Below are 257,249 nucleotides of genomic sequence, written 5' to 3'. Positions count from 1 at the left end.
GTACTGTTAGCAGTTCCATATTGACCAGGAAATTCGCTCTCAGCACCTTGCCCTGGCCCCGCTTCAAGGCCTCCCTGGTGAGGCCACAGCCTGCACTTCCAGCCTTATCCCCTCTGATTGAGCACATACGCTGCAGACCCTGTGCCTCAGCCAAACTCCGGGTCATGTCCCAGATACACCCCGGTTTTTCCCTCCCTTTTTCCCTCCCCTTGCTTCTGCTAGACTCTGCCCCATGATATTCTTTGTTGTATTAGACCCAACCTTGAAGGTCTAGCAAAGTCAGCTCCTTCCCTGAAGAGGCCCCTCCTGACATAGGCCCTCCAAGTGGGACCTTGTACTTTGTACCACTCAGGACAATGATCATTTTCTGACTGTCCTCCGGTCCTGTGCTTATTTTATTCCCTAACGCCAGGGAATCTACCTTGGGATCCCTCCCCGGCCAGTACTGTTCCTGCTTCATGGAGAGAGGTTTGTTGAATGAATTGATGAATGACCATGGGGGTAAGAAGGCAGCTGGGGAGGATTCCTCCCTCTCTTCCCCCTCTTCCTCCTCCTCCTCCTCCTCCAGTGAGTCAGTCCCTTATGGTTAGGGAGCGTTCCATATAGGAGATGCCCCGTTTTTCCAAGGAACAATCCTAACTCTGCCTACTTCCTATTATTCTCCAACCATATTCATTCAGTGTCCCATTCCATGCCCATTATATCCCCTGCACTGTGCTAGGTATTGGAGATTGAGGGAGAAACGGCCTGTTCACACAATTGGGGTAATCAGGGAAGGCCTCAAGGAGGAGATGGCCCTTGAAGCTGAGTTCTAAAGGGAGCTAGGGCTTCCAGAAGCAGAAGCAAGGCCAAAGAGCGTTTTGGGCATGGGGGAGAGCCAGTGCAAACTCATAGAATGTATAGAGAGAGCAGCAAGCAGGCTAGTTGTATGGATCCCACAAGCAATAGGGGTCACTGGAGTTTTCTGAGCAGGGAAGGAGCAGAGCCAGACCTGTGCTTTAGGGATGTCCCTGGGCAGCTAGTCAGTGGAGGGAGGCCAAGCACTAGGACCTGAATCAGGGGCCATTACAAGAGTCCAGGCAAGATGTGATGAGCATCTGTTCTATGGTGGGTGTCAGTGAAGGGGAAGGGGCCTCTGGGAGTACTGTCAGGAAGGACTGGGCACCTGGCTGCATGAAAGTGAGAGGCATGACACTGAGGTAGTGAATGTGAGGGACTGGACCGGAGAGTCAGAGAAGGTTCTGGGTGGGGGGAGAGATCCTGAACTGTTTTGGACATGAGCCTGGTGGTTTGGAGATTTGGCCTGGAGCTCAGGGGAGAAAGGGCAGGAGAATGGCTTGTATTCATGAAAGGGTTGAATTGCTGGGAGCTGATGACATAACCCAGAGAGAAAGGAAGCAGGCCCAGGACAGAGCCCGGGGGTAAATCCGTGCATGGAGGGTAGGCGAGGATCTGGAAAACGAGCAGTCAGAGAGGGAGGAAGATGGCTCCCCCAGAGCAGTATCATGAGAACTCAGGAAGGAAGAAGTGTGCTGGAGGACTCTGTCTGGCATCAGGAACAGCAAGGTCTGAGGAAACCAGTGGATTTAGTGAGAGACAGTGGGGACAGCAGCGAAGCCTTGGCCGAGTTCAGGGAGGCAGCAGGTGGGGAAGCAGAGGTACCCTGTTCTAGAAGGGTCAAAGGAGGGTGTTTTTTTTTAGGCAATTGGGGTTAAGCGACTTGCCTGGGGTCACACAGCTAGTAAGTGTCAAAGTGTTTGGTCTGAGGCCAGATTTTTTGTTTGTTTGTTTATTTGTTTTTGGGTTTTTTTTTTTTTTTTTGGTTAGGCAGTTGGGGTTAAGTGACTTGCCCAGGGCCACACAGCTAGTAAGTGTCAAGTCTTTGGTCTGAGGCCAGATTGAGGCCGGATTTGAACTGACTTCAGGGCCGGTGCTGTATCCACTGCGCCACCTAGCTGCCCCGAGGGTGTTTCTTAAGGATGGGGTTGTCAGAGCCAGACCGTGCCGGAAATTAGAGGCGAAAGGGTGATGGAAGAGGCTCACTCCCTGCGGGCCTGCCTGGAGGCCCGCCTAGATCCTGGCTCACCTGGGCTTTGCAAGTGGGCCCCAACTTAGCCTGTTCCTCCCAATGGCAAATTATCCGCTTCCACACCTCCTGAAACCCTCCCAGCTTTCCTGACTGTGGCAAGAGCCAGCCTTTCTGAAAGCAGAAAGGTTGGACGCCTGGAGATGGTCTCGCCCTTCCTCCTTTATCCCTCCCCCACCTACCAGATACCACAGTTATTCTCTTCTGGCATCTCTGCCTGGAGGCAGCTTGCTCCTGAGTCTGGCTCTGGATTCCATCCCCCAGTGCTGAGGGAAGCCTGTCTCCTGCCCCGTGCCATTGGCCAGACCCCGGCAACGTTGCCTTATTAGGCTGCTGAAACCTTTTGTACTGAACGGCACTGTTAGGGGTCTCTCTCGTTAGACTTCAAGACTGTTCCCATCCAGATACTGGGTGTTTTGATCAAGCCATGGCTGCCCCACAGTACTTCCCCATAAGCTGATGCAGCATATTTTGGGACAGGCAGGGAAGGCGAAGAGAGGAGGCTTCCCAAAACCCAGAGAGGAGAAACCTCCAGGGCCAAAAACTAAGGGGTCAGAAGGAGAAGGTCTGGGAAAAAAGCCAATTCATTTAGTGAGAAGTCACTGGTAACCTTGGAAGATGCAGTTTCTGTCAGGTGAAGAAGAAAAGCATCTGAATGGTTGAGGAGAAAAGGAAAGGAGAGGAGTATGAGGGGCCTGGGGCAGCAAGGAATAGAAGGGTAGTTGTGAGCAATCTTCCGGAGGGTTGTATAGGGAGGAACACCAAGAACCACTGGTCTACAATGTTGCAATGGTCTTCGCCCCACCAGCTGCAGCTCCCTCATATCGCTGTTCAGCAGAGGGCAGGCTATGAGCTGCAGAACAGATGAGGCCTGTCACGAGGCTGGGCTCAACAGGAATCCTACCCATTATAACTGCCTTAACGTAAGGTTCCCACTTGGAGGCCAGCAGACAGCGTTAGATCGTGGAGTCCTGGACATGGCAGAGCTCACACACAGCCTCCAATTGGTCTGGGCCTGAGCAAAACCCCCCTCTATGACCTTCTCGACAAGGGATCGTCCAGCTTTCAGGACAGGGAGCTCACTACTCCCCCTTGGCTGCACATTCCACTGTGAGTCATTTCAAATTGTTAGGAAGTTCGAAGGGGTTGAAATCTGATTCCTTCTAACTTCTAGCCCTTAGTTGGTCCTAGATATATCCTCTGGGGAAAGACAGCACATCCCATCCTCTCCCAAAAGGTAGCCCTTCAGATATTTGAAGTGAGCAATCGCGTCTTCCCTAAGACTTCCCTTTTCCAGGGTAAATATCTCCTGTTCCTTCCACCAGTCCACATATGGTGTGGCTTTGAGAGTCCCCCTCACCAGCCTCATTAAGGGAGCCTATTAAGGGAGCAGAATCCTGAAATGCCTAAGGGAAGGAATCCCTACCCTTGGCATCCTGAGGCTGGCTTCCAGTAGGTGTGAGTTTCTAATATTTGGTCAGAAATCTGGGTAGGAATTGTCTATGTCAAGTATTTAAAACAACCCCCTGTGTCTCTCCCCCTTCCCCTTCCTTATAAGAAAAAAAAGAAAGCTACTTCCTTCTCTCACTCATTCTGCAGTAAGGGGACAACCTCCTCCTCAGGCCCTAAGGGATTAGCAGCTGAGCTTTTCATTCTCTCCGAGAATGTTGTGATCATCATTCCTTCCCATCCCATCCTCCCGGCCGCCTTCCTCCTGAGAGGCAAACCTAGGGGTCCCCAGAGCAGGGTCTGAGTCTTCAAGCCAAGGACACTTCCTGACCATTGGCGCTTACCCCGCTGCAATAGGCTGCTTCTGGAGTGTGTGCTTCCCCCTCAGCAGAGGTGAGGGAGCAAAGGCTGAGTGGCTGCTCCTCGGGGATTCTCTTTCTGGTATTGGCTGAACTAGACAGATGGCCTCTGAGATCCCAGCCCGTTCATTTGCTAGCCACCTAACTTGGGTAAGATGCTTTTCAAGGCTTCCTTCCCTCGTCTCTAAAGGGCAGTAATGAGCTCGGTCCTGCCCACCTCCAAGGCTGTCTTGAGGACCAATGTGTCTAATTCAAGAGCTCTAAGATCTCATAGTGTGAGTGAGTGCAGAGCAGATGCCCCTGTGTGTGTGGCATTCTTGCCCATGCCTCTGTGTTATTTTTATTATTTTTTTCAATCTATTATCTTTTTCTCCCACACTGGGGAAAAAGAAAAAAAATGCAAAAGACTCGTGGCAAATAGGCATGTAACAATCACTGCATTGGCCGTGTGCAAACCTGGGCCTCCGAAGGGGACTGCCCCAGTGCACCAGAGACTGTCCCCTGGCTCTTTTAAGGTCTCCAAGATTTCATAAAGCCAATGGGAGAACTTGGTAGCACTGCTTTGAAAACATTGAGGCTAAACGCAAAGGTGAGGTGGCATCATCGCTGGCCTCTGAAGGGAACATGAGACACTGCCCTTCACCGGAAGTGCCCTTCTCCTGCCTCCCCAAATCCCTCCCTCCCCTCAGGACCCGGTTCAAGGGGCTCTTCCATTAATCCTTTTCCAGGGGCTCCAGCCAACACTGGCCTCCTCCCTGCTTCCCACCTCCCAGGCTAGGATCCTAGATTTTGTGTCTAATTAGTCTTGACTCTCAATTAGAGGTTAAGCTTCAGGGGGGTAAAGCCAGTTTCCCTCATATCCCTGGTGTTATACAAAGCCAGTCAAAGCCAGTACCTGGCCTCAAGGAAGTCTGTCCTGATCTGGACAAGGCAAGGGCCAACACTAAGGGGAAGTGGATTTCTTTTCTGCCCTGGGCAGCTGGCCCTAGTTCACTTCCTTTTTTACTTTATGCTGGGTTCAAAGAGTTGGCAGCCACTAGGATAAAGTCAGCATGAATATTCTAATTGCAAGGACCTTCAAGACTGGTCGGTCCAACCTCTGGATCCATACCAGAATGTCTTCTACAGCCTCTGCAGTAATAGATCACTTGGGTGAAGGGAAATTCAAGATTCAGTCTGGGCCCTTGCTTTCATTCCTTTGAGCCCACATCTGCTCCCTTGTAACTCCTGCCTTTGGGTCCTAGTGCCCCCTGGGGCCAAACAGTTCATCAGATCCTCTCCTCCTTCCAATGCCTGTAAGTCTTCTGTTTTCCAGGCCAGGTAACCTGAGGTCCTTCAGCTGATGCTCACAGGGCAAATGAATCCCTTTGTCTCCACCATCCTTGCACTCACGTGCCCATGCACCCACCCTACTCTGCTGAACGGAAGCTTGTTTCTGGCTTGTCAAAATCCTTTTTGAAATGTGTGGCCCCAAATCAGAGCCGGTACTCCAGATGCCCTCTGGCCAGCAAACAGTGGAATGGGTCAACCTTGTTACTGCAAACAGTGAGCGTTGTCGTTTATGCTGTTTTCCAAGACACTTTATACTGCCTCTTTTGAGCCTCACAATGATAAAGGAATGGACCAGAAGCCAGGAAGGCTTGGCTTTGAATCCTGCTGTAGACCCTCCTGGGCACGTTACTTCATCCATCTGACTCTCAGGTTTTGTCTCTGTAAGACAGGATAAGGAGAGCTCACGTTTATAGAGTGCTAGGTTGAAGCCAAATCCTGGCTTCAGATCCCAACTCTGCCACTTACTACCCGCGTGACTTGGGGCATTCACTTTACTTCTCATCTGTAAAATGGGTGTGTTGGAGCAGATGGCCTTTGAGGTCCCTGCTAGCTCTGAATCTCTGATCCTATAATCCTATGAGCCTGTATGGTGCTTTCAGGTTCACAAAGCACCTTGCACATGTCTCCTCCTTGGGTCCTCACAACCACCCTGCGTGCTGACATTAGTCCTGTTTTATGGTTAGGGGGCTTTCACAGTTGAAGAACCTTGCCCAGGCTCGGATTCACACAGCTAGTTGTGGAGTGTAGCACTGTGGATAGAGCACTAGGCTGGAGTCAGGAAGGCCTGAGTTCAAATCCCACCTTAGACACTTAGGAGCTGTTTGGTCCTGGACAAGTCACTTAACCGCTTGCCTCATTTCATCATCAATGAAATGGGGACAATAGCAGCACCTACCTCAAAGAGTGCATGTGAAGGCCAAGTGGAATGTGCAAAGTCTTCTGCAAACCTAAAAGTACTTGGTAAAAACAGAATATCATAAACTTGTCAGCTGGGTGGGACCTGAATCCAACCCCCTCCTGTTACAGGTGAGAAAACTGGAGCCGAGAGTTTAGGTGATTTGGCTAGAGTGTCTGGGGCAGGATCTGAACTCAGGGCTTCCTGTGCACTAGGGACCACACCATCTAGTGGCCCAGTTCACGTTTAAACCCATGTTTCTCTGTCTTCCCAAGTCAGCACGGCTTCAATCACAGACTCTACCTCCCTTGTTCAGAGCACTGTACTTCTCTTATATCTCTTCATGCCTACGATGGTCTTATTTGGGGGCAGGGGGGTGGAAGAGAGAGGGAAGCATGACACAATTAGCCGGGACAGCTCAGCAGCCCCTTTAAATGAGCACCCTCCTGGGGCAGGCTCACGGTGCTGACACAGTTCCCGGGGATTTGGTTTCCCTGGTCCAAACATCTTAGATTTCCTTCCTCTCCCAGCCACTTGCCTCTCCTGACTCTGAGGACCCTAGCCAGTGGGGGCACTCTGCAGAAGTGGCCCATCCTCCAGCCTCAGTCCCAAGGAAATAACAGTAAGCCAGTCCAGTTCTGGCTGTGCCCTTGGGTTGGGGATAGTCCAGCCAGCCCTGAGACAGTGCCCTAGAAGTGGCCTTCCCAAGGTAAGGCTCAGGCCTGACCTAGACCCGAAAACGGTTGGCCCAGTGTGTATGAGTCCATGCATCAGCTGACCTGTCTGACATCTCTGTGGGAGGAAGGGGAGAAGAGGAAGGGACTGTAGGGTTTTTTTCTTTTTAACTCTTTTTACCTTTGTGTGTGTGTGTGTGTGTGTGTGTGTGTGTGTGTGTGTGTGTGTATGTGTGTGTGTGTGGCAATTGGAGTTAAGTGACTTGCCCAGAGTCACATAGTTAGTGAGTATTATGTGTCTGAGGTCAGATCTGAACTCAGGTCCTCCTGACTCCGGGGCTAGTGCTTTATCCACTGCACCACCTAGCTGCCCCTACTCCTTTTACTGCTTGAAGATTGAGGTTGTTCTAAGGGATGGTTCCCTGGGAGGAGGAGGAGGAGGAGGAGGAGGAGGAAAACAGATAGATTAGAAAATGTAGGTCAGGAAAAAACGAAAGATATCCATAAAAATATTTTTAAAAAAGGAAAAAATAGAGGAAGATAGGTGTACATGAGAGGGAAAGAGACAGACATAGACACAAAAACAGAAACAGAAGAGAGGAGAGACACAGAGAGAGGGACAGAGTGAAGAGAGGGGGAGAAGGGAGGGAAGGAGTAGAGAGATTGATAGATGATAGAGAAGCAAGTGTGTAAGTGCTTACTATGTATACCAAGCACTCCACTAGGTGCTAGGGATGTAAGTACAAGCACAAACCGGCCCTAGCCTTCAAAGCTCTTCCATTCTAACAGGAGACAGAATATAAAGGGTGTTGGAAAGTCATGGACAGGGCTAGGAGAGCCCCAAGACCGTCAAGAAGTAATGTGAAGCCCTAGGCACCAGCAAGAGAAGGCCAAAGCTCACCTCTGAGAGACAAGAGATGGGATCGAAGGTTCATTCCTGTGGGAGAAGGAGGAAGAAGATGGGCTGAGAGCAGAAGGCCTGGTGTGGAGAGGATGATGGATCAGCATTCTACTCCCGGCAAGCCAAGATACTGAAATGAGAAAGTAGTCCAAGGGCAGGACGGTGGGTGGGCTGGGAGGGCAAAGAGGGACAGGAAGAAGCTAGTTCTGTTTGTCTGGGTCAGTGGCATGTGAAGAGGAGAGCGAGGGGGAGGTGAGGCTGGAAAGAGAGCTTGGAGCCTGATGCTGGAAGGTCGTGGGTGCCATGCGACAGGGTCTGCGCTTTCAAAAAGGAAGCTGAGCGTTCTCAGTACAGCAGTGATGGGATCAGACGTGGCCGGGCTCACGAGCAGAGGCGAAGGAGAGGTTGGGGGATCATCCATCTTTGACTCCTCCTTCACCCCCATCCCCAAAGCCAGTCAGTCACCATGGCCCAAGAACTTGCTGTTGCTTTTGGTGCAATGAGCAAGTCCGGCTCAGCTCCTTGTTCTTAACATGGCCATTCGGGTCGTCTTCCTAAGGTACGCTCTGCCTGTCTCACCCCTGCTCAAGATCTGTTAGTGGTTCACCAGGGACAAGCTCCTTGCCCTGGCATTGAAGGCCCTCCACAAATCTGCCCTTCATGGCTCTCAAGTTGTCCATCACTCTCTTTTACATGCTTTCCTTTCCAACTGAACTGGACCACTTGCCATTCCCCATTCGCTTCCAGCCCTTTCCTGTTTCCAGGCCTTCACTCGTGCTGTTTCTCCTGCTCGATGGTTAGACAATCCATAGGCACTGACTATGGGCAAGGGCAGGCAACAGACTTCTCTGTTCAGATCTTGTGCTTCCTCTAAGGCCCAGGGGAGCTGCTGCCCCTTCCTCCAGAAAGTCTCCCCAGTGCCTCAGGCCAGCTGGGAACCCTCCTTCACAATTCTCCAGACCACCTAAGCCCTCTCCTTTGCACTCGATTCCGATCTGTAGGGCTGATCTTGGTATCACCCCTGTTCAATTGTAAGCTCCTAGAGAGCAGGACTGGTATTTCATCTTTGTTTTCACTAGCTGTGGGCAGGAGGCCTTACATAGAGATGCAATCTAATGCATTTTTATTGAACTGAATTGAACAGTCTCTATGCCTATTCCCCAAGGAAAGAGCTTGTCCTAACCACTCCAACTTCCCCTTCCACCGATCATATTCACTTCTGCCATGAGATGGAGAAGTGGGAGTGGGTGGGTGGGAGGACGCTTTGGCAGAGATATTCTTAGACATCAACCTTAAATTTGTAGGGAGGGATCCCAAATGCCACTAGTTCTCCTTCAATGAATAAGGCTGGTACCAGAGAAAGTAAGCAGTTACACCCTCCTACACCAAGGTCCTAAACTGGGTGGGCCCTTGGAATGACTCAATCTCATTCTGTTTTATAAATTTCTATGGACTTTTTGTTTTTACATCACTGTCCTGTCCAAACAGATTCCTCCCCGCTCCCCTGCTCAGAGAACCTTCCCTCCTAACAAGGAATAAAAGAGAAAAAAAGGCTTTTTGACAAAACTAACCAATGCGTCAGTCAGACAGAGGGGCCATGGTCCCCAGCCTCTCAAAGAAGAGAGAGAGGTTTTTTCAAGCATTCTTTGGGCCACAGTCAGTCATTAGAATAATAGCATTCAGGTTGGTTTGGGGGTTTTGTCTTTTCGGGTTCTGCTTGTCTCATCAGGTCACCTGATTGTCTTCCTAGATTTCTCTTTATCCTGCACAGTCATTATCTCTTTATATGGCACTTTATAGAGATATCTACTTTGTTCCCCACACAGACCCAGTGAGGTGGTCAGTCAGTCAGTCAGTCAATAAACATTTCTTAAGCTCCTACTATGGCTGGTCACTGTACTAAGTATTTGAGATACACAAAAAGGCCAGACAGTCCCTGCCCTTGAGGAGCTTACAGCTGAAGGCAGGTGATATAATTATTCCCATTCTAAAAATGGGGAAATTGAGGCTCGAAGAGGCCTAGTGACTTAGCCAAGGTTCATGCAGTTACTAAGCGTCTGAAGATTTAAATTTGTCTTCCTGATGCCAGTCCAGTATTCTATCCACTCTGCCCCCTGGGTGCCATAATAATGATTATTCTGTTATCAGAATTCATGTACCAAAATTCACTTGCCCATTCCTTAACCGATGGGCATCTACTTTGTTTCCCATTCTTTACCTGAGGCAGCTTGCTGGCAGAATGGAGGCCTGGAGTCAGGAAAACCTGAGTTCAAATCCAGCCTCACTAGCTATGTGTCTTTCTCTCTCAGTTTCCTCATCAGTAAAATGGGGATAATAACGGCACCTACCTCTCAGGTTGTTTTAAGATAATATCTGAAAAGCACCTGGCACTATTAAATGCTTTATAAATGTTTATTAATTGTTATTGTTATTATTATTACTACTACCTCAAAATGTGCTACTATAAATAGTTTGGCGTATATGGAGCCTTTTTTTCTATCTTTGACCTCCTTGGAGTGTATTTTTAGCAGTAGGACCTCTGGATCAAAAGGTTTGGATATTTGTGTGACCCTCTTAACATAATTCCAAATTGCTTTCCAGTATGGTTGGAGTAATTCCCAGCTCCATCAACAGTGTAGTGACATGCCTGTCTTTGCCCAGCCCCTCCAACATTGACTACCCCCACTCTTAGACATCTCCACCAATTTGTACCCAGTGTGACTCAGATGCTGTAGAATGACCCCATACAAGTGATGACAGCACCCATTTCTGTAGCCCTTTACAAAAAACTGATAACTGAGGAGAGAGATCGAGCACCTACTGTGTGCTGAGGGCTAGATGAGAGAGACAAAAAGGAGTTTATATTCTCAGGAAAAACAACATGAGGGGTAATTAAATATAAAATACTTCCAAAGTAAATACAAGGTGAGAGGGAAGGAGGGGAGGTATGAGGGGAAAAGCCTTGGGGGCTGGGAGTGGGTAGAAGGAAAAGCCCCACCTGCAAGGTGCTCAAGCAGAGCTGTGAAGGAAGACCAGGATTCTCTGAGATGGGCATGAGGAGGGAAGGTGTCCAGGGAATCGAGGACAATGAATGGAAGAACTCCCTCATGCCTCTGCTTGGGCTGGCCAGAAGAAAGAACCTTGCCTAGCTGTTAGGAGTCCTTTTCCCTGCTAATGAAGAGAAGGAGGGGGAAGAATAATTATAACTCATCCCTTTAGAGCTTGGGGGTTTACAAAGTACTTCCCTCAAAACCACATAGTGAAGTAGCTGGTGCTAATCATGATCCCCACTTTATAGATGAAGAAACTGAGGCTCGGAGTGGTAAAGTGACTTTTCTGAGGTCACACTGCTAGTGAGCAGCAGAACTAGAAAGGAAAGGAGAACTAATAGAGCCAGGAGACAGCAGCAGCTGCCAAGAAGAGCAGGTCTCCACAGAAGCCAGACCTTGCTGCACTGTGATGCCAGAAAGGAATTGGGGGAAAGGGAAAAGCAGGAATCGGTAGAGAATTATGCCCAAAGGGGAAGCTAGGGACTTCCAAGCCAAGCTCTGAGATGAGCAGCTGGGACCCAGAGGTGGCCAGAGGCACAGGGGAAGTGGAGTCCAAGCTTGGTCCCAGCTTCGCCACTGCCCACCTGAGTGATCTGAGCCAGTCTCTGGGCCTTAAATTCTTCATCTGCAAAATGAGATGAAACTACATCACTTCTATAGTCCTTTCCAGTCCCTAAATCTGTGAGTCTGAGACTTTGAACTTAAGACAGAAGAATGGAATGGGACAGATTGGAATATGCGTGGCTTTGTGGACGTGTCCCAAATTCCTTGTTTGAACAAGACAGGGAAAGGGGGAAGGGAATACGCACTTGTACAGCACTGACTATGTGCCAAGCACTGTACTGAAATGACCTCATCTGACCTTCAAAACAATCCCGGGAGGTAGGTGCTACTATTATTCCCATTTTACAGTTGGAAAAACTGAGGCAAACAAAGGTTTAAGGGGCTTCCTCAGGGTCACACAAGTAGTAAGTGTCTGAAGATGGATTTTTTTCCTTTTTAAAATAAATTCATTATTTACTTTTAACAATTGTTTCTTTTTCAATTTTGATTTCTAGATTCTCTCCCTCCCTTCCCCTCACCCCCATGGAGAAAAGTGAACACTATGATATCAATTATACACGTATATTAATGTATATTAATCATATATATTTCTGTATTTCCCAAAGGAGCAAGAAGAATAAAGTGAGGAAATTATAGTCCCATTTGCACTCACAGTTGGTCAGTTCTCGGGCTGGGTGGATGGCATTTTTTCATCATGGGCCCTTTGGACTGTCTTGGATCAATGAATTCATCAGAGAAGTCAAATCTTCCAAGAGTTGATCATCATTTCAAACTTGCTGCAAAATGTGCACAATGATCTCCTGGTATTCTCAATTCCCTTTGCATCACTTCGTATAGGTCTTGCCGGGTTTTTCTGAAACCACCCTCTCGTCATTTCTTATAGCACGATAATACTAATACTCCCTCACAATCATGTCACATCTTGTTCAGCCATTCCCCAATGGATGGGCATCCCCTCTTTGCCACCACAAAAAGAGCTGCTATAAATGTTGTACATATGGGTCCTTTTTCTTTTTCTTTTATCTCTTCTGACCTCTATTCTTTGACCTAGAAGTGGTAGTGCTGGTTCAAAGGGTATGCACAATTTTATGGCCCTTTGGGCATAGTTCCAGATTGTTCTCCAGAATGATTGGATCAGTTCACTACTCCACCAACGATTCATTAGTCTACCTATTTTTTCCTCATTCCCTCCAGCATTTGTCATTTCTGATAGGTGTGAGATAGTACTGAGGCTGTATTTTAACTCAGGTCTTCCTGACCCCAGGCCTTTCACTCTGTCCACTACCACCTGCTGGTTTGGGGACTATTCTGATTCATCTAAGATCATAGAATAGGGATGGGGACTGTCCCTAGATTTCAGTAGTATGGAGAACTCCTAGGTGAGGAATCTCCCTCCACTCATGCCAGTTGGCACTCTCTCTCCAGCTTCCAGACAGTTCTCACTTTACATTTTGCAGACCTTTACTTAAAAGGATTTTTACATAATGCAAATTTGCCCAAGGATACAGGGAAGGGCTGGAGAGAGACAAGAAGGGGGCCAGTGCAAGGGATATGCGTTCCAGGACATGTGGAGCCAGGAAATGGAGAAGGGAGAACGGGAGGAAGAACACGTGGGCTGAGTCCAGCCTCATGGCCAGAACTGAGAGGAAGAGGAGGGGGACAGACATGGACAGGAGAAAACCCATAACATGTGCCAGGAACAGATTTAAGGTAGCCAAGCATGGACTGACAGAAGACACATGCAGATTCGGGGGGGGAGGGGCACCAGAGGTCTCAAACCAAGTCCCCAACCCTTGGTGTTGTTTTTGGGGGGTCTTAAGCCAAGCCCCCAACCCCTGGTGGTGTTTTGGGAATCTCAAGCCAAGCCCCCAACTCCTGGTGGGGCTTTGGGGGGTCTCAAGCCAAGCCCCCAAACCCTGGTGGTGTTTTGGGAATCTCAAAGCAAGCCCCCAACCCCTGGTGGTGTTTTGGGTGGGGCACAGAGTACCTAAATGAGGCGAAGAATGGAAAGAGAGCAGTGTTGGACAGGAAAGCTAACGTTGGTGTTGTTTTGGAATGCGGATGTCTTTCAGAATTCTTTATGTAAAGCTGATTTGTGTAGGACCAAGCACTGTCTGTTGTAGTCTTGGAGAGCTGCTGAGGGCCCTGGGACATTGAGAGACTGGCCCAGAGTCCCACAGCCAGGATGTGCCAGAGGCTGAACATAGACCTATCAACACGGCTTCAAGACCAGCTCTGCCCATTAGGCCACATGGCCTCTCACATGTGTTACCATAGACTGTCTAAGCCAAAAAGATCTTATCGATCTCAGCGTACCAGAAAAAGCACTCCCTGGAGCTGGAGCCAAGACTCCTAGGATTCAGTCTCAGCCCCTCCCCTGACTTTCTAGCTGTGTGAGCCTGAGGCCTTTCCCTTCCCTGGGCCTCAGTTTGCTCCCCCATAAAATGGGAATGATCCTGTCTGTACCTCCACCACGCCCTGTAGGGTTACTCTGAATCAGTATGTGTTAAACTGAATTGTGACCATCAGGTGAGCTAAAGTAAACATTAGAATGCTAGTACCATTTTTCAGGGGAAGAAAGTGGGGCCCCTAGAGATTAACTGAGACACCGCCTCAGGATCTAGGTTCTTGGGAGGGGAGTCCAGCTAGGCAGAGCTTTGTAAGTGGAGCCATAGAAAGGAAGGGAAGCAGCTCCGGGGCCCAGAAGAATAGAGTCCTTGTTCTCTGTTCCCTGTGGCTCTGAGCTAGGGATGTCTTCCCCTAGTCCCCTCTCCCCGGCCCTGGCCCTGCTGCCCCCACCCGATGTCCCAGAACTTCATACCTCTGCATCATGTCCTTAAAAAGGCAAGTTCTTCTGCCCAAAGTCACACTGCTTACAAAGCCCACTAATTTGGTTTGTTTTGATAAACACTAATCGTTTGCTATGCCAGGACTCCTGCGGAACCTGTAAAAAATAAAAATTCAATCAGTTCTTGCCCTCAGGGAGCCTCATTCAACTGAAGGGGGAGGGGAAGGATATGCAACATATGCACTGATAAAGGTGCCTCCTAAATCATGCTTTACTGGCAAATAGGGATTATAAGAGGTGGGAGAGGAAATCAGTTCTACACCGGAGGGACCATCTCTGTAAAGGCCGGGAGGTGGGAATGTCACATACTGGGAGCAGTGAGCAGGCCAGTTTGACTGGAATGAAGGGGGTGCATGAATGGGAATAACAGAAAAGAAGATCTGTCCAGTAACTCGCAGCCAGATCGTCAGTCAGTAAATAAGCCTTTATTAGCACCTGGGGGCCATCTCCAGTCGTCCTGATCGATATGTGGCTATTGGACCCAGCTGGCTCAGGAGGAGAAAGTGAGGCTGGTGACTTTGCACAGCCCTGCCTCACTTAGATCCAATTCACTCACATGTCATGGCATCATCTTCCTGATGTCATGGTCCTCTTCAAGAACGAAGGACCAAAAACAACGATTTATCAGCACCTAGTGTGTGCCAGGCACCGTGCTAAGCACTGGGGATACAAGAGAAGGAAAAGACTGTCCCTGCCCTCAAAGAGCTCACAGTTTAATGGGGGAGACACTGGGCAAATAATATATACAAGCTATAGAGAGGACAGATTTGGGGATTCTTGTAGAAGGTGGGATTTTAGTTAAGACTTAAAGGAAGCCAGGAGGCTTTAGAAAAATCATTCTGGTGACTGAATAGAGATGAACTGGATAGGGGGGAGATTGAGGCAGACAGACCCACCAGCAGCTATTGCTGTAATCCATGCCTGAGGCGATGAGAGCCTGCACCGGAGTGGACTGTGTCAGAGGAGAGAAGGGAGTGTATTCAAGAGATGCTGCAGAGGTAAAAATCACAGGCCTTGGCAACAGCTTGGATAGAGGAGGTGAGCTACAGTGAGGAATCCAGAACGACTCCTAGGGTGGGAGCTGGGATCGGAGAATGGCATTGCCCTCTGCAGTAATAGAAAACATGGGAGGGGGAAGGGTTGAGGGGCAAAAATAATGAGTTCAGGTTTAGATGAGTTGAATTTAAAATGTCTACTGGACATCCAGCTTGGGATGTTTGAAAGGCAGTTGGAGATTTGAGACAGGAGGTCAGCAGAGAGGTTGGGATGGATTTGAGATCTGAGAATCATCAGCATATAAATGATCACTGTATCCATGGGAGCTCCTGAGGTCACCAAGTGAAGTGGGATGGAGGAAGAAAGGACTGAGCTGTGGGACTCTCACAATTCATGGGCGTGGCCTGGGAGAAGATCCAGGGAAGAAGATTGTGGAGAGTGTCACCTTCCTCTCCTCGGAGGAGTTTGTGTTTATGGTACAGGTAACAGGGAGCTACAGAAGATTTCTGAGAAGGGAGGGCACTTGCTTAGATCTGTGTTTTAGTTCTGCTCTTAGAGCTGGAAGAGACAGCAGTTGTCACAGCGTGATGTGACGGAAAGAGATCCAGACTCGGGGTCAGAATGATAACAACAATAACTAACATTTACATAGTGCTTACTATGTGCCCGGCACTGTGCTAATGCTTCACAAATGTCATCCCATTTGATCCTCACAACAACCCTGGGAGGTTAGAGCTGTTATCCCCATTTTACAGTGGAGGAAACTGAGGCAGAGGTTAAGTGGCTCGCCCAAGGTCACACAGCTGGAAAGTATCTAAAGCAAGATTTGACCTCAGGTGTTCCTGATTCTGGGCCCAGCTCTGCCTCCACTGAGCCACCAGCTGCCTCAAGCACAGAGTTCCAGTCCTATCTCCTGCATTTTCTAGTAGAGTAACCACTTGTCTCTTCACCAACTTGAGCCTTAGTTTCATGGTATTGCGGGGGAGGGTAACATAACTGACCCACCTATCAGAAGTGTTGTGAGAAAAGCACTTTGTTAACTGGAGAAAGTGCTACAGGAAAGGGGGGGGGAGGTGAAGAGGAAAAAGAGACAGAGACAGAGACAGAAAGAAAGGCACACAGGGAGGGAGAGAAAGAGAGAGAGAGAGAGAGAGAGAGAGAGAGAGAGAGAGAGAGAGAGAGAGAGAGAGAGAGAGAGAGAGAGAGAGAGAGAACCAAGAACTCATCCATGGACAGATCCTTCCTGCTTTAGAGGGAGAGAAAGACTCAGGCTGGAGAACAGACTTACTCAAGATCATATCTTCAACAAGGAGTAAACTTTTCCAGAGCAGGACTGCATTCCCAAAGCAGCCAGGTGAATTCTCTGAATGCCAGACCTGTTACAGAGAGTTTTCCAGGGACTCACGTCATTTCCTCTTGCTCCTTTGCTCCTTCCTTTCTGCCCTTCCCACTGGGAACATTCAGTTTGCCTGAATCCCCAAGCTACCAGAACAATTCTAAATATCCAGATGGGAAATCAGAATGTGTCAGAAAAAGAAGCAGCCCTATTTCTAGGCTAGTCACTTGTCCATTATCCCATTATCACTTAGGACCTAATAATACCTTGATGTACAGAATCTTGGGATTTTGTTCTAGATAGGATCATTCTTCCAAATGAGGAAACTGAGGATCAGATAGATAAGTGACTTGCCTAAGGTCATTCAGATAGATGTTCTAACTCCAAATGCAGTGCCCTTTCTATGCCACCACCACAGCCCTGTCCTGGAGATAACTTTCCCTTCCTGGGTGATAACCTGGGAAACCAGGAGCCCTTTCCTACTAGCATCCCTGACCCTTTTCTATCCCTTCCCAAATTCCATGAAGTCACAGCCAACTCAATGGTACCCGCATTTATTAAGCACCTACTATGTATCAGACACTGCGCTAGGTGATGGGGGAACCGAGACAAAAATGAAACAGCCCTTGCACCCAAGATTGTATCATTTTCCCCATTAGCTTGTAAGCTTCTTGAGGGCAAGGAGCAGCTTTCTTTTTAGTATTTGTATACCCAGTGCTTAGCACAATAGCTAGCACACAGTAGGCTCTTAATAAATGTTCATTGTCTGAGGAGCTTCCATACTGCTGCATGATACCACATATAAGCAGATAAGTACAAAAATAAGATAACTGAGAGGATGGATTACAATGCGAAGAGGCTTGAGGCAAAGAGGCCAAGCAGTGGTCTATCTAAGACAATAATCCAGGGAGAAGGCGATGAGGGCCTACACCAGGGTGATTACAGTGTCAGAGGACAATGTCACGTATTTAAGATGTTGCAGAAGAAGAATCGGCAGGACGAGGCAATGGTTTGGCTGTAGATGGGGAGAATGGGGAGTCAAGGATAGCTCCTGGGTGGGGCACCTGGGTAACTGGGATAATGGTGGTACCTTCAACAGGAATAGGGAAATTGAGAAGGGGAGAGGGTTTGGAAGGAAGATAATTAGTTCAGTTTGGGGAATGTTGAGTTTGAGATATCCACAGAATATCTCATTTCAAATGTCCAATGGTCTGCAGAGATGTATGACTGGAGGTTAGGGCTAGACAAGGAGATCTAAGAGTCAAATGCATAGAGATGAAAATTAAAATCATTAAGCTCATAGTAAAAATAGCATTCAAAAAATAATATCAGTGTGGAAATAAAAGGCAACTAGGCAGTTCAGTGGCTAGAGAGCTGGGCCTGGAGTCAGGAAGACCTGAATTCAAATCCGGCCTCAGAGACTTACTAGCTGTGTGACCCTGGGCAAGTCACTTACCCTCTGTTTGCCTTAATCCACTAGAGAAGGAAATGACAAACCACTCCAGTATCTTTGCTGAGAAAATCACATGGGCAGTATGGCCCGTGGGGTCATGAAGAATTGGACGTTACTGAACAATTGAACAACAATGCAAAGGAAGGATTTTGTGGCAAATAGCAACTTGGGGTCATGGAAAGAGCTGCCCAAGCTCTCCAAAGCAACTGAGCCCAATTTCTTCCCCCTTTCATTGTGGGGCCTACTTCTTGACTCTGCAGTGCTCATTTCAGATATGTACTGATGGAGGAACTCAGTCTGCTGCCCTTCCGAGTTCATGTCATCATCTGAGCAAATGGCATCCATTATCCACTTGGGTTTTCCCATGTAGACACTTTTGTTGAACTCATTTGAGTCCTGTAGATCTGATTAAAGAGGCTCATGGTATTCTGAGACCTAATACAATTGGTAAAACAGTACCTACAAACAGCAGCTTCCAGCAAATCTACCCACCCAAAGGAATCCATCATCCATCAGTACTCTGGACAGGACATAGCATCCTACAATCAAGCAGCTATCTTGGTTGTGCTGTTTCAACCATGTCTGACTCTTCATGACCCAACTGGGAGTTTTCTTGACAAAGATCCTGGAGGGGCTTGCCATTTTCTTCCCCAGTTCATTTTTCAGATTACAAAACAGGCAAAAGCATTGAGTGACTTGTCCAGGGTGACACAGCTGGTAAGTGTCTGAGGCCAGATTTGAACCCACAAAGATGGGTCTTCCTGACTTCAGGCCTGGCACTCTATCCACCATCTAGTACAACTTCTACTCCACTATAACATAGCCAACAAGTGCTTCTCCTGCCTCTCTTTGACCTCCAAGAAGAGGGAACTGACCACCTTCCAAGGAAGCCCATCCCAGTTTGGGACAGCTCTCATTGTCAGGAAGCTTTTCCTGAAATTAAACCTAAATCAGTGTTTTTGCAACTTCTACCCATTGCTTCATTTTCAGGGATGAAACAAAGCAAGCGTAGTCCTCCCACATGTGACAGCCCTTCAGACACTTGATGACCTCTATCATAACCCCTTTAGGTCTTATTCTGTCTGGGTTCAGTGGGCCCACTTCCTCCAACTGATCCTCAGAGGACATGAATTCAAGAGCCTTCACTAACCAGTTGCCCTCTTACTGCAATCTAAGATTCTATTCTCTTTTTTGACAGCCACATCCCACTGCTGACTTACAGTGAGCTTCAAGTCCACTAAGGCCCCCTGATTGTTTTCAGAATACCTGCTGCCTAAGCAAGCTGCCCTCATCTTGAACCTGTGAACTGAAAATAAAATAAAAATGAACTAAAAATGAATAAACTTGTTAACTGAAAAAATAAAGGAACACATTTATCGATCTATCAAAATCTATAAATTTATTATTTTGAAACTGGAAATAACAAGGAAAATCCATCGAGTCCAAATCCCTCATTTTACAGATAAGGAAACAGACTCAGGGAGATTGTGATTTGTCCAATCTCACACAAGTGGTAAATTTGGTTTGAACAATACAAAGGAAAATCAAAATCCTTCCCTCAAGGAGCTTTCATTCTAGTAGAGAAGTCAACCTTCCCCTGTATATGGGCAAGCCCTACCAGCTACAGGGATGAGGAAAGGCTTCCTGTAGGAGGTGGCACTTTGGCTGAGCTCTGAGGGAAATGAGCACCTCAAACAGTACAGAGTAGGAACTAGGATTTTTGTGTGTCTGGGACAAATGGAGCCCTGGCCTCCCTGTCTGAGTTATAAAGCTGGACACAGATGCTACTCTCAAAAACCTTACAATCTAATCTCATAATGCGGATTCCTCTTGTACAGGTAGGACTGGATGGTCAGGGGTCCCTTTCAACTAACTCTCCAGTTCTGTGATTCTGTATTGAGCAAAAGACAAGTCCACAAATAACTTTCATGCAATGGTAAGAGGCAGGAGTTTTAATCTAGGCCATGCCATCTGCTGTTGGTGTGACCTTAGACTACTCCCTTCCTTTCTCTGGGCCTCCGTTATCAAACGATAAGGGGTTGGGTTGGGTGGTCCCTTCCTGGCTCTAAGACCTATGAATAAAGGGTACAGGAAGGCTCAGCATGGCACAGTCACTGACTCTCACAGGTGCTACTTATATGTCCTTAAGCAAGAGTCACTTAGCTTTGCTAGGCCTCAGTTTCTTCATTTGTAAAGTGAAGGGTTTGGCACTGGAGCTCCCCTCCAGTGCTCCATCTGTGATTCTGTGGTCCCCTGTCTTAGGGTCACTACCATCTACTAACAGGAATGACTGACTGGAGGTCTGTATCAAGTGGGGAAGTGGAGGTGAGGACTCTGTGAATGTCTCTCCCAGGGCTGCCCATCCCCTCCCCCTCCCCTGTGCTTGTAGCTGCCTGGTCCCTGAGGATCATGGCCATGGAGGCCAGCATTCCTTCTCCTCCCCCCTCTTTGGGGAAGCCTCTTCTCCTCCCCCAGCCCCCAGGTCCAGGCTCCCACTGAGGCAGACCCAGACTGGGGAGGGGGGACTATAGGTACTGAGCCCCGAGGGCCAGGGCATAGAGTCTCCAGAGACTGCCATTCTTGGTAGATTTCTCTTCCAGTAACTTGGAGATGCCTCTGGGTCCTTGCAGAAGGCAACTTATAAGGACTTGTGCACTGCTTGTTTATGAAAGCAGAGCTGGAAAGGAACAAAGCTAGCAACACCCAGAGGTTTGGCCCCCCCCAGTCCTTTTGCATACATTTTTAAAGGAATAATTCACTCACCTCCCCTGCATCCCCTCCCAGGGTCAATATATTGAAATAAAATACCTTATATGGCAATCCTGCCCACACACCCTAAGTCATCCCTTTTAGGGGATCTACTTGGAGAAGGTCCGCCTCTGAAGTTTTATATTGCTCTGGTATTTATACCAAAGACACACCAGACCCAGGGCCCTGAAGCCAGGAATTCCTGCAACCTCGGTGAGTAGCCCTCTCTGCTTCCGCCTGTCCCGTCCCTGAGGGAGGGAGGGGAAGAGGTTGGAGGAGGGCATGGGGTTTGGTTGGGCTGTTTGAGTTGGTGACAGGATCAGGGACCCAGAGCCAGAAGGGAGCTTCGAGGCCAAGTTTAATGGAAGCCCCAAAGGGAGGTGACTTGGCCAAGGTCCTGCATCTAGGAATCAAGATTTGAATCCAGGTCTTCAGTCCTCAAATCCAGCACTTTCCCCCTCTGCACTATAAATTTAGAGTGGGGGAAGTGAAGAGAAAACTCAGAGGTCACGTAGGGCAGTCCCCCCACTTTATAGATGAGGAAACGGAGGCCCTAAGCAGTGAAGTGTTTTGCCCAAGGAAGAGAGGTGAGATTTGAGCCCAGATCGTCCTTTCCCCAGCACCACGCCCTCCTCATTACTTCAGGTCAGTCAGTCAGTCAGAAATCATTTGTTAAGTGCCTGCATCGTGACAGGCACTGCTACGGGTGCTGTGGACAGCTACCTATCTAAGGCCTCACTCACTCTATAACTCCTGAGGTCTCTGTCCTGGCCACCTGGACAGCAGCATCAGGATGGAAGCCTGCTTCTGGGAACGGTGATAGATAAGTAAGAGAGAGCCAGGCCATTGCAGAGGACACGGGGTCCAGTCCTGCTTTGCTCCTAACTGCCTGGGGAAGGAGCCATCACCAGCCCTTCTCCGTGTCTGTAGAGTAAGGGGCTGAACTCTTCTGAGGTCAGATGGGAGACGGTGGGCTCTCCCTCCCCAGGCATCATGGACTGAAGGCTTGATGCCCCTTGCTGGGTGAGGAGCTCTCCACCGATTCACCACAAGCCTGAGATCGTGTGATTCTGTAATGCCCTCATGTCCCACCATGCTGGAGGAAGACAATGACAGGGACTAGGGGTAGGAAGAAGAGGTGGCCCATTTGGAAGGTGCTGAAGTCTTCTGTGCACAAGAATACTGGATTTAGTCAAGGGACTTGGGCTGAAATCTTGGCTTAGCAATTGATTTCTTTCTGTATCTCATTTTCTTCGTCTGTAACATGAGAGCATTGGGCTAGCTGAGGCACATTGGTATAGTGACTAGAACTCTGGCCTTGGAGTCATGAAGACCTTGATATGAATCCCACCTTGGATAATTATTAGTTGTATGATCCTGAGCTAGTCACCTCCCCTGTCTGGGCCTCAGTTTCTTCATCTGTAAGTGAGGAGGCTGGAGTCAGTAACCTCTGGCATCCCTTCTAGCCCTGGTCCCATGAGCTAACCATTCTGTTTGGGACATGGGACTTCATCGGTGCAGGGAACTCCTGGTCGGCAAACTCCCCCCACCAGTACAGAACAACAGCTTCTAGTCTTGGAGAGTTGATCAAGTGACTTGCCCAGGGTCATAAAGGGCACAGGTCTGAAGTGAGTTTGGAGTGGAGATCTTGGAGCTGCTGAGCCATCTTTCTCTTCACTGTGTACTGCTGCCTCTGACAGTGATAATAACGAGGAGGCTAGAATGAGAATGCCAGCCAGCATTTACAGAGCGGTTAAAGGTTGGCAAAGCAATGTACAGATGTGCTCTCCCTTGAATCTCAAAATGATCTTGCAAGATAAGTGATACTATATTCTCCATTTTGGAGATGAAGAAACTGAGGCTTAGATGTTAAGGTCCAGGGTCAGACAGCTAGCAAGCATCAGAGGCAGGATTCAAACTTAGGTCTAACTGATTTCATGTAGCAGAAAGGCTTCCCACTTTAAACCTGGCAATCTCATTAGTGGAGTGGCCGTGGAAAGAATGCAGGGCCTGGAGTCAGGAAGACATCTTCCTGAGTTCAAAGCTGGCCTCAACACTTGCTAGCTATGTGACCCTGGACAAGTCACTTATTCTTGTTTACCTCAGTTTCTTCATCTGTAAAATGAGCTAGAGAAGGAAATGGAAAACCATTCCAGTATCTTTGCCAAGGAAACTCCAGAATAGGGTCATAAAGAGTCAGAAATGACTGAAAGCTACTAAATAGCAAGAACGAAACTCACTAGTGGGTGTGATGGCGTGGGGAAGGATGATGGAGCCCTAGGGAAGGATGGTGGGGCCATGGGGAAGGATGATGGAGCTCTGGGGAAGGATAATGGAGCCCTGGGGAAGGATAATGGAGCCCTAGGGAAGGATGGTGGGGTCATGGGGAAGGATAATGGAGCCCTAGGGAAGGATGGTGGGGCCATGGGGAAGGATGATGGAGCCCTGGGGAAGGATGATGGAACCCTGGGGAAGGATAATGGAGCCCTGGGGAAGGATAATAGAGCCCTAGGGAAGGATGGGGGGGCCATGGGGAAGGGTGATGGGGCCATGGGGAAGGATGGTGGGGCCATGGGGCAATGTGGAGAGTTCCCTTCTGTTCCTTCTGCCCTAGGCTTGGCAGGCTTCTGGCCTTTCTAGGCTCTGAATAGGAATACAACAAAGGCCATAAGGCACAGTAGAAACAGCCTCAGTTTCCACGTCTGGAAAATGAAGAGGTCAAACTAGAATCAGGAGTTCTTAATCTGAGATCTGTGAACTTTAAAAAAAAATATTTTGACAAACAGATTTCAATGAAATTTATTTCCCTTTGTAATTCCATAAATTTTATTTTGTACATTTAAAAACATTCTTCTGAGAAAGGGTCCATACTTTCAGCAGACTGTTGACTTCAATAAACCCCATAGTTCATCTCCATGTGTGTCTGACATACAAATTGTTTTGAATGAGTTCATAGCTGGTGGTATGTGGGACTTCAGAGGAAATGTCCTGTCTTGGAGGAGCAAGATTTCCATGTTTGGGAAAGACTGGGTTTCTGTTACCCTCACGGAAGCTCGGTTTCTGTTTCCCTCAGGTCGGGCTGCTTTCCTGACAGACCCCCTGCCCTCGACTTTCCTCTTGGCTGAGGGTGAATAGATTAGTATAACTGGTCCCCATATGTCTGAGGATCATGGAGGGGGGCAGGTCAAGAGGAGAAAAGGTCAGAACCTTTCCTTTAATTGCACTATTTTAGAACTAGAAGAGGCAATATAGCATAGAGGACTGAGCAAAGCTAGGGCTGTCCTTAAAGCTAGGAAGAGCTGGCCAGCTTCAATTCCTTTCCCTGACATATACTGATGGTGACTCTGGTCAAGCTATTTCCCCTCTCAGTAATTTAGGCAGCTCTCTAAAATGGCATTTTGCAAAGAAAATGCCAACCTGCTTTGGTGGGAGTTTCCTCACCTGGGAATTCCCTATACCAATGAAATTATAAATCCGGTCTCCCCACCCAACCTATACTCCACCCCTAGATCTGCAGGGTGCCCCTCAGACTTAAAAATTGACAAGTTGTTAGGACTGGAAGGGACCTTGAGCTAATAACAACAACCACTAACATTGCTAGGACACCAGTGTAGCTTAGAAAGCCCTTTGCATTCATTATTTCACTTGATGTTCACAACTACCCTGGCAGGGAAGGATTGCAGTGAAAACTGTCCCCCCTTTACACATGAGAAAACTAAGAATCATAGGGGCTGAGAAATTTGCCCATTGTCACACAGCTTGTAAACACCAGCAATTGGATTCAAACTCTGGCTCCCCTGGCTCTAGAACTGGTAGTCTGACCACTGTTCAGGACACAAGCCCAGGCTCCCCTGGCTCTGGGCTCTTTCTACTAAAGCACCATCAGGGCACTCCCTGGGAAGGAGAACTTGTGAGGCTTCTGACCTTGCAGTTTATAGATGATGCAATTGAAGTTCAGACATGAAGCTGGTGTCTAGGATCGCTAGCTCTTGAGCTGGACGAGGCCACAAAGATCACTTAGTCCAGCTCCTGAGACCCTGCACGTGTAGTGCAGCCAGATGGAGAGAGAGGTCCGATTACTTGGCTCCCCATCACGGAATCACAGAAACTTAGAATTAGAAGGAACCTCAGCAGCCAGGATCTAATGCAATCCATGCCTTTTTAAAAAGTAATTCATACAAAGGCAGCCAACAAAGCATCATTCAGCCTTGGCCTGAAGACTTCCACATGAGGAGGAGTTCCTAACAGCCGAGGTAACCCGGGCCACTTTGGACAGCTCCTCATCCTCTGCCTCTCCCTTGATCCTGGTTTTGCTCTCTCAGAGGCCAATCAAAACAAGACTATCCCATCTTCCTCATGACAACCCTTTATAAAAGAGCCCAGCGTGACCCTGGGCAAGTCCTTTCCCTTAACTTTCAGACCCATGAGAAAAGGGGGTTCATCTAGATAGTGTCGAAGGTCCCTTCTAGACCAAATATGGGAGCCCAGGAAAGTCATTATTTCTGCATAGTATTTATAGGCTCTGAAAGCTACGAGGGGCATAGATGTTCTCAGGGTGACTGTGAAGAAAGTGCTTTGTAGACCTACAGTATGGTAAGTAAAGCCAAGCTGATCTCAGATTCAGGAAGACCTAGATGGGTTCAAATCCTCCTTCATTCATGCACTAGCTGTGTGACATTGGGCAAGTCACTTCACCTCTGTCTCCCTCAGTTTACTCATATGTAAAATGGGTATAAGTAGCCTCTATCTCCCAGGACTGCTCACAAGTAAAAGACAGTGAAAAGAGCATTGGCTTAGAAACAGAAGACCTGGGCTCAAATTGTGCCTCTAATGCTGCTCTAATATTGACCTTGGGCAAATCATCCTCCTTGTGCCTCCATGTTCTCATCTGTAAAATGGGTCTCCAGATCTAACTCAATGAACACATTTTGTTAGGCTGGAGAGTTAACCATGCAGCTCTACAAAGATAGCCCCTCAAGCTACATGAGGGTTTCTAGCACCACTTTGGGTCCATCAGCTACTTAAACCCACTGCTCATGAGCCCCCATTTCCCTCTGAATATCTCCCCACCCCTGCTCCCAGTCAGCCCAAATTAAGCAGGTAATATCACAATAAGGGAACATAGACATTTACTTTAAAAGGAAACTAAACAACAAAGGGTTAAATCAGACAAGGAGCCATCCAGAACCCTTTCCCCAAATCAGCTGCCAGCCCCTGAGTGTCTCCTGGGAACATTAGTGAGCTCCAGGTTAAACATTGCGTTTCTCCAATGCAATGAATGGAAGGTTCATTGGTTTCATTCACTCATGAGCCTGCTGAAGAGGTTGGTATCTTGCCAGTGGCTCTCTTCCCTGCCTCCCCTTGGTCCACCACTTTTGGTCAGAATTACAGAACTTTTCAGGTAGAAGGAACCTCAGATGGTCATCTAGTCCAAATCCTTCCATTGGCTAGTTTATTATAGTTTTACTGTTCTAAATTAATTCACCACCAACAAAAACAAAAGATTTTTTAAAAACGCCTTATGTAATAATAATAATAATAACTAGTATTTACATAACACTGTAAGGTTTGCAACATGCTTTACAGATATTATTTAATTTGATTTTCACAACAAGCTTGTGAGGTAGGTGCTATTATTATCCCCATTTTGCAGACAAGGAAACTAAGGCTGGGAGAGATAGTCACTTGCCTGGAATCAGAGAGCAAGTAAGCACCTGAGGCAGGATTTGAACTCATGTCTTGCTGACTCCAAGTCAACTGAGATAACACATACAGCTCTTTGGAAACCTTAAAGTTCCACATAAAATGCTTGCTGTTGTTATCCACTGTACTACCTAGCTGTGAATAAATTCCAAATTGTTTACAATTTAGTAAATGAGTATTCAGTTTTTAACAGAATAACAAAGCATCCTCTTTTCTTCCTTGTCCCTTTGCAATGACTGTGCATTTAAAAATATCATTATCCTCATCACTGTTATTATTGTTGTTATTATTGTAGCCCTGGTTAACCCTACGTATCTATCTGCCTCTGAAAAGACCTAAAAAATGATTCATAGAAGAAGGCTTAATGGAACAAATTCTGGGCACCTTTCCCCTCCCCAACACTGAGACCATGAAGCCCCCCCCCTGCCCCCGCCCGGCCCTCCCCCCCCTCCTGTTGCTGAAGGATCATTTGGACCCCAAAGGAGCTAAGGGACAATCTTTTTCCCACTATGATCTGGGAGAGAAGAGGAGAAAGAATCCCTAGAATTCACTTCACTAAGCCCCCTATTGTTAATCATTTCCTGGACCCCTAGGATATTTACAAATGGAATTAAGCAGACAAGGTTCTCCAGACTACAATATTTTCTAGTTCTTTGTAGGCTATGCATTCTGTTTTGTTTTGTTTTGTTTCGTTTGCTATCTCCTCTTAATTCAATAAACTCATATCTTCATCTATAAAATGGGAAGATTGGCCTAAATGACCTCTGTGCCTCCTTCTAGCAGTGACCTTCTCTAGTCTCAGGCCCCTTTCACACTAATTCTCTCCCTAAAGTCCTTTCCAACTCTAACATTTCATGTTCTATATTGTTCTAATGCCTCTTCTAGCTCTGACATCTGATATTCTATATACCAAGGTCCTCCCAGCTCTGATGTTCTATGTTTTCTGTTCCAAAATCCCTCCCAGCTCTGACATTCTGCGTCTTAACGTCCACCCCACCCCCAAGCCTACCCTTCAATGTTCCAGGTCCCAGCTCTTAAAGTCAGGAAGGAAATTAACTGTAAAAACAGGCAGAATAAGATTAATTTCTCCAACTAAAAATATCTTTACCCTGCTCACTTCTCAGAGTTACTCGGTGTAGTTTCTTCTTTTACTTTTTACACTTTAACTTAGCCCATAGGATTAAATGTGGAAGGGATCTTAAAGCCCCTTCATTTTACAGAGGAGGAAACTGAGGCTTTGGGAAACTAAATGATTTGCCCAAGGTCACAGTCAAACCTAGATCTTCTGACTTTAGGTTAAATAGTTCAGTTAAATCCAATAAGCATTTATTAAGCAACTACTGTATGTGAGGTACCACAGATTAAGACAACCCAGCAAAATGTCATATAGGAAATATGTCTAGTGTTAAAAGATGCACATAGGATTCAAGAAGATAATGTAAACCAAAGTTTACCATATTATAGCTAACTCAAGGAAGTATGGAGTTGAATTGATGATATATGTAACAAAATTGAATTCAAGCTCAAAAGTATCAAGAGATGAAAAAGGAATTTATGTAATACTTAAAGTTATCATTGACAATGAGAAAACATTAATATTGAACTTTTAAACACTCAAATATAGAAATTAAATTTATAAAGGCAAAGTCAAATAATTTACAAAAAAAATTATAAAATTGATGAGACCAGGAAATTTCAATAACCTACTAACAGAATATGACAAATCAAATGAAAAGATCAATGACAGAAAAGTTAGTTATTTAGCTCTTTTCACTGCACCATCCAACCTTTATTCTGTGCCCATCTCCCTCACTTCCCTACTAGGTCCTAAGCTTCTTGAGGGTAGGTACAGGTTTTTTTTTTAAGCTTAATCACCAGCCTCTAAAAGAATGCCTTGGGCAAAGTAGATGTTTAGCAAATGTTAGAGTTGGAGTGCTAATCTATGTCTTGTCACTGGATCCAGATGGCTCTGGTGGAGAGAGTGAGGCTAAGGACTTTGCACAGCCCTGCCTCACTTATATCCAATTCATTTGCAAGTCAAGATATCACCTTCCAGATGTCATTGGTCCTCTTTGAGAATGAAGGACAAACAACAAGAATCCAAACAAAATGTTCCTTGGGCTCCTGATACAACATTAACCACATAGCTTTTTCCAAAGCAGAAAACAATGACATTAACCTTAGCTCTTCAACCTGCACAAAACAGCTTTGTATAGTAGCAGGTATTAGTATAACCATTTTACAGATAAGGAAACTGAGGCCCAGAGAGATGACAGAATTTGCCCTTATAGCTAGTAAGTATCTAAAGACAGATTTTGAATGTAAGTCTTCCAGCCCAGTCCAGTGTACTGTCCTTCATGCTGCAATGCTTTGCTTAAGAGTGTCCATCCTGGTTCTCAAAAACAGGTCTCCTGACTCTCATGTGGTCTCTAAGGTCCATTCCAGCTCTAGACCCATGATGCCATGATCTCATGCAACCATGTCACAGATAAAGACCTTTCAATGGCAGTCCGTCTCCCACTGCCATGCCTTTTCACGAGCTGCCTCCATGCCTGGAATTCTCTTTCTCTTTATCTCTGCCTCTTGGAACCCCAAGTTACCTTCAAGACTCAACTCAAGGGGCAGCTAGGTGGCACAGTGGATAGAGCACTGGCCCTGGATTCAGGAGGACCTGAGTTCAAATCTGGTCTCAGACACATAACAGTTACTAGCTGTGTGACCCTGGGCAAGTCACTTAATCCCATTGCCTAACCAAAAAAAAAAAAGACTCAACTCAAGAGACACTTTTTCCTTATCTGATCTCACTGGTTGTTTGTTAATGCCTCCCCCAGCCCTAGCCCCAATCATTGTGTATTTATTTTGTGTAAGTTATTTGTCTGTGAAAATATTGTAGCTCCCTAGGAGAGCATAAGCTTCTTAAAGGCAGGAAATAGTTCCCTTTTATATTTGTATCCCTACTTCCTAGCTTAATTCCTAGAATATAGTAGGTGCTTAATACCTGCCTCCTCAACCAACTTGACTTCACTAGATGGTGACAACTGAAGACCAGCCCAGTTTAGTTCAGAGAGCTCACCACCATCTCCAAGTTGCCTCCAGGGTCATGAATTTGGGGGCCATGGAAATTACCCAAACCAGCAACTGAGAGAGGGTGCAACTTTTATTAGTTGGAGAGACCATTGAGGTCAATTCCATTTAACAACTACTCATTACACACTGTTCTGTATAAAGCAGTCTATATGGTTGGGAATATGAAGACAAAAATGATAGACCATGTCCTTACAGACCATATTCTTCTGGGAGAGGGGTTTGTTTTCAGTCCACATACCTGGGGGAACATTGACAATCAGGAATGAGCTGGGAGGAGGGTGACTAGAATAAGAAGTGGACTGGAGAACATGCCATGTGAGATATCCTCTTTCCTTCCTACCCTCCCTCCCTCTCTCCTTTCTTTTCTGTACCCCATAATGGACAGGATCCTGTCTTCAGTAGGCATTTGTTAAGCCCCTTCTATATGCCAGGCACTGTGCTAGGCACTGGGGACCCAAAAACAAATATTTTATAGAGCACTTTAAGGTCTGCAAAGCACTTCACCTGTGTTACCTTAGCTGATGCTCTAAACTCTTCTAGAGAAGCATTATTATAATGCCAATTTTATAGATGAGGAAACAGGCTGAGAGAAGTTAAATTATTTGTGCAGAATGGCACAACTAATAAGTGTCTGAGGCAGGATTTGAACTCAGATCTTCCTGAGTCCAAATCCAAGTCTTTGACAACTAACCACATAATTGCCTCGAAAAGAAAAGAAAAGAAAAGAAAAGAAAAGAAAAGAAAAGAAAAAAGAAAAGAAAAGAAAAGAAAAGAAAAGAAAAGAAACTATCCCTGCTCTCAAAGAGCTTACATTCTGCTGGGAGATAAGGTGGAACAGGTGTAATCTTTTCTTCATATGTTTTTGTGGAATAGAAACATTAAATGCCCTGGATTGTCAGAGTCCTGACTTTGGGCCTATTCTCCCCTGAACACTGGACAGACTTCCCTGACTCCAGGGAAATGGATATGTAGGGTAGGTGAGGACAAGAGACCACTCCTTCTTGCAGTGTCTGAGATCCTGGGGTTTGGAATGGAGCGATTCTGACCGTGGAGCTCTCTGGCGCTCTCCTAGGTGCTGCTGTCCTCTAACCTGCCCAGCCGGTCCCACCATGTGTGAAGAGGAAACCACTGCGCTTGTCTGCGACAATGGTTCTGGCCTCTGCAAGGCAGGCTTTGCTGGGGACGACGCACCCCGGGCAGTTTTCCCTTCTATCGTGGGTCGCCCGAGACATCAGGTCAGTGCCCAAGTATTTGTCCGTCACAGCTTTGGAGGAGTTGCCTAATGAATGGTGGAGAGGTGAAAGAAGATCTTATTACTCCACTTACTAGGCAGCCAGCATAGATTGGGGTTTGTTTTTACCGTTGAAGGTTTTTGGTTATTGAGCAGAAGATGGACATGATTAGTAATAATAATGATGATGATAATAATAACCATAGTAATAGTATTAGTAATCGCTGACATTTATAGAGCACTTACTATGTGCCAGGCACTGTGCACATAGTGTGAGAATTATCTCTCATTTCATCCTTACAACAGCCCTGGGAGGTGGGTGCTATTATTATCCCCATTTTACATATAAGGTAACAGAGAAAAAGAGAGGTTAGGTGACTTGCCCAGGGTCACACAGCTAGTGTCTAAGGCCCAGGTCTTCAAGTATTCTTGGGGCTGCCCTGTGGAAGAGAGACCCAATTTGCTCTTTTTGTCTCCAGGGAGCAGAGCCAGGAGCACCATGGGGAAGCTGCAGGGGAGATTTCGGCTAATGCCTAAGGGACACAGCCAGGGACTGAGAGTTGTTTGAAAATGGACTGGGCTGCTTTGGGGAGGGGAGTCCAAGAAGAGCCTGGATGACCCATCACATGGCAGAGTGGAGAGAAGATCCTCCTTCCTTCTTGTATTGGCTGATGAGATGCCAAAGCTCCTTCAGCTCAGGGATCTGGGATCCAGGGACTGGGAAAGTTCTCATACCCTTGAGGAATTAATGGTCCTTTTAGTTAGATTAGAATAAACCAAATGAACAATTAGAGAAGAATGCAAAGCATTGAAGGGCTTAGTCTTAACTTCTAGACCAAGTGCTGCTATAGATTCAGTTTGGCAGGAAGCCTGTTATCTTTATGAGAAAGTCTCATTTTTCAGCTTTGCCTAACTCTTTCTCTCTTCTTTGGGTTACAGGGTGTGATGGTAGGAATGGGCCAAAAAGACAGCTATGTGGGGGATGAGGCCCAAAGCAAGAGGGGTATCCTGACCCTCAAATACCCCATCGAGCACGGCATCATCACCAACTGGGATGACATGGAGAAGGTACTGGGGCACCCTCCCCTGAAGGCAGTGTTTTTAATGATAACATGTTGGCCTGACCCGGTGCCTGCTTCTGAGGAGCTCAGAGCTCTCTGGCCCCAGATCTCTTCATCGGGCTCCATTCTTCCCACTTTGTAGAAGAGGAAACTGTACACAGGAAAAAGAGGATTTAGTTCAAGCCAAGGATCTATTTAACTGCAAGAATAGACCCCAGGTGTCTTGGTCCCTGGTCATAGAATTTTTACAATGTCAGAACTGAGAGGCACATCAGAACCTAGAATGTTGGAGATGAGAGAACCTTGGACAGAGAATATAAAATAGTAGAGCTGGGAAGAATTTTAGAATATAGAATATCAGACCATGGAAGCACTTTAGAATATGGAATATAAAACGTAAGAGCTGGATGGGACCTTAGAACATAAAACAAGAGATTGGAGGAAACTTAGAACCCAAAATATAACAAAAGCAACAGCAGCAATAATGTCTAACATTTATATGATACTTACTAAGGGCCAGACATTGTGCTAAGGGCTTCGTAATTATTATCTTATCTGATTCTCACAACCCTCAGGAATAGGTGGTATTACTATCCCACTTTACAGATGAGGAAACTGAGGGAAACAAAGGCAAAGTGACTTGCCTAGCTAACTAGCCTAGTAAGCTAGTAAGTCAGCCAGTAGGTGTCTGAAGACAGATTTGAGCTCAGGTTTTCCTGACTCCAGATCCAGCCCTCTGTCCACTGTGCCACCTGGATAAAAAAAAAAAACTGGGAAATACAGACAAAGCTGGGAAAGAAATTATAGAATGTGAGGACTGGGAAGAATATTAGAATATAGAACATCATCATTGAAATGTATCATAGGTCATGGAACACAGAATGGTAGAGCTGAAAGGAATCTTAGAACTTAGAACAGAGAATATCAGGGCCAGAAGAGACCTTAAGACATAGAACATAACATGTCAGAGGTGGTAGTGACCTTGGGACTTATAACACAGAAATTCAGAGCTGATAGAGGTCTTAGGAGCTAGAACACAAAATAGCAGAGCTGATAAAGACCTTAGGACCTAGAACATAGAATAGCAGAGCTCAAAATGGCAATAAAACAAAGAATATCATAGATAGGAGAGTCTTATAGAACAAGGAATGTCAGAGCTGGGATCATCTTGTCCACCCCATTTGCTTTACAAAGGAGGAAGCAGGTCCCAGGGTCTCAGCTCTGTTCTGGGCTTCATCTTAGGGTTTAGCATAGACTCATCATTGCATTTCTGCCCTGGATCTAAGCTCTAGCTTAGTTGGAACCTGCTTGCTTGTTGAAAGTGACTTCTGAAAAATAAAAATAAAAAAATAAAAAAAATAAAGTGACTTCTGTCTCTCCTAGATCTGGCACCACTCTTTCTATAATGAGCTGCGGGTAGCACCAGAGGAACACCCCACCCTGCTGACAGAGGCCCCTCTAAACCCCAAGGCAAACCGGGAGAAGATGACTCAAGTAAGAGGTGGAGGGAGAGCAAGAATGGGAATGCTTAGGTGCCTCATGAATACTCATCTAGGTCATCTCTCTCTTTCTCTCTCTCTCTCTTTCTCTGTCTTTCTATATCTCTGTCTCTGTCTCTCTCTGTCTCTCTCTTTCTGTCTGTCTGTCTCTCTCTCTCTCTCTGACACAACACACACACATTCATTGTTTTGTTTTGTTTTCCAAAGGCTTTATCAGGAGATCATAAGGTATGGCAGGTCTTATCAGGGTGAGAATGGTGCAGGCCTGAGCGTGATGATACTGGGTATCCATATTAGAAGTTTAGCCTAACTAAATTTGGGAAAGCTAATCACCAGAGAGTTGACCACCGAATGACTGCCAAAGCAACTCATGAAACTACCTGCTAAGATGTGGAGGGGCTTTGATCTTCATTGGTTATTGGAGAACCCACCCACATGGATGAAATCACACAGGCTTAAAGTTTTGAAGGAATCCTTCGTCTCTGTTCAGATAACATTCAAATCTAAATACCCACCTCCAATCTCTCTTCCTAGCTGCCAACATCTATCATGAAATGTCTGTTCAACATCTGCTCCTGGATGTCTCATAAACATCTCAAACTCAATATGACCCAAACAGAACTCACTTTCTTCCCCTTTAAATCTGTCCCTCTTCCAACCTTCCCTACTTCTTTTGTGGCCACCCCCTCATCCTTCCTGTTACCCAGATTCTCAACTTTAGAATCATCCTGCATCATCCCTCTCCCTCACTCACCAGAGACAATAAGTTAGGTCTCATCAGTTCTAACTCCACATGCCTTTTTCATCTGTTCCCTTCTCTGCCCTCCTATAATCATCACCCTCGGTAAGGCTTTGATCACCTCTTACCTAGATGGTGGTAATAGACTCCTAACTGATCTTCCTTCTTCCACTCTGCTTCTCTCCAATCTCACTCAATCTTTTGTGCAACTGCCAAAATAATCTTTCTGAGGCATAAATGTGACCAGATCCCTACCATTCTCAAAAACCTTTAGCAATGAACGGGACAAAGTTGTCACTTAAGGCTCTCCACTGTCTGGCTTCCACTTGCATTATTTGCTTGTATGTTCACACACTCTCCACATTAGCCAAACTGGTTTATTAGCTATTCTCCACAATCAATGTTCCATATCCAGCCTCCATGCATTTGGTCAAGCTTTTCCCCATACCTGGAAAGCCTTTCTTCCTCCCAGATTCCTTGCCTTCTTCAATGCTCAGCTCAGGTGCCACATCTTAAATGAAGCCTCTCTTGGTTCTGTTATTATTACCTCTCTCCCCCTCTTTCTCCTCCTCCTCCTCTTCCTTCTCTTCTGACCCCTTCTTTTCCTCTTCTTCTCACCTCCCTCTCATTCTCCTCTCCTTTCCCTCCTCCCCATTCTCCATCATCCCTGAGGTCTATTTCCATTTTGTATCTCCCCAGGACAATGTAAGTTCCTAGAGATCGGGGCAGCAGTTTGGGGTTTTGTGTTTATATCCTAAGAACACCAGGCATACAATAGGTGCTAAAGAAATGTATGTTGAATTAAATTGACTTTCTGCCTCCTGTCCACATTTCAGATCATGTTTGAAACCTTCAACGTCCCTGCTATGTATGTCGCTATCCAAGCTGTTCTGTCTCTCTATGCCTCTGGCCGTACCACTGGTGAGCTACATTGACTTCTCTGACCTTGTGAAGCCATGGAGTTGGGGGGTGAGGGTAAAAGGCAAGGGGAAAGAAAAGGCAGCATACAGGGAGGGGAGAAGTGAACTTAAGCTCCTCAAGGAAAGAGTCTCCTTACTTAGCCTGGAAGTCTAGACTTGACAACTAGACCCATGTTGACTTCAGTGACCTCTGAGGTCCCTTTTTGCTCCTAATCTATGATATAGGAACTAGTTTACACTCTTGTAGGAAAGCTTGATGGTGTTCCAGTCAACTCTCCAATAACAGGATTAGAGAATATGTGTGATCCATGTAAGGATATAGAGGATCCCAACCCTCCAGGTTTGACCAGTGCTTTTCAACAAACAACAGAAAAGGGTCAGTCCCTGGGCCTCAGTTTCCTCTTTTGTCACATGCTTTTGAAGTTCCTTTCCAGCTTGCTGATTCTCTGAATTCTAAGTAACATGTTTATTCTGGTCTCATCACCTTCCCTTAGGCCAGCTCACCCCCTGGTGGACACCCTAATGAGCATGAAAGTAGGCACAGTAGAGTAAGTATAGAGGAGAGGGAGACATGTACTTACTACCTGCCTTACAGAAGAGAATGAGAGATGATTGCAGTACTCCAGGAGCTGACCAACCTCACCAGCCAAATAGGAAAACTCATCTTTGTACTCTCTACCTCCCAGGGCAGTGCCGAGGAAAGACCTTTGGGACCTTTGGGGCATAGTAGAAATGAAAGTTGTTATTATTGCCATATCATTGGAGCAACTGAGACTCCTACTACTCATCTTAATTTAAAAGAATACTACAAAATGGCCAGGGAGCTGTGTCTTCCGGGCATTAGCTCCATCATTGAAGATGGTAACCCGTCAATGGGCTTCTCAGTCTGGGTGCTCCTCTATATTCTTTCTAAAATCTTTCCCAGTACACCAAACTGATATGCTGGAGGCCTTTTCCCATTGGAATCTCTTTACGTTCTGGGAGACACCATGGAGCACATGAGCTTTCCATTTGTTACAGCAGCCAAGTGGAACAATGGATAAAGTCCCGGGCTTGGTGTCTAAAATCCCAAGTTAAAATCTTGCCTCAGACATTTAACGAGCTGTGCAGCCTTTGACATGTCATTGAATTTCTCTTAGTCTCAATTTTCTCTTCTGGAAAATGGCCATAATAATATCACCTACCTCACAAGATTGTTGCAGTGATTAAGTGAGTTAATATATGAAAAACCCTATCCAAACTTTAAAGGGCCATATGTTAGCTATTATTATTACCCTTTGCTCTTATCACCCAGCTCCCTTTCTGATCATTTATCCTTTACACCACAACAGGTGTCAGACAAGCAATCATCGTAGCCATTGTCCTTATTGTAGTTGTCATAGCATATGAGTTTGTGTGTACATCTATGTGTGCATACCTGCAGGTATGTGTGTATGCATATGCTTATGTGAACTCATGAAGATCAGGCATAGGCCATGGAGGTGAACCATCAAAATTGGTGGAAAGAAAACCCAAATTAACTGAATGACAGGTGTCAAAAGTATTCCTGTGGACCACAGATCAGAGCTTTAGAGTTAGGTGGGACCTCAGAGATCATCTCATGCAACCCCTTCATTTCACAGATGAGGGAACTGGAAACTGGGATAAGAGTCAGCAGTCGAGGGAGTCAGTAGAGAGAGTTTCATGGATCCAATTTCCTTGTTCACAGGCATTGTCCTGGACTCAGGAGATGGGGTCACCCACAACGTGCCCATCTATGAAGGTTATGCCCTGCCTCACGCCATCATGCGTCTGGATCTGGCTGGCAGGGATCTTACTGACTACCTCATGAAGATCCTCACAGAAAGAGGCTACTCTTTTGTGACTACAGGTATAGGGGACACATAGGAGGGAGAAGAGGGGGGATTCAGGGAAGGCTTTAGGGAAGTGGTAAAGGAGCAGAAGGACTGCTTTTTCTAAGTTTATTTTTACATTACTGTCATTTTCTCTACCTCAATTACAAATTGACCTCTCTTGTAACAAAAAAAGAAAATTAAAAAAACCTGATTTGACTTATATGACAATGTATGTGACATTGTCAAAATTCAAAATCTTATGGAAATGAATGTTGAAAACTAAAAATAAATTAATTTTTAAAAAAAAGAAGACAAGAACCAAGAGTAAATGTTGGGTCATTCTGATGGTATAGACTTTGGTTTGATGTCAGGGAAGACTTCCTAACAATGAAGGGTGTCCCAAAGTAGAACAGATTGCTTCCAGTGAGAGTAGGCTCTCCCTCCTTGGAGCCTTCCAAGTAGAGGCCGATCAACCATTTATTGGCTGTGTTATAGTGAGGATTCTTTCCTGCCTGGATTGACCTAGATGGATGGCCACTAAGATTCTTTCCACTTCTCAATATAATTCTCTTATGTCTAACCATGTTCTCTAAAATCTTGTTTTTCATCATTTCTTTCTGGACAATAACATTCATGGGGCATCTAGATGGTTCAGTGAATACAGCACTGGCCCTGGAGTCAGGAGGACCTGAGTTCAAATCTGGCCTCAGACACATAACACTCACTAGCTATGTGATTCTGGGCAAGTCACTTAACCCCAATTGCCTCAAAAAAAAAAAAGAAAGGAAGAAAGAAGAAAACATTCATATGTCACAGTTGGTAACTGATGGACACTCCCTTTGTTTCCAGCAAAGAGAAGGATTTTAACAGTTGCAGGTGGGGCATGTTAGGCCCAGGGTATATAACTAGCAATGAGTCTTTGAGGATGCACTGAAGTGGGAAAGGGGAGGAGATTAATGAGAAGCAAGGAAACATTTGGTTCTTGAGAGATCATATTGAAATAGATGATGTCCATGAACAGCACCCTTTCTCCTCTTCTTTTCCACTTGCCCTGTGACCTCATTTTGCCTTCTCCCTGCCCTCAATGGGCAGTGTCTCATGATCTGGGTCACCTCTCTTCCCTGCCCCACTCCAATCCAAGCTTGTTGCTGTGTTAGCTGCCATTTGGGGAAATCTGATAAATCAACTCATACCAAGATGTTAATGCCAGATAAAAGACTTGAAGAGTCTCTTAAGAGGGAAGGGAGCCATAACCTACAGGTCAAAAGCCTTGAAGATGGTGTTTCAGGCATCAATGCTAGAGATATTTTCCTGCCTTCAAAAATTGTTTACTTTTTTCATTATTACAAACTTCACAAATGTCACCAAATATGAATCTATCCTAATACAAAGAACAGGAAAAGTGGGTTATTTATGATGCTAAGAGTCTGTATCATGTACAGATTCATTTTTTTTAAGTATATGTGAAATTTCCCATGGTAATTCCAGTGATGCCCTACTTCTGCATGTTCCCTAAGGAGCTTCCTTCTGCTCTTCTGTAGAGTTTTTAATGTTTCATTGGTGCTATTTTTTCTCTCCTTTTTTTGTTTTTGGTTATCACTGTCACTGTCACTCCCCAAAATAAAAACCCTTCCTTGAAAGAGATTAGTATAGAAGAGCAAAAACAGTTCAGTGAATTGGTGCCAGCTAAAATGCAGGTCTCATTTTAGGCAGGGGAGAGTTTGGAGAAGGGCCTTCCTGGCCTCTTTCAAATAATGGAGGCAGCTGGCTGTTCTGCATAAATGTAGATTTCTCAATGGCTAGCACTCAAGCAGCTCCTACATACCACTAATGAAAGGAGCCCATCCCCCCAGAATTTTCTGGGGGAAATTAGGCTATAATTATGAGTAAGAAAGTCTTTGGAAATTTTTTTTTCTTGGGATCTCAACTTTAATCTTTTGAGATGACAAAAACAAATGAAACTGAGAGTTATTTCATTCATCATTTCATAATTGACAATGATAATGGCATTGCTATCTGGAAGAATTTGTACCATTTCATTACATCCCTAATACTGAGTAATTGACAGGACTCATCAATTGTCCTCAAGTGTCCCACAAGGCCCAGAATGAACTTGAAGACTGGAAAAAGTGACACTTCTGTTCCCTCTCATTTTCATTCTCCCACCAGCTGAACGTGAAATTGTAAGGGACATCAAGGAGAAACTGTGCTATGTGGCCCTGGACTTTGAGAATGAGATGGCCACAGCTGCCACCTCTTCTTCCCTGGAGAAGAGCTATGAGCTACCTGACGGTCAGGTCATCACCATCGGCAATGAGCGCTTCCGCTGCCCAGAAACCCTCTTCCAGCCCTCCTTCATTGGTGAGACCTTGCAAGATGGAGAAGTGCTGAGGGGACCATGCAAGGGATGGGTTGCAGAGAGCAAGACTGAGTTATTCACATATGAAAAGGGGAATCCAATCCTCCAGCCTAGACAACTTCTACTCTGATAATTATAGGATTTAGAGCCAGAAAGGACCTTAGAGTTCCTCTCATCCAACACACACTCATTTCACTCATGAAGAAACTGAGAACCAGTGTGGGGCAGTGACTTTGTCCACAGAGGTCACCCAGTTTAGTGGAGGAAGAAGGTGGTTGTAGACCCAAATTTCTCAACTCAGTCTAATGCTCCTTCAATTATACAACACTAACTGCTGTATGGAGAAGCAGATAGTGAACCAAAGAGGAAGAACTTGGAAGGCTAACTTCCTTTGGAGATACCTTGGGATAAGCTACTTTCTAATGTGGCTAAACCCCAATCATCTTAGAATACTAAGACTACCTCCCAAAGAAGAGGGAGGATAATACAGAAAAACAGCCCCAGGAGTAGGAAATGAATACGGGGAGTTTAGTCAGTTGTATAATATGGAAAGTACTCAAAAATCCATCTCTGTGACTAGAGGCTCCTCCAGGCTGATCAATTCATCAGTCAACAGATGTTAATTGAGCACCTACCATGAACAGGTGGGCACATAAAAAGATAAGATAAAGTCCCTCCAGAAGCTTACAATTCTAGGTAGGGAGATAAGAGATAACTTTGTTAAGAATTAACTAACAATATTTGATTCAAGGGGCAGCTAGGTGATGCAGTGGAAAGAGCACCAACCTTGGAGTTAAGGACCTGAGTTCAAATCAGCCTCAGACACATAACATTTACTAGCTATATGACTCTGGGCAAGTCACTTAATCCCAGTTGCCTCGCCGAAAAAAAAAATGGAAAAAATATTTGATTCAATTCATCAGGCATTTATTAAGCAACTACTCTCTGCAGAACATTGGAATAGGCCTGGAGATGTAAAAACAAATGTAGAAAGGATCCTTGCCTTCCAAGAACTTACATTCCTTGTATGGGGTGGAGAAGGAGGGAGTGCAATATCTAAACAGACAAACAAATACAAAATAATTTTAGGAAGGAAACACTAACAACTAATGGTATCAGGGAAGGCTTCCTAAAGGCAATGGAATCTGGGATTAGCCTTGAAGGCAACTCCAGATTCTAAGATGAAGAGGTAAGGAGGTAGTGCATTCCAGGTGTGGGGGTTGGGGTCTGGATGCAGAAGGACAGAATGTGCAAAGCCAGAGAGATGGAAGAGTGTGGAATTTGTAGAAGAGCTAGCATGCCAGTTTGGCTAAAACACAGAGTATATAAAGTCAGTTAGTCAATAAACATGTATTAAGTGCCTACTACGTGCCAGGCACTGTGCTAAGGTTTAGAGAAGCAAAGAAAGGAAAAAGTTAGTCCTTGCCCTTGATGAGCATCAAAAAGAGAAATGACAACTCTCTGAATGGAGCTAGGGAGGCAAATACATAAGCAAGAGAGAAGAGGAGAAATGTGAGAGATTTTATGGGGAGAGAGTTGACAAGACTTTGTAACTGAATGCATATGGGAATTGTGATAAGGGAGAATCAAGTGTCACAAGGAGTCTGAGGTTTCAAAACTAGGTGACTGAAAGGATGGTGCTACCCTTACTAGAAATAGGAAAGTCTTGATGAATGACATTATCCCAGGTGCTAACTAAAGGCTATCATGTGTCACAGGTATGGAGTCTGCAGGCATTCATGAAACAACTTACAATTCCATCATGAAATGTGACATTGACATCCGGAAGGACTTATATGCCAACAATGTCCTCTCCGGTGGGACCACCATGTACCCTGGCATTGCAGACAGGATGCAGAAGGAGATCACAGCCCTGGCCCCCAGCACCATGAAGATCAAGGTAGGTCTTTTCCCAACTGCCTTGGTTTCAACCCCTGCCTAGAAAGACTCACTATATTCTGGTCACTGGACAGCCCTTCCTGTGACCTCTTCTCACTCCCCAGCTCTGACCTAAATCAATGCTTCAAGAGTGAAGGGTCTTGGGGCAGCTAGATGGTGCAGTGGATACAGCACTGGGCCTGAATTCAGGAAGACCTGAGTTCAAATCTGGCCTCAGACATTTGACACTTACTAGCTATGTGACCCTGGGCAAGTCACTTCACCCCATTGCCTTGGGCAAAAAAAAAAAAGAGTGAAGAGTCTTCCCAGTTACTATGCCTACTCCATCAACATTTTGCCAATGCCTAGTGAGAGTGGGGAGGTGGGGGTTTAGATATAGGCAAGTACTGGGGGAAAGGGGCTGCTTAGGACAATAGTAGGATGTATACGTTGTGATGAAAAAGAATTTTTCACTTTCATATTTGTATCCTCAGCACCTTACACAACTCCTTGCACATGGTAGGCACTGAATAAATTGCCTGGTGACTGATTGACATAGTCAGTTGGGGTTATGTTGTTAGCATGGCCATTGGCATTCTAGGAACACTTATTAACTATCCGAAGGCCATAGTGAGGTGCTGGGGGCTTCCTGTTTTGGTTTTGGTCTTTTTGTTTGTTTGCCTGCTTTTGTTTTGCTTTGGATTTCTTTTTTTGCAACAGGCAATGAATGATCTTCAAATAAAGATTTTGTGAAAAGTGTAAATAAAGACGTGTGTGTGTGTGTGTGTGTGTGTGTGTGTGTGTGTAAAACTGTGGAGAGCGAGACAGACAGAGAGAAAGAGGAATCATGGCATCATGGCACAGTGAATGAGTTTAGAATCCACAAGGCATAGATGGAACAGTGAAGAGAGTTGCCCAGACTGGTGTTGCCTAAGCTCGGAAACTAATAACACTTGGATGAGCCAGACCCTATATTCAAACACCAGAAGACAGCTTCTCCCAAAGTCAGAGCTGCCTACCTTTTTCTGGAAAGAACAATGTATTTGGAAGCAGAGAACCTGGGTACAAAACCTAACTCTGACACTCACTTACTATGTGACCATAGGCAAGTGACTTCACTCCCTGGATGCCAGCTCCCTCCTATGTAAAATGGAGGGGGTTTGATTAGATGACCTCTAAGAATATTCCAACTTTTAGGCAAGGGCATTCTATGATACCTCTAAGGTTCACACCTTAGGAAGGATTCTGGAAGGCCCAATGAGATGTCAGCAAGTCACCCTGACCATCACATTTCCCCTTTATTCTTTGCAGATCATTGCACCCCCTGAGCGCAAGTATTCAGTTTGGATTGGGGGCTCCATCCTGGCCTCTCTCTCCACCTTCCAGCAGATGTGGATCAGCAAACCAGAGTATGATGAGGCTGGGCCTTCCATTGTCCACAGGAAGTGTTTCTAAGGATTGGGTCCATTGGGCCTCCTTGGCGCTGCTCTTTCTCCTGCACCCTCTGCTCTATTGCTAATCCCAATGCATTAAAGTTCGCAAGCCTTATCCCTCTGTATGGTCCTCTTCTTTCCCCGTGTAATGCCTTTAAGCTTGAATGCCAGTGGCAATGAAGACCAATTTACTCTGCAAGACATAGAATCATTGGACTTAGAGCTGGAAGAGATCGTAGAGAACATCTTGTCCAACTCAAAGTGGTCCCCTCACTTTACTGAGTCCCACAGAGGAGAAGGGATCTTTCTAAGAACACACAGCTAGTCAGCCATAGAGCCAAGATTACAATCTAGTGCATTAATTCAATAAATATTCATTCATTTCAATGCAATGTAGTTCTTTGTGGCACCCCCACTCTCCCCGAGGGAGTAACCATGTGAGAGTGATGTACAAATCAAGGATAATACATGGATCAATTGGGAAATGGAACCTCACTCTGACTTAGGGTTAGAAATTCCTGATGGCTCCCTACTTAATGTTTGTTTGCCAAATTCCACCTAGTCAGCATCAGTTTATTTTTTCAATTCAATTTTATCCCTATTTTTATTTTTAATTCCAAATTCTCTGGCCCCCCCCTTCCCCTACCCACTGAGAAGGCAAGAATTACACTACATACACACACACATATACACGCATATACACACATATATACATATATATAAACATATACACATATATGCATATATATGAACCTATGCAAAACAGATTTCCACATTAGTCATGTTCTGAAAGGAAAAAAAAATAAGAAAAAGAAAGAAGATATGCTTCAATCTGTACCCTGAGTCTATCAGTTCTTTATCTGGAGGTGGATAGTATTTTTTATCATGAGTCCTTCATAATTGTGGATTGTATTGATCCGTGTTAGTAAGTCTGTGAAAAGGTGATTATCTTCACAATATTGCTGTTCCTGTGTAAATTGTTCTCCTGATTCTGCTTACCTTGCTTTGCACCAGTTCATACAAGTCTTCCCAGGTTTTTTTGAGACCATCCCATTCATCATTTCATAGAGCACAATAGTATTCCATAATAATCACATACTGCAATTTGTTCATCCATTCCCCAATTGATGGGCATCCCCTTGATGGCCAATTCTTTGCCACTACAAAAAGAGCTGCTATAAATAGTTTTGTACAAATAGATCCTTTCCCCTCTTCTTTGCTCTCATTGGAATATAGCCCTAGTGGTACAGCTTTAGAAGCATAGTTCCAAATTGTTCTCCAGAATGCTTCTCAGTTTTGATAGCAGTACGTTAGTGGACCTGCTTTACCACATCTCCTGCATTTGTCTTTTCCTTTTCTGTCATCTTAGCCAATCTCATGGGTATGAGATGGTACTTCAGAATTGTTTTAATCGACATTTCTCTAATTATTAGTAATTTAGAGAATGTTTTAATATAATTATTGATAGTTTTGATTTCTTTCTCTGAAAACTAACTTCATATTCCTTATCATTTATCAATCAAGGAATGGCTCTATTTTTTCATAAATTTGGTTCAGTTTTTTACACTGCATATTTGAGAAATGTGACCTTTTCAGAGAAACTTGCTGCAAAATTTTCTCCCAGTTTCCTGCTTTTCTTATAATTTTAGCTGCATTCTTCTTGTTTGCACAAATATTCTTAGTTCCACATAAACAAAATTATCCATTTTACCCACTGTGAGCCTATCTATGTCTTACCTGGTCATGAATTCTTTCCTTATCCGTAGATCTGACAGGTAATTTCTTCCATGCTCACCTAGTTGACTTTTGACATCACCCTTTTTATATAAACCACATGCCTGTTGTGAACTTATCTTGGTATATGGTATAAGATGTTGGTCTGCACCTAGTTTCTGCCAGATTACTTTCCAGTTTTCTCAGCAGTTTTTGTCAAACAGTAAGTTCTTACTGGCGAGGATCTTTGGGTTTATCAAACACTGTTACTTGGCTCATTTGCTTCTGTATATTTTGTACCTAATCTATTCCACTGATCAATCACTCTATTTCTTATCTAGCACCAAGTTGTTTTAACGATTACAGCTTTACAGTATCGTTTGAGATCTACTCTTACTAAGCTTCCTCCTTTCACATTTTTTTATTAGTTCCCTTGATTCTTGATCTTTTGTTCCTCCAGATGAATTTTACAATTACTTTTTCTAGCTCTGTAAATTCTTTGGCAGTTTGATTGGCATGGTGCTGAATAAGCAAATTAATTTTTAGGGTAGTATTGTTATTTTATTATACCAGCTCAGCCTATCCATGAGTAATTAATATTTCTCCAATATTTAGATCTGACTTTATTTGTGTGAAGAGTTTTGGTAATTGTGCACATGTAGTTCCTATGTGTGTCTTGGCAGGTATTCTCAAGGATTTTATGCTGTCTGTTGCTATTTTAAATGAAATTTCTCTTTCTATTTCTTCCAGCTGGATTTTTTGGGTAATATATAAAAATGCTGGTGATTTCTGTGGGTTCGTTTTCTATACTTAAACTCTGCTAAGTTGGTAATTATTTCAACAAATTTTTTACTTGACTCTCTAGGGTTCTCTAAGTATACTACCATATCATCTGCAAAAAGTGATAGTTTTCTTTCCTTATTGCCTATCTTTATTTCTTCAATTTCTTTTTCTCATCTTATTGTTAGAGCTAGCATTTCCAAAACAATATTGAATAATAATGGTACAAATATTTAATAATAATAGGTAAATCCTTGCTTTACCCCTGATTTTATTAGAAAGGATTCTCTCTTATCCCTTTATAGATAATGTTTGCTTTTGGTTTTAGATAGATTTTACTTATCATGTTTTTAAGAGCTCCATTTATTCCATATTTTTTCTAGGAATAAGGGTTACATTTTGTCAAAAAGCATTTTCTTTTTTTGTTTTGTTTTTAGTGAGGCAATCGGGGTTAAGTGACTTGCCCAAGGTCACACAGCTAGTACATGTCAAGTGTTTGGTCTGAGGCTGGGTTTGAACTCAGGTCCTCCTGACTTCAGGGCTGGTGCTCTATCCGCTGTGCCACCTAGCTGCCCCTAAAAAGCATTTTCTCCACCTATTGAAGTAATTATGTGATTTTTGGTGTTTTTGTTATCGATATGGTCAATTTTCCTAATATTGAATCGGCCCTGTATTTCTAGTATAAATCCAGCCTGGTCAGAGTGTATCACTTTTGTGATGTATTGTTGTAATCTCCTTGTTAGTATTTTATTTAAAATTTATGCATCAATATTCATTAGGGAAATTGGTCTATGGTTTTCTTTCTCTGTTTTTGCTTTCCTTGGCTTCAGTATCAAAACCATATTTGTGTCATAGAAAGAATTTGGTAGGATTCCTTTACCTATTTTTTCAAACAACTTATATTGTATTAGAATGAATTGTTTATTAAATGTTTAATAGAATTTGCTTATAAAGCTATATGGTTCTGGGTCTTTATCTTCCTTAGGGAGCTCATTTATAGCTTGTTCAATTTCTTTTTCTAAGATAGGTTTATTTAAGTATTCTGTTGATCAGGACAATTTATACTTTTGCAAATATTCATCCATTTCACTTAGGTCATCAGTTTTATTGTCATAGAGTTGGTCCAGGTAGCTCCTAATAATTGCTTTTATTCTATCTTCATTGGTTTTACATTAACCCTTTGAATTTTTTATACTAGTAATTTGGTTTTCTTTTTTTAATCAACTTAGCCAATGATTTATCTATTTTATTGTTGTTGTTGCTTCATAAAATCAGCTCCTAGTTTCATTTATTAGTTCAACGGTTTCTTTTTTTACATTCAATTTTATTTGTCTTTCCTTTGATTTTCAGAATGTCTATTTTGGTATTTAATTGAGGAAGGGGGTGTTAATTTCTTGTTCTTCTAGTATTTTTTGTTAGTTGTATGTCCAATTAGTTGATCTGATCTTTCTCTCCTTTATCAATGTAAGCATTTAGAGATAAAAATTTTCTTCTAAGTACCACTTTGGCTGCATCCCACAAATTTTTATATGTCATTTCATTGTTGTAATCCTCTTTAATTAAATTGATTGTTTCTGTGATTTGTTCTTTGGCCCACTCCTTTTTTAGGTTCTTCATTGAATGTAATTTTTACTGCATTATGGTCAGAAGATGATGCATTTAATATTTCTACCATTCTGCATTTGTTTGTGTGGTTTCTATACCCTAATATATGGGCAGTTTTTGTGAAGGTGCCATGATATATAGTTATACTCCCTTCTAATTTCATTCAATATTTTCCAGAGGTCTATTGTATCTTTTTTTTAAAAATTCTATTCATCTCTTTAACTTCTTTCTTACTTGCTGAGTGGGATAAACTGAGGTCCCACTAGTATGTTTTTTTTACTATTTCCTACTACAACTCATTTGACATGTTCTTCAAGAATTTGGATGCTATGCCATTGGGTATATATATGTTCAATTGTGGTATTAATCCATTGTTTATAGTACCTTTTATCAAAATGCCATTTCTTTCATTGTCTCTTTTAATTGGGTCTATATTTGCTTCTACTTTGACTTGAGATGATTGCTGCTCCTGCTTTGTTTTTTAACTTCAGCTGAAGCACAATAGATTCTGCTCAAGATCTTTATTTTAATTCTGTATGTATCTTTCTGTTTCAAGTGTGTTTCTTGAAAACAACATATTATTGGGTTCTGGTTTCTAATCCATTCTGCTATCTCTTTTCATTTCATAGGCGAGTTCATCCCATCCACATTCACTGCTATGATTGTTAAGCATGTATTTCCCTCCAATCTATTCTCTTATATTTATCTTTCTCTTTTTTTATCCTATTACCTTCTCAAGAATCTGTTTTGCTTCTGACCACTACCACATTTAATCTGTCTTCCCTCTTATTCCTCCTCCTTTCTCTTAGCCCTTTCTTCTCCTACTTCCCTATTGGATAGGATGAACATCTGTAACTCTGTGTATGTGTATATTTTTCTCTCCCTGAACCAGTTTAAGCATCGCATACTCCCCACCTCATTTTCTCTTTCATCATATAAAATCTCCTTTACATATCTCATTTATGTGAGATAATCTTCCCTGTTCTTCATTCCTCCAACTATACTTCTTTCATTCCCTCTTCCATTCTCCTTTCAGGATCACACCAACATAGTAGACTCACACCCATTTCCTCCATCAAAAGTCCTAGTGATGATAATGTTCTTAGGGATTACATATATCAATTTCCCATACAGAAATGTAAACAGTTTAATCTTGTTAAGTCTCTTATGATTTCTCACTCATGTCTACCTTTTTATGACATGAGTCTTGTGTTTGAATGAATGTCAAATATTCTGTTCAGCTCTGGTCTTTTCATCAAGAATGCTTAAAAATCCTCTATTTCATTAAATATCCACCACCACCCCTGTAGTATTATACTCAAGTTTTTTCTGGATAGTTTATTCTTAGTTGTAATTCTAGTTCCTTTGTCTTTGGAAAAGTCATACTCCAAGGTCTCTGCTCCTTTATGTGGTAGCTGCTAAATCTTGTGTGATCTTGACTGTGGTTCCATGATATTTTCATTTTTTTCTCCTGGCTTCTTGCAGTAGTTCTCCTTAATCTGGGAGATCTGGATTTTGGCTATTATATTCCAGAGAATTTTCATTTTGATATTTCTTTCAGGAGGTGATCAGTGCATTCTTTAAATGTCTACTCTAGTAATCTGGTCAATTTCCCCTTTGGTTCTAAGATATCTGGACAGTCTTCCTTTATAATTTCTTGAAACATGATGTCTAGGCTCTTTTTTATCATGGCTTTCAGATAGTCCAATAATTCTTAAATTATCTCTCCTTGATCCATTTTCCAGGTTAGTTGTTTCTCAGTGAGATATTGTACATTTTCTTCTATTTTTTCGTTCTTTTTTTGTTGTTGTTGTTTTTGTTTCTTGACATCTTATGGTGTCATTAGCTTCCACTTTTCAAATTCTAATTCTTAAGGAAATATTTTTTTCAGTGAGCTTTTGTACCACTTTTTCCATTTGGCCAATTCTGCTTTTTAAGGAGTTATTTTCTCCGCTATTTTTGTGCGCTTTCACTGAGCTGTTAATTCTCTTTTCATAACTTTGTTGCATTGCTCTCATCTGTTTTCATAATTTCCCCTCTCCCAGTCTTATTTGATTTTTGAAGTCATTTTTCTTCTTTTTAAAATCTCTTTCTTTAGCTTTTCTAGGAATTTGTGTTGGACTTGTGTCTAATCTGCATTTTTTCTTTGGGACTTTGCTTGTAGATGTTTTCACATTGTTGAGTTTTGCATTGAGCTTTCTGTCACCATAGTAACTTTGTATATGCTCATTTTTCCAGGCTATTTCTTGCCTTTGGACTTTATGTTAGAGTTGGGCTCTGCTCACTTTGGGGGTGGGGGAAAGGATATTCTGGCCTGTCTTCTGCTTTTATGTCCTTCTGCTGCTTTCATAGCTCAGTCAGGGGGCCTGTAAGCTTTTGGTGTTATGATCCATGGAGAGGTCTCTTCACTGCCCTTCTGGTCTATGCTCTGGTTCTTACACAGGTAGGGCCTCTGCTCCTTCATGATTGTGATTACTCCTTTCCACCCTGGAACTATGACCCAGAACTGCATAATTGGCAATAGAGCTGCTAGATGACACCTGTTCCCGCTTCTCATGCTAGTAGGGGGTCCCTAGAATCTCTTTCTGATCAGATGCTCTGTCCCCTTATACTTATACTCTGTACTTCTTCCCATGGCTGCTGTCACTATCATGACCCATTACTGTTGCCACCACTGGTGCCATTCCTGTCATGCTGTATTCCCGGCTAGCCACCACCCCAATATCTGAAGACCTCTCTTTCTGTCTTCCTAAGCTGTCTTGAACTAGAAAAATGACTCACTGTGTCTTTTTCTTCATTTTCCTGCCACAAATTCTCTTTGGTACATTTTTAGCTGTTGTAAAGTGGGCATATTAAGAGAGTTTGGCAAAAATTCTGGCTTTATTTCACTATTTTAACTCTGCAAACCTTAGTAATAGTTTAGAAGCTAACCTTCCCAGTAGGAAAATTTATTGTCTTCTACCTGGCCTCATTTCTACCTGAATTATGTATTCATGGTTTATAAAAAGCAACAAACATTTATAAAGTGCCTACTGTGTGAAAGGCATTGTACTCTCCCCAGAGACCCAATGTAATTTATTAGGATAGGGACCCATTAACAGTGAGGTGGGACCAGGAAAAGTTTCACATAAGGTTTGAAGCTTGCACAGAACTTTGAAGGATCCTAGGCAAAAGTGGTTCCATACATAAAGGACAGCCAGCCAGTTAAAAGGGACAGAAATGGGAGTTGAAGTATTGTGCGTGGGGAACAGCAAGTGGGACGGTTTAGTAGGAACAAAGACTGCATGAAGGGGAGTAATGTGAAATAAAGCTGGCAAGGGAGGCTGCAATGAATTTGGGGAATGCTTTGAAAGCCAAGTGAGGAGCTTGTATTTAATCCTAGAGGGAATCAGAGGAGCCCCTGGAGCCTTTGCGAAAGAGTACAAGAGTATGACACAATCCTGTGATTCAGGAATATCACTTTGGCAGCTTTGTGGACAATGGTTTGGAGAAGAAAGAGCCCTGAGGCACAGAGACCAATTAGGAGGCTGTTTACAATAGTGCCAGTCAGAGAAGAGGGTCAGTGTGAGTGGAGAGGAGGGGGTGAATGTAAGAGACCTCATGGAGGTGAATCAATGAGATTTGGTAACTGATATGATGGGGAAGACATGAGAAGAAACCTTTTTTTTTTTTTTGCCTAAGCAGTGGGGTTCAGTGACTTGCCCAGAGTCACACAGCTAGTAAGTGTCAAGTGTCTGAGGCCACATTTGAACTCAGGTACCTCTTGACTCCAGGGCCAGTGCTTTATTCACTGTGCCATCTAGCTGCCTCTGAAGAAACCTTTTTAAAGTACCTACTATGTTCCAGGAACTATGCTAAGCACTTAACAAATATTGTCTCATTTGATCCTCACAACAGACCTGAGAGGTAGGTTCCATTATTACCCCCATTTTGCAACTGGGGAAACTGAGGCTAGAAAAGATTAAGTAACTTGCTTAGGCTTACAAGGGTAATATGTGTCTTAGGCCAGATTTGATCTCAGGATGGGGGAGGGAAGGGAAGAGTCAAGGATGACACCAAGGTTTCAGACTTAGATAATAGGGTATATGTTGGTGCTCTCAACAGAATTAGGGAAGGTCAGAAACTGAGGGGTCCAGGGAGATGATGAGTTCAGTTTTGGACATGTTGAGTCTGAGAAGCCTATAATATATCGAGTTCAAAATTCCAAATAGGCAGAGGAGAGAACAAGCCTGGACAGAGAACTCTGGGAGTCATCTACATAGAAGTGATCATTGAACCTATGAAACCTGCCAAGATTACCAAGAAAGAAGATCCATTGGTGGGGTAGAACACTGGCCCTGGAGTCGGGAGGACCTGAGTTCAAATTTGGTCTCAGACACTTACTAGCCAGCTGTGTGATCCTGGGCAATTCACTTAACCCCCATAGAAAGAAAGAAGAGAAGAGAGAGAGAGAGAGAGAGAGAGAGAGAGAGAGAGAGAAGAGAGAGAGAGGGAGAGAGAGAGAAGAAAGAAAGAAGAAAGAAGAAAGAAAGAAAGAAGAAGAAGAAAGAAAGAAAGAAAGAAAGAAAGAAAGAAAGAAAAAGGAAGGAAGGAAGGAGGAGGAAGGAAGGAAGAAGAAGAAGAAAGAAAAGAAGAAGAAAGAAAGAAGAAAGAAGAAAGAAAGAAAGAAAGAAGAAGAAAGAAAGAAAGAAAGAAAGAAAGAAAGAAAGAAAGAAAGAAAGAAAGAAAGAAAGAGAAAGAAGAAAGAAAGAAAAGAAAGAAAGAAAGAAAGAAAGAAAGAAAGAAAGAAAGAAAGAAAGAAGAAAGAAAGAAAGAAAGAAGAAAGAGAAAGAAAGAAAGAAAGAAAGAAAGAAAGAAAGAAGAAAGAAAGAAAGAAGAGAGAAAAGAGCCCAGGAAAAAGACTTGGGTCATACCCACAGATAGGGAGCAAGGCATGGGGGCTAATTCATTGTGAGGTAGAAGAATGTATGGGATAGAGGATTGGACTGTATCTGGCTCCCTTCAAGTCCTAGCTAAAATGCCACATTCAACAAGAAGTCTTTCCCAGACTCCCTTAATTCTTGTACCTTCTCTCTGTTGATTATTTCCAATTTATCCTCTATGTAGCCTACTTGTCTGTAGTTGGTTCCACATTGTCTCTCTCATTATTCTGTGAGCTCCTTGAGATCAGAGAATGTCTTTTACCTTTCTTTGCTTTCCCAGTATTTTACACAGTGTTTGGCATGGCACAGGCAATACATGTTTACTAATTGACTGACTGGGTTTTAATACTCTCTAATATATTTTCAAGCTGTGTGATCCTAAGCAAGTTATTTAATTTCTCTGGACCTCAGTTTCCTTGTCTCTAAAATGAAGGGGCTGGACTTGATGACTTCTAAGGTCCCTTCTTCAGCTGTAAATCTCTGACCCTGTGATCCAGCAAAGAAGACTGAGAAGGATCAGTCACACAAGTGGGAAGAGAATGAAGGGGAGACAGTATCACAAAAAATAAAATAAACAAAAAACCCAGAGTCCTGGGAAGTCAACAGTGTTGAATGTAACAGAAAAATAAAGAAGGATGTGTCATCTCTCATTTGGCAATTAAAAGGCTGCCAGTAACTTTGTAGAGAGCAGTTTCAGTCCAGGGATGGAATAGGAATCCGGATTGCAAGGGGTTAGTGGAACAGGAAAGGATGTGAGGGCAGCAAGAACAGCTAGTTGTTTCTAGGAGCTTAGCTTTGTGAGGGGGGGGAGGAGATTTACAGGCTAGCTTGGGAGCTGAGATGAAGGCTGGGCACTGTTACAAGAATTCGGGGAGATATATCACTATGGACTGAGAATCCTTGACTGACCCTCTGTCTCCATAGTATCAGAGCGACATTTCCCCCCAGATTAAGTGTGGCTCAGCTAAGACAGACCCTACTAAACACCCAGGAATGGCTTCCATGATGGGTGAGGCATCTTCTTTTTGCCACCACTTCCTCTCCTCGAGTTAATTCATTATTTTTGTTCACTTAAAACTTTTAAAATTCAACAAACTCCCAATAAAATGGACATTTTCCTCTACAAAGAAAAAAATCCAAAGAAGAGGATTATACATGAAACCATATATCTCTATTACTGACCCCATGATTTTCTTTTAAATTCAACATGTATGTTTCAAAATTGTCTTCTTTGTTTATGACTCTAGCCTTTTCTCTATTCTCATCTGTTCATTTTAAAAATATATATATCCTTCAATCACCCTCTGTTCTTTCTCTTCTTCTTTATTATGTTACATGTGTTATCAAATGAGGTAAAATATATGAAATGCTTTACAAAGCTTAAGATTCTATATAAATACAAGCTATTGTTATTATTACCATTATCATCATTATGGCAGCTCTGGGGTACAATGAAAAAGAGTGTTGGCTTTGGAATCAGGAAGACTTGAGTTCAATTCTGGCCTCAGATACTAGCTGTGTGACCCTGGGCAAATCACTTAACCTCTCCTAGCCTCAGTTTCTTCATCTGTAAAATATAAATGATATTAGCACTAATCTCACAGGATTGTTATGAGGATCAAATGAGATAATATTTGTAAAGTACTTTGTAAACCTCAAAGAACTCTAAAAATGATAGCTATTGTTATCATCACAACTACTACTAATCTAATCTTTGTCTCCTCTCCCTCCCACTTTCCCTCCAGTTGAGGAAAGAAGACTAAAAAAGAAAAACACCCTTGTAACAAATATACATAGTGCAGCAAAATAAATTCCTACATTGGCTATGTCTTAAAACATACATCTCATTCCATATCTTTGGTCCACCACCTCTCTATGAGGAGATGGTTATCATGCTTCCACCCTCTAGAACAGTGGCTGGTCATTGAATTCATCATATTTCGTGGATCTTTTAAGGTCCTCAATTCAGTTCAATAAACTTATTAAGTGGGGCAGCTAGGTGGCACAGTGGATAGAGCACCGGCCCTGAAGTCAGGAGGACCTGAGTTCAAATCTGACCTCAGACCAAACCCTTGACACTTAACTAGCTGTGTGACCCTAGGCAAGTCACTTAACCCCAATTGCCTAAAAAGCAAAAAAATAAAAATAAAAAAATAAACTTAAGTGCCTACTTTTGTCAAGAAGCTGCTGATCTTTCTCACTTTTCTTCTTTTTCCCCATGCCTTCCTTCTTCTTCCCCTTCTCACCTCCCCACATATTTGTCTCATTTTCAATTAAACTGAAGCAAACAGTTATCAAACATAACTTTAACCCTTGTTACCATGGACAAGGCAAGAAGTGGTGAGGGACAGCACTAGAAAACTGGCCTTAAATTCAGGAAAACCTGGGTTCAGGTTTTATCTCTGATACCTTCTGGCATAGTGACATGGGCAGTCTTTGGCTTATACTGCGTGCTCAATAAATGCTCATAGACTTCTTGGTTAACTGATTTCATTCTGCCAGAATTTTCTTTCAACTTTTGGCTGGACTTCGTCACTTAATAGAGAGCATGAAGACTGAGAAGGAAGGAGAAATACATCAGTTTTCTGGAATTTAATTGAATTAAAAAGTGTTTTTAAAGTACCTACTGTGGGCAAGACAGAGCAGAAGTGTATAATAGTGACTAAAAAGCTGCCTTCCACGTCAGAAAGACAAGTTCAATTCCTGCCTCTGACACATACTAACTGTATAACCTAGTTATGTGAGTTACTCTCTCAGTGCCCCCAGGAAACTGTTTTAAGCTCTAAAGTTGCTAGCAGAGTAGGCATTGACCTACATAGGTAGAGGGAATGCCTTCACTAAGAGTTCCCTGTACCAAAGAAATAAATCATAGGTCTGATTTTAAAGTGCAAAGCACTGTCCTAGGTGCTGAGCATACAGAGGTGAAAATGACCTAGTCTTTACCCTCAAGGATCACAGATTGAGAACTGGAAAGGTCTTCAGAGCTCATCTAATCTAACCCCTCATTTTAGAGCTGAGGAAACAGAAGGTCAGACTAAGGGAAATGACTTGACTAATGTCACATAATCGATAAGTAGCCAAGCTGAGATTTTAATTTGGGTCATCTGACTTCAAATCCATTCAGCTAGTGGGGACCCAACATTTTTGTTTGTTGTTGTCCAGTCGTTTCAGTCATATCTGACTCTTTGTGACCCCATTTGGGGTTTTCTTGACAGAGATACTGGAACAATTTGCCATTTCTTTCTCTAGCTCACTTTACAGATGAGGAAACTGAAGGAAATAGGGTTAAGTGACTTGTCCAAGGTCACACAACTAGTAAGTATCTGAGGCCAGATTGGAACTCAAGTTTTTCTGATTCCAATCCCAGTGCACTGCCCAAGACTAGAACTCAAGAATGTGAGGGGGGTGGGGAAGGAAGAGACTCAGTCAGTCAATAAACATTTATCAAGTGCCTAATATGTGCCAGGCCCTACGCTAAGTGCTGGGGATACAGACAGAGGAAAATCAGAGGAGAGTTTCCCCCTACTCACTATGTTGCTCTCTCTTTATGTCTTCTATATGTCAGTGTCATTCGACTTAATTTAAATCAACAAATATTTATAAAATGCTTACTATGTACAAGGTCAGAGACATGGTGTGGCACTGTGATATAGGCAGGAGCAGATGGCCTCTGGGATCCTTCCTGACTTAGTGATTCTGTGCCCCTAAATTTACTTTTCTTAAGAGACCATGGTGAGGAGCCGGCCATTCTCTTAAGCATTTCCATCCCTATTGGATCTGGGAGTACCTGGATGGCTTGCCATTCTTTTCCCATGGTTCCCTAGGACCTGGTATAAAGGACTGTGAAATCAATAACCCAGGGTCACATCTCTGTGGGATAGAGCCAGCCCTTTATTCTCCAGGCCTGGATCTGAAGCGCTATTCAGAGAGCAAGTGGGAGAAAGGTGAGTGGCCAATTCAGATAAAATAGTCAAGGGGAAATAGTTGTGTGCACATGCAACTGCTTTGTGGCTTCACCCCCAATATCCCAGCAGGGGGAGAACTTAATTTAGCATCACAAAGGTGCCTTGTGGAAATCTTTTCCCCAGGATCATTCAGACTGCTGGGGTGGTCTCGTTTGAGCAAGGAGTCAATTTCCATATTAAAAATTAGGAGCCTGACAATTCTGGGAACAGGCTTTAGAGGTAGATGAAGGGCAAAGCAGGGCAGAATTGAGCTTGTCTGGGATGCGCTGAAAGTATTTCTTTTTAGTACCAGGTCCATCCCACATTGGTCAGGTGACTGGAAAGGCAATGGAGTCACACGGTAAAGAGCACTGCACTAGGAGAGTCAAGGGACCTGGATCTGAGTCTCATGTCTGCCCCAGGGCAACTTTTCTGAGGTTCAGCATTATCACGGGCCCATAGATTGAGAAAGGAAATAATCTAGTCCAACTGCTTTATTTACAGAGGAGGAGTGGGACCATATTCAGTTCAATCCAAATCAATAAACGTTGATCAAATGTCTGCTATGTGCCAGGCACCAGAGATACAAAAACAGAAAAAAGTCCGTGCCTTCAAGGAGCTTTCGATATATTCGAGAGACATAGCACCAGTACACATAAGGAAATAGAAAGAAATTTCAAAAATGGGAGAGAGGGAAGGAAAGAGGGAGAGACAGAGACGGAGAGAGAGAGAGACAAAGATGGAGCCAGAGAGAGAGAGCCAGAGAGAGAGAAAGCATTAACTGGGGAGCTCTGGCCCATCAACTGTGCTTTAAAGGAAGCCAAGGATTATAAAAGGAGGAAACAAGGAGCCCTGAAGGGTAGCCAGTGCAAAGGCTCACAGGCAAGAGAAGGACTTTCATCCACCATACAGTTGGCCAATTGATTAGAACGGAGGGGGTGTGAAAGAAAGCAATGTGAAATAAGGCAGGAAATGTAGGTGGGAGCCAAATCGAGAAGGGTTTCAAATGATTGAAGAGTTTCTATTTTATCCTAGAGGCAGAATGACAGAGTTTAAGACTTAAAAGGAAATTCAGCAACTGTCTAATGGAATCCATACAAGCAATGTCTACAATAACATATCTGACAAGCTATCGCGTCTCTGATTGAAGAACTCCAATGAGGGAAATAGGGAGCCAGTGAAGTTTTCTGACAGAGGAAGTGACATGGTCAGATTTGTGTTTTAAGATTATCATTTTAGCCTCTAAGGATGAACTGGAGATGAGAGCTGCTGGGAAAAAGGATGCCAATTAAGAAATTATTGCAACAGTCCAGGTAAGAGGTGATTAACTTGAGAGCATGAAACATCTTTTTTTTTTTTTTTCCGGTCTCCTCAGCACTTAGCACTGACAGAAAATTGTTAATAGCAATTTATCTATCTGTTAATCATCCTAGTAATGTCAGAGTTTCAGTAATATCTTTACATTCCTACTCTCTAGATAGTTACTCTTGATTAGGTTCAGCTGAACCACAACCTAAATTTTTCCCCCCCCCACCAGAGATTTTACCTTGTAAAGGAACCTAGCTTAAGCTGGATCTCAGCTTCTAATGTCCTTGCCCCCTTCCACTGGGATTCATTGTATGAAGAGAAAAACAGCCAGAATGAAATAATTTTCCTTGCCCAGATTGCTAAGGGCCACTGGGGTCTCATGACCAGGCCTTGCTACTTCATACTTTGCCCCTCCTGGGTCTTGGAGTTGGGAAATCCATTGTGCTCTGCACTCATGGGACGTGCCCCAGGATGGCAGGTTTACTACCCTGTTCTCTCAGTTAAAGACACTTTATGCCTCAACTCATTCATGGCTTTGATTTATTTCAGGACCTGACAGCACAGAGTATGACAAATAATAAGGGCTTACTAACTGCTTCTTGGTTGATTGATTCAACTGGGACAGTGGCTGGGTGAGTAGAAAGAAGGGGACAGACATGACAAATATGAAGATGGAATAGACAAGATCTGACAACTGAATATATATAAGAGGTGAAGGAGGAAGAATCAAGAATGCTTCCAAGTTATGAATCAGGTGACTTGAAGAGCCCTCAATAGAAATAGGGATGTTTATGGGAGAAATGTTTGGGGAAATTTTTATTTTATTCTATTGAACTTAATTCAAGAAATGCTCCTTTCACTAGATGTCATTATCTGTGGTGATATTAGAGAGAAATCCCTTTCTCTCCCTACCCTTGTTGGACTCCAGAAGAGGCCCAAGGGGGAATGTGAAGAGTGTACTCAAGAGCTGAGTTCTTCCTCCATAGTTGGCTCTCTTCTTGACTGATGCAGAGAGATTCTGGAACAAAGCTAGCTTGCCCATTTTACACAGACCACAACGGGCATGACTTGCCCTCCCAACCAGTCACTTGAAGTTCGTGAACCATTAGCTGCATTCATCCAATGGCCAGTTCCCCATAATTTTCATCTGATTGAAGTTCTTTCCACTTTGTTATGAAGTTATTTAGGTAATTCCTTTTGTAGGTAATTTAGGTAATTCTGGTCATTCCTATTGTGGGCTGCTCAGGACACGTTCCAAAACACCTCCTTCATAATCCCTTAATGCAAGCACACCTTCATACAGGGTCTTCCTAAGCTACCCCTGGGGTGATGAGCCCCACTGCACTTAACTAGCCTGGTCCTCCTAGGAGAGAAATGCAAGCCATCACCAAGCTCTTAATCAAAGATGCTCCAGCTTAGTTTATGTGCATACTATTGTAGGCACTGTAGCAGAAAATCAATTTCCCAGCTCACCTTCCTAGACTCAGTTAAGTATTCCATCTTTATTTGACCACCTTTGAGATTCCATAGTACCCCTTCTGGATCTCACCGAATTTATCCCAACCCCCCATTCTTCCTATTTTCTATGGTCTTCTTTAAGGTCACCAGACTTGGCACTCGGCGGCTTTCCAGAGCAGTTACTTTCATGCAATGACGACGGCAAATCTAGTTACAGCCGCAAGAGGAGTTGCAATCCTCTTACATTTGGCAAAAGAGGAAACTGAGGCTCCAAGCAAACCAAGGCAGGGAAGCCCATTCAGGCAAGGTCATAGTTTTCCATTCCACCAGCTCAATATGGTGAGAAAAGCTAAGGTGAGGGAACAATTATTATCTTATTTTATCCTCACAACAACCCTGGGAGATAGGGGCTCTTATTATCCCCATTTTACAAATGAAACTGAGGCAAGCAGAAGTCAAATAGCTTGCCCAGGCTCACACATCTGGCAAGTATCTGAAGCAGCATAATCTCAATTTGTCCAGTTTCTATCTTACTCGTGCGTGGGCCTCCGGCCTCAGTTAGACTGGGAGTTCCCTGACAGCACGGTCTGTCTTTGCACCAACAGTACCTACAGCACATAGTAGGGCCTCAGTAAACTCTAATTGACTGATTCACTTTCCCGAGAAAGGGTGGATGGTTGGGGGCCTCCAAGCAAAGGCTAGACGGCCAAGTAGAGGGAAGGCTGGCGCCTGGGGCATTCTGGTTCCGGTCCAGGCTGGGCGGGGCAGAAGCAGCGACCCCGGAGCCTGAGCCACCCAGCCCCCATCCTGCCCTCTGTTTCTCGGCAGGGGGCGGGGCGGGGCGGCAGGCCCCTCCTCCACACTGCGGGAGCCGCACGTACAGAGGCCGGAGGGGAAGGAGGAGGAGGAAGGAAAGGAAGAGGATGGCTATGGGCCGGCTGGCTCCGCAGCTGCGGCTCCTACTCCGCGCCTCCTTCGGACCCATGGCCCTGGGCCAGCGCTCCGCGTCGGGCCCGGCTCCGACGCGCGGACCCCGGCGCCTCTCGGTGGAAGGGAACATCGGTAAGGCGGCCGAGCTTGCGGAGGGCGGGGCGTGCGTCCGGGCCGTGGGCGGGAAGGAGGAGACAGAGCCTGATTTTGCTTGGGCAGCGGCCCGGAAGGCTTGTCGCGATAGGCCCTTGGGTGGGATGGGTGGGGTCGGCCGAGGGCCCGGTCTGAGCCTGCGCAGTGAGAGGCGCCCAAGGAACTGCCCAGAGGAGGGATGGGGGGAGGGTGGAGGGAAGGCGGGGAGTGTTTTGGGAGCCGCGATCCAGCTGCGACCGCCCACTGACCCCTAGGGGCCGAGAGGGCCCTTCTGGCTCCTGGGGCCAGGAGCCCAGACCGGACCTGACCCGATCTGCATCCCCTCTGGAAGATGGAAGGCTTCCACTAGAAGCCCTCCAGTATCGGGGAGCTCACCACTGGTCCTAGACCCAGGGGAGATCGGCCTCTCTGCACCGAAATCAATCAGTCACGCGTCCCATTTATTATGTGCCTACTGTGTGCCAGTCAGTGTGCTAAACTCTGGGGATGGAGCCCCCAAGGAGCTCACAGTCTAATGAGGGCGACAAGCAAACATAACACAGTTATACTAAAATGCTATATACTGAATAGATGGGAAAAATTATGAGAGCAAAGGACCAGAATTAAGAGGGGTTGGGAAAGGCTTCTTGGGGAGGATAGGATTTGGAAGCCAGTAGGCAGAGATTGAGAGGGGAGAGCATTCCAGGCAGGGGGCTGGGGGACACCTGGGTCCTTTGGAGTCGTAAAGCCAGTTATGATGTGTCTCCACCCCCCCCGTGGTCACCTAGGTCTTCTTTTCTCCACAACAGACACCCCCAGGTCATGCTCTTCTAGGCCCTTCCTCCCCTCCTGGCTACCTCCCCCTCTTTCCCACTTTACCTGTGCCCTTCCTGAAACGTGGATCCCAGAACTGGCCACAGGGCTCTAGAGAGGGGTGGTTTGAATGGGCCAGAAAACAGCAGACTCTTCTCTCCCTAGTCCTGGACTACCTTGTCTGTCTTCCCTCGTCTGCCTTCCATTCTCTGCCCTCCCATCTCATACAGGTGGGGCTGAGTTGGCGTTTGAATTTAACAAACATCTAGTTGTATGGAAGGCTTGGTGCTGCACCAGAGATACAGACAGAAAAGAAACAATGTCTGTGCTGAAGTTTACATTTCTACTGATGAGAGGCAAGATGGACACAAATGATTTAATACAAAGTATACATAAGATAGTACAAACTTTCCCCCTGGAGAGTGATTGTAATAAGTAACTAAAATATTGGCCAGGAGATAAAGCTCGAAGTTCCAGCCCTCATCTGGCTCTTGGGTGTGAGCTCTTTGTATCAGACAAGGTAAAAGGAGGTTGTAAGCCTAGATGCTGATGGACTTCGCCCAGTTCTTTGCCTGTTCTAATTATGGATGTACTCTTCAGCTGCAGCTTTAGGGAAATAGTGGACTGGTCTCTAGCCTCTCCACCTGCTCCCAAGTCAGAGTTGTAAAAGGCATCAGTGATCGATCACTGACAGATGTAATGGCCTTTTCTCAGAACTCACCCTTCCTGAGCTCTCCTGCCACCTGTGACATTATTGATCTCCCTCTTCTATTGGATGTTCTGTCCTCTAGATTTTCTTGACATTGCTGTCTCCTACCCATCTGACAACTTCTCAGTCTCCTTCACTGGTTCCTCATCTAGAATGAGGGTGAGAATGAGGTTGTACTGTGCCCCTTCACCATGGGGTTCCTCAAGGCTCTGTTCTGGTTCTCTTCTTTTCTCCCTCTATACTATCTTTCTTGATGATTTCATCAGCTCCCATGAGTTTTATTACCATCAGTAAAATGATTCCCAGATCAATGAATCCAGCCTTAACCAGGATCATGTCACCAGCTGCCTTTTGGACATCTTAACTGGATGTCCCATAGACATCTCAAACTGAACATGTCCAAAGTGGAACTCATTATCTTCACCAAGTCCTCTCCTTTTCCAAACTTCTATATTCTTTTAAGTTACTTTTTTATTTTATTCAGTCAGCAAAAAAATTCACCTTCTTTCCCTCTCACACTAATCCACACCCCTCTTCCCTCCCCTCCCCCAGTTGAGAGCAAAGGAAAAGCAAATTCGCTGTTATAGCTGTGTGTTTTCAAGCAAAACAAATTTCCACAATGGCTGCATCCAAGTTAAACACACACACACACACACACACACACACACACACACACACACACACCCTCATTCTGCACTGAGTACACCACCTTTCTGTCCAGAGGTGGGTAGCTTGCTTCATCATTGGTCCACTCCCTTGGTGATTATACTGATCATTATTCCTAAGTCTTTCAAAGTTGTTTGTCTTGACCATATTGTCATTGTGTACATTTTCTTCTGGTTCTTTTCATTTTATCAGTGTTAGTTCAGATAAGTTTCCCCAGGTTTCTCTGAAATTGTCTCCATCATTTCTTACATTGCAGCGATTTTCCATGACCTTTATATGTCATAATTTGTTCAGCCATTCCTCAATATATGCCTCTCCTCAGATTCCCATTTTACCATCTTAAAAAGAGCTATAAATATTTTTGTACATCCTTTTTCAGAGTTTGTTTTGCTTGGAACTAATCCTTCCTTTAATCTGTTGTTGTTCAGTCATGTCTCACTCTTTGTGACCCCATTAAGGGTTTTCTTGGCAGAGATACTGGAGTGGCTTGCCATTTCCTTCTCCAGCTCATTTTACAGATGAGGAAATGGAAGCAAACAGGATTAAGTGACTTGCCTAGGGTCACACAGCTAGTAAGTGTCTAAGGCTGAATTTGAACTCACAAAGATGAGTCTTCCCGACTGTAGACCCATGTTCTGTGCACTGTACCACCTAGCTGCCCCTCTAATTAATTTAATTAATCTACCTTCCCTCTAACTGCTTTCTCCCCTTTCTTATCCCCTTTCCTTCCTATTTCCTGAGTGAGATGTAGTTTTGTACTTGACTGTTTGTGTGTATATGGTGTGTGTGTGTGTGTGTATTGTTCCATCCAGATGAGAATGAGGTTGCACTGTCAGCTGCTTTCTCTCACCCCCTTCTTCTCATGTATAGAGATGTTTAATTTCACACTCAGATTATGTAAGATAGTTTTCCCTACCATTCCTCCCCCTTCCCCACTGTATTCCTCTTTCCTTTGGTCTCTTAAGACCATCAAGATAGAAGAGAACCACTCCCAGCTCTTGCTTAGGGCAGCTAGTGGGCAGTAGATAAAGTGCCAGCCCTGGAGTCAGGAGGGCATGAATTCAAATCCAGTCTCACATCCTACCTGTGTGACCCTGGGCAAGTCACTTAACTTGTTTGCCTCTGTTTCCTCATCTATAAAATGAGCCAGAGAAGGACATGGTAAACCTCTCCAGTATCTCTGCCAAGAAAATCCCAAATGGGGTCATGAAGGATCAGACATGACTGAAAATGACCGAACAACAAGAGAAATGATCCTTGATGATTCCAGGGTTCACATACATAGTGTCTCCCAATATTAGAATGGAAGCAGTTTATCCTTGTTTACCATTGTCCATGCATGGATTACTCTGGGCCTCAGTTTTATTACCTGAAAAAGGAGTAAATAATAGTCCCTACCTTGCTGAGCTTGTGAGGATCAAATGAGGTAACGTGTATGAAATGCTTTGCAAACTGTAAAGTGCTATAGAAATGTTAGCTATTTGCATGGACTATTATCATTATTATTATTATTATTATTATTATTAATATTATTATTATTATTATTATTATTACCCAACTGCCCCTAAAATACCTCTTTTTGTCATAAAGTCAGAAAAACCTGCCCCAGACAGCAACCACACCTGCCTGTGTCCACCCCCATCCAGCAATCATAATTCTCTCCTCTCTACCAAGAAGGAATGAAATCTTCTTAGCCCACTTGAGAAGAAGCAATTTGTGACAGGCAGCTTGTGTGGATCACATCACTGATTCTGGATGCCAGATGAGCTCTGTCTTGGCTTCTTTGTCATTAGGTCATGAAATTAGTGCCAGATCTAGGGGAAAGCTGAGGATTCCATATAAATTTGACTTTTTAATCATTGACTCTCTGATTGCCTGAAACCTGAGTCTTCAGTTCTTTCTCCGAAGGCCAGAGTAAAGCTTCTTTCAAGCCCTCTTTATTGGGTAGCCTGATGTAATTGCCTCTGTCCTCAATTCTGTGTGGATATTATTATAGTCCAGGGTTTCTTTCTTCCTGGACCTTCTTTGCCCACTCTTGATTTCTCAGAAACAGCTATTCTCCTACAAGAGCTCTGGATTATAGAATCCTAGGTTTAAAATTGGAAGAGAAGTTGGAAGTTATAAAGTCCGTATGCCAAAAGGGCTATAAAACTGTGCATACCCTTTGACCCAGCAATACCACACCAGGTCTGAATCCCAAAGAGATTTTTTTAAAAAGGAAAGGGAAAAGGACTTATATGTACAAAAATATTTATTAGGGAATGCCTATCCACTGAGGAATGGCTGAACAAGTTGTGGTATATGATTGTGATAGAATATAGTTATGCTAGAAGAAATGATGGGCAGAATGTTCTCAGAAACCTGGGAAGACTTACATGACCTGATGCAAAGTGAAGTGAGCAGAACCAGGAGAACATTGTTCACAGTAACAGCAATATTGTGTGTTGATGAATTATGAATGACTTAGCTCATCTCAGCAATATAGTGATCCAAGACAGTTCTGAAGAGCTTTTGGTGAAAAATGTTCTCCATCTCCAGACAAAGACCTGATAGAATCTGAACACCGGTCCAAGTAAACCTTTTTTTACTTTATTTTGCTTGAGTTTTGGTTGAGGGTTTTTTTTTGAGGTGGAGGGCTGTAGGATCCGTTTTTTCCTTCACAACATGGCTAATAAGGAAATATGTTTTGCATGACTGCCCATGTATAATCCGTATCAAATTGTTTGCCTTCTCAGTGGGGAAGGGAAGGGAGAGAATCTGGAACTCAAAATTTTCTCAAACAAATGATAAAAATTGTTTTCAAATGTAATTGAAAAAATAAAATATAAAAATTTAAGTCAAACTGCCTGCATTTTATTTTATTTTTTGCTTTTTGGTGAGGCAATCAGGATTAAGTGACTCACCCAGGGTCACACAGCTAGTAGAGTGTCAGATTTGAGCTCAGGTCGTCCTGACTCCAAGGTGAGAGTTCTATCCACTTGCCGCCTAGCTGCCCCGCCTGCATTTGATAAATAAACTGAGGCCCAGAAGTTGTTTGACTTACCTAAAGCCGCACAAGTAATAGGTGTCAAAGCTGGGATTCGAACCCAGGTTTTATGACTCCAAAGCCACTGTACCAAGCAGATCTCAGAACCTGGCCTTCCTTAGCACATATGCATATGTATATCACCCATTAGTGCTGGGCTACAACATCATAAGCCTACTGACAGGTGCCACTGCTTGGCAAATAATATATTCCCAGCTGAAAAGTTCCCAAGTTGGAATTTCCAGTTTCTGTAAATCTCTTTTGTGTTTTCAGCTCCATATAGACCCTTTGGATTCTATATCTCTACTCCTGTAGCCTAGGCATGAGGAAAATACCTGTGGCCACAGGTTTGGGGAAGGGCTGGGCTGGGCCCCTAGAACGGTTTGGAAGGGAGAAGGAAATGGTAGAACTGAGCAGTTGGTAGTGACTCACGTTTACAAAAGTTTACAAAATCTCATTTAAGCCACATAACCATACAGTCTGTCTGTCTTTTAAGGCATTTCAGGTATTATTAGACTTATTTTGAAATAGAGAATCTGAGGGTCAGAGGAGTTAAGTGATTTGTCCATGGTCACACAGCTCCTGAATGGCAGAGGCAGAATTTGAACCCGTCTTCCTGAGTCCAAGCCCAACACACATTCCCCACTTTGCTTACCTCCCACCACTCCCACATTCACTCACCACGACCTTACCTCACTCACTTTCAGCTTGCTTTTACAAAGATTTGCCTTCCCTCTCAGTTTCAGGGGAAACCTCCCCATTTTGTACTGTCATCTCTATCAGAGCTTTCCAGTGGCCATTACTCACCAGGACCATGACGGTTTGCTTTTGAAACTCCTTTGGCCGTAAGTTAACAGTCATCTGAGGTTCTCCTCTGGTTAAGACAATGAGAAGCCCCAGTCCTAAAAACCCAAGCTGGGGAGGCCAGTGGGTTCAGTGGTAGGGAAAATTGGAATTGGTTAAGAGTAATATGTGGATGCCACTTTCCCAGTTGGGGCTCACCAAGTAAATCAGCTGCTTTTTGCACTTCATTTTGCCTCTCCAGAAAGGGTTATTGAGACATACCAGGAGGGAAGGTGCTAGGTAGTGCTTCAGCAGATAGAGCACGGAGCTTGGAATCAGGAATACTCATGTTCATGAGTTCAAATCCAGTCTCAGACACTAGCAGTGTGACCTTGGGCAAGTCACTTCACCCTGTTTGCCTCCATTCTTGATGGTGGAAAGACCAGCCTGTGAAGGGCTTGAAGGGTCACACAGAAGAGTGTCAGTTTGATCCTAGAAGAAGCAGGGAGCCTTTGGAGTTTATCGAGCAGTGACAATCAACAAGTATCTGCTGGATGTGAGGCATTATATGAGACATTGGGGATAGAGAATACATATGAAGGTGCCCATGTCCTTGAGAAGCTTATGGCCTAACTGTGGAGAGGGCTATGGAATAGATACATAGAAGTATATACCCCCCCAAAAAGAAAGTAATTTTTTTTGGATTTTTAAAAAATTTTATTAATTTATTTTGATTTATCAACAATCACTTCCATATGCTTTTGAGTTGAAAATTTTTCTCCCCCTTCCTCCCACCCGCCAAGACGGCACACAATCTTATGTAGGCTTTACATTTACCTACCCATGAAACATATTTTCACATTAGTGAAGTTGTAAGTAAAAATTAAAACCAATAGGAGGAACCATCAGAAAGATGAAACAAAACTCAACAGAAGGTAAAAATAAGTGATAGTGATTCAACTTCCATAGTTCTTTCTTTGGATGAGGACAGCATTTTCCATCCCGAGGCCTCTGGAGATGTCTTAGATCCTTGTAATACTGAGAAGGGTTCAGTTTAACAATCTTAGTCATTGCATAAAGAGGCTGTTATTGTGTACAAAGTCCTCTTGGTTCTGCTCACTTCACTCAGCATCAGACCATATAAATCTTTCCAGGTTTTTCTGAAGTCAGCCTGTTCATCGTTTCTTATAGCACAATAGTATTCCATTACAGTCACAACATGCTTAGCCATTCCCCAATTAATGGACATCCTCTCAGTTTCCAATTCTTTGCCACCACAAAAAGAGCTGCTATGAGTATTTTTGCACATATGGGTCCTTTTCCCATTTGTTTGATCTCTTTGGGATATAGCCTTAGAAGTGCTATTGCTGGATCAAAGGGTATGCACATTTTTGTAGCCCTTTGGGCATAAAAAGAAAGTAATTTTTAAAAATAAGTATGTATTTATTTTTAGTTTTCAACATTCACTTCCATAAGATTTTGAGTTCCAAATTTTCTCCCCATCTCTCCCTTCCCCCCACCCCAAGATGGCATGTGAATTGGTATAGGCTCAACATATACTTTCATATTAAACCTAGTCATGTTATAAAGAAGAATTAGAACCAATGGGAGAAACCATGAGAAAGAAACAAAAAGAGAGAGACAGAGAGAGAGAGAGAGAGAAACCAAATAATATGTTCGATCTGCATTCAGACTCCATAGTTCTTTTTGTGGATGTGGACAGCGTTTTCCATCATGACTCTTTTGGAGATGGCTTAGATCCTTGCATTGCTGAGAAGAGCTAAGTCTATCAGAGTTAGTCATCACACAACGTGGCTGTTACTGTGTACAACATTCTCCTGGTTCTGCTCGCTTCACTCAGCATCAGACCATATAAGTCTTTCCAGGTTTTTCTGAAGTCAGCCTGTTCATCATTTCTTACAGCACAGTAATCCATTACATTCATATACCACAACTTGTTCAGCCATCCCCCAAGCAATGGGCGTCCCCTCAATTTCCAATTAAAAGAAGGTAATTTTTGAGGGGATCCCTAGCAGTGGGGGGATTAGGAAAAAGAGGAGGCATTTGAACTGTTCTTTGAAGGGACACTGAGGGGGCTATGTGGGTCAGGAGAAAGTCTGTGTGATATCATCAAGACTGGGGAGGAAATGTTTCATGTGAGAAACAGTGAGGTCAATTTGGCTGGACCATAAAGTGGTGGGGCAAGGTGAGTAATGTATATTAATGTGAAAATGTGTGAGGGAGCCAGATTGTGGTTGCTGTTCATTCATTTCAGTTATATCTGATCTCCTTGGGGTTTTCTTGGAAAAAACACTGAAGTGGTTTGCCATTTCCTTCTCCAGCTCATTTTACAGATGAGGAAGCTGAGACAAACAGGGTTAAGTGACTTGTCCAGGGTCACATAGCTAGGAAGTATGTGAGGTCACATTTGAACTCAGGTCTTCCTGACTCCAGGCCTGACCCACTATCCACTGTGCCACCCAGCTGCCCATATGATTTTGAACATGACCCATGCAAGAATTTGTTTTGTTTGACCATGTATGTTATAAAGGTTTTGGTTTTCCTTTTTTGACTCATGGTTAGAGTGGAATAGAAGGCAGAGAAATAAATTTTGATAATGAAAAAATGTTTTTAAAAATGTCATTTCTTTTGCAGCTGTGGGGAAATCCACCTTTGTGAAGTTACTCCTGAAAACTTTTCCAGAGTGGCACATATCTGCCGAACCAATAACGACGTGGCAGAATGTCCAGGCTATTGGCATACCAACAGTAAGTTTGCAAAGTTCTGGAGCCATGGCAGCAAGGGTGGGGGTGGGGGTGGACTGACCTGCTACAATGATTTAGTTTTCTATGAGTGGGGCAAGAAATACCCTTTGTGTCTCCTTGGGTCAACCTCATGCCAATTCCACTGCCCCACCAGAGCAGGTGAAGCTTGGTTGAGAGGCAATTTGGCTGGTGCAAAGGACCCTGGCCTTGGAGTTGCAGAGTAACAGAATTTGAGACCTGCAAGGGACAACCTAGTCCACCTTGTCTAATCCATGCAAGAAATGAATCCTTCTGAAAGCTTGTGGTCTTGCCTCTGCTTGGAGACTTAGGAGGAGAGGGGCAGGTAGGTGTCACAGTAGATACAGCACCAGCCCTGGAGTCAGGAGGACCTGAGTTCAAATCTGGCCTCGGACACTTAACACTTACTAGCTGTGTGACCCTGGGCAAGTCACTTAACCCCATTGCTTAGCCCAAAAAAAAAAGTCCAGTACTTTGTTTTATTTATCAATTCAATTTTTTTGTGCTTTTACTTTTGTTAATCTCTTCTTTAATTTTCAGAATTTATACTTGTTATTCAGTTAGGTTTTTTAAAATTTCTTTTCTTTTTTTTTTTTTTTATTATATACCCAATACATTGATTTGTTCTTTTTCTCTTTTGTTGAAAAATCACTGGGGCAGCTAGGTGGTGCAATGAAAAGAGCACCAGCCCTGGACTCAGGAGGACCTGAGTTCAAATCCAGCCTCAGACACATGATACTTACTAGCTATATGACTTAACCCCAATTGCCTTGCCAAAAAAAAGTCTCTAAGGATGACTTTAAGCGCATCCCATAAGTTTAGGTACATTGTCTCATTTTGTAGACAGTGATGATAGATCTCTGGCAATTACTGAACAGGAACAGAAAGGAATGCATATATGCTAGGCATAGCGCCTTTACAAAAATTGATGGTGTATTGGGCATTCAAAGCATTCGAAAAACAAACAGATATGAAAAAGCAGAAATATGAAACTTTCCTTACTGACCACAGTGCTACTTTATATATTTAATAAAATTATATTCAATAAAGGGCTTTTTTTTTAGGTAACCACTTGCAGTTCTTCAATACATTTTTTATTAATTTATTTATTTTTTGACATTCACTTCCATAAGATTTTGAGTCCTAAATTGTCTTCCTCTCCCTAAAACGGTGTGCAATCTGATGTAGGCTCTCCATATACCTTCACATTGAACATATTTTCACATTAGTCATGTTGTGAAGAAGAGTTAGAACTGGGATGAACCATGAGAAAGAAGAAACAGAGAGAGAGAGAGAGAGAGAGAGAGAGAGCAAATAGTGTGCTTTGTTCTGCATTCTGACTCCGTGGTTATTTTTCTGGATGTAGATAGCATTTTCCATCAGGAGTCTTTTGAAGTTGTCTTAGATCTTTGCATTGCTGAGAAGAAATAAAGGGCTTTTGGAGAAAGAATTAACCATTAATTTGACTCTCATTTAATTGTAAAGGTGAGTCACCTGCTCTCTGCCAGGTACTGTGTGCTAAGTGCTGGGGATATAAGAAAGGCAAGAGACAGTCCTTGGTCTCACAGTCTAATGGGTAAAAGTAGCTAGCTTGTCAATAGCTACTTTCAGGTTTACAAAGCACTTTACAAATACTGATTCATCCTCACGACAAGAGATAATGCTATTATTATACCCACTTTATACATGAGGATACTGAGGAAATGAAGTGACTTGTCTAGGCTCAGCCAGCTAATGAGTGTCTGAGGTAGGATTTGAACTCAGATCTTCCTGACTCCACGTCTAATGGTCTATTCTCTGTGGCACCTAGTTGCCAGGGTGCTAATAAGCAGTCTGAGTGCTTGTCTGGCTCTGTCTCCTCCTACATTTCAAATGCTTCTATTCTTGCTTCATTTCTTCTGGCCATTCTTAAAGTCCTTGTGGCCAGGTCACTCTTTTCCCTCTGAGGCTTTGCTTAAACTTAATATGAAATTACTCTTCTTCTCTTGCTTTACCTCTTGGACTTCTGTTAATCCACAGTATTTCTTCATTGTGTTTGGTGTTCTGTTTATTCATATTTTTCTTGGTGGGACCCCTCATCCAAGATTGGTGGACTTCAAGGTTATTTACCTAGATTTCCCACATCAGTTAGTTTCCGATTGTCTCTCTGTGCGGCTCTGGACTGGATAGAGTAGCCTGCCACTGTTTCTCTGGTTTCAGTGGGTGTGTGTGGGAGAGCCAGGAATCTCTGCAATGCTGATTCATGGCATATTAACCATCAGTGTATATTCTTCGGTCACCATGAGGTGGTGCTATTGGGTCACCTGAGTGATTCTCTGACCTAGGTTGGGGTTTGGGCATGGGAGGGAGGGAGAAGCCTTATTTCCTCATGGGCTGGGTGGGAGAGGGATCCTGAAATGTCCTTGGCTTTTTGAAAGATTAAATTATCACCAAGACAAGTCAGAACATTACTAACAGCTGCATTTTTGCCAGAGTAAAAGCATCAGCAGGTTCCTAGATCATTCAAATGCCCTCCTGGCCAGGCTTGTGACCAGTTTCCCAAATTCCTCATCTGTTTCAGATGGCTGTTTTCTGTATGTTCAAACGATGAATTTCTTTTTGTGTGATGTTATTTGGTGTTCTTCATATTCAACACCTTCTGATTCTTTTCTCAGAGAAATCTGAATGCCCAGCCTATCTTATAGCTTCTCATACTAGTTGGCCAGCAGCAGTGAGCACCTGCCTTCTATGAATGAATGAATGAATGAATGAATGAATGAATGAATGAATGATGAAGCATTTGTTGAGCATTTGCTATGTGCCAAGCACTGTGCTGTATGGTGAGGATTCCAAAAAAGACAAACAAGTGTCTGCCCTCAAGTAGCTTATTATGTTCTTTTGTTTTTGTTTTGTTTTACACAATTGGGGTTAAGTGACTTGCCCCGGGTCACACAGTTAGTAAGTGTCAAGTGTTTGGTCTGAGGTCAGATTTGAATTCAGGTCCTCCTGACTTCAAGGCTGGTGTTCTATCCACTGTGCCACCTAGCTGCCCCCTAGTTTATTATGTTCTAATAAGAAAATGGACAGTGCTGTGTCCCAAAGAGATCATAAAAATGGGAAAAGGACTCATGTGTACAAAAGTATTTATAACAGATCTTTGGGTGGTGGCCAAGAATTGGAAATGGAGAGGATGCCCATCAGTTGGGGAATGGCCGAACAAGTTGTGGTCTATGAATGTAATGGAATACTATTGTGCTGTAAGGAATGATGAGCAAGTAGACCAGAAAACCTGGAAAGACTTGTATGGACTGATGCTGAGTGAAGTGAGCAGAACCAGGAGAACGCTGTGCACAGTAACAGCCACGTTGTGCGATGACTAGCATTGCTAGACTTAACTGTTCTCAGCGATACCAGGATCTAGGACAATTCCCAAAGACTCCACATCCAGAGCAAGAACTGAATGCAGATCGAAGCATACAACTTTTTTTTGTTTTTTCTTTTTTGTGGTTTTTCCCTTTAGTTCTAATTCTTTTTTTACAATGTGACTAATGTGGAAATATGTTTAATATTATTGTACATGTATTTCCTTTTTCAAACTACATGCCATCGCAGGGGAGGGGAAGCAGATGGAGGGGAAGAAAATTTAGAACTCAAAATCTTATAGAAATAAATGTTGAAAACTAAAAGCAAACAAAGAAAATATAAAAAAAAAGAAAAAAAAGAAAATGGACAGTGGTCCAAAAGGGGCATGGAGGGGTCTAATTCCAGGCAAGAGAAGGTTAAAAAAAAAGCTCACCATCTGAGCCTCAGGGAGCAGAGGCAGAATCTGAGTTCCAGCTGTGGGAGGCATAGGGCCAGAGTATGGGCATATCTGGGGGATTCCTACAAGACCAATAGGAGTCGGCCTGGGGAGCTCTTCCTTTTCCTATTGCAAGCTCCACTGTCTGGTTCCCACCAGGTCTTGGATCCCCACTCCCTTCCCCATCCTTACCTCTGCTGGACCTTTGGGACCTCAGCCCTTTCCCAGCAGCCTTTGCTTTTCTAGGTTCCTGTGGCCTTACCGTGTGCCCTAATACTGCCTGCTGAACCATAAGTACCATTGGGCCTTTCCATCTGACTTAATGCTGAATCCTCCTACATGTGGTGGCCCTATTTAGATGTGAACTCCTTGAGAGTAGGTCCTAGCAACTTTTCAGGATTCATAGGATCAGAGATTTAGAAGTGGGAGGAACCTTGGATGTCATCAGACTCAGCTCCCTCATTGTACAGATGAGGATACTGAGTCATGGAGACATTCGATGACTTTCAAGGTCACACAGGTGAACCCAGATCTTCCTGACTTTAAGTCCCATGCCTTATCCACTCCTACTGCCTCTCTTAGCACATCGCTTCCTACATAGTAAGTACTTAGTAAATGCTTTTCTGTTCATGACATTCTCACGGGACGTTGGAGACTAGTTGATTCAGCAGGAGGCAGCCAAAGAGCGAAGCCAGTCCCAGGTGGCCAGAAGAGCCCTCAGAGGCCATAAGTGGAAGAGTGAACTGGAAGGAGTGCCCCAGAGTAGACGAATGGGCACCTGGTGCCCAGGAAGGCTGAGCTCATCATACACTTGCAGAGAAGGCGCCTGAAGATTGGCCAGCAGCCCTGCACTAGTGGGTGAGGAGCTCAGTACTTCCAACTCAAGGAGAGACTAGAGTGAGTTTGTGGAGAGAGCACAGACTGGGCTGGCTCTGCTCTTTGAGCACCACACAGTGAGCAGGGGGCATTGTGGGCCTGCAGCTATAGAACAGACAGCCTGCAGAGCTTGGTGGTAGGAATAAAAATAATGTGGGATAGTGGTGGTGGCAGCAGCAGCAGCAGCTCTGGGGAAGAACTGATAGGGAGATAAGCAGGACTAGATGAGGAGATGGAAATGGAAGAACATCAGATTTTCCTGGGAAGGAGCCGGGCGAGCCAGGATAGAGCCCCATGTGCCCTCCTGGCCTGGCATCTACAGTCACTGTGCTGTTATCTCAGTATAACAGAGCCAAAGCTCTCCGTAACCACAAAGCCAGGATCAAGCACGGCTCTGGGGGCTGGAGTGTACCGGACCATGGACCGGAGCTACAGACTCCAGAGCCTCTCCCCCGAGATGCAGCCGAGGACTCACATAGCAGCAGCTGCTTGCAGGAGCTCAGCTGTGAATGGGGAAGACCCCAGAGACCTGGCCAAATGGACCTTCTTACCTAGTGCATGAAAGAGAACTCAGTCAAAAGGTACTCCATAGCTGTCCTTCAGCTAGCTCATTCCCACCGCTTGTTAGAGCAGGAATGCAGAGCTGTGGGCTTCTGAGGGGAAGGCTGAGGCTCTCTTGTGACCATCGCTGATTTCTTGGTCTTCCCAAGGCCCCAGCCAGCACTACCCTCTTTGGTAGCTGGATCATTAACAATATTTCCCTCTTCTTAAACTGTTTCCTCCTTCACTCTTCCTGTGGTCTGGTACTCTAGGAGAACTGGTTTCATACCTAGTGGTCAGGTCATCCTACACCTTCTCTCATCGCTGCTCCCTCCCCCCACCCCAGAAAGAGAGAGAGAGAGAGATTAGTGTATAACACACACACACACACACACACACACCACACACACACACACACACACACACACAGAGGTGTACTCCTCGCTCCACATCATCACGTGTCCTCTTTCTAAACTCTACCATTGCTGCCTCCACTTTCCCTGCACTGCAGCCATATTCAGGGATGGTCATATCCTTGACCTCTCCATCACCCAGAGATACTTTATTTCTGTTATCAAGAGTTCCAATATTCTTTGATCTGATCATCCATTACTCTCCTATTCTGCCAACTTCACTTCTAAGCTATCTCAAGTTTCAGTTTCTTCCCATTCCATTCTTGACTCTATGGGTAACCAGTTCAACTGTGGTCGATAAGAAATAAACAAATGCTGATTTCTGTCCTGCACCTTATTACCAATACCCTTATGCAGTTGAATCATGCTGGAGGCAGTCGTACAGCCATGCTTACTGGGTCCAGGACGAGTTTATGTCATGGAATCTCAACTGGGCCCTCTGAGTCAGAGAAGTCTTTTACTCTTCTCTAATTTAGGAATTCTCCATTGCAGCTATTCAAAGCAGTTTCTTTGCTCCTCAAGCCTCCCACACCACCCTCTGCCCTATCCCTCTCAGCAAGATATTATCTCATATTTTACTGGGGAAATAAAGATCTATCTCAGAGCTCTCTTTCCCCCTTCCTTCTAACTCAGAATCCCTTGGCATCACCCCCTATTCTTTTCTCCTTTGCTCCAGTCTGATGATGACCCTTCTTTTTTTTCCCCCTTCTAAGTAGTATTTTATTTTTTTCCAATTATGTGTAAAGAAAATGTTTAACATTCTTTTTTTTCATAGAATTTTGAGTTCCAAATTGTCTCCCTCCCTCTCCTCTCCTCTTCTCTTCCTAAAATGGTAAACAATTTGATATAGGTTATATATGTGCAATCATGTGAAACATATTTCCATATTAGTCATGTTGTAAAAGAAGAAACACAACAAAAGGTAAAAACTACAAAAGAAAAAAAGTGAAAATAGTATGCTTCAGTCTGCATTCAGACTCCATCAGTTCTTTCTCTAGATAGGGATAGCATTTTCCATCATGAATCTTTTGGAATTGTCTCAGATCATTGTATTGCTGAGAAGAGCTAAGTTATTCATAGCTGATCATCACATAATGTTGCTGTTACTGTGTACAATGTTCTCCTGGTTCTGCTCAGTTCACTCAGCGTCAGTTCATATAAGTCTTTCCAGATTTTTCTGAGAGCACCCTCCTCATCATTTCTTATAGTACAGTACTATTCCATCACATTCATATACCACAACTTGTTCAGTCATTCCCCAGTTGATGGGTATCCCTTCAATTTCTAATTCTTGGCCACCACAAAAAGAGCTGCTATCAATATTTTTGTATGTATGGGTCCTTTTTCCTTTTTATGATCTGTTTGGGATATAGGCCTAGTAGTGGCTTTGCTGGATCAAAGGGTATGCACAGTTTTGTTGCCCTTTGGGCATAGTTCCAAGTCGCTCTCCAAAATGGTTGGATCAATTCACAACTCCACCAACAGTTCATTAGTGTCCCGATTTTCCCACATCTTTAACGAAATTTGTCATTTTCCTTTTCTGTTATATTAGCCAATCTGATAGGTGTGAGGTGGTAAGAGGTGGCCCTTTTGCCAAGGCTAACATCCCTACTTGGGCCCTTGAGTCCCCCTCCCATCTCCTGGCAGCTTACCCTTATATTTGTCCTCCTCCAAATTTTAATATTTCCTTTTTTTTTCCATTTTTTGTTTTGTTTTGCTTTGCTTTTTTGGTGAGGCAATTGGGGTTAAGTGACTCACCCAAGGTCACAACGCTAGTAAGTGTCAAGTGTCTGAGGCCAGATCTGAACTCAGGTCCTCCTGATTCCAGGGCCAGAGCTCTAACTCTCCACTGTGCCGCCTAGTTGCCCAGTATCTCCCTTTCTAATGGTTCTTTACCTGATCTTTACAATTATGCCTAAGTTTCTCCCATTCATAAAAGCACACAAACAAACCTTTCACTTGGCCCTCAAGCTGTCATCCTATAACTCTCCTACCCTTTTCATTCCTAGGGAAAAAACCATCTATCTATATTTATTGCCTCTACTTCCTTTATCTCTCAAACCCTTGAAATCTGTATTCTGACCTCATCCAACTGACCGTTCTACAATTACCAGTGTTCTAAATTGTCAGGATCACTTAGTCTTTCCCCACTCTCCTCCTTCTTGACCTTTCCCACACATCTGACACATGGCCCACCCTCTCTTCCTAGATGTTCTCTCTTCTCTGAATTTTCTTGTCACTTGGTTCTCCTTCTCCCTGTCTGGCCTCTCTACAGGCCCCTTTTTTGGTTTATCATCCAAATAGGACACCGTTAACCATGGGTATCCCCAAAGTCTCTGCCCTGGGTCCTTCTCTCTGTCTCTGTCTCTCTCTCTGTGTCTCTCTCTGTTTCTCTCTCTCCCTCCTTTTTTTCTTGAGGATCTCATGAACTCCCACGGTTCAGTCATAACGTCACCACCACCACCAACAATAATAACTTTATATAATGCTTTATGGTTTGGAAGCACTTTACATCTATTGCCTTATTTGCAGTTATCATCTTTGCACAGATGGCCCTGAGAACCATATGTCCAATCACAGTCTCTCTCTTGAGCTCACACCACTAACTGCCTATTGGACATTTAGAACTAGATGTCTTATCTCAGACTTACTATCTAATACAGAACTCCTTATCCTTACCCACAGGCCCTTCTCTCCTTCTTACTTTGCCATTTTCATCTGTTGAATCCTTACTCTTCCCCACGTGCTCAATCTCAGGGTCATCCTTAATTCTTTGCTTTCCCTAAATCCGATTAGTTGTCAATTTTTGTCCATTCTGCCTCCATGACATCTCTCCCATCTCTCCCTTTCCTTCTCGTGGCCAATAGTGCACTGTGTTCGTGCCATTTTCACCTCTTAGCTGGTCTCTGCCTCTGCGCTCTCCCCTTTCCACGTTCTACACAGATGCCAGATCAATGCTCCTGAAGTACAAAGCTGACCATGTAACCCTGCTGCTCAAGAAGTCCCAGCGGCTTCCTCTTGCCTCTAAGTTCAACTACAGTCTTCTCTCCTGTGGATTCAAGCCCTTCACAATGAGGCTTCAGCCTATCTTTCCAGACTCACTGAAGATGATGATGGTTCCCATATTCCAGCCAAACTGTTGCTTTGATGTTGTTGTTCAGTTGCATCTGACTCTTCATGACCCCATTTGGGGTTTTATTGGCAAAGATACTGAAGTAGTGTGCCATTTGTTTCTCCAGTTCATTTTACAGATGAGGAAAATAAGGCAAACAGGGTTGAGTGACTTGCCCAAGGTCATATAGCTAGTATGTATCTGCTATATTTGAACTCAGAAAAGTGAATCTTCCTGACTCCAGGCTGGGCACCTATCTAGTGAGCACCTAGCTGCCCCTCCAGCCAAACTGACCTCCTTGCTATTTCCCCTATCTGCCTTGTATTTCCTTGTCTTTGTCTACCTAGAATGCACTCCTTCCTTGCCTCTGCCTCACAGGAAGAGTGCTTCATAAATCACATAGATGTGAATGAAAATTATTATTTTTTTGTGCCATTTTTGGTGAGGCAATAAGGGTTAAGTGACTTGCCCAGGGTCACACAGCTAATAAGTGTCAAGTACCTGAGGCTGGACTTGAACTCAGGTACTCCTGACCCCAAGACCAGAGCTCTATCCACCGAGCCACCTAGCTGCCCCTAATGAAAATTATTGTTAGGGGGATAGCAGACCCTGAGAATGCAAAGACAAAAGGGAAAACTAGAACTGGCCCTCAGGGGAGCTTACATTCTGCTGGGGAGGAAGTGGCACTTAAACTGATGAGTAAACACCAGCTAGTCTGCATGGAAAAAACCACCAAGGAGCAAGATCCGAAGAGAACTTCGTTGCAGCCCAGACTAAGTTGCTTCATATGGCACATGGAAGTAATAATGGTAATGATGGTGCCTATCTCCCTGGCAGTGGTGAGAGTGAAATGAGATGATGCAGTCCTTAAAGGAATATGGAAACATACAGCATTGTCCTCCTCCTCCTCCTCATCCTCATTGCTAAGGGAAGCTAGGGATTCTAAAGAGGCTGAGAAGTGAGGAGGGAACACATTCATGAACAGGGCAGGAGAAAGATGGCTAGCCTAGGTAGAAGTCAAGGCAAGAGATTGAATTCACAGGTTCAACATCAGCAGGAGAGCTGATTTTGCTAAACTGTAGAGTGCTGAAGGAGACTGCTAGCCCACACTTTACATATATTGGCTCATTTGAGCCTCCCAATGACCCTATTCTTATTCCCTATTTTAAATATGAGGAAACAAGCCTAGAGATGTTAAATGACTTGTCTAGGGTCACACAGCTGGTAAGTGTCTGAGGCAAGATTGGAACTTAGGTCTTCCTGACTCCAAGGCCAGTGCTTTCTCTCTTGGCCCCATGCTGTCTCTGGGTAAGTCTAGAAAGAGAAGTTGGAGTGAGACTGAGGAGATTTCAGTGCCAAGGTGAGCTGTATGCTGCAATAGAATTCCCTGGATTTCATCCTGGACCAGTGCACAGACAATCTCTGCATGGAGGCCTCCTGAGCCTTCCTCCCAGGGAAGGCCATCCCGATATTTCAGAACTCCAAGGAGGTGATTGGCTCCTCCTGGGTGAAAAGCTACAAGGTCTCACTATATACAAAGACAATTACTGTGTTACCCTGGGCCCAAGTGTCCTTTCCCTCAGAGGCTGCTTCTTTCCAAGGAGATGATACATTGTAATTGTTCCCACTGCTTTTCAGCTGGGCTTCGGAGGAGAATACCCTGCGCCAGTTAACTTCCCTCCCCCTTCCATTGTCCCCCAGGCTGGCCCTCCCCAGAGCGGGGGGAACTTGTTGGATATGATGTACCGGCAGCCCTCGCGGTGGTCCTACACCTTCCAGATGTTTTCCTTCCTGAGTCGGCTGCGAACTCAGCTGGTCCCCTCCCCAGAGAGCCTCTTGCAAGGCCAAAAGCCGGTGCATGTCTTTGAGCGGTCAGTGTACAGTGACAGGTAAGGTGCTGAAACCAGCAGCCCTGGTAGTCCCCTTGGCCCCATGCCTGGAAGGCCTGCCTTCCTTCTCCCGAGGGGGCCATACTCCCACGTTCAGAAATACAATTGACTGAGAATAGATCCTTGCATTTGGAAGACACTTTAAGGTTTGCCAATCTGCCTCACTCAATCTGTGATTATTATGGGAAAACTGAGGCTCTGATGGGTTGTCACTTACCCATGCTGACACAGCTAGTCATTCCAAACCCCGACTCCAACAAAAGCAAAGACAACTCTACGGAGCTTTGGGGATAGAGAGGATTCAGCTTCATGAGATCAGCTTTATAAAGAGTTGATCCATTTCTAGAAAACCCATAGATTCAAAACCAGAAGGGACCTATCCACTCCCTTTACTGGTGAAGAAACTGAGGCCCAGAGGCTGAAGTGACTTGCTGAAGGTGGCAGAGGCCAGAGCCGAATGAACCCTGGACCTCTGCACTCTGGAGTCAGTACTTAACCCTTTGTCCCACCTTGCTCTATTTAACAAACTCAAATGACTCTTAGGTGGCAAGTCAGCAATACTGTGGCCCTACTTTTTCTTCCCAGGGCCTATGTAATACCAGATAATCTCAAAAGTCCCTCCTAGCTAGAATTGACTGAATGGTATAGCATTGTTGACAGTTTCCTTCTTTTCCCCTGTCCTCCAGCCTAGCCCATCCCATTTTCTTTCTTGGCATTGATGTAGTCAAGTGGACTGCTCCCACTGGAGTGGCTACTCTAGGCCAGTCCAAGAGGAAGCCTTTGCTTTAGCGCTTTTAGGTGGGATCTTTTGTCATTAGAAGGCCAGAAGCTGCTCCCAGAATTCCAAGCCTGGCCCCAGGGATCTCAGTCCTTGGCAATGATAGAGCAGCATCAGAATCAGTGGCATTGTTTTCAGCTAAAGACCAAGTCCCTTCTGTCCCTTTACATTGACTCCAATATTTTACCAGCCTCTGGTTTCATCCATATCAGGTCTCTCTCCACAGATGCAGATTGCAACTCCTCTGGCTGAAGAATTCCTTGCCAGCGACCAGCCTGGTCCTGGGAAACTCCAAATTTGGCCAGGCTGGTACAAAGACAGCAGATGTACACGTGGTCTGCCTCCAGGCTGACGGTAACAGAATCTTAGAGCTGGGAGGAGATTTGAGGTCATCCATCCCAAACTCTTCCTTTTATAGATGAACAGACAGACCCAATCAATGAATCAAGAAGCACGTCTTTAAACTTGTGAACTTAAGCCTCCTTCAGCTCTGGATTCTGTAGCAGGAATAATAACAACTGACATTTATAAAGTGCTTTAAGGTTTGCAAAGCACTTTACATATATTATCTCCTTTAAGCTTTATACAAACCCAGTGAGATAGATAGGTACTGTAAGTATTCTCAGGTCCATTTTACGAGGCTTAGAGACATGAAGCTGCTAGCCTTTAGTCACACATCTAGTAGTTTTAGGGACACAATTTGAACCCAGGCCTTTCCAGGACCCCAATAGATCCAGTGGATTCTACCCACTGTCCCATGCTGTCCCCTAGGCACCCAGCCTCATCTATGGGAAGAATCTGTGAAGTCAGCAGCCCTCTCCTGCTGCTGTGGAATGAGCTTCTCTCCCAAGGAAGCAGCAAATCAGCTTTAATGACTTTTCAGGGTCTGTTTGTTGTAACCTGAGAAGGTTGGGCCCTGTCCCTGTTGGCGTGGGCTTCAGTTCACTGGTCTTTTCCAGAGAGTGTCTGGTGTCTAGACTCCCAGGCCTGTTTGGAGACCTTTAAACGTGATTAACAGTGTGGCTGGCCCCCTGCAGGAGACCCTCTGGAAGGGGGAGTCATTGGGCTGAGTCTTGGGTAGCTGCCCTGCAGCCATGGCCTTGGCCTAGGTGGAGGGTGGAGGGAGTGCCCCTCCCTTCCCTGCCTTCCCTTGGGTTTACAAGAGGAAGTGCTTGCCTGACCACAGACCCCTAGGGAGGCAGGCCAAGGATGATTATCTATGTTCTCCAGGTGAGGAAACTGAGGCCCAGAGACGTGTTTATTATTAAACACCTACTGTATACCATACAATGAGCTGGATGCTTGCCATTCAAATACAGTGAGTGGCCCAATCCTTACCCGCAAGGAGCTTCCATTTGAATGGGGGGAGGGGGGCCACAACAGAGGGCATAACAAGTACATATGTAAGGGAAGATATAATAAATAGGATGAGAATAGTTCAGAAAAATAGTGAGGTCATCGGGGAAGGGGGACACTGGTAATTACCCAAGGTCACATAGCTCACAGTCTGAACTTGAACCCAGGTCTCCTGATGACAAACTCTACTGTGACTTTGGAAAACAAAAAAAGGATAATGATACTACAATAGAAATGAATTCCAATTCCCAGCAAAGTCAGTACTGACCCACAGCATTCTAATCAGGGGACCCCCCACATCCCATCTGAGTGTCAGAAAGACCACATGAAAGTTAACAGAAATGAGCGTTAGGCCTCAGCTCAGCTGGGCTTGCTGAGAAAACCAAACAAGGCAGTGATTGGAATCTTCTCACCTTCCCAAAGAGAAAGGCAACCCCAGCTGGGCTCAGACTACTGGGGACTTCTCTCAGATTAGCACCGTCTCCCCTCCCCCAAGCCCATATGCTTTGGAGGAAAGGACTATAGAATCATATAATTGGAGAGCTGAAGGGGCCCAAATATCCCGTTATATACTTATTATGTAATAGAGGGCAGAGATGAAGAAAAAATGTTTTTAAAAATATAACTTAGTTTCATGACGGGTGTGTAAAGCTGTATCTTATTAGTGAGAATCTGCCACTGACCACCTGAGTAGGTCATGTCACTTCCTTGGACCTCAGTTTCCTCGTCTGTAAAATTAGTGGGCAGCTAGGTGGTACAATGGGTAGAGTGCCAGGCCTGGAGTCATGCCTGACTCACGAGTTCAAATATAACCTTAAATGCTAGCTGTGTGACCCTGGGCAAGTCACCTAACCTTGTTGCCTCAGTTTCCTCATCTGTAAAATGAGCCGGAGAAGAATCAGGCATGACTGAAAATGACTAAACATCAACCACACTGATGCGTCTGAGTAGGTGGTCCCTGAGGCTGCTTTTAGTCCCAGTCTGTGATCCTATGGTAATAATTTGAGTCAGACAGTGGAAAGAATAGTGAAGTCAGAGTCAGATGACCCAATTTATTTCCTATGTGACCTTGAACAAGTCTCTTCCTCCTCCTACCCCTGGACTGCAGGGTCCTTGACAGTAAAATGAGATTAGATTGTACAATCTCTAAAGACCCCTTCAGATCTGAATCTATGCTCATTACCCTCTCCTGCCCCCATGCTAGGGCAGGAGTTTTTGCAGAGCTTCCAGGGATTTGCAGTTGGGAATGGCAAGTGAGGGAAAGGGCATGTGAGCCGGTCCACAGGAGAGGGACTTTAAAAAGCATTTGTACTGCAGATTCACTGCCTGGGAAGTCAGCCCATCTGTTCCCACAGAGCTATTCCTCCCAGGCCCCTGAAAGAGAGAGGCGGAAGATTCATGGCCCTGGCACAGAGGCCAGACTCCAAGATGGTTCCAACATGTGGTTAAACAATTTGGAAAGCAGGAGAGGAGAGGAGAGCTGGGCGGATGCAGCCCATCCAGGGGATGTGCTGGCTGCTCTGCTGGGAAACTTCTTGGTCAGCCCTGGGCTTCTGTAAGTTATTAGAAAGGAAAATTGGGGGCCTGGTTTTGGCTGGCTACTCTTTGTGCTGGTAGCTTATTTCCTCTCCTTCTGATGACATGTGCTTGCTCTTCTTTCCAGGCAAGACCCAAATCTCAGGCATTCACTGCTAGAGCACAGGAGGATGCCCAGGAAAGCTTTGAATTTTCTTGGCCTTCGAGGTCGTGCTTGCTTTTTGAAACCCCTCTTGAACTCCATATAGAGACATTCTCTTATTCTTTTCGACTTTGTTCAGGCACTCCCCCACTCTCACTGAGACCCACTTGCCAAAAGACCTCTCTATTGTGTAGGAGAACCAAGGAAAGTCTTTTGCATGCGGCAAGGATTCCCTGGAGAACTCTCAGAATGACCTCGATGGGAATTTTCACCCACGCTGGGAGGGCATTCCCCCATGATGGCTTCCTACCCTGTTAGCCATATTGTAATGCTATTATGCATATATTTTATTCACGAAGACCATTTGGATGTTGTCTCAAACAATGTAGATTGTTGGCTCCTACAGATGCTTTGACACTGTCACTATTATCTGATACTATAGTTTCTACTGCCATAGTGTTACTATGTTAATCTTAGCAGATAAAGTAGTGCAGACACTTTGATAGAGTGTAGCATAGCTGTCTGTGGACACTTTGATGATACAAGGAGGAACCATCCTTGGACGCTCTAGTAGAAACTGTGATAGTCTTGTCAGTTGGATACCTTAGTATGGTTACTCTGATGAAGAGTATAATGGTAGCCAGTAGTATAGATACTTTGCCAGGAAAGGGTTACATTGATGAATTACAAAGGGCTTGACTGTAGGTTCTGATTGAGGTAGACAGTTGGGCTTGCCACGTTGGGGGAGGGGGGGTCTCCCTTTTGGCTCCTCCCCATGCAGGTTACCTTCTCCCTTCTGGTGGTTTCCATGAAGAAAACCTGTGTGAGAGGGTCAGCTTGAAAGGACTAAAGGAGGGGCAGCTAGGTGGCACAGTGGATAGAGCACCGGCCCTGGATTCAGGAAAACCTGAGTTCAAATCTGGCCTCAGACACATAACACTTACTAGCTGTGTGACCCTGAGCAAGTCACTTAACCCCATTGCCTAGCCAAAAAAAAAAAAAAGAAAAGGGAGCATTAAAAAAAGAAAAGGCCTGAAGGAGAACCAGGAGCACGTTAGGATTGCCTCCTTGGCCCTGGCTCTCCCTGGTTCTCCCCAGCTCCTTTGGCCTTGGCCCACCTTAAGCATTTGGCAGACTTTTAAGTGCTTTCTCCCCTGGGCCATAATTCCACCTACTGCCTTCCTCCAAGAAGTAGGAAACATTTCAGATATAGAATCGTGGGGTGTTAGCTTGGAAGGGTGTTTGGATGTCATCTAGTGTTTCCTCTTCCTGGGCGCCCCAAGGCTAGTGGTCTGGGGACCTAAATATTTCTAATGGAGGGAGGGCAAGGGAAGGGCCAGTGGAGAGATGGCTTCTGTACTGAATCTTTAATCCTTATAACATGCTGAGAAAAGGGTCAGTATGACACTCCTTTTGGCTAATAGGGAAACTGAGGCAAGGATATACAGGCTTCCCACAAAGCACCCTGGGAATCTTGGATAATTGAAGGCCTGCCTGATCTGGGGTTAGCCCAAGGTTGACAAATGCAGTGGAGTGTTGCCTTAGGAACTAGAGTCTACAAACAAGCCTCATTGTTTAGGATTTGAATTGCATCTTGTGGCTTGGATGGTTGGGAGGAATTAAGCTTGTATGCAGACCTCGTGAGATAAGCTGATCCTTTCGGAAGCCCTAGTTTCTGTTTGCCAAATGTTGTTTGTTTAGCTGGGATGGGGATCTGGGGGAAAGGGGTGAGTTTTAAATTCAGCCCCTACTTCCTTCAGTTGGGTCTGGAGACATCAGTAAAGTGTTTGGTGAGGAAGAGAGTACACTGGAAACACACATGGTGGGGGACAGGGCAGAGCCAGCCAGTTCCTTTGGCACTGCAGAAACCATGAGGGTGTATTTCCCAGCTCCAAGGACAGCTGGGTCTGGGCCTTTCCCAGCTACTGAGACTCTGAATGTTATTCAAGATGTGGCAGGTGGCAGTTAAGGCGCATTCTCCTACTCCATGTGGAGCTTGAGTTTCCTAGAGAAAAAAAGAGCCCCCGAAAACTCCTGGGCCAGCTTCTCCCCTCCCTCTCCTCCTCAGGCCATCCTCTCTGCTGACACCCAGCATCTGGTTTCCTGCAGGCACTGGGCAGGGGCCAAGGGAGGTCTCTTGAAGACTGAAAATCCCCTCCCACTCAAAAGTTATCTTCCATCCATTCCATAAGCAGGATGTCTCTGGCCTAGTTATGTTTATATTGTCTCCCTCATTAGAATGTAAGATCTTTGCAAGCAGGAACTGGTTTTGCTTAGCCCAGTCACTGGCACAAAGGAATGGAGACTAGACCTGTGATTTCACTAGAATAGAGAACTCCCTGGTGAGGAAAATCCTTCTACCAATGCAGGTTGCCATGCTCCCTGTAACTTATAGTCTTTTTTTAAATGATTTTTATTTTTCAATCAACAAGCATGTTCTTAATCTGTCCCAGAATTCTTCCCCCTTCTCCCACATTGAGCACATTAAATGAAAACAAATTCAACAAATAAAGCCCTCAACACATTTGTTGTTCAGTCATGTGCCACTCTTTGTGACCCCATGTGTGGTTGTCTCAGCAAAGATGTTGGAGTGGTTTTGCCATTTCCTTCTCCAGCTCATGTTGCAGATGAGGAAACTGAGGCAGAGTCAAATGACTTGCCCAGGGTCACATAGCCAGTTAAGTATCTGAGGCCAAATTTGAACTCGAGATGAGTCTTCTTAATTCCAAGCCGGTGCTCCACCCACTGCACCACCTACTCGCAGCTAGTTACACAACTCGTGTACAAAATCCCCATTGGCTTGTAGGCCTACCTCACCACCCAGCGAGATGTGTCAGTCAGTGGGAACTTAACACATAACGGCCCGATGGACAAAGACTGGCAACTGGATCTAAGTTCAAATCCAATCCCAGACATGCCACAGGGGCAAGCCGCCCAACCTCTCTGCCTCAGCTTCCTCAGTATCACTTACAGCCTTAAAGAGTAGGAGAAGCCCTTAATAAATGGTTTTTGAGTAACCAGTCATAGCTGGACACACAACTGGGACAGGATGGGAGCTCAGGTCTTCTTGACACCATGGCCAATGCTCTATCCACTACGTCGCTCTGCTCTCATAGCCTCCGTCTGTCTGCCTGTCTCTCCGTTGAGGTTTAGAGGCTTAGGGGCGCTAGGGCGCCAGAACAGCAAGACGACGGTCCTGCCTGAACAAATTCGACACAAGCCTTCTTTCAGCCAAAGACAAGGTTTATTAAAAATCCACCCTATTGGGCAGGCTGCTAAGGAATCTAAGCATGTGTATCACTAATGCAAATGGGCCAGATTGAATCAGAGTCATTGGCCAGATTTTAAGAATTTGAGCACCTTCACGGTGCCTAAGATGGATGTCATGGACAGGAAGTCTGTGGGAAGGGTATAGGAGTGGTGAAATAGTCTGAGGTGACTGTGACGAGGGGGTCTGGGGAGGATCTGGATGGGAGGGGCCAGTAAACTGAGGTGATTGTGGGGTAACAGAAAGCTGGGGACCCGGACCACATGGCCAAGGGAGAATGGAGTCTAGATAGGATTAAGTGTGGGAAGTGGCCATCCCATCTGGGAGTAACTGAATTGGGAGATAGGACATAGGCCAGGAGGAAAGAGGCCAGTTGAGAGGATTACTGGGATGATGCCTCAGGTGAAGTCTGAGATTTGACCAGGTGGGAAAAGGAGAAAACTCAAGGAGAGTTGGGGGGGGAGGGTCCCCAGGGCCCATAACTGTCATCCCTCTCTCTCTCTCTCTCTCTCTCTCTCTCTCTCTCTCTCTCTCTCTCTCTCTCTCACACACACACACACACACACACACACACACAGGTCACAGCTCCTGATCTCACCATCCCTCCAACCTAGTCCTTTGAGATCCCAAACACTGAAACTCCCAGTCTCAATGTCCATACAACCCTGCTGCTCCCTTCCTCTGGTGAACCTCTTCTTGCCTTCATAATTTGTTTAGGTCCTATTTTCTCAACTGTGGTTCTGTCTAACTTGTCTCCATCTAGTCTTGACCTTATGGTCCACCATTTCAATAATGTCTGCTTTTCTATCCTTGAACCCCTTGCCTCCTAGATGAGCCTGGCTAATTCCTACCACCTCTCTTAATCAACCAATCAGTCAACAAGCATTTATTAAGCACCTACTGTGTGCCAAACACTTTCTTAGGCATTTGACTATAACCTTGAAAATTCCGTGTCTGTCTTCAAGGAGATTACCTCCTCTTGGAGGAAACATGTACAAATATAGATATAGACGGAATAAATTCAAGTTAATTTGGACAGAGACACAACCACCAACCAGGAGCATTAGCGAAGGCCTAATGGAGAACATGGCACTTGATCTGCCTCCTGAAGGAAGGGGGTACATTTTAGATGAGGAAGACTCTGGTCCAGCCAGATTGGATTTGTGGTTCCTCATCACTGCAATTTCCTCTCCCGACTGCAGGCCTTTGCATTGGCCAGCCACCGTGCCTAAAATTCACTCCCTGTGTGCTGAGGCAAGGAGTTGAGAGAAGGAGTAATCATGCATGAAGAATACAATAGACCAGACCATATAGCTGGTGATAAGGTTGGAACGGTATATTGGAATCAGGTTGTAAAGACCTTTACATGCCAAATAGGGGATTATGTTAGAGGGAGTGGTAGGTGCCAATTGAGATGGGGACGTTTGAAAGTCACTGGAGATTCTGGTGACTCGACCTATGATATGTTAGTGTTTTTTAACCCTCACTGAACATTCACTGATACCAGTCGCTTATTTTCTTCACGTCACATAGATAGACTCCATCAATTTCTCTATAACAAACACTGTAGGACAGGGAAGGGAGAGTTAGATTTGGAGGCTTAGAACACTGGTTTAAATCCCTGAGCTATTTACTGTGGGTGTGACCTTAGGCGAGTCACTCTGGCCCTCAGTTTCCTAGGTCATAAAATAAGGAAGTTGGGTTTCCTGACTTCTAAGTCATCTTTCCCCTCTGGATATCTGAATTTTAAAAGATTTTTTCCAATCTTATCTTTTTCAAAAGTCTCCCCACTTTCACTATCTGCAGGTCTTGCCTCTAGCTCTGAATTACCTACTACCCTAAACATCTTAAGTGAAGTCAGTAAGCATTTATTAAGCACCTACCATAACTAGGTTCCAGGCACTGTTCTAAGCTTTGGGGTTACAGAGAAAGGTGCTTTTTTTTTTCTTAAAGGCCCTGTTCTCAAGGCTTATAAAAAGGCTTTTTGCAGAAGGTGGGACATGAAGGAATCTAGGGAAGCAGGGAAATGGAGATGTGGAGGAGAGCATTCCAGGAATGGAGGAGACCTGCTGAAAATGAAATAGAGTTGTGAAGCCACTGTCACTGAATCAGGGAGTGTACATAGGGGAGGAAGGTGTGAGAAGGGTGGGAATGTAAGAAGGGACCACGTTGTGAAGGGCTTTGAATGCCAAACAGAGCATTTTACATTTGATCCTGAGGTCATAGGGAGCTTATTGTATAACATGGTCAGACCTGCACTTTAGGAGGGTCAATTTGACAGCTGAGTGGAGGATGGACTATAGTGGGGACGTACTTGAGGCAGGGAGAGCCCATGGCAGTCATCTGGGTGGTGGGTGATGAGGGCCTGTACCAGGATAGGGGCAGCATCCAAGGAGAGGTCTTTCCCCATCATCTCCTCCTTGATGTTATAGCATAATGTCAGGAAAAGAATACCGACTTTGGAGCCAAGAAGAGCTGGATTTGAATCCTGTCTCATACTCTAAGTTGCTGTCACTTAGCCTTCCTTGCCTCCATTTCTAAATCTGTACTTAGCTTCCCTGACTTCTTTTTAAAATGGATCCTGTCCTCCTTCTGGATGCCTTCCCCTGCCCCAAGCTTTGTTCTACCACGGTTCCCCTCCCTGTGGGACTCTTCTTTGTCTATATAACTGACTCCTCATTCTTAAACGCAGATGTCTCTTTCTTAAGCTGTCTCTTACTCTTTACTGTATCAAGCCCCTCCACCCCCATGGCTTCCCTTGTATACAAATGACTCTCAAGTCTATATCTTCTATCTCAGATTCTCTTCGGAACTCTGGCCCTGTGTTGCTGGGTTTTTTTTTTCTTCCTCTGCCTGCTGGATGTAGCCATCTGGACATCCCATTGGTACATCCCACTCAGCAGAGCAAGTACCAGGCTCCTCATTAATTGGCTTTATGGATCCTTTCACCACCACTGTGACTTCCTAGAGTAAAACACTCCTTCCTAGCCACTGTGTATCCCCACAGCCTTCCCCAGCCTCCTCCTCTAAAGTTGCCTTCTAGTTAATCTATATTTGTCTTATGTCTATCTATTTACTCATGTGTTCTCTCTTCCATTAGAATGTGAGTTTCCTGAGGGCAGGGTCTGTTTTTGCCTTGCTTTCTATCCCTAACTTAGCAGTGTGACTGGCATACAGTAAGTGGCTAATAAATACTTATAGACTGATGTATTGTCCTTGCCTATTAGAATGGAGGTTCCCTGAAGGCAGGAACTCTCTGTCTTATTTTTGTATTTGTATATCCCAATGCATAACACTAATACATGGAAAATACGGAGCACCTAATGATGCTTTTTCATTCACACATATCTATCTCCCCCTCCTCCACACTGCAAACTTCTCTATTTCTGTTGATGGCTTCAATATCTTCAAAGTCAATAAGGCTTAAAACTGTTCTCCCTTTTCCTCCATCCCTCCCCACCCCCCAACTTCCAGTCATTTGCCACATTCTGTCCATTAGACCTTGACAAAATCTCTTGCATCCGACCCCTTGTCTCTGCTTGGCTTCAGCCATCTTTGTTTAAGCCCTCATCCCTTTCCCCCTGTGCTTCGGTAATCGTCTCCTAATTGGGCTCCTTGCTTCCAGGCTGCCCCCTCTGCCTGCCACCCTTCACACCTGAGGCCCCAGCCTAATTATGTCACTCTCCATTGCTTACCCAGTGCAGTCCACATGCCCGAGCCTGCCATTCAAGGTCCTCCACTAGCTGTCTCCAGCTGACTTTTCTATACTTGCATGTAATCTGTGGTTCAGACTAACTGGTCTCTCCTCTGCCTCTTGTCTTTGTCCTGCTCTTCCTGTCTTTGCTGATGCAATTCCCCTGAGCCTGGAATAGAATTCCCCTTCCTACCCCCACCTCCATTCATTGAAATTCTTTACTTATTTCAAGGCCAAACATAGGGGCTGCCACCCCCAGGGAGTCTTTTTCTTTATGTATCTACGTGTTTATTGTATGAAAATGTGAATCTGTTATATAGTGGGGGGGGGGTTTAAAGTAAATTAAATATAACATGGTTGCTCCCACCCTGCCCTGTCCTGTGGGGGGGGCAGGGAGAGGAGGGGCCCCTTTTAAGCTTCCTTGGACTGCTCTGAGCTTGGGGGGGGCAGGGAGAGGAGGGGCCCCTTCTGAGCTTCCTTGGGCTACTCTGAGCGGGGGGGGGGGGGGGGCAGGGAGAGGAGGGGCCCCTTCTGAGCTTCCTTGGGCTTCTCTGAGCTGGGGGGGGGCGGGGGAGGCCAGGGAGGTTCATTGTTTCATTGATGGCTCTCCATCCCATGAAGTCTTCTTCCCTGGACTCGGGGCTGCCAGTGCCCCAGTTCCCTTCTCCAGCTTCCCCAAGCACTTCGCCTGGCTCTCCCCTTTGCTTATTTTCCGTTTTCCTTTCTATGTTCAGTTTCTTCCTTTAGTTCATAGTTATTTGTGTGTCTTCCTCTTCCTATTACATTGTAGTCTCCTTGGAAGTGGAACCTGAACATTTGCTCTCTTTTCCAACATCTTATACAGTATTTCAAAGGAGATACTATATTTCAGTTTCCAGCATTTGTCGAGCACTTGCGTGCTAAGTGCTGGCAATACTGAGACAAAAGGGAAAAGCCTGCCCTCAATGAGCTTGCATTCTCTTAGGTAAGCAACACGTATATTTTTAGGCAAATGCAAAGAAATATAAATGTATTAGGGGTTGGGGCTAGCAGCTTAGGGGAAGCAGGAAAGGTTTCTTATAGGGTTTATACTGAATCTTGAAGTCAATCAGTCAGTCAATAAACATTTCTTTCTTAAGATCTCTCTACTGTGTGATTGAGCCAGTATGAAGATAAGATGGAAAAGCACAACATGCAAACAACAGTGTGCCAATGAGCTATTGACAGGATAAATGGAAACAATCACCAGAGGGAAGGCTCTAGCATTAAGGGGAATGAGGAAAGACTTCCTGGACAAGGTGGGCCTTAGGCTGGGACTCTAGGGAAGCCAGGAGGCAGAGAAGCATCCTAGGCTTGGGGACAGCCAGAAAGAATGCCCAGCGGAGAGATTCCATTGAACAGCAAGGATGCTGGAGTCTCTGGCAAAGCGTGGTGGGGGAGGGGGTGCAGTAAAAAGGTGCAAGATTCTATATAAAGTGTTTCAAAGACTTTGCCACACTATATAAATACGATTTTGTATTCTCCCTTTTGGGGCAGCTAAATGGTGCAGCAGGTGGAGCACAGGGCCTGGAGTCAGGAACACCTGAGTTCAAATTCAGCCTCGGACACTTACGAACTCTGTGACCCTGCGCAAATCCTTTCAGCTCTGTTTGCCTCAGTTCCTCATCTGTAAAATGAGGACACACTGGAGAAGGAAATGGCAAACCACTCCAGTATCTTTGCCAAGAAAACAATCCCATGCATGGCCACTTAGAGTCCAACTTGACTAAACAATGACGAAGCCCTTCTCCTCCTTCTTATTGTATGTCTCTAACCCCTGACCCGGAGCCTGGAACTCAATAGGTGCTGATTAAGTGTTTGTCCAGTTGAACGGGCCTTCGTTTGTTGACAGTTTTTGGAGTTGGTTAATTGCTGACCCAGGGAGCCTCGTATTGGGGAAGAGTGCTGCACACTGCGTAAGGAATGGGGGGCTCAGGTTCAACACCCAGTTCTGGCTGATAATAATAGTAATAGCATTTCTATATAGAGCTTTAAAATTTGCAAAGTGCTGTACAAGTATTATCTCAGTGGATCCTTACAACAACCCTGGGAGGTAGGGGCCATCATTATCCCACCTTTTGATTTCTGGTTGGTTTTTCAACCTGCTCTTCCATCTTTTTTTTTTCTTCCCACTGTGCCCCACCTCTCAACCCCACTCAGGTACATCTTCGCCAAGAATCTCTTTGAAAATCGCTTCCTAAATGATGTCGAGTGGGCTGTCTATCAGAATTGGCATTCCTTCCTTCTCCGGGAGTTCCACAGCCGCATTCTCCTGGATGGCTTTATCTACCTTCAGGCTTCTCCCCAGGTATCACAGAGCTGGGGCTCAGAGAATTCCAGAGACCTGAGGTGGGAGGAGGGTGGAGCTGGGGGAGGGGGTGGCTCAAGCAGGGCCATCTGAACCTTATCAGCTGAAAGAGGGAGGGGGGGACAGTCTAGGATGCTGAATTTGGAGTCAGAGCACCTGAATTCAGATCTAGCTCTGCTGGTCGTGTGCCCCTTAAAAGACCTCAGAAGGAGATCTGGGCAACTCAGTCCCCACCTACAAAATGAGAGGGTTTGACTAGATGACCTGATGACCCTTCTAGCTAACTTTAAGACCGTGAGCCTATGTTAACACAAACACTGGCCCCCCCAGAATCTAATCCTCTGTTTTCTAAAACCAAAGCCCCTCCCCAGCCAGGCCCTCTGGAAGCGGCCTTCAGGAGATGGAGGGGGGAGGGGGGAACCCTTGTCTTCATTTGGGAAATTGAAGCCTGGATTTCCCTTTTTGGCTCGTGGCGCTGTGGGTCGAGTACCCAATTGCCTCAGCTTCCCTTGCAGCCCTAGGGCATGAGTCTGGCCTGCTAGGAGGGAATGGGGGGAGGGAGGAATGCTCTTTCCTGCCTCCATTAAATATTTTCTTCCTTGCCTTTGTGATGCTGCCTTCTCTGCCCAAGGAAAGCAGCCTAGGAATAATTGCCATTCCCAGAATGCCAGTAATGGATTAGCAAGTGAAAGCTAGTCAAATTGTAGAATTCCCATCATAATAGCCCATGTTTAGGCCAAATCACTTAGTAGTAGCATTATCATCCCCATTTTACAGATAAGGAAACTGAGATTTGAGCCACTTGTATAGTAATCGTAAGATCATAAAACTCATGTCTTCTGAACTGACTAGACCTTTGTGTGTGTGTGTGTGTGTGTGTGTGTGTATGTGTGTATGTGTGTGCATATATATATATATATATGCACACACATACATATTCACGGTCCTGGATTTTGCACTAACTGGCTATATGACCAGTGGAAGGTGATTTCAGCTCTCTTGGACTCACTTTCCTTCATAAAATGTGGAAGTGGGGAGCAGTCAGATGCTGCCATGATCCTTCCTCTTCTATAAAATGGAAGGTTAGAAAGTCTTCAAGGCCCCTAGCCTAGTTCCTGGTATGAACTAGCCCTTAATAAATACTGTTGATTTTTTGTTGATTGACTGATTGACCAATTGTCTCTCCCCTTAGAAAGTAAACTTGAGATTAGGAACACTTTCCTTGTAGTCTTTGTACCCCCAGAATCTAGCATAATGTCTGGCACACAATAGGTACTTTGTGAATGCTTGCTGGCACTCCTATGAGCGCCAACTGTCCCTTCAACATTTATGATCTTAAATTAATTCACTTCAAAAAGCTTGTGGAGAGAGAGCTGGCTAAATGATACCCTCAAAGGCCCCTTTCAGCCCTAGATCTGGAACCCCATGAGCCATGAGGCAGATAAGCTCCAAGAAAACTAGGCCTTCTATCTTCTTGGAGCTGAAAGTCCATCGATGAAGAAGGATTATTTTCCCCAGCTCAATATGAGGCATTGCAGGCTCATTGGAGAAATAATAGATAATAATGATGATGATGAAACATGTTCACTTATGCTGATGTTTGGTCCTCCCAACAGCCCTGGGAGGTAGATGCCATTATTATCCTCCTTTTAAAGATGAAGAAATTGAGGTAGACAGAGGTTAAGCAACTTGTCCAGGGTTGATCACAGAGCAAGATTTGACTTCAGTCTTCCTGACCACAAGTCTTGTACTCCATTCACTATGCTACCTAGGAATAGCTAGGGGATGACTGGGGAGATGATTTAATTGAGAGGCAGAAGGACCTCATTTCATTATTGTTGTTATTCTTCAGTCATTTCATTATTTCCAGCTCATTTTACAGATGAGGAAACTGAGGCAAACAGGGTTAAGTGACTTGCCCAGGATCACAAAGCTAGTGAGTGTCTGAGACCAGATTTGAAGTGAAAAAGAAGAGTCTTCCTGACTCCAGGCCTGGCATTCTATCTGCTGTGTCAGATAGCTGCCCCCATTTCATCAATAGTTCTCATTAATACAGAGGAAGAAACTGAGGCCCACAGAAGTTAAGTGATTTGCCCAAAGGAGCACAGGTAATAAGTGTCAGAGCCAGGATTTGGAGCCTAATCCTAATTAGAATCAATCAATGAACATTTGTTAAATGTCTAGTTTATGTGATTTTTAGGGGCAGCTAGGTAACATACCAGATAAAGTGCCAGGCCTGGAGTCAGGAAGACTCATCTTCCTGAGTCCAAATCTGGGCTCATACCTGCTAACTGTGTGACCCTGGACAAGTCACTTTGCTCCATTTGCCTCAGTTTCCTCAAGTGCAAAATGAGCTGGAGAAAGAAATGGCAAACCATTTTAGTAGCTTTGCTAGGAAAATCCCAAATGGGGTCAAGGAGAGTTGGACGTGACTGAAACAACTAAAACACGGATCTGATTTTTGCTAGGCTCTGGAGAAACAAAGACAAAAATTAAATAGCCAGCCAATCACCAAGCATTCGTTTAGTAAGGATTTAGTAAGTGCAGTGGATACTGAGGAGAGCTAAGAGTCCCTGCCTTCAAGGAGCTTACATTCAAATGGGAGAAATAATAGGACCACATTGAAGTGAATGAGGACCAAGATGGCAGCTTCTCTTCTGGCTTCACTGATTTTTGGGGGCCATCTAGTTCAACACCCTCATTTTAAGGTGGATTCACTGCAGCCTAGAGATCTGACCTGTTCAAGGTCTCACGGGTAGCTAACAGCAGAAGCTGAGTTTGAAACCAGGCCTTGTGACTCCAGAACCAAAGAATACAAGTCACTAAGAGAATGATTTCATTTCACCATGAGGAAAAACCTTGTAACAATTCTAGCTGTCCAAAAGTGCACGGGATACTTTCTAAGGTGATGATTGACCACCATTAAAGAGCTTGAACAAGCATTTCTTGGGAGTTTTAGAAGGAGTAGGCTCCTTTTCCAAGTAGAGGTTAGATAGGACCTCCAAGGTGCCTTCCAACCCTTCAATTCTCTGATCAGTTTGAAAGGTGTATAATTCAGTCCTGGCCAAAGTTCACAGAAACAGGGGAGGGGAGAGAGCTTTGCCCTAGCCTCGCTGACAGAGCCTGGGATTGTCTTCTAGATTTGTCTGAAGAGACTCCGCCAGCGGGCCAGGGCTGAAGAGGAGGGCCTCGAGCTGGGCTACCTTGAACAGCTCCATGCTCAGCATGAAGATTGGTTCAGCCATAAGGTGACTGAGTAAGTGGAATGCACAGCTGTCCCATGGACCGCTCGCTGAGCAAGGATACTACTTCTGTCATGGCAGTATTGCAGATGGATAGAGATCACTGGCCTTGGAGTCAGCATGGTCTGCATTTGAGGTCCATCCCAGAGATTAAGAGCTGAAGAGACTGTAGAAATAGCTGAGGAAACTGAGAGGTCAAGTGACTTACATAGGGTCACACATCTAATAAATGTCAGAGGTGGTGACTCCAGGGCCAACAGTGCTATCTGCCATGTGTCTTATTAGAAGCATGACCTTGGACAAATCACTTTAATTTCCTCAGTTTCCTCTAAGGTCCCTTCTAGATCTGTTCTTGCTTGTCCTTCATTCTCAAAGAAGACCGTGACATCAGGAAGGTGATGCCATGACTTGCAAGTGAATTGGATTTAAGTGGAGAAAGGCTGGGCAAAGTCACCAGTTTCACTTTCTCTCTGGAGCCATCTGGGTCCAGTGGCAAGATACAGATCAGGACAATTGGAGATGCGCCCCCTCCCCTGACTTCTAGACTTAGATCCATGACAAAGGGCAGGTAAATTCACCTCTCAGTTCCTCCAGTTCCTCAGCTGCAAAGTGGGCTAATAATAACACTTTCCTCACAGGGCTGTTACAAAGCTCAAACGAGATATCATAGAATGTAAAGAGTTTTGCAGCCTTCAAGTGCCTTCAGATGATGCTGGCTCCTAGGATTCCTAGTGGGTTGTAGCCACCCCGAGACCCAGACTTAGAACTATCCCAGCAGTTTCTGGCTGGTTTTTCTGAAATGAGTGTGTGGAGATGCACAACCACCCTTTTGGTGGTCTCTGTACATTCTAGGTGACTTTCTGTTAGCTTTTCTTGCATCACTCAAAGTTCTGATCTTGGAAATAATTTTGCAAATTTGACCTCCCAAGGTTTTGCTCAATTCTTGTCCACCCTGGGAGAGCATCCACTCCTTCCCAATGACTTTGGGTTTTAGCAGCTAGGTGTCAAAGTGGATGGAGCACCAGGCTTGGAGTCAGGAAGACTCATCTTTATGAGTTCAAATCCAGCCTCCGACAAAGGAGAAGGCCATGACAAACCAGTCCAGAGACACTGTCTCTGTCAAGAAAACCCCAAATGGGGTCTTGAAGAGTCAGACACAACTGAAACATGACTGAGCAACAACAACGTCACAGACCCCAAGAGCAATCTCAACGCTTGAAGAAAAAAAAAGCCCGTTTCCTCGTTGTTTCTCGCAGATGAAAACTCTAGGACCAAGGCAGAAGGGACTATGAGGCCGTTTTATTCAACCCATCCATCTGACAGATGAGGAAACTGAAGCTCTGAGACCTGCAATGATATGCTGAAGGTCCCACAGCTACTAAATGGCAGGAGGCAAGATTTGACCTCAGGGCCTCTGACTCCAAGGCCAGATTGCTCATCCATCCCTCTTCTCCCATTCTAGAAACGCTCTAAACTGACTATTTCTCAGCCTCTCCCGTTTGTCTGGGTCCTGCAGGCTCCACTTTGAGACCTTGAAGAAGGCCCCTGTGCTGGTGCTGGACGTCAATGAGGATTTCTCTGAGAATGCAGCGAAACAAGAGGAGCTCGTGACAAAGGTCAACACGACTCTACCTCTGATTACAGTAGATTTACAGTGAACATTTAACATTGTCCTGAGCCCCCTGCTTTGCTGAGGGACAGGGTGGTCTCTAAAAATAAACCCCTGGAGATCCAGGCACTGTGTGACCTTGGATGAGTCATTTATCCTCTCTGGGCCTCCATTTCTTTATCTGTAAAATGGGAGGATTAGACCAGCTGACCTTTAAACTTCCTTCTAGTTCTAAACCTGATGATCCCATGGCTTCCTTGGGCTTTCACCTGAAAAGAGAGAGGCCAAAAGACTTAGGTCACTTAGAGTCACTTAGGAGAGAGTTCTGGGTTTGGAGGCAAGATCTGTATTCAGATCACGCCTTTGCACTTCCTGGCTGTGTGAGCCTCTCTTTTCTGATCTGCCAGTGAGGAGATTGGACTGATTTGCTGGACCCCAAAGCCTCTTCCAGTGCTAAATCTATAACAGTTCTCCAAGTGCAGGACCATGTGGCCCTTGCTGCCTGGGTCAAATAGAGCAGGGAATGGGCTTCCTGTTTCCTCCAATGCTGTCTTCTCAGAAGTGATTGACTAATAGAGCTGTCATAATCCCCATATATTTTGTCCATTGAAGCATCCTGGCTCTCTGGGCCCAGGCAGTGTGGACTCAGGCCCTCTCTGTTCCACCCCTTCCTCTACTTGCCTTGCACTCTGCTTATAAACAAATTGTTTTCTCTTTCTTCTGTCGAACCTCTGTGCTCTGCTAAGATGCCTCCAGCCTGACTAATCCTGCCAGGGCTTTGGGAGCCAGGCTTCTATCCATGTGGGCTGCTTTGGTCCCAAATGCCTTTGTACCTGGTGATTGGGAGGTACCGTGGCTGGGAAATGCACCCACGATCCCGTAGCTGATGATGTGAACTCAGCTCGGCCAGTGCTTCTGTGATGCATCCATGACAGCTCCTACTCAAAGCCTCTTGGCGTCAGCAGGACCTGAGCCTCCACCTCTGAGGACTTGGCTTCCAAGGACGCACTGTCACTTCTGCACCACAATGAAACAATAGGCCCAATCAGTAAGCAGGGGCTAAGAGCCTACTGTGTGCCAAGCATTCTGCTAGATGCTGGGGCTACAAAGACAAAAGACAAAGCTGACCCTGCCCCCAAGGAGCTTACACTCTGTCTCAAGAGGACTTTGGTAGAGGCATGGCTTTTTCCTCTCTACTACAGTGAGAAATTGATTTGTGTCTCTTTTTTTCCAACAGGTGAACACCTTTGTAAAGAATCTAGGATGACGCCGTGGTCCTGCTAGGCAGGATCTGTTGGCCTGGGCAGGGATTCTGACCAGCTAGTGCCTTTCTACAGCTTAGAGAACCATGGATTCCATCTGTCCAGGCCTCTTTGCTCCCCAAGCCTTATTGGGCACTCTTGGGCTTCTTCTTTAGTGACCCTGAGCAGCTGCTCTGAGGATCACTTTCCTCATCTGTCGAATGACAGCATCAGACTTGATGGTCTCCAAGACTCCTTCCAGCCCTACAGCTCTGATCTGAGATCTCATAGTCCCAGGATAAGAGGATCTCAGAGGGTTTTGTTCAGGCTTTCCTTGGTTCTGAAAGACGTTTTCCTTTGTCTTCAATTTCGTTTTATTTTCAGGTCCAAATTCTCTCCCTCTCTACTCCTCTTTCCCCCCCCATTTAGAAGATAAGCAATACGTTACAAACATGTAGAGCTGTGCAAAACAAGGCCAACATGTCCAAAAAGAAAAGGAATACAGACAGAGACAGACAGATACACAGAGGAAATAGGCCTCCTTCAGTCTCTGTCTCGAGGTAGACAGCATGTTTCATTGGGTCCTTTGGAATCTTGACTGGTCATTGTGTTGCTCAGATTTGCTAACTCTTGGAAGGCCTGGCTTTCATAAATCCCATTAGCCGTACGTGTGCTGAGTGGATTCCCCACCGCATGACTGGCTTTCTCTGACCTCCCATGGGTCCCTCCCCACATCAGAGCTCCTGGTGGCATGCTAGGGCAGGGAGCCAGGCCCAAGGGAGCCATGCTAAGCTCTCGAGTGTGGGCATGGGCAGAATAAAGGAAGTGGTTGGGCAGAAAGAACCGAGTTGACAAGGGTGAGACCACAGAGCAGGGAGACCATGCCAGGGCTCAGGGCTTTGCTTCTCCACCCCTGCCCCCCACATGTCCTTATGAAACCAGGCGTCTTGGGATGCTCTCATCCTTTCTTTCCTCCTTAAGTTTTGTGATTGATGACTTTTAGAATACAAATATACAGAAGCAGATCATCCTATGTTGTCCTATGAATACCAGGCAGGAGTTTTGAAATAGAAAGAGCCCTGGATTGGTAGTCATAGGGTGGGGGACAGGGAAGACCTCCAGAGACATGGAGGTTGCTTCTGCCAGTTACTATCCAAGTAGCCTCAGACAGTTCACATCACTTCTCTGGCTTCAGTTTCCTTATCTGTAAAAGAAGGGCATTAATGGGGCAGCTTGGTGGCGCAGTAGATAGAGCACCAGCCCTGGAGTCAGGAGGACCTGAATTCAAATCCGGCCTCATGACACTCACTAGCTGTGTGACTCTGGGCAAGTCACTTAACCCCAATTGCCACCCCCACACACACACACACACAATAAGGGCATTAGACTAGATGACCTCTGATTTCTCTTTCAGTTTTCAACCTATGGCCACCCAAATTCCATTCTGATTTTTATTGTTACATATTGTTATATGTACAAACACATATGTATTTAAATACATGGCTGTAGCAAATATGTCCATCCTGCTCCTATTCCTGTTTTCCCCCTTTCATGTTATTTTATATGAGAAGTATGAATACAGTGTTGGACTTGGACCCTAAGACCTGGGATGAAAGGTGGCCACCAAGACTACCCTTAGGCCCAAAAGTAAGGTCACTTAATCTGTCTGGGCCTGAAACAACTCTCAAGGACCAGAAAGTTTACTGGTTTTGAGATTTTTTTTTTCTCAGTTACATATAAGCAGTTTTTAATATTTGGGTTTATTTTTTAATTTTGGGTTCCAAATTCTCTCCCTCCTCCTTGAGAAGGCAAGCAACTTAATATGTTACACATGTGCAGTCATGTAAGACATTTCCACATTAGCTATGTTACAAAAAAGAAAAAAATAAAGTTTTAAAAAGCATGGTTTGATCTGTGTTCAGACTCCATCAGTTCCTTCTCAGGAGGCAGATAGCATTTTTCATCATGAGTCCTTTGGAATTGTCTTGGATCATTGTGTTGCTGAGAATAGCTAAGTCATTCACAATTCATCACCATACAATATTGCTGTTACTGTGTACAATGTTCTCCTCATTCTTCTCACTTTGCATCAGTTCATATAAGTCTTCCCAGGTGAAAGCCTCCTATTTGTAATTTCTTATAGCACAATAATATTCCATCACAATCATGTACCACAGCTTCTTCAGCCATTCCCCAATTGATGAGTATTCCTTCAACTTCCAATTCTTTGCCACCACAAAAAGAGCTGCTATCAATATTTTGGTACACATAGGAAGGATCGAACATTTTTTAGACAGTAAAGAATATGACTGTACCCAAAAAAGTCACTGACATATTGACAAATTAGTCTTCCATGGGTTTTGTCATATTTTGATGGCTCCTGGATTGCATAATAATCATGGTAATCTTGATAATGTTTGAATCAATCAATAAACATTTATTAAGCACCTACTATACCCTGTGCTAAGTGGTGGAGGTACAAAAAGAAGCAAAGAATAGTACCTGCCTCCCAGAAGCTTGCAATCTAATAGAAAACCATATTTGGAATATCTTGACCTCTCTGTCCATCAATCTGAACTCCCACAAGTGATTTCCATCTTCATATTCCAAGTCTCACAAGGTGGTCAGACTTTACAGCTCGCTCTCGCACCCCACACTGAATTAGCTACACGATCTGGTGGATCTCAACACCTTGTCCTTCCACCTGGACCACATCCTCCCTCCTCCTGACCCTCTCCATTCTCACCTCACCTTCTGATTCCTCAATCCCTCCCAGTCCATTGCCTCTGCTCTCACCTTACTTAAACTACATGATCTCCAAAGTCCTTTCCAGATCAAAATCTGGGAAAATAGCCCAGATTTTCTTCTTTTCACAGCCTTGAGCTTAGACAGTACTTATCCTCCAGCCTTGACTCTCTGGCCACCATGTTCTTCTCTTCATGTCTTAGCAACCCTTGGCTCTGGGTCACCCTTACTATATACCTTCTCTATCCTTGTTCCCAAGTTCCAGAAAATTCCTGGCAAAAGTCAAGAAACAAGGCAGACTGGGACTACTCCAAATTCATGTCATCTGACCTCAACTGGATCCTCATTACATGATGTCCTTTTTCTTTATATTTGCCTATCACATAGCACTGCTCTTTATGCCTACAAACTCACCCCCATCCATACTCCTATTTTGCTGAGAAAACTGTGACCATCCATCAATACTCTACCTCCACACTTCCAAACCTCTTTCCATCTCCACCTAGTCAATCCCAGTGTGCTTCATAAATGTTAGCTGACTATCACTTCCAAAGCTAACAATTTCCCTCATGGCTTTGATCCCATCTCTTCCTGCCTCTTCTGGGAGCTTGTTTCATCATTCACTCAGTCCTAAGGAAATTGATGAAAAAGAAGTTACTGAGCTTTTACCATATGCCAGGAAGACAACACAGAAAAGGAAGCTAGAAAGTGGAGAGGAGGTCCTGGTTCTGGGCAAGCTAATGTGAAGGCTCACCTCTCCGAGCTGTGTCCCTAGGGCAGAGTACACATTCTAATGGGAGAGTTCTTCCTATCTACTGCCCAGGTCTACTTCTTTGGAAGATGATCTGACAAAAACATCCCCAGCAAGCTCTCCTAGATCTCTCCTCTCTTTCACTGTTAACTGCCTATAGAAAGTGGCCTTTAGTGGCTGTCTCCTTGTCCTTACCACCTTAGTCCCTTGTAATCTGGCATCTCTGATTCCACCACTTGACTGAAACCACCCTCTTGACATGTTCATCACTTCATCTTAAGGCCCATTCTCAGCTGCTGCTTTTTCTTTAATTGTTGACCTCCCCGCTCCTCCTAAGGGCCCTCTCTTTGGCCTTCTCTCATCCTGCTTTTTCCTGGGTGTCAGTGATTTTGTCCTAGGCCCTATTTTCTCACTAACATTTGCTCCCCTTATTCCAGGTTCTTGATTAATATCTCTGTCTAGATGATCCCTGACCTATCTAGCCAGCCCTTGTCTTCCTCCTAAGCTTCAGTCCCACATCTCTACCTATTAGACATCTCCACCTATATGTCCTATCAGTCGCTCGTGGCAAACATGGCTAAGGCTAAGACTAAACTCATTATCTCCCCTATTGAATCACTCAGCACCTTCCTCTAAAGATCTGTGGAGGACACCCATATTCTCTAAGGAATCCAAGTTCAAAATCTTGTCATGGAGGGGCAGCTAGGTGGCGCAGTGGATAGAGCACCGGCCCTGGATTCAGGAGGACCTGAGTTCAAATCCGGCCTCAGACACATAACACTTACTAGCTGTGTGACCCTGGGCAAGTCACTTAACCCCATTGCCTAGCCAAAAAAAAAACACAACTAAAATCTTGTCATGTATTAAACAAGATTTGTCAAGGGTTTACTATGTGCCAAGCACTGTGTTAAACATTAGGGATACAAGGAAAAAACAAAAATAATCTCCACCCTCAAAACATTTTCTGGGGAGAGAGCATCTGTACATAAACAGGAAAATGCAGTATACTTACAAAGTAGACCCCTGATAACCCTGGTGGAGAAGGCCAGAAAGACCAGAAAAGGTTTCCTGCAAAGGGAAGCATTTGATCAGAATGTTGAAGGAAGCCTGGGAAAGGAAATGAAGGGGGCAGAGATGAGGCAGCTTTTCAGCCCTGATTTGGACTCTCTGGACTTCACCAGCATGGTCTAGCTATCTTCTCACCCTGGGATTTCCCTCAGCACCCATAGCCTTCTCATCCAAGAACACGTTTCTGCCTCAAGAGCCCCCTTCTCCCCCAGTGAATTCCTCCCAGAAACTCCATTTTGAGAAAGGCAATCGTACCTGTCCCTTCTCAATTCACTCTCCCTCTCTCCACAGGGACTCTTCCAAACCTTTCCATCCCCCTCCCCCCAAAACCTCCTTTGTCTCCTCCCCCTAATCTGCCAGCTGAGAACCTGGCCTCAAATTTTACAGAAAAATGGAGGCCATTCACCATGAGCTTCCTCTCCTCTCCTTTCCCTGGAAGCCTTCTCCAACACCTTGTTATTCCAGGGCCCTCTCTCTTTTTTATTTCTTTCCTATCTTGTTTGTGTGTATTCCTGTGCTTTTCTCCACCATTAGACTGTGAGCTGCTCGAGGGAGGGGGGATTGTTTCCTGCCTCTTTTTGTGTCCCCAGCACATGGAAAGTACTTAAATGTTTGCTGACTGACTGACTGACAGGAAGGATCGCCAGAGCAGCCAGCCAGCCTCCCTCCCCTTCTTGGCCCAGCTTCTGCCTCTCTGAATTTCACCACCATTCCAGAGGGAGGTATTCCCCCCCCCCCTGCTCCTTCTCAGCTCCCTTTTCTGCATTATCTTCTCCCATTATAATGTAAGCTCCCTGAGGGCAGGGACTGCTTTTCTTCAGGCTTTTCTTTGCATTCCCAGCACTTACCACAAGGTCTAGCACAGAGTTAGAGCTTAATAAATGCTTGTTGACTGACTGACTAAGAACATTCACAGCATGGGAGAAAGCCAGGAACAGCAAGCAGGCCTATATGACTAGACCAAGGGTGGGGAACCTGTGACCTTGAGGCCACATGTGGCCCTCTAGGTCCTCAAGTGTGGCCCTTTCACTGACTCCAAACCTCACAGTGGATTCAGTCAAAGAGCCACACTTGAGGACCTAGTGGGCCACATGTGGCCTCAGGGCTACATGTTCCCTACCCCGATGGACTCTAGAATTCAGCAAGGGGGGCAAAGTTTAGGAGGACTAAAAGGGTAAGTGGAGCTCAGGCTGTGAAGAATTTAAGCAGAGGTCTATAGATGATATTGTAGAGATGATAAGGAGCCCCTGGAGGTTATTAAGAGGGATGAAAACAATGTGCTCAGATCTACTCTTTTGGAAAATCCCTTTGATGTCAAATGGAGGACAGACTGGAGTGGGAGAACAGCTGGACCCTTGGGAGGGTATTACTACAGGCTGAGGAAGGGTGAGGATTACTACAGGCTGAGGAAGGGTGAGGACCGGAGTGGCGCCCAGTCAGTGCAGAGAAAGGGATGGACATGTTGCTTGTAGAGAAGGAGTCATCCTTGACTTCCCTCCCTCTCATCCCTCATCTCCAGTTAATTGTTGAGCCCAAGGTTCAACCTCCACAGCTTCCCGTGGAGTCCTCTCTACTCCCAGGGACCCGGTCCTGGTATTGGTCTCCATTGCCCCAAGGCAAGTGTTCTGGGGCTGTTCTAACAGTCTCTTAATAGGTTTTGTTGCTTCCAGTCTCCTCTACATCCAATCTATTCAGCTGCTTGAAGTAATCTTCCCAAAGAAGAAGGCTGATGGACCACTGCCCTGTTCAAAAGCCTTCAGCAGCTCCCTATGGCCACTAGAATCTTAAAACACGTTTCCTCAGCATGGAGCTGAAGACTTTCAGCCACAATCTGAAGGACATGGACCTTCCCCGGCTTTTTTCCCATCACTCTCTGCCTTTGCGACCAGGCCTCTCAGCTGACAAGGAGTACTAGCTAGGCCTCACTTTCATCTGGCTCTTTCCCACCAGCCTGCATTGGCTCAGGCTCTTCCCCATGGCTAGAATGCCCTGGGCCCACATCTTTGTCTGCTGAAATTTGCTTTTTCTTCCAAGGTTCTGCTCCAGGTCATGGTACAGTGGAAAGAGTCTGGAGTCTGAAGAGCTGCGTTTGAATCCTTACTCTGGTCCTTAACATTTATCTGTTGAAATCATTGAAATGATGAAATCATGAAAAAAATTATTTTCCCTTAAAGTTTTGCTTAGGTACAAGGCACAGAGGGGAAAGCTCTGGATTAGGAGTGGAAGTAACTGGGTTTGAATCAGAACTCTGTCGCTCAATGCCTGTGGAATCTTGGGGCTCAGTTCCCCTGTCTATAAATGAAGTTGTTGGACTTAAGTTCTGATTCTATTGCTTTATGTGATTTGGGGTAAAAGCTTCATTGTTTCGGTTTATTTTTTGGGGGGGGTACTCCTTCGGGTGCTGCTGAGTAATATGCAGTTTTCCAGAATGTCCCCACTAGAGGGCCCATTGGGGAAACTGGACTATGCCTGGATTCCAAACTCTGGATGGATTTTCCCCCCAACAGCTGTCTGCTTGGGTGGTCATGGAACCAAATTTAAACGTCCCAAGGTGGGAGAAGGGGGTGCCACTTGGCAGCTACACAGAAGCCTGGTCAGTCCCAACCAACTTGGTCCTGGTTTCCCATGGGCTGGCTGCCCTGAGGAGGGAGTGGTTAGCTTTGCGGTAGGATTGCTGGATCCCAAGCCACCAGCCTGGGCTCCGAGCTCTTGTCTGGCTCGAGTGACAGCGTCTGCCTCTGCTTTGCTCATTAGTGAAACGGCGGCCTGCCTGGTTTGGCTCAGAGTTTTCATGGCACTGAGTAGATTTCTACATCTCATGTTCTGGACAAACCAGAGCCCAAGAATGGGGCTATGGATGGCCCTTACTGAGATCTAGGATGGAGCACCGCCCCCCTTTCCTTTCGGCTGCCAATAGCACTCTGTTTGCCTCATCCTAAGGTCAGCCCTCGGTCAGCTCCGCAAGGGAGCAGCAAACTTGGTCTGAGTTTGAAACCTGGCCTCAACACTCATCATCTATGTGACCTGGGGAGAGACATTGTACCCAGAGGGTGTGTGTGTGTCTGTGTGCATGTCTGTGTCTATGTGTCTGTGTTTGTGTCTATCTCTGTTTCTCTGAGACCGTATGTGTGTGTTTGTGAGTGTGTGTCTGTGAGTGGGTGAGTGACTGTGTATGTCTGTGAGCAAGTGGGCAAGTAGTTGTGTGTGTGTGTGTGTGTGTGTGTGTGTGTGTGTGTGTGTGTGTGAGAGAGAGAGAGAGAGAGAGAGAGAGAGAGAGAGAGAGAGAGAGAGAGAGAGAGAGAGAAAGAGTCTTACTGGACTTGGACTCAATGTGACCTACATTCCAATCCTATGTCAAGTAGAATTCTATGTCGAGCAGATTTTGAGCCCTGGAAAGTTGGAGACTGTGTAGTCCAGCCCTATTACCCTACGAAGGAGAAGGGGTTAAGTGACTTGTGCTTAAGGTCACTCACACAGGAAGTCACAGAGCCAGGTTTCAATCTCAGATCCTAAAACTCCAAAGCCAGTGCTAACCAAATGACCCTGGGAAAGTCACTCCATTCCAGTGAGTCTCAGTTTTCCTTATCTGTCAAACTGGGATTGATAATATCTATTAACAAGCACTCTTAACCTTTTTTGGGACATGGGCCCACTTGGAAGTCAGTCTGATGAAGCCTATGGGCCCTACTCAGAATAAGGCATTGAAATGCATAAAATAAAGCACATGGGACTGCAAAGGAAGCCAATTATTTTGAAATAGTTGTCAGAAATTTTTTTAAACCCAAGTTCATGCACTCCAGGTTAAGAAGTCTTGGTATATGCTATAAGAAATGATGAACAGGCGGACTTCAGAAAAACCTGGAAAGACTTGTGTGGTCTGATGCTGCGTGAAGTGAGCAGAACCAGGAGAATGTTGGACACAGTAACAGTCATGCTGTGCAATAACTAATATTGATAAACTTAACTCTTCCCAGCAATACAGGGATCTAAGACATCTCCAGAGGCCTCAGGATGGAAAATGCTATCCACATCCAAAGAAAGAACTATGGAAAGTGAATTGCTTTTTTTCCTCTTCTGTTGAGTTTTATTTCCTCTTTCTGGTGGTTCCTCTTGTTGGTTCTAATTCTTACTTACAACATCACTAATGTGAAAATATGTTTAATAGGAATGTATATGTAGAGCCTATATCAGATTGTGCACCATCTTGGGGAGGGGGGGGAGAAAGGGAGAGAAAAATTTTAAACTCAAAAGCATATGGAAGTGATTATTGATAAATCAAAATAAATTAATAAAATAAAATAAAAAGAAGTCTTGGTATGGAGTTTACCCTTCAGGGAGGCTGTGAGAATGAGATGGAACTCTATCCAAAACACTTTTTAAATCTCAAAGCCAAACTCATGTTAATTCTCAATTGCTATTTATTTATTATTATTATTATTATTGCATTCTCCTCTTTTTGTGGGCATTGAGTTAGAAGTGGTCCTGGAATAAGTCACTATACTGCTATTATTCTTTGGGGGGACTGGACCAATAATTTCATTGGTGGGAGGAACTAATCCCAAGACAGGTCAATAAGTCAATTGACAAGCATTATTAAGCACCCAGTGTGTGCCCTGAAAGGCTAATTAAGTGATTTACTCGTGGTTTCATAGCCAGTCACGCTCGTATCAGAGGTATCCGAGGTAAAACTTTCAAAAGCCAGGTCTTTCTTACTCCAGGGTCAGCTTGGTATTCGTTATGACACACCGTGGCCTGACAGCCAAGACAACCGAGAGGGTTGTCAGTGAAAACCAATGTTTCATTGACAAGAAAATGAACCTTGCACTTTACAATGTCACGAAAACCCAGAGGGGAGACGAGGACGCTCATGAGTCAAATGCTGCAGAGTGTAGAGAGATCTGAGAAGGATGAGGGAGGAGCAAAGGATCGGACAGAATCTGAGAGCTGATAAGGCCTCCAGTGGCCATCTAGATTAACTAGGGGTGGGGAACCTTTGGCCTACAGGCCAAACAGATTTGTTCTGTGAAGTTTGGATTCTGTCAAAGGGCCTCACTTGAGGACCTAGAGGGCCACATGTGGCCTGTAGGCTAAAGATTTCCCACCCCTGCATTTGTAAAAGTAACAGCCCCTGTCACATACCTTTGGAAATCTTTGGAAAGAGGTAGTTCAGTTGCGTGATGATGGTAGCATCCCATTGGAAGCCTTCACAAATGTAGGGGCTGTGCCACTTGTTGGTTGAGCCGAATGCACTCCCGGGCAAGCTGAATTCTTCCTTTGAGGAAAGAAACATTTATTGGCTTTTTTTAATCACTGTGCTAAGCACTTTACTAATGCTCACACTTGATCTATACCACTCTAAAAGATAGATGCTATCATTATCCCCATTTTACAGTTAAGGAAACTGAGGCAAACAGAAGTAATGTGATTTGCCTAGGATCACCCCACTGCTAAGTCTCTGAGGCCTAATTTGAACTCTGGTCTTCCTGGCTCTGGAAACTGTATTCTATTCATTGTGCTTCCTAGTCGCCTCATACAAGCTTATGTTTGGTCTTTCAGAGACTAGGGACTGTGTGGTCAGTCAATTAATTAACAAGCGTTTACTAATTACCAACTATGTGCTGTTGTGGAATGGTGGCCAGAGAGCTGTCTTCAAAGGCAGGAAAACCTGGGTCCCAGACCAGTGAAGCCCTCTCCCCCCACCCCAGACTCGGATGGCTCCATCACCATCATTAAAACAGATAACCAGCATTGACGTGGCATCCACCGTGTGCCAGGCACTGTGCTGAGCAATTTACCAATTATTGTTTCATTAAATCCTCACAAGAACCTTGTGAAGTAGGTCTCCATTTTATAGATAAAGAAACTGAGACAGAAAGAAATTAAGTAACTTGCTCAAGGTCACACAACTAGTAAGTGTCTGAGGCAGAATTGAAACTTGGGTGTTCCTGACTCAAGGCACAGCAATCTATCCACGGCACCACCAAGCTGCTGTATGTATGAATATGTATGTGTGTGCGTGTTCGTGTGTAATACATGTACATATATATAGATACATACATATAGTTATGCTTGTGTTTATGTATGTTTATGTGAATTTATATATAAATTATTGCATTCAAAGTCTGCCTCAGGCAACTACTAGGTGTGTGACCCTGGGTAAGCCAATAACTTCTGCCTCAGTTTCTTCATCTGTGAAATGAGTATATTAGCATCTTATCCCTCAGGGCTATTGGGAGGACTTAATGAGATAATATTTGTAAAGCACCTTGCAAACCCCCAAATTCTACACAAATGCTATAGCTGCAATGATGATGATGATGTAACAATTATAATAGTATCATTGATTTTTGTGCCATCCTTTCCCCACCTTTCCGCTTCCCAACCCCAGAGACTGGGATGGTTTTTGGTGTTTTTTGGTTTTGTTTTTGTTTTTTACCAGAAGGTGATGAGGGTAGAGATGAGATAACAAAGACCTTTCCCTGACTGCGGCCTCAGTTTCTTCATTTATTAAACTATGAGGTAAGTGTCACACAAAGATTTCTTCCAGTTCTATGAATACCAAAGAAAACTTTAGTTTGATGTTTCCAGAGCTCATATCCAGCCCCCACATATCCCAGCTATGTGAGCTTGTACTAGTCAGCTCACTTGGCCCCCTGAGGCAAGTTTGTTAGGCTAGCAGTTCCTGTCTTGTAAGCATCCCTGGAGCGAGTCACTACACCAGGAAAATTCCACTAAGGAAATGAGAAGGACCAAACAGCATGTTGAGAAGGCAGTCTGGTATAATGCAGTCAGCCTTGGAGAGGAAGTCCAAAGACTTCCACTCACCATGAGACCTCGGGTAAATCACTTCACTTTTCCTGTCTGGGAGCCAGTTTCCTTCTCTATAAAATGAGGATGGACCAGACAGTTTGTTTCTAAGGGTGTTTCCAGCTTAGAACATCCTATGTTCTAAGTTCCACTCACTCCCTACCTCTGGTGCTGGGTTTTCTATTTTAATATTTCTAATTTAGTTCTAGAATTCCTGTCCCTGTGCTTCCAAAGCTTCTCCTTCAGTTGCCCACAGTTTATCAGAGAATCTCAGCTCTGAAAGGACTTCAGAGATCATGTAATCTCACCCTTACTTGGAAGACCATGCTTAATAGGCAGGTTTCATGGTCTACCTCAAGCTTTCATTAAAATATACAGGTCAAAGGCATCGCTGTGGTCCCATTATCAGGAAGGGCTCAAGTACAGAGGGTCCTGCCCTCCTTCCTGGCCAACGTACTTTCTTATTTCTCTCCTATCTCTCCTTCTCTCTATTGGCTGCTTCTCTACCCTCTACAAATATGCCCATATTTTTCCCATCCTGAAAACAAAACAAAACAAAACCCCTCCCTTGATCATTCCAATCCCCACTAACTCTCATTGCCTAGCTCTTCTCCAATTCAGGGCCAAAATCTTGGAGAAGGCCATGTATATGTGATCTCTCCAATTCCTTTTTTCTTACGCTCTTCTTAACTTTCTACAGTCTGGCTTCCAACCATATCATTCACCTGAAGCTTCTGTCTCCAGAGTGACCAAATGATCTCTTAATTCCTAAATCTAATGGCATCTTCTTAATGCCCTCCTTTCTTGACCTCTCTGGAGCTTTTGTAACTTTCTCACCCCCTCCTCCTTGGTACTGTCTTCTCCTTAGGTTTCCATGACACCACTCTATGCAGATTCTCCTCCCACCTGTCTAAACTTTCCTTCTCAGTCTCAGCCTCCTTTGATAGATCTTCCTGTAGGTCATGCCACCAAATGGTGGATGTCTCCCCAGCCTGAGACCTGGGCCTTCTTCTCTTCCTCCTCTGCATTCTTTGCTAGGTGATTTCATCAGTTCCTTTGGATTCAATGATCATTTCTGTGCTGGTGATTCTCAAATCTATGTATCCAGCCCTAACTTTCTTTCCTCAGATTTCACATCTCTAACTGCCTCTTTAGCTTTTTGGACTGGATATCCCACAGGATTTTTTTTTTGTCGAGGCAAATGGGGTTAAGTGACACTCCCAGGGTCACGCAGCTAGTAAGTGTCAAGTGTCTGGTCTGAGACCAGATTTGAACTCAGGTGTTCCTGACTCCAGGTCCAGTACTCTATCTACTGCACCACCTAGCTGCCCATCCCATGGGATTTTAAACTCAACATGTCCAAAACTGAGCTCTTTGTCTTTTCCCCAAATCCTCCTTCTCCAAAAATTTTCTGTTCCTCTGGAGAGTACCACCATCTTCCCATTCACCCAGGCTCCCAACCTAGGTATCATCCTTGACTTCTCTCTCTCTCATCCTCTGTGTCTGACCTGTTGCCTCATTCTGTCCATTTTACCTCCATAACATTTCTCATATGTGCTCCCTTCTCTCCTCTGACTCTGCCAGTATTCTAGTGCAGGGCTTGATCATCTCATGCCTAAACTATTGCAGTAAGTGCTGGCGGGATTTATGCCTCAAGCTTCTCTCCCTGTTCTGGTCTTCTGTCAAATTGTTCTTCCTAAAGCATAGATGCGACCATGACATACCCCATTCAATAAATCCAGTAAATCCCTATCACCTCTAGAATAAATATAAAATTCTCAGTTTTGCATTCAAAGTTCCTCACAATCTATACCCCCCTCCACCTTCCCAATCGTTCTGTACCTTACACCCCACCACATACTCCAACCCGGTGACACTGACCTCCTTGCTGTCCCTCTGAATTTTTCATTGGCTATCCCTCATGCCTTGAGTGCTTTTCCTTCTCATCTTCACCTCCTGGCTTCCTTCCAGTTCCAGCTAAAATCCCACCTTCAATGGGAAGCCTTTGTCAACCTCCCCTAATTCTAGGGCCTTCCCTCTGGTGGTTAACTCTGATGGGCTGGCCATGTTTAAATGCCAAATATATGCTTGCCTAAAAGATTATTTTATGGGGAACTCACACAGGGCCTGAGCACACATAGTGATCAAAAGAAGCGATAAAAGGACACTCGCAAGATCTCTCTTCAGAACTTTGGAATTGATTGTGTGACATGGGAGACACTGGCACAGGACCGCTCAGCATGGCATACCCACATCAGAGAAGAGGCTGTGCTCTATGAGCAAAGCAGAATTGAAATAACTTAAAAGAAATGAGAGATGTGCAAATTGAGAGAATCCACTCCAAATGTTCACGCGGACTATTTGTGCCCGACCTGTGGTGGGGCATTCTGAGCTAGTCTTGGTTTGGCCAGCCACAGTTGGACATATTGTAACTTTTGGGCCTCTTTGAGAATGAAGGACAATGACCAACCAGTTGGATTTTCTGTGTATATAGAGTGTTTGGGTAAAGCTGTTCGAATTTTGTCTCCCCCATTAGACTGAATTCCTTGGGAACAGGAACTATCTTTTGTCCTTTTTGTATCTCCAGTGCCTGGAACATAGTGGTTGTTTACTGACTGACTGACTGTGGGCTGGCTTTGGGTCATTTGCTTAACTTTGAATGCTTCAAATTCCCCCTGGCTTGGGCATGTGGACACATGTACATATCTACATGCACAGAGACAAAAGCACTTGGAGAGCCTTCAGTGAGGAGTAGGACCTGTTCAGAAGGCTTATAACTGCTATCAGCATGGGACCTGGGTCTGTATGGAACCATCATTCCCAGGATGCTTGGCTTGGTAAACTATAGTCAGGCTTCCTGGCTAACCATGTTGAGGGCGATCAGACCGGGTCCAGAAGGAAAGGATCTGAAAAAGGGGAGGTTTTCCCAGGTTTGTGCAAAGCCCTCCCTTCAAGGGGAAGAGGTGTTCATTGGTCACCAGACTCCAATAATCCCATCTTTTTTGTGTGTAATACCATCACTCTAGAGTAAAAGTCAATCCTTCCCCCATTCTAGGTTCTTGCCTGCCTCAACTTGCTTTTGGAGGAAACATTCCAAGAACTTGAAATATCATTAGCATCCTGGGTCCCTATCTCTCTATCTTAATGAAGTATACAGATAGCTTTATTTTGGGTTGAGCTGGGCTGGGCTTTCCTTTCAAATAAAGTTCCAACAGTTAAATTGAGATAAGGTATTAACATCCTCCAAATGATTTTAGGAAGTAGGAAGTAGGTAGAATGGATGAACAAATAGATTGGGAGCCAGAAGGAAATCTAGAGGTCACTGAATCCAAAGCCCTTGTTTTACAAGTGAGGAAACTTGAGGCCCAGAAGGGAGTTAAGTGACTTGCTCAGAGCCTCTGGTTCCTGGGGCAGGCTTTGAACCTAGCCTTTCCTAACTCTCACTTTGATGCCCCATCTACTACCACACACGACTTCATTCTAATATCATCCGAATGTACTCAACCTGATGAGAGGGACAAGGCAGAGCTTCCATTTCTGAGAGTGCCTTCTCATGCTTTGGTTGCAATTCCTCCCTCCTCCCCTCCCCCATTCCCTATTGTCAGGCATCAAGGAACCGATACAGAGGAGGATTCAGCCCCCAGATCTGAGCCTTGAAAGAAAATGAATGTTATATACAGCCCCTCGTCACCTCACTTTTGGGGCCAGAGCTTGCTGATCAGTCTCCCTGCCTCCAGACTCTCCCAAGGCCAGTCCTCCAGCCATCTATCCAACTTATCTTCCTAAGGCTAGAGTCATCTGATTATTCACTAACCTCTGATAGCTCCCTAGTGCTTCCAGGATCAAATGTTGAGTCTTCAGCTTTCCATTCAGACCCCTTTAGAACCAGGCCCCCTCCTTCCTTTCCAGTCTCCTTAGCCCCTAACTCCACCCACTCACCCACCCCATAGACTCCCAGGGCTCTTCAGTGCTGGGACCTCCACCTCCTTGGGGTTTCTTCAAACAAGACATTCCATCTCCCAGGTCTGAGAATTCCCACTGACTGTCTCCCAGGCCTAGAAGGTTCTCCTGCCTCCCCTCTGCCTCCTGGCTTCCTTCAGTGCCCAGTTAAAATTCTGCCTTACTCAGCCCCCTCAGTATTAGTTCTTTCCCTCTAAGATGATCTCCAATTTTCCTGGTCTAGAGCTTGTTTGTGCCTTTCTTTGTTTGCTGCTTCCCTCCTTAGACTGTGGGCTCGTGGAGACCAGAGACTTCTTTTTCGTTTTTGTTTTTGGCCTTTGAATTCCCCACACCAAACAATTAATAAGTGCTTCTTAATGACTCTTATCAGCCAAGCAAAAGGCATTGAAGTGCCCACTATGTACTCCGTGATATTCAAATTCTCCTTCAGAGTCTTGCTCTAGTCATTCAGTCTTTCCAGATGTAAAAATTTCCTTTACCCCACCAGAAATTATCGTGTTTACTACCAGTGCTGAGATACAAAGAAAAAGGAAACAGTCTTTGACCTTTGGGAACTTACATTCTTCTGGGGAGAGACAACAAGTAGAGAGATAAGTCTCCACAAACGGATTTAATTTTGACTTTGGGAGTAAGTGATCCTTGGGAGATCAGGTGATGCCAATGAGATTAATCAGAAGAAAATCAGTGTGGACTGAGAGTCAAAGGATCTGGTTTTGAATCCAGTCTGTTGAATTACTACCTGGAGTGACTTTGGAGGAGTCACTTTTCTTTGCTTTTCTCCTCTGCAAGATGGGGAAGGAGAGGAGTCAGTTGGGGACCTTATAAGCTTCTTCCAGCTCCAGATGTATGATCTCAGGAGTCTGAGACCCTTGCTGCTCACTTTTGGATCTCAGGTTCCTCCTCTGAAAAATGAAGGGGCTGCCCTAGTTGATCTCTAAGCCCCCTTGCTACTCTCATGGGGCCGGTGAACCTGGGAATGGATTATTGGTTTGAAAGGCAATGGCATTCCCCCAATGTCGGGCTGTTGGAATTACATTGCCTTAATAATGCCTGACCTTTCTGTTGTCCTTTAAGGTTGGCAAACTGCTTTATGCCTGTTGAGATCATTCGAGCCTCCCAACTCTCCTTTGAGAGGCTGCCTGGTGCGGCAGAAGCTGCTGGTCAGAGTCAGGAAGATCGAGGTTCAGATCCTGAGTCCTGACAGCCTCCTAGCTTCTCTGCCTCCCTTTAACACTCAGACCAAATGGTGCCACCTTTCCCAGGAAGTGCCCAAGTAACCATGCCTTACTTTCTAAGGATAGCCTCTCAAAGGGAAGCTGTATGCATCCCTCTAGGGACATCGGGGAAGCTGTATGCTATGTGTGCCCTCCTTTATTAGACTGTGTTCTCCATGAGGGCAGGCTCTTGTTTTTCTTTTTCTTTGTAAAGTGGGTGCTTTACACAGGACCTGGCACACAGTAGGCATCTTATATCTACTTGTTGATTGTTTCATTGTGAGGTCCTGGGAAAATCCCTTAACCTCTCACGAGCCCTGGTACCGTTCTTATTTACAGACCAGATGCCAGCCTGCCTCAGGATGTCAATCTCCCTAGTGCCTTCCCACTAGGAGTTCCCAACACAGCTGAAATCACAGGTCTAAAACCCTCTCCCTGACAAAAAAAAAAAAAACCAACACAACAACAACAACCCTCCCTCCCCTCCCCCCCACAAGATAGATCCTATGCATGTTATCATCCCCATTTCATAAATGAGAAAATGAAGCTATTCATGTAGGAGGCAGGATTACAATCCATATCTTCCTGATTCCCAAGCCAGCCTCCTTAGCACACTGTCCCACCCTGCCAGGGTAGAAACAACATTCATCTGAAACATGAAGGCTGGAGGTTCAGTTGAAACACTATCCTGGAGATAACTCATTGATGGTGAGTTTGAAGCAAACAGCTACTTAGCAGGTTTTTGCCTTTCTTTGGGTCTCCAGTACTTAGCATAGTCTCCAGACCATCATTGACTGACAACCTATCTGCCCCCCCGACTATGGTCCCTAACTCCACTTAATGTTTGTGGTTACAGGCCCAAGTAACGGCAAGGATATGGCACTGGGTATTTTATCAGTGACTCCACATTAAGGTTAGTTTTCTGGGGGTCAGGGCTGTCTGAGACTTTCACATCTGACAAACTCAGTGAATGCGTCCCACTTCCCCTCCCCCTTCCAGGAGACCCTCAGGTAAAATCTGCTAGGCCATTTGTCTGGGATATATTATCAGCCAGAGTCCCCTTCCAACTCTAGAGAGCTAATTCAATCCTACAAGTATATATTAAGCACCTACTATGTTCAAGGAACCTCATTGGTCTCTGGGGACTCAAATACAAGATTTGTTCTTTGATTTCCATTATTCTGCGAAGATTTTCATTCAATTGGAGAGGCTCTGTCTCTGCATTCCCTAGTGCTAACTCTTTATTGTCTTCAGGGGCTAAGCACAGCAACTAGTCAGGAGGTCAGTAGGCCATTTCACAAAGGGGGAGACTGAGGCAATAAGCAAGATTTCCCAATGGACAGAATCAGAAAGAAATGCTCCTGGTGAGGAACATTCCCAGCCACCACCCCCCAATGTAAAAAAGCTGACAGAGGTGCCTGAGGCAGTGAGAAATTAAGAAGTGATTGGGCCAAGGTCATGTGCCAGTACAGGTCTGAGCTGGCTATCCATGCCAGTGACAATGGCTGCTCGTTTAGCAGGCTTAAAGTCTATCACACTACCTAGTGTGGGTGCTATTAGGCCCACTTTCCAGATGAAGAGATGGTGAGTGTCTTGGCTAAGGTCACACACACAGAGCTAGTAAGCATCCTGTCCCAGAGCTCCCCTCACCACACATACACACAGCAGTGCCCTGGGAGCTTACTCTGGCTGCTGGATGGTGCTGAGGAGGTTCGTTCTGATCTGTGGTGTTCTCCCCTTAAAAACAAGCCATACAAAGAGAACACACTCATTTTCTAGCATCTGTGGCTGAGGATATGTGGGCTGGAACAGAGGTTCTCTGGAGAGGGGAGGGGAGGATCTTTCTCAGGACACGGGCTGCAGGGCTCTCTTGCTTAGATCCTGGGTAAAGTAGGTCTCTCTTGGTTCAGGGGATTATGAAGGTCTCTCTCTTTCAGGACAGGCACTTCATGCTTCAGAAGCCGGGAAGGTCTCTCTCTCAGCAGGGGATTCGGGTCTAGACAGATACTCTCCTTAAGGACCAACCCTGCCCATCAAAGGACTCTCAGCTCAGAGATTGCCACAACTGTGCCTTTGCCTGGACTTGTTGATTCAGTCCTTCCTTGTGTCTGAAATCTGTGCCTAGCAAAGGCAAAGGGAGATCCGTAACCAGCAGCAGCGGGGAGGACTGGCCTTTGCTATGACAGGACTAGAAGGCAGGCTATTGGACAGAATTGAACTAGTCTACCCTAGAATCTGGCCTTGAATGCAAGCTGCACAGCAGGTGAAGGCAAGAGCCTGCCTGATTATCTCTGGAGCCACCCGGGCCCCAGAACCTGGCCCAGTACTTTTCCTTGTCTTTCTTGTGATTGTCTGACAAGAACTACCATTTATTTACATGGCCCGTAATTGTTGACACATTCATTTCTTCAACAAATTTATTTCCCTAATGCTTGTCGTACTGCAGGAGTTAGGATATAAAGACAATTCCTGTCCTCTGTCTTACTGACTGCTCTGGTAAGAACGGAAAGATACATAATCAATCTCTGGGCATTGACCACCAACCAGGGATCCCCAGAGATACAACAACAAACATAACAATCCCTGCCCTCAAGGAGGTTACTTTGTATTGGGGAAGAATAGCAAGCCTACTGATAAGCAGCCACCGAAAATATACAAAGTAACTTATTTTGGTGGGGAAGGACCCAACCCTCATTACCTTTATGTCATCCTTCCCCTGTGCCTTTGCTGGCAGAGGGCCCAGGCTCAGAAGCCAGCGCTTAAATTTTTTGAATAAACGGCTTTTCAAAGCATCCACGAAATGCTCAGCGGATGAACTATTTGTTTGAGATGACCATTCTCTGAGGCTTCGGAGATGGAGTGGTGAAGTGGATAGAACTTCGGGAACGGTAGAGCAGAGTTCGAATCCACCTGCCAGAGACTCGCTAGCTGTGTCCTGGCTGTACGAGAATCTTTGAATCTTACAGCATGCTTTCCCCTCTAAAAAGGAAGGTGATCTTAATAAAGCTGGACCCCTTCTGCTTCTTCAGATAAGTACGTTGTTTAAAGGAATCTGTCAAAAGGTGATCCTGGAGGTGTCATCCCCGGTTTACAGATGAGAAACCCTCACCGTCAGAGGGCTACTGAGAGTCATGGTTAGTTAGGGTTCGTACCTATGATTTCCAGACTTGATTCCAAGTCTGCTCTACATCCCCTGCCCAGGGCTGTTGTCAGAGGAGTTCTTCTCTAGACTCTGACGACAGATTTTTAAGTGTAGTCTCCCAGCCCAACTCAGCCGGAGGAGGCTCATCAACCAGGTTTCCCCCCCCCCACCATGATTTTTTTCAGCTATAGCATCCAAAGCCCAGTTCACTAAAGTGTAGGAGTCACTAACCTCCGTCGAGGTCCTGATCTCAGTTTCCATCTCCATCCCCCTAATTGAAGGCAGGGAGAGTTGTTTCTTCGAGGAAATAGGGAGGCCTCTTTGGGTTTCTCTAGAGAGGAAACTGAGACACAGGGCAGCCTAACAGTTTGCCAGGGTGGGAGAAGTGGTCCAAATAGCTCCAGACTAGTGTTCGGAATATGCTCCTTACTCTCTTGCCTGGGCACTTTCGGCTTTGGGGCTTGGGAGGGAGCAAGGCACAGACAGTAGGCTGGGGCCCCCAGGAAGGAGGGCTCAGAAAGGACCTGTCCCTTCTCGGGGATGCACCTGCTAACACACAGGCAGGACAGGGCAGCAGCACCGGGCTGACCTCCCTCTTTGAGTGACCGGCTGGCGGCCAGGCCAAAAGGTCACGGGCAGCTCTGTTAGAAGGAGGGTCAATGGCCAGTGTGGGAGAGGGAAGGCAGAATGGGGGCCCTGCTTCACCTTAAGGGCCAAAGGAGTGTTGGGGTGAAAGGAAAGCAAGGCAGGTGCACTGCCTGGCCCAGCCCCCATTTCCTCTCTTTCCCTTCCCTTCTCTCCCCCCCCTTTTTGCTCTCCCTTACCCCCTCCTCCAAGGAAGGGACCTCCCAACTACAGCTGGCAGAGGGGAGGAGAAAAGGGGGGTGAGGGAGGGGGAGCGCGCTGGCCACTGGGGTCCGGGAGGAGCCGCACGTGTGCGCCGTCCCGGGCGGGGGAGTCCCCGGGAGAGCACGTGCCGCGGCGCGCGGGGGGCGGGGAGTCCCGAGGAAGCTCTCGCCGCCGCTGCTTCCTCCTCCTCCTCCTCCTCCTCCTCCTCCTCCTCCTCCTCCTCCTCTCCTCCTCCTCCTCCTCCTCCTCCTCCTCCACCACCACCGCCACCGCCGCGCCCCCCCCCTCCCGCTCCCGCTCCGGCTCACGGCCCTCGCTGGGGGGCGGCTCTAACCCGCGGCGCCTGGGACTCCGGGAGGCGCCAGTAGCGGCGGCAGTGGCTCTGCGGAAACTTTGCCCCCCGGCCGGCCGGCCGGCGCTCTGCCGCCTGCCCAGAGCCCAGCACCCAGTCTCGCCGCCGCCTCCTCCTCCTCCACCACCCCCCTTTGTGTGCCCCGCCCCGGAGGCGGTGGCGGCGGGCAGGTCGGTGCAGTCGGTCCTCTTCCGGCTCCGGGCTGGGGGAGGGGGAGGCTCCGAGGCCCTGGAGGGGGAAAGGAAGGAGGGGGGCTGGGCCGAGCCGGGTCGGGGGCTGGGAGCCGGGGGAGCAGGCAGGCAAGCAGGCAGACCGGCTGCCGCGGGGGAGGGGGCCGGGCAATTGGCCCCAGTCGAGACTGGGTTCGGGGCACGACCCTACCCCGGTGCCAGCGGGGTGAGCAGGCGGGCCGAACGAGCGGGGGCGGGGGAGGCGGCGGTGGCGGCGGTGGCGGCTGCGGTGTCCTAGCCTAACCTAGTCCGTCTCGGCCAGCCCGGCCGGGCTTGGGGGCGGCGGCGGCCGCTACATTGTTGCACGGGGGCGCTGCGGGAGAGATACAGTGTAGCGGAGCCAGGGCGGGGAGGGGAGGGGAGGAAGAGAAGCAAGAGGGGTGGGGAGCGCCGGGCGGGGGGCGGGGGAAGCCGCCGGGAGCCCGAGCCGCCGCCGAGTTCCCAGAACAAAGGAGCCCGAGCGGCGGCGGTGGCAGCTGCAGCGCGCGGCGGCTGGCCCCTCCAGCTCTCTGAGACCCGAGCACCGGGCAGCCCTCCCCGCACCCCTATTCCCTGTGCTGCTTCTCGGGGCCAGGCAGAAGGCTCCAGGACTGGGCGGGAAAGGGGGGGCGCTCAGGCACTGGGGCCGGGGCCTTGGAAGGGGGGATCCCTACCCCCACCTTCGCCCGGGGGCGAGGGGCAGAAACCCCCTAGCCCTTCAGCGCCTTCCAGCTAGAGGAAAACTTTTAATTTTAACTACTGAGACCCCGTGGGGAAGACCGATAGACCTTGGCACCCCCACCCCAGGAGAATTTGGGGGGTGAAGCTGTTGAAGGCTCCTAGGGGCCCAACTTCCTTGGAAGTCTCCCACAAGGGGAGGAGCTTTCCCCACCTCTCCCCCCCTTTGAACCGAGCCTTTGGTAAATATTGGTGCCTCCTCCTCCACCCCCCCCCCCCCATCCCCCGCCGAGGGTATGAGTCTAGTCTAGGTTTGATCATGTGCCCCTCCCCCGAATTAGGAAAAGGATTTGGTAAAGTTGTCCCTGATCCCAAGGTGATGAGCCTCTCCCCCCACCACTTCTTTCTCTGTTCCTCTCCCAGGCTGTACCACCTTCGTTCTACTTCATCCTGGTTCCTGGAAGAGAAACCCCACCCCCATTGAGAAGCCCTCCCCTCCCTTTCCCACCTACCAGCCCCTCTCCCCATCCAGCTTCCTCACCTGGTGCTCTGGTACCCCTTCAGGGAGGGTGAAAGACAGCACCTAGGGTCAGAATGATACCATCCCGGGAGGCTGCTGCTGGTATCCTTCCCCAGATCCCAGGCCCTGGCAAGTGGGAAAGTGGCCCCCAGCTGTGCCAGACCCTAGTGGGCCACAGAAGGTGAAGAGCAGCGGAGCTTGTAAGGAAGCCTGGTGGACAGCAGGCAGCTCAGCTCTCCTGACTTCAGGTGTAGGGGGCCCTTACCTGGAGTGTTGGCAGCGGGTCCTATGCCCCCTGCCCTGGCAGTGCTATGAGCCAGTTTCAGATGCCAGTGCCCATCCAGCCGGAGCCACCGGGACTTCCCAACTTCCCTCAGGGCAAGGTGATGCCAGGGAGCTTCAGAGGGGCTGGGCTCCCCACTGGGGTGGCAGGGAGCACAGAGCAACAGCCTGGGGGGTGTGGAGATGGCCGGAAAAAGCGCAAGCGATGTGGGATGTGTGAGCCCTGTCGGCGACTGGAAAACTGCGGGGCATGTACCAGTTGCACCAATCGGAGGACCCACCAGATTTGCAAACTTCGAAAATGTGAGCTGCTGAAGAAGAAAGCCAGCCTGCTCAAGGAGGTAAGCCACCTGGCAGTCCTAGAGGGAGGGGCCCCACTGGCAAGAGGTTGGGGGGACATTGCCCTACCCTGGTGCCATTGGGATGAGCAGGTGCACCGCAAAGTCCCATCTGGCATGGAGGGAGCTTGGCTCTGGAAAGGTCCTGCATGGCATGGGACTTGGGGGATGTGGGGAAGGAAGGAAGACTCCAGAAGGGATTCCTGGTCCAGGCTGACTGGGCCAAATTTGGGTAGCTCTTTGGTGGGTATTGGAAAAGTCATCTGGGGGGTTTCCAGCAGCCATGGCAGGGTTAACAATCTGGCAAAAAAGCCTGACACTCCCTGCCCAGCCACTTAATCTTGGACAGCTGTGAGCCATTAGCCTCTTCTTTGATGTTTGCCCTTAACTTAGTTGGGGGGAGAAGGCAATCAGCTTTCTTAGTTTCTCCCTTCTTGGTGAGAAAACCTGAGGTGGTCTTAACCAGTTGCAGAGGAGATAGATACCTGTGAAGGGGCCTGCTGCTGACATTCAGGTGCTGGTGCCACTGGAAGGGGGTGGGATGTCCAGCATGAGTGACGTGTGATTTTCATTTTACTGGGGATTTGGGGGGGGGGGGAAGCTGTGACAGGCACCTGATTTTCTGGGGAAGTCTCCCACAAGGGGTGGGGCTTTCCAATGGGAACATCAATCCACCTCCATCAAGTGTCAGTCTGCTCTGGCTGTGTCAGTGACAGCCTTTTTGTCCTCATCCCATCCTTCTTCCCATCTCAGAAGTCCTAGACATGGAGCCTTAGCACATAGTAGATACAATAGGAAAAAAAAAAGGCTGCATTTGGAGGGCCTGCTTTAACATCCTCGCTCTGGTGCTTGTTAACTTCCCTGTAATTCATCTGTAAAATGAGGTCAGCCCCTCTGGCTCCATTTCCAGGGTCCTCCAAGCAGATGGGCTTTGAAGTCCTCATGAGCCCCAAAACTACTCTTGGGGTTGGGAAAGGGAATAGCGGGGAAATGCGAAGGACCAGAAATGGTAGACCTTTGTGTTACTTTTCCATCATCCTGCCTAGTCTCTTGCACCCAGTTCCCATCTGGAATGAGCTTGTTGTGGCCAGCAGGAATCCCGGCAGTGCAGGCTTGGCCAGCGCTGCAAATAGAGTTGGTAGACCTCGAGAGGGGAGAACTAGAGCTGACAACAGTAGAAGGGATAGCCCAATCCCCTGGCCTGGGAATTCCGTGGCTGGACTTCAAGAGCAGCTTAACCCTCTTAGGGTGAACTCCTGCAGCTTGGGAGCTACAATAGACAGGGCTCTCATAGGAGAAGAGCTCAGGGAGCTCCTTCCTGCCAGAGAAACTGGGCTGGGGTTGGTGCTAGGGCAACCCTGGCCCCCTTGCTAGAAAGAGGCTTGTTTGTTTGTTTGTTTTCTTCCTGGGACGGACAGTGCCCTTAGCATTTGAATTTTCTACTTGTCTGTTTAACTACAAGGTGAGATTTCACCCCAGGCTTCCAATCTAGGTTTAAAGCAGATACCCAGATCACATCTTAGTTCTCTCCAAACCTGGGGCTATCATTCTGTGTTGCCATCTAGAGCAGTTTTGCTTAAAGTCGGCTAGCATTTGTGAAAGCACCTACTATGTGTCAGCCCTTGGATCTGGAACTTGTAGGATGGAGATATTCATCATAGATTAAGAGCCGGAGAAGACCCAAAGCCAGGCCTGAGTTTACAGATAAGGAAGCCAGGGAGGTCAAGTGACTTGTTCTGAGTCTCACAGCTAGCTACAGTTCTAGAACTGGAAGGGGCTTTAACTCCTTGAGGCAAATCCCCTCATTTTACATTTTAATAACCTGAGGCCCAGGGAGTTGATTGACTTGTCCATGGAAGAACTGGGAATGGAGCTTGTGTCTAATTTCTTTAAAATTATTTTTATTTATTTCACTAAATATTTCCTAATTACATGTAAAAAAAATCTCCTTGACAATTGTTTTTAAAATTCTGAGTTCTGAATTCTCTCCTTCCCTCTGGACCCTCACTCCTTGAGAAGGCAAGCAGTTTGATATCGATTATACATGTGAAGTCATGCAAAAATTTCCATGTTAGCTGTGTTGCAAAAGAAAACACAACATAAAACAAAAAAAAAAGTAAAGTGAGTTTAAAAAAAGGTACACTTGAATCTTCATTGAGAGTTAATCAGTTCTCTCTAGAGGTGGATAGCATTTTTCGTCATGGGCCCTTTAAATTGTCTTGGGTCATTGTCTTGATCAGAGTAGCTAAGTCTTTCACAGTTGATTGTCATACAATATTGTTATACTATGTACTTTGTTCTTCTGGTTCTGCTCACTTCACTTTCTATCTGTCCATGTAAGTCTTTCCAGATGTTTCTGAAACACTCCTGCTATTCATTTCTTATAGCACAATCATACAATATACCATGATGTGTTCAGCCATTCCCCAGTTGGTGGGCATCTCCTCTATTTCCAATTTCCTGCCACCACAGAAAGCTGCTATAGATATTTTTGTACAAATAGTTCCTTTTCCCTTTTCTTTTTGCTCTTTGGGATACAGACCTATGGGTGGTATTGCTGGGACAAAGAGTAGGCAGAGATTTATCGCCCTATGGGCATGGTTCCAAATTGTTCTCCAGACTGGTTGGACTAGGGAAGCTGAGTCTTCCGATTACAGCCAGTGTCCTTTCCCCCTGGACCTTGAGTCCTCTATGTCACATTCCTTTGTTTGCTTCATCAGTCCCCGAAGAGAAGACCATCCCTTCTTCGTTCCTAGAAGCACGGCCTAGCCTTGGGTAAAGGATAGCCCTGGAAGATCACTGATTTACATCCGTCCCTTGAATCTCAGGAATTTGCTTCAGTAGATTCAGTTCCTCCTGCTTGTCCTCTGCCCAGCCTAGCCCTCCCCACCACCATTAATTCCACTGCCATTTATTTAGTAGGTGCCTACTTCTGGGCCTTGGGGGCAATACAAAGATAATGAAGCCAAGGGCCCTGATCTTAGGAAGCCTCTGCTCTAACCTGAGGCATATGACCCATACATAAACAGGCCTCAGATACTATATATATAGTGCAATAGTGGAGAATCAGATTGGAAAGGACCTTCCTTAGAAGCTGCTAGTCCAACTGAATCTGAACAAAGGTTGCCTCTCCAGCCAATGCAACTGGGAAATGAGCATTCCTCCTTTGCTGGAAGGACTCCACTGAGGGCTATTCCTCCTCCTCCCACTTGGGGATTAGGGTGAGTAGGCAGGGCCCGTTTTCACTTTTGTCTTTGTATCCCCTGTACCCACCACAGTGCCTGGCACACAGCAGGTGCTGACTAAATGCTTATTGATAAACTTCCAAAAATGTCTTGTTCCAAAGTGAATACAAAACTCCAGATGTCCTCTGATTTGGGAAGAGTGCACTGGGACAGCTACCCACTTATCTCCACCTGTCTGTGATAACACGCATTCCTTTAAGAAAACTGAGAGCCAGATTTAAAGGACCCAGCCCCTGCCTGCCGGCAAAGACCTTCTAGTTCCCTGTTTGTGGACCAGCACTGTAGCTGTCTCAGGTCTTCTCTCCTAGGCTTAACTCTGCACCCCCAAGTCCTTCAGAGATGCTTCCATCCCCAGTCTACTAACTGTCCTAATCTAGCCTTTCCCCACCTTTTCTATGCCCCTTCTAAAATGTGGCTCACAGAAATGACCACTCTCTTAAGGACTGATGCGAGCAGAGGACAGAGGGATGGCAGCTTCCTCATTCCCAGAAAGCTGTGCCTTTCTTTCATGGCCATCTGAAATCTTTGTAGCCTTTTTCCCTTTGATGTCCCAGGGTCCTGAGATACTTGGGTCTCAGGTCCTTGTCAGACAAGCTGGTGTCTACACACTTCCTCTGGTTGGTATTGGTTGAATTTTTGAACCCAAGTGCACAAATTTACATTTATCCCTCTTGCATTTTATCTTATTATGTTGAACCAGTCATGAGGTATGTGTGTTAGTTGTCTCCCCACCCTACCTAAGGTATGTGCCCTGCAAATTTGACAAGAGTGCCAACTTTCTCCAAGCCCTGCTAGCAATGTTGAACAGAATGAGTCAGAGGGCCCTGGACTCTGGACGTCCCTCCAAATTGATACAGACCCATCAATGTCTATACTTTTGGGGTCTGGTCACAATACCAGATTGACAGCATTCAGTGGTATTTCTGCCAGGCCCATTAGGCACTGTTCGTTTAGTCTAGGAGTTAGAGACTAGATCTGTGATTTCTTTCTGATGAGGAGCTTGGATGAAGAGGCTCTCTCTGCTGAGGCAGGTAGATACCTTCTCTGTGACTTAGAGTCTCAGAGAGTTTCCTGAAGCAGAAAGGTCTCACACATTGCCTGCTCAGCTCCCACAGCCCTGTGGAATGGGCCTGGAGCACATGAAAATGTAATTGGGAAATATTGAATGAAATAAGTAAAGCTACGATAAAGCAGACAATAGTACATATTAAAGCTAAGTCATCCTGCAGCCCACAGGGTCCTCCTGTGTGGATTAGTGGCTCTGTCCCTATTTGAGTTGGACACCACTGGCCTAGAGCTCTGAGAGGTCTTGTCACAGTATCAGCATGAGTCTGCGATGGTGTTTGAACCCAGGTCTTCCTGGCTTCCACAAGCCATGGTGACTCCACCAAGGACCTAAGCAATTATTTTATGTGCCATATATCATATGATGGAATTTTGCTAGGAATCAAAGTCCATCTCACTGGCCTATGGTTTGTAGACTATATTCCTTTCACGTATGTTCTTCTGCCATCCTGTGGCATCTCATTCCTTCTTTTTTTTTTTGAGGCAATCAGGGTTAAGTGACTTGTCATACATCTAGTAAGCATCTGAGGCTGGATTTGAACTCATGACTTCAGGGCCGGTGCTCTATCCACTGCACCACCTACCTGCCCCCATTTCATTCCTTCTTGATCTTTCTGTTACAGTCTGGTTTCATAATCCTGTCTGCAGATCTGAAAACTTGAATTCTTCTCAGGATGGCCACCTAGCCCATGCTCCTTTACCTCCCTCCTTGGCTTTCAACCTCCAAGTCACAACGCATTTGGACTATTTTTTTTTTTCACTCAAAAACTCATGCTCATGGGCTGGGAAAAGAAGCAAACTAAGTGTTGCCCATTTCTACCTGCTCTCTATCACTGGTTATCACCATCAATTCCAGCCGAAGCTGTGGGCTTCTCTCTTTGTCCATTCTCTTTCCCCTATGTAGCCATATAGGAGCCCTTCTTGTTGTCTGTCCTTAGCTTCCCTTGCCAGCCTTAACTCGCTGATATTTGAGCAGCCTGATGACCAGTGTTCCTACCAGATCGTCTTTACCATTTCTGTTCACTCTCTCTTGCCACATTGGTGTCTAAGACAATTCTCTTCTTCCCCCTTCGCATTAGAATTGTTCTGGGTTTCTTCAAAGTTCCGTTTTGGAGTGCTTCCCATTCCTTTTGGAGACTTCCTATGGAATTGGAGGCCAGGCAATCTTACCTATACATAAGCTGAAATCTTTGAAAACTGTGCACTCCAGAAGTCTCTGCTGCATGTCAGATTGCAGCCTGGGTCCTTCTCCTTATTTCCATGTTCTAAGATGGAGTGGTCACTTTGAAATGATTCTCACAATTTATTCTTCAGCAGCCAGTAACTCCTTGAAGGTCAGAATCAGATCCAGGAGAGTAGTTGCACATTGTCTCTCCATTAGAATGTAAGCTCCCTGAGGGCTTCTTGACACTGTTTTCTGCCTTTCTTTGTATCCCTAGCATTCAACACAGCACCTGACACATAGGAGGCTCCTAATACATGCTATTTGACTAATTAATTGCCATCTGTGCTTTCATCTTTTATGGACTGAAAATAGACCCTAGGTTAAGAATTTCAGGACTAGAGAAAGGATTATAGGATATATGAGAATCGGCAAGATAGAAGGTGTAAGAAAGAACAGGTTGTGGCAAAAATCCCAATGAAATGTTGTAGGAGAACTTGAGGTATGATCCTCAGATCCTTTTGCCTGGGAGTGGAGGAAAAAAAATCATGGAAGGCTGCATGGAGGAAAGGGGGCAGCCTAGTTGGACACTGGCAAAAGAGGATTTTTTTCACCTGTGTTCATGGACCTGTAGATGTAGTCTTAAGGGAAGGGGGCAGTTTAGATGAAGAAAAAAGAGAAAAGTCTAATGTTATGTAACAATAATAATGCAAACTCCATGACCAAGTTCAAGGCATTAATGGTTTTTTCCTACTACAGAACCACCATAGTGGCAAGATAAGATGATGATGGGGCACTTAGCCAGTTTAGACATTTGCTGAAGGCAGGGGCATCTGTTAAATATTGTGAATGCTTTTTATCTCCCAGAAATGTAAAGAAAGTAATGAGGAGAACTTCCACTTGGGATTTAATTTCTGACTGATAAAAAAACTAGGAGGGAAGTGAAGGAAACAATTAGACAGAATTTTCAGCATCTGAAGGTCTAATAATGGGGGGGTGGGTAGGATATGCTCACTGGAGGCAGACACAAACTCTAGATTTCGGGGCGGGGGGTGGGCAGTTCACACAGGAAAAAGGAAGCATGCCAACAAGCCAGTGGCCAGAGACTTTAGAAGGGGAAATGGTGTAAGAGGAAAGGGGCAAGGGGAAGCTTCCAAAAATGAACTTGGATCCCATGGACTGTGGGGAATCCCAGTAAGGAAGATACAATTCCTACTATCTACATGTGCATACACAAAATAACTCTATGGATCAGTTTGGGTTGAGCTCAGCTCTTACAAGGACAGTTCTAGAGCTGTCTGTCCTTCTGTCCTCACCTTTGTGTTTTCAAATTTCCAACTTCCTCCAAAGCACAAAGCTGAGGCTACCAAGTCCGTGAAGCCCTTCCTCCCTCCTCCCCAGTTATCCCTCAGTGCCCTCTTCCTCTAGAAATTGCTTCATGTTTTCTCTTTATTTTCTCATTTGTGTGATGCATTCCCCTGAGACAATGTAAACTCCACTCTCTGGGAGAGCTCCTCTTTATCCCCAGCCTTAGTACAGCGCTCACTCATAGCATAGACTCAATCAATGTTTTTATTGAGTTTCGATGAACGAAGGAAAGAGGCAAGGAGGAAAAGTCACCCACGATAACACACCAGGGTTTGCCGACATGTAAGAATGGTGTCACAGGTCGAAGAGTGGTGGAGATGGTAGGAGAGGGTCAACTCTGCACCCCTCCCCCATCTCATTCTACCCAGGAATCAGGTTGGGGCTTAGGGAAGGGAAGCAATTTACCAATTTTTTTCCCTCTCCTGTCTCCTGGTTTGTCCTCTTTCCCCTAGGTAGAGTTGGGATGGGAGTGTGAAGGCAGCAGGACTGGGTTCCAGTATCAGAGTGGCAGGGAGACCAGAAACCAGAAAAGACAGAGGCTGGGGAGGAAAATGTTCACAATAAAAAGCCCCATTTAAACCTGTAGAGTGAGAACACTAGAAGGGCCAGGCTCATAACTTGGAATGGAGAGTGCCCAGGTTTTATGGCAGGAAGCAGAGAGCCATTCTCTCTCTCTTTTTCTTCTTTTGCTCCTGATTTTTCTTTGGCAATTCTCAAAGTGGAAAGTGCAGCAAGAAAGTAAGTGTTGGTAGGAGACTGATAGCCAGCTAGCTACTACCCACTGGCCTAGATCAAGCTAGCCTCCTTCCCTTCCTTGGGTCACGTGCTTCCATTGAGCTGTTTTGCCCCTTCCCCAACCAAAGGTCTCCCAGAGAAGAAAAGTGAATCTTAGAGAGGTGAAGGGCACACTGGGAACTTCAACTCTGCCTGTGTCTAAAATGTCTTCCCCTAATTTTACAGGGAGAGATCACCATACGTGTAATTCAAGACCAAGCAGAAATATTAAGTGCTTTATGTAGCCTCTTTAAACACATGTATGTACCCCATACACACTTTGACTATATACATTTTGTGAATACCTTTATCTTAGCCTTAGTCATTTCAAGGTAGCTAGTGGTGCAGTGGATAGAGCAGTGGGCCTGGAGTCAAGAATACCTGAGTTCCAATCTGCCTTCAGACACTGACTAGATATGTGACCTAGGCAAGCTGCTTAATTGCTGTCTGCCTCAATTTCCTCAACTGTAAAATGGGAATAATAGCACCTACCTCCCAGGGTTGTTGTGAGGATCAAATGAGGTAATGTTAGTAAAGTCTTTAGCACAGTGCCTTGCACTGTTTAAATGCTCCCTTCCCCAATTCAACACCCCTCTAAATTGAACTGCTTAAAGAAAACATCTAATACAGTGATGAATTCTGACACTGTATACAATATTCTGTGAGAGGAGTCCTTGGCCTCTCTGTCTTGACTAGGGGAGGTGGGATATGTTTCTAGCTCTTCCCTGGGTTTTTCCAATTATTCAGTGTTCCATTTCCTTTTAGTGATCTTTTTATTCGTATTGTTGTAAATGTAGTAGGAAGAATTAATCTTATTGGATTAATTGACTCCACATTAGTTAATACAAAACTTCCCATGTTTCCCTGAAGTCCTCACTCACTTCGTATTTCATTATATTCTTGTACCATAGTTTTTTCATCCATTTCTGAATCCATAGGCACTGGCACCAGGACAGTGTGAGTGTACCTTACTTTTCATAGCCCTACTAATGCTGAATTCTTCCCACCTTCCATCATTTTTGCCAGTTTGCTAGATATGATAGGAGTTGAAATCTCAAGTTGTTTAAGTTTTTAGTTTTACATGTTATTAGTAAATTGAAGCATATATTTGCTCTTTGCAAAACTTCTTTTGAAAATAATTATATCCTTTTAACACTTATCTGGTCGAGAATGGCTCTTTATTTGTCAGTTGCTAAGGTATTTTTGGATATCAAACCTTTCTCAATGCTATTTTTATTTTTCAATGCAATTTTGTTTTGTCTTCTGTTCCAAATTCTCTTCCTCTCCTATCCCCTCCCCAACTCATTGAGAAGGCAAGAAATACGAAACCCCTTACAAATGTAGTTATGCAAAACAAATGTCCACATTATACATGTTCGGGGGGGGGGGGGAAACAAGAAAAAGAAACAGAAACAAAAGGCTGCAATCTGTGCCCTGAGTTCGTCAGCTCTCTGTAGGGAGGTGGGTAGCATTCTTCATCATGAGTCCTTTGGAATTGTGGTGGGTGATTGTGTTGATCAGCGTTACCAAGTCTTATACTCCTTATCTTTACAGTGTTGCTGTTACTATAGAAATTGGTCTCCTGGTTCTACTCACTTCATTTGGTGTCAGTTCATGTAAGTCTGCCCAGCTTTTCTGACACTGGCCCTGTCATCACTTCTTACAGCGTCGATATGCCGTTTCCCAACGGGTCGGCGTCCCCTTGGCACTTGATTCTTTACCATCACAAGAAGAACTGCCGTCAATATTTTTCTGCATATTTCCCTCTTTCTTTGATCTCTTCTGGTCATAGACGCAGTAGCAGAATTCCTGGGTCATAGGGTATGCCCAGCTTGATAGCTTCTGGGACGTGGTTCCAAAATGCTCTCCAGAGTGCTTAGACCAGTTCACAGCTCTACCAGCAATGCATTAATGTCCCAATTTTTCCACATCCTCTCCAGTATTTTTGTTTTCCATTGCTCTCATCTTAGCTAATCTGATGGGTGTGAGATAGTACCTCAGAATTGTTTAAATTTGCATTTCTCTGAGTTTTCAATGCTATTTTTGCAAACATCTTTTCTCTCTTGATGCTATGAAGCCTTCCTGATTCACCTAGCTGAAGATGCTTTCCCCTTTCTCTGAACACGCAGGTCACTTGACTCTCACACTGATTTCTTGTGGTCTCTTTGGGATTATTGGCAAGTGGATTTTTGTATTAAAAAAAAGTAGATTTTAGCAAGTTGTGAGCTCTTTGAGCACAATGACTTTGCCTTATTTCTCTTTGTATCTCCCTCAGCACCTAGGACAGGGTCTTTTGTAGAGGGTATAGGGGCTTAGTCAGTTTGTTGAATCTAACTGAAAGTATCTGGTCATATTAAATTCATTCAATGATCAAGGCCAAGGTAGACAGAATTTTTAAGCCCTGAAGGAACATGCAGAAGTGATAGCAGACTTGCTATATGCATACACACACACACACACACACACACACACACACACACACACACATGCATATGTACACACATATGCACATATTATATAATGCACTTTATATATACATTTTCATACAATATAGCAGACTTGCTATATGCATACACACATGCATATACACACATGTATACACACATATAATGCACTTTATACATTTTCACACAATGTATATACATGTATGTATACATATGTATGTGTTTATTATGAGTATATAGAAGATATGTGCACATATGTACACATATAAATATGTATATGGACAAGAGAGGGAAATCCAGTCTATAGATGTAGATACACATACAGTTACAGATGGACTGGTTTTTCCCTATCCCACCCAGCTGGAGATATAGTGACCACTCATTGAGCCACAGGGGAACTTTGACCTCCTCCATTTCGCAGCCAGGTCAGGTCACCCCTCTTTAGGCAGCCTGATGACTTGCTGTTCCAGGGAGCTCCCCATACTGCTTCCACTCTCAGTGCTGCCTCCCACTTGGCTCGACTCTTTGCAGCAGCTTAGCACTGAGATTACAGGTGGGCACCACTCCACTGGGCTTGGCTCCTGCTCACCGTTTTTAAGCAGTGGTAGTGACTGCCAACTTTTCCAGAAGGCTGAAGATGGGCAAATGTGGAGCAAAAGGGGAGAGGTAGATTCTGAACATCTGCAGATGGGTGAGCTTCAGAACAAATCCTTTTGTTAATGGCAAGGGGATTTATTCTATGAAGTTTGGATTCAGCCAGTGGGCCACACTTGAGGACCTAGAGGCCACAGTTGGCTTTGAGGCCGAAGGTTCCCCACCTCTAGTCTGGCCTTTTTGGGAAGGGAAAGATCGTCGAGGGCCTGCACTGTCGAGGGTTTAAAGGCCCGGTGAAGTGCACTTCATTCTGTTGTTCTTTAGTCACATCCATGGAACCAGTGGAAAAAAAAAAGATTCTTGAATAAGGGGCTAACACTGCCAGGATCAGATCTGTACACTAGGAAGATAGTTAGCCGCTGTCTGAAAGAGACTGTTTGGAGAAGAGAGATGTAGGATGTTAGGTAGAGGGTGTGAGAGGCACAAGTGAAGGCTTTTTAGGAATAGGGGAGGCCTTGGCATTTTGGTAGCCACCAAGGAAGGAGCCAGTAGGAGAAGTGGAAGGTGGGCATTGGAACAGAGTTGATCAAAGAGGTGAGTGCCAGGATGGGACGTACTCAAGGCCGTAAGTGAAAGAGTCGGCTTTGATTCGGAGTACTGAGGGAAAGAAGGAGAGATGGGGGTGGGGCATGGTGCTGTTGAGGGCCTTTTAGGTCTGGGAGAGGTGAAGGATATAACTGAATTGAATGCAGGAGTTAAGAAGATGATTTGTGAGTCTATAGAAAAGGAAGTGGCACGTACTAGGAGCTGGCATGGGCTTAGTAAAGAAAAATTCATGTCAAACTATCCTCAATTGTTTCTTTGGCATGGTTACTAGATTTATAGATTGGGGATATATACTACAATCAGAGTTGCATGATTGGATCTCAGTAGAGCATTGGAGAAAAGACTTTCATGATATTCTCTATTTTTTTTTCAATTATAAACATTTTTCCCCTCCTCACTACTCCCCATATTGGAGAAAAGGACAAAGAAAATCCTTGTAATGAATAAGCATGGTCAGGTCAAACCAGTTCCCATATTGACCATGCCCCACAACGTAGGCCTCCTTCTGCAGGTTAGTTCATCAAGTCTCAATCACAAGGTGGGCAGAATCCTTGAACCTCAAGTCTCCTGGAATCATGGTTGGTCAGAGAGCTTAAGTCTTTCAAAGTTGTTGGTTTTTACAATGTTCTTTTTGCAGCATAAAGTGTTGCCTGGCTCTGCACACTTCACCCTGTATCAGTCCATTCAAGTCTTCCCAGATTTCTCTGAAACTGGCATGATATTCTTGAAAACAAGGGGTCACTGAATTAGGACATCAAGCATCCAACCCAACCCTTACCTAAAAAAACAAACCAAACCCTCCATGACCTACCTGACAAGTGTCCAGCCTTTGAGCCTTTGCTTCAAGGCCTCCTGAGGCTTTCCATTGAATTTTCGGATATCTTTGAGCATTAGGAAGGTTGTTTAAATATTATTTTTATTTTGGATTTAAACACCAAATAACATGGGCATTTCTGTGTATGTTGTAGAACAGACAAAAGAATGTTAGCTCTGAACCTGCAGACTGCTATTACATACAGCTTGCTTTCCTTCTTAAGTGTGTAGGAAGGGAGCTTTGAGCTTTCAAAGCTGTCCCACTTGGCTGTACTTTCCTGCCCACTTTTGTTTAAAAAATGCTAACTAAACAATTTGTTCCCTCCTTTCCTCCTTTGTTTCTTCCCTCCCTTCCTTCTTTCCTTCTTCTCCCCTCCCCCCACCAAAGGAAAAGAAAAGCAAAGCCCTTAGAACAAATACGTATAATCAAGTGAAACAAGTTCCCATGATGATCTCACACAAAGAATATGCTTCATTCTGTATCAGAGTTTTCAAGTTATTTTTCTTTGTAATGTTTTTGTCTAAATTATTCTGATTCTGCTCACACTTCATTCTGCATCAGTTCATAAAAGTCTTCCAAGTCATCTCTGAAACTGTTCATTTCATCATTTCTCACAGCCCAATAGTATCTTATTACAGACAGCTAGTGACATAGCTCTGGGCCTGGAGTCAGGAGGTCTAAGTTCAACTCTGGCTTCAGACACTTTCTAGCTGGGTGACTGGCCAAGTCACCTAACTTCTCTCCATCTCAGTTTTTTTTTTAACTGTAAAATGGGGTAATAATAACACCTACTTTCACAGGGTCATCGTGAGGATCAAATGTGATAACACTTGTAAAGTGTTTAGCACTGGGCCTGACACATAGTAGGCACAATATAAATTTGAATTCCTGCCTCTTTCCCTCCCTTCACTTCCCCCTCCCCTATTTTCTCCCTCCTCCCTTCCTGCCATCCATCTATCCACCTACCTAGCACATCCTGATACTATACTTTGTTTAAGTCTTCACCATTAGCTGGCCATGCCCTTACTATCTGGTTCTTACTATCTGCCACTTCAAACAGAGCTACCATGACCATTTCTGTATATACAAGACTTTCTCTTCTCTCTTTAAGTAAATCTAACAGTGGCCTCGCCGGGTCAAAGGACACACAGACACAGACACACACACACACACACACACACACACACACACACACACACACACACACACACACACAGTTTAGTGGGGCAGTTTTTTTCTTTTCAACAGGCCTAAAATCCACCTTCTTGCAGCTTGCCCTCACTGCTTCTGGTTCTTATCTCTGGGGATAAAACAGAACAGGCGTAATCTCTCTCCCATGTAATAGTCTGTAAGTGGCTGGCAGAACTGAGGGAAGCCTCAATCTCATGTCCTATTTCTCAGCTTTGTCCTTTTGTTAAGAAAAATCTGAAATCAGATCAACAAGTCCTTATGAAGACAAGCTTTAGATCATCTCCTGAAAATAGATTTGTAATTTAAAAAAAATGAAGACAATTTGAATTGGAGACCCTCGGGCTAGCTGGGGATGTAGTGCAGTTTAGGGAATTCTTGGTTAAATAAGTGCCTAAAGAACATGGGGTAATGGGTTACTACCACCCTGGAGGGAAGGCTCTTGGCATGCTTCTAGCACCCTGTCTTTGACCCCACCCTGACCCACATTTGACTTGGATGCAGATCTAGGTACCATGAGAAGCAGATTTTCAGATCACACCAAGTGAGGAGCTGGGCGACAGAGGCAGGATGCTGACAGCACAACAGGATGGAGGGAGGTCCCCAAAGTCAACGGAAAATTTGACAGTGAGGTTGTGCAATTAGAAGGGGTTTTGGTGTTTGTTTTACATCAGAAGGGACCTTAAAGCTCATCGTCATTTTAGAGGTGAGGAAACTGAAATCCTAGAGAGGGGAAGTGACCTTGCTTAAGATCACACTGTTAGGTAAATCACAGAGCTGGGAGTCAAATGAGGGCCCATCAATTCATCTCCTTAGACAAGATAGAGTGATGTAGCCAGCTTAGGTGAAGATGGGCTAGGATCTCAATGGACTGCCACCAAAGGGCCTGTGTTAATTCCATATGGTATCCAGGACAAGAGAATCCATGCCTGATGACATTCAGACATCCACAATAACATTATACTCAGCTCTGGATTTCACATTGTAAAGGAGGAGTCATCCCCCCCCCATCTTCCCTCTCCCCACATTCATGACTGGATGGAGTATGTCCAAATCAAGTGAAGGATGATTGAGGTGGTTCCGGAAATGATGTCCAATGAGGAATAGCTGAAGACAGTGGGGATACCCTCTTGGCAGCAATATCATCACCATCTCCTACTATTTGGAGAACGAAGTGTCTGCTGAGCTCCTGGGAGGTGGCAGTTACACAACGCAGACTCCTGCTTCCACAACGGAAAGATGATCACCCTAACGATTGGAGCTGTCCAGCATTAAAACGGTTGGACTTCGGAGGCCTTGAGTCTCTCTGTCCTGGACATGGTTCAACAAGTTGGTGATCCTGGAGTCTGAGTTGGAAGCTGCATCATTCAGCCAGTGTCATGGTGCAGGGGAAGGAGCTCTGGCTTTGGAGTCAAGATCAGGGTTAGAATCCTGATTTTGCTGCTTAAATAATTGTTTGACCTTGGGCAGTTGCTTAACACTTTTTCTTCTCAGTTTACAGTGGTAAAAATCAAGAGCCAGATTAGGTGATCTTTGGGGGTACTTTACAGTTCTAAATATAGGGTGCTATGAAGCTGATACCCTTAAAAGAATGTTGCCTACCAATTCCCTGAGAAGGGATCGTGCAGGCTTTGCTTGAAGACCTCCCAGGAGAGGGAAGTCCACCCCCTCCAGAGAAAGGCCATTGCGCTTTGGGATGGCTTTCATTGCTAGCATTTTTCTGATTTGTTTTTACATCAGATAAGCCTCTGCAGCTTCCCGGCCAGTGCTCCTGGATCTGCCCTCCTGGCCTGCCCTCCAGGGCCAAAGAAAACAAACCTGATCTCTCTTCTCATGACAGTCCTTCAAATACTGCAAGGCATGTGCCACTGCTAGTCTTCTTTTCTCCAGCCTCAACATCCTCAGTTAACTTCAAATGATCTTCCTGGGTGACCATTGACAAATTACTTAGCCTCTCTGAGCCTAAGGTTCAAATCAACTCCTCAAATACTCCCAGCTATCCAGAAAAGACCCCTGTGACAGTTACAGCCTTGGCTCTTGAGTGCTTGCTGGCTTTCCTTCCTTTTCTCTTTCTCTACATTTTTCTAGCCTCCAACCTGTAGACATGGTTCAGGATTCCCCTTCTCTTCCTTTGGATCTTTTTTTTTCTTTGTTTTCACCTTGAAGTCTTTCCATTCCCTCTCTCCTCCTCCAGAATGCTTCAGTATCCCAAATAGCCTACAAAAGTAGAAAGTCATTCTGAGTTTGGAATCCCCTCCAGGAAAGGTGAAGAGGGGATTCCTGCCTTTGGTGAGAGAGTGACTTTGACTTTGAAAGTCCTTCCCCTTGCTTCAAATTGGGATTCAAGGTAGGACACTCTTAATGATGGGTAGGACAGTCCACATTACCAAATTGTAAAGATAATCCTATTTTTGAATTCAACAAGTATTTATTAAGTTCTTACTCCATGACTCACTAGACCAAAAAAAAATGTCATGCAAAACAATTTGGTGAAATGTTCCCTGTCCTCTGGGGACTGGAGAAAGTGAGAACCAGTCAAGTCAATAAGCATTTAGTAAGCACCTACTGTGGCCCAGACACTCAGCACTGGGGATGTAGATAGTCGAAAGAAAAAGTCCTTATTCCTCAAGAGCTCACAGAGCCAATGTGAAAATAACAGCATGTAAGCAAGAGATGGACCATATAGATGGGAGACAGCCAACAGAGGGAAAGCTAGCTTCAGGTGAATTGGGCAAGACTTTTTGTAGAATGTGTGATTTTTAATTGGGAAGTCAGGGAAGCCAGGAGGCAGAGACTAAGATAGGGAGCATTCCAGGCATGGGGGCCAGCCTGTGAAAATGCCTGAAGTCCGAAGATGAAGTGTCTTCTTAGGGGTGCAGCAATGAGATTACCTCTGAGAGCAGGGAGTAAGGTGGAAGACTAGAAGAGTAGGAAGGGGCCAGGTTGTAAACAGGATTTTTCATTTGCTCCTCCAAGTAATAGGGAGCTTCTGGAGTTTCCTGATTTGGATATGGGGTGGGGAATTGGAGGTGGGGAAGGATGGTCTGCAGAGAGAGATCTGAGGCCAGAAAGCACAGTCTGGGTTCAAGGGGATGAGGGCCTGTACCAGAGTTGTGGCACTGTCAGAGAAGTTGAGGGGGGTGTATGTGAAAGACATTGAGAAGGTAGAATCACCAAGACTTGGCCATTCTAACTTTGGCTATGGGGTGGGAGAGAGTGAGGAGTCAAGAACCACACCTGGATTTCAAGTCTGGGTGACTTGGAGGATGATGGTGCCCTTGCCAGTAATGGCAAAGTTAGGGAAAGGAAGGGTTTGGGAGGGGAAAGGTCATGAGTTCGGTTTTAGACTTGCTGAGTTCCAGGTGTCCACTAGGCCACTGGAGATGTAAGACTGGGGGGTCAAGAGAGAGGTTAAGTGCAGCCATAGATGGGTTATGGTATAGGGCACTGGATTTCTGTCTTGGGCATCCCTGTCACCATAATTATTCTTTGTAGTGAGATTTTTTTTGCTCATTTTTCTAGCCTTTCTTCCCGACTTTAGACTTTTAGAGCTGGCCTTGCACACTTCTGAAAAAGTGTGCTCTGGGCTGAGCTTGGACTGTTTTGTGTCCTTTTAGGTCCTACTGTTGCTTTCTCCAGTTCTTAGGGCCTCAGTTTGCCTGTCTTTAGAGTGGGGAAGGGAGGATCAGATGATTATTAAGGCTCTGCTCTGATAATCTCTGTTCTAAGATTCCTCTTAGATCTGCTATTCTATTCTAAGGTTCCTCCTTGCTCTTACGTTTTCTATTCTGATAGATTTCTTTACACTCTGACTTTACATGTTCTATGTTCTAAGAGCCCTTCTTATATTATATGTTCTGAGTTCCCTTCCAGCCAATGTGCTAATAAATATTTAACAACTAGCTCTCAAAAAAAAAGCATGACACACTTTTAGGTTTAATCTGCATTATTGATATTTTCTCCCTCACTTTCTTAAGTGTAGAAATCAGTAAAATAGTAAATCAAGCTCTGATTTGTAGCATTCGCCAATTTCTCAGGCATACATGCTTACACTGAAATTTTAACAATCAGCTCTCATGCAAGCTGACTCACATCAGCACACCCCTGTGGCCCAGCCATTCAGTGTCCTTACTTACATCCCAGGATTCTTTGTTCTTAGGCCTCTCTTAGCTATTTCATATTTAATGTTTTAAGGTCTGCTCCAACATAGGAACGTCCAAAGGGCATTTCTAGCACTCACATTCTCTGCTTTAAGGATCCTTCCAATTCTGTTCATCTGTGGTGGCCTAAGTGAAAGGACCAGGCTTCTAAAGGTGGCTGAAGGGACATGAAGAATGATGTTTGAGAACAGGAATATTCATAATTTGTCTTTTGTGAAATTAAAAAAGATTGATTCAATCTGAGGTCTCCTGTACTGTTTTAGTATGTTTTAGGTACTTACTAAATGAAATCCCTTGTTTTTCTTTTTCTTTTTTCTTTTTTTTTTTTTTTTTTGCTTAGGCAATAAGGGTTAAGTGACTTGCCCAGGGTAACACATCTAGTGTCTGAGGCCAGATTTGAAGTCAGGTCCTCCTGACTCCAGGGCCAGTACTCTATCCACTGTACCACCTTGCTGCCCCCAGAGGCAAACTCTTGAGACTAAGGCAGGAGGACAGTGTGGGAGGGGTGCTTATTAGGAGCCTTGGTCCTCAGAGTGGGAGCCAAATCATGCCATTGGCTTTGTGTCTTCATGAATCACCATGCGTGTCTTGCCTTGTCCTCAGGGTGTGGCTGGGCTTCCTTCTGGAACCTTCAGATGGTACAGAAGAGAGGGCCAGGCTTTCAGACCGAATCATTCCAGGGGCCAGACGACAGCTCTTGGTGGTTCTCACTTGCTTCTCCTCTGGACCATCTGGGGATGTTTGGGGGGAAGAAAAGAGAAGAATACAAAACCAGAATTGAGGATCTTCTGGGCGTTTGAAAGCATTCTTCATTGTCCTTTGGCCCTTAACCCTCAGCTCAGCTGGACTGTCCTTGGTGCTAGCTGCTGTTCTCGGTGCCTCCCTCACTCGAGCTTCCGGATGGCCCTGCCTGGGCTTCTTTTAGGTTTGAACCCCAAGGCTTCACATATCGAGGGGCACTGAGGAGCAGTACTAAGCCAGAGGTATGGGAAGGGCTGTATTCTGGAAAGCAAAGATCACTGAGTTTCAGTATCTCCCCAGTAAGACTGCAGAAAGAATTCAACAGCTATCTACTGTGTGGCAGGCTCTGAGCCTGTGAAAGAGAAATAAGATATGATTCGCCCCAAGGGGGAATGGAAATCTATGAGAATTCAGGGGGATGGGCTCCCTGCCTTGGTTTGGGGGTTGGCAACAACTTGTTGCCTTCAGTCCCAGAGAGAAGATCTCAAGCAATAAGGCCGAAGTCAGGAGGAGGCAAATTAAGGCTGGATGCTGGGAGAGGCTTGGGAACAGCTGGCATTCTCCCTGCCATGGGCTTGTGTCCTGACCCAGAAGCAGGCAGCTTTTCCTCTTCCTGTTCACTTCCTGTCCTGTTCTAATGCATCCAAGACATTCTCCTATGGATAATGCCGCTTGCTTGGGATCCCTGAATAAATTGTGGATCTTCATGTTCCTACGAGCAGGACACCTCTGGGTCTGTGTGGAGGGTCAGGAGTGGAGAATGGTCAGGGCTGGGGGGGCAGAACCAAACTTGAAGTCCTCATGGCCCCTTGGAAGAGCAAACCAAGGTAAAAGGGTGGCTTAGTGTGGGGAATCCAGGCAGGCTGCAGGGTTCAGTCCTCCTTGCCTGTGGGTCTTGGCCATTGTAATAATAATAACAACAGTAACAGCTCATGGCATCTTATGATTCACAAGGTGCCTGCCTTGCAGAAACCCTGTTACAGTTAACAGCCAGTATATCCATTTTACTTTGACAAGTGAGGAAACTGAGGCTCAGCCTGCTAGGTGCTAGAGCTATGACTAGAGCCCCGTGTTCCAGTGCCAAGTCTAGGGGTCTTTCTGCCAGCCCAGGCTGTGGTGCCTGACCCTCTGGGGCATGAGAAGGCTGGCCAGTAGCTGTTCCAAGCCTTATCTTCCTATCAGAGGGTTTAGCTTTGAGTTCCTCTGACTTGCCTGCCTCTCCTGCCCAGACACATTCTTTCTAGCTGCTCTCTGCCTCCTCCCTCCTCTGGCAAACTGGCATCTGAGGAAACAGCTCCTTTTCTAGTAGTGAGCAGCCATCCCCACTGTGTGCCCCATTCCATCCCTGCCCCAAGGGAGAGGCCAAAGGGCATGGTAGATAGAGGGAAGGGATCAGTACACCTTTATTCATGGACCAGCCCTACTATTTCCTAGCTATGTTACCAAAAGGAATCACTAACAGAGCCTCTGTTTTCCTGTCTATAAAATGGAAAAATAATGTGTTCACTAGCACCAGGATCGAAAAATGAAAACTGCAGGGGAGGTCACAAGATCATCCAATATTACCACGTTATTTAACTGATGAGGAAACTGAGGAAGGCTTGGCCTGGTCCCAGGGCTATTCTGTGGGAAATGCTTTCTCTGCCTTAAAGTGCTGTGGAGGGGCAGCTAAGTGGCACAGTGGATAGAGCAACTGGCCCAGGAGTCAGGAGGACCTGAGGTCAAATCTGCTGTGTGACCCTGGGCAAGTCACTTCACCCTGATTGCCTCCAATTAAAAAAAAAACTCCCCCCAGAAAATACTATGGAAATGTGACTTGTTATTTATGATTACTGTGTCTCACCCAGCTCTCCATCTCTTTGGTGCATGAATAGAGGTAGACAGCCTGGGAGTGTAGGCCCCTTTCTGCTGGAGCCTGTGGTCTCCGTGAACTAGACACAGGTGATAGATACCTGCCAGTAGAGGTGTTAGGTTGTGGGGGGAAAGGAGGGAGACCTCAGATGGTGGAGCATTTTTTTAATGTCCCAGGACTTCTTTCCCTCATTCTGGGTCCTTCCAACCATGGTTGAGGTGAGTCAGAGGAGCTCCTACCTTTGAAATCAGTCTAGACACCCTGAGCAGGGCATAATCCACTTTAACACATTGACCCATGGGTTACCATTGCATTCTCCAAGAGGGAAGCAGCAGGAGGAGGAGGGTGTGCTGGCAAACACAGACAGCTGGGTGAGATCTGTGCTGAAATATTTTTGGATGTCGTGAGCTGGAAATAAAATTGTTTTTGTGATTGCTGGGGTAGAGATGGATTTCATAGATACAGTCTAATCCCTTGTTAGGGTGGTCTTTGGGTCTCTGGTTGCCTGCCCCAAGATGCTCAGGGCTTGTGCAGAGGCAGAGTATACAGTTATAGAGAGGGGGTAGATAACACCTGTCTTCTGTCCTGGTCGGGTCACATCTGGAGTAATGTGCTCAGATCAATCCAGAGGCAGCTAAGTGCCTTACTGGATAGAATGCTGCATTAGGAGTGAGGGACCTGCATTCACATCCTTTTTCTGATACCAGCTTGTGGCTCTGGGCAAGTCACTTAACCCTGATCCCAGTTTCTTCCTCTATAAGGTGGAGGTGATAATAGCATCCACCTCCCAGATCTGTTTTGAGGATTAAATGAGTGAATTTATGCAAAGTGCTTTGGAAACCTTAATATGTAAAGATGAGCTATCATCATCATTTTGGAATGGGTCCCATTTCAGGAAGGACATTGGTAAGCTGAAGGGTGTCTGGAGGAGGAAGCCGGGCTGGGAAAGCTCCCAGTCCAAGCCAACAATGGCAGCTGAAGGAGCTGGCTGAGAGGAGTTGGAGGTTCATGATATAGCTTCTCTATGTATTTGAGAGATTATACTTGTTCTGCTTGGCCCCAGGGAGCAGAACCAGGGGCACCAGCACTGTCACAGGCATGGACAGGGGCATGGGGGGCTGGGGAGAGGGGTGCTGGGTTATAGAGGCAGATCTGACTTCATTAAAAGAGCTTACTAACAGGAGAAACTGTCCCAAAGAGGGCTGAGCTCCCCCTGCTTGCCATCTTCCAGCGCAGGCTGTATGAGCACTCTCCATGGTTTTTGTAGATGGGATTTAGCCAGCCTTCACCTGCCACTTGAAGGTTCATGTAGTGCTCTGCCCATGTTTTCACTTTTGATCATTGCAATAGCCATGTGGTGTATATGGCAGTGGTGATAGCGGTGGTAGTATCGATACTAGTAGCAGTGTTGTTCAGTCATTTTTCAGTTGTGTCCATTTCTCTGAGACCCCATTTGGGGTTTTCTCGGCAAAGATACTGGAGTGGTTTGCCATTTCTTTCTCTAGCTCATTTTATAGATGAGGAAACTGAGGTAATCAAGGTTAAATGACTTGCCTAGGGTCACACAGCTAGCAAGTATCTGAGGCCAGATTTAAATTCAGGTCTTCCTGACTCCAGGCCCAGGGCTTTATCCACTATGCCACCTAACTGGCTGTGCCTGTTATTATCTTCATTTTCCAGGTAAGGAAACTGAGGCTGATAGAGGTTAAGCTGTGGGTTACACTAGATGGCTGCTGGGGTGCCTTCTAAGTCTGTGACTGTACGGTTCTGGATTCTTAACTTTACAACCATGGCCAGTTTAGACTTAGCACTGGCTGGGGTCCCAGAGTACCAGGTCAGTGGGCCTAATGCCAAGAGAGAGAGGTCCTGAGCTCTGGACCTGGAAGCCAGCTAAGGTCAGTCTCTTACAGGCAGCCAGGAAAGGGAGGTTTGAGACCCATGTACTGCTCTGGAGCCTGGGGAGGCCCTGTGTCCTCAAGGTGAGATGAGTGGGTTGCCTGCTTGCTGACTAATGGAAAGGCCATATTTCCCTCCCTGACAATCATTGGATCTTCCATTTACCTCCCCCTCTGCTGCTAGTGGCTTCTGCTAAAAATTACCCTGGGTCTATTTTGTATGTACCTATAGAAAGGCCACGGGTCTCTCCAGCTAGACTGGAAGGACCTTGAGGACCAAATTTGGTTTTGCTTTTCTCTCCAGTGAATGATACCTAGTAGGGGGTTAAATGCTTGTGGATTGCTGGATTATAAATTTCGAGGTAGGGAACCTTAGCTGTGCGGTATACAGGAAGAAATGCGGGATTTGGAATTAGGCATAACCTAGCTCAGCACCTGTGTGACCCAGGGCAAATCACTCCCTGTCTCGGCTTCCTTTTCCTGACCTGTAAAATGAGGGAGTTTGTTGGGATGATCTCTGTGGTGTCAAGACTTCCAGCTCTATCTGAAGATGATTGTCCACCTTGCCTTCTCTGGCCCTCAGTTTCCTCATCTGTAAAATGAAGGGATTGGACTCGTGACTCAAGTAGGCTCCCTGTCAGCTCTAAATCTAATAATGCTAAGATCTAGTCCACTTCTTTGTGACCTAGATGAAGACTCCTCAGGGCTTGGCTTGGGGGAGGAGATGCCTGGATCCTGGCTAGTAAGTCCTCGAACCCAGGTTTCTCTGATTCCAAAGCAGATACTCTTTCTCTTACCCTGTCCAACCTCTCTCCAGAGGCTGGCCTAGCTTGTGGTGGAGAGGAAGGGCTTGGTCTTGTCCGGTTCTGGACAGACCATGCAGTTGACCTACTCTCCCCTTTCTCACCTCCAAATTGGCGCCTCTTTGAGACTTACTGCCTCCCCCTTGCCACACCATTTCCTTTGAAGCTACCTCCTCCCTCTGCCAAGCCTTTCTCTTTTTCCTCCCTTTGCCCTGCTTGCCCCCTCCCCCTACCCCGGTTGTCACTGACAGCGTCTCATCATTGCAGGGGCTAATTGCAAGCCCTGATCAGTGAGTGAAGGCAAAGCAGTTCCCATGGCGACCACAAAGAGGTGTCAAATATAAAGGAAGATGTGATAGGCTGTAATTACTTAGGCAGAGATTGATTTGTGAACTCAGGAGACTTGGAGTAAAGGGAGAGAGAGATGAAGAAGAGGTTCCCCCTCCCTGTGTCCCAACAGGTGGGGTGGGAGATTGTGGCCATCTTTCTGTCACAGAGATAAAACCAAGGGGCCCTAGCATCATTCAGCAAACTTTTGTTTAATGCAGAGTACATTGCTCTGTGTTGGAGGGTATGAGATTTTTTTTATCAATGACTTGGATAAAGGGATAAATGAGTGGCATCTTGGATTTGCAAGTAACATAGAGCTGTTAGAGTTGCTAATACCTGGGGTGGGGTTAGGATGCAAGAGATCTTGATGGTCTTGAAAATCAAGAGAGATGGCTTTTAATAAGGGCAAATGTCAATGTTCAAATTTGGATGAAAAAAAAGAGTCATCCTTCCAAGTATAAAATGAGTGAGGTCTGGCTGGACAATGGTTCATGTGAAGAGGACCCAGGGTCCTTAGTGGACATCAAGGCTATTCATTGAAGAAGCATTTTTAGGTGCTTATCATGGGCTAGCACTATGTTAGGAACTGATGATACAGAGGGGGAAAAAATGAAACTTCTGCCCCTGGGCAGGTGCTATTAGCACTGCATTAAGACAGCCCCTGTGTCCAGAGGGAGCGATATGGTGGTCTAGCTAGCCTCTGCCCTGTCCAGACCCCCTCTGCAGTCTTTGGAAGGTCATTAATAAACTCCAGATCTCTTCAGGAGTGATCAGGCTGTGGAGGGGCCTAGAGACCACCCATTCATTATTCATTAAGCACCTAGCCCATGTGCCAGACCCCATGCTAGATAGCCCTGCCTTCAAGAAGCTTGTGTTCTAATGGGGGAGACGACATGCATATACAGGTACATATAACGAAATACAGGGGTGGTTTTTTTGTTTTTTTAGAGAGGAGACCCAATTGAGTGACTGCTTGAGGGTCAGGAAAAGCCTCATGTAAGAGATTGCACTTGAGAAGGGAAGGACCTGGGGACTTGTAGCTAGAGAAAAGGCTATCTAGTGGGGCCATGATGACTGTCTATCAGCAGTGATTAGACAAGAGATCAGCCTTCCTGTGCTTGGCTCCCAAAGGCTGACTCTGACTCAGTGGGGGCAAATAGCAGTGAATCAGATCCCAGCTCATCCAAAGTCTTGGGTGACTAACTGGGCATAGAATAGATTCCTTCTCTGGCGAGGCTTTCCAGAAGGACTGGATTCTCATCAGGGATGAGTATGATGAGGTAGCTTCGGAAGGCCTTTCCTGCAGGAAGACTAGAGGCACACAGAGGTGCAGAAGTCTCTGCCCTCAGTGAATGGACTTTAATGAATGCAAATAGTCCTCTACAGGCAGCATGCAATAAATGCAGAAGAGATACAAAGCCTTCTCATTGTTCCAAGGACTGAGAGGCAGCAGTCACTTCCCAGAGGCAGTATGGTACAGTGGTTGAAGGCTTTGTCTTAGAGTCAGGAAGACCTGTGTTGAAATTCTACTTTTGATATTTACTCTTTGTAATCTGGGTAAGTCACTTAACCCAAGACTCAGTTTTCCTTCAAAAAGGAAAGAATACTTGCTGCTCTGCTTGCAAACCTGTTGTAAGGCGTAATGGCTGGAGAGAACTTCGCAAACTGCAAGGTGAGATTCCACAAATGCTACTTGTTATGAGGGGAAAAAGATTTTATTTTCCTCCTCTTGTGAAAGTTTTGATACAGGAGGGAGAGAGTATTTGAGCTGGTCTTCAAGCAGGGGCAGGGATTTTCTAGGTCCAGTGTCTGGGGGTGATGGAGGGAATGATACAGAAGGAAGGATTGGCCATTCAGAGTAGTTATGCTTGGGTGAAGCAGACGTGTGTGTGTGTGTGTGTGTGTGTGTGTGTGTGTGTGTGGTGTGTGTGTGTGTGTGTGTGTATGCGCGCGTGCAAAACAAGACCAGAGTGGGGGGGGTGGGTCACAAGGGGCTTCAGAGTCCATCTAGGCTAAGGTCCTTACTCTACATTGGTTTGTCCAAAGTCACATGGGCAGGAAGTACCAGAGGCAGGTCCTCTGATGCCCAGACCAGCGCTCTTTCCATTGTACTACAGTAATCTGAATCTCTAAGTTTAGCAAAGTAGACTGGCACCAGAATTCAGATGGCCTTGAATGATGGGCAGTTGGGAGCCATGGACAGCTGGTGAGGAGGGAACTGACAGGTGTGTTTTAGGAAAAGTAACATAGTCCTGGTGTGTGTGATGGCTTAACAGGGGTTTGGGGTAGGAATTTATTACTGCAGTTCAGAGAAGAGCTGATGAATACCTGAATGAAGGTAGTGGTAGGGAAAGGAAAGGATGAGTTCAAGAGAGAAGATGTGGGCATCAAGGGAAGAGGAGGACCCAAGGATTGCTGCAGGTTTGAGCTCTGGTAACTCAGGACTATTGGGCACAGTGCAGAGCAGAAGAAGGAGGGCTTGGTTTGTGATGGAGGAAAATGATGAGATCCATTTGGTATATATATATATATATATACATTGCGCTTCTAGTACCAGGTGAAAACATTCTGTAGTGTTTGAACATCATGACCAGGAGCCTACAAGCAATATTTGGGACACTTATCTATGTCATAATGGAAGTCATGGGAGTCGAGATGGGCCCCTTTTTTCCTAGAAATGCCCAGCAGTTTGGTAGTGGGCACAGAGAAAACAGATGGAGGTGACCCAGAATTGACCCTTAATAAGGCAGAGACTGTAGCAGAAGGTTGGAGTCGAATGATCCTAAGATGTTTCATAGATAATTATTGAAATGAATTCATCTTAACTGCCTCTGCGTGACTGGCTCCAGATGTCCATGTCTCACCCTGCCTGGAAGCTGCTCTTGGATGGAGTGTGCACAGTGCACTCCTGCTCCCCTTCCAGGTGGCCTCCTTCCCCTCCCTGCCCCATCCTCCCACTTTTGTTATGGAATCCGACCGGAGTGGATGCTCAGCACGTGCTTTTTCATTTACTCATTTATAGAGAGAGGCTGGGAAGGGAAGTTCCTGAAACCAGAAGATAGTGATGGATAGCCTAGGAAGACTAGAGGGGCAAGAATTGAGGCTGATCCAAGAATCTCAGAACTGGCAAGAACCTAGGATATCATCCAGTTCAATTTTCTCATCTTCCAGATGAGGAAACTGAGGGACATGATAGCGATAGTGATGATAATGGTAGTGATCCTTTCCCTCCACACCTCTATTCTTCCCACCTGGCAGGGTAATTGTATGTCCAGGGTTCCACAAGCAGTAAGGAATAAAAACAGGATTTGAACCCAGGACTTCGAACTTCAGGCCTAGGGCTTTTTCCTTTGTAGCATACTTTCTTTTTGAGATCAGTAGGACTGAAGTGGTTTGGTCATTGGAGGGATGTGGGATGGACTCACTGTGTTCTAATCTGAGATGCACAGAAATCTGAGTCACTGACCTTGTTTTCCAGAGATTTAAAATCTTGTTGGAAATATAGGATGAATTTAGCAAAAGAGTGATATTGTGGTAGCCTGTTCCTAACCCCCGCCCCCATCCAGAACAGTTCTGCTTATTTCCACCAGCAGTAAGAAATAGTAGATGGGGTGCTGGGCAGGAGAGTGAGGCTGAATCCAGGTGGCAGTACCTTGGAATCATCAGCACAGCAGGAATCTGAAGCTTCTGGAGGTGGAGAAGGCTCAGGGGGCCACTGGGAGGCCCTCAAAGGAAGGGGCTGTTGGCACAGCTTGCAGTGTGTGTGCAGAGAGAGAGGTCAGCTTGCCAGATCTCCTCCAGGTTAGGAAATGTGTGGTTTGGCTGAGAAATGATGATGCAGAGGGACAGCGGAGCCAAGCTGAGCTCAGTCACTGCTGTCCTGGGGTGGCATTGAGAATGAGATCAGTCACAGAGCACACTCCCCTCACCCCTTCTTGGCAAACATTAACCTGTAATAATCGCCCAGCTCCTGTAGGTGATACTCTGAGGTTTAGAAAGCCCTTTGAGTCAGAAAGTATATCAACCCCAAGTGACAGATGAGGAAACTGAGGCTCAAAGCAGTGAATTGAAGTGACCGGTCTATGTTGACACTTCCCAGGGATCCGTCAGAGCTGGGATCCATGTGTCTGCTTCAGGGTTGAAAGAATCTTGACCCCAGTCGTGCTGCCTCTGTGTCTTCACTTGTTTTAGGTCGTCCGAGTAGCACTGAAACCTCACAGAATCTGCCTGGTTTCTCAGGACTGGGGGATGGAGGTGCTCAGGGCCTGGGCCTGGCTTTGGGGTCTGGTCTCAGCCCTAGTATTTTTGTTTGAAGGGTGTGGGTGGGTGGGCAGCCTATTCAGCCTCTGAAGCTTCAGGAGTGCTGGAGCCATCAGGACTGAAGCTCTCTGGATGCCAGTCACATCCACTTCCCCAGAAGTGGCTGCCTGTCACAAAGTGTCCTGCACTAGGGAGGCTGTACACCTGGACTGCTGGTGGGAGGTGGGCTCCCCCCCCCCACTGCTTTGGGTTGGGACATCTGGGACCCCTGGCTTCAGGGGAATGAGGAGGCAGGACATGGCTGAGCAGGCAGCTCGCTCCTGGGTCCTACCACGCATCCTCTTACGACATGTGGCCTGGCAAGTCCAATTCTAAGCCGCTGAAAGCCTGGCTTGAAGGTGCCCTGCCCCCGCTTGGCAGAGCCTGCCTGGGATTGGCTCTGGCGCCTTTCCCCAGGGCCCCCCCCCACACCCCCACTGTTGGGGAGGGGAACTGAGTGGAGTGGAGCAGAGCTTAGCTGGGCCTGGCATTCACATCTGCAGTGCCTCTTGGGGGGGAGGGGCAGGGAGTTCCTGATGCCCTTATAATAAGTGGAGAGTCTGGCAAAGGGCTCCGACGAATGCACCAGTGTGTCTGCGGCGGCGGTGGCGGTGGTGGCGGTGGGGCGGGCGGTGAAGGTAGGCAGCTGGAAGGGCAAAGGGATTTGGGGGACAGCTGGAGTGGAGAAGGGACCTTCCTCTCTGAAGCCCCCAGGGGCCTGGGAATTAAAGCAGAAAAAAAAAAGAGGAAGGAAAACAAGCTCCTTCAACAATGGCAATGGAAGCAGGAGAGTGGTGGGAGGGAGCTGGGGGGGGTGGCTGCGGAAAGCTGGCCCCCTTTCCCTTCCTTGCTTCAGACTCCGCCCCCACAGAGCTGCCTGGGCCGCCCTGCTGGTTCCCTTTCCCCAGCTCTGGTGGGAGCGTCAACAATGCTTCTGTGGGGGAGATGTCTACTTGTCTCATTCCTCTGTTCTCCTGGACTCTCCTGCAGGTGGAGATAAAGCCGGTTGACGGGGCCGCTGCTGAGCCTTGGGGACAAGCCACCGCCGTGGCGGTCAAGGTACTTTGGCGCCGGAGGTCACAGAGCTCTTGGGGAATGGGGAATGGGTGCCTTGGGCTGGGGGACCCTGGTTGGCCTAGTGACAAGAAAGAAGCCAGCCTGTGGACTGGCGACCTGGCATCCCTGGCCCTCCCTGGTTCTATGTTTGTGTGTTACCAAGGACCTCCAAGACTGGGAGCTGTGTGCATGCACGAACCGCCTGGGCAGGCTTTCATTTCACGTTCCCCGGTGGAGGGGTTTTCAGGTGGGAGTTGTGGTTTAATTTGTTGTAGTGTTTTCAGAATGACACCCCTCCCCCTCCTCCCTCTGCCCCCCCCCTTGCTGCTGTGGGTTTTCACCCAATCAGCAGAAATCCCCAGAGAGGGGAGGGGGTGGAAAGTGAGGTGGAGAGGAGGAGAGCCAGGCTCCCCGAGGGAGCCTGAAGAAGGAGGCATGATATCATTGCTCATGCTGTGGTCACCATGGTGATGGCTGTCATGCTGGGGCAGTGGGAGGGATGACGAGCTTTGGGTGGAGTGGTGACGTCATGCCAGAGCGTGCGTGGTGCTGCCCCTGCCACCTTTGGGGTTTGGGACCTGCGGGCACCATGTGGAACTTGCCGGATATGGAGCTGAGGGAGGCCCCGAAGTGGGGAAAGACAGGGACTTTCCTGGCCAGGCAGACTTTAGTGCAGGTGAGATGGCAGAGGAGATATTGGGGGGAGTTCAAAAGCAAAGGGTGCTGTGGGTGGGGAGGAGCCGGCTGATCCTGCTTCCCCAGACTCCCCCCCCCCCAGTTGTCAGGTTCCTGTTACAACTTTCAAATGTGCCCTTTATTTCGCTGCCTCTGAGGAAAAACAAAAAAGGCTCCCCAAACTCCCAAGAGTGGCCCAGTTGAAGGCCTGGGCTAGCAGATGTGGGGAGAGGGAGAGGGGCACCGAATGGTGGACTTCCTCCTTCCCTTACAATGTTTGGGAACTCTTGCTTCTTTTTTCATAATCTGTAAAATGGGGATTATATATTTTCTCTGAAGTGATTTAATACGCTGGATCCCTCCCCACCCCTCTCAAGCCTAGGGTCCTCACTCGGGGCCTGGCATAGAACTGAAGTGTTAAAGCTAGAGAGTATAGTGTAGCTTGTCTGGCCTTAGCCCCCTGGTTTTGTACATGAGGAAACTTAATGCCCAGAGATGGCAAAGGACTAGTCCAAGGTCACATAGTAAGTGAGACAGTTAACTCTGAAATCCAAGTCTTCTGCCTCTAAGCCCAGTGTTTTGAAGGGGGTGGAGGTGATTGTCAACCCTACCATGGAGCTTGAGTTGCTGTTCACCTCTCTCACCCCCAGTTCCTTCCACTGGAACCCCTCCCTGGGAGGCTGGAACCTTTGAGGAGGATAGTGGAGGGTGGGGGTGGCTGTCAGTTTTGTAAGAATTGAGGTTTGAAAAAGGGCCAAGTTCTCGGTTGCTTCTCCTTGAGAGCAGGGACTGTTTTCACTTGCATTATATTGTCCAATTGTATTTGTAGAGCTTAGGACAGTGCTTTGCACATGGTAAGCACTAAATAAATGTTTTTATTTTTTTTTAATTAATTCATTCATTCATTGACCTGAAATGTAGGACCTCTGCTTTGAGAACCCCAGGTTCCATACCCATTGAGCCATGATGTTCTCTGCTCATCTGTACTCATGGGCAGGCTTGTCCCTGATTGGTTGAGCTGCTCTGCCTTGTCCTGCCTTGGCCCATCCCACTGAGGGCATGCTACCAGTAGGTGTCTGCCCATATGAGGGTGTGAGTTGAGGACATAGTGATGGGAGTTTTAAGGAGGGATGATGTTCTCTGGATTTCATCCTTGGGGAGCAGAGTTCTGCAGACTCCCTTTTTGTATCCTCAACCCCAGCACCCAAGGTGCTCTCTCTCCTCTCGGGAGTGGCTCCTGGCCAAAGAGTGGACAGAACCAGGCAACACTCACTGAGGTCCCTTAGCTGAGGAAGCCTCTGACAGGGTTGAGAGTAGAGGCTGTGGCTCATGTTGACAGAGTGGAGCAAGTGGGGAGGCCAGGAGTGAGGAGGCAGGCAGAAGGTTTGTAATTTGGGAAAGTTGCCTGGTGAGAATGAGAGCAGGTTGTGGGTCACAGCTGGCCTTGTTTATGTGTTGGGGCCACATGTGTTTTGCCTTTTCCAGAATTGAATTCCCTCATAAACACCTTGATGAAGGGCATTGACACCCTGGAGTGAATCCAGACCAGGGCAATCAGAAGGGGACACGAATGTGTTGAGACAAGTTACAGGAGGTGGTGGGGGTGGAAAATGGACATATGGAGGCTGAAGAAGAGAAGATTCAGATGTGATCATTGAATCAAAGTATCTGAAGGGCTGTCTTGTGGAGGTGGGCTTAGGACCAGGAGTGGTGGGAGGAGACAGAGGCTGATTGAGCTTGCTGAAAGCTATTCCACTTGTCCCGAGGTGGGATGGCTGCTGGGAACCTCCAGTGCATACTCTGAGGTGTTGTGGTGGAAGGTCCAGGTTGGATCAGCTAGCCTTTGTTGGGATGATTCCTTAACCCTCGGAGTTCCCTTACTCAGTGGGGCACACTGTACTCCGAACACATACAACCTGATACGACCAAAGCCAGAAATACTGACGCCTCTGCCCAGAGATTTTACTGTCCTCTTTCCACATCCACAGACCACAGGGAAAGGAAAAGGAATCAACTTGGGGTGTAAGCCTCTTCCCAAGCGTGCTCTTGGCACAGTGGAAATCTTTCCTCCGTAGTTCCTCCAGAATTCACTTCTAGTCACTGACAGACCTTTTCAGGACAGCCACCATTCCCAAGGGAACAGAGCAGTGTTCAAGGAGCCCTGGACTCAGTCTCGGCATCCAGTCCCACAGCTGCTACCCTACTTATTGTGTGACCTTGAACATACCATTTCCCTTTACTTGGCCTATGTTTCCTTTTCTGCAAATTGAGGGGGTTGGATGACACAGTATCCCAGCTTGGGTCACAAAGGGAAAGTGTGTGAGTGTGGGGGAGGGAGAGGAGAGCTTGCTCTTCCACTTGACTCAGAAGGGAAGGAACGTGGGACAGACACCCACATGTGCTGGTGGTGGTGGTGGCAGCGATGGCAGCCGTGATGGCATGATGGCTTGGCCCTCCCCTAGGGGAGGGCACCTGCCAGCCGGGGCCTTCCCTCTGCTCAGCTCTCTTGCAGCAGAGGGGGAGGGGAAACTCTTGGCACAGCAGGCATGTGCTCAGCTCAGGTTGGCCCCATTCCCTGGTGCAGCTTCCACCAATGAGCTGGGCTCTCCAGCAAGTCTGAAGATGCTTGTCAGGGCATGTGGCCATGTTCTGTGGCCCATGATCATGGTCCCCATCTGTGTCAGACCGGGCTGACAGTTAGAGGGGTCTCTGGTGGACTCACTGGCCGTCTCTGCAAACACATGTCAAGGAGACATCGTTGCATTCATTGTACTTGTGTCCTGGTACCCAGCACATAGTAGGTGCTTACTAAATCCTCAGTTGGTTAGTTAATCCCTGAATCACAACCATTGGGCAACTGCATGCTGTCCATCCATAATAGGGTTGGGGCTGCTCCCTGATCAGGCCAGATTGGGTGAGAGAGGCTCTATTGAGATTCCTGGCTCCCAGTATGCCGTGGTCCTGGGAAGGATGTGAGTCTCTCTCTCTTTTTTTTTTTTTTGCTTGGTGGGCTGGGTCCATCTCTGATGCCTGCTGGGAACATGCCTGAGTTCACTGAAATCCCCTTCCTGAGAGGTGGTTGTCCTTGTCCTCTTGGCACTGATTGGGAATGGGGGTAGGGCACCACCCCATTGGGAGAGCCCCAAGCAGTTACATGGTACTCCCCATGTCTGTTGCCTCCCATTCTTCCTCCTCCACACTGACCCCAGATTGGCTGAGAGCCGCCTGAGGCAATTTTGGGACTTTGCCCAGGATTCCTGCCCTGGCCAAGTCTCCCCTCCCCACATCTGAAAAAAAATGCCCTCCTACTGCTGATCTTTGCTTTCCACCCACCCCCACCCTCACCAGTGTCTTCTTGTCTGCCTACTTCCCTCTCTGACTTGGCAGCCAGCATCCATGTCTGTGTGATTCCAGCTCGACCAGGCTGCACGTGGTGGGGAGGTTTACAAACACTGCTGAGGCAGCTAGCAGTAGGGGGAGTGAGTCATCTCTCCCTCACCCTCCCCTTCTCCTCCCCTCAGCTCTGAGAGAGAGAGAGAGAGAGAGAGAGAGAGAGAGAGAGAGAGAGAGAGAGAGAGAGAGAAAGAAAGAAAATAACCAGGTCATGGAAGACAGAAGCAACGGGCCATCCCTGAGCAAGGCACCTTGGTCAAATTACTTCTTTGTAGTGGTCCTATTGCCTCTTCTGTAAATATGAGGATTGGAGTCTATGGCTTCCCTTGCAGCTTGGGACAGGAAGGGAATATTTGTGTGTGTGTGTATATGTGTACTTGTACATATCCATGTACATGAGTGCACTATGGGACTTGAGTCATCATCAGAGGCATCTTACTAATTTCAAAGAGATTGCAAAAGCTTACTTAGAATGGATCTATTGGAATGGGTTGAGCCTACTTTCACCAAGACCCACAGAAAGGAAAGAAAGTTGGTGCATAATTGGGCTGGCTATACTGGGCCCTGGACTCCTCTTGGCACTTGGGGTCTATTCAGGGTTCTGCCACTCTGATGAGTCACTCTGTGACCTTGTTTGTGCTGCTTTCTTCACTGCTCTTGACCCTAAGTCATTCTTCTCTAGGATGAGGAGGTTGGACCAGATGAACTCTTAGGTCTATCTGGCCCTTCAATTTCTGAGAATGCCAACATTCATGAGTTAGAAGGGCTACTGGGACTATTGTGGTGTAGTGAGCATTGGATTTCAGTTTAGAACCTGGGTTCAAATCCTAACTGTCACTTCCTACCTGTGTGACCTGGAGCAAATTACTAGACTGGGGGTGAGGAACTTGTCGCCCTCTTGGTCCTCAAGTGGGGCCCTTTGCCTGAATCGAAACTTCACGGAAGAAATATCCTTAATAAAAGGATTTGTTCTATAAAACTTGGACTCGGTCAAAAGGTTGCACCCAAGGACCTAGAAGGCCACATGTGGCCTCAAGGTCACAGGTTCCCTGCCCCTGAGCTACACCTTTCTGAGCCTCTTTCCTTATGTGGGATTAAGCAGTTGTATCAAACTCTAATGGAAACATCCTCTGGGCTCCATGTTAACCTGGAAAACACCAAAATAAAATGATCTGCCATCTCTGTTTTATTGTATTTTTATTTCATTAAATGTTCCTCAGTTATGTTTTAATCTGTTTGGTCCACACTTAGGAAAAATATTGGAGTTAGAGTCAGAAAGCCTGAGTTCAGATGCTTCTTTAGAAATTTGCTAGCTTGCGTCACAGTCACTTGATGGCTCTCAGCCTCAGTATCCTCATCTGTAAAATGGGGATGAGAAGAATACCTCCCAGGGTTGTTGGGAAGATCAAACAAGGCTCTGTATAAAACACTTGGCAAACCTTAAATCACTTCATAAATGCTAGTTATTACTGGAGAAGGAAAAGTGGCAAGTGTTGTTCCGTTCACAGCACAAGAGCGTGAGCAGTGACAGGCAGTACTCTGTAGTCAGGAGAGGTGCTTTCTGAGTGTGGGGTCAGGGAGAACCTAGATAATTAACACCACTGGATCCATTATTGGGCTCAATGGTTATTACTCCTACTGTTCAAATCTTTTTCTGTTAGCAAGCCAAATAGCCTGGTGTGAATTTCACCTCCTTGGATTTCTCTGGGCCCTGCTTCTGGGTGAGGTGATGAAATCTCTAACTGGTGTGTGGGTGGGTGGCTGGGGGAATGGGGAAAGGGGAGAGCCATTGCTGAACGATTAATAGCCAACTCTGCTGGTGGGGAGGGGAATGAGAGCTCCTTCCCTGAAGTCTTCACAGACTCAAATATGGTGGGAAGCAATAAGCTTCTGTTGGACAGGTGGGGTCACCCTCTGTCCCAGAATCTTCAAATTGGAGGGATACCTGGCCAAGAAGCCCCAGTAGAATATTACCCAGAAATCAACATGCAGCCTTTGAAGGCCTCCGGTGAAAGGGAACTGACTCATGCCCAATTAAGGCAATCCCTTCCACTTGCAGATAGCTCTAATTGTTGGCATGTTTTAAGCTGAAACCCCCCTGGGCCTGAGAAGAAATAGTTTGTTCCAGGTCATCTTCCTGGTACTCAGAGATAGCTATCATGTCCTGACTTCCCCACCCCCACCCCCCAACACCTCCCAAACCATCTTTGCTCCAGGCTAAACATTCAAGGTTCTTTCAGCTAATCCGCATGTGCACTGATTTGGAGGCCATTCCATTCTGGGTACCCTCTTGGGTACACATAATTGTTGTTTCGCAAACGTGTGGAGTCCAGGCCTAAGCACAGTCCCCTAGATGTGTCCCATAGACTTGCAAACTGAGTACGGAGGAGCCAGCACCTCCTGAGAGGATACTTTGTCTCCTTGAAAGCAAGCTAAGCTCAGATGGGGTTTTTGGGTACCAATGTCTCTTGATCCATTGAGCTTGGCAGCCATGAACACCCCTGGATCGTTACAAGGAGGGTGCCTCAGCCATACTTCCCTTGTCGTGGACTTCAAAGTGGGGTCTGTTAACAAGAAGACCTGCCATGCATCTCACTTGAATTTCGTCTTCTAAAGTTGACTTTCCCATTTGAGGAGGCTCCATAAGCAGTTTTGCAGCAGTGAAAGGGAAGGCAGGGAATGGCAGCATTTCTTCTTGCCACACACACCTCCCCCCCTTAGTAAAGCTGACATTTTTTAATTTTTTTAATTTAATTTAATTTTTTAATTTATGGAATAAAAAAAGCATTTCTACAACAGTACAATAAAAAAAGGTGATTGCACATGAAACTGCAAATCTATACACAACTTGCCATTCCTTTCAAGTATACAACAAAATTATCACGTAAATTTCTTTTTTCCCTTTTTTTCTTTCCTTTCCCCCCTTTCTTCCCCCCACCTAAGATGGCTACTATTAGACACAAATAGGGTGTGTGTGTGTGTGTGTGTGTAAAATCTATACATACTTCTATTTATCAGTTCTTTCTCTGGATGCAGGTAATCTTTCTTCATATGTCCTTTATTGCTAATTTGGGTATTTATAATAGACAATGTATTTGCTCAAAGCCATTCTTAAAACAATATAACTGTTACTCTCGGTTCTGGTCATTTCACTCTTCATTTTTCCTGTAAGTCCGTTCATGTTTTTTTTAAGATCGTTGAGCTCATCATTTCTCATTGCACAGTAGTATTCCGTCACAATCATTTACCACAACTTGTTCAGTCATTCCCCCATAGATGGGCATCCCTGCAGTTTCCAGTTCTTGGCCACCACAAAGAGAGCTGCTACAAATATTTAGAGCTGTCCTTCCGTTGCCAGTGTCCATCATGGTGCTCCGCGTGTAACAGGCAATTTGAATGTGTTGAATGAAGGAGATTCTAGGAGCCATTGTGCCTACTGTCCATGGACTGGAGCACACTCACCTTGTTTCTTTCACACCCCCCTCCAACCCTGCAATTTGGCTTGGGCCTTTTGGAGGCCCTGAAAAGGTGTGGGTGGGTTTTGAGAGATTCCTTCACTCTGAAACAGATGGAGTGTTCTGATTTCCAGCCTCCTGCCATCCCTTTCTTTGACCCTCCCTCCCTTCTCTCCCTGAATGACTTTTACGGGAGGAGGAGACTTGACCAAGATCCAGCTGGAGAGAAATTCTTAGTTCCTTCCCACAAGGCACAGTCTCCTCCTGCCCCCTCTGAGTGGGCAGAACCCAAGACTGAAAGGGGAAGGGAGAGTGTCTGTGTAAGCCCCAGCATCTAGCCGGTGGCTGAGTTATCTGAGGCTGGAGCAGGGTACGCAGGAGCAGAATGCTGCTTGCTATATGATATTAGAGGGCGGAGCTAAGGCCCTTCCAGCCCATTTCTTATACCTCCTGTCAACTGATGGCTGAGCCGGAGGGCACCAACAAGAACATGTAATCCAACCCCTTCAGTTAATTTTTTTAGTTTAATTTTTAAAAACAAAAAATTTTAAAAACAAAACAATCATTTCCAATTACCCCTATTCCCTCCTCCCCAGGAAGAATTAAGCCATCCATTGTAACAAAGCTATTAATCAAAACCACATAATATAGTGACTGAATATGACAAGGTATGCACCATTCTGCTCCAGTATCTCCCTCCCTCCCCATACCTTATTTGCCAATTGGAAAGGCAAACATGCCTCATTTCAGGGTTGTGAGGCTCGGTTTGTGTGGTACTTAGCATAGTGCCTGGAAAACCATAGGTGCTTAATAAATGCTTATTCCCTTCCCATCTGTTCTCCAGGACCATTATTGATATTTTAGTTAGATTGGAGTTTCAGTTTAATTTTGGCTGTCACCATCTAGACTGTTTCTCGGACTTTGCTTCCTTTCACTCTGTATCTGTCATGCAATTTTCCCCACATCCCTCTGAATTCCAAATTCCTCATTATTGCTTACAATACCATAATCGTCTGTAGTCCCTTCGCCTCCCCCTCTTATAGTATGCTTAGTACTTATTTTCTCCCGGTTTTGTTATGCACGTGCTTATCTCCCCTGACAAAATGGAAATTTGTTGAGGGCAGGTACTGTTTCATTGTCTTTGTAGTGCCAGGGTCTTGCACAGTGCCTGACCCTGTACTAAGAATTTAATAACTGCTTACTGAATGGTCAAATTCATATACCAAACCTTAGTTTGCCATTCTGCAATCAGTTCAGCCCCTTAATTGGAAAGATTGCATCCCAGAGACAGGAAGAGACTTTGTCCAAATCGTCAATTGGGGGCAGTGCCAGAATCAGAATTTTAGTCTAGTCAGAGGCTATGGTGGATGGATGGATAGATAGATGGGATGGATGGATGAACAGATGGATAGAATGATAGAACTTTTAGTAAGTACTTATCTTGGGCTAGGAATTGTGCTAAGCAATGGGGATTCAAATGTAAGCAAAAACAAGGACAGTGCCTGTCATTATGTTAGAATGGGGGGAAATAATACCTGAAGGGGAGTGTGTGGTTTCATGGTTTAGAGCTGATTTTCTGGAAGTGAGGCTAAGACTTAATTGGGGCAGGGCAAGGATGAACGTTCACCTGTGAGAGTCAAGGGTGGTTCCTGGGAGCAGAGTCCCAAAAGCTTGTTTGCTCTTTGTTCTGGGAGTTGGTGTTCTTGAGCGTCGTTCGACGACGTTAAGGCACTTGGGAGAAGCAACGTGGATTGGATACTGAGTGATAGAGGGAGAAGTGTTTGAAGTGACTCCATTTATGGTCTCCAGGGAAGGAGATTGGAAGAATGATGGTGCTGCTGAGAGAAATGGGCTGGCTGGGAAGGGAAGCAAGCACATTTTAAGGCCAAGTTTATATGAGGTCAGCTTTGGACTTGGCAGATGTAAGGTGACACGAGGACATCCATGTGAGCTCTGCCAGTAGGGATTGGGCCATTCTTTGTAGTTGTATCCTTATTGCCTGGCACATAGTAGGTGCTTCATAAATACCTATTAGAATTTACATCTGGAAGGGACCTCAGATTTACTCATTTTATGTATGAGGAAACTGAGGTTGAGAGAGGGAGGGACTTGCCCAAGGTCATCCAATCAGAGCGAGGCTGGGAAGCCAGGCCTTTGGACTAGTGCTTGTTCTCCTCAGCAACTTTGTCTAAGGTCTGACCCTGTAGTTCAGGGCAGGGCAGAAGTCTGTCAGCTTTGGTCTTCTGGGTAGGCCACCCTTAGAAGACTGGATTCCCTTCTGGGCAGGACATCTTAGAAAGGCCTCAGAGCAGCTGGAAGCAGCCCAAGATGGGGAGGGGTGTTGGAGAGCCTAGCACAGGATGATGGGCCCCAGTGTTGCCACTGGGTGGTCTTTGATCCTGTACTTCTGCTAACTGGCTGGCTTACTTTAAGCTGCAAGGTTCTCTGATAACCCAGGGGAAATCCAGTAAATATTCATGACATGCTGCCTGTGTGCAACCCCTGTGGCAGTGTGCCGGGAGTCAGGACCTCCAGCATTCAGCTCCCATCACTGAAGCTTTAGAATTGGGTGACTACTGGCAAGTCCCTTCATCTCTCTGGGCTTCTGACAGACTGATAAGCTGGGGACAGGTCATACAGTGGGCTTCCACACTGTTGCAATGTCTTGCTGCCTCCTGCCCAGTACTGAGCACAGGTGCAGGGAGGTTGGGGTGCAAAGCTGATCATATGATCACAGCATCATTGACAGTTTTGGAAGGGTCCACAGAGGCAATCAATTCTAGTGCCTTCATTATACAAAATGGAGAAACTGAGGCACAAAGTAGTGAAATGACTTACCCAGGGTCACACAGGTAGTAACTGACTATGGCAGGATTTGAATCCATGTCTTTCTGACTCCAAATCCAGGGCCCTATCCACCATGCCATTCTGCATTACCTGGTGTCTATTATTTAAATCAAAGGTTCTTACTGTGTTGGAAGACTTTGGGCAGTCTGGTGAAGCCTCTATATGCCTTCTCAGAAGAATGTGTTTAAATATAACAAAAAAGGCCCATATAATTACAAAGGAAATGATGGTGAAAATACAGTTGTCAAAATTTCTTTTTAAAAAAGAACACAGGTCCAAGGGCTATAGGTTAAGAACTCTTGACTCAGTATATAGTGTCTTCCTCCCTTGAACTCACAGTCTTTGGGATATAAAGCACAAGCCAAGACAATCACGGCTCACGTTGGTAAAGTGATTCAGTATTGTCAAGTACCTTATGGCCTTTGTCCATTAGGTCCTCACAACAACCTTGGCAGGTGTTTGCTGTTTGGTGGTGAGTTGTTTTCAGTCATGTTTGGCTCTTCATGACCCCACTTGGGGTTTTCTTGTCAGAGAAAATCACTGGAGTGGTTTGCCATTTCCTTGTCCAGCAAACAGAGTTGAGTGATTTGCCGGGGTCCCACAGCTAATAAGTGTCTGAGGCTGGATTTAAACTCAGGCTCTTCTGACTCTAGGCCCCAGGGCTCTAGCCACTCGGACCTGCTTCAGTTCGCTTTAGCAGTATTACATGGCAAGAGTCTCAGGGCTGAAATTAACGACACACGTGATCAGTCAAGGTAGCTTCCTGGAAGGGGTGACTTTTAAGCTGATCATTAAAGGATGGGTAGAAACTCACCCAGTGAGAAAGGATGAAACGAATGCTCCCTCACCACTCTGCTTATGCTTTAGGTCCCAAAGTGCTCTCCAAAGTGGGATGCTTGGGGGTTTTGGAGAAGGGGCTGAAAGGAGGGGCTGTGGTTCTGCCCTTGGATGGTCTCATGCCCGGGCCAAGTACACAGGTTCTGTTCACATACTGCACTCCTGACCTTTTTTTGGTCGGGTTTTTCAGCATGCTCTTCTTCTGTTGGCACAGATACCTACCTTGTAGACTTTGACAGTTTTCCTACATCGTTATGGCCAAAGAACTTCATGCATCCCACTATGTGGTCTCTTGGCATTAAGCTAGCCTAGGTCTTGAATGACATAGGTGGTCTATCATGGCCCAGACTCCAAGCTTTACAGCTTGGATAGGACCTTTCAGAGCATCCGCTCTCCTGGCACAGCTTTAGAGGATATATCATGACAAGAAGTGTGGGGGCCAGGGAGGCTTTAGGTGGAAGTGTGGAACCCCCGTGACTGGCGTATAGGTGCTTGAAAGAAGCTGCCCAGTGATTTCATTGTTGAGCCCAATTGGATATTGGTACTTTCCTGCCCTTCTTCCCTCATTGCCTTAGGCACTCAAATGATTAATCTTCACCTCATCTACAGCACCTGAGATAATTGAAAAACAACCTGCCTCCTCCTCATTGTTGGCATATCTTTTGCACTTTCCCTCCCCTCGTGGGGGAAACAGGAGTGAGATGCTTCCTTTTCTGGTCCTGCCAGTCTCAGAGAACTCTTTGGATTCCCGCTTCCCCCTCTTTGGGGGTTCTTGCTTTCCCTCCCTGGGAGGGGGAGGGGATGGGGGTGGGGGAGAAATTTGGTCCTTGACTTGGAGAGCAGATGGAGTTAGGTGGCAAGGCACACAATTGGTTCTGCGTTAGTTCCCTGTCCCTACATCACCTGGCGCCTCCGCTCTTCCAGTCTCCCTGCTTCCCACCTCACTCTCAAACTGATTTTTTTCCCACCTCCCTGCTGATCTCATTGCTGAAGGAGAGGAAGTGGGGGAACCGGGAGACTAATCTGTTCCTGTTGGGGACTTTGGACTGCAGCCAGAAGAGCAGTGAAAGCCAAGCTCGTCTGAGCAGCTCTGAGGGAGAATCTCGTCTGGCTCCTCTGCCCACTTTCCTTCCTCACCTTCCCCTCCCCACTGTGATCTTTCTCCCTGTGGGAGCCTGAGCCAGCTGAGAGGGTGCCCTCAACTCTCTCCCAGGCTGTGCCTTCTCTCGGCTAGACAGACAGATGGAAGGAGCTTGTCTCACATAATAATGTGCTTTGTTGTCCTGTAACTGAAGCTTAGGACTGAGCCCTGAAGAGGCTCAGAAGGGAGGGTGCATTGGGCAGTAGGGCTGGGGGCTGGGCAGCCTGCTGACATATGCCTTTATTGAGCTGGTGGCAGCCTGGCATCGTGACCTTGGGTCTTATCCAGGATTCCCAGGACTTCTCCTTCCTGTCTTTCTCCTTTCCCCCTCCCCATGTCACACCAGTAGGCACTATGACTCAGACTTGAGCCTGAACTCACCCAAGGCCCCCACCCTGAGTCCGCCCAGCAAAGAGCTTCTGTAATGCCTCCAGAAGGCACCATAGGGAACCTGAAACCAGCCCTTCCCCCAGTCTCCCATTCCGTATCTCTGGTCACACCCAGCTGTATAACTGGAGGTGCAGCTGTTTACTGTGCGTCTGGAGATCTTGGGAGCAAGGAAGGCAGGGGTCTATATAGAGAAGGGAAGAGGGGAAGTGGAGATCCGGGCATATTTTGTATGTGTGTCAGGCAAGGGTTGGAGAAGCTAAAGGGATATCCTTAAGTCAAGGATCCTTGAACTTGGCTGGGGGGAAAAGTATACCTTTGTACAAAAGGGAAAGCTTTGGTTCCCTTCGTAATCTTCTGTGTTTTATTTTATGCATTTAAAAACCTTCTGACTAGGGGCAGGCAGCATTCAGCAGACTGCCAGGGTCCGTGGTGCAAGCCAGATTCAGGGCCCCTGCTTCAGGGGATCTTGGGGAAGGCAATCTAACTTTGGAGACACTCTCAGGCTGCCTATCCTGGGAACTCTAACTAGAACACTCTGCCCTTGTCCAGGGTCCTGTCCAGCAGGCACTGCCGCTTCCCTGCCGGCCTGCTAGCCTCAAACTACTCTGGATGCCAGTCACACTTCAGGTCTTCAGGCAGGTGTGGCCAGTAGTACAGCTTTTTTCCTGCGAAGGCTGGGGGAAAGGAGTAGTGCCCCCACGAGGGGCATCTCCCTATCAAAGAAACGCACATTCCTCCCTGGGACTCCCTCTCTACTGCACAGGCCAGGGACCTTAGAGGCTCCATCTTTGCCCTGGGGCTGCTTTTCAGGCTAAGGAGTGAGTTCTGGCAGCGCTTAGGAAGGCATCGCATCTGACATTCCCGAGCCTGGGTCCTAGCTGAGGGACAGTGACCTGGAAGCCAGTGTGAAGGAGGTGATGTAACAAATTATGTAGCAGGGGTTGGGTCTGATTGTTGGGGGGCAGTTCAAGGCCCCCAGGTAGTGTATTGTAGAGGCCTCAAACACAGGGTTGGCCACACTCCCAGCTGCAGCCTGAACCAGATTAAAATGGCATTGGCAAATATTTAACAAAACAAACAAAAATATAATAGAACGTCGATAATGTTAAAATGTGGTGTTCTGTGTCATTTGTGGCCCGCAGGGATCCTTATGTACAGGTTAGTGGCTTCACTTCTATTTGTGTTTGATCCCACTGCTGTAGTGAATGCCATGGTGGAATTGGAGTCTGGGAGACCTAGGTTCAAATACTTCTTATATTAGCAAGTTGCTCAAACTTCCCAAGCCTTGGGTTTCTTGTCGGTAAACCGAGGGTAATCCTAGCTCCACCTCACTGCATTATTGGGAGGGTCAGATGAGGGCATTTGTAAAGTGCTTTGCACCCTTTAAGGCAGCTAAGTGGTACAGCTGCCCATTTGCCTCTGTTTCCTCATCTGCAAAGTGAGATGAAGGAGGGAATGACAAACCACGCCTGCACCTTTGCCAAGAAAAGAGTCGGAAAAGACTGAGCAAAATTGCATGTTTTCAGATTCTCTATAAAGGTCATCTGTCTCTGTTATAGGGACCAAAGAATGATCCTGACAAATGCTGCAGACTGTTTTCTTAGCTGTGAAGGGAGGAGGGTGGTCAGACTGGGACCACCTGGGGAGATTTTTCCTGGGGCCAGGTGAGCCCTGGAGGAAGAGGCTTTGAAGAAACCATCTTGAGCTCCTCACCCCCAAATTTGACTCTAGACTGGTCAGGGACCAAGGTGGCAGTGATCTCCACTGGCCAGAATGGACTGACTGCTCTGGGAGGTTACGCAGGTCTGTTAAAGACAATCTTGCCTCAGTCCCCCATTCTCCCTTCTCTGGCCATATTCCAGATTGAGCTGGGGCCAAGCTGGTATTTTGTGCTATCAATGCATTTTCTTCTCTGACCCCAGAGTGCCTAGCTGGGCCACTATGAATTTCACCTACATTTGTTGAATACCTGCTCTATGCAAGACTTTGTGTTCCGTGTCACTCTGGGAGTTCAAAGGGTGTGTGGGGGTAGAGGGAGAGCCTTGAAGTTGAGAGGGAAATAACCCTGGGGTAATTTGAAAAAGAGAGCACTTTAAAAATGGCCTGGCTCAGCCGGGCTAGGTCGAGCACTCCCTCCTTCACTATTCCAAAGTGCCTTTTGTTATGGTAATCATTTCCTTTGACTTCTAGCCCGAAAAGGCCTCCCTGGCCTGCTTTTCTTCCCATCCCCAGATTAGAATTCAAGGTCCTTGAGGGCAGGAGCTCTCTAGCATTTTCCATTTGTAGTCCCAGGTTTTAGCCCAGTCCCAGTAAATGCATTTTCATGAAGGCCAGATGCCTACATGCCCTGGGAGAAGGAGTTCTTTATAAGGATGAAGTAACTAGTCCCTTCCTATCACCTCCACACAAGGCCAAGATTTGAACTGAGATCCATGTATGCCTTGAAGGCATGGTGGGGTTTTTTCCCCCTTTGTATCAGCCTACCTTTTTTTTTCAAACTTTGGTTGGCGGGGGCATAGACATGTGATTTCCTTGATGGAAGCACTCCTGTAACTTGGTCAGAAAGAGCTCCTGGAATCTCTGCTCTTCGGTCTGATCTAGAGTTGCTGGGCTCTCTCGTTCAAGGGCACTGGGATAGTTAGTGCTAGAGGTTAATAACATAGCCTAACAAACCGAGGCTTAAGGCCTGAGGGGACCTGAAGTGACTTTCTCCCAGTCCCAGGGCATCTGAGGCTGTCCTTGAGCTGAAGCTGAGGCTGGAGGCCTGGGGCTTTGAAGCTTTGCATTTGAGAGAGGGGCTTGGCGTCCCTAGGATCCAGTGAAAGTAGAGAGGGAGAGAAAGATAATAATAATAATAGCCTGCATTTATCTAGCATTTTAATGTTTGCAAAATACTTTACCTGTACTATCTCTTTTTCCCCACTTAATAGAATTTGTTTTCCAATTCCATGTAAAGAGTTTTCAACATTCACTTTCATAAGATTTTGAATTCCAAATTTTTCTTCCTCCTCCCTTCCCAAGATGTCAAGCAATCGGATACTAGCTCATTCAATTTTTACTACATCCCTAGGAGAGAGGCGCTATTATCTCCATTTTAAGATGAAGAAACTGAGGCAGATTGGTGAAGTGACCTGGCCAGGGCCGACCTGATCTCCGATGAAAACTTCCCCCCATTGCATTCTCTACTCTGCCATCTACACAAGTCTTCTTTGATGTCTTTGGGTCACTCAGAAACTTCTGGTCTCTAGTTGATTTCTTCTGTGTCGGGTACTCCCTGTAAGCAATCTCCCTCTACCAATATAGGTCAGCAAATGCTATGCAAGTTACATATCTCAGAGAGTTGCCCAGGGTCACCTTCCTGGTTCTGCAGCTGGCAGAATTTCTACCTGCTGTGCCAGGCTGCCTCTTAATGGAATTTTGAGAAAAGGGGGCTCCCCCCAAGTTCATCTGTGTTTGCTTATATAGTAATTTTGTATAATTCTTCCTTACTGTATCCCTATATATGGGTTTTCCTTTCAAAGAGGAGCAGGCCATGTGTATACCAGCTGATTCCCATAGCACTCCCCTTCCTCATCCTCCTCAAGGTTTTAGGCTGACCCACCCCTCTGAGGCCTGCCTATGAATACTGTCACTCAGAACACATTCCATTAGGATATAGAAAAGGGAAGAATGGTGGTGGGTTGGGAGGACCCTGCCATCGCCTGTGATTTTCCCTTGGCACTGAACCTTGAATCATGCAAACTTGAGTGTGCATGCACGTGCATGTGTGTGCACACACACACACACACACACACACACACACACACACACACACAGCCCTTTCTTCACAGCCTTGGAGTTAGGAAGGTCTGCCTGCCTTCTGGTGCAAGGTCTTATACTTATCTTGGAGAGACACTTGATTGTCCAGAGCTTCTGTTTTTTCCCATAAAATGAAGGTTTCTCAAGACCTCCCTAGCCCTGATATTGCCTGTTCTAAGATCTCTCCCAGCTTTGCCAGTCAATAGTCAGAGGTCCCTGTTGGCTCTGTCATTCTAGCTTCCAAGGCCCACTTCAGGTCAGTTCTCCCATGTTCTTTGAATGGCCTTTCTAGATCAGACTTTCTACTCTTCTTCCTTCTAGGATCCCTCCTGGTCTGGTGTGCTAGTCTCTGCTTTCTGGCTGTGATATGCTGTTCAGTCATTTCAGTCATGTCTAACTCTTTGTGACCCCATTTTGGGCTTTCCTTGGCAAAGATACTAGAGAGATTTGCCATTTCCCCCTTCAGCTTATTTTACAGATGAGAAAACTGAAGCAAATAGGGTCACACTGCTAGTAAGTGTCTGAGCCTAGATTTCAGCTCTGTTGTTCCTGACTACAGGCTCAGCATTCTGTCCACTGCACCCCCTAGCTGTGATTTACCATGTTGTAATGGCCCTATGGATCTGTGATGGTCCTTTCTGGCTCAGGCAGAGTTTAGCCGGAGGCAGCTTTTAAGTGAAATCAGGGGAGTAAGAGTATGTAGTATGTAGACAAATGGTTTGCATCAGAAACTGATGAAAGATTGTGTGAAAGGTTCAAGAGTAACATGATTTATTTTTGGAGGCAGGGTGGTAGGATGAGGGAGAGCTTTGTGAAGGTCGAAGTCAATCTTGGCTTATAAAGAAGGGAGACAGTTCAATGGAGGACATAGGCTGGAATCCCAGATTTGCTATTTATCATTCACAGAAATGGGCATGTCCTATCATCTGGTGGGAACTTATTTTTCTTATGTATAAAATGTGGGAGAACTTGGACAGGATGTCTTTGGCAGTCCCTTACAGTTTTGGGTCTGTGACCCTATGGTGCTAAGTCACTGAGAGGCAGAATGATTTGGGGACACCTTCCTATCCAAAAGTGGAATAAGCTGCCCTTAGGGGAAGGGACTCCCCTTCCTATAGCTTTCCCTCAGGAGTAGGATGGCCACTGGTGACATGGAGCTGCCCACTTTTACCAGGACTTTCTCTACCTCTGAGATTAGGGGTAATAGGAAGTGATGTGGAAAACAGTTGTAACCTAGCCCTCGGAAATAATGTGAATGGTGGAGATGGGAGAGGGAGGGACAGGACCAAAGTAGCAAACAGCTCCCCATCCAGTAAGACTGTAACAGAGCACTGGAGGAAGGGAATGGGGCAAAGTTCTGCCGGCAAGCTGTATGGGCGCTATATTGTAGAGATCCTGGTGTGGCTGAATGGAGTCTGTGGGAAGCTCCAGAAAGGTTCAGAGCAGGTGTCCTGGTCTGTAGGCAGATGAATTTGGCTGGTATGTGAAGGATGAACTGAAAGGGGGAAGAGACAGGAGGCAGGGAAGCCTAGTAAGGAGCATCTAAGCTAGCCACCAGGCAATGGGAGTAAGAACCAGTAGCATGCTAGAAAGGTAGTGACAACAGAGTTCATGGAAAGCATAAATATTTATTTCAGAATTTTTTTATTATAATGAATTATAAACATGAACCTTGACATTTACAAGGACAGAAGAAAGGTTTGGCATTGGAAACCACAAACAACTATTTGGTTGTTCTTCTTATGCAACCTCTCAGTCATCCCCAACTCTTCACTCTGCCTTCTCCCTTAGAGCCAATTGTTTGTCAAGTTTTAGCAGTTCTACCTGCACAACATCTGGGTTCCCAGTTTCCCTAACAATATGGTCATCAGCCTAATTAAGACCCTTGCCTAGACTATCAAGAGAGCCTTGTAATTGATCTGCCTGCCTGAGCCCTCCAAATTCTCCAATAGTTATCAAAGGGGATATTCCTAAAGCTTAGGTCTAACTCTGTCATTCCCCTACTCAAAAAGCTGCATTGGCTCCCTGTTACTTCTAGGAGCAAATACAGGTCTGGGCATCTACATCTCTTGGCTCCCACCTACTTTTTCAAGATTGTTCATTCCACACTGTCTTTCCTTTTCTCACTCTGTGTTCTAGCCAAACTGGCCTGCTTTCATTTCTTCACTTAGGACATCCTGTCCCCTGCCTCTGAGTCTTGGAACAAGCTTTTCCAAAGTACTCAAATCTCTCCTTCCTCATCTCTGCACCCTTCAAAGCTAAGGCTTAAATGCCACCTCCTTCACGGAGCCTTTCCTGATCCTTTCTTCCCCCAGCTGCTAATCATCCTCCCAGTAGATATTTATTGTGGATTATGCATGTTGTTTGCACAGCTGGAAAGTAATCTACTTGTGGGCAGAAGCTGTTCACATTTTTGTTTTCTTCTCAGGCAACTGGCTGAGTGCCTGGTGTACACTCACTGATTGAGCTGTAGGGGGCAGCACAACATTCCACAGGAGAAAAGGGGCCAACTGGACCCCATCTAGTCACAGGCAAAGCTCCCAGCCCTTTGGGAAGCCATTGAGTTGAGGCTGTAGACTTGGAGTTGGGGACACCTGGGTCGGTTTCTCCCCTTAGATCCTGCCTAGCTCAGAACTCAACATATCACTGTGCCCCTCCCTGCCTCAGTTTCCTCATCTTTCAAATGAGGGGTTTTTGGATTTGTTGATGTCAGAGGTCCCTTCAGCTCTCTATCTCTGAGCATGTAAGCTCCAGAGCTGCCAGGTGCCCAGCAGGCCCAGTCGGGGTCTAGAGATGGACACTGAGACCCTATGATGCTGAAGGGTGAGGGATGCTTGGGGACACTTGTGCTGGGCAGTTTGAGGCCTCTTCCTCTGACACTCCAGGCCCAGGAGGGCCAAGCTCTTACCTGCTGAACTTTTAGACCAGGATGATCTGGATATAAAAAAAAGCCTCCTCACTCACAGCTTCCATTAGATACCAGGTGAAATGAGCCAAGCTTTCCTGCAGCCCAGTTCTCCTGTCTTTCATGGTCCCTTTGCCTCTTTTCTGCTCAGGTTTCCTGGCTTCTTCTTGGGGCTGCTCCTTACTTGGTGAGGTAGACCACTGAGAGCCCCACCATCCTTCCTGTTAAGGTGGCTTCCACGGCTCCAATCCTTGGTGCCATCTTTGACCCCTCACCTGATTTTAACCCCACAGACCATCTGTTGTCACATCTTGTCTTCTCTCTTCTGAATTCATCCTATTATAGGTCTGCCAAAGAGATTTTCCTGAAAGCGCAGGTCTGAGCATGTCCCTTCCTATCCCCTCTTCAAGAAGCCTCATTGGCTCCCTGTTACCTCCAGGATCAAGTAGAAGTGTCTCTGGCATTTACAATGATTCCGACCTTTCCAGTCCTGGTACACTTCATTCCCTTGCACAAACTCTTACTCTCCCTCCACGTGGCTCTGCTGCTGCTACTCGCGGAGCAGAGGCCTTCCTTGCCAAGCCCCTGGTGCATTGTGCTGGCTGGCCACCTTCCATGAATGGCTCTCCCTGCCCCCACCTGCCTCCCAGCTTTAGGACTCGGCTCCGCGTCCTCTTCTGCAGGAGGTCTTTTCCAGGTCCCTTCACTCCCTTCTCCCTCTCCCATACTGCCTGTCCTCTGAGATGATCTCCCATCTATCCTGCCTACACCTTGTAAGTACGTGATCGTTAACACGTCTCCTCCCCGAGGCTGAGAGCTCCTGGAGGGTCGGGACCGTGTTCTACCAGCACAGCCTAGCAGATAGTGCTGCTGTTTCCTGAAGCCAAGATGCTAACTGGACAAGGAGTCTCTGCATGCTCCATCTTTCATCTCTAATTGTGGGAGAGAAGGACTTTACCCAGTGCCTGGCACATAGTAGGCTCTGAATAAATCTTGATCAACTGACCTGCCATTGACATGATTTCTGGCTGGGCACTGACTGACCCTAGCACCCTAGCACAACCAAACCACAGTGTAATTAACCCTAGGTTCCACTGTAGGGGATAGGACCTTATACCCCAGGACTAGAGTGTGGAGGCCAATCATTGGATCTGGAAGGGAAGAATATAACACCTACTGTATGCCAGGCACTGGGCTAAGTGTTTTACAAATCTTTGATCCTTACAACAACCCTGGGAGGTAGATGCTTTTATTATCACCTTTTACAGATAAGGAAACTAAGGCACAGAGAGGTTTAGTGATTCACCCAAGGTCCAGTGTAATTAGTGGCAGAGATGGGATATAAACTTGGGTCTTTCAGGTCCAAATCCATTGCTCTTGCCACTATGGAATCACAAGGGCCATTGGCTTACCAAAATTTAAAGTTAAATATTATCTTTTCCCCCTCCCTTCAGCCCCCCAGAGGCTCAGGGGCACATATGGATAAAGTTGGGGAGAGGAAACTCAAATGGCCATCTAGCTGGTTTTTAATCACCTGCAGTAGGTCTTCCCTGTACCACACCTGTCCCATGAGCAAGCACACATGTGTGCGCGCACGTGCGCGCGCACACACACACACACACACACACACACACACACACACACACACACACACACGGATGTTGACAATACATAGCCCAGGAGTGGTTCTGGGGACTTGGTGCCAGGGGGTCTGGAGTCTTGGTCAGTATGATGGCCCTTGCCCCCATTCCCTGCTTTCTGGCTCTTCCCTATAGTGCAAGCTCCTACCTCCTTCTCCCCTCCTCCAAGCCCCTGCTGCCAAGCTGGGGAATCCAGGAATCCACACTGGGCTTTGGCATCCCTCCATGTCCCTAATGCCCTCAACCCTGTGCCAGCCAGCCTGATGGCTCAGGAAATCTGAGGTTTCTGGCAATGAGTAGCTAGCTCCCTCCTTGCTGCCATCGCCTTCTCAACTTGTTCCCAGCAGGGAACCCCCAAAGAGGCTGATCGGGTTTTCAAGGGGAGGGCCACTGAATGCCACTTATCTGGTGGGGAGGACAGAAGCTGCCAAAGACCCCTCCCCACTGGGACTGGTCCTCTGGGGCCACAATTTAAAGTTGTTCTCCCATTCTCTGAGGGTGTCCTGTCATATGATTACATGGAACTCAGTGGGCCCATAGAGCCCAGCCTCCTTATTTTACAGATGAGAAAACTTTCCAAAGAAAGGACATGACATATACCAAGTCATGAAGCAAAGGAACAGGAGAGCTGAACTTATTCCTCAACCATCCTCTCTTGCAGAGGCACAGTGGATAGAGTGCTAGACTAGGAATTGGGAAGAGCTCAGATCCTGCCTCAGACACTTCACTTGACCCTGTGTAAATCACTTAACTTCTACCTCAGTTTTCTCATCGGTAAAATGGAGATAATAGTACCTACTTCCCAGGGCAGCTAGTGGCACAATGGATAGAGCTCTAGGCCTGTAGTTAAGAAGACCCAAGTTCAAATCCAGCCTCAGACTTATACTAGCTGTGTGACCCCAGCCAGGCAAATCACTAACCTGGTTTGCCTTAGTGTCCTCATCTGTAAAATGAACTGGAAAAGGAAATGCAAACCACTCATTTCAGTATTGTTGCCAAGAAACCCTGAAATGGGGTCACAAAGAGTCAGACATGACTGAAAAGGACTGAACAACACTTCTCAGAATTGTTATGAGAATCAAATGAGATAATGTTTGTAAAGCATTTAATAGAGGGCCTGGTACACAGTAGGTGCTTAAGAAGTCCACCCATCCTTCCTTCTTCCCTTCCTCCCTTCTTTCCTCCCTTCCCTCCTCTCTCCCTTCCCTCCTCTCTCCCTTCCCTCCTCTCTTCCTTCCCTCCCTCTCTCCCTTCCCTCCTCTCTCCCTTCCCTCCTCTCTCCCTTCCCTCCTCTCTCCCTTCCCTCCCTCTCTCCCTTCCCTCCTCTCTCCCTTCCCTCCCTCTCTTCCTTTCCTCCCTCTCTCCCTTCTCTCCCTCTCTCCCTTCCCTCCTCTCTTCCTTCCCTCCTCCCTTCTTTCCCTCCTTCCCTTCATGGTTTACAGTTTAGTTAGTGGGTGACACACACATGCGGAAAGGTAACTAACCTCACTTTTTAAGGCTCTATCCAGAAATAACCACTGCAACTAAATTAAGAATGATTGAGAATTGGAGGCTGGCAGTGGGAGATGCTGAGGTGTTTAGGAAGGGCTTCTCTGAGGTGCTTATATGAGCTACAGCTTGAAAAACAGGTAGGATTCCCAAAAGTTCCGAGTTACATGGGAGGGGTCTGAAATCCCCTTGCACCAAATGACTCCTGAACTGGACCCCCTTCTCCTGTTATCCTAGCCTGGGGCAATGCATCCTCTTTCTGGGAGAGCCCATTCCATGGTTAATCAGCTCTCCTTGATTGAAAGTTGCTTCTGACATCATTGGTCCCTCAGTACCTGCCACACCTTGCTGCCTGCTCTGATAAGTCCAATTTGTCCTGGCCTTGATTTAGAGGTCCCTGGACGATGTCCTCCCTGTCTTTGTGATCAAAGGTGGAGCTTGAAGAAGCCCTCCCTCCACTACCGCTCTCTCCCCACCCCCCCAGGCCTTCCTAGCCTGGCTTGTGGCTACAGGGATCTTACTGCCTTCCCTGGAAGCAGCTGCTCGTCCTCTGCCAGGCCTGCAAAAGCCTGGAGCTTCTGAGGCTGCTGGAGGCAGCTCTGCCAGACAGAGCCAGCCGTGCCCAGAGTACTCATGAACCCTCCACAGACCCTTTCAAACACTTTGCCCCGTGACCCTGACTGGGCTCCCTGGGTGTGTGAGGGGCGGGGAGTGGGGGTGGTGGTGGTGGGGTGGGTTGGTGTGCCCTGGAGAATACTGCTGAGGCCTTTAATTTATTCTTTTCATGGGGAGCCAGCCTCAGAGCTGATTAAACAGAAGGCCCTCTCCTTTTCCTGCCCCCACCTGTTTCCACTTTGCTGGGTTCCACTCTGAATGAGGCTGAGCTCCCTGAACCTCCTTGGAGGAGGAGTGGGTGGGGGAGGGGAGGCTGTAAAGCTTCACAGCTTCTTTCCCTCTGAACCCAGTGAAGTATCTTCCCTTTCCCTGGAGCCATCTTGGCCTTGCTTTGGTGGTGATACTCCATTGTGATCTCCTCCATTTAGAGATTCTCTCCATTGCTGCGCTTTGAAGGCCATCCCTGTCTGCCTATCCTGGGCCATTCTGGCCACTGTCCTCTGCATATGCTCCCCTCACCTCCCATCCTGTGCCTTCGACCTTTGTGTCTTGAAGATCTCTCCCTTGATATTCCAGGATGCACTTGGAGTATGTGGGTAGTCCATTGTCCATCTCTCATTCTCTATAACAATAATAGTAATAACAATTATAATAGAATTTACATAGCACTTTAAGATTTGCAAAGTGCTTTGCAAAAATTAAGTTATTTTCCACTGACAACCATCCCCATTTATTCCCATTTTACAGATGTGGAACCTGAGGTTAAGTTAAATGACATGCTCAGGGTGACAGGTAGTAAATAATTGTCTAAGGCTAGATTTGAACCCTGGTCTTGATGACTCTTATGTCCAACACTTTATCCAAGAAACCATCTCAGTAGAGTGGTTGGATCTGGAGGTAGAGACAGAAGGTTTGAATACAACCTCCAAGACTTACCAGACAAATATTCAACCTTGAACAAGTTCTTTAACTTCTCACAGCTTCCATTTCCTTATCTGTAAATTAGGGTTGTTGAACTTGATGGCTCTCTGAGGTCCCTTCCAGGGATTGGTTCCATTCTTGGGCTCAGCATTAATGAGGTTCATCTTTTCACCTCAGGATTCATAGTTCATCACTTGTGAGTTAACAGTCTTCTCCCACCCATTCAGAACCACTCCCTTTCTCTCTGATTGACACTTATTTTTAATTTTTTTGGTAAAGTTTTAAAATTTAAACTTAAATACAAAATGAGGGAAAAAACCATTGCCATGTACACAGCAGACCATAAGAGAGTTTAATATAAAATAATACATTTCCATTTCAAGAAAATCTATATAGTAAATACTACACATTGTTTTCAAAGCTGACCAAATTTTCTTTGCTTCCTTGTTGTTTTTTTTTTGTTCTCTGATGTGCTCTTTTTACTCCCCCCTCCCAAAGAATGGCTAAAGTTAAGCATGGATACTTACATATACATAGATATCTATAAACATAGACATATACACACATACATGTAAGACCATACTATACTTACTTCCTCCTATCATGTGTTTCTCTGAAGGTGGATAGCATCTTCCTTCATAAGTCCAAGTCTTGCCATGTTTTTCTAAATCAACCAGCTCATCATTTCCTACACCACAGAAATATTTGAACCCATTCACATCCTATCTGAAAGATTGTCTATGAAAGATTTCCCCCCAATATTCTGCATTCCTTCTGTTCTTGGCTACATAGATTTTATTTATACAAGAAAATTTTAATTTAAAATGATTTTAAAAATTTTATGCTTCAACAATGCTCTCACCTCATAATATAGTTTAAGATCTGTTGCTGCTGAATCTACTTCATTTATATCTTTTCCCCCTGGTTTCTTTGAAGTTCCAGACCTTTTGTTCTTCCAAATGCACTTTGTTATTATTTTTCCTAACTTGGTAAAATAATTCTTAATTAACATAATGGGTATAACATTGAATGGATTAGTTAGGTAAGATTGTCATTTAAAAATTATATTGGCTTTACCTACCCATGAACAACAAATATTACTTCAATTATTTAGATCTGAGTTTATTTCTATAAAAAGTGTTTTATGTTTATGTTCATATAGTTCCTGTGTTTGTTTTGGCAGGTATACACTCAGGTATTTTATACTGTCTAGGTATTTTAAATGCTCTAAAACAATATTGAATAATATTGCTGACACAGTGTAGTTTCTCTGTTTTTCTCTTTTGATTAATTCTATTTTAACTTTAACTTTGTTGGAGATCACAACTACTACCCCTGCTTGTTTTTTACATAATAAATTCTACTTCTGTCCTTTATTTTATCTTTGTCTGTATCTCTCATTTTTATAATGTTTCCTGAAAGCAATATACTGTTGAATTCAAATTTTTAATCTGCTATCCATTTCTGTTTTATGGGTAAATTCATCCCATTCGAATTCCAAGCTACAGTTACTTGTTGTATGTTTTCTTTTTTCCTATTTTTCCTCATTATCCTGACTCTATTTACCTCATCCCTCCTCATTCCTCTGCTTTATTTATACCTGCTACCTTGCCCTCCTATTCCTTAACCTACCCACCCCTCTGAGTCCTTCCCTTATCCTCTTTCCCCATCCTATCCCCTTGTCCTATTTATTTCTGAATTTAGAAGACTTTTATGCCGTTCTAGATATATATGTTCCTTCTTTAACCCAATCCCCAATAAGAGTAAGGTTCTAGCACTACATGCCCTCACCCTACTAGCTTCTTCTGTATCAATTTGTCCTTTTATGCCTTATTTGTATGAGGTAATTACTCCTTTTTATCTCTCTCTACAGTTTTATTTTTTTAGAATCACCCCATCATACTCAGCTCAGCCCAAGTGTTTCTTTCAAATTACCCAAAGAATGACAATCATAAGAGTACTGATAACATTTTTACATATACAAAGCAAACAATTTGAACTTGAGTCCTTTACAGTTGGTCTTCAATGTTTACCTTATATTTCTCCTGGATGTTATATTTCAAATTTTTCCTTAAGTTCTGGGATTTTTGTCTCAAAAAGCTGAAAGTCTTTCAGTTCATTAAATGTCCATTTTTTTCATTCAGGATTATACTTAACTTTGCTGGGTCATAACCGCAGCCCTTTTGCTTTGTGGAATATTGCATTCTAAGACTTATGGTCCTTCAATGTAGTAGCTGCTAGGTCTTGTGTAACCCTTATTATAGCTCCCTGATATGTAAAAAAAAAATTCTTCTTGCCGCCAATATCGTCTCCTTAACCTTGAAGTTTTGAAACTTAGCTTTAAGTTTTCCTCCTGGATCTCTTTCAGGTGGTGATTAGTGGATTTTTTTTTCTATTTCTATTTTGCCTTCTTGTTCAAGAACTTCAGGGCAATTTTCATTGATAATTTCCTGTAATCTTTTATCATGCTTCTTTTTTTTTAATTGTAATTTTCAGGTAGTCTGACCATTCTTGTATTATTTCTCCTTAATCTGCTCTCAAGATCAGTTGTTTTTCTGATGAGATGTTTCACTTTCTTTTCCATTATTTTTTTCATTCATTTGAGTTTATTTTCTGATTTCTTGGTCTTAGAACATCATTAGCTTCCATTAGCTTGCCCAGTTCTAGTTTTCAAGGAATTATTTTCTTCCTTAAGTTTTTTATTTTCTATTTCTAGTTGGTTGACTTTCTTTTCATAATTTTCTTGGCTTGCTCTTATTTTTTTTTCTAATTTTTCTTTGATCCCTCTTTGATTTTTAAAGTCCTTTTAAAGTTCTTCCAAGAACTCTTTTTGTGCATGGGACCATTTGACATTTTTCATTGAAAAAGAATTGGCTTTCGTTTATTTATTTTTTTTTTAGATATTTCCTTTAGGGGCGTCGAGGTGGCGCAGTGGGTAGAGCACTGGCCCTGAAGTCAGGAGGACTTGAATTCAAATCTGGCCTCAGACCAAACATTTGACACTTACTAGCTGTGTGACCCTGGGCAAGTCACTTAACCCCAATTGCCTAAAAAGAAAAAAAAGATACATTTTTTTTTTAATTTTTAGTTTTCAACATTCACTTCTACAAGATTTTGAGTTCCAAATTTTCTCCCCATCTCATCCCTTCCCCCACCCCAAGATGTCATGCGTTCTGTATACCCCTTCCCCTAATCTGCCCTCCCTTCTATCTCACCCCCCCCTTCTCTTATCCCCTTCCCCTTCTATTTTCCTATAGGGCAAGATAGACTTCTGTACCCTATTTCCTGTGTATCTTATTTCCCAGTTGCATGTGAAAACAATTTTTTTTGACATGTGAGGAATTGGCTTTTTTAGCTCCATTATCTTTCTCTGAACATGAACCCAGATCTTCTCTATCCCCATAGTAGCTATCTATGTTTGGGTTCTTTCTCCTTTGCTTACTTATTTTTATTTATTTATTTATTGCTTTATTTTGTTTTTAGCAGCTGTTAGTGTAATCAAGTTGTGGTCTTGAGGTATGGGGAATGATGCCCTAAGCCTTCGGTCCTTCTTACTGTTATTTTCTGAGGTCTGTCTCAGAGCCCAACCTTAGGTTCTCTACACTCCTATGCCACAGCTAGGGCCCCCCCAGCCACACTGTCCCGTAAATGATATTGTTCCCCGCGGTCCCTCCAGGGGCTGCAAACTACAGCTGTCCTCTCTGCTCTGGAACTGAAACCAGGGACTCTGCTGTCCTGCAGGTGCCCACTGCCAACAGGGTTCCTGAGCCTTCCTAATATACTCATTAGGTGTGTACTAGCTCCTTCTCCCTGTAGCCACAGTCTGGAATGTGTCTGGTCAGCACAGCTGTGCTAGGCATCCCTCGACTGTGGAGGGTCCTTCAATTTTTTCCTACCCTGTCACACTTCTTCGCATTCTATATGTGAGTTGAAAGTTTCTAAGGCTGAGGCTACCTCTCTACCCAGCTGCCCCCCAGGGCTCATTGTTTGTTGATTTGCAGAGTCAGCCTGGAGGTGTTTGCACTTCACTCAGGAGGTTCTGGTCTTTTCATTTGAACCTTACTTTTACACTGGAGTGTTTCATGACTCACAGCCATACAAGATGCTAGAAGAATCCTAGGAGTAAAACCGTGGGGGCAGATGGGTGGGTTCACAGAATAACAGAGATTATGTAGCATGGTGAGTTGGCAGCACCTCTTGTATACATTAACTCTTGATCATCACAACCCTGAGTTAGGCATTGAAAATTATCTTCAATTTACAGATAGGGAAACTGAGGCTTAAGAAAGGTATATGGACTTGCTGTATGGTCATACAGCTAGGAAGTGTTTGAGACAGGATTTGAACCCAAGTTTTCCTTACTCTGAGGTATAGGTTTGCTCTGCTACTGACAGGACTATACCTCAGAAATGACACATGTATGTGAAATCAATGGTGGGGATGGGGCAGGAAAGGCCTCCTCAAGAGCATAGGTCATCTGTTTTTTTATTGTCTTTGCATCTTCAGTGCATACCATGGTGACTAGTGTTGAGACAGATAAATGCCTGTTGAATTGAGCAATTTGTAGGAGGTGGCCATGCCACAGACTCTAAAGGGAGACATGAGATTCTGCAAGCAGAGGTGAAGATAACGCATTCTAGGCATAGAACGACCATCCATAACGGCATAGAGGAAGCTTCTGGAATCTCATGTACAAAGAATCAGAAGCCAGCCAGCTTGGGTGGAATGTAGATTGCCTAAGGAGTATCCAGAGTGTGTGGGATAGGCTAAGTCTGGACAGGCAGTGTAGAACCAGATTGTAGAGGGCTTTGGATGGATAGCCTTATCCTCTGGGCCTGGTATGCTGGCTGCTCAGCAGTTTCCAATGCTTTTCTCAAGAATGTGGGGATTGAAGATGTGAATGAGAGACAGAAGGAATTAGTCCTTTCAAAGACAGGAAGTCACTTCATCCACAAAGCTCCAAATCACAGGAGTCCATGGAATTCACAGATCTGAATCAGTGTCCAGGAGGCAGCCAGAGGAATTGTTTACTTCTTTTTCACCTTCTTTTCATTTTTAAATTATCTGTTGTTTTCATATAACTCAGATTTCCCAGTATACCTGCCTGCTGTTCTCCTTAAAGAATCGTTCTTTAGGGACAGATAGGTGGCACAATGGATAGACTGGAATCAGGAGGACCTGAGTTCAAATCCTGCGTCAGATACTTGACATTTACTAGATGTGTGATCCTGGGCAAGTCACTTAGCACCATTGCCTGGAAGAAGGAAAAAAAAAAGAAGCATTCTTTATAACAAGAAAGGGAGAGAGAGAGAGAGATCAGTTCAGTAAAGCTAAGCAATACATCAACCAAAGCAGACATTATGTACAGTGTTCCACATCTGTATTCCTCCCTACCCCTGACCCCACAGAGAGGGGAGAGAGGTGCATTGGTCCTATCTCTTCTTTGGGAATGAACCGAACCAAGGGGCATATCTTCCAGACATGCTTACTCCATCCAGGAAGGTTCTGAATGCATACTGACAAATGCAGCTATTAACAAATTAACGTTATTGATTTTCAGTCTTTTTTTAGTTATATCTGATTCTTTATTACCCCATTTGGGGTCTTCTTGGTAAAGATAGTGAAGTAGTTTGCCATTACCTTCTCCAACTCATTTTATTGATGAGGAAACTGAGGCAAACAGGGTGAAGTGACTTGCTCAGGGTCACACAGCTAGTAAGTGTCTGAGGTTGGATCTGAACTCAAGATAAGTCTTCCTGACTCCAGACCCAGGGCTTTATCCACTGCACCACCTAGCTATCCATTTTATTGATATCTTTTGTTTTTGCAAGACTTGTATTTCCCTCAGTAACTTTCTCTCTCCCCATTCTCAGAAAACCATCCTTTATTACGAAGACTTTTTTTTAAAAGGAAAGACAAAGGGGGGGAAAAGAAAAAAATTTAGCAAAAACAATACATTGAAAAAATTATGGCATATGCATATATGTATGTGTGTGTGTGTGTGTGTGTGTGTGTATACACACACACAAATGTAAAATCTACTCTTTTTAGACCTCATGCTTAACTGGTCACATTCTGACTTGCATCTTTCTAATCGCTCCTCCCCCCATTCAGGTTGCCCAGACCTGACTGTGTCCTGTATACAAGCTGATTCTGCTTTGTCCATTCGTTGTCCTCCAGCTTGCCAGACCTCAAAAGTGAAGACTGAATTCATAATTTGCATTTCGCTCTCTGAATTTCCAGTCTTCCTATTTGTTCTTGGCCTTGCCCCAGAAAGGGTCCTATTTCCAACCCCTCTTGAATTGCTCATCTTTTCTGAATTTCAGAGTCAATATTTTTATACAGAAACTTTTCAGTGTGTTTTCCTTTCAAAGAGATTTTATTTGAGATGAGGGTGAGTCTATATTAGAAGCAATATGGTAATTCTTCCAAATTCTTGGAATGACTGGTTCCTTTCTCAGGGGCTGCTGATCGTTCTGCTTGAATCTAGTCCATTTTTAACTAGTCTGACCTTTCCTGAGTCTCCTTTTGCTGCTTGGGACACCCTTCCCGTGCTCTGCTTCACTTGGAGCCCACTGTGGTCAAAGTCCACTTCCAATTTTTTTTTAGGTGAGGACCCTTGTTTTAAAATTCATTTGGTTTTTTAATTATTATTTTATTGCTGATACTTCAAAATAATTTCCTGTTCCTCTGCCAATGGAATTCTGCCTTGTAACTAAAAAATGCATTGTAGCAAAACCAATGGACACGTTGACCATGCCTGATAACGTGTGCCGCATTCTCCACCCGTAGTTCACCACCTTTGTGGTGAGGGAGGTACATTTTTTCTTAAGTTGTGTGGAGTCAAGCTTGGTCATTGTTTACCTAAGTATGACTTCCATAGGTAGCCTAGGAAATGAGTGGGAAACATCACTGACTGACTGACTTGTGCCAAGATGTGGAGAGGGGGATAGTTGTTAAGATAACCAGGTTAAAGGAGAGAGGGGCCCAAGTAATGGGGCTCCCTGTTAGCCAAGAAGCAGCCCAAGCTTGCATTCCAGTATATACTCACATGGCAAAATGCCTGGCACACAGTAAATGCTTAATAAATGCTTTATGTATCCATCCATCCATCCATCAATCCATCCTAGCCTGCTGAAACTATTTTGCAAAGGGAGTCTTCTCCAAAGATTAGAAGTGAAATATTCCAAGTGAGAAGGGGACTGGCCTCAGAATACAAAAATGTAAATTTTGATTTCCTAACATTAGATTGATTTCTTATTTTTATATTTCCTAGTATATCTCCCTTTTTCCTTGTCCCAGAGAGTTATTTCTTCTAACATGAGGGATGGGAATGAGTGGAGAAGCAGTTCAGCAAAACCAACCATTAGATTGTAAGCTTCTTGAAGGCAGGAACTGTCTTTTGCCACTTTTCATATCCTCAGTACTTATTCCAGTTCCTGGAACATAGTAGGTGCTTAGGAAATGTTTATTTCTACTAACCAACATATGAACCTAGTCAACAGCATAGGCAGTATTCCTTATGCCTGTACAAGGAATGCAGGGAGGTGCATTCTCATTTGTTCTGTGACAAGTTTGGTCATTCTTATTATACAGTGGGGGTTTTTTCTTTCCATTTATTTGCTTTAAGTCGTTGTATGTATTGTTTTCCTGGTTCTGCTTACTTCATTTTGCATCAGTTTCACATATGCCTTCCCTATGCTTTTTTGAATTCTCCCTATTCATTCCTTCTTGCAGGGATGGCATTCTATTACAGCTGTCATTCATGTCCTGTAGTTTCTTTAGGCATTCCCAATTTGAGCAGGCCCTGTTTATTTCTGGTCCTTGATTTCTGTAGGAGTGTGGCTCTGTTGCTGCCTGAAGGACCTTCTCCCCTCCTGGTCATGTCACTGCTGTGCACTTTGTTGTCCTTAGATGTAGCTCACTCCCCTTCTTGGTCTTTACTTCCACACAAGTTCAACCCTAATGATTGTGATAGAGATGGGACTCTTTTGGGGTCTTTGCCCTCCCTGGCTTCTGTGGTTAGTCGTGGGATCATCGGCCAAAGGAAGGATGTGAACAGTCACTTTTCTCATTTGGTTCCAAACTTTCTTTTTAATTTAAATTTTCTTTTACTTTTAAAATTTTATTAAAAACAACAATTCTCAAGCAAAATGAACATTTCAGCATACAGGATAGAAAAACAAATCTGTTAAAAATGGGAAATCCACTTAGGTTCAGATTTTTGTCAAGTGTATGTTAAACATAAATAGAAGGAACGGAATTGCCCTGTTTTGTGTCCCCTTCTGAACATCTTAATTGTCTTGTATTTGTTTAAAAGGTTTCATTGATGATCTTTTCTTTTTTGAAGAAGTTCTACTAGTGCCCCCCCCTCCTTTTCCCCTTTAAGAGAGCCACCCCATAAAACAAAGAATTTTTAAAAGAAAAAAAAAGCAAATCAGCCGAACTAGCCAATACTTTGGGAAAAAGCCTGCATATTTATACAATGTTCCACATCTCATCCCCCCCTCCTCTTCTTTGGGCTGGTTCTTTGTAATTTTGTAACATTCGTTTTCAGTTGTTTGGCATTTACTCTTCCCAGTTACATTGTTGTCATCCTGGTGTGTACTGTGGTCTTGGTTTAGCTTCCTTCACTCTGTATCAGTTCATGGTACTCTTTCTAAGCTTTTTGTTTTCTTCATCAACTTTGTTATTTCTTTTTGCACAGTAATGTTCTAATGCATGTGTTGCCAAAGTTTATTTAGCCATTTCCCAGTCATGGCCAGCTGGTACTCTCCTCTTTCCTCTTTTTTTTCCCCCTCCTGTATCTCTGACTCTACCTAATAATAATTCACAAAATCCCTTCCCCCAAGCTCACCAAATTAGTATAGTTACGTGAAGCAATTTGACATGTCTTGAACTGTATGTTTCATGCTGACCTTCCAGTCATTCTGCACCTCTTTCTCAAAAGATAGGTGTCATGCTCGGTCGCTGCCTTCTAGAATGTTTCAGTTACTCCATAGCTCTTAAAACAGTGCCCCTGTCTTCCCACAGTTCTTCCGACAGTTGTTGGTTCACTTTTTGTCTTCTTTTTTCATCATCAGTTTCTGGCAATCTGGGTTGTAAGCTTAGGCTTCCTTGTGAGCCTCAGAGAGGGAGCCTGGTTGCTTGGATCTCTCTCTCCTCTGGCTGACCAGCTCATCTTGAATCATCCTTCCCCCCCGCCATGTTTTTTCACAGTTCAGAATGGAGGTGGCACTGCCCACTCATGGCTTTGAGCACTATTAATCACGATTAGGAGAAATCATTCCAGGACCTTGTCCCTAATGTAGGGGGGAAAGACTTCACAGAATCACTGAGTTATACAGCTGGAAGGAACCATGGAGATTATCTAAGCCTCTCACTTGGCAGATGAGGAAATAATGTAATGAATAGAGTGTTTTTCCTTGAGTCAGGAAAAGGCAGGATGAATTTGCTGTGCCTCTGGACAAGTTGCTCAGCGTCTCTGGGTCTCACTTTCCTCACCATGAAAGTGAAGCTAATAATACCTCTAGTAGCTCCCTCATGGTTGTAATGAGACCTGTATTATTTAAAGTCCTATGGCTGGCACCTGCTGCTGTTCAAATTATTGCTATTATTATTCGTGGGAACTTAGGTTCCAAGGTGAAAGGGACCTCAAGCCATCTACTCCACTTTCTTACTTTCTAGATGAGGACATTGAGGCTCAGAGTGGTCCTGGGGTTATGGGGCCTCTGGGGTCATCCAGTCTAACACCCATGTTTCACTTACAAAACACAAATTTTTTTAATTGTGTCCTTGATAAACATCATTAAATATGAACATTTATATATACCCAGGAGTTAGAGAAAAAGCAAGTTGTACATGGAACCGTAAATCTATTCCCATTGATTGTGACTTGTCCAGGTAATATGGGCCAAGGTTGGATTGGAAGCCAGATTCTTTGACTCCAAATCCAGCATTCTTTCTCCTGAGCTACTCCATAGTGGATGGTGATGGTGATGGTGATGGTGATGGTGATGGTGATGGTGATGGTGATGGTGGTGATGATTTATCTGCCGCCTGAAGCCCAGAAAGAAGTGTGTGGTTACCTTTCACACCATCAATAGCTGAGCAATGATGCTAACCCAAACCTTTTTTGGGGGGAGGGGGGACCCCCTACCAGTGCTCTGTCCCTTCTCAAGTAAAGGAGGCAGCCCCTTTCTGGGTAGGTGGCAAAGAGGTGGCTACTTTCTCCCATGGCCACAGATCAAGCATCAGAACTCACATTCCCTATTCCTTTTCTTATCTGGCTTGTTAACTGGTTCTGAAGGGAGTTCCCTGGCATCTGCCCCCTTGCTCCAGAAGCCCCAGGATTCCCTCTGGCTCATCATTTGTGCTTCCCTTTCTCCTCTGACTGTGGCAGTGTCCTAGGAGTGAAGAGCAGAGTAAGGCTGCCCTGAACTGAATCCACCCGAGCCCAGGCTTGTAGGGGCCTGCTGCAGGAGGTATGTGAACCCAGGCAGGTGTCCAGGCAGATGAGCCCCAGAGGCTGCGCTGTAGTCTTGTGGACAAGAGATGTGATTAGAAGCCAGATCTGAGTGACAAATGTGAAACAGTTCACACCCACGGGAGTATTGTACTTGTAGTATGGTCAGTCACCTTAGAGAGCCACAGTCTAGAAATAGATCATGCTCTTTGCCCTCCACTGAGAATAGATTGGAACTTGGGAGATAGCCCCTGTGCCCTAAAGTGGGTGGATGGTCCAGCTGGAAGAGCCTTTGAAATGATGAAGTGATGAGAAGAGCACTCTCAGTTGGGTGCTGTCTGCTTCTAAAGAAAGTGGTAAAAGGCCAGACAGCTGCAACGGAGCCCTGTTAGAGAAAGAAGTGCAGATCCTCTAAGGAGACTACTTGATAGTAAGCAGCATTGATTTGGGTGGAAGTTCTGGTGTGCTTGCTGTCCAATCAGGCCTTGGGCATGGTGGTCACGCCTGATACTTGTGTGGGCATGCAGGATGTGGGTGGATCTGGCTGTGCGGCTTTCTCTTCAGAGAGTCTGCATGTGTGTACAGGTTTAAGCTGTGTGTGGGTGTGCGTTTGTGTTTGCACTCTGGGTCTACGTTTCTGCATCCACACCCTACATCAGTGAGAGAGAGATTACTGCTCAATTGTGCTCTTGGTTAGGGTGACATGACTGCCTTCTGTGTGTGTGTGTGTGTGTGTGTGAGAGAGAGAGAGAGAGAGACAGACAGACAGACACACACACACACACACACACACACACCAGGGAGTAAGTGACTACAGTCTGTGCAAAGAGAGATTGCAGCCCACAGCCTTTTGGCCAGGCTCCTAGGAAAGGGAAGTGATCACAAAAGAGGAAAGAAGAGGAAGCCAGCTCCAGAGCTCTGGCTGCATTTTCCTCGCTGCTCCATGTCCATGCCAGCTGTTCACCACTTAGAGAAGGAAGCCTCCCTTCAGCTTACTGACCTACAGAGGAATGGAGCTGGTTGGTACATAGAAGATGGTTCCCGGGATCAAGGAAACCTGACCCCGTTTCCTCATATGGAGAAGAGTAATAATACCTGTGGGCTCTTCCTTGGGCTGCTGGGAGGATCAGCTGAGCTGACATATCTAATTGGCATAGAAATAGTACCCGGCAGTAGCTAGCTGTGGTGGGCAGAGTGCTGACCTTGATGGGAGTCTGGAGCCTGCTTCAAACACAGCCTTGGGAAGATCACTTTTTGAGTCTCAGTTTCCTCATCTGTAAAGCCAAGATAATGAAAGAGGTAAAGGGCTTTGTCATCCCTAAAATGTAATCAGTCTCTGTGTTAAATAAAGTGTATTACTGATATGATAGAAATAACACAAGATTTGGAATCAGACAAGCTGCTTTGGAATCCCAGCCAATGCTGCTCACTACCTATGTGGGCTTGGGCAAGTCAGTTTATATTTGGGGCTTTCCTCAACTGTAAAATGAAGGGTTTGGCCTACTGCTCCAGCCTATAGTTCTGTGGTCCCCTTGGGGGGAGGGGGACCCTGAGACTCAAGTGCTGTCCTGAAGCTTAGTAGTTGAGATCTCAAGCTCCCAGAATTCAATCAGGCTAGAAGGAATCACAGTGACCATCTAGTATAAGCCCCTCCATTTACAGATGAGGAAACTGAGGCATAGAAAAAGGACATTGGTTTTTGAAAGCCCTTTCTGACCTGTCTCCTTCCTACCTTTCCAGTTTACTTCTAATTTCCATCTCCTACATACTCTGGGATCTGTTGATAGAGAACATTTTTGCTGTCCCTCAAACTTAACACTCCCTTTCCTGCCCCTGGGCCTTTTCCTCATGTCCCTCATGGCTGGAGCTCGCTCTCTCATCTCCATTTACTGGCTCTCCTTCAAGTCTCAGTGAAAGTCCCACCTTTTGCAATACGCCATTCCCAGGCCTTAATCATAGTGCCTTTCCTCTGAGATTATCTCCATTTATCCCTGTCTACATCTTGTTTATACACACTTGTTTGCAAGCTGTCTCCCCTATTAGGCTATGAAGGTTTTAATAGACAGCACTGTTTTGTTTTCGTCTGCTAGGCTCTTAATAAATACTTGTTGACTTGTCCCGAAGGGACTCTCCCAAAGTCACACAGACAGTGGCAGAGACAGCTGCCTCGTGTCTAAACCTGATTCTACAAATTGGGAAACTGAGGCCACACACGGGGAATAAATAGCTGAGGAAGGGGAACCCACTATGCTCATTTGTGAGTACTGAGTTCTCTCCATGCCAGCAGACCCGTGGGGTAGAGAGTGGGCTGCTAGCAGGTGGCAGGGCATCCTGGTTCTAAAGCCAGCATGTCCAGGTCCTCTCCTGCCCTTTATCTACCTTTCTGTTTCCAAAAGCCCTAGCTGTCATTCTGTGTTAGCACCTTTCTTCTGAGGGGATTGCAGGCTGGCTTCCTGTCTGCTTGGCACTGAAACAATCACACAGGGGGAAGGAGAGGACAAGGGTTTCCCAAACCGGTCTGACCACTGGCTCTCCCTTGGGAGTAACCTGGTTGGAGAACTGCCCAGATGACTGTCTTAGGTGGGGCCCAGCTGCTGCTCTGTAGAGTAGCCATCCTGTCTGGAGACTCTATGGCCTGGGTCAGGGCTTGGAAAAGTGGGGGGCAAAACTTTGTTTTGCAGATGTGATCTATGTAGAACATCAGAGCTAGAAAGGGGCTTAATTTGATGGTCTGATTCAATAGCTAACCCCTTTTTCATAGAAGGAAAACTGAGGAACAAAGCATTTAAGTGACTCATCTGAAGTTGCGAGTCTAATTATTTCTCACCAGAGCCTGGATTTGAATCCACACATCTTCACTCCCTGTCAGCCCCAAATGAAGAGCTGAGCAGGGCTGAGGCAGTGTGTCTGCCACCCCTAAAAACAAGCACTGCATCTTGGTGAGACCTGGGGAAACATTCTGTGGTTGTTTTGGAAAGAGGTTGGTTTGGATCGGAGGAGCTCAGATGGAGGCCTGCCTCAGCCCTTCCAAATCTGTGGGACTTTGGGGATTTTCCTTGCTCTCTATGTACCTCAGTTTCCTTGGCTATAAAATGGGAGTGTTGGACTAGATGAGATCAAAGGACCCATTTAGTTCTAAATCTAAGGGCCTGTGACCTCTGTTGGGAGAGGAAAAGGGAGAAGTTTCACTAGTTTGGTTGGGCTTGGGACGGTGGTGTCAAACAAATAGAAACAGATCCCTGTGGGGGCATGCTGACTTAGAAAACTTCAAATTAACATCATCTATGTTGCATTATATTTTTATTTATTTTGTTAAACACTTCCTGGTTATATTTTAATCTGGTCTGAGCTGTACTAGTGATACGCTGGAGACTGTTTCTTCCTCTGGCTTTGCTTGTGGAGGAGAGCAGTGCAGAGGGGTCAGGCAGTGGAAGTCAGATAACTAAGTCCTAGGAAAAGAGTGGGGTTAAAGGTTGTGGGTGGGGGTTGGGCAGGGCGTCTACTAATGACAGAGGCAGATGGATGATGGTAGAGCTTGGGAGTGCTGGCGCTAGGCACTTCCTCTTACTACCTCATCACCTTCAGGAATATGACCTCAGGAAAAGGAGAAAGACATGGAATCTGGAAACCTCTGTTCAGCTCTGTTCAAGCACACATTTGGAGGTGCTCGTATCAATTGGGGGGCCATAAGGAACTACTCTTTGGTCCTGTTGACCCCCAAGACTTGGCTTGTAGGACTCTACCAGTCCCAGAAGACAGAACCCAGAGGAGATTCCAAGGAGGGAGATTTGTGGAGGCTGGCTCAGGAGCTCAGATTCCAAGTTAGAATGGAGCGAAGGGACATTGTAAGTGTCTGAAGCAGGGTCTGGACCCAGGTGTTCTGACACCAAGTCTAGTGCTCCATCCATGTCCTAAAGCCAGCTACCTAGGTGATGACATCCAGTGCAACTGAGGAAAACTGAAGGCCAGGATGAATCCTTGGTGCCTGGCACAGAGAGGGCATGACATGTTCTAGAGGGTTGGCACTTGAAAGACTAGGTGACTTGCCAGGTCACCTAGCCAGTATATGTCAGTGGTGAACCTTGAACCCAGGTCTTTGGCTCCAAGAGGTTTTTTTTTTTTAGTGAGGCAATCAAGGTTAAGTGGCTTGGCCAGGTCGCACAGCTAGTAAGTGTCAAGTGTCTGAGGCTGGATTTGAACTCCTCTTGCCTCCAAGGCCGGAGCTCTATTCCACTGCACCGCCTAGCTGCCCCTCCAAGACTTTCTCTCTAGCCACTGTGCCCCTCCTTTTGGTTCTTTTCTACTTCCCCCCCCAAAAAAATATGAATGCTCTTCTCAGTGGTTTGGTCCATACAGGAATTTGTCTTCTCTCTATCTTTGGCCTCTTGGAGGAGGGGTATATGGGGGGGGCAAGCAAAGAGTCTTGTATTCTTTCTCCCCAGCTAGGCCTTCAAGGCTGGGCATAGGGGCAGGTGAGACTGGAAAGGCCATTTGAGACCAAGGAGTCATCTTTGAAGACACAGGTGGCTGATCAAGTGTCTTGGGCTGCTCTTAGTGCCATTTGGAGCTAGGTACATAGACCAAAAACTTTGCCATCTGGAAAGTAGGCATGAACCACCCAGTCGTCTTCCCCACACAGAGAGAATCCCTTGCTGTGTTTTGCTCTTTGGGGGTTGAGTTGAGTGTCTGAGCAGAATACTCCATGGGAAATGAGTTAGCTTTAGAGTTAGATAACCTGCCTTTGAAATTGAGTGGCCTTGGGCAAATTATTGTTTTCTGCCTCTATTTCCCCTTCTGTAAAACAAAGGGCCTGGACTAGGAGACATATAAGATTTCATCTAGGATTTTAAAATAATTGTTAATAAATAACAATTTGAAATTTATTATTAATAATAATTATGACTAAATATTATTACAGACAGTTCTCTATTTAAGAGGACCATTCTGCAGACCTCTGCATAAAGTGATTTTTTACGTAATGTGAATTTGCCCACAGACATGGGGAAAGGAAGAAGGGAGGGAGGCAGGAAGGGGACCAACAAAGGGAAGGGGGCTGGCATAGGGTTCAAGGACACATGGGAGCTGGGGACAGAGAAGCAAGAGCAGGAGGAACACCTGGGCCAGGGTCAGCCACTGAGGGCTGGGTTGGGACCACAAAGGTGGAGAGCAGACATGTGTGGGCTAGACATGGCTGGGAGAGGACAGGTGACATACAGGGGCCTGGGACAGACATGCGGTACCCAGGTACAGGACTAACGGAAGATGGAAATATTGAGTGTTCTGCTTTCACGTGGAGGGTTTTTATTTTTAGGGGTTTTTCTGGTGGTGGGGAGGCTGTGGTGAGCTGAAGGGCAGGCGTGGAGAAAGAGAACACTATACCGTGCTGTACAGTTAACATAAGGATATTTTTAATGTAGTTTTTTTCAGAATTTTTATATGAAGTTGGATTTGTGTAATGTGAATTTACATAAAGTGAGAACTGTAAGTAAATAATATTGATAAATTATTAATAAATAATATGTCATGATCTTCTTAATAATGTAGGCATATGTTCGGTGGCCAGTAGTAGCTCAGACTTATGACAGATTTTTCTTACTGATGCTTTAAAAATAAATTAAAGTCCTCTTGAATCAGTGAAGGAAAAAGCACTCGTGACTGTATTGGGCAGGAAGGTTTCTAGTGTCTTTTTTTCTTTCCTTTTCTAAGGTCTTTCCATGTTGTTTTTCTTTTACATTATGTGGTCATTGTGTAAATTCTTCTCCTGGCCTTGCTTACTTCCCTCTGCATCAGTCCAATGCAGGTCTTCCCCAGTTTTTTCTGAATTTTTCAGATGGGACCTTTCTTCTGATTGGTATAGTAACATTCTATACCATTTGTCCAGCCATTCTCCAGGAAATGGGCACATGAGCAGCTCAGATGTGGCACTGCCCATTTAAACACTCTAACTTTGTGCCCTTCCCTTTGCTAACTAAATCTGGGTTTGGGGGAAAGGTGCTAGCTCCTAGATGAGGCCAATTTCAGTCTCATCATACAGTTCCTCTTTTCAGTGACTTTCCCCATAAAAGAATCCAAATGTAAGGGTATGCATGTATTAATATGGTAAGGACAAACCACTTTTATTCAGCAGCTCGGCTCACTGAGAACATGTCTCACAAGGACCCTGTGAAGTAGCAGAGTTGGGATTCTGCTCCAGGTCTCCTCTAACACTGAAGCTCAAGTCCACTTTCTACCATGGCCTCAGTGCTGCTGCTGGGCTTCTAGGTTGATTGGGGAGTAACTCTGGGGGAATCTGGTGGAGAGGGTGATTCAGTGGCTCTGAAAATAGGGAGATGTCCTGTGGCACTAGCAGCCCCCACTGGATGGACCACAGACACGGTGTATGGAGGTGTGAGGTGATTCTGAACAGGACCAGTTTTCCAGGAAAGTACTGCACTTTTTGTTATTCAGTTGTTTCCAGTTGCGTCTGACTCTTTGTGACCCTCTACTGGAGTGGCTTGCCATGTCCTTCTCCAGTTCATTTTAGAGATGAGGAAACTGAGGCAAACAGGGTGAAATGACTTGCCCAGAGTCACACAGCTAGTAAGTATCTGAAGCCAGATTTGCACTCAGGAAGAGGAGTCTCCCTGACTCCCAGACTGGCCCTCTGTGCACTATGGCACCACCTCGACATCCTAACTGCTGCCTTACAGGACAGAGCAATAAGGGATCCCACTGTAACCTGGGTGCTGTTGCTTGGGATTGCCACTCATTCGTGTCAACCTTAGAGCCGGAAGGGAATAGTAGAGGCCATTGAATCCATGCCTCTGTGTGGAATGGATGACAGCTGGCTCAGATCTAGAGCAGGAGCAACACTTGATTTGGGTGGGGAAAAGTCAGGGTCGGGGCCCTTTTAGAGGCAATAAATATAGACAGATTTTTCTGGGAGTTTGCCTAAGAAAGTGGAGGAGATACAGGATATATCTGAAAGGGGGCTTTTTAAGGATGGGGATGACTTTGACATGTTTCTGGTCAGCAGGGAAGGAGTCAGTAGCTAGGTGGAGATGGAGGAAAAGAGCTAAAAATAAGTGCTATTGGAATCATGGCTGATCTGCTGGAGAAGACAGGAGGAGATGGGGTCCAGGGTGCTGGTAGAGGGAATAGCCTTAATTACTTAGTCCACAGAGCTGCCTCTGCATACAGTACAACCTTGAACATATATGTAGATGTTTTCTACCCACTAGGGGTTGCTTCATTTTTTGATATATGTATCTCCCAGGCCTAGCAGAGTCTGACACATAGCAGTTGCTTAATACATGCATGTCAACTGATCGCTGTTAAGGGGTTAGGGTTAGGGTTAGGGTTGGAGAACTCGAAGAAAATGGTTGTAATGTTCTCACTGATGCCATTGTCCTGGCCTGAACAGGTGGGGAGAAGGAAGGTTTGGAACACCCACTGGGGGACTGGTTCAGGAATCCATTAGGGAGGAGTCAAGGATCACTTTACTGCCAGCTGAGATTCTCCAATTTAAAACTGAAGTAGACAGCTCCTGTGAATGACTTCCTCCACCCTCATTCAGCAGCATGAGAGGAGAAATTGAGGCTGTAGTGATGGTAATGACACAACACTGAGGTTTCTCAGGCACGAGAACCAACAGGGCAAGAGAGAAAGAGATTGGAGCCTGGAAAAGAGTGTAGGGATTAATTGGATCACTAAGGGGTTGGGACCAGGAAAGGATGAGAGCCTCAGAACAAGAGAAATGTGCAGGAAAGCATGGAGCTGGAAGGGGAATAGTGTGATCCTTTGCTACCATCACTGGGAGGGAGCCCATGATGTCCATTAGTCTTCTCTTAAGGAAGCAGTGTGATACAGTGGGAGGCAGACGGAAAATGGAGCCACAAAAACCTGGATTTGAATTCAGGTGCAACTATGGTCCTGACAATGATATTATCATGATGGCACTAAGTGACTGCACAGGTTACTGTGAAGAAAGCATTTTGTAAGCCTTCAAGTGCTTATAAATGTGACAGCGATCATTGGTCTCCATTCTACTTCTGGACTAGAAACCTTGGGTGATTCCCAGAGTCCTGAGCAGTGGCCTGTACAGTAATGATGATCAGAACTTTACAAGTGTAACAAAAAGCCTTCTGCTTGTGGATGGGGTCTACAAAAAGGCAAAGATCCAGGAGTAGAATCCAGACATCCATTATGGTTGCTATCCAACATGAACTCGGCTCACAAGTTAGTAAGGAAGTGTCAAACTTAGCTGAGTTGGGTTGATTTATTTGTGTAAATGGAGGGGTTTATGCTGGTTATTTATGAAGGGGCATTACCAGCAGAAATGTCAGAAGAGTTTTAATTAAAGAGGCTACACTTAGTGATCTGTATAGACTCTGCAAGGAAATGGTAGAAAGTGGATGCAATACTATCACCTTAGGAGGCAAAAATTTAGCACCTAACCAGGCCTCAGCCTTGTATCACCCCCACCTTCCACTGCTTTTGCCCCTACACATGTTACTGAATGATCACACAGCTGCTCTGAATCTACTATAAATTTACATTGTACAGCCTCAACTGGACCCTCACTGCTGCTAGGCAATCCCACTATAGTTCCCTCATCGACTCACTCTCCTGGTCTCCAAAGTGGCTCTTCCAAACCTTTTCATCCCTTCTCAAATCTCCTATGATTCCCCTTCTCTCTACCTTTTCAGCTGAAAATTTAGCCTTATATTCTACAGGGAAAAAAAAATTGAGGCCATTTGCCATGAATTCCCACTTCTCCCCTCTTTCTCATCTTCTACCACTCAAGTACCTTCTGCCCCTCTGTCCTTCTATACTCCTGCCTCACACAAAGAAGGGGCCTTCCTCCTTTTCATAGCCAGCCCCTCTGCCTGCATGGGTACTCCCATTCCATCCCATCTTCTCCAGAAGATTGCCCCCTTCTCTAACTTATCTACAGTCTCTCCCTGTCTCCTGGCTAAACATGTTCATGTCTCCCCGTATCTTAAAAACAAACAAACAAAAAACCCAAAAAAACAAAACCTCACTGATCCTTCCATACCTGTTATCATCCTATATATCTCTTTTTGCAGATAAACTCCTTTAGACAGTCATCTACAATGCATGCCTCCACCTTCCTTCCTCTCACTCTGCTCTCTCCAAAGTTATCAGTGATCTTCAAAAAAAAATTGATATTTTCTGTTTCTTACATCATCAGGTATCCCATTTGTGTCCCTCCTCTTCCCCAAGAACCACCCCATATGACAAATTGTATTTTTTAGGAGGAGGGGGAGGAAGTCAGCATAACTGATCAATACATTGAGAAAGTCCCAAAACATGTGCAATGTGTGATGCACATGCACCTCCTCTCAATGAATCGAGAGGTAGGGGGTATCTTCTCACATCTCTTCATTAGAGTCTCACTTGATCTTTGCTACATTACTTTGAATTCTTTGCTAAACATTTTTTCTTTCCAATTCCATTATTGGAGTCACTGTATACATTGTTTTCTTAGCTCTGCTTTCTTTACTCTGCATCAGTTCTTATAGATCTTCTCAGGCTTTTCTATATCCATCACACACATCATTTCTTCAAGCACAGTAATATTGCATTACATTCATGAACCACAGTTTGTTTAACTGTTCCCCAGTCTGTGGTCATCTACTTTGTATCGGAGTTTTAGGTATCACACAAAGTGCTGCTGTAGATATTTTGGAGTGAATGGGGGCTTTTTTCTTATCAGTGGCTACCTTAGGGTATGAGCCGAAGTGACCTCTTAGTTGACAAATCCAGTGGCTTTTCCACAAACCTCCTTCTTCAGGGCTTCCTGATGCCAGGTTCTGCCCCCTTCACGCTAAGTAGGAATGAGAGCCACTAGTCATTGGCTTGGCTTGGCTGTCATCATTTAGAATTGTGAGGCACACACAGAGAGCCTTTAATCAGTGCTTCTTGGATTGGTCCGGGAATCCTATGTCTCATACCAAGACGAAACTGAGGGAGACCTTTTTTCTTTGGGGGGGGGGAACCTAGCACAGAGGTCTGTCTGGCTACTGAAGCAAACGCATTGTCGGGCCACCCATCTGATTTCCACTTGTAAAATGATTTCGACAACCTCCCTCCCAGCTCTATAATCTTGTGAAAAGACTACAGTCTCTAGATTGCCGGAATTACTCCATTCTGGCTGGGGAAGGGGTGCGCATTTTGGAATGCAGTGTGTAGCTGTCAGGTGGCAGATGAGACCGGGTGACTTAGAGGTGATAGGCTGCCACAGTTAGTCAACAAAGAACTAAAATGTATTTGGTGCCCACTTAGCATAACACTGTCCAGGTGACTAAGTTCCAGATCATATTTGGGATTGGGGAGCCTGGGGGGAGGGAGAGAAAGTGAGCTATGCACCAGGGTTCCTTACAGCGATCTAAAGTGCTCGGTTACCTGAAAGCAGGCTGGGACCTTTTCCAGGCTAGGCAGAGTTTTCTATAGTGCCACTCAGTGCTCAGGGGGAGAGTCATGGAGGACAGATGTGGCTGCAGAGCTTGGAAGAGAAGTCGGAGGCGGGGAGGAGGGGGCTGCTCGTTTGAATTTTGGTGGTTTCGGATCTTCTCTGCTCCTTATTCTCTTAGCTGAATTTAGAGGGTTGGGGAGGGGGCAGGGAAGCTAGCGACGAGCGGGGAAGGGAGAGAGAGAGGGAGGGACTGGGCAGGGCGGGGCTGGGCTGGGGCCATGCTGGGGCTGTGGGTGCTGGCTGAGTGAGCCTGCCTCTCCCCAGCCCCCAGTCAGGACCCTTGAGCCAGGCCAGCCTCCCCGGGAGGACGCCACCACCACTGCAGGGGGACCTGCTGGTACGTGTTGGTACGTGTGCGGGGTGCCCAGGGTAATGGCCCCTTCAGCCGAGTCTGAGGCAGGGGCAGGGGGGCGGGACTGCTGCTGCTTAAGTGCCTCTGGTCGCTTGCTGCAGCCGCTTCCTGCTTAGCCCTGCTGGGAGAGAGCTGGGGCTTGTCACGTTCTTCTAGCCCCTGGGGAAGGGGGCGGGATTCCTCCAGCCCCAGGTTTCAGGGATCTGCCCCACCCCCAACCTGAGGAAGTGACCGAGGAAAGGAAAGACTGGATATGGACGGTCTCCCTCCCCTAGACCCTAGCTCTGTTGGAGTGGGCTGAGTGGGGGCTGCTCCCATCTCGGGGTGGCCTTGGGGGGCGGAGTAGAGGGAAGCTGACTCTAGGAAGCCGGTGCACTCTAGAGTGACTGGTGGTTGTGGGGGGAGTCCGAGCCCTAGAGGGGAACTGAGGGCAGGGACTTCGATAGATAGCCCAAGTTTGGGCTAGGACAAGCGTTTTGGTGTTTTTGAACACTCTTGGTTTGTATACACAGCTGCAGAGAGACTTCACCAGTGGGAGGGCCCCGGCTGCCTTCCCGCCCCCATCCCAGTCTGCTCCCCTCCCCCAGGCAGGCGGTGCTGCCCTAAGGGAAGAGGGGGAGCTGAGCCCAAGCTGGGCTGAGAGGCCTGTAACTTCAGTGAAAGTGTATGTGCTTGTATTGGGGGGGTGGAGGTGGGGGTGGGGGTGCTGAGTCTGGCCTGTAATTAAGGTGGGTCCCAGGGTGCAGGAAAAGGGATTTGGAGGGTGGGGGCCGAGGAAAAGTAGGGATGTAGAGGCTAGTGAAGCAGGTTCTATAACCTGGATCTTGTTGCATGAATGGGAGTGGGCTGGGGTAGGGGTGGGGGAGAATGATTCTTTGCCTTATAGCCATAGGGAGAAGGAAGGCACTGGTCTAAATCTAGCCTTTTTCTCAGCCCTATACTCCTTGATTTTCAGCAAACTTTACTTTCTTCCCCATTCAATATGAAAGGAAAATAAATCCTGGAGAGATTACTTTCTGTAGATAATAGTTATTTACCAAATATTCCCTCCTGGCCATGAGAAATTTCTCTTGGGGGGACTCATACCTAGAGGGGACTCTGACAGTAATTGCTCAGACACAATAAACAGGATATAATGTAACCAAGACAATGTAGCACATAGGCTATAATGCAGATACACTACCACAGCAGATACAATGTAGTAGATGTAGTATCCTGAAGCCCCCCTAGGTAGCACACTGGGTTGATGCCTCAGAATTCCCAGTAGCCAACCCCCTGGGCCACAGACCAACAGAGAGCCTCACACCCAGGTAGACAGAGTATTTCTCTGTAGGGAAAGGAGTTTTTCCTAAAGGTGATTTTCCACTGTGAGAGATTTATTTCATCAGCAGTTCCCAGGAGAGGAGTATTCTCCTGACAGATGAATAATTGAGCTGCCTTTAGGAATCTGCCCTAGTGGGAGCTAGTGGGCTGTAGATTCCATCCAGCGGGGGCTCAGGGAATGGAAGGGGTTTCTCTTCCCTTTTGCAGGGCTGGATGGGGAGCTGGATGTTTGGGGAACATGGATGGAGGCTGGGGGCTGCTAAGCAAAAGGGCTTCTGATAGCTATCTCTTTGCTCTCTGCCAGAGGAACAAAGAACAGAGCTGTGGCTTGTGTCTGTGAATTGACTCAGCTCTTATCATAAGGCAGAGAAATGGTCCCTTGTGAATTAACCCTTAGAGATCTCAGGGGCCAGAGGAGGAGCCAGTGTGGTATTCTTTGCAGGGACTCTTCTCCCTCCATCCCTGCCCCCACCACACACGAAATCGATCATCTTTGGCTGCCTTGAAGAGGGGAAGAGTGTGCTGATGGGAGGAGGGGGAGAGATGTTGGTGATGGGCTTCTCTTCTGAGCAGGCCACTCTGGGGGACATCCTTGGTTCCGGGAGCCACAGATTAGGAAGCACATGGATGAGATTGCGGGAGTGCCCCCAGAGGGCAGCCAGGATGGAGCAGGACCATAGGAGAATCTAATGATGCTTAGGCTGGGGCTTCTAAGGAGGGGAGGGGGAGTTGTGGTCAAGTACTTGAAGTGCTATGAACTAAATTTGTCTCAGGGACCAGATCTGGGAACAATGGGGGGGAAACTGCCAGGGCAGATTTAGTATTGAGTTAAGCTGGACTTCCTTTGGTGGGGGGGGTGCCTGAGGATTACTGGGCTGCCCCCACCCAAGGTCTCCGAGTAGAGACTGGATGACCCCTTGCTTGTTAGGGTTGTGGCAGATAAGGGGAAATCTGATTTAGCCGTCAGTTTGATAGAAGGATTTTGAAGCCCTTCCAAATTTGAGCCATTCCCCAAGACTCCATGATGAAATTGTCTCTGGCCAAACAGGAGTGGGAATAAAGAGCGATAATCACTAATGCTCAAGTAGCAAGTTAAGGTTTGCCAAGCACTTAACATTTCTCATCTCCTCTGATCCCAACCACAGCTCTGGGAGGTAAAGCCATCATTGCTCTCATTTTACAGGTGAGGAAACTAAAGCAGAGAGAGGTTAGTTGACCTGCCTAGAGTCACACAGCTAATAAGTGTCCGAGGCAGGATTCAAACTCGGGCCTTCCTAATCTCCAGTCCAATGCTCTGTTTCCTCTACTGCCCAGCTGCCTCGGATAAGCTGATGGCCTTCTCAGTCAGGCATCCTGAGTTCAAATCCTGATGGACAGAAGCTGAGTGACTGTGGATAAGTCCTTCTGCTCAAGGAGTTAGAGCAGAGATGGGCCTTGGTGATCTTGGAGCCCGACTCTCATTTTATAATGAGACCTAGAAATGATAAGCACTCTGCCCATTGAAGCCAGTAACAGTGTGCCATCATGGGCAGGAAAATTGTTTTTTCCTTATTGAGCCTAACTCTGCTTACCTCTCTGTAATGCAGAATGATAGATTTGGAGCCAGAAGGAATCTTAGAGATAATATGGATTAGTGCACTCATTTTACAGAGGAAGACCTTTTTACAGATTTTACAAATCCAGAGTTATTACTTCAAATGATGGATGTATCTGCTGAAGGTAGAAACTCTAGACTCTTGGTAACCGTGATGGGCCCCAAAATTAGAACTGGTTGCCTTAAGAGCTCCCTGATGTTGGAAATGAACTAATGGAAGGCTGAGTGACCACTTCTTGTCAAGGAAATTCTTGTTCTGAGATGGGTTGGGCCAGGTCCCTTCCAACTCTGAGATTCCGTGGTCTAGGAATTCAGTGCCTGGCTCTGACCTTTACCCCTTCTGCTGCAGAAATTATCTACTAATTACTTATCCCTGGTCTTGATCCTTTAATAAACATGCTTCTAGCATCATGATCAAAGCTGGAAGGAAGCTGGGTGAATCTCGTAGCCCTTCCTCAGTCCTGCCTCCCCTTACAGACCAGTTAGCAGGTTCTTCAAGGAGAAGCCCCAGATCCTCCAGAGTGGGAGGGGCAGCCAGAGATGGGACTCTACCTGCAATCCAGGACTCTTTCCACAAACATATGCTTCTTCTGTGTGCTGAGATCTCAGTTTCTGTAGCTGGGGCCAACCAGGAAAAGTCCAGGATGATGATATCACTCACCTCCTGGCTGAGAAATTGGTTCTTCTCTCATGGTGATGACTCTTGTGGTGGTCATTAGGGCTGACCTCAGTGATCCAGAGGCTTGAAGACACCACCGCCAATATTGCATGTGCACCTGATCCTTGTTATATTGAGGGATCCTCTGCCCTTCTCTCAAGTGCTTCCTTATATTACACCCCTTGACTCCCAACCTTTCTACAGAGAGAAAGAGGAAGTGTTTCATTCTGTCTCCTTCTCATGTTCTTCCTAATTTCCCTTTGAAATGCACCTTATTTAAAAAAAAAAAAAAGACAAAACCAACCAAAATATAACGGTGTATGTATGCGACATTTCATTCCCATATGCTCCCCTCAACTTTATACTGAGAGGCAAGTATTTCACCCTAGACCAAGATTAATGAGAATTCAAGTCCCTTTTAAGGCAGTTTCATTGTCGTTCTTTGTTTGTACATCACCTTCATTCCCAAATATTTTCTTCCTCCATGAACCATCCCTTAGAAGAGGAACAGATGAGTACAAGGGACCAGCACCTCAATCAAGCTTGACAGTGTTTGCCATGTTTGGGGGGGGCACCCACCCACTCCCCTGCCCATCCCCCACTGCTGTGAAGAACTAGCTGCTGAGTCTGTCCTCTGTTTTGGCCCCAAGTTCAAGTCATTTCAATGGTAAAACTTCCCATTTAGCCGTGGTTTCCACTGATGTAGCTGTAGTCATTGTGTACGTTGCTTTCCAGGCTCTGTGCATTTTGCTTTGGGTCAGTTGGGCAGTATTCCCGTGGTTCTCATTTTCATGTTCTTTATAGCTGGAAGTAGACTGGATTGGATGCCTTTTTAAAAAATTTTTATCTTGGAAGGACCTTGAGAAATGGCGGGTGAGCGGGATGAGCAGGCAACTGAAGCCACGGCCGTATGATGAATAGCTGAAAGCCCTGATGATTCTTCTGGAAGGCTCTCCTGTGGAGCTGGTGTTTGGGTGGCTCCTGAAGCATGATGGAGAAGCCTGACAGTTGGGCCTGGGTTCAGATGCCTCCTCTGTGCTTCTGGGCCGGTGATGTCACTCTTTGAGCCTCAGCTGCTTCACCTGTAAAATAAGGGGGAGGGATCAGACTCTAACCTCAAAGGCCTCTTGTGGTTCTGGCCCCATGGTCCTGTGTGTGACCTTAAGAAGCTCCCTTCACCTCCCTGGCCTCAGTTTCCTCATTTGTAAAATGAAAGGGGTTGGTCTAAAGCATCTTCTAGCTGGCTGTCCCCATTGACACTTGACTCTAGGTTTTCCTGACTCAGTTCCCAGCATCCTCTTTGCTGTCTTGTGGCACCAAGTCCCCTCTCCCCCTGCCCCTCCCCCATGCTTGGATTTAGGATCTGTGAGCCTGTTCAAGTGGGCAACCAATCAGCTTTCTCTTTCTCTGTCAAACATGAACGCTTAGGGCCAGAGTCTCTTTGGGCATTTGGCCTCTTTACTGCCCCCGTCCCCACCTGAGCTCTTCTCATTGGCCCGTCTGAGGAGTTTCAAAGGTTTTTATCAGTCTGCTTAGATTTCATGAATACAAGAAGCAGAAATCCACCGACTACAGTCTGGCGTTTCGAACGTCCACAGCCTGTCCTGTCTATTGAGCTGGTGGTGAGATTTAGAAGATTAGGGGTTCTATAAATGGGGAGGAGGGGAGGCACAGAGCCAGCTCTGTGTAAGGACTGGGAAAGACCCATTCAAGTCCTCCTTGCCCAAATCCTCTTTGGATGCATAGCAGTTGTGTGACCTTGGGCAAGTCATTGTATCTCTGATCCTCATCTGTGAAGCAGGGACGGGGCTCATTCTTGCACTTTCTGCCTTGCAGGGCTTGTAAGAGTCTAATCACATCAGTTTTGTGAAGCACGTTGAAAACTTCATAAGCTGTAGATGTGATCTGTTTTTATTCTTCCCAGAGGGGAAAAGTACATCCTTCAGAAATAATTGCAGGGGGTAGGGTGTACAGTGACAGGACATCTGGGCAGGGTTTGGCTCTGACCTGTAACAGGCCAACAGGCTTGGAGTCTGGCTCACCTACTTCTCTTGTTCTTCCTCTCCTCCCCACCCCCTTCCCCAGACAGGCTTGGAGGGAAGCCCAGTTGATGGACCCGTCCCAGGCCGGATGGACTCAGGGCCAGTGTACCATGGGGAGGAACGGCGGCTGAACACTCCCAGGGCCCCAGTCAATGGGGCCGGAGAACCGGCTGGGCCGGGACTACTGGGGGTTGGAGGAGTATGGCAGGTCGACCAGAAGCCTGATTGGGAACCTTCCCCGAGCCCTGCTCATGCTGCCCACCCAGAAGATGCCCATGACCTTGTGGCCTTCTCAGCAGTGGCTGAAGCTGTTTCCTCCTATGGGGCCCTCAGCACCCGCCTCTATGAGACCTTCAATCGGGAGATGAGCCGGGAGGGTGGCAGCAACCTCAGTGGTCCTCGACCTGGCCCCGAGAGTTATCCTGCAGGGGGAGAGGACCTGGATACCCTTCAGACAGCCCTGGCACTGGCCCGCCATGGTATGAAGCCACCCAACTGCAACTGTGATGGGCCTGAGTGTCCTGACTACCTCGAGTGGCTGGAGGGAAAGATCAAATCTGTGGCTGTGGCAGGAGGGGAGGACCGGCCTCGGCCACCAGAGTCTTTGCCTCCGAGTGAAGTGGGCCTCCCCACTCCAGGCCCCCTCCATCCTGGTGAAGTGGGCCTCCCCGCTCCTGGGCCCCTCCATCCTGGTGATGTGGGCCTCCCCGCACCTGGGCCCCTCCATCCTGGTGATGTGGGCCTCCCCGCTCCTGGGCCCCTCCATCCTGGTGAAGTGGGCCTCCCCGCTCCTGGGCCCCTCCATCCTGGTGAAGTGGGCCTCCCCGCTCCTGGGCCCCTCCATCCTGGTGAAGTGGGTCTCCCTGCACCTGGGCCTCTCCATCCTGGTGAAGTGGGCCTCACTGCTTCTGGTCCCCCCCTCCATCCTGGTGAAGTGGGCCTCCCAGCCCTGGGCCCTGGGCCCCTTCTCAGCCCTGATGCTCCCCAGCTGCACTCACCCAATGGTCTGCCGCTTTCAGAGAGTGCCCTAAACATCGCCAAGGAGAAAAACATCAGCTTGCAGACAGCCATTGCCATAGAAGCCCTCACCCAGCTCTCCTCCACCCTGCCCCAGCCATCCTCCTGCCCGCAGTCCAAGGCCTTATCACCAAATCCTCCTTTTCGACCTCCTCAGTCTTACCTTCCCACTTCCCCGTGGCCTGTGGGTCCGCCTGAAGAGCCTCAATCCTGTGCTCCTGAGAGTTCAGCCTTCCCTCCAGTAGCCCCCCGCACTGAGTTTCCTGAGGTCTGGGGCCCAGACACACCGCCTGTGACACCTTGTACCTCCTGGCCAGTCCCCCGAAATGGCCCTGACCCCATGGCTGAGCTGGAACAACTTCTGGGCAGCTCCAATGACTACATCCCATCATCTTTCAAACGGCCTGAGGCCCTGCCTGCCAAGCCCAAGATCAAAGTTGAACCCCGTTCCCCTCCTGCCCCTGCTCCCAGTCCCCGGAAGGAGGCACCTACTCCATCCTCAGATCCTGACACCCACCGAAAGGTCCAGTCAACTCTCCAACAGCACCTGCATCACAAGCGTAGCCTATTCCTTGAGCAGAACCCGGGCAGTGCCTGCTCCAGGGCCTCCTCGGTGCCCCCCAACCGGGGCTGGTGGGCCCCTCCAATTCCCGGGAGCCCTCGGCCCTCTGACAAGCCAGGCAAGGAAAAGAAGAAGAAACAGCTACCTGCAGTTGGTGGCCTGGTGGGGGGTGAGAAACGTGCCCTAGGGCTCAAGACGGTCACTCGCAAAATAGTGCAAATCAAGAAGCCCAAGATACGAGACTCCCACCCTCGCTTCATGCCTCTACGCCAGATCAACCTGGAAGTGTTGAGGAGCCCTGCTCCTGGGGCCCCGAAGGCAGGTGCCACACCCTCTCCGCCTCCCTGCAGGGGCACCTCCATGCCTGAAGTCCCAGCCCCTTCCCATGCATTATTTGCACCAGGTCCCTCTGGGGGCAGCCTTTTGCCCCCTACTCAGGAAATGGCTTGTCCCAGCCTTGCCGCCGCCCTGCAGTCCAGCCCTGCTGTCCCCTTGGTCCCTGCTGATGACAAACTGGAGGAGCTCTTCCAGCAGTTTGAAGCAGAGTTTGGAGACAACTTTGGCCTTGCAGCGGCACCCCCAGCCCCTGCCTGCTCCCCCGAGCACCTGGCATCCTGTGTCCTGCGCCCCGAGAGCCCCTTTTCTGGACGCTCCAGAAAACAGATGAAGATTGAGGCGTCAGGCTCTGTTGCTGTGATTTCTACCACCTGCCTGGAGGCGGAGGAAGGGGGCCTGGAGACACCCACCAAGCAGGAGCAGACAGCCACTCCCAACCTCCGGGGCTTCCTGGAATCTCCACTCAAGTACCTGGACACCCCCACCAAGAACCTGCTGGACACCCCCTCCAAGAGAGCCCAGGCCGAGTTCCCTGTCTGTGAGTGTGTCGGTGAGTCTTGCCCTCTTGTGTTCCAACTCGAGACCGCTAGAGACATCGATATTGTGAGACGAGAGCTCTGGAGTAGCAAGGGGTTTGGGGGTTGTCCCACTGATAACCACATTTGGCAGAGGAGGAAACTGAGGCACTGACAAGTGCAGTGATTTGCTCAGGGTCATGGCTCTTGGGGGTGGGAGAGGAGATGGGAACGTTGTGCCTTTGGGGATCTGGCTGGGCTAACTTTGCTCTTGTCCTTCCTCCTCAGCACAAGGGAACCTGTGGCCCTCTTTGCCTAGCCCAAGATCCAGGTTGAGCCCTGCTCCCTCCCTGGTGCCACATTATGTGTTGGGAAGGGTCAAGGAACAGAGACATCTTCCTAGCCCTCGACTCATTCAGGACCGGAGTTTTTCCCCTTAGCTTTAGTTTTGGTCTTGGAGTCAGGCTCTGCTCCCTTCTTTCCAGCCTCACGTCCCCAACAGGCTAAAGGAGTAGATAGAGGTCATAAAGACCCGAGTTCAAATCCAGCCTCAGACATGTAATTGCTGTGTAACCCTGCACCAGGCACTTAAGCGCTGCCTGCCTCAGTTTCCTCATTTGTAAAATGGAGATAATAAGTAGTACCTACCTCTCAAGGTGGTTGCAAAGATAAAATGAAATAATAAGTTGTAAATGACTTTGCAAACCTTTAAGGGTTTCGTAATGGCTTTATCACCATCACCATCACCACCATCATTGTTGTGGCTGTTGTCATTGTTATCCTTTGAATGGCCTCCAGTGAGCTTCTAGGAGAACCCTAGGTGGAAAGGTTTGGTACTGGGCTTCTTTCTTCCACTGACCTGGGTGCCAGGCAGGACAGGAGTTCAGCTGGATTTCTGGTTCCTCGTTCCATTTCTTCCAGCTTTAGCAAAGGTCCCTGTGCCCTCCCAGGTCTCAGGTTAAGAGAAAGGTAGACTGTGAGAACAGAACAGGAGATTATGTCTTTGATAAGGACAAGTTAGGGCTTCATGGTGGGGAGGTCACAAGAACACCCCAGAGATGCCAGAAAATCTTCCTTGATCCCCCTGTAGAAAGCCCAGGTTAACCCAAACATCCAGACCCCCTGGTGTTAAGGGAGATCAGAATTGGCTTCTTGTGGAAGGTGAAGATTTGGCTAGGACGACCAGGAGAGGAAAATGAGCTAGGAGAGAATTCCAGGCAAGAGAGAAAGCCGGTGGAAATGGCTAGAGTTGGAAGGTGGAGTGTTCTGTGTGAAGAGCAGAGAAGAGGCTGGTGTCACTGGATCTCTGTACATGCAAGAGAGAAAAAGAGAAGGTCAAAAGAAAGATTGGAGAGGCAGGAAAGGGTTTAAAATGCCAGAGGGACGGACACACACACACACACACACACACACACACACACACACACACCCTCCCCTGACAGCAGGTGTGACCTGGTGACAGTCCAGCCAACAAAAATGAAAAGGAATGGTCAGACAGGTAGGAAGAAACGCAGGGGAGTGTGGGATCATGAAGACCTAGAAAGAAGAAAGCGTCAAGGAGAACGGTTGGAGGGGGGTGGCAACGTCACAAACCACAGAGAGGTCAGGACGATCAGAGACCAAGAGAAAGCCATTGTACAGGACAGAAGAGTCCTGGTTGAAGAGATGTTCATGGGAATCACATTCACTGGGAAGGGTTTTAGTGTGTCTGGGAGCCACTAGAGGGTAGAGCCACCATGGCATCCAGTGTGACCTTAGGCTCCATTTGTGGCTGCACACCAGCGTCCTTCTGAAGCGAGGTGTCAGTCCCTCTGTTCTCTGCCCAGGTCAGGCCACTGGCCTTTTTGTTCTCTTCACCTCTGGGTGTTAGATTTGGGGATGGAATAGCTAAGTCTAGAGAAGAGCAGTAAGCATGGCCAGGGCCTGTTACAGTTACCATGTCATATACCAGTCCATTGAATGTGGGCTTTTTGAGTGCCTGCTCTGCCAGTGCCAGGGATACAGAGATAAAACTGAAAACAGTCCCTTTCTTCAAAGACCTAGCCTATTGGGTTAAATAAGTAAATACATGACCAGATAAAGTAAGTACTCCAATGTGGACAAATAGATGGATGTGACAAAGTCAATAGAATGATGTAGGCAAAGTAAATACACAACTGTATCCTAAGTAAATACAGTGTAATTGAACAAGAGGAATCCACGGTTATTCTGTCTGTAATGTTAATGGGAAAGGGATGTTGGAGGGAGAGCACCATTTGTAGGGGCATCATCTAAAGACTAGATACTTCTCCATCCCTAGAGACTGCAAGTGCTTTGCTGGGGTGGGGGGGAGTCTTGGATTTGGTTTATAAAAAAATTTTGATAACTGCATTTCAGCATAATTGGGTTCCTTTGTATTCCTATGTGTTTTTATTGTGTGCTTTAAAAACATGATTCTGAGAAAGAACCCATATATCACAGGGGCCAATGATAAAAAAAAAAAAGGTTAGATTCCAGCTCTGGAATCTCCCTTGGTACCTTACCCTCTCCTAGTCTTTTATGTGGTCTTTGAAGGTTCCTGCTTGCTTCAGTATCTCCTAAGGTAGCCATTCCCAAAGAAGACGGGTCCAATGTGGCATTGGTGCCAGGGCAGGGGCGGGATCCTCAGACAAAGACTGGTGATCATTTGCCAGGTGTGTTGTCAAAGAGAGGTTTCATGTTCCTATCATGCTTATTAGCCCAGGTGTTGTTCTTCCATGCCTCAGAGGCTTATTTGAGCTTGTCTTTTCAGAGGTGCTCTGAATCGTAAGGTTTTATAGACAGAACTGGAAGAAGCTTGTGGGTCATCTTGTGCAGATGAGGAAATGTGAAGGTAGACAGGTCAGTCAGGTCAGGATTGGTGGAGCCAGGATTTGAACCCACTTCCCCATACTACCACATCCATGCTCTTTCACTTATGACATCACAGCCTCCCTCCAAGGATAAGGCTGCAAGGCACTCCATCTTCCAAACTGGTGCCTTTCCCACCCTGCTTGTGAGAGCCATGGGGATGCCTGGAGGACAAAGGATGTTTGAGAGAGGCCATGTTGTGCCATGTACAGAGTGCAGATTCTGCCTGACTGAGGGGGTGAGAAGGGGAATATAAGAATCTCAGGTTGAGAGGGACCTAGGCCATGGTTGTCCTATCCACTGGGTAAGAATCACAGAATAACTCACGTTGACCTGGATTTGCAGAGTATTTCATATTGTCTCCTTCAGCCATCATGGTAACCCTGTGCAGTAAATGCTGCAGGGATTATTGTCCCCAGTTTACAGCTGGGCATTTGAGGGACTCTTCCCAGGTCACACACAGGCAGCATCTTAACCCAAAGCTTTCTTGATTCCATCCTCTGGGTCCTCACCTCCATTTCTTCCATCTGAGGACCTCATGGGAGGGGAGGCAGCTTCAGTTGATAGGAAGTTTCTCTCTCACACCAAGTGTGTATTGACTTCTGCACAACTTCCGCTCTTTGCTTCTAATTCGACAAAACAGCAGATTTAGAAGGAACCTCAAGCACCATGAGTCCCACCTGTTACTTCCCCCTAAAGAAGTCCCACTAGGACCCATCTAATTTGTCAGCCAGGCTCCCAGTGGTGGCCACTTCCCTTTGGAACAGTTCTTAGTAAGAGAGTTTTCCTGCCATCCTGCAGGAATGGGCCTCTCTGCATCTCTCCCCATTGCTCCAGGCTCTCCCGGCTGGGGTCATACCAAACGAACCTGACTCCTCTTGTAACTGATTGCCCATCAAATGGCCTCAAGAGTCCACTGAATCTCCTTTTGTCCAGGCCACACTTGTCCAGTTCCTCCACCAGGACAGTCTGCTCCAGTGTCCTTTGATGATATCTTTGTGACCTCTGCCCTCCAGGTGCTAGCAGGAGAGCTTTCCATGTGACAGCCCTTCAGAAAGAAGCTGGTGGTCACCTATTAGGTCACCTGGGAGTCTTCTTCAGGCTAAATATTCCCAGTTACTTCTGCAGATGCTGCTGGTGGACTAAAGGGCCATTTCAGCTCTTTGCTGACTTTTTAACCTCTTTTCTTTCATCCATTCATTCACCCCCATCACTACTTACCTCCTCCCACTCTGAAAATAAATGGTGACAGGAATTTCTAAGTTGGTGAGTAGGTCACTGAGGCAAAGTAACATATGACCAATCCATGCCAAGTCCTTGGGGCCCTGACATTGGGCAGCTAGCTTATGATCCCTTTCCCCAAGAGGTGGAGGACCCTCCTAGGAGGCCCAGGAACCCTCCTTCAGAAGAGTGTACATTTCCACTCTCCTCATCAGAGTTCCAGAAGATCATTCTCCTCATTTTGCAGAAGAAGAAACTGAGGATCAGAGAGATGAGATAGTCTGGCCGTAATGGTGGGGTCAGAATCAGAATTTATGCTGTGGCTGCTGACTTCAAATCCTTTTCCTTCCTGCCCCTGGTTTACTGTTACTTAGCCCTGCATAAAATGGCAGATCTACCACCAACATAACGTGGTGGAAAGAGGCAGTGTGACTTGGAGGAAATCATGTTCCTGGCTTTGGAATGAGAAGATCTGGGTTCAAATCCTGCCTCAGTCACTTTTCTGCATGGGTGATATTAAACAAGTCACTTCACCTCACAGCCTCAGTTTCCTCATCTGTAAAATGAGTGGGTTGAGCTACTTGGCTTTTGAGGTCACTTCCAGCTATTTAGCTTCCCTGGGCCTCAGTTTCCTCTTCTATAACATAAAGGGAGTTAGACTAGACAGCTTTGCCAATCCCTCCCAGCCTTGGGGTTATGATTCCAGGATCCTAGGAAAGCAGGTGAGAGTTGGGCACCAAGCACCCCATTGGCAGAGTCATGAGGCAGGTTGAGAACTTGGGACCTGCCAAGGGTCAGGGAAGCTAAGCTGTCGTGTTCTCCATCCATCCTGTGAGATGAGTGCTACCGCCTCCTGTGGAGATAAGTATTGAACTTTCTATTCACTGAAACTCACCAGACATAGGTCCAGCACCTCCTGAGTGCCACATGCTAGGATACCAAATCATCGGGGGAAAGGCTTTGCCTTCAGGGAGCTTACTGAAGGATTAGCCAGTTAGTAAATAGAAAATATATGCAATATGATAATAACCTGGGAAGACCTCAAGTGGGGGAAAGAGGTGGCCCTTGATCCCAGCCTTGAAGTAAGCCCTAAGGTTTCTAAGAGGCAGAGGGGTGTGTGTGTGTGTGTGTGTGTGTGTGTGTGTGTGTGTGTGTGAGAGAGAGAGAGAGAGAGAGAGAGAGAGAGAGAGAGAGAGAGAGAGAGAGAGAGAGAGAGAGCATTCCAGGCTGGAGGCAGCAAGTATAAAGGCATGGAGACTGGTCTTGTGGTTGGAAAGTAAAGTGTGTCAGTGGGAAAAAGGTGAGAGAGGTTTGAAAAGATAGCTCGGGGACAAATTGTAAAGGGGCTTTAAATGCTAACATGAGATGTTTCTGTTTTATCTTAGAGGTACTAGGTAGCTATATCAGCGTCTTGAGTAGAGAAGTGACCATGCTTAGGAATTACCCATTTGGTTTCTGTGTGAAGGATGGACAGGAGAGGGGAAGAGACTTGATTAAGGGAATCCAATTGGGAGCCTCTCTCATTAGAATGTAAGCTGCTTTTGAATAGGAGTTACTTAATTCTGAATACTTATATATCCAATACCTAGCACAATGCCTGGCACAGAGTAGGTGCTTAATAAATGCTTGCTGATTGATTCCTGGATTACAATAATTCAAGAGAGAAGGAATGAAGCCTGAACTGTGAGATTACCATATACATTTTTTAAAATTAATTTTTTCCAATTATATGTAAAAAAACCAATTTTTAACTTTCATTTTTTTTTTACTATTTTGAGTTCCAAATTCTCTTCCTCCTTCCTTCTTCTCCTCCCTCTCAGAGATAGTAAGCAATTTGATAAAGGTTATTATACATGTGCAGTCATGCAAAACATATTTCCATATTAGTCATGTTAAAACACAGGAAAAGAAACCCTAAGAAAAACAAAGTAAAAAAAATGTTTCCTTCAATCTGCATTCAGATTCCATCAGTCCTTTCTCTGGATGTGGATAGTATTTTTTATTATAGGTTCTTCAGAATTGTCTTAGATCATTGTATTGCCTAGAATAGCTAAATTATTCGCAGCTGATCATTGTACAATGTTGCTGTTACTGCGTACCGTGTCCTCCTGGTTCTGCTCACTTCACCTTGCATCAGTTCATGTAAGTCTTTCCAGGTTTTTCTGAAATCCTCCTGCTCGTCATTTCTTATAGCACAAGAGTATTCCATCACAATCCTATACCACAACTTGCTCAGCCATTCGCCAGTTGGTGGGCATCCCTTCAATTTCCAACTCTTTGCCACCACAGAAAGAGCCGCCATCAGCATCTTTGTACATGTGGGTCCTTTTCCTTTTTAAACAAATGTCTTTGGGATACAGACCTAGGAATGCCATCGTCGGGTCAAAGGCTGTGCATGGTTTGGTAGCCCTTTGGGTTGCCATGTAAATTGAAGGAGAAGGTTGGGATGAGAAAGTTGTTGCCCTGAGACATGAGCGGGAGACAGAGGCAGATGGGAGAACAGGAGAAAGGGGAGCGAGTGGAAATCAGGAACAAGAATAAGAGGAAAGGGCTGTATGGGCTAGTGGGTGATTAGGTGCCACCAAAGCCTCCCCACAAGGCATCCCCCCTTCCTAATGAGACTGGAAGTTGTGTGCCACCCCTCCCCTTGCTCTGCGGCCATGGAAAACTAATTCCCCCACGTGGGCAGGTCGTCTATTTCTTGACCCTGGCACCCTGGGCAGTAAAGGGAACTCTTATTCAGTTCCCCACTTTTTCCTGCTGTGGCCTGGAACCCCACTGCTAATGGCTGCTTTCCAGGTCCCTGGCGCCAGAGTACTGAGATGAGAGGAATTACCCTGCAGGGAAGGAGCATACTTTAACGCACAGTGATAATTACACTGAGTCGGCCTTTCTCATCCAATCACGGCACAGACTGGTTGGGGCAAATGATGACTCTGACTGTTCTTGCCCATAGGCAGCTGCTTTCTGGAGTTCAGGTGTCCACTGGCCACATCTAATTACATCACATTCCTCACTCTCAAACTCAGAGCTGGCCAGACAGGTCTTATCATCTCCTTGTCTTGTAGCTGGGATTCTCAAGTCTCCATCTGGAAACATGTCTCCAGTAGAGGGCCACAGGGTTCTGATCTCGATGTGTTATTTAATATTTAATCAGTGGCTTCAGTCTAGAGAACACACTTATGATAATTTACAGATCACCAAAGCTGGTGGGTAACTTACTTGTTGGATGACAATTTGGATGATGGGTCAATGCTGATAGGCATGTCATGGGCATAAATTTAACTCATAAAAACCAAAGTCTATTCTTGGCTCTAAGAACAATCAAGGAGTACGCACTGTGGAAGGTACAAGTGATGGGGAAAGTGGCTTTTGCCTCAAAGCTTATGAGCCTGTAGCATATGAGCACCAGAGTGGCCAATAGAGAACAGCAGAGCCCAAGCTCTGTCAGGACTCTTGCCCTAAGCAGGCCATGTCTGAAGTGCTGCATTTAGCTGTGGTCACCATATTTAAGAGAGGATGTGAAACAACTGGAGAGTACTCAACGAAAGGCAAGGAAAGAGAAGTTTGACGGAAAGCCATGGGAGCTCTCTTCAAGAATATGAAAGGCTAGGGGGCAGCTAGGTGGTACAGTGGATAGAATTTCAGCCTTGGAGGAAGAGGACCTGAGTTCAACTCTGGCCTCAGACACTTAACACTTACTAGCTGTGTGACCTTGGGCAAGTCACTTAACCCCAATTGCCTCCCCCCCCAAAAAAAAATAAATCTGAAAGGCTGACATGAGCTAGAGAGATTGCTCTGGTTCTGCTAGATCCTGAGGGCAGAACAAAGCAATGGGGGCAAGTTGCTGAGAGTTCATTGATCTCCATTTAAAGAACAACCCTCGGACAATCAGCTCTTGGCTGCCTCTGGAGTGTTTCCACCTCATTGACTGGAGGTCTTCCTTCAGGTAAAATCTGGATGGCCCTTTGCTGGGGATGGTGAAGCAGATTGTCAGTAAAATATGGATCTAGAGGTGGCAGGAATGAGGAAACTGAAGGCCAAGGAGGTAATGGGATTTGCTGAAGGTCAAATAGGTTATATATATCAGAAGTGGGATTTGAACTCAAGTCCTCAGACTCCACATGTTGCCCTTCTAGCCCCGTGAAATTCTGTCGTTCTCAGAGCTTCACTGATTGAGAGCTACAAGGAGTCTTAAAGACTCTCGATTCCAACTTCCTTGTTTTACAGTGGAGGAAACGGAAGCTATAGAAGTTAAGTGGCTTGCCTTGTCAATAAAAAACTTTTTTTAAAGAATTCAAACTTGGAGGGGCAGCTAGGTGGCACAGTGGATAGAGCACCAGCCCTGAAGTCAGGAGGACCTGAGTTCAAATGCGGCCTCAGAACAATCGCTTGACACTTACTAGCCGTGTGACCCTGGGCAAGTCACTTAACCCCCGCTGCCTAAAAAAAAAAATTCAAACTTGGGCTTCCTTAAAAAAGGCAGGGCAGATAATCGTGTCATACTTGGCCCTGGCAGAGCACATCTATATCTTGGGAATGATGCTTAATCACAGCAGCTTGAGAACTGAAGCCACCTTACCTGTCCATTACCTGAAAAAGATCCCTACTACACCATACCCCACAAATGGCCACATCCACCTTCATGAAGATGTCTGACCTGCGGGAGAGTGTGTGTGTGGGGCGGGGCAGACACCAGCCAGGACTTTCTCTCATTGGGAGGAAGGATCTCTGGCCATGCAGCCTGGAGGAGCCTCTTTGGCATGGTCCTCCATTTCTAGAAGTCTGATGGAACCAGAGGGAGCAATCCAATCCTTTCTCCATGACGGCCCTTGTAGCACTCAGGAAAGCCCTCATGGTCCCTCTGAGTCTTCTTTCCTTCAGACTAATAAGCCCCAGTTCATTGCGGTGATCTTCCTATGATAAGCAATCAAGGTACGTTGACCTCAGTCTTCCTTTAACTTGGCCAATATCATCTGATTCTTCTATCGCCTTTTCTTGTCTTCAGGGACACTGTTCTTTCCTGATGTCGTCCTAGCTTTACGGGTCCTCTCTCTGCTTTGCTTAACGTCACCTATTCCCCACATCCTCTGAGACGCTTCCTCAAAAAATGCTTCCTCCTGCCCCCCCCACCTAGCAACATACCCCGAGGCCACCTAAGCAAAGCTTCTCTCTAGCAGTTTTCTAACATTGTAGTTTTCCTTTGATGTTGGTAATATGCAAATTTTTTTCCTTTAATTTAAAAAAAAATTTACATCACCCACGCTTTCCTGTGAAACACTTCACAATCATTTCCTTTTTTTTTTTTTTTGGTGAGGCAATTGGGGTTAAGTGACTTGCCCAGGGTCACACAGCTAGTAAGTGTTATGTGTCTGAGGCCAGCTCTGAACTCAAGTCCTCCTGACTCCATCCATTCACAATCATTTCTGTTCTGATTTGATCATCATTGATTTTATTTATCAACAATTTTTTTTATCACGTGTTGTCCAGATTGTCTTTTACCTTTTAGGATCTTCCGTTTGTTATTCAGTTAAAAATTCCGCCCCCTCCAGGCTCCACACCCTTTTCTGCATATTCCTCCCTTCCCCACTCTCCCCTCATACCTGTGGTTGTGAAAGGTTTCTCTTCATTTTTAGTAGCTGGATCTTTTATAAACAAAGTACATATGCATTTGGGCCTGATTTTGGAGTGTTTTATGGAAGGTTCTGTGATGGTCTAACTAGAACATCTTTCTAATTGCTTTCCAGTTTTCCCAGACCACATCTTTAAAGTCATAAAATTGATTGAACGGTCCAAAGAGTCCAAGAAATACTTGTATTTGGTGACTCCTAAAAATGCCTTTCATTTGATAGGGCAAAATGCAGCCTTAACAGAAGGCTCTGCTCCAAGAATGTCTATCAAGGGTCATGGATCTAGAGCTGAAATGCACCTGAGAGGCCATCAACCCCACTTGTTTTACAGAGAAGGAAACTGAGGCAGTGAGAGATTAATTTGCCCAAAGTCACAGAGCTATTACGTGTTTGAGGAAGGGTGTGAACTCAGGCCTTCTGGATTCCACATCCAATGCCCTTATTCATTATATTGCACTTCTCATATGTGAAAATTATACAGTATACCTTTTTTAAAAAAGATTTTCCCCAATTACGTGTAAAGACAATTTTTAACATTCATTTTTTAAAAATTTGGAATTTCAAATTTCTCCCTCTCCCTAAGACAGTAAGCAATTTGATATAGATTATATATGTGCAGTCGTGTAAAACGTATTTCCTTATTAGTCATATTGTGAAAGAAGAAACAGACCAAAGGGGGGGAAAAACCATGAAAAAATAAAGACAGTGAGAAATAGTGTGCTTTGCTCTATCCTCCAGGATTCTTAAACAATAGGGCTTATTTTGCTTAGCCTTACATTGTTATCTTAGAATGTAGGCTCTCTGAGAGTAGGAATTGTTTCCCTGTGTTTGTATTTCCAGTGCTTAGCCTATGCAGACAGAGCAGGGATCTTAATAAATGACTGTTGGTTGACTGATTTGAATCAAGACAGAAAAGATTTGAGCCCCCAGTGTAGCCATGGTAGTCCTCCCTCTGTTCCCTTTCCCACCGTGTGTACACCTCCCTCCCTCTTCCTCTAGAGCTTGGGGAGTTCTCTTGCCCTCTGTGGTAGTTTCGGGGTTGGAGCCCTGGAGGCTGCCCTTCTGAACTCTGGGCCTTGGTTCCACCACTTGTCCCTGTCATCGAGGCTCCTGAGACTCCCAGCCCGTGTTCCTCTGCCGGCTTCCTGCTTTGATGCTCCCAGCTCTTTCCCCCTGCCATCACTATATCCCTCTCCTTGCTGTCCTCGGTTTGGCCTGGGGAGGGTTGTGTCTGCATGAGTAGCTGAACTGAATCCCAACTAATGGCGCTGACCAAGGAGGGTGAGTGCTGGCCTGAGATCTGAGCTCCAATTCCTTCCTCTGTGATCTACTGGTGGTATGACTTTAGGCAAGTCGCTTAACTTCTTCATGCTCTAGGCAGGTCTCAAGACTCTGAGTGGTTGAGGAGGTGCCAACTTGCATTGGAAGCTTCCTCACATTGGCATCCCCCTACCAATGAAATCACAGTCTCTGATCCTGGGCCCTTTGGAATATTGATTGGTGTTTTGTCTTCCATATCCCCTTCCCTCTTGATGTGCCCTCTTCTTCTCTACCACCTCCCACCCCCTGCAAAGCCAACACATAAACCTCTTGTTGCTTGCATTCCCTGGTGCATGTCTTCTATCCATGGGGGCTGCTTGCCAACTGCTGCCAACTCCCTGTCTCTTCTATCACTTGGTCGTTGTTCATTCCCTCCCAGCCCCCAGGCCCAGTCCTTTCTTTGCCACAAAAAGGCATTCCTTTCCTCCTTGCTTGGAATCTTCCACTTGGGTGAGGTCAGGCAGATTAACCCAGGCCTCTCTGAAAGGGAGGGCAGATCTAGAGTCTTCTCCCAACTCCTCCCTTCTGGAGCTGAGAAGGGCTGAAAGGAGAAAGCTTCATGTCTCCCATTGCATGTGGACAATCCCCAAGGTTCTCAGCTCATCTTGCTTTATATCCTCCCTAACTCAGAGGACTCACATCCTTGGCTTCACTCCCCCACCTTTCTGTAGCTGAATCTTACACCTATCCATACTGGATTTTCTTCTAAGCACCACACCTACATAGCCAGGCTGGAAATGCAAGGTGGGAGGGGAGAGGGGGGCTTCTGATGTAAAAAAACAATTAGAATGGCCCAAGCAGCCCCAGAAATATCAGGTGCACAGCAGAGAAGATGATATTTTCAGGGACCTCACCAGTCCCCAACACAGATCTGGGTAATCCATATTAAGTTAGCCAAGAGGCTCCAGACCTCTTTCAGTCAACTTTCACTGAAACCTGGGTTAATATCCACTTTTCCTCATACCATTACTTACTCGAGGTCCTTGACTCTGCAGCCAAACCCTCTGCTTCTCTGGGAGTACCGTCTTGTGAAGATATCAAATTATGGCCTGTACCAAAGGCCACCACCTTATTCTATGGAAGTTGGATGAAGAACCCAACTCACCTTCATCCAGGGCCTCAAAATGATGAAATCACCTAAAGGAGCCCTGGATGAATTCCCATTCCATTTACCACTAGTACCTCAAGCTAAATGTCCCTAATTCAGTTTATTAACCCTCTTCTCCCAACCTACCCCTTCCCTCATTCACAATCAATCCACAGGCATTTCTTAACAACCTTTTCTGTGCTAGTCTCAGGTGCCAAAATCAGTCAGTGCAGCCTCCTGTCTGTGTTGTCCTCCACCCAATCTCCGATGTTTATATCTTTGACCCCTTTTTTCACCCCCCCAGGTCCTGTTGTTTCCAGCTCAGCTGCGTCCCTTTTAGTCACCCCCTCATACTGTTTCTGTGACCCCCCAACCATGAGTGGTCTGGATTGTTTCAAAGCCTGCTAACACAGCTCCTGTCTCAATGATCTCCTCTTCCCACCCCTTGACTACTGCCAGGACCATCTCCTTTTTGCGTATTACTGACGATACTTTAAAAAATGATCAATGGCTTCTTATTCTCCATAGGACTCCTTTGCTTATCACTCAAGACCCTACTCCCATTTCTCCCCTGCTTCTTCAACCTTCTCTTTCCTGTATCTTCCAAATGAATGTCTATTTCCCAGCATGCTGTCCTTGACTGTATCTTTGCTTCCAGTTTTCCCTGGAATACCGTCATTTCTTATTTGCCTGTGGAAATCCTTCCTGTCCTTTAACGCCTGAATAAAATGCCACCTTCTCAGGGAGACTCCTCTTCTTCCTTCCTCCTCCCTTCCCTGAATCACCCTCAAAGGTGCCATTCTCCCTCATGTCCCATATAGCCTGGCATTTGATCCATGTTTAGATCCCAAGTTTGTCATCTAACAGAGTGACTTCCCCTCCCAGGTTTGTATCATGGGCAGGTTTCAGAAACATGTCACCAAGGGCTTCCTTCAGTCAACTGATAAAAATGGTTTCTAACAGAATCGGGCTCTAGACAGTAATAATCTCCCAGGGGCCTTCTTGCAGGTTGACAGCACTGTATTAATCACCTTTCCTAGAGTCAGGTTATGCAAGCAGCTATGAATCAGCTTTAATATCATCCGGCCCACACCTCTCCTTCTTACTCATCAGAATATCTGGTGAGCTTTAGTCATGTACTTTGCTAAAACACCTCCTGTCTCTGGCATTGCCCCAATGTAGAAACCTAGTAGTTACTCACTGTAGCTGGTTATCAATCCACCTACCTTCCTCCCTACCTACAGAGAAGCAGCAAGAGCTAGGGGGCTGGCCTTTGAATCAAGCTGATCTGGGTCCAGGTCCTATTTCTTGATAATATTTGTAAAGCTCTAAATATAGGGCCTGACATATTGAAGGTACTTAATAAATCCTTCCCTCCCTCCTTCCTTCCTTCCTTCCTTCCTTCCTTCCTTCCTTCCTTCCTTCCTTCCTTCCTTCCTTCCTTCCCTTCCTCCTTCCCTCCTTTCTTCCTTCCTTCCTTCTAACCATAGGTAAGTCAGTTAGGAGTCGCTGATTTGCAAGGTTGGAGAGAGTTATATCACAGATCCAGAATGAAAGAAAAGGCATTTATTGAGTACTTACTATGTGCCAAACACTGGAGATACCAACAAAAGCAAGAAAAGATAGTCCCTGCCCTCAGGGAGCTTAGAGTCTAACAGAGGAAGACAGAGGACATTGAGGAGTGGTGGCCTAGGAGGAGGGTTTTGGTCAGCAAAGTCAAAGTCGTTGCCATTTCCTTTCCTTGGGCTGCTGTGTTGATTTGGACACTATTCTGAGAGCCATAATTAGAAACTGGGGTGGGGGGGGTCTGTTGGGGTTGGATGAGGGAAGCATGGCATGAGGATGGCTGGAGAGCATGCCCACATGGTGAGTCTGGGTCTTGCCTGGGTATGGTGAATGCTCACTTGCCACTCCAAAGCCCAGGGTGCCCAGATGGGAGCTTGCAGAGGTGGGAAGGAGGTAGAGACTGAAGCATAGAAGATGGCCAGGAAGTAGCCAAAAGTGGGAAAACAATTACTAAATTTATCCACACATACATTTGTACCAAGGACTCAAGTGGATTTGTCAGGGACAATTTCAACTTAAAGAATCCACGTTCTGTTTTCTTTACTTGCTTATGCCTTTTCTGTGCCTTGGGAGTGCTATAAAGTTTTAACTTCTCATGAGGACGGACCAAGACTTTATCCTCATGTGCCTAGATGGTGTGACAAAGGCTCACGTCCTTCCTAGACCTGGGCTTGTCCTTTTTCTGGGTCCCATTGCCAATTATAGCCTATGTAACATTTGGTAAATGAAAGAGACGGTGGATCAGGTGTCCAATTGGGACTGATGAGTTGAGGAATTGAGAGTCACTGCGATGCAGCAGCACTCAAAGTGGTAGGTTTGGAGTCACAGGACCTGGGCTGAAATTCGATCTCAGCCACTTACCAGGTGTCTCAGTAATCTTGCAAAAGACAGCCCACGACCCTAAGAAACTCCCAATCCACTGGGTCTCTTCTCCAAGGATGTTAGTAAAAAGGCTCAGATGTACAAATGTGTTCATAAGGTAGCATCACATGCATTTGTTTTTGAAAAGCTGGAAACCAAAAAATATGCCCAGCACTTAGAAAATCTTTTGTCAGGAGACGTTATGATCCTGGACCAGAGACCCAGCCCCACTGCACCCGTCTGAGATGCCACCAGGCCTTAGTTCCCGGGAGACTGAGAGTTCCAGCAATGGAAGCTCCATAAGAGTGGGGACTGAGTTGTTTTTTGCCATTGCCCCCTCAGGCCTGAGCATAGTCCTTTGTCACATCAATGTTTAAATGTTGGTTGAGTTAAGTTAACTGTCACCCACTTTGTGTTCATTTTTTAAAAAAATTTTGCCATTACGTCTTGTTTTGGAAAGACACTTCCAAACAAACATCCATTATCCATTACTGGGAATAAAAGCTTATCCACTGAATGGAAAGAAGGGAGTGTCTTTTAATTTTGCAAGTCTGGCACCCATGTTGAACATTGAAATTCACCGCTTCTGCATCTCTCTTGATTTTATTTACATTGTCATGCTCACTGTAGCTCTTGTTTTCTTGGCTTCATTCTCTTTGCATCACGTCCTAGAAGTCTTTCCAGCTTTCTCTGAATTCTCCATATTTGTCTTTCCTTATGATAAACTGACATTCCCTTATATTCCCATGTAACACTCAGAAGTTTGGGGCACGCCTAGCGGTTTACAGTTTATTTCTGAACATAAGAAATGCTGTGTATGGTATGAACATGTTTTGTCTAGTCGAGTCTTCTAAGTCACAGCCTTGGAGAGTAGAACCATTAGACTGTTAGCTTCTGTCGGGCAAAATTGTCTTTTGCCTTTCTATTCCTGGTGGTTAGCACAGTGCCTGGCATACAGTGAGTGCTTAGGAAATGTTCATTGACTGAATATATATATGTCCAGTCTCAGTAGTGGGGGGAAGGGCCAATAGTTTGTTTTTTTTTTTAACACAGTTTTACAATTCTGTTCCAGAAAGAACTAACCAAGTCACACTTTTGCCAGTGGGGAAGGAGCTGCGTGTCATCTGCTTTAGCCCTTTAGCATACCTTTTTGTGAAGGAGGGTCAGGAATGTTGGGATTGTCTTGTCTGAGTCTGACCTGTGGTATCTTCAGTCCAGAGTTCCAAAAAAAATGTGAATTTGGAGGTACCTGGATAATTGACTCTGAGCATTTTAATCTGTGTGTGAATGAAAGCACTTATTAAGCATTTGCTGTATGCCAGAAAACATTTGGCATTTAATCCCATGCCAGGCTTCTCGACCTTCAGACCCAGCCCTCCCTTCCATACGAAGGTGGCGCTCTGTGGATAGCGGCCCTCGCCTCCTTGCTGTCCTTCCCACAGGTCATTCTGTGCCCTGGCCAGACCCTTGCTGTCATTGCCCCCTCCCTCCTCACCCCTTCTGCTCAGAATCCTTGATTTCTTTCAAGACTCAGCTGGAGCACCTCCTTTTACATGCTCACCCCAGTAGCTGATGCCCAGCCCTCTCTTCCCCAATTAGACGTTATGTATTCTCTATCTGTATAAATATCTATAGGCTCATATGCACACACATTTGTTGTGTACCCTCTTACAATGTAGTTCCTTGAGGGAAGGAGTGGCTCTATTTTTCCCCCTTCATATTCTCAGCTCCTAAGACAAGTGCTCGGCACATAGTAGGCATTTCCAAAATGTTTGTTGATTGGCTGTCTAATTGACTTAAATTTCTGATGAGAACTGAACTCCTCCCCCGAGGGTGAAATGGTGCAAGTTGCAAAGCAGAAGATTTTGCCTTGACATCGGAAAAGGCTTCCTGACTATTTGAGGTAGCCCAGGGGAGGAACTGAGGGCCTCAGGGGGCATCACTAGATGATGATGATCATGGTGCTGGTGCTGTTAGCTGGAATTGATTTATTACCTGCCATGTGCCAGGCACTGTGCCTAAGTACAAGGCAAATGTTATCTCAAATAAGCCTCATGACAACATGGGAAGTAGATGCAATTATCCCCATTTTACAGATGAGGAAACTGAGACAAATAGCGGTTAAATTCCTTGTCCAGAGTCACACAACTTGTGAGTGTCTAAGGCTGGATTTGAATTCGGGTCTTCTGACTCCAGCCCAGTGCTCTGTGCCATCTTTCTGCATAATGCAAAGGCTGCGTGATCTTTGCCAGGCATGAGATAAAGGGGCTTCTTGGTCAGGTCCAGGCCGGATTTGGGTGCCATGACATCCCTCCAAAGTCTTTCAGCTCTGGCATTCAGGAATGCTGGGCTCTTCTTACTCCACCGAAAACTTGGAATGATCTCTCTCAATTGCTCCCCCACCCCATGCCTAAACTCCCAGACTGCCCGACTCCCTCTTTTCTTTGACTTACCAGAAGAAATTAAAACTCTTCCAAAACCAATGGATGGACCTCCTCTGCCTCACCTTACCCCCTCCCTTTGCTAAGTCCTTTCTCCCTTCTTAGGAGACCATCCCTGCTCCTCCAGCTTTTTAAGAGCCGACACAGGCCTCATCCTTGATGAGAACAGACTGAGTGCTTTATATTAGAGTGACCATTGCCTGCTTCCCTTCCCAAGGACCTGTTTCCAGTTGTCTCGTCAAGTTCTCGTTCCTGTCTGGGCCCCATCATTTGGTTTATTGTTTTTCCCTGTTGGCACTCCTGCTAATGAAACCTGTCCAGTTACATTTCTGGATGGTTCTTCTTTCTCTCATTTCTTGATCCTTTGCAAGCACAGGATAATGGATAAGAGGAAGAGAGCTTTGGGTCATGTTTGGCCTCTGTCCTAGTAACGGCACATAAGTAAACGTGTCAGTATGCAAAGCCCAGTTTCCTTTGGTCTTTATAACACCCTGGTGAAGGAGAGGCTATTTCCTCCATTTTACTAATGACATAGCCAAAGCCCAGAGAAGTAGGGTAGCCTGCTTGAGGTCACATAGCTAATCAGCGTCCAGGGCAGAAATCAAACTCAGAGCTTCCTAGCTCTGATTCCAGTACTCTCTTCACTACACCATCCAGCCCTTCTGGACCTCAGTTTCCTCAGCAGTAAGTTGAGAGAGCTGACCTTGACCAGTTATAAGGTCTCTCTCCCAGCTCTTATTAAGTCTGTCATCTCTTTTGAGGATCAATTTCCTTAACTTTTTAAAATGAAAATAATAATACCTGTTATACTGACCTCACAGGATTGCTACGTATAGTAAATGAGATTGTGTTTCTGGGATTGGGGTATCAAAAAGAGGTTTGAGGATGGCACAACGGAAGGAGAAAAGGTATTTTGAATTGGGTCCCCTTTTTTTCCTCCAGTAGCTACTACCTTAGGCAAGGTAGCTTACTTCTCTGGGTCTCAGTTTCCTCATCTGCAAAATTAGGTCCAGGTCCAGGGGTTTGGACTTGGCAGCCTCTGAGATCCCCCCTGGCTCTCGGTCCATGATCCTGTGAATCTCCAACCTGAAGGCTCTCTCTTTGTCTCTGTCTCTTTGTCTGATTCTCTTTCTCTGTGTGCTCTGTAAGAACCAAGTTACCTTGTTCTTTCTTGCCTGCCATCTGGGTCCTAGCATCAGTTCCTCTGGTGGGCTCTTGGACCACACAGCTGGGGAGTTCTTGTTTCTCACCTGTACTCCCTCCTTCTGAGCTTCTCATGAGGCTCAAATGAAATGATGGTGGTAAAACGCTTTGCTAACTTTAAGTTGTGTAGAAATGTCCACTTTAGCCTTCTTGAGGAATGGGGCACAGAATTAGGATTGTGGCATCCTAACTTTGCTTTGGTCTTTTGTCTGCTTCACTCTTTACCTTCCATCTTAGAAACCAGAGTTTCTGGCTAGAGTTGAGGGTGTTCTACAAGGAAGTGGCCCACTTGAGACCACGGTGTAAATGGGCTTGAATGCCAGACTAAGTAATCCAGTAGGAAATGAGGGGGCAATGAAACGGGAATACATCTCAAGTTTTCCAATGAAAGGATTAGGGATAGTGAAACCCAGAATCCCCAGACAAATCTGGGTGGCTTGTTCAGTTTGAAGCAGGATACAAGGTGTAGCAGAGCTTCTAAGGCAGAAGGTAAGAGTCTGCTTTCCCTTTTTCCCCCCCTACCTTTCAAATTCTGTTTTACTTTATTTTCAGTTTTGAGTTCTTTTCCTTCTCCCCTCCCCCTCCCCACCCATTGAGAAAGCAAGAAAAAGAAAACTTGTTACAAATACGTTTAGTCAGGCAGAACAAATTCTCCCATTAGCCATGCCCCTCTGAGTGTTTCAATCTGCACCTAAAACAATGCACCTTTTACCCTGCCTCATTAAATGAGTCCTGTCCCCCCCCCCCCAATTTGCCCTGCATCTTCAGAAAACATGGGATTCTGGGTCTGGTCATCCCTAATCCTTTCACTGGAAAACCTGAGAAGTATTTCCCGTTCCCTATCGGATTGCTTAGTCTGGCATTCAAAGCCGTTTAGTTTACACTGTGGTCTTTCCCTGTGGAACACCCTGAACTCTGGCCGGATCACTGAGGCGATGGAGAGCCCTGACAGCGGATGATTTCATGCGTCGGTGGCTTGTCTTCTGTCTCCCTAGGTCCTTGTCACCCAGCCCTCTGGCCTTGTGCTTCTCAAAACTTTTGTTGACTGGCATTGATCTCTTTGCTAGGAGATGCCACGTGTGGAATGTGATGCGTGCGAGAGTGCAGAGACCTGGGCGTGCTTGGGAGCCACTCAGTAGGGCCAGTCTTTTTGTTGATTTCTTTGGGAGGTCAGGATCTGGTGTGCTCTGAGCTTCGTGGCTAGGTGTGCGACACAAGTTTTGTTTGTTTGGGGAAGGCCATTAAGTAAAACGTATGTGAACCAAAATGATCCATTCTCTTTTATCTGAAGTAAGATAAAGTCCACAATTTGGGGGGAAGCGCCCTGAGAGCCACTGCTTTGCCCTTCCTTCCCACCTTCAGAAAGCAGCCCTCACCAAACCTTTTCTGGCAAGGGATATTGAGTTTTCTTCATTTGCTATGGATTTTTTGTCTCTTATTTGACCTGAGGAGAGCCTTGAGACTTCCTTAATCTAGGGAACTCCCAGGAGAAGAAACTCCCTTCTGCAATGCAGGTAGGCAGCTTCTCTGCAGCTTGTCATCTTAGAGTTACCCACAGCACTGGGAAGTTGAAGGACTTACCCAGGGTCATACAGCACCTGCCTCCTACGCTGTGCTGCCTCACTGCAGCCCTTACGACTGCTCTCCTTTCTTTTGGGTCTCTATGGAGTGTCTCCTCAGTGTCTGAATTCCCTGGGGACAGTTATAGGATCATTGGATGTCAGAGCTGGAAGTGACCTCAGTGCTCATCTGCCCCAGTGGCCTGACTTTGCATAGGAGGAAGGGAGGACCAGAGACGTCTGGATTGTTGTGTGAAGTCAATCAATGGCAGAGTCAGGATTTGAATCCAGAACCTCGGACTCCACAGTTTGTGTTATGCTATCCCTCTCCCCCTCCCATGTGTTGTACATACCAGGCACTAAGTAACCATTTGACAACTGATGAAATAATTTTATTTTTTTCTTTCCCTCTCAACCCAGAGCAAATAGTGGAGAAAGATGAAGGTCCATATTACACCCACCTGGGGGCTGGGCCCTCTGTAGCAGCCATCCGAGAGCTGATGGAGGACCGGTAAGTGGGACTTGGCCTGGAGAGGCCTGGGAGCAGCGTGGAATCCAGGTTCAGGAAAGTTAGAGATCGTCCCCCTCACTGTCTCGTATGGATATTGCAGAGGGAACACGGGCCTGCTATCAATTGGCCCTCTGATCACAGGTCTCTGAGGTTGCTTTCTGCCCCCTCCCTCCACCCAGCCCTCAGTTGGACCTCACTTAAACCAGGGAGCCATATATGATTCCATTGCTGGTTAGGAAAGGAGAGAGCTCAGAGCAGGAGGGGTCAGTTCCCCGGCAGTAAGTGGGAGCTCGTGAGGAGGAAGAACTTCCCACAGCAGAAACTGTCTACAGATAGAACCATGGGACGGGTCGAGTGGTGATAGTAACTCACCTCTTAGTACCATTGTATGGTTGGCAAATGAGAAGAACCTCCCCCCACCCCAACAGAATTCTCTCTCCTTCCCGACCAAGTGACCCTTTCTTAGGATGAAGTAAAACTAGTTCACCCGTGGGCTGCTTTGGAAAGGGTGGAAGACCCTTCACACACACAGCCTTCTGCTGCTCAGTGCATTTCTTCCTGGCCAGGACTGCTTACTTCATTCTGTTGGCTTCTCTTGGCACTCTTGTCCTCTGTGCCACCTGAGTCACTGGGTTGACTCTTTCACTGGTTCTCCCTCCTTCCACCTTGCCACCGCTCATGTTCTTCTTTCTCTGCTCCTCTGAACTCTGCGTTTTCATTGTCTCCCGTGATACAGTGACATTCCCTTACTGATGTGCCGCATTTTGTCTAGCCACTCTGCAGTAGAAGGCATGACCCATGCCAGGATTCTTTGCTATCACCAGAAACAAAAAAGTGCTGCTGGGAATATTTTGGTGACATGGGACCTTTGATCTTGAGATTGCATGATATTACACGTTTAGTGAGACAACTCAGTACATGACCATGGGCGTTTTTAGTTAGCTCAGTGGCACGGTGGATAGAGTGCTGGGCCTGGGTTCAAATCCACTCCCAGATACTTACTCATTGTATGACCCTGGGCAAGTCACTTAACCTGTTTTGCCTCAGTTTCTTTAACTACAAAATGAAGATAATGATAGTTCATACTTCCCAGGGTTGTTGTGAGGATGAAATCAGATAATATTTGTAAAGTGCTTAATGCAGTGCCTGGCACGTAGGAGGCACTGCATAAATAAGCTGTTTCCATTACTGGGGGGAGGCCTTTGGGCAAATGCTCTGTGGTCACATGTCAGGTGTGATATAGAAGTGACTGTTGGTCAGGTGTCCCAGGAGGACGGTAGAGCATCTGTGGTCCCCTCCCCCTCAGATTCTCTGAAGGCACCATGACCTTTTCGTTGTCTTTAAATTGGAATTCTGATTTTTAAAGTATTCAGTACAAGCCATAGGCTTGGGAAGTTATTAACTGTATCTCTGATGGATACTAAGTAATTGCCTCCTTCCATTATACTGCTTAAAAATACAAAGAAAGAAAGAGTTCTAGCTTGTAGTGGATTCATTCAAGATTAGAGCAAGTGGGCCCTGGTGCCCAGGGACATGTTGACCAATGCCTTTTTCAGTGGTAGGATGTATCTAGAGAGGAATGGTATGCAGTCAGAGGGAGCTAACTGCTCTGCAGTTTGCCTGGATCAGAACACATCTAGATCATGGTGGGTAACTCATCTGAGGAAGGCCATTGGTAATTGTAGAGCGTGCAGGGGAGGACAGCTAGTATTTTGAAGGTCCTTGGGACTGATGGGAGTTAAGTTAGCAGCTTCAGCCTGGAGCAGAGGATCTGGGCTGTCGGGGCAGAGCAGTGTGCTGTGCTAACTGCTTCACATATTTGGAAGATTTTCACATGGGAAAGGAATCGATCCTGTTCTTCTTGGCCCCAGGAAACAGAACCCTGAGCACTGGGTAAAGGCTACAGAGAAACAGACAGATTGGAGGGAAAGCCCTTCTTTGTACTTGGAGCAATTCCACACTTGCGAAGTGCAGTCGGTTCCCCCTTACTAGACATCTTTGAGTAGAGGCTGGCTGCTCACTTGTCAGGGGTGTCGGAGAGGATGGGTGGCCTATTTCAGTGTAGGCTGGACCAAAGGACCTTCGAAAGGCCCATCCTACTCTTAGCATTCTGGGATTCAATTCTGTAGGGCTCTTAGCACCAAGGTTGTTGGGTCAAGATCATTGATCTGGTGCTGGAGGGACCTTACAGACCGTCTCACAGAAGCCTTTCACTTTACAAATTAAGAAATTGAGGCCCAGAGAATGATGTGACTTGTCCAAGATAACCCACATAGTGAGTGGCAGAGACAGGATTTGGAGTCATGCCCTCTGACTCCAAGTTGGATGCTCTTCCCACTGGACAATGTTGGCTCCTGTATTCTCCTGGTTCTGCTCATTTCACATTGTATCTAGTCTAGCTTCCTGATGGCACAGATAAGGAAACTGAGCCCCAGACCACAGAGCTAGCTGGTACTCTCCTTGGAGCTGGTCCACAGTAATGTAATAAGTGATTCATAAGGGTGTTGTGGAAAGGGCAGAGCTGAATGGAGGTTGGGGCCTCCCCCACTGGTGGCATGGTTGGTGGGAAGCTCATTGTACAAGTCTAGCTTACAATGCTTTCTTTGCATTTGGAAGGATTTCTATCCCGGTGGTCCCATGCCCCTCCATCAAAGGTGATTGAAAGGTCTTTCCTCCCCTACTTGCAACCTCTTCAAAGTTTCTGATGTACATGAAAGCACTTATTGGTCGTATCTACTTCTGTGCTCATCACTTCACCCCTTGCAGCCTCAGTTTCCTTTCCTGTAAAGTTGGAGTAAAAATAATACCTAGCTCCCAGAGTTCTTGTGAGCATGAATTGCCATGAGGTATATTCAGAGCTCTTTGCAGTCTTTAGACCTGCTCTTGAGGTGGAAGTTGCTGTTGTCCATGCCCTTTTGGGCCAGGCTTAGGACTGTCACCCTCAGGGCTGAAGGGGGGTTCTTCTTGCTTTGGGTGTCTAGGGAGGAGAGTGAGGATTTTGCCAGACTTGAGGTCTCATGTATGGGGCTCACTCCCTCTGAATCAGCGCATGACCAAACCCTGATGATACTAGAAGGACTGGTAATGGAGAAGGGCAGGCTAGCAGGCAGGCTCGGCCCTTTGAATTCAGACAGCAAGAACATGGTTTTGTTTTCAGCTGTGTGGACTTTAGAAAAAGAAGCTTTGCTCTGGTTGGCTGGCTTCTGGCTGGCTGTTTCTCCTTTCCTGCTCCAGAAGGTTTGTCTTTTTACCTTTTCTTCCAACACACACACACACACACACACACACACACACACACACACACACACAGTCTCTTCCTTCTCCCTTGTCTTTCCTTCTTCCTATCTTCCTATTCCCTTTATCCAATTAACTTTGCTTTTTCCTGCTGGCCCTCTTGTTTTCGTGGTATCCCTACTGCTAACCCATTTCCCTGACAGAAATAGAAAGGGAGAAAAAAGATAGGGGGAAAGGGAGGGACAGGGAGAGAAAGAGAGAGGGAGAGAAGCAGCAGCAGCAGCAGCCTAGGCAAGCCAAACTCATCTGTCCAGTGGCCCTGCCCCACAGTGCATGTCTCGCATCCCTTTGGGCCCTTCTATCCATCACTCATGACAGGAGGTGGGCAGGCCGCTTCAACGTCAGTGCTCTGGAGACTCAGTCCAAGCGCTGCTCAGAGGTTGTAAGTCTTTCAGAATTGCTTTTCTTTTCCCATTCTTGCTGTGTATAAATCATCCTCTTGTTTCGCTCCCATTATTCTCCATTGGTTCCTGCAATTCAGGATTCTCTGAATTCATTTATTTGTCATGTTTTATGGTGAAATAATACTCTGTCATGGTCATATAGAACTTGTTGAACCATTGCCCAGTGGTCTAAGACACAATCGAAGATAAAACCATAGACTCCAGGTCTTGGTTTCTCTTTTTGCCCTGTTTTCTATCCTTCTTTGGGATCAGGAAGTTTGTTTTGCTTGTGATTATTTTTTTCTCTGGTATTATCCTCCCTCAACCTACCCCCCCGTGCCCACATGTTTTCCTCAGGGGGTTGATTTCTACAATAAACAGGAGAGAGGGAGTGGAGGGATAGTAAAGGAGGGAGGGAGTGCTGTGATTAGGTGTCATGGCTAGGTGGCACAGTGGATAATGCACTGTACTTGAATTAGTACGGCTCTTCTTCATGAGTTCAAATCTGGCTTTAGATACATACAAGCTGTGTGACCCTGCACAAGTCACTTGACCGTGTTTGCCTCAGTTCCTCATCCTTGAAATGAGCTGAAGAAAGAAATGTCAAACCAGTCCAGTATCTTTGCCAAGTAAGCCCCAAAATGGGGTCTTGAAGGATTGCACACTACTGAGCAGCAAGTGTTTTTGAAGCCCCCTTGTGGATGAGTAATTCTACTTCTGTTTGGCACCAATGGGTAGAGTCAGGGACCATTTTCCCTTATTCCCAGCGCAGTGCCTGGCACATAGCCAGAGTTCAATAGCCTGGTAGTTCTAAGTAGTGGTGACTGGACTGGTTAATAGTTCTAAAGAGGCAAATTTGGGCTTGACCTCAGAAAAGAACTCACCAACAACTGGAGCCATCCCAGAACTGACCGAGTGCCTCGTAACAGTAAAGGTAATGGCTCCTCCCGTGTAATGAGGGAGGGTCTGGATGGCCATTGTGCAGGGAGTCATGGAGATTCCTTTGGGCTTCAGGTTGGTCAAGATGGCTAATGAGACTCCTTCCAACTCTTGAGACTCTGCTCATGTATGCGTGTGCCTGGGCAACCACTGAGGTTGCTTCCACCTGTAAGTCTGTGATCCAGTACAATTCAAGTCTAAGCAATGTTCTTCCCATTTTACAGGTGCCGAAGCTGAGGCACAGAGGTTGACTTGTCACAGATCACATAGCCTGGAACAGAGCAGGGTGAACCCAGATATTCCAAATTCAATGCCAGCCCAACTCTCGAGGACAGATAGTTTAGGATGCTTCATCTGCAAATGACAGGGTAACTGAGGCTCAGATGAGTCAGGTTGTGAAGGTAAAACTCACATCTGGGTCTTTGGGCTCCCAAGGTCAGCCTCCTTTCAGCTCTCTTCTGCTGCGTCTGGATGCATGGTGGGCATTTGGGCCATCCTGCAGATGGTGGCAGATTCCTAAATACCAAAGTCACTCTTACTGCAGGTTCTTTCTTTCTTAAGAAGATGCAGTGTAAGTGTATTCTAGGAACTTAAAATGCCACTTAGTGGTGGGTGGTAATGATGCCAGTTTTCCTGGTGGTAGTATGGACGGGAGGCCAGAGCTTGAATGGACTCTAAGTTAGCCCTGGGAATCCCAGAAGTTGCCAGTGGACATCGTATTGGCCCAGGAGTAGTAGAGCTGGCTCTGAGTGCCAATTCTGCTTCTGCCAATGTAAATGTACCCTCATCTATGCACAGTGGGCTCCTATCCTCAGCTCTTACCCTTTCTGTGCTTCTCATCTGTATAATGAAGAGGTATGAAGATTTGTAAGGACCATAGGCAGCTGACATTTTGGGTTCTAAGCTTGGTCAGTCTGGGTTCTAAGGACCCTCCCAGCTTGGACAGTCTGGATTCTAAGGTCCTTCCAGCTCTGACATTGATAGAGTTGTGAGGCTTGTTCTAAGAACATGAGTAGATTGTGAACATGTGTGTACATTTACCTTAGTGTGTGTGTGTGTGTGTGTGTGTGTGTGTGTGTGTGAGTGAGAGAGAGAGAGAGAGAGAGAGAGAGAGAGAGAGAGAGAGAGAGAGAGAGATTTATATATTTGTTGTTCAGAGGCTATGTGTTGAAGTGAGTGTATGGGCACAGGTGCACAACGTGAGGCCAGGGACCTTCCAGTGCCCCATGGCTGCATGGAGATGTCCCTGTCTCCTTAAAGGTTGCTTTAATGGATCCAGCTTTCTTGTACATCCTACACAGCTGGAAAGTGGAGTCCCCATGCTAGCATTTGAGGGATTGTCTCAGGACCACAGTGGCTGAGATCAAAATCTCTCCAGCTTGTTCCTGGGGTGATGATTTTTTTTGGCCATAGTAACCCAAAAAGTATGCCTTGAAAGGTATCTCAGTGTCTTTGTAGGCATCTAGAGAGCTGTCTGTAACGTGCAGACCAAATCCCATCTCTGACTGCCTTAGCATGTGTTTTGTGCACTGCTGGACTGTGAGGGAGTGGATCTAGCTGCGTATGTGCCCATGTGCTCGCCTGCATGTGGCTCTGTGTGTGTATGTTTGTGCCTTTATTCATCCGTGATCATCGGTATGCAGGCGCTGGGAACTCCGCTGGCTTGGAGCCCTGATGACATAACTCCCCCCGCCAGGGGATCTGCTCCCTTTTCTCATGCCCGAGCAGCTGCCTGAGGCCAGCTATGTAGGGAATGTCGCCTGACTGCAAAGCCGGAAAATGGCCAACACTCCCCACAGCCAGCAGCTCTCGCCTCATTCCCCTCCCCGGCAGGCAGGCAAGCAGGCACTGGGCCCTCTGTCGAGCCCTCCCCTCTGAGCACCTACCAGAAAAGGGATTCCTTCCTCCTTACATTCCTCAGGACTCCCGTTCTAGCTTGAGTCAGAGTCCTGGAGGAAGATCAAACCAGACATTGGGCGCCTTTCTTGGGAAAATGTTTGCTGTTTGGCAGAAATCAAAGGCCAGAAACTGGTGGGAGCTCGGGTGCAATTTTCACTGCCCGTAGGTTGTCCTTGTTACCAAGCTTGTTAGCTGGCAAGGGAATTCTGGGTATGTGACTCAACAGCTGGCTTTTTCACTCTGGATTTTACCAGAGTGGACAGAGGCAGTCTTGGAGTCATGATGCCTTGTTTCTGACACACAGCTGCTTGCTGTGTGACCCTCCCACTCTGGACCCTTCCTACCTGACATTTTATCTCCCCCTCCCCATGTCCTTTGGGATCCAGTGACGCTGCCCTTCCTGCTCTTCATGTCCCAGGACATTTCATCTTTCAACTCTGTGCCATTTTGCATTGGCATCTCCCATGCCTGGAATCCCCACCCCCACCCCAGCTTCCTCCCCTCCGCTTCTGGCTCTCTTCTCTAAGATTAGCTCCCACTTATCCTGTCTATAGCTTATTTGTATAGAGCTCTCTGCCTGTTGTGTCCCCCATTAGACTGAGAGCCCTTTGAAAGCAGGGGTTGTTTTTGCTTCTCTTTGTTTCCCCAGCACTTAGCACAGTGCCTGGCACATAGTAGGTGCTTAATAAATACTTATTGACTAATGGAAATTCTCAGTGCTCCAAGCAGATCTCTGTAGTGTTGAGTTATAGATTATGCTGCATTCATATCGCTAGAGAAGATTTCCACACAGAAGGAGCACACGTCAAGGATATCAGAGGGCCAAACAGCCCCCCCTCAAACAAACCAACAAACAAAAAACCGCATGTATCCTTTGACTGTCTTTATCTATAGTCAGCACTGACTGTGGGTGGGTAAGTGTGGGTAGCCCTCCAACAGGCCAGATCCCAGCCTATCCGCACCTCCTTCATCCTGGGCGACTCTTATTCTTGCTCTCCAACAAGCCTCCCTCCCCACCCAGCGCCCACCCAACAGGCTCGAGGAGTTATGATGGCCTGTGTGCACCACCTCCTGTTTCTCTCCTACGCATCCTCCATGACATTCTTTATACCTTGTCTTACCCCTGTGTCCTGCAAACGCCCACCAGGCATTTTCCCACAGCCTTAAGAGTCACCCACCCTTTCGTTTTAGTGGGGATTATGATATTTCATGATTCGTCAATAAATAGCATCATCAAAAGAGTTTCTCTCTCTCTCTCCTCCTCTCTCTCTTCCTCTCTCACTCTCCTTCTGTCTCACCTCCCCCACTCCCCTTTTGATTTCATTAGTATAGGGGTATAGCAAGCACCTGGGAAGAAAACCTCCTACCAATGCAGGATCTGAGAGTCTCAGTGAGTCGCTCAGGCCTCTGACTGGGTAAGGGACATACCCAACTTTTCCTGGCTTCAAGACTACATCTTCATCTACTTAGCCTCACTGCCTAGCTTCATTTAAAGATGTGACACTTGAGACTTAGTCTAAGTGACTCTACCAGAGTCCCACAGCTACTAGGTGCCAGAGGGAGGGCCTGAACCTAGATCTCACCCTGAGGCCAGCCTTCTAGTCACTGAACTGTTTTGCTTCTGATTGAAAGAATATTCATGTTAAAGCTGGGTTTGAGGTCAGAGCAGTTGGAAGCACATTGTAATTGCACAAATACAATCTGTTCCCATCCGTCCTACTGTTTAACTCATTTTGCTTCTGCTGCATCAGTCCAGGACACACATGTACAGCTGGGGGCACTCCATCAGGTCCCAAAATATCCCAGTTACAAGGGACCTCAGAGACCATTTGTCCAAACCATCCCTGAATAAGGATTCCCTATACAACTCCAAGTCTCTGATCTGGTGACACAGTGGATAGAGTGCTGGAACTGGAGCCCAAAAGTCGTGGGTTCCATTCCCACCTCAGGCACTTCCTAGCTGTGTGACCCAGCGCTCTTAATTGAACCCCTCTGGGCCTCACTTTCCTCTTCTCTAAAATTCGGGGCCACTAAGGTCCCTTCAGTTTCTATGAGCCACTAACCTGTGTTGAGGGGAAGAACACCCCCTTGGAGACAAACCATTCCACTGTTGGATAGCTCTTGTTGTCTGGGCGCCTTCCCATGTAGATTGGTAGGCCAGTCCCTTGAGTTCCCACAGCCTTCACTGAGGAGGCCCTGTGGCATTCTGGGGCTGGAGCCCATTGGCACAGTGCCATTAGCATCAAGAGCATCGGGAGGACCTCAGTCTTCCAGGGCAGGGCTTCTTAAACTTCTTCCACTCACAACCCTTTTCAAGATTCAGCAGTGTTGGTTGGCGTGGCATGGCATGAGGGCCCATGTGGTGCATGGTGCACATGATTTGTGTTTAGAAGCAAGGCTGCAGTAAAGGTGTGCGATGCAGCTCATGCAAGTGCTGCCAGAAACACGTTGGATTCGTTATGTGTTTGATTTTGAATTAATTTTCAGTTGTGCGTTCAGAAACCTTTTGCTGTTGCCAAATTTCTTCCGACCCCATATGGGGTTGTGACATACAGTTCAGAAGTGCTGTTCTTGGGAATCCTTTTCCATTTGGATATCCCCCATGATGGTTGCAAATACTTTTACCGAGCATCTGTCCCTTTTTCCTGCTTCTCTTGGTGATATAGTTCCTGAACAGAGTTACCTCTGGTCATATCTACCAAGATTCTTGTGTAGTAGTGTAAGGTAGTGGATAGAGTCCTGGACATAGAATCAGGAAGACCTGGGTCTAAGTCCCGGCTGTAACTCTAACTAGCTGAGTGAACATGGACAAGTAAGGCACTTTGCTTCCATGGGATCAGTTTTATCATCTGTGAATTGGGGATCAGACTTCCTATTGCATCTAGCTTGTAAAGTGATTGTGAGGCCCAAATGAGCTCATGCATGTAAAGCATTAGAGAAATGTCAGTCATTCTTCACTGTCCATGTGGGAGGCACCTTCTTGGAGGTCAGAGCTTTTATGGATATGTTTTGTTCTCCCAAGTCGAGTGATCTCTGGTAGTCATGGTGGGATCCTTGTATTCCCTAAACTGCTCAGAGACCTCATTCGGATGTGGCTGGCTTCAAAGCCACCCTTGCTGTAGGTGTGGATCTCTGGGTTTTTTTGCAAAGACGAGAAAGTACTTGTCTGGGTCACTTTCCTCTGGGTCATGTTTGGATAATGATGCTTTTTGTGATTGTTGTTTTTTTTTTTTTCAGGAGTATTGGGTACTAGGAAGCTAAAGTTTAAAGGGAGTTTGTTTGCTGTCATCAATAATGACATGGGATTGCTACCAAAATTATGCACGACCTGTTCCATTTTCCAACTATTTGCTTTTCCGCTTCCTGTGTGATTTGGGGATGCTCTCACTAAGTGGGTTGAAGCCTAACCCTAACCCCATTACACCCTATGTCTGGGATGGCTCCAGAAGACTTGTCAGGCTTGGACCAAACTGGGAGCTGGCCAAAGCTGTAGATTTCAGCTAAAGAAGGGCTTCTTTACCACTTGAGCTATCTAAAAGTAGGAATGGGTGTCCTTTGAAAGGTAGTGACACTGGAGGCCTGCCAAAGGACAGAGAGGCACTAATACTTTATTTTTAAATGTATTTGTATTCATTTCATTAAATGTTTCCCAGTTCCATGTTAAAAAAAATTCTTTAAAAAAATTTTTCCTTAACAGCATTTTATCAACACTTATTTCTATAAGATTTTAAGATCCAAAATTTTCTTCCTTCTCTAAGACAGAAAGCAATCTGATATAGGTTATATATGTACAATCATGGTAAACATATTTCCACGTTGGTCATTTAACATTCATTTTTAAAAATTTTGAAATCCAAATTCTTTCCCTCCTGCCCCTCCTACACTCCTTGAGAAGGCAAGCATTATAACAATCATACATGTGAAGTCATGCAAAACATTTCCATATTAAGCCATGTTGCAAAAGAAAACACACACACACACACACACACACACACACACACACAATTTAAAAAAAGTTTTAAAAATATGCTTCAGTCTGCACTCAGCATTCATTAGTTCTCTCTCTGGAGATAGATAGCATTTTCCAGCATGGGTCCTTTGGAAATGTCTTGAGCAAAGGAGCTAAATCTTGTAGAGGTGATCATCCTTACAAGATTGCTGTCCTTTGTCCTCCTGGCTCTGCTCACTTCATTTTGCATGCATCCACATGAGTCTTCCCAGGTTTTTCTGAAACCATTCCCCTCTTTAGTTCTTGTAGCACAATAGTGTTCCATCATAATCATGTCCCACAACTCGTTCGGCCGTTCACCACTTGATGAGCATCCCCTCTTTTGCCGATTCTTGGCCACCACAAAAAAGAGCTGCTATGAATCGTTTTTGTGTGAATAAGTCCTTTTCCTTTTTCCTTGGCCTGTTTGGGATGCAGGCCTAGTAGTGGTATCGTTGGGTCAAAGGGTGTGCATGGTTTGATTGCCCTTTGGGCATAGTTCCAAATGGCTCACAAAATGGTTGGGGCAGTTCACAACTCCACCAGTGATGCATTGGCGTTGCTATTTTTCCACATCCTCTTCAGTATTTGTCATTTTCCTTTGCTGTCATGTTAGCCAATCTGATAGGTATGAGGTGGTGCCTCAAAGTTGCTTTAATTTGCATTTCTCTAATCAATGCATTAATGCTTTAAATGAGAGTTTTGCTTGAGGTTCAGGTCATCTTGGGAAGGGCCTTTGACCTCTGAGGTGCTATGTTTGGTATCAGTGTAGAGGCAGCTGTGCTTGGAATTAGGAAGACCTGGGTTCCCCTCTTCCCTCCTGTATTTAGCAGCTGTAGGAATGTAGGCAAGGAGGTTAATCTGACCCTCAGTTTCCTCATCTGTAGAGCCAAGGAACCTTAGAGGTCATTGAGTTCAACCCCCTTATTTTACATATGAGGAAACTGAGGTAGAGATTGAATGAATTGTCCCAGAGTTGTTGTGTGTGTGTGAGGCAGGATTATGCCATGGAGCTGGTTTGTTGTGAGAATTGAGTAAGATAGTATACCTTAAAGCTCTCTATAAAGGTGTACTCTAATTATTATGAGACAGCTAGATGTTGCAGTGGAAAGAGAGCTAAATGGAGAGTCAACACCTGAGTTCAAATCCTACCTCAGACATTTGCTGGCTGTGTGACTTTGGGCAAGTCACTTAACCTAGCTCAGCCTCAGTTCTTGCATGCATTAAATGGGAATAATAATACTATCTACTTTAATGGGTTACTGTGAAAATTAAAAGAGAATCTATGTAAGGGGTTTGGTGGCCCTTAAAATGACATAGAAATGGGAGCGAGTCTTCTCATTATCATTATTTCTGTTATTACTGGGGCTAATAATGAGCTGAACTGTAGTGCTTTTCTTTCCCCATTTGGGTAGAGAACATGGCTGAAAGGATTGCAGTAACCAAAACTAAGCAGAGAGCCTCTGGATGGAAAACCATCCCTGGATGCCTCTTGAATTCAGTAAGCATTTATTAAGCATCACCTGTATGCGTGAGAGGCAGCAGGACCTAATGGATTGAGGGCTGGCCTCAAAGCCAGAAAGACCTGGATTCATGCCTCTCAGACTCACTCATTTAATTTTCAGTGCCCTGGGCAGTTTCTGTGAGATGATAAATACCCAAGAAGGTGCTCATTAATGAGGAGAGGAAAGGTTCTCATTAACTCCTTAGATTGATAAAATCATAGGTCCAGTCCCTGACCCTTTCCTCCATGCAAGGCCCCAACTTTAGCCTCTGCTGGGTATTTAGGATCTGTTTATAGCTATCTCCTTTTTTTTCCTTTCAAAAAGACCTTGTTTCCACTTATAATTGGTATTATTTTTCATATCTATCTGTATGCCTTTCCCCCCCTTTTATTTGGAGGTATCATCTGGAATCAGGAGTGACCTATAGTCCAACTAGAGAGAGAATTCCAGGGGTGACTGGTTTTTCTTTTGATCCTTCTAAGAGTTACCTAGAAAACATTCATAGGGAGGATGATACCCCTTCCCTTTCCTTGGGTGGGTAGGGCAATGAGAAGGGGACTGTAGGGACAAGTGTCACAAACATGGCTACATACAGCTACTGTATAACTACATTTCTTTCTTAAGATTGGATAACAAGCCCTACCTTTGTGCCCCTATGGGAATGGGGCCGTGCTCCCAGACCACTGTGTTGTAGCTTCAATCCTTCCTTCCACCCGCCCCCCACAATCCATCCCCTGGCAGTGGACTAATAGAGTGTCTTTCTGTCCCTAGCTATGGAGAGAAGGGGAAAGCAATCCGAATCGAGAAGGTTGTTTACACCGGCAAGGAAGGGAAGAGCTCCCGGGGCTGTCCTATCGCCAAGTGGGTAAGTGTTTCTGCTGCACCAGCTGGGCTGGGCCAGCCTGCAGCTCAGCCTGCTTGGCCTTGGCTCACCCTTGCAAATGCAGCTTGTGTCCTGGGATGGCCCCAGGCTCAGGTTTCTCATTCGTCCTCTTGTTTCCATGCGGACAAGGCGTAGGGATGCTCTCATTTCTCGGCTCTAGCCCGGGTTTGTTGACTGACTCATTAGATGGCTGCTTGAATAAAGAGCTGTTCTTAGCAGATACTGGAGACAGATGGATCTGTTGATTATTATTTATCGATTATCAAGTATAGGTAGGCAATTTGAAGACTAACAATTGGAGATAGTTTGCCTTTGGTGAAAAGAGGTCTGACTGAAGAATCCCCTACATCAAGTCATACGCAGTCCCCCTTTGCCATCCCCCAAAGGCCCAGCTTTGTACTCGGTATGGTGGGGTTATAGAAGAAGAGTCAAAGTACTATCCATGACACAGTGAAGGAGAAGTGACCTGGGAGAAGGTGCCAGACTAACTAGGAGAGATGCCCAGGGGAGGGGCTATCAGGACAGGGAACTACAAAATATTCCTCAGCCTCTCTAACAGCTTGCAGCAAGCTATGGGTGAATGAGATTACTGAGCAAATATGCAGAAAACAAGTTAGAAAACTGGCCTTAGACTTAGGAAGACCTCTGTTCAAATTCCACCTTAGACATTATCTGTGTGACCCTGGGTAGATCACTTAACAGCACTAGGTCTTAGTTTCCTCATGTGTTAAATCAGGTGATTGGACTCAGTGGCCTCTAAAGTCCCTTGCGCCTCTACAGGTATCATCCTATGATAAATGTGCCCAAAAGAAAGATGGAAGGATGACTTTGAGTTGGAAAGCTTCCTGGAGATGGTCCCTGTCCTTGAGGAATAAGCATTTCTAGAGCACCTACTATGTGCCAGGCACTGTGCTAAGTGATTTTTACAAGTGATTTTTACAAGTGCTATTTCATTTGATCCTGATAACAACTCTGGAAGGGAGATGCTATTATTATAATATCTATTTTACAGTTGAGGAAACTGAGGCAAAACAGGTTATGGGACTTGCCCAGAGTCACACAGTAAGTATCTAAGGCCAGATTTGAAGTCAGGTCTTCGTCTCTAACTACTGCACCATCAGCTGCCTCTAGAGAAGTATTTCTATTGGTGGCAGGGTGGTGGTGGTCAGAGCATCAAGAGAGACCCATTTTGGGGAAGCTCAGAGACCGGGAGGATGGTTAGCATGATAAAAGGCTGCAGCCAGGAGAGATGAGGGCTGAGAACAGACCATCAGATTTAGTGATGAACACAATCACTGCTAACTTTATGAGAGCAACTTCAGTCCAGTGACAGACACACAAGTAAATGACAGGAAAAATAGTTGAAGCCTTTTGGAGGAATTTGGCTGAGAAAGGAAGGAGAGCTATCGAGGATGAGAGGGTGAGAGGGTGAGGGAGTGGGGGGAGTTGGGACCTGTTCAAAGGGAGCAGAGATGGAAGCAGTAACCAGGTGGGAGCAGAGATTGGAGAGGGGCTGAGAGAGCTTGCAGTATGCTAGGGAAGACAGGAGCGGATAGCATCACAGGTGTCAATACGTATAGGATCATTGCATTGTCAAAATCTACCATAGTGACTACAGTAATATATGTGGATGAAGAGAAGATGAAAATTGAGCCACAAATGGTGTCATTGTGTTAACTGAATTCATGGTGGGTCTGAGAGGGATCAGGAGTGACTGTAGGTACAAAGTATCACAGACAGGTTCCTATGTCGCTACTGTGTCAGTTGCTTTTGTTTGAAAGTTTTTCTTTGTTACAAGGGAAGGCTTCCTGGGTGGTGGAGGCAGAGAGTGCGGTGAGGTTTGGGTGAATGGGGATTTATCACTGGAAATACTGTAATGTAAAAACAGAAGCAGCCCTTGCTTTTGCCAAAAAAAAAAAAATTAAATAGGAAGAGGGAGGCCCATTAGGTCTGTTTCAGGGCCAGAGGAGGAGCTGCCTAAATGCCTGGAGACAGCAGGGGAGGACAAGAACCAATGGGGAAATAGATACTAGTACAGTCTTCCTGGGAAGTTGAGTTTCTGCAGACCCCCCTGGAGCAGGAGGAAGTAAGATTGCAGAGGAAGGACAGTGGGCGTCACTGGGGAGGATCTCAGCTGGCAGGACATGGCTTGGGAATTTCATTTGGTAGACAGTGAGATGCCCTAAGAGTGAGGTACTGCATGATTCACACAAAACCAAAGTTTTGCCCTCTCTAGATCAGAGCTCTGGCTACCTCTAGGAAGGCCATTGCTAGGCCAAGCACATCCAGAGGAATATGTCCCATCTGGTGAAGTATCTTCACGCTGTGTGTCTCATTAGGATCAACTGCAGAGAGAAAAGCCAGCTAATCACGCCAGCTGTGCTCTGATATTTGATATGGGGTGAGGCAGAGCAGTCTTGGGGGACTCAGCAGAGACATGCAGGTTGGCTTATGGAAGGAAAGGCTCGCAGATTGCAGCTGTCCAAAGGCAGTGGGTTTTTTGTCCCTGGAGGTATTCATTCTGAGATGGGACCACTCCTTGTTTGCAATGTCATGGAGGGGATTCCTGCCCACATCCAGACTGGTCCAGATCAGGGCTTCTTAAGTTTTTTCCACTCGTGTTTGTTGACGCTGCATGGCCTGAGGGCGTGTGCAGTGCCAAGAGTGTGTATTTTGTATTTAGAACCAAGGCTGGAGGTATGACACGGGCAGGCAAGTGCTGCCAGAAACACCTTGGAGTCATTAATTTTTCCATTAATTTTTGGTCGTTGCACCTTCAGAAACCTCTTGGTGTTGCCAACCTTTGGGGTCGTGACCCACAGTTTAAGAAGCGCTAGTCTAGACGGTTTCTGAGGCCCCTTCCATCTCTGAGATTGTGTGATAGAAAGAATCTGTGGTGTTCTGTGTCTTGGGGCTTGGCCCTTCTCTCAGGGAGGGAATGAAGGAAGGGAGGGAGGAAGGAAGAGAAAGAAGGGAGGAAGGAAGGGGGAAGAAAGGAAAAAGGAACAAATGAACTCACACTGTGGCTCAGGGGGTCTTGGTGTATTTTTGGTACACTTGCTATATACACCTTTGGCCATGGTAGGCACCACAGAGAGGCAGGCCCTCACAGAATCTGTCTATACCTGCTCCCGTTAGGCTCTTCTCTGCTTTCTAACATGTGTTTCTGGACCCATGTTGACAGACACCTGTGCCCCGGTTCCTGGGAGCATTGACTTGTTTCTGTACACATGCATTTTCAAGTAGCGGTGGGGAGCACTGAGTCTGAAAGACAGTTCTTTGGTATGCCCCTAGACCCTTCCTACTGGCTCAAGGGAAGAAGAAGAGGCTGTTCACAGCATCTTGCCCTGGGGACAAGGCCCAGGTCCCACACAAATGAGGGCTGTGATCAAGGACAGCTACTGACCCTAAACTGTGAAGGCTGTACCATGTGGAAAAGAAACTCTTGCATCTCCTGGTCTTCCGGTTCTTTTACAGTTTCAGCAGACTCCTAAAACAAAAGAAGTACTAGATTTGATGTCAGAATATTGTGGCCTTGGGCAAGGCACGTAGCCTCTCTGGGACTTGGTTTCCTCATTTGTAAAATGGAGTAATTGATCTTGAGGGTCCCTTCCAGTTCTGAATCTATAATACTGTGACCTAAATGAGGGGAATAATGGTACCTCATCTACAGGTTCGGGTCCCTCACCTCCTACACCTTCCTCCCTCTTGTCCCCATTTCACTGATGTATCAATCAAGACACAGTGTATAACTGACTGGTCCCAAATCTTGTGGCCTCTGAGTCAAACCTTGGTAAGCCAACCTGATTCAGAAAAAAAAGCCAGAGGAGCTGGGTTTTAAAACTCAATTGTGACTTTATTACTCGTGTGACTTTAGGCAAGTCATAACAGTTGAAGTTGTCCACGTGGAATGGCTCTTCCAGAGGGCACTGAGCTTATTCCTAGAGAGGTTGGGATAGCCTCTTGTCAGGGCTGGTGTGGGAGCAGGTCTTTATGGAGGTGTGGGCTGGACCTGGAGGTGTGGGCTGGACCTGGAGGTGTGGGCTGGACCTGGAGGTGTGGGCTGGACCTGGAGATGTGGGCTGGACCTGAAGGTATTGGCTGGACCTGGAGGTGTGGGCTGGACCCGATGGCCTCAGAGGAGGTGAGGATCAAAGGTCTAGACCTGGTTAGAATCTCAGGGACCATCTTGTTCAGTTCCCTTATTAATGTCCATTTGAGTAAATCAGAGCCCAAGGAGGTCATGGCTTAACCCTTAGTGCTCTTGGGGACAGTACCCCAGAAGTCCACCATTTTATAGATGAGCAACCTGAGGCCTGGGCAAATCAGCCCAGGGTCCCAGAGCCACTGATCATGCGAGGTGAGATCTGAGGCTATGCCCTCTGCCTCAAGGGCCAGTGCCCTTTCCACTGTGTCCCGGCATCCCTCCGTCTCAGCATCTGTGGCTCTCTGATGAACATTGTCGAAGGGCTCTTCTGGCTGTAAGATTAATGAGAGCACATGACCTTGAGCCAGTGTGTGCCCTTCCCCGGGCCTCAGTCCCTCATTTGGAGGCCACTTCCCACTTTGAATCCCGTGCTGCTGTGTCTCTGGCCCCCCCGGGCGAGGTGTCAGGACCTTTAACGCCCCCCTGAACGGGAGGAAGCAGGAGCTAGGTGGCGGCTCGCCAACAGTCCGCTCCCGTGTCCGCACTGCAGGTGTACCGGAGATACACTGAGGAAGAGAAGCTGCTTTGTTTGGTCCGCCATCGCTCGGGGCACCGCTGTGAACAAGCCGTCATCATCATTCTCATCATGGTCTGGGAGGGCATCGGCCCAGAACTGGGGGACACCCTGTACCGGGAGCTGACGGAAACCCTTCGCTGCTATGGGAATCCCACCACCCGGAGATGTGGCCTCAATGATGAGTGAGTCTGCACAGACCCATTGGGGAGTGAGTGGGGACGGGGAGGGGGAGGGAGAGCAGACGAATCTCTGCCCAATGGTAGGGCAGCCCCGAGATAAGCTGGCAGGAGCTGCTAGGGCAGACCCAGGCTTGGAACCATGACTTCTCCTCTGCCTTCTGATTAAGTCCCAGTCCAGGGGCACAAATCTGGGCTGCTGTGGCAAAGATCCTTGAAAAGGCATCATGTGGTTCCTTTGAGGTCTGCCCCTTGCTAGCCATGTAGCCCTGGGAAAGTCCCCTAACAACTAGGTTCTCCAGCTGAAAAATGCTGAGGATAATGCTTTTCCCTAGAGCCATTGTAAGGGTCTAACCTGGAACCTCTCTGGGTGTCAGTTTCCTCTTCAGTAAGATGATTGGTGGTGGGGGCAGAATCAGCGGCCACTGAGGTCCAGCTGTGCCCCATGCAGAGTCTAGGGAGAATACAGAGGGATCTAGGAAAGCAGCCTCAGGGGATATGGGTAGGGCATACCCTGGAGCCTGCACAGGATTGTAAATATTGGAGGTGCAGAACTAGCCTCCCACAAAGTCAATTCAACAAGCATTCACCAGCATGGGCTATGTTGCCAGCTGCTGCCCTCAGGGGGGTTGTGTTCTAATGGTGGAGGGGGCAGGGAATAGCATGTAGGTAGATGAATTGATGCAGGCTAAATACAAAGTAATCTAAGGGGCCAGGAGCATTGCCTAACATGCCCCTTAGGATACAAGGCAAGGCATAAGTAGAAGGTGGTGCCTGAGCTGGGCTTGGCCGGAGCCCTGAGTCGCGTGGAAACATGGGCGGGGGAGACCGGACTTTCAGGGTGGCGGCTTCCAGAGCTATAACGCGTGTGGCTTATGTTGCAGCCGAACCTGTGCATGCCAGGGGAAAGACCCGTCCACCTGTGGTGCCTCCTTCTCCTTCGGGTGCTCTTGGAGTATGTATTTCAATGGCTGCAAGTACGCCCGGAGCAAGTATCCTCGAAAGTTCCGCCTCACAGGGGACAATCCTGAAGAGGTGGGCAACTCCCCGTTTGTCCCTCACTTGCACAGTGCTAGGCCCATCTGGGCATGGACCACTGATGTGAGCTAGCCTATTATGGCAGTGACTCCAGCCACTGCTGGCTTGAGCTGGATGACCCTGCAGAGGTCCTCGGCTCTCCTCATACCACTCACTGTGCCAGGAATGGGCAGCTTTGGGCTTCCCTTTCCCCACCCCTGTGACCATTGCTGGTGCTCCTTTCTGCCACCCATCCTCTCTGTCCCTGCCATTCCCTTTCTTCCATGCTCTTCTCCACATCACCCTTTGATGATGCCTTGGGCCTCCAGTTATCTAGTGCTCATGAACTTACTCCCCATCCTGGGGGTAGAAGGGCTCTAGGGATAAAGCGAATGTTGGTCCCTGCTGCTTTGTACCCGGTAAATGTGTGTGGGGTAACCTGGCCCACCTACTTAGGATGGAAGTTAGCACCGCTGGATTCCGTGAACACCTCTGTGCCAGACTGGCTGGCCCAGTTCCCTGAACCATGATCCTCCGTTTCACTGTCTGTGACATGGGGATAATCATCACATTGAATGTTCAGAGAGTGCAAAGGGCTTTAAATCTCAGCTGAGCCTCACAACTTCATGAGCCAGGTTCAAGAATTATCCCCATTTTTCACATTAGGAAACTGAAGCATCAAGTAGATTGGGATTCAATCATGGTCCCACAAGTACATGTCAGAGGCAGCATTCACACTGGGGTCTTCTGGATCCCAAGTCTAAGGTTCTATCTGCTACACCACCCACCACCATTACTGGGGGTCCCAAAAGTCTTTGTGCAGCCTTTGAGTTGAAGGACACAACTGTACTAAGATGTATGTTTATCATATTGGGGGTGTTCTCTGCCCACCTTTCCCTTGGCCCCAGCTGCTACAGCTCACAGAGCTGTGGCCATATAGAGCCTGGAAGATACAGGATATGTTGTATGTTCTAAGTTCAACTGAGAGGAGTCTTGAAGAATGAGGTGTAATCCTGTGATCTCATAAGAGGGGGCTTGGGAATGAAAATAGCTCTTTTCTAGAGCTGTGAGAAATTTGACCAATTGCTTACCTCTTTGTGCTTAGTTTCCCCATCTGTGAAATGGGAATCTTAAAATCCTACCCTTCCTTCTTCCCATCCTCTATAGAATAATTTGAAGACCCTGGATTCAGTGGATCCATGAGTTCATTATGATAGATCCCACCCCTTCCTCAATGTAGGTGGCATCTCTGCTATACCCACAAAGCATCAGGCCAACATGCTTGAGACTACATGGTAGATGGCTAAACTGGTAGCCCATCTGTTGTTATCCCCTCCTCTCCTCTCTAGGTGGTCTGCCTACCCTACTTTCCAGTTCTAAGCAATCCTTAGTGATGTCATCAAAGATCAAGGCCCACACAACCCCAGGGTAGCGCCCTCAGCATTGTTTCCCTAATGGCTCCTTCCCGCCTGGGCACAATCTCTTCATTCTTCCCTTCACAGGAGGAAAACCTTCGGAAACACTTTCAGAACCTGGCCACTCAAGTCGCCCCCCTGTACAAGAAGCTTGCACCCCAGGCCTATCAAAATCAGGTAACAGCCCAGCTGCTCCTCCTCTCAGCATCTCAGAGGGCATTGACAACAGCCTAGATGGTGTTGAATGACCCAGGTCCAGCCTCAGCATCTGCCTCATCTATCTCCCTGGGCCTCTTTGGACCGATCTCTTAATTTCTCTTGGCTAAAGCACCTCTGAACCAGTTAGGAGATAGCAATTAATTAGAAGAACAGGGGATTATAGATTTAGGGCTGAAAGGACTCTGAGTTATTGAGTCCAACCTCTTTGTTTTCCAAATGAGATGGTAGAATTTCACGGGGGGATGGTGGTGACAGGGCTGAGACTTGGTCCTGAGCCCTATGACCCTGGTTCCCACATCCTTTCCACTGGACCAAGTTGCCTCCCTTTTGTCTATTGCCAGTATTCAAGGGTCTTTTCATCCTTTTACCCAGGTGTCTATACTTTGGTATGCTAAGGAGACCCCAGAGACCAACCCTCCCCTGAAAAAGAATGCATCCAGCCCCGTCCTAGAGAGAGGGACAGGCTACTTGGGGCAGCTCTCCTTGTTAGGCTGTTTTCTCATTCTTCAAGCCTAAGCTATCTCCCCTTCACCTACGCCCCCACCCCACCCCACCCCACCCCCTGCCTGCTTCCACGTTCTCCTTTCATGTCTGCTCCTGACTTTAACGACCTGGCTCTTACTTATACCTGGCTGTGCTTACAGAATAAGACCTGAGCTCAATGGCAGAAGACCTAAGTTCAGATTCCGGCCCAGCCACTGTCCACTTAGAGGACTTTGAGAAAATCACACCCCCTCTTTGGCTGTAGTTTTTCATCTGTAAAATGAGAGAGCTAGAGATCTCAGAATTCTCTTCCAGCTATGAATTCTATGATCCTTCAGAGATTTGAAGATGGCTCAGCTGTCTCCTTTTTCCCCACTCTCAGCCTGCTCTATTCCAGGCTAAAGATCTCAAGTACCTTCAAGCAATCCCTAGGACACGCCCTCCGTTGCCTTATCTTATTTAGACGCCCTCCTTTGGACAAGCACCAGCTGGGTGGTTCTGTTACTCCATATGTGATCTCACTCACATACAGTAAAGTCTGACCACAGAGTAATGGAAGGGATTTTTACAGATGAGAAAACTAAGGTTGAGAGAGGTCAAGTGACCTGTCCAAGGTCACATAGTTAGTAAGGGGTCTGGTGCAAAATGTGAACTCCAATCTTCCTGACTCCAAATTCTTTGTTCTGTTAATCCACTCTGCCACCTAGTGGCAAACAGGAGTTTTAACATTAGTTTGAAGTTAACTTGGGATTTGTGAGACTTTTAAGATCCTTTTCAGTCTCCCCAAAGCTTCTCTTAAGTCCAGAGGTTTCTCCTTCCACCTCCTCTCCAGTGCCTGTCCCTGGGTTCCATGTTAGCGGGTCATTTGAGGTAATCTTGGGCTCTTTTCCCAGGTGAACAATGAAGAAGAAGCAATAGACTGTCGCTTGGGACTGAAGCCAGGCCGGCCTTTCTCAGGGGTCACAGCCTGCATGGACTTCTGTGCTCACGCCCACAAGGATCAGCACAACCTGTACAACGGCTGCACAGTGGTAAGAAGGCCTGCCCCCTTCTGCCTACGCTTCCCGTGAGGGCTGGCCTTGTCCATCCCTTCTGCAGTGCAAGCTGCCCAGCCCTCTCTTTGGTGGGCTGTCAGAGGCCACCTGGCTTATCTCTTTCTGGTCCTCCTCATGTGCATAAGCTTCTCCCCATCCCCAAATGGGAGGAAACAGGCATCCTGCTTTTGAACAAAATATCAAGAAGGTGCTTGATGCCTGTAATGGTCCATATGCAGGCCACACTTTTCTATCCACCTTCTCTAAAACCTGAATGAATGGGGGAAGGAAAAGAAGAATAGCAAAGGAGGGGCATTGAGGACTTAAAGAAATGAATGAATGAAATGCCTTGGTTTGAATTGGAGCTGCTCAAAAAATAATAAATAAATAAACAGATAGATAAATAGATAAATAGACACTTTCCCTAGAAATCCAGGCTGTCCCAAAGGTCACTTTATCAAGCTTATTAAAGCTGAAAACTGCACCAAGACCTTTGGGACAGCTGGGGTTGGTCTTTTTATATACAACTTTGGAATGATTATTGTGGAGGGCATCCATGTTTCTCTGAAAGGTCATGAGAGTTAAGGGATGTGGAGCTGGCCTGGTAGTCAAGAAGATCTGGGTTAAAGTCCTCTGTGTGACCCTGGGCAAGCCATGGCACTGCTGCATCTGCAGAACGCAGAGCCCACTCTCACCTGCCCCGGGGGGGAAGGGGGGAGGGTCCTTTCTGGGAATTCCTGAAACCTCAGGAAATGACAGAGCCAGTTAAATATGGCTGTCTGTCTAATTAATAATAGCATCTAAGAGTTCCTATAGCACTTGAAAATCTGCAGAGTGCCTTGTAAACATTATCTCACTTCATCTTAACAACCACCCTGGGAGGGAGGTGTTATCTTTACTCTAATTTTACAAGTGAGGAAACTGAGGTTGTGAGAGGTTATATGGCTTATCTAGGGTAAGTCATACCACTGATAATTGTCTGAAGTGCTCTCTTATCTTTCCATCCATCCATTCATCTAGCCTGCTGTTTTGATAAATACATACATTTTTTAATATACACATGAATAGGCATGAATGCACACATATGCGTTCATATGTGTATCCGTCTGCATGTGTGTATCGTACTCATATATGTGTATTTATATTGCACCAATATGTGTCACTACACATGAATGCTTATATATCAGTACATATGGTTATGTGTGTTTATACATAGACATATGGGCATGTGTGGATGTATGTCGATATGTATTGATGTGTATACAGCTGTATAGATAATTGGTTTTCCTTTTCAAAGAACTTTTCTATAACATGGTAGGATGTAGCAGAGTTTGCTGGCAGCTATCAGAAGCTTTGGGAAGCCCAGCTGCCCTCTATGCCTAATGGGATATCTGGGGAAGGAGTCAGTGTGCATGATAAAACTGTCATCCCCCAGGCTCACTGGGGGAAGAATTTTGTTATTGAATGCATGCTATAGGAGGAAGGTCCAAATTGGACAGGAAGCCTAGGAACCAGGAAAAAGGGAGTGCAGGAGATCAAGGCAAGATGCAGGCAGGGTCGGGGGTACAGGCAGGTCGGCGGGATAAAAAGAGCTAGAGAAAAACCAAGAGGACCTAGATCCTGATGGCCAGCTCCCAGCTCGGCCCAGTGTTTTGATGCCTTTCCTACTGGGGCAACAGTTTTCCGACTAGGGATACTGTGAGAACAGGAGATGGGGATGATGATGATGACGATGACGATGACGACGACAATGACAGGAGATAGGGATGATGATGATGATGATAATGATGATGACACGATGATGACAGGAGATAGGGATGATGATGATGATGATGATGATGATGATGATGACGACAATGATGACGACAGGAGATAGGGATGATGATGAGGATGACGACGATGACGATGACAATGACAGGAGATAGGGATGATGATGATGATGATGATGACAATGATGATGACACGATGATGACAGGAGATAGGGATGATGATGATGATGATGATGATGATGACGACAGGAGATAGGGATGATGATGATGATGACAGGAGATAGGGATGATGATGATGATGAGGATGATGAGGATGACGACGACAATGATGACGACAGGAGATAGGGATGATGATGGTGATGATGATGATGATGACAGGAGATAGGGATGATGATGATGATGATGATGATGACGACAGGAGATAGGGATGATGATGATGATGATGATGATGATGACAACGATGATGACAGGAGATAGGGATGATGACGGTGACAATGACAATTGACATTCCTATGAATCATTAAAGTTTGCAAAGTCCCTTTATGTGTATTGCCTCATTGGCCCCTCACAGCCCTATGAGGCAGGTGCTGCTATTATCCTCATTTTGCAGATGAGGAAATTTGGCTGAGATAGGTTAAGGGGCTTACCCAAGGTCACACAGCTAGGAAGTGTGAGGGGTGGGATTTTGAAGCCAGGTATTGAGCGCTCCAGCCTTTGAACACAGACTATATCTTTGGGGGGGGGGCAAGAAGATATTGCCTGAGTGTGGCTGTGGTGGCAGAAGTCCTAAGGCCCTCTGGCCTTTCTCAGTGACAGCACTGCCTTGTCCTGACCTCCTGCCCTGGCCCCTGCAGGTATGCACACTGACCAAGGAGGACAATCGCTGTGTGGGTCAGATCCCAGAGGACGAGCAGCTACACGTCCTCCCCCTCTACAAGATTGCTAACACAGACGAGTTTGGCAGTGAAGAGAACCAGAGGGCGAAGATGGCGAGTGGGGCCATCCAGGTGCTAACCGCCTTCCCCCGCGAGGTCCGCCGGCTCCCTGAGCCTGCCAAGTCCTGCCGCCAGCGACAGCTGGAAGCTCGGAAGGCAGCAGCTGAGAAGAAGAAGCTCCAGAAGGAGAAGCTGCTCACTCCAGAGAAGATCAAGCAGGAGGTGCTAGACATCCCTGAGCTGCTCCAGACTGATCCAGGTGAGCGCCTGTGCAGGGCGGGAGTGGGGAGGCCCTGCCAGGAGGTCCAGCTTCCCTGTGGCCTGGAATTCGGCCCTCTGTCACCAGGGACTTCTTGATGGAGCCTTCTGACAATGTCAGCCTGGTGTTAGTGAGGAGGAGTGGGTAGGTGGATTTGGAAATAAAGGGTCTAGAGTGGGGAAGACCTGGGTGCAAGACCCTGCCTGTGACACAGACCAGCTGTGTGACTCTGGAACTGCAGAGAAGGAGGTAACCTGCATCAGGAGAGGAAATTTCCTCACCCAGGAGTTCTCTGTGCCAATTCTATCACAGCTCTAGTCTCTATACCTAAACAAAAGCTCCCAACAAATACTTTTTTAAAGAAAGAAAAATACCAGTGACATGTTTAGTCCTGTCCCTGTTCACGCAGAGCCCTGGCCCCTGCTTCACTCTCTGCCAGTGTGCTCTGGCAGCTGAGGTACAGCCAGTGCCACTGGGGGGAGGGAGAGAGGGGGCTGCGGGGGGGCAGCAGGTCTCAGGACCTCAGTGCCTCTGGGGGCAGTGGTATAGGATGGGCAGCAGATCTCAAGGCCTCGGGAGGGGAGTTGGGGCTCTGCAGGGCCGTGGGTCTCAAGGCCTCAGGAGGGGAGTGGGACTGGGTAGGGCAGTGGGTCTCAGGACCTCAGTGCCTCTGGAGCCAAGCCCAGAGGAGCCCAGAAGTGGGCCTAACTGTCCTGAGTCTGTGCTCCTCCTTATCTTCTCAGAGAATTAAGCTTACTCTCCTTCCTCACTTCAGTGGACTCAGTTGAGGGCTGACTTTGGGGGAGAGCAGGATCTCTTGCGGTCAGGAGGCAGGTTCATGGGTGGCAAGCCTGACTTTGGCCTTCCTGGGCCCTCGGGCCCTCCTGGAGCCCCGATTCTCCTCCTCACTGACCACACTTCCTTTCCAGGTCTCTCTTTGAAGCACGGGCTCTCCCAACAAGCTCTGAAGCCCTCCATCAAGGTGGAGCCCCCAAATCACTACAGCTCCTTCAAGTACAGCGGCAATGCGGTGGTGGAGAGCTACTCGGTGCTGGGCAGCTGCCGGCCCTCAGATCCCTACAGCGTGAACAGCGTCTACTCTTGTCATTCCTACTATGCACAGCCCACCCTGAGTCCTATCAATGGGTTCCACTCCAAGTTTGCTATTCCATCCTTCGGCTATTACGGCTTCTCCCCCAGCAGCTCTGTCTTCCCCTCGCAGTTCCTTAACTATGGTGCCAACAGCCGAGGCCCGGGCAGCTGGGGAGGCCCCATTGGGGTTTTCGATAAGAAGCCGGAGCTCCAGGCCCTGCAGAGCAGCCTGACACAGGCGTATGGTGGCCCCGAGTTTACTGAGCTGCCAGGCCGGGCTGTCAGCGGTGACGGCCACCATACACCTCACCACCAGCCTGCCTATCCAGGCCCCAAGGAGTACCTGCTCCCCAAGGGCCACCGGACTCGCCCCACAGCCGCAGACCCCTCCCCCTTTGCACAGAGTGGCCCCTGCTTTGGTCAAGTCATCAAGCAGGAGCCATGTGACCACCTGCCCCAGGCTGAGCCCCTGCCTGGGGTACCTGGGAACATGGGCAAGGCCCCTGTCCCTGAGGCGTTCCAGAACGGGACAAAGGAGCACCTGTGGGGCAGTGCCCTCCCAGGCAGCCAGAGCGCTTCTCCAAAGAGGACTACTGGTGTGAGCGGGGCCTGGGGCATGTTTGCTCCTGGAGAAAGTTCTGTCCTCCCTGACAAACTGGGCTCCTTTGGTGCTAGCTGTGTGCCAGCGGCCCGTCTCCCAGACAGCCAGTGGAGCCTGTTCCCCCCAGAAGGGGGGCAGCCACCCCAACAGCCGCCACTGGGGCCTCCCAATGGAGCCGGCCTGCTGAGCAAGGCTTGGAGCCCGTGCAAGTTTCGAGACAGTACTGCCACCTTAAATGGGCCCAGTCTGGCAGAGAAGCCATGGAGTGTGGGAGCAGACTTCAGCCCTGCTCTCAAAGGAGGTACAAGCTACCCGGAAAAGCTGTGGGGGTCTGTGAAAGGGGACGAAGGAAGGACTCCAACCCCGGCAGGGCCCAGCCTGCCTGACAAAGCCTGGCCCTCTTTTGGCATGTCCCTAGGTTCTGGGACCCTAAAGCCTGAGGAAAAGCTATGGGACTCCTTGAACCTTGGGGAGGTGCCAGCAGAGGGGCCCTCGGACAAGGGGGCAGTGAAGGAAGAAGAGGTGGGCGGCAGTGGGGGTGGCAGCGGCGGTAATGTCGGCAACAACGTAGAGGAGGAAGATGAGGAATTGTGGTCTGACAGCGAGCACAACTTCCTAGATGAAAACATCGGCGGTGTGGCTGTGGCCCCCACCCACGGGTCCATCCTGATCGAGTGTGCCCGGCGTGAACTGCACGCCACCACCCCCCTTAAGAAGCCCAACCGATACCACCCTACCCGCATCTCGCTGGTGTTCTACCAGCACAAGAATCTCAACCAGCCCAACCATGGCCTGGCCCTCTGGGAGGCAAAGATGAAGCAGCTGGCCGAGAGGGCCCGGGCCAGGGAGGAGGCGGCGCGGCTGGGCCTGAGCCATCCGGAAGTCAAGCCCTTTGGGAAGAAGCGCAAGTGGGGAGGGACAGCCGCCCCAGAACCCCAGCAGGAGGAAAGGAAAAACCCGATCCCCACCCGCCACGTGCCAGCCATCACCACCGACTCGGTGGTCACGGTCTCCTCCTATGCCTATACTAAGGTGACAGGGCCCTACAGCCGCTGGGTCTAAAGCATGGGGGAGCCATCTTACCTCAGCATGCAAGGCGCCAAAGCCCAGGGCCACCGTTGTGGTGCTTTCCCCTCGCCACCTGGGCTGGAGAGCCAGGCTGGGCAGAAGTACTGCTGTATGTATATGGAGCTACCACACCTGCGTATATGTACGGAGAGCTCTGCTCCAGCACAGACCTCACCAGAGCTCCCCCTTCTTTCCTCTCCTCCCCCGGCACTTTGAGGAAGAGCCTGTGGCTGCTGGAAGTTTTTCAGTAATCTTCGTATTTAGATCTCCACATTGGGTTTTTTCCCTTGGTCGGGGACTTTGGTTTTATTTTTTAAGAATCCGTCCTTGTGTATGACAAGAATGGAAGAAGAGTTTATAGCATCCTTTCACAAAGGAGTGGTTTTTAATTGCCATTTAAAATGTGTATTTATTGGATTAAAAAAAAAAAGGAACAATGATGACAGTCACCTAGCCGGCAAGAAAAGCCAGAATTCCAGACAGCTTCTGTTCCCATCAGAAGGTCTTTGCGGGAGTGGGTCCTTCACACCACCCGCTCAGGCCCCCCCCCAGAGCTGACAGACCACTTGGCTGTGTCTCTCAAAGCAAGTGCAGATGTCCAAGCACCACTTCCTTTCCTTCTGGCAGATACACACTTCTTATCACTTTGTGGGAAGCAAGCCCATTGGGGCAGGACGGGTGTTCCATCAGGGGCGGTTGGGAAATCTGCCAGAGCCACTCCGCCGGGGCTTTCTTCATCCCCTGCCCTCACATCGGCAGCAAACGCGCCACACACCTGAGCCACCTGACGGATACTGGGGTCGGCTTCTTCAGAAACCAGGCTGGAGGTAGACACGTTTCAGGCCTGCTAGTCTCCACACTGAATCTTCTTTGTCCGTTATTTAGCAAATCACGTTTTGTCCTCGGTCACCAGGTAGCACTCGATGCCAGAGTTGCAGTTGCGGTGGAGAAAGGATGCTTCCTTAAATCAGCCACTTCAGCTGCAGTGTGCAGCTACTTGACATGATACTTGGGGGCTGAAGGAATCTAAATCTTAACAGCAGTTTTAAAAAATCCAACCAATAAGAACCCCCACCCCTCATGATCTATGCTAATATGGAAAAAGGGCTACTGTATCTTTAAAAAAAAGGCAAACAAACTGTGAATAGTTGCTCCGTGTATATCACTGTTGCAAAGTCTGGTGCTGTCTAGGATTTTGCTTTTGACTCTCCAGTCCGAGAGAGCTGGGCAAACCGGAATAACAAAAAGCAACTTGGAGATCCTCATTTCCTGGATTTTTACTTTGGACCATGGTGCACGCGGCATCCTTGAACCACCTGCCCCACTCTGGCCCTGGGGCCTGGGAGGTGGAAAAGGGTCATTCCTTACAGATGCAAATTCAACTGGTTGCTACTTTGAGGTTTCTTTTCCAGCTGGTGCCATCTCCCCCTCTCCCTCCTCCTTCCTTGTCCTCTCTTCTTCCTCTTCCTTTATTTCTTGTCCGCCCCTCCCCCCTCAAGGAAAGAAGAAAAAAAATCCTTCAGTTTTCCCTTTTAAAACTGGTGCATTCAAACAGCTCATTGAAACCAGAAGTTTCAATTGTTCAGTTGAAACAATAGGTGCTTACTTTTTTTGCAACTTTGTTCTGAGAGCCTGAAAAAAGTGGTTGGGACCCATAGGTCAACAAGCAATTGATCTGTAACAAACCAGACTCCTGGGGGAGGGGGTGTGAATTTCTGTGGTATTAGCTAAACTTGCCTGGCGCTAGCTAGCTCCCCCTCCCGGGCCCCCCCATTCGGGCAGGCACAGGTGGGCGGGGCAGGGATGCCCCCCTCCTGGCTGCCACCGCTGCCTCCTTACATCACCCCACCTGTGGACCTGGCCTCTCCCCACGGGTGAACCAAAACTGAGCCCTAAGAGAATTCAGTCAAGTCCTTTTTCAGAGCGGCCGCAGCTGGCAGTGGGTGACAGTCTGTTCCCAATCCGGACAAAACCAGATGGATTCGACAGTCCACTTCCCGCACTTCTAGGTGCCTTTCCCCGAGAGCTGAGAACTGAATCCAATCCTTTGTTTACTGAAATGTTCCTGGAGCACTGGCAGAGAACCTCTGTGAGACGTCCTGAGGGAGCATTGGCGTGGTCTGATTTTAACTGTAAATAGTGAAAGATTTTTTTTAAAGCACTTTCACCTAGATTTAAATAGCAACTTGAAAAAAAAGCAGTATGTTTTAACAGATGATAATGGGAGACCTGTAAATAGTAGCTGTGTATTTAACGTGCTTTTTGTCCACCTTTTTTTTTTTAAAGAAACCATAATCCGTAACAATTCTTTTTACAGGATAAGAATGAGTGCTTTTGAAATCAATACCCAAGAGCCTATCAGGATTGAGGATGGTTCCAGACTCAGATTTATAGGAAATCCTTGGCACTCCCCGGTGCAACGTGACAAAAGCCTTTAAAAGGATTGGCCGACGCTGAGCATGCTAATTTTCGAATTTTGAGGAACCAGTTGGGGCAGAGCAGTCCTTTGGATGCTAGCTTGCTTTGCTGTGTATGCAGGTCTCATTCAACTCTGGACTTAGGTAGACAGACGCAGGGGTGCCTTGAAAACTTCATTTTAAAATCTCTCTGAGAGCGAGTTGACTATTTTTAAGGAACGCTTTGAGAATGTGACCTTCTATTTGACCTTTAGACATCCCAGGTGGGTGGGGTGGCTGCTGGGATGGGTTTGGAAAGTATTTCCAGTATAATCCAGGGGATTCTGATAAATGGCATATGTGACTTACTCTTCCTGATGTTACTTCTTCTTTGGTCTCACCAACCTGGTGGCAAAGTCACAAAGAGAATGGTATCCAAAAGGAGAAGTTAATCCAGCTAACTGCATGTGTCTTTTCTATCCCAGCCCCCCAGTCCAAACAACCTTTGCTTTCTTAACTTTTAGACTAGAACACAGGCTGTTCAGAAAAGAGAAAAAGGGGCAGCCTCCATTGGATGGCTCCATCCCAGATAAAACGGTGTTTTGATGGAAATGATAGTACTTTTGCAATGTTCAAAACCATGCTGTTTTTTACACACTACATATATAACCTACCTCAAATCTCAGTCATTAAAAATTAGCATGCTTTAGACTTATATTAAAAAGAAAAAAAAAACTATGCACAGCTATTTACCCCACCTTTGCTGCTGAAGGTTTCTTAAAGAGAAAAATCAATTTTTTTTTATTTTTTACTGGCGCCATCATTTTTGTAAGCTCTGAAGATGATTAACAGATATCTTGATCATGAGAAAGAAAAATGAAAGCCATTGCATCTGAAGAACCTTAACAGCATGACCCAGTTTTGCTCAAAGTTCACCTAATAGAGTGACACGAGATTCATGGCCTTTTATCCTTGGATCTTTCCCCTTTGTTTTGGCTCCAAATGCCATCTGTACTCAATGAAGAGTTGAGGTTCAACTGTCAAAGGAAAGACTTGCCCAAAACTGTGCTTCAGGTTTGGGGGTGGGGGTGGTGTGGAGAGGGATCACTGTTTGCAGCAGGTTATCATATAATTGGTGCTAGAGCCTCGAACCACCGTCTGACCATTGGACATTTGAATTAAGCTGTTTTGTGGGGTTTGTTTTTCATTTTTTTTTCTCCTTTCTGCAGAACCCGAGGTTCCTAGATTCTCGTTTCCCCTCTACTGCTTTGCCTTCTTCCTGAGACTACAGTGGTGGGGGTGAATAGACATGTTCCCACTATCAAAAGGGCCCTCTTTGTGGCCATCCCTGTGTGTTATGGGATCAGAGAGTCCCACAACTGGAAGATTCCCCCCCCCCAAAAGGACCAAATCTTAATTGCACTGCATGTATTATACCAAGCAGAGGAGGGTGTGCAGAGATCAGAGGAGGGTAAACACAGTTCACTGAGAGAAATTCATCCAGCAAGATTTTCTTTTTCAAGTTCATCACCACCACCGTATCCCCAAACTAAGGCATTGCAGAAGGAAAACTAAATATACATACACACACACACATAGATCCCTGATGTGCCTCAACCAATATCTCCCCTTTTATTACTGAAGTATGCTCTATGGACTAGGAAGCATATTTTTATGAATTGAAATATTCTAAATAAAATGGTGCTATGGTGTTTTAACATAATTGTCTCCCTATCCGGTTTTGCTGAGGTGCTATGTAACCTATCTCAAACCACATACCAAACGAAAAACGAGGGGGCCTCCCTGCCCGTTGGCTTTCTTTTCCTTGTGGTGCTATCTCCTGGGACCTCTGCTTTGGCAATGAATCTGGACTGCATAGTCAAATTGCTGTTTCCCTCCCTTCAGTGTGAAGTGGGAGCCAAGCTCTGCCCTTACTTCCCTTGCTGTTGATGGAAACATACTTAGTTCAGGAAGGGCTGGCCCACCTGGAGTCTTACATTTAGTCTCTGGGTTCTAAACCAGTCATCCCATGGGCTAGTTACAAGAGAAGGTGGAGAGCGCTAACTTTGGGAAGAGAAAGATAGAGAACTCTTCCTTCTCTTCCTTGAGCTCAGCAGTCATTCTTAGCCCCTTTCTCTTCATCAGGCACCCCTCCCACTTGTAAAGGTAAATTTCTCAGGGAGGCCTGGGGGAAGGGGGGAGTTTGCTTGGGGAAGGTGTAAACCAAATGGGAACACCTTCCCTTCCTTCCAGGAGCTCAGTTCGCAGTTGAAAGGCAGGAAGAAATATTAAGTTGCTCTTCCCACTCTTGCCCCCACACCCTACTCTGCTCCTTTGGGCCCGTGGTTGCTTCTACCTAAAAATAACATTTTACATTGAAGTAGGTGCCTACCCTTGACGGCGATGAGTGGTCCACTTTGGCTAATCATGGTGTTTCCTTTAGGTCAGCATTTGGGAAGAGAGAGGATGGCGGTTCTGGCTGCTTTTCAACTCCTTTGTCATATGTTGGTGCTACTTTGATTTTCTCTTGGGTTCTAGGGAGTTGACATTTTGAAACCGACCAGAAAGCTAGGCTTTGCATTGGCACTGCTATCGTCACGATACCTAAGAAACATACCTCAAAAGCTAGACTATTGTGAGGGTGGAGGTGGCTAGAATCTGAAAGAAGTGTCTCCACACTAGGAAATGCATTTTGTTCATATGACACTGTACTCATTGGGGAGAGTATGGGAGGGGCCTTTTTTGTATTATTCTTAGGCAGTGTATTTTCAAACACCTAATTAGGAGCAATTTCCTCAGGCTCCCAGACTTCCTATGAGCTTTCCTGACTGGTCATTTTTCGGCATTTGGAATGGAACCTTGAGACCAGTCCCACTCAGCTGGAATCAACAGCCACTGTTGCATCATTCTGTGGCCCCCTCAAAAAGACAGGTTTTTTGGAGGAAACTAATCGCTGCACAAATTGAAAAAAGGGAATGGATTTTCAATTGGAAGGTGGGGGGCAAAGAGGGGGGTTAGCTATGTGGTAATAGATAGAAAATACTCCAGGCCCCCAGATTTTAGGTTCCTCCTCCCTTCCACCCCCCAACCAAGAGTTTCCACAGGTAGAAGGAACAGTAAAGTCCAAATAATGGGCATTTCTTTCCCCTTAAGCAAAGATTATCCAACAGAAAGCCCAGGTTTTTCAATGTTCTTTGCCTAAGAATCTGGGAACAATTTGGCCCACTTTCTCATTTCTTTCTCTTCTAATATCAGGGATACTTTTAAATAGTGGTTTTAATTTTTTTTTGGCCATTTTTTCTCATTCTAGCATCATTCAGGGATAACTCACCATTCTTCACATGGAAATCTATAAAAGAAAAGGACAGAAATATTATTTCATTGGTTTCTGCTTTCCAAACTTTTCTTTTTAATTTCGTCTTCTTGAATGCCTCTGTTTTTCTCCCCTTTGGGGATGAGAGGTGCTAATGCCGTTTCTTTTTCATGACTTTGAATAAAAAAGAAGTGAGAGCAGGTTGGACTGTGGCAGAGTGATGCGGTAAAGTGGTCTTGAGCTGTAGCTTGTCAGTGAATCTCATTTTCTCTCTCTTTGAATTCCTGTTTGGTTACCTGGCTTCCTATGGAGGTGAACTTCCCAGCCATACTTGAAGATTCCGTCTAGACTCTGTGACCGTGGTTACTTGAAATGAAGTTTATCTGGGGTTGGTTGATGAATGGTAGAGTTTGCAATGTCTCAAGGCAATAGGATGTGTATTATTAAACTGTAGATATTATTAGTACAGTAAATTTATGCTGATAATTTTATTTTGTATAATTATCTTTTTTTTGGTTAATATTTTTCCTTCCCCTGCCCTTTTTTTTTTGTTTATCCCCTACCTGACCCTGTTCTCTCCTACCTCCCTTTCTATAAAAGCCACCTCCTGTCCTCCCTTCCCCTCAGTGTTTCAGTAAATTTATTTTCAGGTGCCTAAATATTGCAAGTATGAATCCTTTTTTTTTTTTGATTTGTATTTTATTATGATTTACACAAACAGCTGGTTTGTGAACTGTATTACTCCTGATATCTTTAAAATATTGTGGGTGTTTTAATAAATTTTATATTTATTTTTTGCACTCAAATTCTGTGTGTTTTTATGGCTTCCTGCCAGGTTCTAGGCAGGACAAGTGATACTGTGCCATCTCCGACAGCCTAGCATAAAATTTGAGGAAGGGACCTCAACACTAAGCTAGTAAATCCCATACCCCTAAAAGGAGTCCTACTCCACACAGTACACAGACAAATGGCCTTAGCTGGAAGAACCCCAAGGAGGGGAAAGCTACCCCCTCCCCAGGCAGCCCC

General features: G+C 46.3%; 3 protein-coding genes across 7 annotated transcripts; all 3 read left to right on the top strand.

Annotated features, from left to right (window-relative positions):
• Positions 1-20,798: 20,798 nt before the first annotated feature.
• ACTG2 (actin gamma 2, smooth muscle) lies at positions 20,799-42,551 on the top strand. Its single transcript, XM_021007741.2, has 9 exons — positions 20,799-20,904; positions 30,554-30,716; positions 31,652-31,780; positions 33,157-33,267; positions 34,848-34,932; positions 36,640-36,801; positions 38,936-39,127; positions 40,844-41,025; positions 42,315-42,551. The coding sequence occupies exons 2-9, from the start codon at positions 30,591-30,593 to the stop codon at positions 42,456-42,458; spliced, it is 1,131 nt and encodes a 376-aa protein (XP_020863400.1). The 5' UTR covers positions 20,799-20,904; positions 30,554-30,590; the 3' UTR covers positions 42,459-42,551.
• Positions 42,552-59,010: 16,459 nt separating this feature from the next.
• Positions 59,011-99,710, top strand: DGUOK (deoxyguanosine kinase). 4 transcript variants are annotated; one of them, XM_021007746.2, is made up of 7 exons: positions 59,012-59,228; positions 67,880-67,992; positions 78,428-78,615; positions 91,568-91,715; positions 94,856-94,971; positions 96,474-96,573; positions 97,804-99,710. In XM_021007746.2, exons 1-7 carry the CDS (start codon positions 59,090-59,092, stop codon positions 97,831-97,833), a joined length of 834 nt encoding a protein of 277 aa, XP_020863405.1. In that variant the 5' UTR covers positions 59,012-59,089; the 3' UTR covers positions 97,834-99,710. The 4 variants fall into 4 exon arrangements, with proteins under 4 accessions (XP_078005361.1, XP_078005359.1, XP_020863405.1 ...); XM_078149235.1 differs by lacking the exon at positions 96,474-96,573 and having other exon boundaries at positions 59,011-59,228; XM_078149233.1 differs by having other exon boundaries at positions 59,011-59,228; positions 96,474-99,710.
• A 19,271-nt stretch (positions 99,711-118,981) lies between these two features.
• TET3 (tet methylcytosine dioxygenase 3) lies at positions 118,982-257,023 on the top strand. Of its 2 annotated transcripts, XM_021007732.2 has the most exons (12): positions 118,982-119,091; positions 120,006-120,725; positions 149,053-149,121; positions 200,178-202,599; positions 222,741-222,831; positions 235,611-235,704; positions 240,420-240,628; positions 241,507-241,657; positions 243,142-243,231; positions 244,650-244,787; positions 247,414-247,753; positions 248,683-257,023. In XM_021007732.2, the coding sequence occupies exons 2-12, from the start codon at positions 120,414-120,416 to the stop codon at positions 250,506-250,508; spliced, it is 5,742 nt and encodes a 1,913-aa protein (XP_020863391.1). In that variant the 5' UTR covers positions 118,982-119,091; positions 120,006-120,413; the 3' UTR covers positions 250,509-257,023. The 2 variants fall into 2 exon arrangements, with proteins under 2 accessions (XP_020863391.1, XP_020863390.1); XM_021007731.2 differs by lacking the exon at positions 118,982-119,091 and having other exon boundaries at positions 119,861-120,725.
• The last annotated feature ends 226 nt before the right edge of the window (positions 257,024-257,249 follow it).

Source organism: Phascolarctos cinereus, unplaced genomic scaffold (genome assembly GCF_003287225.1).
Source record: "Phascolarctos cinereus isolate Bilbo 61053 unplaced genomic scaffold, phaCin_HiC Scaffold_2;HRSCAF=192, whole genome shotgun sequence".
Taxonomy (NCBI): Eukaryota; Metazoa; Chordata; class Mammalia; order Diprotodontia; family Phascolarctidae; genus Phascolarctos; species Phascolarctos cinereus.
Note: the sequence above shows the minus strand (reverse complement) of the source record. Positions and strands in the feature narration are given on the sequence as shown.

What these genes read in the sequence shown, in the direction of transcription:
- ACTG2 (XM_021007741.2), top strand. Translation starts at nt 30,591, where the DNA reads ATGTGTGAAGAGGAAACCACTGCGCTTGTCTGCGACAATGGTTCTGGC. An exon ending in TGCCTCTGGCCGTACCACTG is followed by an intron (nt 34,933 to 36,639) that starts GTGAGCTACATT and finishes CCTTGTTCACAG; the next exon opens with GCATTGTCCTGGACTCAGGA. An exon ending in CCAGCACCATGAAGATCAAG is followed by an intron (nt 41,026 to 42,314) that starts GTAGGTCTTTTC and finishes TATTCTTTGCAG; the next exon opens with ATCATTGCACCCCCTGAGCG.
- DGUOK (XM_078149233.1), top strand. Translation starts at nt 59,090, where the DNA reads ATGGCTATGGGCCGGCTGGCTCCGCAGCTGCGGCTCCTACTCCGCGCC. An exon ending in AGGCTATTGGCATACCAACA is followed by an intron (nt 67,993 to 78,427) that starts GTAAGTTTGCAA and finishes ATTGTCCCCCAG; the next exon opens with GCTGGCCCTCCCCAGAGCGG. An exon ending in TTCAGCCATAAGGTGACTGA is followed by an intron (nt 94,972 to 96,473) that starts GTAAGTGGAATG and finishes TGGGTCCTGCAG; the next exon opens with GCTCCACTTTGAGACCTTGA.
- TET3 (XM_021007732.2), top strand. Translation starts at nt 120,414, where the DNA reads ATGAGCCAGTTTCAGATGCCAGTGCCCATCCAGCCGGAGCCACCGGGA. An exon ending in AAGCCAGCCTGCTCAAGGAG is followed by an intron (nt 120,726 to 149,052) that starts GTAAGCCACCTG and finishes ACTCTCCTGCAG; the next exon opens with GTGGAGATAAAGCCGGTTGA. An exon ending in CCACCGCCGTGGCGGTCAAG is followed by an intron (nt 149,122 to 200,177) that starts GTACTTTGGCGC and finishes CCCCTTCCCCAG; the next exon opens with ACAGGCTTGGAGGGAAGCCC.